The sequence below is a fragment of the Sus scrofa genome, chromosome 1 (genome assembly GCF_000003025.6).
Source record: "Sus scrofa isolate TJ Tabasco breed Duroc chromosome 1, Sscrofa11.1, whole genome shotgun sequence".
Lineage (NCBI taxonomy): Eukaryota > Metazoa > Chordata > Mammalia > Artiodactyla > Suidae > Sus > Sus scrofa.
In genome coordinates, this window is record NC_010443.5 from 184,297,179 (window position 1) to 184,585,536 (window position 288,358).

Sequence of the window (288,358 nt, forward strand, 5' to 3'; positions counted from 1 at the left end):
CAGGTAAATGACTAATTTAATTTTCATTGGGTTTACAATGCTGTGTTAGTTTCTGTGTACAGAAAGTGATTCAGGAGTTCCCATCGTGGCTCAGTGGTTAACGAATCTGACCAGGAACCATGAGGTTGCAGGTTCGATCCCTGGCCTTGCTCAGTGGATTAGGGATCTGGCACTACTGTGAGCTGTGGTGTAGGTCACAGATGTGGCTTGGATCCCGCGTTGCTGTGGCTGTGGTGTAGGCCGGTGGCCACAGCTCCGATTAGACCCCTAGCCTGGGAACCTCCATATGCCTCGGGTGCGGCCCTCAAAAGACAAAAGACAAAAAAGAAAAAGAAAGAAAAGAAAGTGATTCAGTTATACATACATACGTATCTATTCTTTTTCAGAATCTTTTCCCTTGGAGATTATTACAAGATACTTACTAATGTTAGACTAATATTGTACTCTTGTGATTAAGTAAATGGGGTAACTAAATAGTATCTTTTTAAATACAATGTTGGATCTGGCCTACTAAAATTTTTACTTAATGAGTTTTCCCTATGTTCATGAGTGAGATTGGTTTATAATTTTTCTTAAACTAATCTTGTCAGGTTTTGATATCAAGAATATGGCAGTTGCTATACTCAGTAATTGGTATAAGATTGTAACTTATACTTGACTGCGATAGAACTTGACTCTAAATTCACCCAGCCTTGGGAGTTCCCACTGTGGCTCAGTGATAAGAGAACCCAACTAGTATCCATGAGGACTTGGGTTTGATCCCTGGTCTTGCTCAGTGAGTTAAGGATCTGGCTTTGCTGTTCGCATGAATACTGCGTTGCTGTGGCTGTGGTGTAGGCTTGCAGCTGCAGCTCTGATATGACCCCTAGCCTGGAAACTTCCATATGGCTGTGGGTATGGCCCTAAAAAGCAAAATTAATTAATTAATTAATTCACTTACCCAGCCTAGTGGGTTTTTTTTAAAAGAAGAATTTTAAATACAGGCTAATTTTTAAAACTGGTTATATAGACTATTCTGATTTTCTATTTCTTGGAGTCAGTTTTTTCCTCCCAGTTTTATTGAGCTATAATTGATATATAGTACTATGAGTCGAAGGTGTAAAACATAATGATTTGACTTACAAAAACTGTCAGGACAATTCAATGGGGACAGGAGTCTTTCTACAAATGGTGCTGGGACACCTAGATACATGCACAAGAATGAAGTTGACACCTCTCTCACATCATACGAGGAAATAAACCCCAAATGGATCAAGACATAAATGTAGTTCTAAAAACTATAAGATTTTTAGAAGAAAAAACATAGGCATAAATCTTTGGCCTTGGACCTTGGATTAAGTAATGGTCTCTTAGATATAATATCAGAAGCACAAAGCAGTAAGAGAAAAAGTAGATGAAGTTAATTAACATCATCAAAATCAAAAATCTTCTGTGCTTCCAAGAACACCATCAAGAAAGTGAGACAAATCACAAAACAGGAAAAGTTCTTTGTAATCGTATGTCTGATAAGGGGCTTGTATCAAGACTATAAAAACAACTTCCAACTCAATAGTAAAAGGACAAATAACCTAATTTAAAATGGGCAAAGAGGAGTTCCTGTTGTGGCTCAGTGGTAACAAACCCAACTAGTAGCCACGAGGATGCAGGTTCGATCCCTGGCCTAACTTGGTGGGTTAAGGATCCAGTGTTGCTGTGAGCTGTTGTGTAGGTCACAGATGTGGCTTGGATCCCGTGTTGCTGTGGCTGTGGTGTAGGTCTGCAGCTGCAGCTCCAATTCGACCTCTAGCCTGGGAACTTCCATATGCTACGGGTACAGCCCTAAAAAGAAAAAAAAGAAAATAAATAAAGTGGGCAAAGAATTTGAACAGACATTTTCTCCAAAGACAATACACAAATTGCCAATAGCACATGAAAAGATATTCCATACCTTTAGCCATTAGGAAAATGCAAATCAAAACCACAAAGAGTTATCACTTAACACCCACTTGGATGGCTGTAAAGAAAGATAGTAACAAGTGTTAGTGAGAGTGCGGAGAAATTGGAACCCTCAGACATTGAGGGTAGGAATGTAAAATGGTGGTTTGGCAGTTCCTCAAAAGTTGAACACAGAATTATCATGACAAAATTAATTCAAACATTATTCAGAATCAAACCTAATGACAAAGCAAGATGAAGCAGCCAAGAGCATAACAAAAGCTGCTATTTATATAAAACATTACCATGTGCCAGGAACTATGTGCTTTTACCTCATTTAATTCTCCTAACTCTTTGAAGTAGGTTCTATTAGTATGCCCATTTTACAGATAGGTGGACAAAGGCTAGACCTTGCCAAAGGTTATTCAGCTGGTAGGTATTACAGTAGGTCTTCAAACCCAGGTAGTCTGGCTTTGAAATCTGTGCTTCCAACCATTGTGCTATAATATCTCTCAATAGCAGCTTATAATTTAAAAAATCAGCAATGTATTCCTTCCCAACCCTGAGCATTATGAGACAAGGAATATCCTTTGGCCCCTACACATCTAGATTTGACATATTTTGTTGCTTCCAACCTGTAACTACAAATCTACTCTCAACTTTGAGTCACCTGATTTTATTTTACTACTATCTCTCAAACCCACCCCTGTACTTCACCCTTATTCAGTGGCTACATTTGTATTAAGGTCTACTTAGAATAGTAACCAAAAATGTATAAAATAAATCGTTTGTTCACATCGCAACACAACAATGGGAGGAAAAAAAATATATACATGTATGTGCAACTTGGTCCCCCATGCTGTACAGCGGAAAAAAACAATTAAAAAAATAAAATAAAATAAAAAAATCTTGTTTGTTCAAAATAAAAGAGAAGTTAAACATTTCCGTCTAGTCCTCAACTACTCTCTTATCAGGGCTTCAGAGACTTGCTCAGAAAAGCACTGCTGATGCTGATAACCAGAGCAGCCTACCAAGAGCACGTTATGCTCTGGGCTGCAAAACTACCAAAACAGTATCCTACATTCTTCTCTTTTGCTTGTATAATGTGTAACAGGACGGGGTTTGTGGAAATTATGGTAGTATATTTTCTAGACACACTTCCATTTCATGGAAATAAAATATGAAGACCACATCAAGATAAATACAGAAATATGAAGGTTTTATTTTTTTTAAAAAAAAGGCTACACAAATAGACAACTGAAAGGCATATATGAAGAAACTGCCAGAATAAACAAAAGGTCTCATCTACAAAATTATTTACATATTTAGGGCCCATATCAAAAAAACATGGTCCCCTATGTCTAGTACAGACATAGAGTTGTCTACGGTAACACACTTGGGAAGAGGACTTCTGCTGTACGTTCCAGTACAAGACATAACCAGACAAAGAAAACCCTAGAAGATACTTCAATGCTCAGAGGTTTTTAGATCTTGGCTTTGATGATTTTTAAGAAACAAATCAAATTGGCTTCCAATGGGACATATCAGTGGCCTCCAGTCAGTGACTATGATCACGATGTTTCCGAATGGCCCTCCATTTGTGGGCAGAGCATCTGTAGAGAAGATAGTTTTTACAAATGCCCTATTACCTACACCATTATAATTACTACATTATCTTCTTATAAAGACAAACAGGAGTCTTTAAACTTCTAAAAATATATGAGTTTCCTCAAGAATTTTTTAAAAGGTCCAGATTCATCAAAGATGAGTAAAAAAATCCATTACTTTCCTAAGTTCACGTTCTTACTCTATTCCTGCTTAAATGCAAAAGCTGACAATTTCTGATTTGCAGAAAGATTTAAAGGCTTTTGCTTTTTAGGCAAATTCAGATTCTCCTTCGTTTTTTCTTCCTGGTTTTCAGTTTCATGACTTTCATCGACCACACGTTTTCGCTTCTTTTCTTCAGCTCCATCACTTGCAATTCCTCCTTTGGCCTTGGCAGCCCAAGCCTTTGTAAATATATTGGAGGAGAAAAGATTTTTAGGCAGTAACAAAGAAATCAGAAGGAAATCATTTCTTTCTTTTTGCCACTCCATGACATATGGAGTTGCCAGGTCAGAGATCAGATTCGAGCCGTAGTTTTGAACTACGTTGCAGCTGTGGCAACGCTGGATCTTTAACCCACTATATTGGGCTGGGGATTGAACCTGTGCTTGAGACACTGCCAATCCTACAGCACCACAGGGGGAACTCCTGATTTCTTTACTTTTGTAGGTAACACACCTTTATATAAAGCAGCATAATTAGCACTTGAATTATTTTTTTAATTTTTATTTTTTTATTTTTGTCTTTTCTAGGGCTGCTCCCGTAGCATATGGAGATTCCCAGGCTAGGGGTCTAATCGGAGCTATATCCACCTGCCTTCACCAGAGCCACAGCAATGCGGGATCCGAGCCGCGTTTGCAACCTACACTACAGCTCACGGCAACGCCAGATCCTTGACCCACTGAACAAGGCCAGGGATCAAACCTGCAACCTCATGGTTCCCAGTCGGGTTTGTTAACCACTGAGCCACAGCAGGAACTCCATGCACTTGAATTGTTAAGCTAATCATAACGGGTTCTCATTTTTTCAAAAAACAAATCTTTTACTATTTAATTGCAGGGCACATTAAAAAATTTACATTCTATTTCTGTAATATTTCAATTTAAACTCCGCTCATATTTAACCACATTGTGAAAAACACTGTAACTGAAGATACTCTTAAAAAAGGAAAACTTTTAAGATTATTATAAACTCACATGCAGTTGTAGGAAACACAGAAAACTCCTATGTTCCCTTTACTCAGTTTCTCCCAATGGTTGCATCTTGCAAAACTGAACCTCACTATTACAATTAGGATACTGACATCAATAAAATCCCCCTTTTTACTTCTACTCATATGTGTGTAATTCTATTGTGGGCTGTGTGTTTGTTGCCATGTGGAAGATATACAACGGTTCCATAGACAGGAGATTCCTCCTGTTGCCCAGCCCTGTTCCTCTCCTCTCCCAGGCCCCAAGCTGTGGCAACCATCACTTTGTCTTACCAGGAACATTATACACACCATATGTTCTTTTCTCTTTTGGGGGGTGGGGGGGGGGCAGCTGTGTGCAGCAGTCTGATGTGGGATCTCAGCTCCCAGACTAGATATTAAACCTGGGCCACAGCAGTGAAAGCACTGAATCCTAACCACTAGACCACCAGGGAACTCCCTAGTACTTGTTCTTTTGGGATTGGCTTCTGCTCACTCAGCAAGAACCTAACAAAGTCCACTCATTTCATTTATCTCTTAAACCTCTTTTAATCTACAACAGTTCCTCCTCCTTTATTTTCCTTCCCAGTCATTGTTGAAAAGGGAGCCTTGGAGCTAGAGAATTTCTCACACTGACAGACTAGATTTAAGAGCTGTTTAAGGAGTTCCCGTCATGGGAATTAGCAGTTAACAAACCCGACTAGTATCCATGAAGATGCAGATTCGATCCCTGGCCTTGCGCAGTGGGTTAAAGATCTGGCATCTCCATGAGCTGTAGTGTGGGTTTCAGACGTGGCTCGGATCTGGCGTTGCTATGGTTGTGGCACAGGCCAGTGGCTACAGCTCCATTCGACCCCCTATCCCGGGAACCACCATATGCCGCGGGTGTGGCCCTAAACAAACAAAAAAAAAACTGTTTAAGATTTACACTAAAAATATTGATTATATTTTAAGTATTCAAAAACACAGACACGACTTTTGCCAAATCCCTTTCTCTTTTGCTGCATAAGGTCTCATTCACTCAGATGCCATTGTATCTAATTCTTTAGAATGTTTATCCTTTTATAAATACTTAGAAAAAATGAAAAACACAAAGTTGCTAATGAGATTTTAAAGGAGGCTAGAGGTGATTAAACAAATCTCTAGCTTCCTCATTTTGCAATACCTTTACTCATAAAAACCAGTATAGCAAGGTAAGTATCAATGTCACAAGTGGCCCATGCTGCACGCCGTCACCCCTGGGGAAAGGAGATCTGAGGCTTTATTGATACACCGCACACATTCCTTCCCCTAGCAAAGGAAAGCTGCTCCTAGCCTTCTTTCACATGCCAGAAACTGACATGAGAAGCAATAGGTACAAGTCACCTACTCCATGAGAAAGGCTAGAACATCAGTTTTTCTCTCTCAAAGCAGTATTCTCATTTAGCATTTGATGTGTAATTAAACAGCATTTTAAGATATTCTGCTTATAAGGACCCTAAAGTAGCAGTCAAAAAATGTGAATTAATTTCATTTTTACTTAATTTTGATTTATAAACAATGTACTTTCAGTTGCTATACTTCTTCTCCACCAAGACTTTACTAAAATGTATTCAATTTTCAAAAACAGAAAAAGGCATTTTCTTTTTTTTTAGGGTCACACCCATGGCATATATGAAAGTTCCCAGGTTAGGGGTTGAACCAGAGCTGCAGCTGCCAGTCTACACCACAGCCGTAGCAATGTGGGATCTAAGCCACATCTGTGATGTATACCACAGCTTGTAACAACTCTGGATCCTTAACCCATTGAGAAAGGACAGGGATGGAACTACATCCTCATGGATACTAGTCAGGTTCTTAACCTGCTGAGCCACAACAGAATTTTTAAACCTAAGAATTCACTAAGATTTTAATCCCAGCACAATTATCCTTACCTTCCTTTCTTCAGCTGACAATACTCTAAATCGAACCATTCCTTCTTTTATTATGTCTGCTTCATCTGAAAAGTCAGGATTGTCTGACAAAATATTACTTCTGTTTTCTTCCAGCCACATCTGGAACCCAGTCTTTGGCCTAAAATAGCAGTTATATTAAAAAAAAAAAAATTATACTCAAGACAGTTTTAAAGTGCTTTTGGATTTTTCAGGTTAGTATTTAACTATTAGTTTTCCCATACCTATATATAAAGAAAGACACAATTAATTACACTTTTTAATATTTGTAATTACATATTACTTAAAACTACCCAGAGACTGCAGAAATAATGAACTGAAAAAATCCTCTGTAAGGTCAAGTCAATGGGATTACTAACATTTGTATTTTCCAAGTGCAGGAACTGTGAACTCTGTGCTTTCAACTTTTTTCTGAATGCTGACAGGTTCAAGGTCTCCAATCATACTTGGCCCCTCTAGCCCAATAAAATCCTTCCAGTATCCTTGGTAGGCTCTCTCACTTCCCAGACCAGCTATTTGAACTCTTTATGACTTCTCTCAAATTCCTTACTCATCCTCTTATATTCGTTCTCACAGCTGACCTGGAAGTATGGGTCCTTTCTTGTACCATCATAATGTAAAGCATGGATACAGCACACTTATCAATTTTACTAGATTTCACTTCTGACAGAAATTGTTTTTAGGTCACAAGTAAAGATTTAATGCAAACATTTAATGTTTACTGAGCACTTTTTTTCTGCATGGCCTGTGGATAATATAAAATACTGAATCTTTTGGAGTTCCCCAGTGGTTCAGTGGGTTAAGGATCTGACTGTCACTGCTGTGGCTCGGGTTTGATCTCTAGCCTGGGGAACTTCTGCATGCCTCAGCCACAACAAAAACAAAACAAACAAACATTAATCTTTAAAATTTTGGTGCTAAATATCTAAATTAAATTCAGACAAGGGAGTTCCAGTCATGGCGCAGTGGTTAACGAATCCGACTAAGAACCATGAGGTTGCGGGTTTGATCTCTGGCCTTGCTCAGTGGGTTAACAATCCAGCAGTGGGTTAACGATCCAGCGTTGCAGTGAGCTGTGGTGTAGGTTGCAGATGCGGCTCGGATCCCGCGTTGCTATGGCTCTGGTGTAGGCTGGTGGCTACAGCTCCGATTCGACCCCTAGCCTGGGAACCTCCACATGCCGCGGGAGCGGCCCAAGAAATGCCAAAGAGACAAAAAAAAAAAAAAAAATCATACCAAAATAGGAGAAATAAACTACAGCTACCCCCTCAAATTAAATTGGTTAACATCAGATACCAGGTAACTGAAATACATAATGCTAAAAACGAAACAGTGACTTTTTCAATTTAACTGAGACATTTTAAATAATTCTAGCATATAAGAGATCAAGAAATTTGGTAACATATTGAATTGGTGGACAAATAGGAAATGGACAAGCAGGAACTCACATACTGTTGGGTGTATATAAAATGATACAACATCCATGCAGAACAATTTTGTAATATCTGCTGGAATTACAAATGTATTAACTTGAATCACACAAGAATTCATCTTTTTTTTTTTTTTTTTGTCTTTTTGCCATTTTCTTGGGCTGCTCCCTCGGCATATGGAGGTTCCCAGGCTAGGGGTCTAATGGGAGCTATAGCTGCCAGCCTATGCCAGAGCCACAACAATGTGGGATCTGAGCAGCATCTGCAACCTACACCACAGCTCACGGCAGCACTGGATCCTTAACCCCTGAGCAAGGCCAGGGACCGAACCCGCAACCTCATGGTTCCTAGTTGGATTGGTTAACCACTGTGCCACGACAGGAACTCCCATCTTATGGTTTTATGTATGTATATGTGAGAAGTCATATTCATATAAAGTTAATCACTGTACTATTTGTACTAGTAAAAGACCAGCCAATACCTTTTGTCCACTGGTAGAGAAATAAATTATGGTATAGCCATTCAATGGAATGTAAAAAGATTAAAAAAACTCTTCACGGAGTAGTAAGAAATGATTTTCAAAGGCTGCCGTTCAATAAAGAGTAAGATACAGAACAATGTGTATACTATCATTTCCGTAAAACTAAAAAAAAAAATACATAAAAGTGTAAGTCCAAAAGGCTCTATTAGAAACTTGTGCAATGACCCTTTGTGGATGGGGAACTAAGTGGATAGAAAAGAGATTTACTCTTTTTTGTTTTTTTTTTTTTTGTCTTTTTAGGGCTGCACCCATGGTACATGGAAGTTCCCAAGCTAGAGGTCAAATAGGAGCTGTAGCTGCTGGCCTACACCACAGCCACAGAAATGCAGGATCTGAGCCACATCTGCAACATACACCACAGCTCACGGCAATGCTGGATCCTTAACCCACTGAGAGAGGCCAGGGATCGAACCTGTGTCCTCATGGATGCTAGTCAGATTCATTAAACACTGAGCCACAACGGGAACTGCAAGAGATACACTTTTCATCACACATCAGTTTGTATCTTGACTGTTTCTCCCACATAATTGTATTACCTATTTTAAAACAAATTGAAAAACTGAACTAACTGGAGTTCCCATAGTGGTGCAGCAGAAACAAACCCCACTAGGAACCAGAGGTTGCGGATGTGACCCCTGGCCTCACTCAGTGGGCTAAAGATCTGGCAATGTCATGTGGTATAGATCACAAGACGTGGCTTGGGTCCTGCATTGCTATGGCTGTGGCGCAGGTCAGCAGCTGTAGCTCTGATTTGACCCCTAGCCTGGGAACCTCCATATGCTGAGGGTGTGGTCCTATAAAGACAACAGACCAAAAAACAAACAAACAAACAAACAAACAAAAAAACCCAACAACAAAAAAAAACTGAACCAATTATATAGTGTCCCAACAAAAGGTGTGTGTAATTTAAAACTTGTCAATATCTGTGGCTTCTCTAAAGTTATAAATGTTCAGAATCAGAATGCCCACTACCTGTGCCATCATACTATTTACGATAATGAATAATAGGACCATATAATTTTGTATTGCTACTTTTGTATGCCTTATATTGGGATACTGTATCTTGAGAATATTACATTTCTATGTACTGACCTTTGGTTTTCAGTGTTTTGAGGACATACAGCGGGAGTTTCAGATGATGAATTCTTGGTATTTTCTTCCTTTATTTCCTCAGTCTTATCAGTTTGGGAAGTTCTTTTCTGGAAAAACGATGCTGCTGATGCCTGTAAAAACAAACATAATGAATAGTGTTAACAAAATCCAGTGTGATTTTATGTTACAAGCAAACTTTGAAAAATGTGGGAAAATAGTCATGATTATTTAGAATTCTTACACTAACATGTGAAGTGCTGAGGTTCTCAGTTGAAAATTAACATGTATACACGCATAACACCGAAAAAACTATACTTTGAATTTCATGTTTTCCAGATGAATAAAATTATATGAAATGGAAAAGACAAACAATAGATCTATTTTACTGATGACAAATCTGGGATACCAAAACTGGGATGATATCTGGGAGGCAAAATCAGAATACAGAACAAGGAAAGATTAGAGCCAGGTGCTAAATCAGCTATCATTAAATAGGGATATGCATCAAAAGCATCTGGAATTGAAAACAAACATAAAAACCCCAACAAATAGATGCATGAGTACCGGGTATATATATATTTTATATATATCAATATATATATTTTAAAGTGATTCCAAAGCAAAACCAGAATTGAGAACCACTGCCCTTGCTTAACAATCAGGTATAAACAACTAGAGCCCCCTGGCTCATACCTGAAAGAGTAAACAAAATTAAAACAAAACAAACAGACCATGAGCTGTTTACTGCAGATGGGGGCAGCTGAAATCATACCTGCTTAGACTTTGGCTTTGGAACCAAAGGCTTTATAACTGGAGATTTTTCATTATTTGTGGCTCGATTAAGTGCAGATTTCTTGGATTTGTTCATATTGTCTAAAATATTAGTTGAACGTACTGAACTGAATGAATTGGCTGGCTCTTTGGAACTGCCTGATACCTAAAGTACAAACTGGTATTAGCACTTATGTTTAAAGAACAAAAATCTCAAGAAATTTATTTTTCCTGTAAATTTCTGTTAAATTTGCATTATAATCTCACCTTTGAACTGAATACATTTGGTATAACCCAAATTAAAACTGATATACATATTCCCAAATACCACATCCCCCCAAAAAAACCAGGGAGTACCTTTCAAAACCATAGGTTCTTAGAAAATAAGCAGAAAATTCTGGGTCCAAGAATGAACTAGTGCTGCTTTCAACTTTATTTTTTGCTTTTTAGGGCTGCACCCAAGGAACCCAAGGAGGTTCCCAGGCTAGGGGTCTAATCGGGGCTGCAGCCGCTGGCCTACACCAGAGCCACAGCAATGCAGGATCCAAGCCATGTCTGCGACCTACACCACAGCTCACAGCAATGCCAGATCCTTAACCCGCTGAGCAAGGCCAGGGATCAAACCCGAAACCTCATGGTTCCTAGTCAGATTCTTTTCCGCTGAGCCACACTGGGAACTCCCCTTAACTTTGTTTACTTAAATATTTTTAAATTTAAAATAAATATTTTAAAATTTAATCTGCTAGTCTTTAATCCCTCTAGGTCTAGGAAGGGTCATCTGGTAGTTTAGAAATATCTCCCTGTTATGGAAATGTACTTAAATAATAGAAAACATCACTGGAAAGAGTTTACCTTGAAGGGGTTTATTCGTCCTTGGCTGCTGGAGGTAACTGCACCTTTCATAAGAAAGAAACCCTCACTTAATGGTGGTAAAACTCAGAAGACTTCAGACTATTTTAATCTGTATTATATGAAAATATATGCACTTTGCAATTTTATTAATAACTACATATGACCTTCTTCCTACTTCCAAGATCAAAGAAAACTCAAACACTCTCCCCGACTAGTCATGATTTTCTCTCATCTCTCCTAAGCAGAAAAATGGGGGTTTTTTTGTTTGTTTTTTTGCTTTTTAGGCTACACCCATGGCATATGGAGGTTCCCAGGTTAGGGGTTCAATTGGAGCTGTAGCTACTGGTGTATACCACAGCCACAGCAACATGGGATCCAAGCCGCATCTGTGACCTACACCACAGCTCATGGCAACGATGGATCCTTAATCCACTGAGCAAGGCCAGGAATGGAACCCACAACCTCATGGTTCTTAGTCCGATTTGTTTGACGGGAACTCCAGCAAAATTTCTTAAGAGCTGTCTACACAGCTATTCCCATCTCCTCACCATTCATATGTTCCACCATCCAAAACTTGGCTTCCAGCTTGACTACCCTACAGAATCTTCTCTTGCTAAGGACTCTGAACAAACTCTTAGGTGGCCAAATCCTTTTCAGCCATCATCCTATTTGACCAGTCAACTGCACGCCAGACAGCTCAGCATTCCTTTCTTCTTGATGCCCTCTCCCCCTTGACTTCAGAGATACTGCATTCCCTGGCTAACCTCCTTGCTCTGTTACATTCTCATTCTCTTTTGACGGTTCCTCCTCCTCCTCTGCTTCCTCTACCTGATATATAAATGTTGATGATTCTCCAGGTCTAAGCTCATTTTCCCCTCACTTTACATTCTTCCCCAGTGCTCACTCACCCATACCCATGGTTTATGCTGTTTATGCCAGTGGTTTTCACTTTACATTTCCATCCCAGAGACACTCCCTTCCTGAGCCAATAGAAATTCCTCATCCTCCCTCTAAACCTACTTCCCCTAGTGTTTCCTGACTCAGTAAATGGTGCCATCATTCACTCGAGTACTCAAGTCCGAAACTGAGTCATTCTTCACACCCTGACCTTCCATATCCTCTGTGTAATCTTCAGAAACACCTCAATTCCTCCCATTCTTTCTACCTAGTCTGGGTCACTACTTCATCTCAATTGGGACCTCAGTAGTCTCGACATATAATCTTCCTCTGCACAGTACGCCATACTAAGCCCCTAACAACCTCCCAGCAACCTCAGAATAAAGATCAAAATCCTTACTATGGCCTACATGGATCTTCAGTTTGGTTCCTGCCCATCACTCCAAAACCATTCAGCACTTTCTCTTTGCTCCCTGTGCTCCTCACACTACTCTTCTTTTTTTCCCCCCATTTTTGGCTGCCCCCAGGCATATGGAGTTTCTGGGCCTAGGATCAGATTCGAGCCACAGATGAGACCTAAGCCTCGGCTGCGCCTATGCTGGATTCTTAAGCCACCGTGCTGGCTGGGGATTGAATCTGTGTCCTAGCGCTCCTAAGATACTGTAGACCCTATTGTGCCATAGCAGGAACTCCTCACACCGCTCTTACAGTCTTCACACATGCTGCTCCTTAAGCCCACATGCTTTTCCTCTGCTGCTGCTCCCACCACCTTTGCCTAGCTGACTCATTCATTCCTTAGATCTCAGCTTTAAACAGTCATGAGGCCTTCCCTGGGTCCCAACCATCCTTCGCTACTGACTGGATTAGAACCACCTTTTATATGCTTTTAATACTCTGAAGACAAGTAAAAGTACATTTTTAAAAATCAAACTAATTTTTTTTGGCTGCACTTGCGACATGTGGAAGTTCCCGGGCCAAGGATGGAAACTTTGCCACAGCAGTGACTCAAACTGCTATAGTGACAATGACAGATCCTTAACCTCCTGCACCACAAGAGAATCCCTATATGTACATACTTCTAGAAGCCAAACAGTACTGTAAGGCTTATGTAGGGATCAAACACACATGTGTGTACCTGACTTCGGTATCCCCTATCTAGTCGAATCCCTGACAAACAAGAGGCATTTAATAAGTGTCTGTTAGATGACCACAGTTTCACAAACAACATTCTGACTGAAAACAACAAAAACAGGTCCTAAAAACAGTCAGGTGAATTTTAATAGACGTATGACCTGCAAAATTTCCTTGACATTACAAAATCTAAGGTATTTCTTACCTGACTTAATAGCTGGCACATCAGTGGAATCTGCACTTTTAAAAAATGGGTTCTGTCCTACAAACAATTAAGATAAAACAATACAGTGTGAATGGGAAGATAAAGTCATCTTCTATAATCGACAACCAGACAGTAAAGATGTCTTGAAAAAGCATAGGTATTCAATTTTCCTCAGCCAAGTAAAATGAGGAAGTCACACATATGAAATTTTTCATCTTTAAATTGACTTCAAGATGTATCTTACTATGTTTGTGTATTTCTGGTTTTTCTTCTATATCATCAACCTCCTCAGTGTCCTCTGTATCTTCTTCAACTCGATTTCTGAGCCTTGGCTGACTCCACTCTGTAGGAGTATTACTATAACTAAAAGACAAGAATATTATTCAACAAAGAGCTATGCCAAGACCAAGTGAATATTTAGGATGTAAAGGAAAACTCAAACAACTGAAAATTTCTTACCCAGCATTCAACTTTTTTCTGAAATCCTCTTCTTCCTCTTCCTCTTCTTCAGCTTGGGGTGCTGCCAATTCTGCTGCCTTCTCTACAGCCAGTTCACTAAGTTTTTGGGCCAATATTAATCTCCGAGAACGAGAAGCATATTTAATGGCTAAATTCACAGCATTCTGAGTCATTAGATCTGCAAGTTCCACACATCGAAATTCCCGCTCTAGTTTACAAGAAAGCTAAAGGGAAAAAAAAGGGTGGTTGGTATATGGGCAAAATTATGTTAAGTAAAGCTTTTTAGAAATGAAAGAACAAGACTACTAGAAGAACTGAGAAAACAGTCTTCTAGACAATGTATCTCTGATTCTAAGATGCACTTTATTTTTTATTTATTTTTTTAGGGCTATACCTACGGCATATGGAGTTTCCCAGGCTAGGGGTCCAACTGGAGCTACGGCTGCTGGCCTACCCCACAGCCACAGCAATGAAGGATCATAGCTCATAGCAATGCCGGATCCTGAACCTACTGAGTGAGGCCAGGGATCAAACCAGCATTCTCATGGATACTAGTCAGATTTGTGTCCACTGCGCCATGGCAGGAACTCCTCTAAGATGTATTTTATACATTTTAACATCTCTCTCAGAAGTTGGGGAGCATCTTACAATTGATGATGAGTCAAAGTTTAATGGGCAGCATTTTTTTGTCTCAGTGACTTAAATAAAATAATGGTGCACTTTACAGTCAACTATTAGCTTAGAGTCAATGAAATATGACATACCATTGTAAGTTATTAATTGCTAATAAAGTAAGACATTTATTTAAAAAAATTCAAAAATAGTTCTCCTACATTTGTTTCCCCGCCCATCCTCCTACCTGCCCTCACCAAACAGGGTAGCAAACTCAAAGAAAGAATACACTTTCCATGATTTATTTGTTATTACTTTGCCCAGAACTGGGACACAAATGCTACTAAGTGAATTTGGGTGGGCAAGTAGATTTATCCATTAGCTTTTTACGTGTGATTGTCTATGATCTCTAACTACCCGAAATATTTTTACAATTTCCAAATAAACCTCTTTTTTGAGGGCTATATTTACAACATAAAATGAAGAATATTTATCATCTCTTAGAAAACACTAGCTTTTTCTTTTTGGTATGAATTCTGACAACTCAAATGGAAGCAACTCAAATATAATGTGAGGAAAATTAATAATTCAAAGACTACTAAGGGTTTCATAATTCACAGGACAGAAGAATTATTTTGTTATTTAGACATGTCAAGTCTGATACATTGGCATGGAAGTTTTAAATATTCACCTGCACATCCTTCTCAAGTTTCCCACAATCGCTTGTTTATAATCAGTATTTCTCCACCAGGGTGGTATTCTGCCTCAGGGGGCATTTGGAAACAAAAGGGAGCTGCATGGTTCTTCCAGTAACTAGATTCAACAATGGGTTTTTGCTGGGGGGCAGGAATGCTAAGGAACTGGCCAGGGTGCTAATACCCTGCTGAGGAATACTGCACTCCAGAGGAAAAGCCCCTCTGAGGCTAAATAGTAAATAAATCCAATGTATTTCCCTACATGTGTTGTAGGATACAAAAACGTCACTAGTTCATGTATCAGAAATAAGACTATATACGCAGAAAAAGCCTTTGACAAAATCCAACACCCATTTCTGATAAAAACCCTTCAGAAAGTGGGCATAGAGGGAACCTACCTCAACATAATAAGGGCCATATATGACAAACCCACAACCAACATAATTCTCAATGGTGAAAAGAATTCCCGCTGAGATCAGGAACAAGACAAGGATGTCCACTCTTGCCCCTACTACTCAACATAGTTTTGGAAATCCTAGCCACAGCAATCAGAGAAGTAAGAGATAAAAGGAATCCAAATTGGAAAGGAAGAAGTAAAACTATCACTATTTGCCAATGACATGATACTATACCTAGAGAATCCTAAGGATGCTACCAGAAAACTGTTAAGAGCTCATCCACGAATTTGGCAAAGTCACAGGATACAAAATTAATACACAGAAATCGACAGCATTTCTATATACTAACAATGAAAGAGCAGAAAGAGAAATTAGGGAAGCAATCCTGTTTACCATTGCATCCAAAAGAATAAAATACCTAGGAGTAAACCTACCTAAAGAGACAAAAGACCTGTACTCTGAAAACTGTAACACACTGATGAAAGAAATCAAAGATGACACAAATAGGTGGAAAGATATACTATGCTCATGGATTGGAAGAGTTAATATTATCAAAATGACTATACTACCCAAGGCAATATACACATTCAATGCAATCCCTATCAAATTACCAAGGACATTTTTCACAGAACTCGAACAAAATATTTTAAAGTTTGTTTGGAAGCACAAAAGACTCAGAATCACCAAAGATATCCTGAAAAAGAAAAATGGAGCTGGAGGAATCAGGTGCCCTGATTTCAGACTATACTACAAAGCAACAATCATAAGAACTGTATGGTACTGGCACAAAGACAGACATACAGATCAGTGGAACAGGATAGAAAGCCCAGAATTAAACCCACACACCTACAGCCAACTCATCTATGACAAAAGAGGCAAGAATATACAATGGAGAAAGGACAGCTTGTTCAATAAGTGGTGCTGGGAAAACGGGAGGGCCACATGGAAAAGAATAAATTTAGAACACTCCCTAACATCATACACAAAAATAAACTCAAAATGGATTAAAGACCTAGATATAAGACCAGACACTATCAAACTCCTAGAGGGAAACACAGGCCAAACACTCTCCGACATAAACAACAGCAACATCTCAGATCCACCTCTTAGAGTAAGGACAGTAAAAACAAAAATAAACAAATGGGACTTAATTAAACTTAAAAGTTTCTGCACAGCAAAGGAAACCCTAAACAACACAAAAAGACAACCCACAGGGTGGGAGAAAATATTTGCAAATGAACTGACTGACAAGGGATTAATCTCCAAAATTTATAAACACCTGCAGCCCCATACCAAAAAAACAAACAACCTCATCAAAAAATGGGCAGAAGATCTAAACAGACAAGTCTCCAAAGAAGACATACAGATGGCCAAAAAACAAATGAAAAGATGTTCAATATCACTCAGTATTAGAGAAATGCAAATCAAAACCACTCTGAGGTACCACCTTACACCAGCCAGAATGGCCATCATCCAAAAGTCTACAAACAATAAGTGCTAGAGAGGGTGTGGAGAAAAAGGAACCCTAATACACTGTTGGGGGGATTGTAAATTGGTGCAACCACTGTGGAAAGCAGTATGGAGATTCCTCAGAAAACTAAAAAAAGAACTCCCATTTGATCCAGCAATCCCACTCCTGGGCATCTACCCAGAGAACACCATGACTCGCAAAGACACATGTACTCCAATGTTCATTGCAGCACTATTTACAATAGCCAAGACATGGAAACAACCTAAATGTTCATCAACAGAGAAGTGGATCCAGAAGATGTGGTACACATACACAATGGAATATTACTCAGCCATTCAAAGGAACAAAATACTGGCATTTTTTAGCAACATGGATGGACCTAGAAATTATTATGCTAAGTGAAGTCAATCAGACAATGAGACACCAACATCAAGGGCTTTCACTGACATGTGGAATCTGAAAAAAGGACACAATGAACTTTGCAGAACAGATACTGACTCACAGACTTTGAAAAACTTATGGTTTGCAAAGGAGACAGTTCAGGGGGTGGGGGGATGCGCTGGGGTTGTGGGATGGAAATCCTATAAAATTGGATTGTGATGATCATTGTACAAATATAAATGTAATAAATTCAGTACGTAATAAAAAGATGAAAAATGAAAAAAAAAGAAATAAGACTATATAAAAGGAAAACTTACTCTCTAGTAAACTAAATTTCTTTAATACTAAATTCAAGGCAGTGTTGCATAGTGGTGAGAGTAGTGAATACTGCCTTTTGGAGACTGCAGTTACAATCAGCTCTGTGGTTTTAGATGTCACTTTTCCCTCAGAACTCTTTCTCCTCAGCTTTAAAATGAAAAGTCTGGGCCATTTACTCTTTTAGGAAATACTGAGTCTACTACATATTAGCCACCATGCCATTGCCTGGTATATAGCAGTGAAGGACACGTGGTCACTGCTTTCAAGGGTACAGACACTGCCTTCAAGGGTACAGTCTAGTGCAAGAAGAGCAGACAAGAAATCATTTTTTTGTCTCTCTCTCTCTCTTTGTTTTTTTTTTTTTTTTTTTTTTTTTTTTTTAAAGGGATGCACCTGTGGCATGTGGAGGTTCCCAGGCTATGGGTCGAATCGGAGCTAGAGCTGCTGTCTTACACCACAACTACAGCAGTGCAGGATCCAAGCTATTTCTGCAACTTATACCACAGTTTACGGCAATGCCGGATCCCCAACCCACTAAGCAAGGCCAGGGATTGAACCCACTTCCTCATGGATATTACTAGTCAGGTTTGTTACTCACTGAGACATGATGGGATCTCTGAGAAGAAATTATACTGCTGCCCATAAATTACTTTGGAATAAGGACACCAACATACGAACCTTATGTTTCAAAAAGTTCATTATCTCCAAAGATAAATGTATTTTAATATCCAAGGGACCAAACCTGGTCACTGGCTACAGACAATTTTTACCACACAAAGCTGCCTAAGAGGAAATCAAAAGGAAGGCATATCTAAAAGCCTGATCAAAGTTCTCAGGATTGCCCAGCCTAGAGATCTAAATGTCCACATTCAAACGCTATTTCCTGCTCATGATAAAAGCAGGAGCTAAAAAAAAAAAAAAAAAAACAAATAACAAACAAACAAAAAACAACAACAAAAAAAGCAGGAGCTAGAGTCAGTTCTCAAACTTTATTATTAATTTTTAGGGACACACCTTCTGCATTTGGAAGTTCCCAGACTAGGTGTAGCAGAGGAGCTGCAGCTGCCGGCCTACACTACAGCCACAACAATGTGGGATCGGAGCCCCATCTTTGATCTGCACTGCAGCTCACCGAAACGCCAGATCGTTGACCCACTGAAGAGGCCAGGGATCAAGTCTGCATCTTTATGCATGGATACTAGTCAGATTCTTAACCCGCTGAGCCACAACAGGAACTCCTCAAACTTTATTAATAAGCATCAGAATCTCCTAGAGGGTCTGTTAAAACAGACCAGTGGGAGGTAGCACTAGAATAGTTTATTTCTTCTTATAATCTTATATATTTTAGCTGCAACATCAACTGGGAAACATAAATTTTAAGGGAGAAAAACACCACCAGATACAACTTAAGAATTCTAGGTTGTGGAATCTAGTGATAATTCACATATGATCAATAGTCAATCTGGGAATTCCTGTCATGGCACAGTGGAAACAAATCCAACTAGGAACCATGAAGTTGTGGGTTTGATCCCTGGCCTAGATCAGTGGGTTAAAGATCTGGTGTTGCCGTGAGCTATATGTGGTGTAGGTCACAGACACGGCTCGGATCTGGCCTTGCCGTGGCTGTGGCATAGGCTGGCAGCTATAGCTCCAATTAGACCCCTAGCCTGGGAACCTCCACATGCTGTGAGTGTGGCCCTAAGAAAACCAAAAAAAAAAAAAAAAAAAAAAAAAAAAAGTTCAATCTAGAGAAAAGCATTTAACTTTTATTCCCCCAAGTACATTTATTTTACTTACCGCAAGCATTTTCATTAAAAGTTCCTGTTGTTCTTTTATTGCTTGATTTTTAGTACTCTCTTCATATTCATAACCACTTTTAGCTAAATAATCAAGATGATTGTGAAACAAAACTGAACGCCAATATTGTTCCTATAAAAGTGAAAAAATTGCTTAGTCACCTGAATACCAGGCAAGTGTTAAATAATTATCATATGATACCAGTTTCTGAATAAAATATTTTCTGAAATATTCCTTTCTATGGCTTATTTTACAATCCATATTCTAATATGATACTATGGCTTGACTTTATCTTCTAACCTTAAAAAATGGGGAATAGTTGAACCTTAGAACAATGTGGGGGTGGGGGGGGGAGATGGGGTGCCTACCCCCTATGTGGTTAAAAATCTGCGTATAATTTATGGTCAGCCCTGCATATACTCGATTACTTCATATCTGAAGCCTGACATCCTCAGATTCAACCAATCGCAGATCATGTAATACTGTAGCAGTTACCAATGAAAAAAATCCATCTAAAGTGAACCTGCATGATTCGAACCCATTTTCTTTGAGTCAACTATAGAGCATTTTAAAGTTTCCTAGCTATCATGGTTAATGCTCAGAGAACTAGATTTTAGAAGTTGATTTGTTTCTTGTTTAGAATAACTAACTGCAAGATTTCAAATGACTTGTAATGACACAAGCCTATGACTAGGGTGAGACACACCTGGCACCTAGGGTACAAAGTTCACGGAGGCATATCCTTCCGACTCGGAGAGCAAGTACCTGACCCTAGAGAGGCCCTGACAGTCATACCCATTTACCTCAAAGTCCCTAGAAGCGGCAATGGCAGTCAGAGCCTTGGGGATCATAAGCCCTCCTCCCTCCCAGCTACTGCTATTTATTTAACTACAAAATAATGAATAAACACTAGTCATCAGGACAATTCTAAATGCCTACATCACAGGCATGGCATTATCAAATTCGGTGTCAAGGTAAGATTTGTGCATACCTCCATTTGCCCTTTCTCTGTACCAGTCTGGCAGTAAGGAAGCTTAAAGGATAACACAGCTATAGCAGGGCGTGGAAGGGTGGGAGGAAATCGAGAACCTTTGCAAGGAATGCACCTGTCAGGAAAGAAAGAGTTTTACAGTAACAACTTTCTAAAATATCATTAAAAACTGCTACATTATAAGTTTTGCACACATTAGTAACTTAGAATACCATTATTCCAATAGCTGGCTTAATAATACACAACAATTCCTCTTTTAAAGAAAGTACTTTAGGCCTGATTATGCATAAAAACTATTCCTCCTCAGAGTCCCCGTTGTGGCTCAGTGGTTATGAACCTGACTAGGATCCATAAGGATGCGAGTTTGGTCCTCGGCCTTGCTCAGTGACCTGAGGATCTGGCGTTGCTTTAAGCTGTGGTATAGGTCAGGAGCTGCAGCTCCGATTTGACTCCTAGCCTGGGAACTTTCAGGTGCAACCCAGAAAAAAAGCAAAAACAAAAACAAAAAACTGAAAAAACAAAAAGTAGAGTTCCTGTCGTGGCTCAGCAAAAACAATCTGACTAGTATCCATAAGGACACAGGTTTGATCGCTGGCCTCACTCAGTGGGTTAAGGATCCAGTGTTCCAGTGAGCTGTGGTGCAGGTCACAGATGCAGCTTGGATCACGAGTTGCTGTCGCTGTGGTGTAGGCCAGCAGCTGCAGCTCTGGTTGGACCACTAGCCTGGGAACCTCCAAAAGCCAAGGGTGTGGCCCTAAAAAAAGCAAATAAACAAACAAAAAAAGCTATCCCTTCATGTATTTCAAGAATTTCAAAAATTCCTCCTCATGTCAGCTTTATTAAATAAACAATTACTACAAGTGAAATCAGATCTTTTCAGATTTTCCTTAGCAAAATGTCCACTTTCAAAATACAGAAATGGTGCCATAGATACTTCCCGTGGGACCTATGTTAAAAAACAGATCACCCTCAGATAAAATGCTGATAAAGCATATTCACCTTCATCCATCAGTTTGTAAATACTTGGTAATGAAGGTAGAAAATGTCATGTAAGAGAAAAAGATCACAAAATGTCCAGTACATGTAAGTGTTATTATAGACATTGATAAAGGATTTTGTTCATAAGTCTTTCAGAGCACTGACTCAAAAGTAGATAATAATTTTACCAGCCAACTCAGGCTGCTGGCCTGATTTATCTTTACATAGCATAGGATACATATTCAGTACTTTAACCAATGCTTTAAAAACTTGCAAGAAAAACCCAAACAGTTTTCAAGAACATTAGGTAACTCTTAAGAAGGAAAAGAAAAAGTTGACGTTTGTAGAGAACAAATCAGACTATAGCACGGAAAATTAGTAAACTCTCAGTTATGTATTAACCAGTAGTGACATGAAAAAAATCTTCAGAGGATAACATAAAGACAGTTTTTGCTAAAATGATGTTCATTTCAAATAGAGGTAGGAGTGATAAACTTCAGATCAGTAATTAAAGGTAGGTGTTTCGGAGTTCCCGTCTTGGCTCAGTGGTTAACGAATCTGATTAGGAACCACGAAGTTGCGGGTTCGATCCCTGGCCTTGCTCAGTGGGTTAACGATCCGGCGTTGCCATGAGCTGTGGTATAGGTCGCAGACGTGGCTCAGATCCAGCATTGCTGTGGCTCTGCCGTAGGCTGGTGGCTACGATTAGACGTCCAGCCTGGGAACTTCCATATCCCATAGGAGCGGCCCTAGAAAAGGCAAAAAGACAAAAAAAAAAAAAAAAACGGTAGGTGTTTTGTACTGATTCAAATGAATTTTTAAAAATTTATTTTTAACAAATGTATTACCTCACCAAAAAGAAAGCATACATACTGCTGAATTTGTGTTAGAAAATGTATTTATCTGGCTATATAGAACAGGGAAAGATATCTAGTCACTTGTGATGGAACATGATGGAGGAAAATGTGAGAAAAGGAATGTTGGGGGAAAAATTGTAACTGCAATGTATACATCTAAGGATAACCTGACCCCCTGGCTGTACAGTGGGAAAATTAAAAAAAAAATAATAAAATATCCTGGCCTTTTCTCTCTTGGAATATTAAAAAAAAAAAAAAAAAAGGAATGTATATATATGTGTGACTGGGTCACTTTGCTGTACAGTAGAAAACTGATAGAACACTGTAAACCAACTATAATAGAAAAAGCAAAAATTATTTTTTAAAAAAAGGATATAAATTTCAAAAAAAGAAAAAGAAAGAAAATGTATTTCAAATGGAAAGACTGGAAAGTTTCCATTGTGGTTCAGCGGAAGCGAATCTGACTAGTATCCACGAGGATGTGGGTTCGATTCCTGGCCTCACTCAGTGGGTTGGGGATCTGGTGTTGCCGTGAGCTGTGGTGAAGGTTGCAGATGAGGCTCATATCCTGTGTTGCTATGGTTGTGGTAGAGGCCAGTAGCTGTAGCTCCAATTTGACCCCTAGCCTGGGAACCTCCATATATCTCAGAAATGGCCCTAAAAAGCAAAAAAAAAAAAAAAAAAAAAAAAAAACCACCAAAAAACAGATATCATGAAATACAAAGCTAAATGCCTTAAAGATAGTATGGAAACTACCTTTGCTATTAACAGCTGACGTTCAATGACTACTGACCAAGGCCAGGAACTATGTACTCCTACATCACTTCATCTACACAGCAGCTCTGTGAGATGGGCGTTAGTTTCATCCTGGTTTCAGAAATGAGAAACAGAGGCACAGAGAATCTACAAGTGTCAAGGCCAGGGCTACAAAGTGAGCATTTCAGCCAGGATACCACAGCAGGCTCCAGCACTGGACCGCTATGAAATGCTGCTTTTCCAGAGGAGCAAGTGATTTGCTATCTTTACCATGAACACTAAAAGCAAACAGAAGTGTTAGAGATTTAAATAAACACAAGGGTGGATTTCTTGATAGCAAGGATAGGTAAATCTTATTAAACACAGCAACGGGCTACTAAAGCTGGCTGTACAATTTTTTTCCCTGGGCTTTCATGGGGCTATCAATAGGAAGGAAATGTATCGTCTCTAAATGTGTCTAAATTTAAGGAAAGCTTGTAAGAGAAGTGTAGTAGGCCATACTGAGAAATGCAGCATCCAATCTTTGAAGAATATTCTTCTTCCTTTTTTTTTTTTTTTTTTTTGTCTTTTTTGAAATGCACCCATGGCATATGGAGGTTCCTAGCCTAGGCGTCAAATTGGAGCTACACCTGATGGCCTACACTATAGCCACAGCAACTCAGAATCCAAGGCTCATCTGCGACATACACCACAGCTCTCCACAACGCTGGATCCTTAACCCACAGATCGAGGCCAGGTATCGAACCTGGATCCTCATGGATACTAGTCAGGTTCGTTAACTGCTGAGCCACGATGGGAACTCCCTGAAGAATATTCTTCAAGTTGATTCTCCCAGAATAAAGCCAGAGGAAAAAAAAGCATTCTGACCAATTTATCACGGTACATACAAGTATATACATTTTTCAGCATATCTTCTCAGTGTTTCAGATGTCTGCTGCAAGATTCCTCTCAGTAATTCAATTATTCTCATAAAATAAGCCAGTTCTTAAGGGAGAAGTTTATTCTTTCAATCTATTTCCATTACTACCATATCTCAATACAGAAAAATAGAGGAAATTTTTGCTACTCATTAGGTGTGTGATCTTAAGTTACTTAATCTTTTGGGGCCTCAGTTTTACCCAGTTACTTAATCTTTTGAGGAGAAGGACCAGGAGTGAAGGCAGAGTTGAGGACCTGGACCAAAAGAAACTGGTGGTTCCATTTTAAAAAATTCTTGTTGGGCTGTTGAGCTATTACATACTGACCATGCATTCACATAGGCACAATGAACTGTTATAGAATGAATAAAAGTGCTTCCACTTGATGTATTAGTTTTCACTTGTATGCAGACAATATAACTTATAAATACAAACTTAGGTTAAAATATAGTTTTTAGGTATATAGAAGCCTTCTGCAATTATGGATTTCCTCTATCAACTGATACTCCCTGTACAAGCTGCTATTGTTTGTAAATTATGAAATGCTTTGACATTTAAAAAGGCTCTTATTCTTTAAAATGTCAGGAGCTACAGGCTTAGACAATTTCTAAAATCCTTCCAAGTCTAAACACTGTAATTCAGAGTCTATTATTTTTTTGTCCCATGTTGATTTAACAGTTAAATGTTACCAGCTGTAATTATCAGTCTTTAATAAGAGTTAAAACTCTTTACAGACCTTAACTGTAAAGCAAATAAGAAAGCCAGTTGTATAAATTACTGGGGGGTTAAAAATTGAACATGATAAAATACCTATAATATTAAATTAAATGAAAAACCAAAATTATTCATTGCAAATGAATAATTTCACATACCTCCTTAACATAATGACATTAACAAAAAAAGAATCATCTTAGTTGAATAAACATGTAATAGAATGGAAGAGTAAAAAATCCTTATAAATTCAAAACTTAACCTTTAATTAAGATAAAATATAAATTCTTCCATTCAAATTACTAAAAACTTGATTCCTGGAAAGAGACATGTAAAAATTTTCTGGAAACAACCTACACCCTAAGAACTGTTAAAAAGTTAACTAATATAATCCTTCTGATACTAAACATGTCAATAAAGGGGTATCTGGAAACTTTGAAAAGATAAGACATACAGAAACAGTAACTAGCAATTCCTCTACAGTTTTCTACTAAGTTCAATTTCACATTCTTTAAGAAGACTGTGTCTTCTCAAACATCCCACACTGCCAACCAACACCTTCAAAACTACCCTCTACCTTGCTTCAAAATCTGCCACCAGGGCAGAAGCCATCAGACAGGAATTACTTTCATCTTTCCTCTACCAAATCTGTCTGCATTTGTGCTTTCTTCTTTCCTCTCATTATGACAATAAAGTATCTTCCTACTTCAGATAGCTGGTCTAATATCCAGCACCTTTTGGGGGGGAATTTCATTCCTTCGTTTGTCTCCTTTTTTCAGTCAATCTCACCCTCTTTACTGAATGTGCTGCCAAAAGATTATAAAAATGTTCTAGAATCCCCAAGCTAAATATAGTTGGTACTTCATATCCAAAGATGTTGAACCCTCAGATACAAGGGCCGAATGTTCCATGCCTTGCTGTAAAAGGGGATTAGGCATCTGCAGATTTTGGTATCAGTGGGGTCCTGGAACCAGTCCTCTGAGGATACAGGGGCAGAACTGTAATCCCTTCCTTGACTTCTTATCCTCCGTTAGATACCCCATCTAAACTCAATTCATGTGTGTGGATGTAGCTCAGTGGTACAGCTCAGGCTTTGCATGTATGAGGTCCCAGGTTCGATCCTGGGCATCTCCACTTTAGCTAAACTTTGGCCTAAGAGTCACAACTGACCAATTCATGGAGAGTGGAGCTGTTTAAATTTAGGAGTTAGGTGTATTGAATTGCTCTAAGAGTCCCCTACTCAATAAACTCAATTCATTGCCAAACTTCTTCAAAAGAGTTGTCCACATATTATTCTTTCATTTCTTTACCTCCCATGCTCCCAGCTACTCATAACATTATATTGTCACTAAAAGCACTTTTAAAAGGGTTACCAATAATCTCCATGTACCAAATTAAGATGTTTTCTTGAATTTGAATTCTAGCCTTCCCAGACTTAGGTTATTGAATTGACTCTTTCATTAAAAGAAATTAATTTACTTAGTTTGGAACAACTAATACATTTACATGCACAAAAAGTATAAAAAAGAATATAGAGAAGTCTCCTATACTAATGAGTTTCTCTCTACCAGGTAACTACTGCTGTTAGTTTCCTTTTATTCTTTTTTTTTTTTTTTTTTGGTCTTTTTAGGGCTGCACCTGCGGCATATGGAGGTTCCCAGGCTAAGGGTCAATTCAGAGCTACAGCTGCCCACCTACACCACAGCCAAAGCTATGCCAGATCCAAGCCACATCTGTGACCTACACCACATCTCATGGCAATGCTGGATCCTTAACCCACTGAGCGAATCCAGGGATCAAACCTGTATCCTCATGCATACTAGTCAGAATCGTTTTTGCTGAGCCACAATGGGAACTCCCCTCCTTTTTATTCTTCCAGGGTTTCTTTTGCATATATTAGCAAATTTAATTACCTATTCTTATTCTCTCCCTGCCTCCCCTTTTTTGGTCTTTTTTTTCCCCTTTTCTAGGGCCGCTCCCACGGCATGTGTAGGTTCCCAGGCTAGAGGTCTAATCGGAGCTGTAGCCGCTGGCCTGCGCAAGAGCCACAGCAACGCGGGATCCGAGCTGTGTCTGCGACCTACACCACAGCTCATGGCAACGCCAGATCCTTAACCCACTGAGCAAGGGCAGGGACCAAACCCGCAATCTCATGGTTCCTAGTCGGATTCGTTAACCACTGAGCCACGAAAGAAACTCCTCTCTACCCTTTTATACAGATGGTTTTCATTTCACTTAACATATAGCGTCCTTACCCATTTAAACAATAATCTTGAGATATAATTCATGTTACAATGTTCAGAATACATACCATAACCATATCATACTACAGAGTGCACAATTCAATTTTTGGTATATTCACAGTTGTGCAATATCACCAAGTATCTAATCCCAAAACATTTTCACTACCTCAAACAGAAACCGCAGCCACTCCCTATTCTCCACTGCCCTCTCCCCTGCAAGCCCCTGGCTTTGCATTTGTCTTTCAGCAAATGTCCTATGCATATATCCATTCATCTATTGCTTAGGTTGCCTCCATGTAATACCTTGGTAATTGTAAACAATGTTGCTATGAACAATGGGGTTCAAGTATCTTTTCTAATTAGTGCTTTTATTTTTTTTTGGATATATACATAGAAGCAAAATTGCTGGATCATATGGTAGTTCTACTTTTGGTTTCTTGAGAAACCTCCACACTGTTTTCCACAGTGGCTGTACCAACTTCCATTACTACTAACAGTGTATGAGGGTTCCCTCTTCTCCACATCCTCACCAACATTTGTTATTTGTATTCTTTTCCATGGATCATACTTTAAATAGAAAGTACTAGCTTTTCTGTAAGATAAATCCTAAAGATAATAATTGGGTCAAAGACCATAAGCATTTCTAATTCTCATAGTTCTTAACACACTGCCTTCCATAGGGACCGTAACCAATTTATACTCCCATCAGCAATATATATACTAGTTTTTTTGATTATTTCCCCACAGCCTCACCAACTAAGAGTGTTGTCAAATTTTCAAATCTCAACAAAAACAAAAATAAAAAAAAAAAGGAGTTCCTGTCGTGGCTCAGTGGTTAATGAATCTGACTAGGAACCATGAGGTTCCGGGTTCGATCCCTGGCCTTGCTCAGTGGGTTAAGGATCCAGCATTGCCGTGAGCTGTGGTGTAGGTCGCAGACATGGCTTGGATCCTGTGTTTCTGTGGCTCTGCCATAGGCTGGGAGCTATAATTCTGATTTGACCCCTAGCCTGGGAACCTCCATATGCCGTAGGTGCGGCCCTAGAAAAGGCAAAAAGACCAAAAAAAAAAAAAAAAATTCAAATCTAATACGTAAAAAGAGAAGTCTCTTTTTAATTCTGGTTTGTATTTATCTTACTTTAAGTGACAGCAATCATCTTTTCATGTATTTTAAATATTTATTTCCCTTCTGATTATTGCCTCTTTCTTGAAATAGTCTTCACGTAACAGTTTCTGTGATATGACTCTCTTCAGGTGATTTTTCTCTCAGTTGCTTAGCTAATCCTCCTTTTTCTCATTCAAAAGCTCCTACTCCAATAACTGACCTCTAAATGTTGGAATTTCTTTAGGGTTGGGTTCTGAAGACTTTTTTTTTTGGTCTTTTTAAGGCCACACCCTTGGCACATGGAGGTTTCCAAGCCAGTGGTCTAATCGGAACTGTAGCTGCCAGCCTATGCCAGAGCCACACATGTGTGTGTGTGTGTGTGTGTGTGTGTATACTGATGATTCTCAAATATATACCTTCAGCCAAAATTTCTCCTAATTCAAATTATATATTCCAATACTTTCTTGATATCACTCTATCAATATTTTTCAGGCTTAACACACCCAAGAGGGAATTCATTTTCACCTTCCTTATTTCTATAAATGGTACACCTAGCCATCTAGCAACTTGAACTATAAATATGGGTGTTATTGATTCTTCTCTCATTTCCAACCCCCAGTCTGCTAGCAAATCCTACTGTTTCTTTCTTGAATCTGCTTCTTTTCATTTCCTCTGCCCCATGCTAGCTCCAGTCATAATTACCACTCAGTAGATGACTGCAAAATCCTCCTACTGTTTCTTTCTTGAATCTGCTTCTTTTCATTTCCTCTGCCCCATGCTAGCTCCAGTCATAATTACCACTCAGTAGATGACTGCAAAATCCTCCTCAAACTTATAGCATTTGGGGAAGGACAAGTTGTAGCTAAGTAGGACTATCCCATACACTAAGATGTTTAACAATCCTGGCCCTAGCTTTCTGAATGATGGAGTAACTCTTAATCACTGCGACAGCTAAAAACAATACCCTACATTTCCAAACATCTCCAGAAGAGTGGAAAAACTCCTGGTTTAAAACTGCTTGTCCCTACTGCCAGCCTTACCTGTGCCAATCCATTTGCCACATACATTTTTCTTTTTACATTATAAAACAGATTACATCATTCCCCTAGATAAAACCCTTGAATGGCTTCCTGATACACTTCAAAGAAAATCTAAACTCTATAATGCAGCCTATGATTAACTTACTGATACCAGCTTGGACTTAGGTTCCCCTGCTTCTTTGGACTTTAGCCATGTTTATAATCTTTCAATTCCTCATATATACCAAGTTCTTTCTAACCTCAGAGGCTTTGTACATGCTATTTACTCAGCATGGATTCCCTTTCAATCCATTCTTCCATAAGAGACCCTTTGGTCTCCAGGGCTCACTGTAAACACTACCGCCATTAAGATCTTCTGTGACCATACTACCTAGAAAACGCTCTTCTACTACTCTCCATCACAGGTCTGCTCAGATTAACTAGGGGCATTTATCCCAAGTAGTAATTAATATTACTTGTTTCCATTATCTGTCTCTCCAGTCAGACTATAAGCTCCATGAAAGCAGAGACTTCTTTGTTCACAAAATACCTATGCAGTGTCACTGACAGTCTTTCAGACCAAGAAGATACGAGGTGCCAAAAAAGAGGAAAATATTCAACACAATATTGAATGCAGACTGTATGTACTGCAAATTCTACACCTGCTGTCAACTACTAAATTCCTTCTAGCTCTCTCCACAATAACAATAATTAAGCTAAAAATTTCAAAAAGCAACTAAATTTTATATTCATGTCTAAATCACATTTTAAAATATAAGGCTGTAACAAAAGATGAAATGCCATGTTTAACCAGAACTCCCCTTCCTATCTGGCTAAAGTGAAGCTTGTCACACTAATAAACTCAATTCCTATTTTGTTCATTAGTTCTAAGTCAAGCAATTGGTTGCAAACTTCAAAGTAAATATAAACAAATTCCTAATTTAGTGAATATGGAAAGCAAGTAAATGAATCAAGGTGAAAGACAGATTTTAAAAACACCTTTAGGAGTTCCTGTCGTGGCGCAGTGGTTAACGAATCCGACTAGGAACCATGAGGTTGCAGGTTCGGTCCCTGCCCTTGCTCAGTGGGTTAAGGATCTGGTGTTGCCGTGAGCTGTGGTGTAGGTCGCAGATGTGGCTCAGATCCTGCGTTACTGTGGCTCTGGCGTAGGCCGGTGGCTACAGCTCCGATTAGACCCCTAGCCTGGGAAACTCCATATGCCGTGGGAGCCGCCCAAAAAATGGCAAAAAGACAAAGACAAAAAAAAAAAAAAAAAACAACAACACCTTTAAAGAGCACAACACAAAGAGTTTCAAAATACTTTTTAAAAAGGGTCAACTGAGCATTTTCTAATAACCCACCGGAGATGCTGGGGATTTTCATGGATACCAACCACCCAGTAGTGATCAGATTTTCCTTTGCAGTGTTCTCTTGTGTTACATATGGGAGTCCATGTATAACCAAGTCCTCTGTTAAGCATTCGAACAATGCCTTCTGAATCCACATAACATGGGGTACCTATACACCAAAAGAAAAACAAATCATATGGAAATATAGCTATCTAGTTGTTAAGTGTTTTTTTTTCTTTTTGCTTTTTAGGGCGGCGTTTGCAGCACACAGAAGTTTCCAGAAGTTCTGATTAAATCTGAGCTGCAGCTGGTGCCTTTCATCACAACCTTAGCAACTCGGGATTCCTAACCCACTGAGCAAGGCCAGGGATTGAGTCCAAATCCTAGTGGACACTATGTTGAATTCTTAACCTGTGGAGCCACAATGAGAACCCCAAATAAATCCCTTTTCAAAAACACATACCAATCATTCCACTTTCAAATCAAAAGAAAAAAAAAAAAAGCCCCTAAAAACAAAAAGGTTGCATTTTTTCTCTTGTGGTAGAGCTGGTTAAATATCTAGTGTTGTTAATGCAGTGGCCCGGGTCATGGCTATGGCTTGGGTTCAATCCCTGGCCCGGAAATTTCCACACGCCACACATGCGGCCAAAAAAAACCAAAAAAGATAAATAATCAAGATTATTTCCCATCAAATTTCATTAACCACATAGAGTAAGACCTAACTGAATAAAAGCGGAAAAAACTGCATGTGATACGACTAAAATTTACCCAAATAAAAAGGAAAAAAACTGATCTGGTTCACTGAAAAATATGCCACCTGCTGGAATATAATAGTTTCTTAAAAACAGTGTTTTTTTTTTTTTTTTTTTTTTTTTTTGCTTTTTAGGGCTGTACCTGTGGCATATGGAGGTTCCCAGGCTAAGGGTCAAATCAGAGCTACAGCTGCTGGCCTACCACAGCCACAGCAACGCCAGGTCCGAGCCGCATTTGCAACCTACACCACAACTCATGGCCACACCAGATCCTTAACCTACTGAGCGATGCCAGGGATGGAACCCACAACCTCATAGTTCCTAGTTGGATTTGTTTCTGCTGTGCCACGACGGGAACTCCTAAATTTCTCTTTAGTACTCTTTCTCCTCCCTTTCTTTCTTGGCCTTGTCACTATTCTGTTTCCCAATTCCTAAGTAAGTTTGACGTAGGACACAAGGAAGCATTCCTGTTTCCTTCCTACTCTGTTCCCACTTCAGGATTTTGCATGGCAAATTCTGTAATTACCCTTTCCTTTTTTCTTTTTAGAGCCACACTCATGGCATATGGAGGCTCCCAGGCTAGGGGGTCTAATTGGAGCTACAGCTGCCAGCCTATACCACAGCCACAGCAATGCAGGATCCAAGCTTCATCTGTAACCTACACCACAGCTTATGGCAATGTCCGATCCTTAACCCACTGAGTGACAGCAGGAATCAAACATGCAATACTAGTCGGATTCGTTTCCTATGCGCCACACTGGGAACTTGGCAATTACCCTTTGCTTATCTGTGACTTTATACCCCTCTCACCCTGCAAACAGCAGTTTCCTCATTTCCTCAGGGTCTACATCTTACTGGTAATTGGGAGAAAAAAAAAATAAAGCTATATGAAGGGAAGTTATTAATGGTCACATTATGAAAGCGTAAGTGCTTAATAATATCCCAAGAGAAAACACATCCAGAAACGGTTGATTTTTAAAAAACAAACTGGAGGAGTTCCCATCATGGCTCAGCAGTAACAAACCCGACTAGTATTCACAAGGATGTAGGTTTGATCCCTGGCCTCACTCAGTGGGTTAAGGATCTGGCGTTGCTACAGCTATGGCATAAGTCAACAGCTGTAGCTCTGATTCCACCCTTAGCCTGGGAACTAACATATGGTGCATCTGCGGCCCTAAAAAGCAAAAAGAAAAATAAAAATGAAATACCACATAAGTCATAAATGTAATGTTTTAATTTCCTAGTGTCACATAAGAGGGAAAATTAGTGAAGTTAGTTTTAATAATATATTTTATTAAATCCAATATATCTAAAATATTATCATTTTAACATGTAATCAAGACAAAAGAATTCCTGAAATTTTTTACATAGTTTTTTTCATACTAAGGTTTTTTCATACTAAGCCTTCAAAATTTGGATAGTATTTAGTATCTATAGCACATCTCAAGTGCTCTATAGCCACATATGGCTGGTGGTTCCTGTAGTAAGACAGTGCAACAGTGGAAAATTCCTGATTTTCACAAAGAATCTGCTAGAAAAGCCACAACTTGAACACTGATTTCTATCTTCTTGCTAGCTAATCAACTTTTAGAAAAATCTATCTCCCTCTTTGCAAGTTTTATAATCAGAATTCTGATGAAGAAGAGATTTTGTACATAAAACAGCAGCTACCTTGCCCAACAATTCCAGTTTCCAGTTCTGCCAACATATTAAAAAAAAAACTTAAACATAAATATAGACAACTTATCTTTAAACAAATTAATTAAGAATAAAATAATGAAACAATATTCTTCTTGAAAAATATCCCTAATATAAAGAAATGATTTTATCTTGCCTTCAGCTGAAAATCCAAGCCATACAAGGTAGGATTTCCTTGTAAGAGGAAGAGGATCACCATGTAAGATTTGTTTTTTCTTTTTTCCCAGCTGTAGCAGTTGAATTCCAAGGCACTGATCCCCATCAAATCCTGTACCTAGTGATAAAATGTAAACATAAATTAGGTATTAAAGGTTATTTAGCTATAATGCAGCCTAACTTATTTTCTGGGAATTGATTTTGTGTTAATTCCTAGATTAACACTACTTTTTATAGATAACCTATCTAACTGAGGCAGCATTCAGATATTAGAAGCAGAATATTAAGTTACATAGACTATTTATATAAAATGTTTATAAGTGGTAATTCATTCACTCAAGAAGTATTTACAGAGCTTATTTTGTACCAGGTACTGAGGCTACAATGGTAAATAAGACAAAGTTACTGTTCTCATGAAATTCATATTCAGGCAGGAGAAGAAAAACAAATTTTTTTTAAAAAAGAAAAAAAGCTAAGTGTTATTATCAATGACTAAAATACGAATGTGATAGCCTGTCAGACTGAGTGGCTACTTTAGACTGGATAGACAAAGGTGGCCTTTTGAGAAAGTGAAATTTAAACTGCGATATGATCTGCAAATTGGAGCCAGCCATTCAAATCATGGGGGAGGGAGCTCCTATTGTGGCTCAGTGATGACGAATCTGACTATTATCCATGAGGACGCAGGTTCGATCCCTGGCCTTGCCCAGGGGGTTAAGGATCTGGTGTTGCCACAAGCTGTGGTGTAGGTGGCAGACGAAGCTTAGACTTGGCATTGCTGTGGCTGTGGCACAGGCCAGTGGCTACAGCTCTGACTGGATCCCTAGTCTGGGAACCTCCATATGCCACAGGTGCAGCCCTAGAAAGACATAAACAAACAAACACACAAACAAATGATGGGGGAAGAGCACTATAGTAGACAGGGAACAGCTAATGAAAGGGGCCTGAGATGGGAACAAACGCAGTGAGTTTGAAGAACACAAAGAAGCCAGCAGGAACAGAACCAGTAATGAGCATAAGCAGTAAAAGATGAATTTGAAGAGGCAGGCAAAAGACAGATCATGTAGGACCTTGTCACCTGTGATAAGAAGTTTTTTATTCTAAAGCAATAGGAAGTCATCAGAGGAATCTGAGCAGAAAAGGGACATGATTGGATTTATGTTTTTAAAAGATCACCTAGGCTGCTATGTGGAGAATGGATTGTGGAAGGCAGGGACTGAAGCTGAAAGGCTAGTTAAGAGGTTACTGCTATTGTGACAGTCCAAGACAGGAAGTCTGGGTTGGACTGGGTTTATTTGCTTTGGCCACACCTGTGGCATGTAGAAGTTGCCCAGGCAGGGAATCAAACCCATGCCACAGCAGTGACAATATTGGTCCTCAACCTGCTGAGCCACCAGGGAACTTCTGGACTGGAGTTTTAGTGCAGATGAAAAGAGCATTTGGAATATGTTGTGTAAACTGACATGATGTGACTTTGCCAGCAAAGGTGTTGTGGGGGGTGAGGGAAAGAAAAGAATCAGAAAAGGGAGTTCCTGTCGTGGTGCAGCAGAAATGAATCCAACTAGGAACCATGAGGTTGCAAGTTCGATCCCTGGCCTCACTCAGTGGGTTAAAGATCCAGCGTTGCCAAGATCTGTGGTGTAGGTCGAAGACTCAGCTCAGCTCCCATGTTGCTGTGGCTGTGGCGTAGGCCGGCAGCTGTAGCTCCAACTAGACCCCCTAGCCTGGGAACCTCCATATGCTGCAGGTGAGGCCCTCAAAAGCACATACACGAGAATCAAGGATAACTCTTACATTTCTGGCTTGAGTAGCTAGATTGACAGTATGCCCTTTACCAAGACTGGAAAAAACTAAGAAAGAAGTAAGTTTGGAGGGGGGAAAAACCCAAAAAAACCAGAGGTTTCATTGTGGCCATGTTAAGTTTGATATTCATATCAAAACTCCACATAGAGGAGTCACCTGTTGGCTCAACAGGTTAAAGATCTGGCATTGTCACTGCTATGGCTCAGGTCACTGCTGAGGGTTCAATCCCCGACCTGGGAACTTATGCATGTCCTGGGTGCAGCCAAAAACCAAACCAAACAAACAAACAAACAAAACAAACAAAACTCTACATGGTGATTTCAAGTCAGCAACTGGATATGTAAGCCTGGAGATACAAGGAGAGGGTAGGGCTGGTGATACTAATTTAGAGGTCATGAACACAAGGTGAATTAAAGCCATGGGTCTTGATGAGATATCCCAGGGTAGTGTCTCAAAATGCAGTTTCTGACCTGTGAGTCATGAAATCTATTCAGAGTTACAACAAGCATTTTTTAAAAAATGAAATCAAAGAGTAAACATTATCCATGAGATTACCATTCTAGTAACATTTGCACATATGCACAGAATAGCAAAAAAGAATGTATTTCTCACTAGGGCTAAGCACTTGAAAGACTGATAGCTCCCGACGTGGTTAGAGTATCAGCAAAGAAGGTCTGTGACTGAGCCCTGGAGCACCCTGGCTAAGAGGCTGGTGCAGGAGAAGCCAGCAAAGGGGCTGAAGGTGTTATCAGTAAGGAAAAAATTGGGAGTAATGTCACAGAAGCCAAAAGAAGAAAGATTTCCAGTGGAATTATTTAAATAAATAAGCATAAAAGATCATCAGTAGCCTTGATAAAACCAATCTGAGTTCATATAACTGTGAAATAATGTATCTAGGAAAACAAAGAGATCAATATCTGAAATCAAAATTGTAAACTGAAATCAAAAGTGGGGAGGGCTGGGAGTTCCTGTTGTGGTGCAGCAGAAATGAATCTGACTAGTATCTATGAGGATGTGGGTTTGATCCCTGGCCTCCCTTAGTGGGTCGGGGATCCAGCATTGCTGTGAGCTGTGGTGTAGGTCACACATGTGGCTTGGATCTGGTGTTGCTGTGGCTGTGGTGTAGGCTGGCAGCTACAGCTCCAATTTAACCCCTAGCCTGGGAACTTCCATATGCTGCAGGTACGGTTCCAAAAAGGAAAAAAAAAAAGGTGGGGAAGATTGAAGAAATGGAGATTGAAGAAAAGGAGGCAGCAACTCTTTAAACGTCGCATCCAAAGCTGTTTTGATCCATCATACAAGAAATTAGGTGGGGTTTTTTTTGGCATTTAAACTGATAGTTCTTATAAGATAATGACATGGAAGCAACTAGCCAAACTCCACCTTAGAATTCTTTCTATAGCAGTTTTTCTATAAGTAAAATGTTTTCATTTGCATTGTAATTAGTGAATACAACAAAATTCTATACAAAGACTATTCTGATTCGAATTCTAAAATAAACCCCAAAGGAGATATACCCCAAAACAAAAAAAGAGAGAGGAAGAAAAAAAAAAACAAAAACTCAAGTGATTTCCATCTTACTTCAGGTCCTGGTAAAATTACAAAAGATTAAAACCAGTCTACCTCTGTGATAAACAATGATAAGCTGTTCTCCATGTCCTGCCATTGACACCACAGGTCCAGGGAGACTGAAGACCTCTTTCTGAACACCTCCAATGGTAAACAAGCGAAGGAGCAAGGAGCTGGTGGCAGCAGCAGCCCATCCCTGACCAAGACATACGGCTTCAATATCCTCATTGGGAGGCATGTCTACAATCCACTCTTTGCTTGAATCCCAAGAACTAAAGTGCAGGCAGTGAAGCTTGCTAAAAATTAAAACAAGACCGAAACAATCAAACTTTCACATTTGATATTTTGTATGTATATATAAAACTAATCATAATACCCAGTAACAAAACCGAAGTTTATTTTTCTATAGTACATAAATAGTACAAAAATGGCTTTAAGACAGTATGAAATATCTTTAAAATGGACTATGTTAAAACCATTAACAGTTATGTTATTGAAGAATATTTAAAAATACAGGAAAATGCTTACAACATAATGTTAAATGAAAAAAGGCAGGCTAAAATCAGCAGCACATGATTCTAGTTCGCAAATACACAGAATGATCACAAACTTTAAAAAAGGAAGGAAGCATCAAAATGTTAGGTAATAATCCTCTCATTGCATACACATATGTAAAAAATTTAATATAGAACAAAGAGAAAAAGAAAAAAAAAATCCATATAGCAAGATTACCAACCACAGCTAACAATGTGACTTGTGTTTCTTTTTTCTTTGCATGTATACATATATATCTATATGTAAATTATTATGAAACTTAAGCTTCAGAATCCAGATACCACAGTATTTAGAATCAGAGGCAGTACTGACTTCCTGAACAGTAATTTTAAATTCAAATTTAAAATAAAAGGATAACATTCTATATGACAGTGAAATAATTTACCTAGTAAAACAAAGAGGATATATGAAATCAAAATTGTACATGGAAATAAATGTATATAAGATATTCTGAGTTTGAGACACTAAGCAACAGTGATTTATTTTAGTAAACTGATTTAATTCAATAACAATGTGTAAATTAGGAAAGCAACTAACATAATAAAATGGTCCAATTTGGTATTTCTCAAGCTTCAGTGCACATTTTATCACCTCAGGATTTTGTTAAAATGCAGTTTCTGACTCAGAAGGTCTGAGAGTGGGTCTGTGAATCTGTTTTCAATATGCTCCCAGTGGACCTATGTTCTTAGTTTGCGGACCACACTTCAAGCAGCAAGAGCTAATGTGTCCACTCAGAAGGATTTTAATTTCAAATCACCTGGGAGTTAGTAAAATCTATGATCAAGTTTATAAGCACTATGATCAGCTATAAAGAAAAAATCAGGAAAGGGCAAGCTGGCTGAAATAACAAAGTTGAGTAAAATATTTTTTTCTTCTTAAAAAAAAGTATAGATTCTGCATACATTGCTTTTCCATCATGATTTTGTCTCTATATCTACCTACCTACCAACATAGCTAAGAAGTCTAAAATATATTAAGTTAAAAAGCCAAAATGACAGGAGTTCCCATCGTGGCTCAGCAGTTAGTGACCCTGACTAGCGTCCATAAGGATGAGGGTTTGATGCCTGGCCTCACTCAGCAGGTTAAGGATCCTGTGTTTCCATGAGGTGTGGTGTAGGTCGAAAACTCAGCTCAGATCCCATGTTGCTATGGCTGTGGCTGTGGCATAGGCCAATGGCTATAGCTCTGATTGCACCCCTTGCCTGGAAGCCGCCATATGCTGTAGGGGCGGCCCTAAAAAAAGACAAAAAGACCAAAAAAAAAAAAAAAAAAAAGTCAAAATGACAAATAGTACTAATAACATTTTTTTTTTTTTTTGGTCTTTTTGCCATTTCTTGGGCTGCTCCCATGGCACATGGAGGTTCCCAGGCTAAGGGTTGAATCAGAGCTGTAGTCACCAGCCTACACCAAAGCCACAGCAACGTGGGATCTGAGCAGAGTCTGCAACCTACACCACAGCTCACGGCAACACCAGATCCTTGACCCACTGAGCAGGCCAGGGATCAAATAACATTTTTTAGTGTATTTTTCTTTTTAAAGAGAAGTTTCAAATCTAATCTATCATGACAAAGCTCAGATCAGAAGTTGTCCAAAACTGAGATTAGATTAGATTAACTATAAACTGTTAACAGTAGTTATATCTGAGAGCAGAATTTGCTGGAGGTGGGGGGAGTTGGCAGCGGAATTTCTATTTCCTAAAAATTCTGTACTGCTTTAAGTTTGTTTAAAACTAATATGCATTTTAGTAAGAAGGGGACAATTAAGTAAAAACAGTCATATGTTCTGAAGTATTATGGGTGTGCTGGTATTTGTACTAAGCTCTTCTTTCTGAAATTTCATACTACAAAAGATGTAATTTAGTTTTCTGTCTCATTAACTTTTTGTATAGAAATTCAATATCTATATCTAACAGTTCAACAATAACAAATTCTTCCTAATAATCTTGAATTTACCTTGCTAGTTCATCAGTGCTCTCACATGCCAACAAAATAGCTTCATGGGAAAGATCAGCTACTGTATAATTCAAAGTGTTTGATAAGTGTGTTGCATGGTGTATGGAGGTATCATGGAACTCCACATCTATGGCATTGTCTTGCTCATCGTTATAGCAGCGAATAATTCCAATAGAATTCCACACCTACAAACATGTAAGATTAAATACAAGTCTGAGAAAGACTGAAGTTCCTAGAATCAACAAGCCAAAATGGTACAAATTAACAAATAAAACCATAATTCAATCTGAATCAAGGTTTAAATTGTGAGAGCAACTACAACTTACCTACCCCTGAAATAGTTTCAGGTAACAATAGGAACATCAGAGCAGCAATTACTAATTATTTTTCTCCTCATGAAAAGAACATACATATATATTTATTTATTAGAAAATGGAATATTTCACTTAATATTTAAAAAAATTTTTTGTCTTTTTAGGAGTTCCCGTCGTGGCGCAGTGGTTAACAAATCTGACTAGGAACCATGAGGTTGCGGGTTCGGTCCCTGCCCTTGCTCAGTGGGTTAACGATCCGGCGTTGCCCTGAGCTGTGGTGTAGGTTGCAGACGCAGCTCGGATCCCAAGTTGCTGTGGCTCTGGCATAGGCCAGTGGCTACAGCTCCGATTCAACCCCTAGCCTGGGAACCTCCACATGCCGCGGGAGCGGCCCAAGAAATAACAACAACAACAACAACAACAATTTTTTTGTCTTTTTAGGGCCACACCCATGTCATGTGGAGGTTCCCAGGCTAGGGGTCGAATCAGAGCTGTAGCAGCTGGCCTACGCCATAGCCACTGCAATGCCAGATCTGAGCCGTGTCTGAGACCTACACCACAACTCAGTGGATCCTTAACCCACTGAGTGAGGCCCAGAATCAAACCTTCGTCCTCACAGACACTAGTTAGATTCATTTCTGCTGAGTCATGACGGGAACTCCAATATTTTAATATTTTTATAAAACTGCATCAGTGTCATAAAAAAATACTGTATGATAGGCCTTTGAACAACCAAACCATTAAATTCCTCAAGAGAAACATTTCAAAGATTTATTTACTTACAAATACGAGGAAAAATGATTGTGGGTTTTTTTTTGGTCCAAATAAGTAGTTTATAGTTATGGCATAAATATATACATTTTAAGGCCGCATAAATTGATACCATTGGGAAAATTTGTCTTCTACTTATGTACACTATAGGCTCACACTAGGTAGGGTAAGCCCTAGTTTTTCCCTTCCCCTACCACAAATACAATACAAATACAATAGTTGGCAATAGCAGAAAAATTAAGACCTATTACTTGATGATTACTGAGGTAAGAAATTTTTTTTCCAAAATAAAATATCTTTAATGTTAACCTAAAAATTTATGCCAGGACTAAACCATTCAAAAATGACAACAGGTGGGAGTTCCTATTGTGGTGCATTGGAAACAAATCTGACTAGTATCCATGAGGATGCAGGTATGATCCCTGACCTCATTTAGTGGGTCAGGGATCTGCCGTGAGCTGTGGTGTACATCACAGATGTGGCTTGGATTCTGCATCGCTGTGGCTGTGGCTTCGGATGGCGGCTGCAGCTCCAATTCAACCCCTAGCCTAGGAACTTTCATATGCCATGGATAAGGCCCTAAAAAGCAAACAACAACAACAACAGTAACAACAACAAAACAAAGAAATGACAACGGGCAAAGTCCTCAGTGGAAAACCTCAAGTAATCAACAAACAGAACTATTGAACTTAAAAAAAAAACAAAAACTTTTAGCTTTCAAACTGAAGACAGAAAGTTAATATTCATCCATAAATACATATCTAATATCTACTGTGCCATACCTTGTTCTAAAGCGCTATCAGTAAACAAAACAGTATAAAGATACCTATTTATGTGGCACATACATTCTGAAGGCATGGGAAAAAGCGGCAAGTAGTTTTTATTCATAGTACCTATTACCTTCTAATAGCATACTGTACTAGGAGTTGCTTTCTAAAAAAACACCTTTTAACTAGTGTTCTGAATCAGTACAACCTCCCATATAACAACTAACATGACAAAATTTGGAAGTGTAGCCAAGAAACGGCAAGATACAGTTTCATTTACTTACGTTCATTATATGTCATTTTGCAAAGTAGAATTTTATTTAACACAATTTTCAATAAGGTTGAAACAAGATTAAAACTGTGAGCTAGGGAGTTCCCGTCGTGGCGCAGTGGTTAACGAATCCGACTAGGAACCATGAGGTTGAGGGTTCGGTCCCTGCCCTTGCTCAGTGGGTTGACGATCCGGCGTTGCTGTGAGCTGTGGTGTGGGTTGCAGACGCAGCTCGGATCCCGCATTGCTGTGGCTCTGGCGTAGGCCGGTGGCTACAGCTCCGATTCAACCCCTAGCCTGGGAACCTCCATATGCCGAGGGAGCAGCCCAAGAAATAGCAACAACAACAACAACAAAAAAAGACAAAAGACAAAAAAAAAAAAAAAACTGTGAGTTAATTATAAAATAAACCAACCACAAAATTACAATCAACCAAAGTGCTCCAGGCCAATTAATCTATAAACTTATTTTTACTAATATACCTACAGTGAAATAAAATGCTTAAAAGTGAGCAAACACCATTTTAAAGTTAAGTGTAGACACCCAAGGCTTACCATGAATCTGTGAGTGAGATGCAAGGGTGTAGAACCTGACTGGAATGGCTTCTGCCGGGGAGTTGGCATAGGACCATCATAAAACGGCTTTTGAGATGTTATAAGTGGTAGACTGTGAATGTTGCCTGCTTGATCATCTTCCTCCTCCTCCTTGAGACGACTAGAACCAGTTTTTAGCATTGTAACATCTAGAAAACAAAGGATTATACTCAGAGAATCATAAATACCAAGGACCTTGAAAAGAAAAGCATTATGAAATCTAATAACCTTACCCACTCATATTTAATAATATTAACATACTATTTACTTCTCTCATTGCGTTAACATCTGTGGTAATAGTTCAAAAGCAATGGCAGGTGGGGGAGTTAAACTATTGGTACCTTAGCATGAATCAAAAGGGTGGCACCAATCTGTACTAGTAGTCAGTGTATTGTTAACCACCACTTAATTGCAGTCAAAATAATAAAAACATTAATTTTATTAAATCTTGATCTTTGCATAGATCAAAAAAATGTTCTCTAACATAACACCGTAAGTCAACTATACTTTAATTTAAAAAATTAAAATAGAAAAATTAAAATTATTCACTGTGCTAAAATGAGAAGTGCACATAAAAAAACTGTAATGGCTGTCTCAAAGAACAAAAAAGCATTTGTGCAACTGAATTGTAAGCTGAAATACCTAATTTTTTCAGTAACACCATTTTTACTTGAAAGACTGCTAGATAAACTATGGTTATATAGACTCAGGTATGTGGCAAACATTTTCTTAAAAATGAGTGAAGTGGGAGTTCCTGCTGTGGTGCAAGGGATCGGTGGTGTCTTTGGAGTGCTGAGACATGAATTCAAGCACTGGCCCAGTGCAGTGGGTTGAGGCATGGTCGAAACTGCAGCTCGGATCTCACCCCTGACCCAGGAACTCCAAATGCTGAGGGCCAGCCAAAAAGAAAAAAAAAAAAAAAAAAAAACCTCTAAAATATACAAACAACTTATACAACTCAACAGCAACAAAGCCAACAGCCCAAATGAAAAATGGGTAAAAGACCTTAATAGACATTTCTCCAAGGAAGATATACAGATGGCCAACAAGCACATGAAACAATGCTCAACATCCCTGATTATTAGAGAAATGCAAATCAAAACTACCATGAGATACCACCTCACACCAGTCAGAATGGCCATCATTAATAAGTCCACAAATGACAAATGCTGGAGAGGGTGTGGAGAAAAGGGAACCCTCCTGCACTGTTGGTGGGAATGTAAATTGGTACAACCACTATGGAGAACAGTATGGAGGTACCTTAGAAAACTACACGTAGAACTACCATATGACCCAGCAATCCCACTCTTGGGTATATATCCGGACAAAACTTTCCTTGAAAAAGACACATGCACCTGCATGTTCACTGCAGCACTATTCACAATAGCCGGGACATGGAAACAACTCAGATGTCCATCGACAGATGATTGGATTAGGAAGATGTGGTATATATACACAAAGGAATACTATTCGGCCAGCAAAAAGAACAAAATAATGCCATTTGCAGCAACATGGATGGAACTAGAGTCTGTCATACTGAGTGAAGTTAAGTCAGAAAGAGAAAGGCAAAAACCATATGATACCACTTATATCTGAAATCTAGTATACGGCACAAATGAACCTTTCCACAGAAAAGAAACTCACGGACTTAGAGAATAGACTTGTGGTTGCCAAGGGAAAGGGGGAGGGAGTGGGAAGAAGTGGGAGTTTGGGGTTAATAGATGCAGACTATTGCCTTTGGAATGGATTAGCAATGAGATTCTGCTGTGTAGCACTGGGAACTATGATTAGTCACTTATGATGGAGCCTGATAATGTGAGAAAAAAATATATACATGTATGCGTAACTGGGTCACCTTGCTGTGCAGCAGAAAATTGACAGAACACTGTAAACCAGCTATAATAGAAAAAAATGAAGATCATTAAAAAAAAAAAAAAAAAGAAAGAAACTATCATTTGTTGCAGTTCCCATTGTGGCTCAGAGTTTAACAAACTCAACTAGTATCCATGAGGATGAGGGTTCGATCACTGGCCTCACTCAGTCGGTTAAAGATCAGTGTTGCCATGAGCTGTGGTGCAGGTCAGACATGGCTCGGATCCTGCATTGCTGTGGCTGTACCTGGCACCTGCAGCTCTGATTCAAGCCCTAGCCTGGGAACTTCCATATGCCCCAAGTGCAGCCCTGAAAAGTTAAAAAAAGAAAGAAACAAACAAACAAACAAACAATCATTCATTTTGGTGCAGCATCAAAGAAGAACATCCAGGAGTTCCTGCAGTAGCACTATGGGATCAGTGGTGTCTTGGGAGCGTGGGGACTCAGGTTCAACCCCCAAACCTAGCATAGTGGGTTAAAGATCCGGTGTTGTGCACCTGTGGCTTGGGTGGCAACTGCAGCTTGGATCTGATCCTAGGAACTCCATATGCTGTGGAATGGCCAAGAAAGAAAAAAAAAAGAACACCCACAATTATTTCAATTCTGAAATACCTCTCCCTTTTCCAACTACATTTCCTTCACGAAATTCAAGCAAAAACTTTATACGGCAGTAGAATGAATCTTTATGGCAGTAGACTGAATCTTTAAGGACGTGAGAGACTCCAGCTGTCTTCTATGCTAAACGTAAAGGGACTTGCAAAAGGGTAAAAGGGACTTGCAAAAGGGTAAAACAGTGCCATTTTTCTTCCTTTCTTCCTTCCTTCCTTCCTTCCTTCCTTCCTTCCTCCTTCCTTCCTTCCTTCCTTCCTTCCTTCCTTCCTTCCTTCCTTCCTTTCTTTCTTTCTTTCTTCCTTTCTTGTCTTTTTAGGGCTGTACCACGGCATCAGGAGGTTCCCAGGCTAGGAGTTGAATAGGAGCTACAGCTACTGGCCTACACCACAGCCAGAGCAATTCCAGATCCAAGCCACGTCTGAGACCTACACCACAGTTCACAGCAATGCCAGATCCGCAACCCACTGAGCAAGGCCAGAGATCAAACCGAGTCCTCATGGATACTAGTTGGGTTCATCAACCACTAAGCCACGATGGGAACTCCCAATGCCATAACTAAATTTTTTTAGTTATGCCATAACTAATTTTTGTTTTCACAGAAAATGTTACTTGTGTTTACATATGAGTTTATTAATGTTCTTTTAAAGTGAATATTTAAAAAATTTCTCAGCTTTAACTTTTAACATGGTAAAAACAAACATAACTCCATAGGCAATTATTTTTGGGGTCCTCAAAAACTTTTAAGAATGTGATGAGGAGTTCCCTGGTGACCCAGAAGTTAAGGATCTGGCACTGTCATGGCTGTGGCGCAGGTTCAATCCCTGGCCCCATGAACTTTTGTATGACAGGCACCAAATGAAAAAAAGAAAAAAGAATGTAATTAGCTCCCAAGACTAAACACTTCAGGAGTGCTACACCATAAACCCTATATGCTTTAAATGCAGCACAATTTACCACTGTATATTGGTATTTTACTTGGTAATGTTCAAATGTGTCATTATTTCACAAATGCGTTATTTCAGCATGTGAGTTGTTGCAATAGGCATTTTATTTAAAGTTATTAAATTACAATCTTTTTTTCCAGTAGCCACATTTTAAATAGTAAAAAGAAACAGGAGTTCCTGTCGTGGCGCAGTGGTTAACCAATCCAACTAGGAACCATGAGGTTGCTTGTGGGTTCGATCCCTGCCCTTGCTCAGTGGGTTAACAATCTGGCATTGCCATGAGCTGTGGTGTAGGTGACAGATGCGGCTCGGATCCAGCGTTGCTGTGGCTCTGGCGTAGGCTGGCAGCTACAGCTCCGATTTGACCCCTAGCCTGGGAACCTCCATATGCTGCGGGAGCGGCCCAAGAAATGGCAAAAAGACAAAAAAAAGAAAGAAAAAGAAACAGATGTGGTTCATTTTAATAATGTATTGCATTTAAAATATTAATTTCAACACGTAGTCAACGTAAAAAACAACCAAGAGGTGTTCCCATCGTGGTTCAGCAGAAACGAGTCTGACTGGCATCCATGAGACTGCAAGTTCCATCCCTCGCCTTACCCAGTGATTGCCGGTAGGCCACAGACGCAACTCGGATTCCTAGTTGCTGTGGCTGTGGTGTAGGCCAGTGGCTGCAGCTCCAATTTGACCCCTAGCCTGGAAACCTCCACATGCCACAAGTACAGCCCAAAAAAGAAAAAAACAAAAACACCGATATATTTTATATTCTTTTTTTTTTTGTACTGTATTCAAAATCTGGTTGCATTTTATATATACAAGACATCTTAATCTGAACTAGCCACATTTTAAGTGCTCAATAGCCACTAGCGGCTAGTAGCCAACATACCTGGTAGTGAAGGTCTATAAGGCCGGGGGGGGGGCCTTTCATTATTTCTATCAGTCATTTGTATCTTACCTTCCATCAGGAAAGAGATTTGTTAAGTGTATTGATCTAGTCAAAGAACTAGCTTTTGGTTTTACTGACTTTATAGCTTTTGGTTGTCAATTTCATTGAATTCTGCTCTTTATGATTTCCTTCCTTCTGCTTTGCTTGGCCTTTATTTCCTCTTCTTTTTCTAGTTTGCTAAAGCAGAAGCTTAGATGACTGATGCGAAACCTTTCTCAACATACGTATTTAAAGCTATAAATTCCCCTCTACATACTGATTTAGCTATAGTCTACCAATTCAATGACTTTAATAGTTTTAATGAAAAATTGAAAATATTTAATTAACAAGATGGATGATCCCATTCACAAAATCAATTCATACCAACTGAGTTCTCATCATCTTCTAGGATGTGACTTCGTTGTCTAGGACGACCTGAAGCCAGCATGAGGTCATCATCATCTTCCTCATCATTTCTAGTTTCTTTTGAAAAAGAGTGGGTTTCGACTGCATTGTCATTTGGAAAATCACCAACATTTCCTGTATCATCTCCATCAAAAAGATCATTGTAATCCCTTTCCACTCTGCTAGATACCTTGAACAAAATTAGCAAATTAGAAAGTATTAGTGGACTATTTGGAAAAACCCAATTACTCAAAAGGCAGTATTCTAAAATGATAAAGAATATAAACTCTACCAAGTAAGAAAACGCCCTGGTGAGAATAATTAGCAAACATATTTTTTATATAAGACCTAGTCCTTACTTTAAATGTCTTGTAGTCTAAGGATAAGGTGGGACTGTAAGACAGACATGTAAAAAACACATATATACACAAATATAAGGCAAGATTTTATTCCTCATAAGTTTTCCTCCAGAAAAGTCACCTCTGAGTTCTAACAAAGTCCCTCATTATAAAATATTCTCTCGTTTTCTTTTTTTTTCCTTTTCACTGCTGTACTTGTGGCAATGGAAGTTCTCAGGCTAGAGGTCAAATTGGAGCTATAGCAGAGGCCTACACCTCAGCCATGGCAACACCAGATCTGAGCCACATCTTTGACCTACACCACAGCTTAAGGCAATGCCAGATCCTTAACCCACTGAACAAGGCCAGGGATAGGGATAGAACCCACAATCTCATGGAAACTACATCAGGTCCTTAACCTGCTGAGCCACACTGGGAACTTCTACTTTTGTTTTTTCTGTTTGAGCCCATGGCACATGGAAGTTCTCGGGCCAGGGATTAAAACCGAGGCACAGCAGTGACGTAAGCTGCAGCAGTGACAATGCTGGATCCTTAACCTGCTGCCAGCCCCATGGGAACTACCCTCATTTACTTTTATTTTGAACCAAATAGTGCTTAGGTAAGAGATTGTTTGCTTTAAATGACCTTGGTTAAACCTAATTTTTTGTTTTCAGGGTTTTTTTTTTTTTTTTTTTTTTGGTGCTTATAGAAGTAATCTATACTATATATTATTAGATAGAACCAATAGAAAAACAAAGGTAGCAAAGAAATTCAACATTAATTATTGATTCCCAGGGATATGAACACATCATTGCAGGTACAGAATGTCACTGTAAATAGTTTTTGAGATCACTTTAGAAAGTGAAGAGTAACAAATACACTGTAAAGATCACAATTATTCCTATAGAATGAATGAAAACTGTACGAAACGGACATTTAAATAAATGAGAGAACAGAAAAAATAACTTCTAAATTCACATATTTAAATATATGATTTGAATAATTATATTAGCAACTAAATGCTATAAGAAGATATTTCAGGAGTTCCCATCATGGCTCAGTGGTTAATGAACCCAACTAGTAGTCATGAGGACACAGGTTCGATCCCTGGCCTTGCTCAGTGGGTTAGGGATCTGGCATTGCCATGAGCTGTGGCAAAGGCTACAGATGCAGCTCAGATCCTGTGTTGCTGTGGCTGTGGCGTAAGCCAGTGGCTACAGCTCTGATTTGAACCCTAGCCTAGGAACTTCCATGTGCTGCAGTTGAGGCCCTAAAAAGACAACAACAAAAAGGATATTTAGGGAGTTCCCATTGTGGCTCAGTGGTTAACGAGCCCAACTAGCATCCATGAGGTTTCGGGTTCGATCACTGACCTTGCTCAGTGGGTTAAGGATCCGGCATTGCCATGAGCTGTGATGTAGATTGCAGATGCGGCTCAGATCCCTTGTTGCTGTGGTGTAGGCCGGCGGCTACAGCTCCAATTAGACCCCTAGCCTAGGAACCTCCATGTGCCGTGGGAGTGGCCCTAGAAATGGCAAAAAGACAAAAAAAAAGGGGGGGGTTTACCTTATCCCCATGGTGAGGGCCATAAAATGTTAGAGGTATTGTGAGGGGAAAAAAGCAAAAGGAAAGAGTGGGCAATTCTAGATAGGTGCGTTAATGTTTTAGGTTTAAGGTTTAAGAAAATGTGACGACCTTTGAACTAAAAATTATTTCTCGATTTAATTTTTTAAATCAATGTTAGACAGGCATATAAATTTGTCAGTGTTACATGGTTTATTTTAAAAATGAAAATAGTCCCCTGAACGGCCTCCAACTTACTTCTCTGTTATTTTAACTGTTTGATACTTTCCTCCACACTTGTAAATAATATTCTAGTGCAATTTTTAGACATTTTTCCAAAGATGACGTAGAGATGGCCAACAAGCACATTAAAAGATGCTCAAGACAAACGGATGGCCACAAAAAAAGAGGCTCAACATGGCTAATCATCAGGGAAATGCAAATAAAAACTACAATGAGATACCACCTCACACCTGACAAAACGGCTTTCCTCAAAAAGACTACAAATAAGAGTTCCCTGGTAGCTAAGTGAGTTAAGGATCTGGTACTGTTGCTGCTCAAATAGCTCAGGTTATTGCTGTGGCAAGGGTTCTATCCCTGGCCTGAAAACTTCCACATGCTGTAAGTGTGGCAAAAAAAATAAATAAATAAAAAAATAAAGGCCATAAACAACAAATGTTAGCAAGGATATGAAGAAAAGGAAACCCTGGAGTCTACTGTGGCTCAGCAGTAATGAACCCAAAGAGTATCCATAAGGACACAGGTTTGATTCCTGGCCCCACTGAGTGGGTTGAGGATCCAGCATTGCTGTGAGTGGTGTCGTAGGCTGGCAGCTGTATCTCTTAATTTGATTCCTAGCCTGGGAACTTCCATATGCCTTAGGTGTGGCCCCATAAGGAAAAAAAAAAGGAACCCTTCCATAATGTTGGTAGGAATGCAAACTGGTGCAGCCACTGTGGAAAACTGTATGGAGGTATCTCAAAAAACTAAAAACAGAACCACCATAATACCTACCACTTCTGCTCCTGGGTATATACCTGAAAAAAACTAAAAGCACTAAATGGAAAAGATTCATGCACCCCAATGTTATTAACATTATTTACAGCTGCTAAGCTATATAAGCAACCTAAGTGAATGGATAAAGAAGATGTGATATATATATATATAAAACAGAATACTAACTTAGCCATAAAAAAATGAAAATTTGCCATTTGCAACATGGATAGGACTTGGAGGGTATTATGCTAAGTGAAATAAGTCAGACAGACAAAGACAGTGTATGATATCACTTATGTGCAGAATCTGAAAAATATAACAGTGAGTATAACAAAAAAGAAACAAACTCACAGATGCAGAGAACTGATGGTTACCAGTGGGAAAGGGAAGGGAGGAGAGGCAATCCATGAGCAGAAGATTAAAGGGTACAAAGTATTATCAATAAAATAAGCTATAAGGACACTGCATAACACAGAGAATATAACTAACATTTTATAATAATTATAAATGGAGTATATCCTTTAAAAATTGTGACTCACTACATTGTACACCTGTAAGTTACATAATATTGTACACTGATCTATTTCAATAAAAATACAAATTAAAAAAAAAAAAAAAAAAAGAATATCCTCCCTGCTCTGGTCTTTTTTGTTAGATTCCCCCAAAGATCATTCTACCAATCTCCTGCCTGAAAAGCCTAAGACTGGCTGACAATGCTCTGGGAGCCAAGTATAAAAATTAGGCTGGGAATTTCACTGTTTACAGGCAGAAATCGAACCCCCACCATGGCAGTGACCCAAGCCACAACAGTGACAATGCCAGATCCTTAACCCGTTGGGCCACCAGGGATCAGGTATTTGAGCAAAGATAAATGGGTATATTAAGTCTATGATCTTTAACCTGAAGTCCAAACTAAGACTTGAAATATGAATGAGTATATTTGCCAGGCAGGTAGAATAATGAGCAAAAGCAAGGAGTTATAAAACAAGGTGGCCTGCTTAAAGCAGTTCAGTAAGACTGGGCAGCTAAGCCTAAGGGGTATATAGTTAACTTTAAGAGTGAAGGCTAATTCAGAACAGAAATGTCTATAAGCTAAACTAAGTTATAGGTATTAATGCTAATTTTTATCCCTATAAAACATTTATTTAACTAAAAAAACCCAAGAACACCAGGATACTAGTATTTCACAAAGGTATTGCTTAGAAAGCCGTAGAATATTAATAGGCATTATATGGAGGGAAATAAGTTTCTTAGTAAAATATATCTGGGAAACATTAGGATATACACGTTTAAACTGTTTTATGATAAAACATTACTGAACATCTAATAACATAAATAATACTTTTCAAAAAAAGTAATGTAGCTTGTAGCATTTCCCAAATCCCCACAACCACAGAAAGACTGAAGAAACTGCTCTACCCTATTACTTTTTACCTTACTGCCTGACATCTTTCCATTAGGATCACAAACATTCTCCAGTAGTCCAAGATTTCCTTCTGCATCCGTATAAGCTATTTGACCACAAGTAGGATGCCATGACAGGCCACAAATTGCATAACCTTTCTCATGTTTAACCCTAAAAATTAAAAAGTGAGTTCTTAAAACACTGTCAAGAAAAATATAAACTATACATTTCTTATTTAATTCTGTATTTACTTATTTATTTATTCTTTTTTTTTTTTTGTCATCTTTTGTCCTTTTGGAGCCACACCCATGGCATATGGAGGTTCCCAGGCTAGGGGTTGAATCGGAGCTGTAGACGCCGGCCTACGCCAGAGCCCAGCAACTCGGGATCCGAGCCTTGTCTGCAACCTGCACCAGAGCTCACGGCAACACCAGATCCTTAACCCACTGAGCAAGGCCAGGGATCAAACCCGCAACCTCATGGTTCCTAGTTGGATTCGTTTCTACTGCACCACGAAGGGAACTCCTACTTACTCATTTTTAAACTATACATTTCTTTAGGTATATTTTTGGAAAAATTTAAGGAATTTTTGATAAACATTTATTTGCATTCTGACAATCTAGTAACTAGAAATTTGAAATTTTTCATAATAAAACAAAAATCTAATAGAAATAAGCAAAAAAGAGAAAAAGATATACTGAATCATACCTTTCCATGCAATCTTTGGTTTCCACATTCCAAACTATAATTAAACCATTAATACTCCCTGCAGCTAAATACTGTCCACAAGGAGACCAGGTTACTATATTAAGGGTCTAGTAAAGAAAAATAATTAATCAATAACAATTTGATATATTTGAAACTAAACATTCATTTTATTACCAAATTCAAATTTTTATAACCCTTATTACACATACAATTTATAATTAAATATAGTACACAAATGGCAAGACAAAAATTGCCCCATTTTTAATTTTCTTTTTCAGTAATACTTAACAATCAGAGTAGTAGCAGCTATTACTTTACCATGAGAAAATTACACAAGCAAAATTTCAAAAGCAAAATCTAAAATATGTTATTATCCTGGAAGGAGACAGAACACAAGGTATCCTTTTTGCAGTCATCATCAAGATAAAAAGAAGTGGAGTTCCTGTTGAGGTTCAGCAGTAAAGAACCCGACTAGTATTCATGAGGATGCCAATTCAGTCCCTGGCCTTCCTCAGTGGGTTAAAGATCCAACATTGCCATGAGCTGTGGTGTAGGTTGCAGATGTGGTTCAGATCCTGAGTTGTTGTGGCTGTGGTGTAGGCCGGCAGCCGTAGCTCTAATTTGACCCCTAGCCTGGGAACTTCTATATGTTATGGGTGCAGCCCTAAAAAAAGGCAAAATAAAATAAAGAGAACTAGGAAGTGAAGTGAACCACAACAGTCTTAACTGCAAAATGGGTGTGTATGACTGAAGGAGTGGGGGAGGGAGGGAGAGAGGGAGAGAGGGAGGAGGAGAGAGAGAGAGAGAGAGAATACAGACCTACAATCTTTCTTGCTCTAAAATCCCAGTGACTATGATCACAAGTCTCAATGAAACTCACTTAACAATAAAGCCTAATTACTGATAATGTGAGAATTATTTGTTCTAACACTATGCTAGGGTTAAATCTGACTTTGTTCCCCTTTTTTTCTTTTTACATTTGCACCTGTGGCATAAGGAATTTCCCAGGCTAGGGGCTCAATTGGAGCCACAGTTGCAGGCCCATGACACAGCCACAGCAATGTGCCTCGGCTTGTAGCAATGCCAGATCCTTTACTCACTGAGCGAGGCTAGGGATCTAATCTACATCCTCATGGATGTTAAGTTGGGTTCTTAACTCACTGAGCCACAGCAGGAACTCACAAATTTGCCCCTTTTTTGTGTGCTTTTTAGGGCCACACTTGCGGCATGTGGAAGTTCCCAGCTAGGGGCTAAATTGGAGCCACAGCTGCAGGCCTATGCCATGGCCACAGCAACGCCAGATCCGAACTGCATCTGCGACCTACACCACAGCTCACAGCTGCCAGATCCTTAACCCACTGAGCAAGACCAGGGATCAAACTGGCATTCTCATGGATACTAATCAGGTTCTTAACCCACTGAGCCACAACAATAACTCCCCAAATTTGACTTCTTATAAATTAATTTTCTTATCAAATTTCACAAAGGAAAATGGTCAGATAGGACATAGCAAAAACTCACCTACTGGCTGAATGAAGAAAGGGTGAGAGTCGGAAAGTGGACACATGCACAACAGTCTAGGGTTGTTCTCATTTCCAACAATATTCCAACTGTAACTGTATTTCAGCAAAGCATGCATTAAATATTCCCAGTAGCCTACCACAAGTATCACTAACAAAACCTACCTGAGAGATGAAATTATCTGAAAGATCAAACTGATTGCTCCAAGTTTCTCTTCTATATAGCTTAACAGATTTTTCCACAGGAACTGCCAATAACTATTAGGAAAGATAAATAATTTAAACAAAAGTTTACATTCAATTAAATTTAAAGAGAAAAAAATCAGAACATTCATCCAAATAAGCCTACAAAACATAAAAGCAAATCTCTATTTTAACTGGCAACAAAACTCAGAAAATTACTTAAAATTTTGATAAGCAAAGAATGGGTGATGGTCATGTTGCTTGCAGTGACTAGTATTTTTACTACTAACTGAGAAATATAAGCTCTTTAGATCTAAAAATTCATCTTATATCGGGGAGTTCCCGTCATGGCTCAGCGGTTGGTGAACCTGACTAGCATCCTTGAGGATGCAGGTTCAATCCCTGGCCTCACTCAGTGGGTTAAGGATCCGGCGTTGCTGTGAGCTGTGATGTAGGTTGCAGATGCGGCTCGGATCCCTCGTTGCTGTGGTTCTGGTGTAAGCCGACGGCTACAGTTCCGATTGTACCCCTAGCCTGGGAACTTCCATGCACCATGGGTGCGGCCCTGAAAGACAAAAAGAAAAAAATTCATCTTATTTGCTAGAAAGAAATAGAGCCTGAATACTCTGAATTTGTTAAGAAAAGGACACCTATCTTCTTATACATTCTTCCAAAGAAACAGATTAGTAAAAAAGAAAATATGGTATATTCTTTCCACACTTATCAAAAAAAAGAGAAAAAAAACCTTGCCATTTATGACTAGTAAAACTTTGTTTCATTTAAAAATTTTTAAATTAACTACATTAATTAATGTTTCATAAGCAAAGAGAAAAATACATACTGGTGTTCCCGTTGTGGTTCAGTGGTTAACGAATCCGACTAGGAACCATGAGGTTGCGGGTTCGATCCCTGGCCTTGATCAGTGGGTAAAGGATCCAGCGTTGCCACAAGCTGTGGTATGGGTCGCAGATGCTGCTCAGATCCCTTGTTGCTGTGGCTCCGGCATAGGATGGAGGCTATAGCTCCAATACAAGCCCTAGTCTGGGAACCTCCATACTGGATTTCCCAACTATGACTTTAGTATAGAATGTATTTTTAAAAGTTTACATGACACAACAACGCATACACTGAGAAGTTACCCTACAATCCCTAAATTCTACTTCCCAAAAGCAAAAAATAAAGTATAGAGTACACAAGAATGCATATGTACATATATACAAGTATATATACACAATAAACAGTAGCATTCTATCTACTGTCTAAACCTACTGCTCTACAGCTTGATTTTTTTTTTTTTTTTTTGTCTTTTTTGTCTTTTCTGGGGCTGCACCCATGGGATATGGAGGTTCCCAGCTAGGGGTCTAAACAGAGCTATAGCCCCTGGCCTACAACAGAGCCACAGCAACGTGGGATCCGAGACGCGTCTGTGACCTGTACCACAGCTCATGGCAACGCCAGATCCTTAACCCACTGAGCAAGGCCGGGGATCGAACCCGCAACCTCAGAGTTCCTAGTTGGATTTGTTAACCACTGAGCCACGATGGGAACTCCCGCGATGTTTTAATGTATCTAAAAATTATTCCACATGAAAACATACAGATATACTTCATTCTAACGGTTGCATAGTATTCGACTTTCAGGAAAAAATTCCAGAATATATTTAACCAGATCCCTATTAATGAATACTTAGAATATTCCTAATCTTTTGCTACTACAAACAATGATACATTTTTATCATACATACTCTGTAGTGTCTATGTATAAATATGCTTATACACAGGGAACCATATTCAATATTGAGATAAAAAATAACGGAAAACTGGAGTTCCTGTCTTGGCGCAGTGGAAATGAACCTGACTAGGAACTATGAGGTTGCATGTTGGATCCCCAGCCTCACTCAGTGGATTAAGGATCCAGCATTGCCTTGAGCTATGCTGCAGGTCACAGACATGGCTCGGATCCCGTGTTGCTGTGGCTCTGGCGAAGGCCGGTGACTACAGCTCTGATGCGACCCCTAGCTTGGAAACCTCCACGTGCCATGAGTGTGGCCCTAAAAAGCAAAAAATAAATAAATAAATAAATATAATGGAAAATATAAGAACTATATATACATATAGATATACACACGCATAACTGAATCACTTTGCTGTACAGCAGGAATTAACAATCATTGTAAATCAGGCATACGTCAACAAAAATAAATAAAATAAGCTTATAGAATACATGCCTAGGCCTAGTACTGTTGGTCATTCAAACAGAAAATGCCATATCCTTTTCCACACAGTATATAATGAAACTTGATGTTTGACCATCTGACAAATGAAAAAATACACTATCGTGTTTCAATTCGTTTTTCTTTTAGTACAAAAGGCTACATGTGCTTTCGTATGTTAAAAGCCATCTGTGTATCTTTTTTTGTACACTGTCTGCTCATGTTCTTGTTCTTCTATTGGGATCTTATTGATTTATAAGAACTCTTAAATATTAAGAAAATTAGCTCTCTTGTCATATTGTTTCAGACTTTCCCCCAACTTATCATTTGTCCTTTGATCTGTAATATTTATCTTTTACTTTAAATATTGTCAAATTTTTGCATATACAGAAAAATTGAAAAAGTAATACAGCAAATACCTATACAGAGATTCATTTCACTGGTATGAAGCCTCCAAGATAGTTCTCAGTAATTCTCACCTTCTGGTATCCACGCCCTTGGCCAGTACATGTACTAAATCTCCTTTTCTCCACCTTTACAAGACACTAAATTTCTATATAAATTGTATCTATTTCTGATTAATAGATGTGTCTATTCATGAGTTAACAGCAAATTTTTAATCCCCATAGGATCATAGTATGTTCTGTCTGATTGAATTAGACGTCATCACTCCTCTTTTTCAAGACTTTAAGTGTTCCATATGGCTTTAGAATCAGTTCTATTTGGTTCCCCCAAACATCTTACTGATATTTTATATTTGAATGATCTCAAAACTAACTATAGATAATTTAGGGAAGAACTGACATCTTCACATCAAAAAATTGTTTCTAAGAATGGGATATATTTTTCTGTATCTTTTTCTAAATGTTGCCATTTGCAACATGGATGAACTTGGAGGGATAGGCTTAGTGAAGTAAGTCAGACAGAGAAAGATAAATACTGTATGCTATCACTTGCATGTGAAATCTAGAAAATAAAATAAATCAAATGAAATGAATAAATATAACAAAACAGAAACAGACTCTTGGATATTAAAAAAACAAAATAGTGGTTAGCAGTGAGAAGAGGAGAGAAGGGAGGGCAAAAAGGGGTTGCGCATTAAGAGGTACAAACTATTTTGCATAAAAAATAAACTAGAAGGACATATTGTATAGCACAGAGAATATAGCCAATATTTTATAATAATTTTAAAGGGAATATAATCCATAAAAATTTTGAATCACTATGTTGTACACCTGAAACTAGTATAATATTGTAAATCAACTATACCTCAATAAATAAAGAAATAACTTAAAAAAAGAATGGGACATATTTGTATTATTTCTGTCTTTTACTCTTCTTGGTAACAAAGTTTTCTTTATATAGTTTTGTCACATTTTTTGATAAATTTATTCCTAGCTATTTTGTGTTTTTTTTTTGATTTCACAGTTAGTGCATTATTTTCTCCCACCATATTTATTTTTTGGCCACACCCATGGCCCCATATATATATATATATATATATATTTTTTTTTTTTGGCCGAGCCCATGACATGCAGAAGTTCCCAGGCCAGGGGCTGAACCCAAGCCACAACAGTGACAACACTGGATCCTTAACCCTCTGAGCCACCAAGGAACTCTATCCCACCATATTTTATAAATGGCTATCGTTTGGGAATATAGCACTGTTACTTGTTTTGTATACTAATTATTTCTCAACTATGTTACTGAATTTTCTTAGTATTATTTTTCCCCGAGCTGATTTTCTTGGGATTTCCTAGTACACAAGTATTTCATTTGCAAATACTGAGCATTCTCCTTCCTCTTTTTAAACCTTTCATATCTTTCTATTGTCCAGCTCTATCAGCTAGTACCTCCAAAATGTTAAATGCTAGTAGTAAGAGTTGACATAACAAAACTATTGCCAAAGTTGTTCCACTAAACACGAATGTAGGAGTTCCCGTCATGGCTCAGTGGTAACAAACGCAACTAGTACCCATGAGGACATAGGTTTGATCCCTGGCCTTGCTCAGTGGGTTAAGGATCTGGCATTGCCATGAGCTGTGGTGTAGGTCTCAGATACGGCTAAGATCTGCCATTGCTCTGGTTGTGGTGTAGGCTAGCACCTGTAGCTTGGATTCGACCCCTAGCCTGGGAACTTCCATATGTTGCAGGTGCAGCCTAAAGAGAGGAAAAAAAAACAAACAAACAAACAAACCACCAAAGAATGTAAAATCAACTCATTCACACAAAAAATACTCTTCAAAAAAAAGAACCTTTAAAAAGGTGGAATATTTCTTAAACCATTTCAATGTTAAACAGTTGGCTTGGAGCTCTAAATTTATAATCTAAATGAAAAACTTATACTTTTAAAAACTATTCTTACTAAAAATATTATAATAAAAATAAATAAAAAACCATTCTTACATTCAAAAATAACAAGGACTAGAACATATGATCAAAACAAAGTTTGAAAAATAAGAGTCACTCACCTTCCCACTTTTTGGCTGCCAAGCAAGTCTGCAGATTGATTTTGCATTTATCACATCGTTGCATTTTTGTAAAAGTGGCCAACTAATAGCACATGTCTGATTAAAAAAAAATTATTTCCCTTTATGAAAATTCTCTCAAGAAGATATACATCACTGAATACATTTAATAAATGATTTCTTCAAGCTGATATATAGCTCAGAAAAAATTCATATTAATTTAACTGTAATATTTGATTTATGTAAGTTACTTTTAAGTCTTTCAGAGTTACTAAATAATTAACTCAGGAGTATTTCCTATGTAGAAGAAGCAAACAACATACTCACCAAATAAACACACAGAAACAAAAAAACCCCAATACATTAAATTCATAAAGTTACTACAAAAATAAACTTGAGAGATCCACAATAAAATGTTAAGGTGTCAAAGTCAATCCTTTTAAATAGTTTAAATAAACATGAGGGGAGGATCTGTGGCTATTAGCTGAGGCACATCTGTAGGGGATGTTTTCCTCATCAGCCACATCATCCCTAGAAATGCCAAGCCTTCTCCAATTGGCTCAGGAAAAATTAATTGTTCCTCTGACAACTGAGAAAGCACTTTCTTCATACCTCATTGAAAACTATCATCACGCTGTGTTAGAGTAAGTTTTGTGACTCTCCAAATCAAGTGTGGCCTATGCCTTTCTTTCATATCCCCACCATCTAGGGACCACCAACACATGGTTTACTTTGTAAATATATAATGATCGAATCTCCCTCAGTGACTTAACAAAACCTACAAATGAAACAACCATTTATAACTTCCTTTGTGATTAGGGACAAAATCAATTAGTCTTCAATGATATTTGCTTTTGCATAGATTATCATGGAATGTGATCACAAAAAAGTAATGTTACTCAAAAGAAATTACAAGGAAAAATAATTATTACTTTGGTCCAATAATACATTATGTAACCCAACATATGACAGAAATAGGCAAAAAGTTCTAAATAGAAACTGATTAGTTTACCTGATCTGAAATTTGCCACACTTTGACAGATCCATCACAACTAGATGACGCCTGCAGGAAGAAAAGAATAAATTTCTCTATAGTTACAGACATAAAAACTATATGGAAACTGGTTCAATGACTAAATGAAAGAGACCTTTATCAACTGTAAAATTTTCTGCTAATTCTCTTACAGTTTTAAACACATTCTCAAAACACACACACACAAAAAAAAAAACAGGGAGAAAAATGATTACCAGAAAGATGTCCTTAGGGTCAAAGGAAAGACTTAAAACAGGGGCATCATGTCCTCGAAATGTTTTCTGTTGGCTGCAATCCATCACATCCACAACTTTGACTAGAAAATCACTAAGAAGAGAAATGTACATCAATAAACACCAATACAAAAGCTTCTGAAAAGCTATGACTGAAATATTTCAAAATAGTGAGTAAATGAGTAATTTCTTTTTCTTAAGTTTTTAAAAATTACGGTTGATTTACATTGTTGTGCCAATTTCTGCTGTACAGAAAGTGACCCAATCGTACACGTGTATGATTATATATATACACATATATGTATGTATATACATGTACACACACACACACACACACACATATATACCCACACACCATTTCCTTTCTTATATTACTTCCATCATGGTCTAATCAAAGAGAATAAATATAGTTCTCTGTGCTATACAGTAGGACCTCATTGCTTATCCATTCCAAATGTAATAGTTTGCATCTACTAACCCCAAACTCCCAGTCCATCCCATTCCCTCCCCTCTCCCCTTTGGCAACCACAAGTCTGTTCTCCATGTATGAATCTGTTTCTGTTTTGTAGATAGGTTCTTTCATGCCACATTTTAGATTCCACATATAAGTGACATTATTTGTCTTTCTCTTTCTGACTTCACATAGAATGTTTTGCCTATGTTCTCTCCTAGGACTTTTACGGCGTCACATCTTATGTTTAAGTCTAAGCCATTTTGAGTTTACTTTCTGCATGATGTGAGGGGTGTGTTCTAGTTTCAGTGACTTACATTCAGCTGTGCAGTTTTCCCAGCACCACTTGTTGAAGGGACTGTCTTTTTCCCATTTTATATTCTTTCCTCCTTTGTAGAAGACTAATTAACAATAGGTGTCTGGGTTTATTTCTTGGTTCTCTATGCTGTTCCATTGGTCTGTATGTCTGTTTTTGTACCAGTACCATACTGTCTTGATTACTGTAGTTTTGTAATGTTGTCTGAAATCTGGGAGAGTTATGCCTCCTGCTTTGTTTTTTTTCAGGATTGCTTTTGCAATTTTGGATCTTTTGATTCCATATACATTTTTGGATTATTTTTGTTCTAGTTCTGTGAAAATGTCACAGGTAATTTGAGAGGGATGGCCTTAAATCTGTACCCTGCTTTGGGTAGTATAACCATTTGAACAATATTCATTCTTCCAATTCAGGATTATATGGTTTTTGACTTTTCTTTTGTCAGTGTGGTGTATGCCACTGATTGATTCACATATGTTGAACCATCCTTGTGAACTTGGGATGAATCCCCCTTGGTCGTGGTGTATGATCTTTTTTATGCATAGTTGGATTCGGTTGACTAAAATTTTGTTGAGAATTTTTGTGTCTATATTCATCAGCGATATTGGCATATAATTTTGTTTTTTGTAGTATCTTTGTCTGGTTTTAGTATTAGCGTGATGGCTTCATAGAATGCCTCTGGGACTGTTCTTTCTTCAACCTTTTGGAAAAGTTTAAGAATGGTGCATCTAAGTTCTTTGTGTGTTTGGTAGAATTTCCCTTTGAAGCCATCTGATTCTGGATTACGTCTTCTTGATTGTGTTTTGGTGGTCCATATGTCTCTAGAAAGTTGTCCGTTTCTTCTAGGTTGTCAAATTTGTTGGCATATAACTGTTCATAGTATTCTCTTAAGTTTTTTTGTATTTCTGAAGTATCTACTGAGATTTCTCCTTCTTCATTTCTTTTTTTTTTTCTTTCTTTTTTTTAATGACCCACCTGCAGCATATGGAAGTCCCTAGGCTAGGGGTCGAATTGGTGCTACAGCTGCTGGCCTATGCCACAGGCACAGAAACACCAGATCCAAGCCACATCTATGACCTTCTACACCTCAGCTGATGGTAATGCCAGATCCTTAATGCCACTGGGAAGGGCTAGGGATTGAAATCATATCCTCATGGATACCAGTCGGGTTTGTTATCACTGAAGCACAATAGGAACTCCCTCCTTTTTCAATTCTTATTTTATTTGGGTTCTCTCTTCTTCTTGGTGAGTCTGCCCAGAGGTTTGTCAATTCTTTTTACCCTTTCAAAGAACAAGCTCTTGGTTCCATTGATTTTTTTCTACTGTTTTTATAATCTCTATTTTGTTGATTTCCTCTATGATCTTTCCGATTCCCTTCCTTCTGCTGACTTAATGTTTAATTTGTTCTTCTTCTAATTCTTTTGGGTAGTAGGTTATGTTGTTGATTTGAGATTTTTTGGCTTTTTGAGGAAGGCTTGTATTGCTATGAACTGCCCTCTACGAACTGCTCTGGTGGCATCCCACAGATTTTGAATAGTTGTGTTTTCATTATCATTTGTCTCAAGGCATTTTGTAATTTCCTTTTGGATTTTCTCAGTGACGCACTGTTTTTTTGTGTGTGTGTGTTGGGGGGGGTTGTTTGTTTTTGCTTTTGCTTTTTATTAGGGCCACACCTGCAGCATATGGAGGTTCCCAGGCTAGGGATTCAATCGGAGCCACAGCTGCCAGTCTACACCATACCAGATCCAAGTTATGGTTGTGACCATCACCACAACAAGGCTGGATCATTAACCCACTGAGCAAGACCAGGGATTGAACCTGAGTCCTCATGGATACCAGGCAGGTTTGTTACAGCTGAGCCATGACAGGAACTCTGATTCATTGGTTTTTTAGTAGCATGTTGTTTTGTCTCTAGGTAATCGTTTTTTTTCTCTTTCTTTTCCTGTGGTTCATTTCTAGTTTCATGCCATTGTGGTCTAAGTAATTTCTATACTCTTTAATTTGTTGAACTTAGTTTTCTGCTCCAGTATGTGATCAATCCTAGAGAATGCTCCATGTGCACTTGAAAAGAATGTATATTCTGTGTTTGTCAGGATGTAATGTCGTGAAAATATCAATTGAGTCTTACCTATTCTACCATATCATTTAGGATTTCCATTGCCTTGTTGATTTTCTGTCTAGAGGATCTGTCCATTGATGTTAGGGTGAATTTAAAGTCTCCTACTGTATTCCCATTGATTTCTCTCTCTCTCTCTCTCTCTCTCTCTCTTTTTTTTTTTTTGTCTTTTGTCTTTTTTAGCAGCATATGGAGGTTCCGAGGCTAAGGATCAAATTGGAGCTGTAGCTGCCAGCCTACACCACAGCCACAGCAATGCAGGATCTGAGCCATATCTGCGACCTACACCACAGCTCGTGGCAATGCTGGATCCTTAACCCACTGAGCGGGGCCAGGGATTGAACCCACAACCTCATAGATACTAGTCAGGTTCGTTAACCACTGAGCCACAACGGGAACTCCCCATAAATTTCTCCTTTTATGTCTGTGAGGGTTTGTTGTACATATTTGGGTGCTCCCATATTAGGGACATATATATTGATAAGTGCAGTATCTTCTTGAATTGATCCTTTTATCATTAAAAGCCTTTTTCTTTATGACCTTTGTTTTAAAATCTATTTTGCCTGATATGAGTATTGCAACCGCCACTTTTCTGTCATTTCCATTCACATGAAATATCTTTTTCCATCCCTTCACTTTCACCTTATGTATCCTTTGCCCTAAGGTGGGTCTCTTGTACGTCAATCCAGAGCTGAGGCTGCCAGCCTATGCAACAGCCACAGCAATGCTAGATCTCAGGCGTGTCTGCAACCTACACAACAGCTCACAGTAATGCCAGATCCTTAACCCACTAAGCGAGGCCAGGGATCAAACTTGCATCCTCATGGATACTAGTCAGGTTCATTACTGCTGAACCATGACGGGAACTCCTTTGCAAATCTTACTATATGCAGATGGGTTTTTGGATGTTTGTAGGAAGTGAGCACCACATCCTAATCCTCTGCCATCTTGGTTACATCTCTAAATGCCGTAATTTCTTTATAGTAATGTGTGAAAGTTGGCACCGAAACTTAATAAGTTACGTTTTAGTTTTGCTCTATAAGGATGCTAAAGATATAACTCAAGATTTCCCGTATGTTAAAATACAAATATTGGAGTTCCCGTCGTGGCGCAGTGGTTAACGAATCCGACTAGGAACCATGAGGTTGAGGGTTCGGTCCCTGCCCTTGCTCAGTGGGTTAACAATCCGGCGTTGCCGTGAGCTGTGGTGTAGGTTGCAGACGCGGCTCGGATCCCGCGTTGCTGTGGCCCTGGCATAGGCCGGTGGCTACAGCTCCGATTCAACCCCTAGCCTGGGAACCTCCATATGCCGCGGGAGCGGCCCAAGAAATAGCAACAACAACAACAACAGCAGCAAAAAGACAAAAAAGACAAAAGACAAAAAAACAAACAAACAAAAAAAACAAATATTTTTAGGAAACAGTTTTCATTACATTGCTAGTCTAATTACAGTCAAAACCATTTTTAAAAGCACTATGCCTTTTAATGCAGCTCAGCAACTCACCAATTACATTTTCGTTTCTTGTGACAAATAAGCATCAATGCAAACAACTCTGACTGTATAGTCTAGACTCCACATAAAATAATTTTCAAAATTTTGTATCCAACCATCATCTTTCCTCAGTCTTTTCCAGCATTTACTGAACAGGCTATTGGTAAAGAAATACATCTCAATTCACAAAGAATCACAAGTTGTCACCAAAAATCTTTACCAGAAAAAAGACTTGGATATAATAATTAAATAACAACAATAAAAAGCAGGAAGAGAATTCTGAAAATGTTACCCTGGATTCAACAAATCAGACCATTTTGTCTTAATATTATTTCCTTTTCTGATATCAAAGAGCCTTACCTAGACCCAGCAGCAATTTTTGTACCGTCCTCATTAAAGATCACATGGTTTGCATTTGTAGTAAAGCGAGTTAATATACCATCTGGAACTCCTTCAGGAAATGTGTGCACCTGAATAGTATTGTTAGATACTGCAGTGACCAGTTTCCCATTCTAAAAGAAAAATAAAAGTAAGAAATATTGGAAAAACTAAGTAATTAATTGGGACTCTATAGCTAAAAATATGTTTAAAAGAACTTACAAATGTAGTTTGTGTCAAGAAAAAAAAATACCACTTAATGGACAGTTTTTCTGAAATGGCTATTAGCAAGAAAAATTTATTTGCTGTCTTTGGAAAATTTAATTCCCCTGCTATCAGCCAAACTTTTAGCCTCTGATTTTTCTTGTATTTCTGGCAAGAAAAATATTTAAACGATGTTTTCACGGATTCCCAAATGTCATAAAAAAGGAGACTCAGAACTGCTTTTCAGAAAATACACAGCTCTTCTCAACAAGGGACGAGTACAACAGCTGCACTATTAGTGCTGCCGTAAGTTTCTACAAAACCACTACTAAATGTCTTCTTGGCATAGGACAAAATCTAAATGCAGAATCCATGGTTCCCTCCATCCTGTTTTTTCTCAGCAGTGCCCGTGGCATGCAGTAATCCCTGCACCAGGGATCCAGCCCACACCGCAGCAGTGATAATGTGAGATCCCCAAACTGCTAGGCCATCAGGGAACTCCTCTTGGCTCCTTTTTTAAAAACACTAAATAAAAAGAAAGTTTCAGGATCTGAAAATGACCTGCAGATACCACTGTTGTGCAGAGCTTTTAGCTAAGAATCATAAAAAAATCAAGGATCCGCCCTAGCCCCTTTATTACTTATCTAGCAGAAATTAAGTCCTGACAGATTAAATCACAGTCTACCAACCCTATGTACAATTTGATAAGTCATATGGTCAATTTATTAATTTAGATTCAATGATAAATGCTAAACTACTGAAATTTATTACTGAACATACTTTATCTTACGGCAAGAGGTCTCAGTCATATTTGCACACATAGAAACCCTCAGCCTATTGATAGCATCTGCTCCCATTATAATGGAAAAAGAACTTGGTGATACAATGGCATGTTACTATACAGCAAAATTTGGGGAGATGTATTTATCTGTTCCAATAACAATATAAATGACTCAAATTTGAACTGTTGTACATGCTTATCTTCAAGTTCAACACTGGAAAAGTATGGTTTATGCCCACACTGCAACTATTGTATATAATTAAACAATCTACAATAAACTAAATTCATAATATTGAAGGCAACAATAATTTTAGTGTGAAAACAAGAAGAGAATCAACAAAAAACTATAACCAACTCAGGACAATACTGATGATGTTAGAGGAGTTCCCATTGTGGCACAGTGGAAATGAATCTGACCTAAAACCATGAGGTTGAGGGTTCAATCCCTGGCCTCACTCAGTGGGTTAAGGATCTGGGGCTGCCATGAGCTGTGCTGTAGGTCGCAGACATGGCTCAGATCTGATGTTGCTGTGGCTGAGGTGTAGGCCAGCAGCTGTAGCTCCGATTGGACCCCTAGCCTGGGAACCTTCATATGCCATGGGTGTGGCCTTAAAAAGCAAAAAGAAGAAAAAATACTGATGATGTTAAATGTCCTTTGGGATAACTGCAGAAACAACAACTATTTATGTGTGCACATGTACAGGAATTTTGCAACCTGGCTATGCTCTACTTGGCAGACAGATTTATTAGGAGAATACTAACTAAGCATTCTCAGCTCTATAACAAACCTGAGTAATTCTTTAATAAAACACTGCAGTCCTCCCGTGGTGTGGCAAGTTAAGGATCAGTTTAAGGATCTGGTGTTGTCACTGCAGTGGCTCAGCTCACTGCTATGGTGCAGGTTCAATCCCTGGCCCAGGAACTGCCACATGCCACATGAGGGGCCAAAAAGGAACAGAAAACCAAAAAAATCCAAAAACACTTTAAACTAGTCCGCTATTCATGTGAAAATGTTAAAGTATATAACTATAACTATACTAACTCATCTGGGAAACCTGAATAAAAGCCTTGCTTTGAAGGCACTTTCCAACAAATCCATGGGAAACCAAATCACCATCGGTATATGGTGTCAACTAATAAAAATTAAAAAAAACAAAACATCCAAAGGATCAGGGCTATGGTCCGGATCTGGTCAAACTACTCTTCTTCCTGGTAGGTTGGTAGGAATAAAACACAGCATAGCAAGACTTGGGCTCCAGCCCACTGTGTTCCTTACTAAGTCATTTGACATTCCTCTGAGCTTTGATTTTCCCAAGAATAAAATGGAGATAGTCCCAGGTACCTCTCCTAATCTTTTTTAAAAGGCCTTGACAATGTAAAATACTATGCAAGCATTAACTACTACTACCCACAAATACGTTGATACATACCAGCCTGACTATTTTGGAGGGTGATATTTTTTCTGTTTGTTCTTGAATAAAGCATCTAATTGTACTTTCTGTACCACTGATTTCAAGAGTACATCTTTATGGGAATTCCTGTTGTGGCTCAGGGGGTTAAGAGCCGGGCTAGTATCCATGAGGATGCATGTTCAATCCCTGGTCTCACTCAGTGGGTTAAGGATCCAGCATTGCCATAAGCTGAGCAACATAGGTCGCAGACGCCACTCGGATCTGGTGTTGCTGCAGTGTAGGCTGGCAACTGCAGTTGCGATTCACTAGAAATGTTAATATGATTAAGTATGCTTCTTCATTTACTAAAATTTTTTGCAATATTTTTTATTCTGGCCAATCTTACAGGAAAAAATCCAACTGTTTAATCTGTACTTCTTTTCTTATTAATGAAACTTAGCTCTTATTTAATGTACACTGGTCATTTAATGTTTTTCTTCTGGGAAAACATCTACCATTATATATGGCCACTTCAAAAAGACTATCCAAAGTATCTAAAGACCATATCCTCTACCTTAGTGAATCTCGGTTTGAAAAAAACATGAATTCTGTGGAAAGATCTTTTTTTTCCCCCAAATACAATACACTCATCTTAAAATTCATGGCAAATAAAAAGCTTAATGGTTTTCAGATACTTAGTTTGCAAAGTCTTTCTAAAGACATACCTCCATTCTCTAGGTAACATACATCTCATTCCTATATTTACCTCACATAAAACATTATAGACGTGTGAAGTATATCTCTTGAAAAGGTTAATAAGTAGTCCTCTTTTCCAGTACAATTCCTAAAGTTATCTGAATTAGTGAGCTAAATACCTGAAAATGCAGTTTCCTCTCAAAAGGAAAAAAAAAGGGAAGATTTAAACCTCTTAAAAGATAAAGCGTAATTTTCTGTGTGTATTTTAACTGGCTCACCATTACTATCCATTAATCACCTTTAATAAGCCATTCAGATTTTACTTGTAAAAATTCTGGGGAAAATTATGGCATTAATATACATTTTTAATATTATTCATAAAAGAAACAAACAAAAAGGTACATCTATATTCAAACCTCTATAAAAATATTTATACCCAAGCATAAAACATCACAGAATCTGGCAGAATCATTTCATCACAGAATGATTCTGGCAGAATCATTTCATATCAGTTGCTTTAATTGTTTTTAATACCTTCAAAGCACATGAATATGCCTTTTCTCCAACATTAATGGACTTAGGATCATCATCATCCAAGTCTTCCCAAATCCTCACATCACCATCGCTTCCACAAGTTACAATACAGCTGTGAAAGAAACACATTTATTAAAAACTCACCCAGCTTTAGGCCTATTAAACTTTGGGAATGCTACCTTATCTCTATTTTAATAAAATCAAGTTACTAGCCAACATGTTTTCTCATTTTATATACACAAACATCAATAATAAGGACTATTAACCTCCTATTCTGCAAAACGAAAGGTGAGTTTATGTTCTCTAGTTTCTCCTTGACATAAAATTCTTTATATATTTGTAATAATGTAAGAAAAATGAATGTGTCATCTCTGTAACAGCAGGGATCAGGTCTACTTTGCTTACTATTGTGTCTCTAGCACAAAGCAGTCTCTGTTAAGTAGATTTGATAAATGTTGAATGAATAAATGGATGAATGCAAGAGCTCAATTATCCAAAGCAGATTATTCAAATGGCTGTCAGCTCTCTAATCTTGTTTTGAGTGCTTTTATTCATTTGGTATGTGTCCTATTAAGACATATAAAAAAGCAAATAAAATATAAAAATAATATGGTAAATGGCCAAGAGAAGCCATATTGAAAAACTATGAATGAAGTTCCCATAGTGGCTCACCAGAAACCAATGTGACTAGCATCCATGAGGACTCGGGTTCGATCCCTGGCTTCGCTCAGTGGGTAGGATCTGGCGCTGCCACGAGCTGTAGGTGTAGCTGCAGACGAGGCTCGGATCTAGTGTTGCTGCGGCTACAGCTCTGATTTGACCCCTAACCTGGGAATCTCCATATGCCATGGGTGCATAAAAAGACAGAAATAAAATAAAATAACACAAAAACTATGGATGTTCAGAAAGAAAAAATTAACTCCCATCAGAAAATCAGAAGCGTTTGTAAGAAAAGTGATTATTAACATTAGGAAATCAAAGGATAGCTAGGACTAGACATGCTGAGATTGGTGAAAAGGGCATTTCCAAACAGACAAAATTACATAAACCAAAATATGAAGATAGTGAAGCACAGGGTAGTTTACATGGAGCAGACAGGCCAGAAAACTGAGGAAAAAAAAGTAGATTGGGGTCATCCTCTTTAAGATGACATGTCAGAGTGAGGGGCTTAGCCTCTGTTTTATCAGAAATAACTAAGACTACAAGCCACAGTTTGCCAAGGACATTTCTGGGAGTTACGTATCCAGCTGGTTTGGCATTTGTCCTTATTTTTCATTTTAGGACATATTGGTATTAGTTGTGTCAAAATTGTCAGGTGGATTTGACAGACTTCTTTGCATTTCTAGCTTCTGTTATCATCTTGTTTAATAGTGTAACACATGGAATGAATAGAGTTCTCACCATAACATGGAGATAAACAGGAAAGACAACCAGTGATAACACATTTTCCCCTTTCCAATCCTTTCTTTTTCTTTTTTTTCTTTTTTTTCCAGGGCCACACCCACAGCACATGGAAGTTCCCAGGCTAGGGGTTGAATCAGTGCCACAACTGCCGGCCTACATCACAGACACAGCAATGCAGGATTCAAGCTGCGTCTGTGATCTACACCACAGCTCACGGCCACACCAGATCCTTAACCCACTGAGCAAGGCCAGGGATCGAACCCGCATCCTCATGGATCCTAGTCGGGTTCATAACCAACCGCTGAGTCATAACAAAACTCCTCCAATCTCTCTTGATGTACTGTAATACCTCTTTTCAAGGACAACAGGTATTATCTGCTAAGAAAAAAACAAAAGTGAAGTCAGACATGATGCCGTGGGAAGAGTGATTTCTTTCAGTTTCCAGAGGTGATGGTAGAAGTATTTCATATCCCTGTTCCAACCAGCTATCTGGTGTATAAGCTAGGTGTTCTGAGGGAGATGTAGAAAGTTGCAGTTGCCAGTTGGTGTTGCAAGTGGGAAATTAAACTGAAATAACAGTGGAATTAATAAGAAATATATGCAAGAAATAAAGTTCAACAGTTCTTTGAAGAGCTTTTAGAGTAGTCTGAAATTTCTTCCTACAATGTTTTTGTCATTTACTGTAGGAATAAAACTATGTAATTTTATTGTTGGCTATGTTTTTAAAATTTTACCAAAAAAAAAAAAAAAAAAAACTCTAATAATCAATGGAGAAAAGCTGAAAACCTTCCTGCTAAAATGTACAAGACATCCAAGACTCTCACTATTTTTATTCAACACAGGAATGGAAGTTCTAGCCACATCAATCAGACAAACACAAGAAATAAAAGACATCAAATTGGAAGAGAAGAGGTATCCATGAGGATGTGGGTTCGATCCCTGGCCCCATTCAGTGGATTAAGAACATGACGTTGCTGTGAGCTGTGGTGTAGGACACAGACCCACCTCAGATCTGGTGTTGCGGTGGCTGTGGTATAAGCCAGCAGCTGCAGCTCCGATTTGACCCCTAGCCTGGAAATTTCCATAAGCCACAGGTGCGGCCCTAAAAGACCAAAAACATAAATAAAAATTTAAAAATAATAATAATACTAAAAAGATTAACATTTGGTATGCATTTATGTATACTAACAATGAAATATTAGAGAAGGAATATAAAAGACACCTTTTAAAATCACACCACCAAAAATTAAATACCTAGGAATAAACCTGACCAAGGAGGTGAAAGACTTACATGCTAAGAACTATAAAACATTAATCAAGGAAATTAAACAGGACTCAAAGAAACAGAAAGATATCCCATGCTCCTGGATTGGAAGAATTAATACTGTTATACTACCCAAATCGGCCTATAGATTTAAGGCCATCCCTATCCAATTACCCATGACATTTTTCACAAAACTAGAACAAATAATCCAAAAATGTACATGGAATTATAAAAGACCCAGAATTGCCAAAGCAATCGAGGAAGAAAAAAAGAAAGCAGAAGGCATAACTGTCCCATACTTCAGACAATATTACAAAGCTACAGTAATCAAGACAGTGTGGTACTGGTACAAAAACAGACATACAGATCAACAGAATGGAACAGAGAGCCCAGAAATAAACCCAGATACCTATGGTCAATTAATCTTTGACAAAGGAGGCAAGAATATAAAAAGCGAAAAAGACAGTCTCTTCAGCAAATGGTGCTAGGAAAACTGGACAGCTGCATGTAAATCAATGAAACTAGAAACACCCTCACACCATACACAAAAATAAATTCAAAATAACTTAAAGACTTGAACATAAGACGTGAAACCATAAAACGTCTAGAGGAGAACATAGTCAAAACATTCTATGACATAAACTGTATAAATGTTTTCTTCGGTCAGTCTCCCAAGGCAATAGAAATAAAAACAAAAATAAACCAATGGGACCTAATAAAACTTACAAGTTTTTGCACAGTAAAGGAGGCTATTAAAAAAAAAGATGAAAAGACAACCTACAGGATGGGAGAAAATAGTTCCAATGGATGCAGCCGACAGGGGCTTAATCTCTAAAATATACAAAACAACTCAACAACATAAAGCCAAACAACTGAATCAAAAAATGGGCAGAAGACCTAAATAGATATTTATCTCTCCAAAGACATACGGATTGCTAACAGGCACAGGAAAAAATGCTCTAATTATTAGAAAAATGCAAATCAAGAATATAAGGAGGTACCACCTCAGGCTATCATTAACAAGGCTACAAATAACATGCATTAAAAAAAATAAGACTACACATAACAAATGCTGGAGAGGGTATGGAGAAAGGGAAACAAACCTCCTGCACTGTCGGTGGGGATGTAAATTGATACAACCACTATGGAAAACAGTATGGAGGTACCTTAGAAAACTATATATAAACTACCACATGACCCAGCAATCCCAAGCCTGGGCAAAGATCCAGACAAAACTTCCATTCAAAAAGATACATGCACCTCTATGTTCACTGCAGCACTATTCACAACAGCCAAGACATGGAAACAACCTAAATGGTCACCGACAGATGAATGAATTAAGAAGATATGGTATATATACACAATGCAATACTACTCAGCCATAAAAAAAGAACAAAATAATGCCATTTGCAGCAACATGGATTCAACTAGAGACTCTCTCTTTATATGTGGAATCTACGATTGTTTCCCTAGTAGTACAAAGTGAGTATGCATCTTTTAAAAAATGACTTTTCGGAGTTCCTGTCATGGCTGAGGGGAAACGAATCAGACTAGCATCCCTGAAGACACAGGTTAGATCCCTGGCCTTGATCAGTGGGTTAAGGATCTGGCCTTGCTGTGGCTGTGGCATAGGCCATCGGCTGCAGCCCTGATTCAATCCCTAGCCTGGGAACCTCCATATGCCATGGATGTGGCCCTAAAAAAATACAATAAAAAATGACTTTTCATAAGAATTCAATGATGGAGTTCCCGTCGTGGCGCAGTGGTTAACAAATCCAACTAGGAACCATGAGGTTGCGGGTTTGGTCCCTGCCCTTGCTCAGTGGGTTAAGGATCTGGTGTTGCCGTGAGCTGTGGTGTAGGTTGCAAACGCGTCTCGGATCCTGCGTTGCTGTGGCTCTGGCATAGGCCGGTGGCTACAGCTCCGATTCGACCCCTAGCCTGGGAATCTCCATACGCCACGGGAGCGGCCCAAAGAAATAGCAAAAAGACTGAAAAAAAAAAAAAAAAAAAGAATTCAATGATATTCGATAGAACCTTCTGAGATAATGGAAATGGTCTACATCTGCCTACTAAGCAATTAGTAGTGACTACTGACTAGTATGACCAAGGAACTGAACTTTTGTTTAATCTTAATAGCTACATATGACTACTGGCCACTGTACTGGACAAAGCAGTGCCAAAACAATGACACTTGTTCTGAATTAATTTTGTTTATTTTTCATTCTAGGTTTTCTAGGAAATATGAAAAATGAAATCATAACTATTATTACGTTGTCTCTCTCAGTAAAAAGAACACTTTCACTCAATTAAATGATACTGGTTTTATAGCAATGTTACCAAAGGTTTTAAAAAGAAAATCAGTCAGATTAATTTCAATAATGTTTTTATTTTCCCTTCAGTTCATGGAAACAAAGTAAAGCTCTCGGAAGTTCAAAGCAAAGCTTGTGCAAAGTGAAATATCTGAAACTACTGGGAGTTCTACCTAATTGCATTTGAAGGGTTCAACACTAAAGATAAAATTCTTAATTTTCTGGTAATAATACACATTTTGGTAGAGTATAGCATTATAGTAAAAACATTTTTACTAAATTAAGAAATCTATGGGAGTTCCAGTTGTGGCTCAGTGGGTTAAGAACCTGACTAGTGTCCACAAAGATGTGGGTTCAATCCCTGGCCTCGTTCAATGGGTTAAGTATCTGGTGTGGCCGTGAACTGTGGTGTAGGTTGCAGACATGGCTCCAACCCTGCATTGCTGTGGTTGTGTAGGCTGGCAGCTATAGCTCTGATTTGACCCTTAGCCTGGGAAGTTCTACATGCTGCAAGTACAGCCCTAAAAAGCAAAAAATTAAAAATAAAAAAAATAAAGTGTTTTGAGTATTTGAAGAGTGACCTTATAAAATCTAAGTGTCCTTATAAAATCTAACAATGGTATTATTATTATTATTACTATTATAAGCAAGTTCTCTAAACCTTAGTTGCATTTTGTTCAGAATCAGTTAGAAATCCTTTTTTTTTTATAGTAACAAGCATTTTTATTTTTTCTACTGTACAGCATGGCGACCCAGTTACACATACATGTACACATTCTTTTTTCTCCCATTATCAGGCTCCATCATAAGTGACTAATCATAGTTCCCAGTGCTACACAGCAGAATCTCATTGCTAATCCATTCCAAAGGCAATAGTCTGCATCTATTAACCCCAAACTCCCACTTCTTCCCACTCCCTCCCCCTCCCCCTTGGCAACCACAAGTCTGTTCTCCAAGTCCATGAGTTTCTTTTCTGTGGAAAGGTTCATTTGTGCCGTATACTAGATTTCAGATATAAGTGGTATCATATGGTTTTTGCCTTTCTCTTTCTGACTTACTTCACTCAGTATGACAATCTCTAGTTCCATCCATGTTGCTGCAAATGGCATTATTTTGTTCTTTTTGCTGGCCGAATAGTATTCCTTTGTGTATATATACCACATCTTCCTAATCCAATCATCTGTCGATGGACATCTGAGTTGTTTCCATTGTCCCAGCTATTGTGAACAGTGCTACAATGAACATGAAGTTGCATGTGTCTTTTTCAAGGAAAGTTTTGTCCGGATATATGCCCAAGAGTGGGATTGCTGGGTCATATGGTAGTTCTACGTATAGTTTTCTAAGGTACCTCCATACTGTTCTCCATGGTGGTTGTATCAATTTACATTCCCACCAACAGTGCAGGAGGGTTCCCTTTTCTCCACACCCCCTCCAGCATTTGTTATTTGTGGACTTACTATAGTTAGAAATCTTGAATCAAAGCATTCAACTTAAGTCTTTGAAGCTTTTAGTGAAATGTAATTAATGAAAACAAAGCTTATACAGAGGAGACACTGAAATTCATCTCTACAGAAGCAAATCAGAACTGAACAAATTGTATATTAAAAGATGAAATGGTGAATGACTTAATTTTGATATTCAGTAGTTGCTCTCTGGGATATCTTGGCTTTTGGGAAGAACCCTCTGATATACCTCCTCTTTTCAATTGCACAAATTTATATCCTGTGCTAGAATGAAATGGAGTAGGCTTAAAATTTGTGAAATATTCAAAGGAATCACAGAGAGAATTTACTTGATGAATTTTGTCTTTAAAAATATGGTAGATTTTATCATTGAAAAAGGGTACTGTAAATGCAGGTGAAAAGACAGAATCTGTAAAAATGCTGGAGGTGAAATATTTATCCATTTCAGGTAAGGCAAATTTTTAAAAATTGAGACTTCCTTTTAGTAGAATTTGCTCTAAGCTTACCAAGTAGGTTAGAACCTAAATACTACTGCAAAATACTATGATTTAAAGAAAAGAATCAACTGAAGGTCTCACTTCAAATTTATTAACCATAAAATGCAACTCTGAAGAACACTAGAGCCAATTTTATTAGAAGAATAAAAAGACTATATTGAAAAAACTTTTTTTTCAGAAAAATATCAGCTACATCATGTTAGAGACAGGCTAAAAAAATTAAGGTATATGAATATGTACCAAGAATCACTATTTTATTTATTCTAATATTTAGATTATAGAATCTAAACATTTTGTTCATTTAAAAATATTTTAATGTGGAGTTCCCGTCGTGGCGCAGTGGTTAACGAATCCAACTAGGAACCATGAGGTTGAGGGTTCGGTCCCTGCCCTTGCTCAGTGGGTTAACGATCCGGCGTTGCCGTGAGCTGTGGTGTAGGTTGCAGATGCGGCTCGGATCCCGCGTTGCTGTGGCTCTGGCGTAGGCCAGTGGCTACAGCTCCTATTCAACCCCTAGCCTGGGAACCTCCATATGCCCCGGGAGCGGTCCAAGAAATAGCAACAACAACAAAAGACAAAAAGACAAAAGCCAAAAAAAAAAAAAAAATAGGCAAAAAAAAAAAAATTTTAATGTCACAAATAGAGAGTTTTTCCTGGCCATGCCCAGGGCATGCAGAAGTTCCTGGGCCAGGGACTGAACCGGAGCCATAGCAGCAGCAACTGAAGCCATAGCAGTGACAACACACAATCCACTGAACCACCATGGAACTCCACAAATACATTTTTTAAGAAAAAAATGTTTTGGAGTTTCTATTGTGGCTCAGTGGTTAACGAATCTGACTAGGAAGTATGAGGTTGCGGGTTCAATCCCTGGCCTTGCGCAGTGGGTTAAGGATCTGGCGTTGCCGGGAGATGTGAGCTGTGGTGTAAGTCACAGACTCAGCTTGGATCCTGTGTGGCTGGGGCTGGGGCTGTGGCTGTGGCTGTGGTGTAGGCTGGCAACTACAGCTCTGATTAGACCCCTAGCCTTGGAACCTCCATATGCCGTGGGTGCAGTCCTAGAAAAGGCAAAAAAAACAAAAAGAAAGAAAAGAAAAAATGTTTTGAAATGGTTTATTTATTTATTTATTTATTTTTGCTTTTTCAGGGCCGCACCAGTGGCACAGGGAAATTCCCATTAGGGAGTCAAACACAACAGAAACTTCCTGAAATACTTTCTTAATAGAAATAAGTTTCAGATCTACCAAAACAGAATAATTTGCCAATAAATCAGTAATTCAAAAAACTGTAATTTTAATTATTTTGAAATATTTCTCCCCATTTTTTTTGGCCACGCCCACAGCATATGGAAGTTCCCAGGCTAGGGACCATACCTACACCACAGCAGCAATCCAAGCCACTGCAGTGACACTGGATCATTAACCCACTGTGCCACAAGGGAACTCCCCTTCTCCCCATTCTTAAAGATGTCCTGGTTTAGATGAGAAATTAAGAAATCCACTGTAAATTTCTGAGCAAAGGATGAATTCTGTCATGCCCTTATCCTTTTTATGACATAACTACAAGAAACCAATGATTACCAAGGTATCCTCACACAATGTTCTTTGCCTAATCTGATGACACACGCCCCCCCAACCTTCCACTGGGCCTCATGAGATTCATGGTCAGGCAGCAGCAAAATCAGCTTTTCTCTAAACATTCCTCTGAGGACACCGTTTCCTCTTCAGCCCACTTAAGTGGTGGCTGATTTCTTTTCTACATCCCTCTGGGGCTTGGAGCTGGGCCTTTACTGCACTTCATTACCATTTCCATTCTATTGCCACACCCTACTCTCCCTTAAAAAAAGTGAAAAAAATATAAAACTGCCACCAGACCACCTCCAGATTCAGAAAGAGAAATGCCCCTAATTCTCTTAGGATGTTTGCCCAGGGCTCATTGTAATTCTCTCGCTAATAACACTATTCCTATCATAATTCTTGGTTTGTTTTTTTTTTTGGTTTTTTTTTTTTTTGTCTTTTTGCTATTTCTTGGGCCGCTCCCGTGGCATGTGGAGATTCCCAGGCTAGGGGTCCAATCGGAGCCACCGACCTATGCCAGAGCCACAGCAACTCGGGATCCGAGCCGCGTCTGCAATCTACACCACAGCTCATAGCAACGCCAGATCGTTAACCCACTGAGCAAGGGCAGAGATTGAACCCACAACCTCATGGTTCCTAGTTGGATTTGTTAACCACTGCGCCACGACGGGAACTCCCAATTCTTGGTATTTTTAATATTCATGTAGATGAAATCTTCTGATTCTCAATTCTGTCCTCCACCCCACCTCAGACACCTGTGGTCACAGCCTAGATTTTTGTCTTTACCAACAGTTACAACTGCCTCATAATCTCAGCTTCGATCATCCTAATTACTTGCCCTTTCATTTTATGCCCTTAATATCCTAAATCTAATAATTTTTAAAATTCTATTAGGATTGACAATTTATTGAAACTACCTTTTTACTTCCTCTCACTCCCTTCAAATTATCACATCCCTTCTAATCAGGTTTAGATTCCACAGTCTGTCATTAAAGTTACTCCTCTGCATCACCCTCAAACTTCTGGAACTTCTTCACTTTGTCATATTTACCTGGCAAACCCCAACCCTGGTTAAATCCAACTCTCTACCTATTAATAAATTTGTACTTACAGAGCTAAATATGGCTGAAAAAGCACTTAACCGGGTTATTTGGTCTCACTTTAAGGTTTTATTTATTTATTTATTTATTTATTTATTTATTTTTGTCTTTTAGGGCCGCACCCGAGGCATATGGAGGTTCCCAGGCTAGGGGTCAAATCGGAGCTGTAGCCACCGGCCTACACCAGACACAGCAATGCCAGATCCAAGCCGTGTCTTAAACCTACACCACAGCTCACAGCAACGCCAGATCCCCAACCCACTGAGCAAGATCAGGGATCGAACCTGCATCTTCATGGATACTAGTTGGGCTCGTTAACCACTGAGCCACGATGGGAACTCCTCATTTTAAATTTATAATCACTAATTTGAACTAGGCCTTTAGTTCTACCCTGCAACCCAATTACACTTCCCTATTCCATTCAATTTTCCCTCTATAAACTATCTCATCTCTCTCCTTTCTTCAAACCTCTACCTCATGCCCACTCTCAACTAATGACTTTACCTCCTATTTCACTAAGAAAACAGAAGCAATGTATAGAAATGGTCCACATGTTCTCCCCATCCCTCCCAGGCACTCCTTCCCTCTATTTATAAAACTGACCATACTCCTATCTTTGGCCAATCTCTCCACTTGTACTATAAATAGCCCCTTTCACCTACTCAAGAACATCACTCTAGAAATCCTCCCTCTTTTACTCTAACATCAGCTTATCCCTCTGTTAGATTATCACCACTGATACATATGCCCTAATTTCACTTAAAACAAAAACTGGAGTTCCCATTGTGGCTCAGTGGATTGAGAACCCAATAGCTTCCGTGAAGATGAGGGTTTGATCACCGGCCTCTCTCAGGATCCAGTGTTGCCACAAGCTGGGGTGTAGGTTGCAGATGCAACTTGGATCTGGCATTGCTATGGCTGTGGCATGGACCCACAGCTGCAGCTCCGATTCAACCCCTAGCAAGGGAACTTCCATGCACCACATGTGTGGCTGTAAAAAGACAAAGAATGAAAAATAAAACAAAAACCACCTTTCCTGACCCCACATTCCTACCCGACCACCCTCATTCTTTTGAGTGTTATCTTTAAAAGCTCCAATTCCTCCCTTTCCATTCTCCTGAATCCACTGCAACAAGGCTTTTATTCTTACCACTTCATTGAAAAAAAAAAGTTCAAGATCATCCATAGCTCCCATATTACTATATTTAATGGGGAATTCTCAGCCCTCAACTTACCTACCAACAACATTTGCCAGTCTATTACTTACTCCTCCTTAAAATACTTTATTTGGCTTTTTTTTTTTTTTTTTTTTTTTGGTTTATTTCTTTTAGGGCCACACCTGAGGCATATGGAAATTCTGGGCTAGGGATCGAATGGGAGCTGCAGCTGCTGGCCTACATCACAGCCACAGCAACGCAGGATCTGAGCCATGTCTGCTACCTACACCACCGCTTGCAGCAACACAGGATCCTTAACCCACTAAGCAAGGCCAGGGATCAAACCCGCATCCTCATGGATACTAGTCAGGTTCTAAATCTGCTGAGCCACAACAGGAACTCCTATATGGCTTACTGCTATCATTCTTGTCTCTTGGTTTCCTACTTTTCTAGCCATCCCTTATTATTCTCTTTAGCTAGATTCTCCTTCTCCTCCTACTTGATCTCTAAATATTTTGGAGTGCCCAGGGCTTGGCCCTTGAATTTTTTCTTAACGACATTCATTCCCCTCCCTAGCAGATTTCATCCAAGTTCACAGCATTAAATATCATCTATATACTGACAACTGCCACATTTAGATATCCAGCCAGGACCTCAAATCCTGAATTCCGGGAGGTATCAGCTAAAGATGTAGATCTCTATTTCTGGCTCACATTTCTTCTCTGAGCTTTACATGCATTTATCCAACTGTCTACATTTCTAGTTGGATTTCTCAAAGACATCCTATACTATGTCCAAATGCAAACTCATAATCTCCACCCCCTGTTCTACCTCTGAAAAAGGCTCCTCTCCAAATACACTGGATATCTGCAAAAGGCCAATTATTTCTCCAGAAGCATTCAGAAATACAGACGTTATCCCAGACACCTCCCTCTCTTTCATCCCTAATATGTGATCTATTCTGTTGATTTTACCTGTTTAGTATTTCCTGAATGTATCCTCTTTTCTCCATATCCATGTCTACCGGAGTCCAAACTTCCAACACACTCAACAAAAGGAGTAATAGATACCTTCAAATGGGCTCTCTGCATCCACTCCTACCCCTTTTCCAATTCGTCCTCCATGTATATGCTCAAAAACATGACTGGTTACATCTGTCTGCTTCAAATCTTTAATACCTTCCTACTGCTTTTAGGAATAAAAACAAAATTCCTTAATAAAGTCCTAAAGGCCTTGGATAAGATGTCCATTTCCTACCTTCACAAATTCATCTCCCATCAATCTCTGCATCACTCTCTACACTTCATCACGACCCCACTGCCCCCACCACCCATCTCTTCATACTTCTTAATGCCCCCTTAATCTTCCAATCTCATCTCAAGAAACACTTCCTCAGGAGTTCCTGTTGTGACTCAGCAGTTAACGAAATCCGACTAGTATTCATAAGAACGCAGGTTTGATCCCTGGCCTTGCTCAGTGGGTTAAGGATCGGCGTTGCTGTGGGCTGTGGCATAGGCCAGCAGCTACAGCTCCAATTCAACCCCTAGCCTGGGAACCTCCATATGCCATGGGCATAGCCCTAAAAAGACCAAAAAAAAAAAAAAAAAAAAAAAAGAAAAAAAGAAAAAAAAGAAACACTTCCTCAGAGAGGCTTTCCCTGCCTCAAACTAAATCAACTTCCCCTCATATATGCTAAATATACACTTATTTTTGCAACTGATTTGTACTCTTTCAATCTACAAAGATCTTAAGGGAAAAGATTATGCTTTAGGCTATTGTATCTCTAGCCCCCACTGGAGTAGACATGCAAATTTTTTTTTAGTGAATGAATCAACATAGGAGGAATAGCAGAAGTCACACAATTAGACAGTACTGCATAGGAACGGGATTTAGAAAAATAAAATGGATGATGGAAGAAATTCTCACAGTGAGGTATGGGGAAATCATCTGGCTTATACATGATTTAACTTAAAACTTTATCCTAACTAGAACAGCCTGTCTTATGGACTGTCAAACATAGGCTGTTCATTGGCTTTAACCACTAAGGAGAAGAATTCATTAAAATATCAAAATGGAGTAACTGCAGTTCAAGTATTCAAAACGGAGCTAGGTGGCCACTGTGGTTTTAGACACATTCCTGCATTACTGAGAACCTGAATTTTCTGAACTATATTGTACCCTAGGATACCACCAACCGTTCTCAAAACAATATGCTAGCAGTTGCCAGCTGCAATTCTATGGTATCAAGGTCTCCCCTTATAACTATGCAACCATACTGAACAAGTAACCCTTACTTAACAAGCACCCTTAATTCTCACCAGCTGCAGTTATAACTCTTCACAAACAACTTACGTAACTTTGCAGTATTCGCTGTTATAAGCCTCCCTCATTGTGCAGTCTGATAGAACACAATTTAAGTGCTTTAATCTGTGTCTCCTGGGCTACAGCCCTCAGCTTGGCTCAAATAAAACTCTTTTCTATTCCTAGTATAGGCCATTTATTGATTATTTCCCTCTACAGGGACTAGAATAACCCTGCGACAATATCACCACTTAGGAACCAAGCTGAAGAAATAAGAGGAAAAAAAAAGCTGTTTGAAAGTTAAATACAATTTAGAACGGGAAAGGGCATCATAAAAGGCAAGGAAGGATAAAATATCCCGAAGACAGAAAGGGCCACTAAATTTGACAAACAAGCAGCTACTGATCTAGCAAAAGAACTATTATTAATAATAATAGTGTGAGATGCTCAGGGGACGTGAACAAAGGGTTAATGTGGGGAAAAGCTCACACCCTTCCAACTCCTCTGGAAGTAAGATTTCACGCTCCTTAACTTTCTTGATACACTGAATTACCACGGTCTGAATGAAACAGTAAATATGAGGAAATATATGTGCCATTTTAGATTTCAACCTTATTTCTATCCGAATAATTTTAGGCAGACAGCTAACAGGACATATAAGAATAACTGTTCTAATAAATCACACCTGAAACGTTCCTTTTGCTTCTCAAAGTGCCTTACCTCCCAGAATCATCAAAACAGACATCTGTGTGTCCCTCTGTGTGTCCATATCTCATAGGCTTCTGTGTGGCAGGCATCTTTTCCTTTACCTACCTGAAAATGTTTTATAAAAGCTAGTGTTATTTTAAAGCGGCAAGAAGAGAGGTTAGTCTCCTCCCGGACACACCTCGGCAGCCCCTTTTCCCCCACCCGAGGGGCAGAAACAGGATACAGGAGAGGCTTGTAAGACACTAAGCCAAGAAAAAGACACGCTTCTCCTCCATGGGCCGCACGGACGCTGACTGCAGGGAGGAAAACTCACCCAGCAGACCGGACCCCTGCGACTGTGAAAAGCCAGAAGCCAGCGCGCTCAGGGCCGCTTCCCGCGCTTGGCGTGATCGCATACGGCGCCTGCGCCAGTCCGCCCACGCCCAGCGCGGGTCTGGACCCAGGTCGCCGAGCGGTGGCGTCAGCGGCGCGCCGGCCGCCTGGGAAAAAGCCGGTTGCTGGGGGAGTGAGGAAGAAAGGGAGGGAGCCGAATACGGAAGTGGTGGCATCGCTGGGAGAGCGGGTGGAGGCAGTGACGGCGATATCGAAGATGAGAACCCAGCGCCGAGGGATAGAGGCTTGCAGACCGGCATCCGCCTTCTAGGACCTACAGGAGGTGCTGGAGTGGGTGGGCCTCACTCCTCCCCCTCAGCGAGCACCCAGAGTGATGGCGGTGCTGATGGCGGCAGTTACTCGGACAGCCCTAGTTAAACTGCACTCCGAGAGGTGAGAGGGGGAAGGGTGATTGCTGCCTGGCAGTGCCCGTCGGGGTCTGCTTCTACTTGCTAAGCGCTTCTCACAGGCAACCATATCCCGGTCCCTTAATGGGTCCAGCCCCTCCTTGCGACCCGGCTAGGGAACGAGATCTTTGGGCATGTTCTTTGGAGAAGAGGTAGGCGAGATCCTTCTCTAGCCTTCAATCTTGGCATTCTTCGCTCCTTCACCTTGTCATTTCTATATAGATAAAAGAGAGAAGAGTTAATCTCAGTTCATGGTTCCTGGAGGTCTGGCATGTACATTAATGCTTATTCTTTAGGACATTTCATATGCATCCCTTAAAAAGAAACTCAGGTTTCCGTATTCAGACCCTTCCTAAAGTTCACTGAAGTTCATTTTCAGATTAAAAAAAAAAGCAGCAGCAGCAGCACTGGAACTAGAGTATTTTGTTGAATACTTGGTTCGATCCTTGCGGTCTTTGCTAAGCTCTTGGCCATTCAGTTTATGCTGTCCTTGTGTCTTCACGTTCTCCATGTTGGGAAACCAGTCTTTGATGAAAACCTTCACAATGACATTTTTGTGTGGTACCCACCTTCTGGTCTCAATCGGACGTTGTTTATGACGTAAGTGGAACGTTTTTCTATTGTAGAGATTTTTCCCATTGTTTTTCAGTCTAGTTCCTTTGGGAAAAGTTGCAAACGCACATTTAGACAAACCGTGGTATTGTTCTTAATGAGGCGGCATTGTGAAAGGTGTTGTTTTGAGTACTAGGGCTCCAAGTAGGCTTGCCAGACACTGAGGTTTGACATATGAATGAAGATGAAGAGTGATTGGCTGAAAAAGAACTTGGGGTTTGTGGAAAAATAACCAACCTATTGTTGATTTCCCACAAGAGCAAAAGATATTCTGAGATTATTTTTTCCGAGTGAGTTAATTTTATTTGGAGATCATTCGTTGTCTAGATAGACTGATTTTAGATCTAATTTTTTTTAATCCGAGTCAATATCATCAGATAGACTAGGGGTTCAAGGCGAACTCTGATAGTATGTCCAGTAAATCTTCATGAAATGTCAGTGTAGTGCTTTTCAGAGCTAAGCATAAGCAGAATCTGCATATTTGGAACTAAAGTTATAGCTATAAAATGCCCTAACTATAAAATCTGTAACACCATGTGACTTTAAAATTATGAATGGTGTCCACATTGCTTTCACTCTGCCTTAGCAACCGAGCTGTTTTATTCATAGGTTTAACAAATTTCACAGGTATGGAAATTAACACACACGTTCAATGATCTTGAGCTTTAGAAATGACCTTGAATATATGCTTCTTTACTTTTTTGGAATGTCAGTTTCTTCTCTAAAATGTAGGTTACCTTTATAGAATTGATAAAGTATATAGTAGATACTCATGCATGAATAAAAGTAATTGTCATGTGTTATTAATGAGGTATTTTGGGTGGGCATTTAACGGTTTCATTTAAAATGGAGTTGTTGGAATCATTATCCAGTAAAAATTTTTAAAAGACAGATTTTAATGTCTTCAGTGAATTCATCATCTTGTTGAGGGAAACAGACATTCAAACAATATGTACAAGACAGTAGTGTGGTAATGAAATGTATATAACATATCTTAGCAAAATTGCCTGGTTATTTAATATAGCTCTTTAAAAAGAAACCAGTGTAGCTCTCTGTCATTGATGTGATTGTCAATTTTTTCCAAATGGACTTATTTATCATTAACAGTGCATGTCTCATAGGAGTGAGTAGCTGAATGAACTCACTGAGAATGATGCCAAGGTCGCAGCTTCAATTGCAGTGAAGGTTAGTTAGCTTTGCTCTGTTGTGACTGTTCATACCACCCGTAGGCTCACAAATATTGCTGTTCTCAAGGACAATAGGGTGAGAAGGCATGAATATATTACCATTTTACTTATGGCAGTAAGTGTTCTCTGTATAAATAAAAATATCCTGTAATCTTAGTTTATCGAAGAGGCATGTCATTATTGCCTTATGGAAAGAGTTTTTTAAATGCCTTTTTAATAAAATATTGTTTGATGTAGAAATTATTAATCCTCTGAAATATAAGGCCAGAAGAGAGTAATAACAAAACTGAGAAGAACGGAGTATTGGAAAAAGAACATTGAAGGCAGTTTAGAAATCTGAAGATTTTTATATCTCTGCAAGTATCCTGAAACTTCCCAGTCTGTTTATTTTGGACGTAAATAATACTTGCACATGTATAAACTTCTTAAGGTATAAAAGGGAGTACAGTGAAAGTCCTACTCCTAGCCTACCTAGTTCCCCTGGCTAAAGACAGCAGGTATATGACTCTTGTGTTGTTACACTGCCAGTGGATCCTTACCACAGCAAGACAGTTATAATCTAAGTTAGAGTAACTTTATACTAGTTTGTAGGTAAAACTTGTTACCCAAGTTTAAGTGTAAGCATACATAATTATTACAAAGCAATGAAAAGAATAATCTGTCATTAGTTTAAAAAAAAACCTCACCTACTGTTTGTTGAAATCTATTTATTTACTAAGTTAGCTTGCAAGAAACAAATTTTTTATAATTAAGTTTGTTATTTACATCCATAATATTTTTTAAGATTTTAAAGCTTAAAAACTCTTTAAAAAGAACATGTTCAGTATCAAGAGTAATATAAAGTGCTTTATGATTTCAGAAATGCTGAAGCATCCTCAGCCTCAGGTCTTTGAGATTTTTTTTGTGCAGATTTTCTAGCCTTATATGTGGTCTTTGTTTCCTCCCATTCTTATTCCGTAATTTTGCAACTTTTCCCACCTCGTTTTTTAGAAACTAGCTTCTTCATAGAAGGTTCAGAGAATACAGTAATAAGTATTTTCATTAAGCTCAATGTATGCTATTTTCATACATGTTAATCCTGGCAGTAAAAATTTGGGGCAGCTAGCATTATCCAGATTTATCAGTGTGAACACTGAAGCTTAAATGAGATTTTAAAAATCAGGAGAGAGCGCTTGTAAGTGACAGTCTAAATTTTAGATCGTGTTTGATGATAGAGCAACCCATGCTATCTCCTTTGTACCATGCTTCATTTTTAAGTATGATATAGTGAAAAACTAGATTGTTAGGTTTTTTTATGCATCTTTAACACTTAAAAATTTTCTCTTTAGGGAGTTCCCGTCGTGGCGCAGTGGTTAACGAATCCGACTAGGAACCATGAGGTTGCGGGTTCGGTCCCTGCCCTTGCTCAGTGGATTAAGGATTCGGCATTGCCGTGAGCTGTGGTGTAGACCGCAGATGCGGCTCGGATCTCGCGTTGCTGTGGCTCTGGCGTAGGCCAGTGGCTACAGCTCCTATTTGACCCCTAGCCTGGGAACCTCCATGTGCTGCAGGAGCGGCCCAAAGAAATAGCAAAAAGACCAAAAAAAAAAAAATTTTTTTCTCTTTAGGCTAAATTGCTCTCATAGGAAGAAAGACTGCAAGGAAATTGGCCAAAGTGTCTAAATTGATTGCCTCGAGGTAATCAAATTATAGTTTTTCCTTCCTTTTTGAACTTTTCTGAATATTCCATATATTTTTAAATGAGCACATATTGTTTTTATAATTTAAAAATTACACATTGAAAGGAAAAAAATACATCCGTATGATATAATTTATTCTCTAAAGAGTTATAGTTGAATATCTTAAATATTCTGGTTTCTAAGATTCTGTTAAGGTTTTTTCACTTTTAGAAGTTTGTAGTGCCTGCTCTTAGTTTTCTGTTCCCTCTTCACTCTGGATTAACCTTTCTCAAGTGACAGGTCCTAGGCATTTCTCTTTATCTTTAGCTAGCATGCTCAGGGAATATATACCTATTTTAATGTTAGCTCAAGATTAATTTTTCTCCCACAGTTTGTTCCACAAAAAGGATTTATGATGAGTTAAATCTAGGAAACTGTGGCTTAAGCAGGTTTCCTAACTGAAGAACCTCTTGGAACCTTTTGCTAAATGTGCATTGTAATCGTTCAGAGGGAAAGTGATTCCCAAACTTGTTTGACAAGGAAACCTCTATGTATTAACATTTTTTAGTACTAAGTGTCCACAAGATTTCAGATTGGAGGACACTGGCATAAGCAAACTATAACTAGGAAAGTTAAGTAGAGAAAGTTTGAAGAGAAGGAAAGGTGTAATGGTGCTAATCTGTGTGTGTGTGTTGTTTTAAATAAATCCAGTTACATCCCATGAACCATAGCTTGGTGGCATGAAAAAGGAAATGGAAATATTTACTGTAGAGTTCCGGTCATTGTGCAGCGGAAACAAATCCGACTAGGAACCATGAGGTTGCAGGTTAAATCCCTGGCCTTGCTCAGTGGGTTAAAGATCTGGCCTTGTGTGAGCTGTGATGTAGGTCACAGATGTGGCTCGGATCTGGCATTGCTGTGGCTGTGGTGTAGGCTGGCAGCTGTAACTCCAATTAGACCCCTAGCCTGGAAACCTCCACATGCCCCAGGGGGCGGCCCTCAAAAGAAAAAAGATAAAATAAAGTAAAATATAATATTTACTGGAAAATGAACCTGTATTGCTTTTGTAATGAGGAAAAAACACTTTAAAATTTCAGAGATTTTTCTCATTTGAACAAATGATTTTTCATATTTTTTTCATTAACATTCCAAAGAATTTATCTGTCATGTACTATCCAGAATATTCCATTTATGGACTCTGTTTCCATAGAATCCAACTCAAGTATTAGGCTATGATGAAATATCAAAGTCTATATCCCACAGAATCCAATTTAAATATCATGGACTTTGATCAGAATGTGTTCAAGGGGTTTGGGACACATAATGGCAGGTAAACTTTGGAATCATAGATTTGATAAGGAAATTCCTAGGGTTAAATTACTACCAGAATAATAATTTATTTGTGATTTCTTTATGTAGTATAGTAAATTATTATTTATAACATCAAATTTATTTTAATTTGATATTTATATGAATTCTGTTCTCAGACATCAACATCAGCATTGTAAGACATAATAATTCAATGAATAATTAATACATTACGATAATGCTTTGTTATCCAACATCATAGAAAATACAAATGAAATTTATGGATAAATGAAGTTTAACTATTTAATTACTGGCTTTAAAACAGTTTTCTGGAGTTCCCGTCGTGGCGCAGTGGTTAACGAATCCGACTAGGAACCATGAGGTTGAGGGTTCGATCCCTGCCCTTGCTCAGTGGGTTAAGGATCCGGCGTTGCCGTGAGCTGTGGTGTAGGTTGCAGACGCGGCTCGGATCCCGCGTTGCTGTGGCTCTGGCGTAGGCCGGTGGCTACAGCTCCGATTCAACCCCTAGCCTGGGAACCTCCATATGCCGCGGGAGCGGCCCAAGAAATAGCAACAACAACAACAACAAAAAGACAAAAGACAAAAAAAAAAAAAAGAAAGAAAACCGAGAGAAGAAGCAGGAAAGAATCATGAGCTTGATTTCAGGTAAGAATGTGGTAGGAAGATGAGAATGAGAGAGAGAATTGAGAGGAATAGCAAAAAAAAAAAAAAAAAAAAAAAAAAAAAACAGTTTTCTATGGAAATCTTGAATTAAAATCACCTTGCCAGCCAAGAGAATTATTTAAATCTGTTGTTAGCTTATGGTCACATTGAATGTTCATTCCTTAATCACAGTCAGTGCAATTGATTGTAGAACCTGGGATCTAATGGCTAGTTAATCTGGGAACTTGATTTCTTGAGAAAGGCTTTTTATATATAAACTTGCTTCTTGCTCATTAAGAAATAATAATAAATGTAACTGTGTACTCCCCAGAACATTGTAACTTAGATGCCTTCATAAAAAATTAATTATTGAATCAAGAGTCAAAGCAACCTTCCCCCAAGTGATTCTTTCACCATCTTTTAAAAAAAAAAAAAAGCATCTTTGCAGTTGCTAACAAAGATTGTTGATTTGTCAACACCTTTCAAAGTATCATCTTTGATTTCTATACTACATAAAAATGGCAATAAAGCCACTTTCTTTTCATTTTCTAACTTGTCTTCTATTTATTTCATTTCTACAAAGTTTGTATAAAATTCCAACAGTTAATGATAGGATATTTGAAAGGATTCATTCAGATTCAGAACCATACACTTTTTCTTTTAACATTCAGATTTTACATGGATAGGCAAGACACCAAAGCACTTTTTTTTTTAATCAATTCAATTTTATTTCCATTTTAACTAGTAGATTATCCTTGGCCCTAGGGAAAGGCTCCACCAGTTCTGTGTTCCTGAAATACAAACCAGTGAATATGTTTTGAGGCCAAGTAATTCAAAGACAGTTTATTCACAAAGTACATTTTTTCGATAGTTTCAAATAAAGCCTAAGAAACTACATAGCAATTGGAGGTTCAGAAATATTAGAAGAGACTACACTGTGAAAATCAATGCCAATCTTTAAATCAGTAAACAAAAATAAAATGCCATTATTTATTTATATATTTGTACCTTATAGGTCTGTGAATAGTGTGTCTTCTGCCAAAGTGAACACTTATGCCCACCTACCATGGATTAAGCCTAAAGTCTTCACTCTCTTTTCCTTAATTATGAATAAAATCTTTCTAATAATTTAATCTACTGGCTCCTTAATATGTAAAATTCCAGTGACTGAATCCCAAAGACACCAAAAACACTTTTAAAAAATCCTTTTTTAGTCTTGAAAAATAAATAATTTTCTCCCCCAAAAAATTAATGTTACTTTTATTGAGATCAGTGTGATTGAATTTTTTAATTTTGTGAACTTTGTTTTAATAGAACTTGTAGAAGGGATTAAAAAACCTTTTTCCATGTGAGAGTTTAGGTGCATGATGCATTTTTATAACAAAATCATGTAATAGTAAAGGAAATTCTGAACATCTTTTTTCTAAAAATATCTCTCCATCGCATGCTTTTTTAAGCAGTTACTTTCTCAGTAATTAAAATGTTACCTAAACCATGAAGTGACCAGATAAATGTTTTGTTTTGCCTTCTTAAAGTATTTGCTAAGCAGCTCCTCAGAGCTACCTATTATCCCAGTAAAGGTCATCAAATTTAGAACACTTGTCATTTTGTAAAAGAAAAATGCACAACTTAAAAATTTCTTAAATGTTCAGCAACTTAAGTACTTTGCCTGAAATGACTAGCAGACCTTATGTTATAAAATTTCCATTATCATGTCTATTTGCAAAGCATTGTAAAGATTCTCTTACATTAAATAATGTAATCCACCAGTATAGTCCAGCAACGTAAGTGAACAAAGACATGGAGAGGGTTGCCATCAAGTCCTCAGCTTTGTGTGTGTGTGTGTGTGCGTTCACTTTTTTTGTTTTTGTTTTTGGCCTCGAACGTGGCACGTGGAATTTCCAGGGCCAGGGATTGAACCCTCACCACAGCAGTGGTAACTCCAGATCCTTAACCCTCTGCACCACCAGGGAATTCTTCCTCAGCTCTTTGGAGCTCCCTCTCTTCCTTCAGGAACAGCACCTCCCAGACAAGTAGCCATCTGACAGTAAGTTAAGGGAGCATCGTCAACCATATATTCAATATTAATAAATTTTAATTATTCTAATTTTTAGACAAGTATAAATAGGAATTAAATTTCTTCCTACTTTGAAGATTACAACATTAAATGACATTCTGGCCTTTATATCGATATGGTATGGTATGGTGTATTTTACCAAATATATTTTTTTGCCAAATGAATTTATAAAAGAAGGACTTCTGGGAGTTCCCCTATGGTTCAGTGGGTTAAGAATCCAGCATTGTCACTGCTGCGAGTGGGACTTCTGAAGCATGAACTCAGTTTTCTAGCAAACAAATGGCTGTATAAAATTTATAGAAGGCTCTAGGTCTCAGATACCAAAATATAACCAGTCAGGAGAAGATCTTCTATGTATTAACTTTAAGTACAGGTAAATATATGGAAAATTTATCTAGGGTATTGGTATTTTTTGCTTTATTTTATGGACACCTGCAAAATTAGCACATGTAAGATTAACCTAAAACCAAAGATAATTTGATTGATTTGCACCTATTAGGTACAAGTTGGTAAGCCTTTCCAAAGTAAATCTGTTATGTTAGCATGTAAATTTATATAGAGTAATGCTGGAAATTAGTTCTCTGAGGGAAAATGTCAGATTGTTCTATAGCTTCATGGTCTGTTGAGTTTCAGCTATATCTGGCATATTTACCCTTTTTTTTTCTTTGAAACATTAGTTATCATCTTGAAAATTATATTTGCTCATAAATACCACCAAGGTATTTGTGATTTCTTCAATTATGATCTATTTCTGTAAAATTGGCTTAACCTGTAAGGGAAGAAAAGCAGAAGAAGATAAATATAACTGAATCACTGTGCTGTATACCTGAAACTAACACCATGTTATGAATCAACTATACTTCAGTTTTTAAAAAACTGGCTTAGGTGCATTAATGAAACAACGTACGTAATATCTGTTTCTTTTTTTAAGAAAGAGAAACATATTAACATTTATTGCATACTTGCTACATTTAGAATCTGAGCTGCCTCCTTCACATACATTATTTCATTTAATTCCCAATAGCCTAGTGAAATAGATAGCATCAGTATCTCCATTTTACAGGTGAAGAAATTGAAGTTTCAAAGTCACATGGCTAGTACTAAATAAACTGGACTCAAACCATAAATCTACTGCCTGCCATCATTGTGCTCTGGAACTGAATCCTCCTCATATGCATGTATAGAGATACTGAAACTGTTAAAGCGGTTGCTGCTGGGTTGCAGGATGATGGACAGGTTTTACTTTTTTCTTTATAACTTTAAGTTTGAATTTTTCATAGTGAGTATAAAGTACTGTTATTTTTGTTTATGTTCATCAAGGTGATATATGTACCTACATTGAAATTAAATTTAGCCGAAAAGCTTAGATAAGCTAAGAAATGCCGCAGTCTTCTCCTACCCATCTCAGAGGCATTTATTTTCAAAAATTTTAACTATTTTTCTGATGTTTGTTTTCACATTTCTTTTTTGTTCTTAAGGCCACACCCATAGCATATGTTAATTCCTAGGCTAGAGGTCAAATCAGAGCTGCAGCTGCTGACCTACACCATAGCCACAGCAACACTAGATCTGAGCCGCATCTCTGACCCACACCACAGCTCACACACAGTAACACCAGATCCTTAACCCACTGAGCAGGGCCAGGGATCGAACCTGCATCCTTACAGATATTAGTCGTATTTATTAACGCTGAGCCACAGCAGGACCTTCACATTTCTAAATCATGTACTTCTCTCTCAATACATCAATTATTAGACATTATTGGTTGAGTTTCTCTTATGATAGATGAGGATTTACCTCTCTTTTAGTCTCCTTCCTTTCTTTCCATTACTTGCTATACAAAGAGCCTTATGTCCTTGTGTGGTTATATGGACTAGTTTTTTGCTCTCTAGCAGTTCCAGACACCCTTTTGTCTGGAAACCTCCCTTCTTAATCATTGAGGTATTCACATTCACTCTCTCCTCTGTTAAATGTCTTGTTTCCTACATTATGCTTTTTGTTTGGGGTTTACATCCTAATTTTAGTAGAGTACATCCTGCAATATGAAATATGAGGTAAAATTCTTGATGCTTTGCACATCTAAAAATGTCTTTATCCTGTTTGATCATTAGGCTAGTTGTCTCTTCAAGGTTGGAAACTATCCTCTAGCTTCCAATGTTACTTACTGTTGAGAAGACAGATGCTGTTTTATTTAGGGTCCTTTGTGACTTTTTTCCCTCAAGTAGCTTTTATTTTTATTTTTTTGGCTGGGTTACATACATAAATTGATTGATTGAACACTTAACATGAGATCTACCTTAACAAATGTATAAGCAGTACAGTACAGTATTGTTTCCCATAAGGTAAGAATAAGAAGACTTTGGTATTGCCTCTTTATCTCTAGGGTTCTAAAATTTTAGAATACTGTAACTTTGTGTATTTTCCCTGGTGCTGGACACTCATGGTACTCCTCTGGGGAGACCCATGTCCTTCAGTTCTGGGAAATTTTCTAATACAGTTTGGTTTATAATTTCCTCCTCCATTTTCTTGTTTTCTATGAAATGTCTGTAATGATCTTCTAATTTTCTTCTCTAATTTTCTTCTCTGTCATTTTTTCCTCTTTCCTATTATTTCTTCAACTTAACCTCCAACTTTCCTGTTGAATATTTTATTTCTGCAGTCATGGTTTTAATTTCCAAATTTTTCTTATTCTCTGATTGTCCCTCATCTTACTCATTGATTGGTATGTCTCCTCTTAACTTGGAAGAAATCTGTTTTATTTCTTGCTTCTTTCATGGTTACCGTTTTCTGAGTTCTTTGTTTTAGTCACTGTTTATATTAGAAGCTTTCTTCTAACACATGATGTGCAATAATGCTGCCTGAAAGCAGTGCATAAGTAGGCAGGGCTAATGAATGGATGAGCTTCACAGAATGCTTGGTTGGCCCTCCAGCTTTTTATTGGAGGATTTCTAGTAATCAGCATCTATAGATCTCTTCTCTTTGGCCATTGTATTTCTCCAGCAAAATATCTTCCAATCTCCTATTAGGAGGTATAAGTCTAGCTGCTAGAGTTCTGGAAGCTAGATGGAAGAAGGGAGCAGGGAGTTTTCCCTCAGATTTTAGTTCCAGGCCTCCCCTCTATCCTCACTATGTATGGTTTCCAAAGTCCCTGAGCCTCACTGGTTCATTTTCTCCAAATAATAAATATCTCATCTCCTCTAAGTATGAGAGTAAAAGCCAGAGAGATCTAGCTGCACTTGGCAAATTTTCAACCTATCTCCCCATTTTCTCCATTCATACTTTCTGTAGCATCTGGTGCCTCAGGGTCCTGGACTTTGCCTGCTCTGTTGGCTTGTTTCTCATCCATGTTGCCTCTGTGCCGGGTGTCTCCCATCTCTCCACTGCTGAGTCAGTCATTGCTCCTCTGTTCATTTTCTGTCCTTGTATTTTGTGACTCAGGTTGTAGATATCTGCTAGTTTCACTGAAGATCAAATTTATGTTTTTATTTCTCATTTTCCTTTGGGGCTGACTTCTGAGAGAAGGGTGGAATAAAAAGATTTTCACTTAGCCATTTTTATTTTAAATCAGATCTTTCTTTCTTTAACAATTAGAAAAAAAACAGAAGTATTTTCTTTTTGAGGGGAAATCAAGTTATACTACTCATTAAAAAATTTAACATGGAAAACAGCTGTTATAACTAAAGCATCGGAATCACTAAAAGAGTTTATAGGCGTTCTAGTTGTTTTTGAAGGCAGATAGAACAATGGAAGAAGACCCTGGTAAAGGTGGGAATGTCATTAAGAGCAGAAGTAGAGGGCTTAGTTATCTCTAATGCAGAAATGAAGGAAGATGAGAGACCTCACAGCCAGTGGAGTAAAGTTAATCGTAGAGTTAATAAACTGCCATTTATATATATATATATATATATAAACATATATATATAAACATATATATAAACATATAAACATATATATAAACACATCATATAAACATACATATATATAAACATATATATAAAAACATACATATATATATATATATATTTTTTTTTAGTTTTACGGCCACACCTGAAGCATATGGAAGTTCCCAGGTAGGGGTCGAATTGCAGCTGCAGCTGCAGCTGCAGACCTACACCACGACCACAGCAATGCAGGATCCTAGCCATGTCTGCAACCTACACCACAGCTCACAGCAACACCAGATCCTTAACCCCCTGAGTAAGGCCAGGGATTGAACCTGTGTCCTCATGGATCCTAGTTGAATTCATTACCACTGAGCCACAATGGGAACTCTAAGCCAAGGACTCCATCTGCGTTGCAGCTGTGGAAATGCTGAATCCTTTAATCCACTGCACAGGGCCAGGGATCAAACCCGAATCTCCACAGCAACCTGAGCCCCTGCAGTTGGATTCCTAACCCATTGTGCCACGATGGGAACTCCTGATATTTTGAAAATAAGTAAAAGCACTAGGCATTTCAAACTTTAGATGATATTTTTTTATATTATGCTGAATTAAGAAGTTGAAAGTATGGAATGTTAACCAAAAAAATCTGCTTGGGGCTCCTTTTAAATTTTTTTATTTTAAAAAATATAAATGTAAGTTTTTAGTACCAACTGTCTCTTCTGATCAATGACTCTTCATATTCTACAGCCTACTTTGTGGCGTCTGCCTGTTTATTTTTGTTCAGTTGGAATTTAGTCAATGAACAACCAAAGCATGCTGTTGAATATAATTTTGGTATACTAACTGATGGTGTTTCTTTCAAAATTAGATTTTAAAATATTTTTCCTTGTGGATTTTAAATGATTATGTACCAGTGAGCTCATTAAATCAAAACAATAAGTATAATCACCAGATGCTATTTAGTGTTTAGAAATGGGGTACTTTATATGGCAAGCCTGTGTCATTTGTTCACACTTTTAAGTACTTCTCAGTCATATTTGCCACTGCAGATGCTTGTTTCAAACCCTACAGATTTGAAAATGGATTCAAGTAGCTCTAAACATTTATTTGACTGTTGGGATTATTAATGTTCCTCTAACATAATCAGAAGTTTAATCATAGTCAGAATGTTAAGTGCAGCTGATTGTCACAAACAATCACAAAATTCAACTTGCATTTGTAAAATACTTGAAATTATAGAATTACTCCCCAACCCCAGTTCTGGCCTTAAATCTTTTTCTAGCTAAGAATAGTTAGTTTCTGTCTACAATCAAATTAATAAAACTCAGTATTTTACATTATAAATTCTAGTATATCTAGCCAACTTATATATAAAATAACAAATTTTTATCCAGTTGCAAATTTTCTGAAAACTACCTAGACTGACAGTAAACTTGACCAGTTATTGAAATGAATTGACGAAGTAGCATTGAGAATTCTTGCATGACCTTCCTACTATTCCCTGGTGATTTTATTTAATAAATTCTTAACAGCTTTCTTAATGTAACTGTTCATATTTTTCAGTCAATAGGAAAGAAAACAGAAGAAAGGTAATGGTTTGTCACTAACTCTTATAAAGAATTCCCTGGTCTGCTGTGAAATTAAAAAAAAAAAAAAAAAAAAGAGGAGGAGAGATTGGCATAAGAGGCACCTCAAAACCAGAAATTTTTCATATTTCAGACATATTTTGGCTCAGAGGGTAGGCTTAGTTTTTGCTCCACATCGAAAATTAGCTATTGGAAAGACACTCAGTTTCTTGGCTCTATGGCACTATGAAGTTATTAGCATATGGTAAAGTAGTTTATTTAAGTGGGAACCAAATACCTTGGAACTGCCTTCCAACATTTCCAGTACTTTTTCATCTTCTCATCTTACATCTAATCAGGGCTTAATTATATAAACTATACAATGTTAATGACAAATGATTAATGATTTTTTTTCCTTAGATACATCCAGAAAGCATCCAGAAGAAATATCCTACTGGAAAAACTGAAAAAGCTGTATTCGTAACACTGGAATTTGGACAGTTTGTTAAAATGGCGGAAAATAGTGAGAATAATAGTAAAAATGTAGATGTAAGGCCCAAAACTAGTCGAAGTCGAAGTGCTGACAGAAAGGATGGTTATGTATGGAGTGGAAAGAAGTTATCTTGGTCAAAAAAGAGTGAAAGTTGTTCAGATGCTGAAACAGTGAATGCTATAGAGAAAACTGAAGTTCCTCTAAGGAGCCAAGAAAGGAAGCACAGCTGTTCATCTATTGAGTTGGATTTAGATCATTCCTGTGGCCACAGGTTTTTAGGCCGATCTCTTAAACAGAAACTGCAAGATGCCGTGGGGCAGTGTTTTCCAATAAAGAATTGTAGTAGTCGGCACTCTTCAGGGCTTCCATCAAAAAGAAAAATTCATATCAGTGAACTCATGTTAGATAAGTGTCCTTTCCCACCTCGATCAGATTTAGCCTTTAGGTGGCATTTTATCAAACGACACACTGCTCCTCTAAGCCCCAAGTCAGATGAATGGGTAAGCACAGACTTGTCTCAGAGTGAATTGAGGGATGGTCAACTAAAACAGCAAAGAAACATGGAAGAAGAGGTCAACTGTTTCTCACATACGGATGTTCAGCCTTGTGTCATAACCACTAACAGTCCTTCAGATAGAGGTAGTCCTGGGACAGGCTCTATGATAAACCTGGCTTCAAATAACAGTATAGAAGATAGTGATATGGATTCAGATGATGAAATTATAACACTTTGCACAAGTTCCAGGAAAAGAAACAAACCCAAGTGGGAAATGGATGAAGAAATCCTGCAGCTAGAAACACCTCCCAAGTACCATACTCAGATTGATTATGTTCACTGTCTTGTACCAGACCTCCTTCAGATCAATAACAATCCATGCTACTGGGGCGTTATGGATAAATATGCAGCTGAAGCTCTACTAGAAGGAAAACCAGAGGGTACCTTTTTACTGCGAGACTCGGCACAGGAAGACTATTTATTCTCCGTTAGTTTTAGACGCTATAGTCGTTCTCTTCATGCTAGAATTGAACAGTGGAATCACAACTTTAGCTTTGACGCTCATGATCCTTGTGTCTTCCATTCTCCTGACATTACTGGGCTCCTAGAGCATTATAAGGACCCGAGTGCTTGTATGTTCTTTGAACCACTTTTATCCACTCCTTTAATTCGGACTTTCCCCTTTTCCCTGCAGCATATATGTAGAACAGTTATTTGTAACTGTACAACTTATGACGGCATTGATGCCCTTCCAATTCCTTCTTCCATGAAATTATATCTGAAGGAATATCATTATAAATCAAAAGTTAGAGTACTCAGGATTGATGCACCAGAACAACAATGCTAGGAAAAGGGTAGGAACATGGAAATGATTATATACATATCTTCATTTAATATTTTTATTATGCCATTTTGAATTTTTCTACAAGGGCAGATGAAATCCAGAATAAACTTCTGCCCTAAATTTCATTTCCAGATCAGTTTATTTTTCTTAGGATACAATAATTGTTTAAGGTTACACATTAGGAGTTATTGGATATTTTTGACCAGGTGTTTGGCTTTTGTTTTTACCATGTAGATTGTATACTTAATTTTTTTCTTAATTGTAGCTTGCATATGATCCTACCTATTTGAAATTTGGTAGACATTGCAAACACAGCTGAATAATCTGTAATTTATACTTTTCTTTAAAGATAATTGTGTCCTTTCTTGCATATAAAATGCTTTGTTAACCTCACCCTTTTCAGAGTTGTTCTAAAGTTCTTCAGTGAAGCTGAGTGTGTTGTAATTTACAATCCATACTAATGTAATTGACTTGTAATTTACTCATAGGGATGTTAAAAGTTTACAAAATGGCTTAAAATCAAATTTGATGTGTTTTCATTTTAAATGTTAACTAAAGCAGGATTACTAAATTTGATTAATCAGGTCGGTGAGAATCAAATAAGGACATGATGTTTTGGAGGTGAACTTATTCTATAATGCAGCATGGTCATTTGCTATTGCCTGAATAGGTCTTTCTCTCAAACCTAGAAGAGTTACCATCTTGAGAACATAACTATTATTCCTCTTTCACTGGAAACTTTAAAAATAATGATAGCACTATTAGTAACTAGTAGTTACTAAAGTAATAAAGCAACTAGGGTTTTTCTGTATTATGAATTGTTGCTTCTGCTCAGCCCTTTTTTAGAAACTAAGCCCATTACTTTGGAGAGATGCCACAGTATATAAACAGCCACAAATTTCCATTGGTAACCAAAGAGACCCAAGTAGTTTTTCATTATTTTAAATTGAGTTTGAATAAAGATTCAGGAAGTAAACATGGAGCTCAGTATTCAGGAAGCTTAATATTGTTTTTGATCTTCAGGTTTCAAATAATTATTCCTGTTTTCAGAATTAGCATGTCTTTAGTATGGCTTTCAAAAAAGGAAAACATTTTGAAAGCTATGTGGCTTATGCCATACTGAACAATACTGCACACCAGGCATAATACTTTAAATTTACCATCCCAAGAACAGGGAAGTATTTTGAGAAACATCATCCCAGTATATAAGATAGATGGAATGATAGCCTATCCAACTTTTCTTTTTTAAAGAGTTAATGAATAATAAATATCCTGACAGTTGTTTCTTCTGGTGAGTTGTCTACCCCTTTGTACAAATTGGCATTTCTAATACCATAGTAATTGATTTCTTGATACTAGTTTAGCTGTGATAGAGAGCTGCTTCTATCTGGATTAAATGAAATTTGATTCAAATTTCCAAGTTAGAATAGATGTTCTTAAGTCTCATTGCTTTTATGTTGAAGTAGCATTTCCCTTTCCTGCAGTTTTGCTGTTAACATAAAGGTGGCATTTTAAAATAATTACTTCAAAATACATCTTCAGCCGTTATCATAAAAACAAGAAAACCTGTTACCAATATCGTCTAGCATTTTTTTCCTCAGTGATCTCAAGATTGTCTTGGTTCCAGTGAGGGTTAGCTACTAAAATGGCACCTCTCTTAGCAGTGATGAGGCTCAGGATATCAACACCAATGTCAAGATAAGAATCCCTTCTAAAAATGGTATTTCCCTTTTACAAAAGTGGGAAAGTCTCAAACTACCTCATCTTTATTGTGGCGCTTTTGTAGATCACTGAGAAGCTTCTCTTATTTACCAATATAACGCTTCCTAAATATCCACCTTTGGTGAAAGAAAATTAATAGTATGGTAAGACTCTACCCATGATTATAGTTTTTTATCAGAATTTGATATTGAGACTTTCTGTTTCTATGAAACAATATTGTTTTAAATATTTTTCTTTTAAAAATAACTTTCTATCAGTACAGAAAAACCTAAGGGATGACTAGGTAATGACTATTCTGTTAAAAGATAATTTTATAAAGATAAATGAAATATAATTATGTTGTCTTTTATAATGGTAAAAATTAGTGTTTATATGAAAATCAAGATCTAAGTAGCTTTTCATATATTCACACTGGTTGCTTGTGATATATTTTCTCTCACTGTCTTATTTTTTCAACTTCAAGGTATTGGTAGCTGTTAACATTTTCAAGTACTGCCATTTATATAGCCTTGAAGTAGATGATCTAATAAATGAGAGCAGGAAAGAGATTCATTTGCTCTGAAACAGTCTGTATTTTTCCTTTGGTATTTGCCACAGTGAAAAGAAATCTGGAAAGTAGAAATATAAGAATTGGGAAGGGAATTGTTTACCATGAAGGAAAAAGGAGAGTAATAATAAATTAACTTTTTAAAGCATGAATGGATTGAAATTTAGAAATGTTAATAAGCCTTTCTTGGTGACTTTTGAGGATACATTTGGAAGAGCATTCAGTATTCAGAAACTTATTAAGAAATGTTACTGGAATTATGTATAAGTAAATTAGTAAAGTTATGAGAGAAACTGTGGGAATATATATATCTAAATATAAATTTTGTGACTCTGAGTTGGGCATTGTGAGCAATTGAAAAGTGTAAATTTTGGAGTTGAGAAAGCATTCAGCATGGTGGAAATGTGTAGCACTTATTGGTGAGAAAGGATGGGGCTAAAAGAAACGAGATAAAATATTAAAATTAAGAATTTAGGCATTACCTCAGGGGGAAACACTTGACAGTGAAAGGGAACTACTTAATCGCTAATAGCTAGTCTGGACCAGACACTTAAATGCACTTTGGGATTCATTCTGCACTAACCAGGAAATAAACTTGACTTTTCTATTTCTCTCTGAAGCTTTCAGGAGTACCCCCGATACACACCCTATTTTAAAGCTACAGCATCTTGATTCATACTGTAATTCTTGAAACATGCTGAATGGAGTTTTTTTAGGTTCCTTGAGCATTTTTGTATGAAGAATCATATCTAATTCTATAACCATGCCATTCACTTAAATAATTCATAGAGGGAATGGTTTAATTTAAAGGAAGACCTAATAGGAAGAGGATTAAAGGAAGCTTTTAGTCAGCCTGTGGCTAGATTTATTGATTTGGTGATCAGACCTGTATTCTTTCCTGAACTTCAGCTAATGGCAAACTGTGGTCAAAAAATGGCTTTCAATTAAAGTTTTGACTTTCTTAGTATAAATAATATAAAGAATGTCTAAGTAATTAGAAATCCTTCAAAAAAAAAAAGTAGAGCAAATGTGGCAAATAGGAATCATATTATACAAATTCCATTTCTTTTTATAAGAAAAACACAAACCATTATCATTTATTCATGAGCCAAAGCCATTAAGATAAATCAAGCTATCAGCTTCCTGTCTTGCTGAAGTTTGGATCATTTTATAGATCCATGTAATAGAGAACTTCCTTCCTATGAAACAAAAACCTTGAGACCTAACTCATAAATATACTCTTAGTTTTCATTAAAAAATCTTTTTTGTCACTTTTAGCTCTAATCAGAGTCAAAAAGGTTATATATTGATTTGGGGAGAGCAAATTTCACAGGAAGTAGACTTAATTGTATAACATTCCTGGAGACAACACAAGGGAAACAGTGTTTAAATGTAAAATAGACTGTGTGCTAGGTAATTTAATGCCCAAATGAATAAAAGATTTTTAAGTCAAGATTATTGTTTCTAGTTTAGAAAAAAAAATCTACAATCTCAGTTTTAATAATCAGTTTTACATCCTTTTTTATTTCTAAAGAATAAACAGAAAGCACAAGAAGTTTTCCTTTTTTAATGGCCTGCTGGATATGACCAGCAGTACAAGAGTCTGTCTATACTATTCTAACACATTAAAATATTGGACATAAAATGGAGATAACTTTTGGAAATGGTTTGGCTTTTAAGTAGAACTGAAAACTAATGGATATAACCCAATGAAAAGGGAATCCTCTCTTCAAATAAAGCCAATCTTTGTGAATTACTTTTACATTTTGAATAGATTACTCAATCCTAAATCTTTCTTTACTCTTATTTCCTAGCACATAAAATATAGATAATAATACTTGTCACTTGACTTCCTGAAGGTTAATTCTTCAGTTAAGAGGTGACCATTGGAGCATACTTGAAAATAATTTCTGTCCAGCTGTTAAGTACTAATGTGATGATAGGTTTTCAAAGTATCCCCTTAGTGGACGCTGCAGATTCGCATTCACTTTTAGTCTGTTAATAGGCTTTCTTGACTTGATTTGATAATAAAGATAATGGTACAATTTGAATTTATGGTTTAAACTCTGCAATTAGATGAACGGTTTCAATTTCCTCCTATCTTTAATAAGGTTTGTGTAAAATTGATGTTTGCCTAAGTTATTTTAAAAGTTGATTACATTTACAGGAAGCAAAGATAATCACTTTTGTTGTGGTTATAATTTAAGCTTTCAGACTCGAGAGTGTAAAACTTAAGGAGATATACTTAAATTATGCTGAGTTTGCTAGAATTGGATAAATTTAGTATAAACCAAGTATGAACTTGATAAACACCTGAACATACAGAGTTGAAGTAGTAACTTCACAAAGCTATTAGTACTCATCAGTCAGGCTTGTGTGATCCACCCCTTACCCAAAAAGAAGTAAATGTTTCCATTTTTATTCTAATGCTGAAGTTGAATGTTTCTTGGATGTGAGTTCAAATAAATTGATCTGAATAAGTTTTCATTTCTTATTAAAACTTCATATATAAAATCCAAAGTCTTTGTAGTTTGTTTAAAACACACACACACATTTTTTCTTTCTTTTCTTTTTTTTTTTTTTGTCTTTTGTCTTTTGTCCTTTTAGGGCCACACCCTCGACCTAAGGAGGTTCCCAGGCTATGGGTCAAATCAGAGCTGTAGCCACTGGCCTGCACCACAGCAACGCAGGATCCGAGACGTGTCTGCAACCTACACCACAGTTGGTGGAGACGCTGGATCCTTAACCCACTGAGCAAGGCCAGGGATTGAACCTGTGTCCTCATGGAAGCTAGTCAGGTTCATTAACCACTGAGCCACGAGAGGAACTCCAAAAAAACCCACATTTCTTTCTTTACCTGACACATTCAACTTAGATCTGATAATAGAAAATTTTAAATCTGTTACACATTTTCCTTTAAGTTTTTAGTGTCTCATTTTGGGTCCTCCAGAAGCAGATGCCAGGATGTGACTGAATGTGCAAGAAATTTATTGGGGGGGGGTGCACACCTATTAAGAAAAAAGGGAAGAGAGGAGGAGAAGGTGGGAAGTCTTCATCTCACATTGCAGATCTGACATCTCTGAAAGGAAACACTGGGTAGGGAGGGCAGTGCAGTTCTAAAAAAGCTAGGTGGGGATTTAGTTCCCAGTAGAGAGAGGTTGCCTGTAGAAGGCCACATGAGACAGAGCTGCATAGCTCTGGAACTTCCACCATGCTCAGTTATTGACTGGGAACATAGGAAGAGCTGGAGGCTGTTGCTCACTCTGATACACATGACCAGGACTAGAATGAGGTGAGTGAAGCACTCAATGTGGACACAAAATTTTTTCGACCAAAAGACAGTGATGAATTTTTTTTGTGCAACATTTAAGAATCAAAAGAAGGAGTTCCCATTGTGGCGCAGTGGTTAACGAATCAGACTAGGAACCATGAGGTTGCGGGTTCGGTCCCTGCCCTTGCTCAGTGGGTTAATGATCCGGCGTTGCCGTGAGCTGTGGTGTAGGTTGCAGATGCGGCTCGAATCCCGCGTTGCTGTGGCTCTGGTGTAGGCCGGTGGCTACAGCTCCGATTCGACCCCTAGCCTGGGAACCTCCATATGCCGTGGGAGCGGCCCAAGAAATGGCAAAAAGAAAAGCCCAAGAAATGGCAAAAAGACAAAAAGAAAAAAAAAGAAATTTACAGTAGGAGTTCCCTTCCAGGTGCAGTGGTTAACGAATCAGACTAGGAACCATGAGGTTGCTGGTTTGGTCCCTGGCCTTGCCCGCCTTGCCAAGTGGGTTAATGATCCGGCGTTGCCATGAGCTGTGGTGTAGGTTGCGGACGCGGCTCGGATCCCGCATTGCTATGGCTGTGGTATAGGCCCCCGCATTGCTGTAGCTGTGGTGTAGGCCGGCGGCTACAGCTCCGATTCGACCCCTAGCCTGGGAACCTCCACATGCCGCGGGAGCCGCCCTAGAAAAGGCAAAAAGACAAAAAAAAAAAAAAAAAAAAAGAAAAGAAAAGAAATTTACAGTAAAATGTCCCTTCAACATCTTACGCAAAGAAGCAAAAAGTTGTAAAAATATCGCATACTTGTAATTTTTACATGTAAAATACATGTACGTTTTATATGTGTTTTGCCCATAGTTATGCAAAATTATTACCACATAGCTATATATATATATACCACATAGCTATATATAGCTGGTAATCTTCATTACCAGCTAGCTAGCAGGTTCCTTGATGGTGGGGCCACGTGTCAATCATCTTTTGGGTGTGACAGAGTAGGTATTTAAAGGTATATTCGAAAGTGGACAAGTGGAGTGAGACTCTCCGCGTAGCAGCGGGTTAAGGAACCGGCATTGTCAATGCTGCTGCTTAGGTCGCTGCTCTGGCTCAGCAGGTTCTACCCCTGGCCCAGGAACTTCCACATGCCAGGCGTGGCAAAAAAAAAAAAGTAAGGACAATACTAAATGAGAAAAATCTACAAAGACATCCGTTGTTTCTGTAGTTAGTATCAATTTGTCAAGCTATTTATAAACAAAATTTTTTTTGTCTTCCCCTTCCCGTATGGTTGCTTTAGCTCTCCCCAGTTTTGGTCAAATGATCCATGTCCAGAGATTAGGCTGCTTTCACACCTAGCCAGCTGTGGCTCTAGAGACCACCAGCTGTAGGGAATCCAGAACCTGCCTTCAAGCCTCTCCAGGAGACAAGTTAGCAATTTCAGCCAGACTGCTCAGAACGTCACCGGCCCCTAGCGTTTCCTCCAGATTGCCCAAAACTCCGGAAAACCCAGAGCTTTCCTCTAGCCCAACTGGAGGAAAGAGCCGCCCTAGGGCAAGCACAAGGGGCAGGGGGCCGCGGGGGCCTGGACGGCCGCAGTGCTACCGGGCCCCTCTAGGGGGCGCGCGCGGCCGGCCCGACCCAGCCGAGCCGACCCGAGGGAAGGCGGAGCGCGGGCGGGGGCTACGCGCTCGGAGCTCGACGCTTCCTGTTCCGGCGCCAGGAGGAGCCGCGCGCTGCTGGTGCTGCTGGTGCTGCCGCCCCCGCCGCCGTCGCCGCTGCCGTCAGTAGGGTTGCGCTCGGTTCTTCAGCGCCAAGTTCCTGCGGACCCATCGCCACTTCTAGACCTTTCCGCGGGCTCGGATCTTGTCGGGTGAGACTGCTTGGGCACTAGCGGAATCGTGGAGGAGAGCGAGGGATCACGCCCAAGCGGGAGGCGGGAGCGGTAACGGAGGTGACTGGAGTAGCTTCTTGGGGGATGGAGGGCTAAGGCTTTCCCCCCGTCATCCTGCTCCCGGCAGCGGGCTGATCTCCGGATCGCCCCCCGGGAGGAGGTGTGGGAGGCGGGTGACGTCGCTCGGGACGGGTTTCTCCGTGCTTGACGTCAGGCTTGGCTGGGGGGCGGGGCGGGGAGCGGGCCTGGCCCCTCCCCCACCCCTTCCCGGGCGGGCACGACCCCTCCCCCATCCCTTCCCGGGCGGGCACGACCCGCTCGCTAGCCGGTTAGCTCCGGTTGATCCCGGACTCCTTTTGTTCGTCTGGCCCTAAAGGGCTGCGGGCCTCGAGCCCCTTGGCCCAGCCCGCCTCCCTCATTCATTACTTCTACTGAAAGGGAGAGGCAGGCCCGATTCTTGGAGGCGTCCTTGGAGCTAATTGAGATTATTCGCAGTGTAACATTCTGGTCGGTATTTCTAGAGCAATTGAAAGCAATTAGAGGAACACCCGTGACAGAAACTATGAGAAGTCCTCAGTTTTGTAATACTCCCCATTTTTAGGATTTAGGAGCGCTTGGTAGCTTTGGACCGTTTTCTTTTAAAAACCAAGAGTAATACTTTTAATAAATATAGATTCTACTGTTGAAGAATCAAACCGTACCCACCTGACCGGAAAAAAGTTTCTAGCATTGCTAGTAAAGAAATACACACTCAGACACCTAGTGGTTCTGAGCGCCTGTTTTGAAAACTAACTCTCATTACATGCGAAGGTAGCCTTAAGAAATCTTACAAAAGTTCTTTTGTTCAGGAGTGTTCATGGGGCAGGAAGAATAGAAATTTTCCTTGCTGCTGGCATTTCTGAACCTCCTGGTCATAACTAGGTTGTCTCCAACTTGTATATACCGGCGTGTTCTTCTCCTCTTTCCAGGAGGAACAGAGCCAATCGCCTAATCGAAATCTTTGGGATCAGTATGTTTTGGAATTCAGAAATCTTTGGATTTTTATCTTTAGAATTTAGAAAGACAATAAGGTGCATAGATGAGAGATCACTCCAGCAGAGTCTGGGCAGCACCCTAATCCATTATTAACATTTGTGCAGATATAGGTAGGAATTAATGAAAATGAGAAATAACGTCAGGTCAGATTTTTGCCACCAAGTAAGGTGTACACCGAACTTGGGAGCATTTCTTTCATTTTTAGAGGTTTCTGAATTGAGAACTACAGATAAGGTTTGTGGACCTATGGTAGCAGTTGTAAAAGCTGAGTTTTGCTGTGTGCCAGACAGTGACCAAGAGGTGTGTTTATTATGCAGGTCTCAATAAATCTGAGTGAGAGTGGGCGCTATTCCAGTCTGCTTTCACCTCTTAGGTTTGCAAAGTTCAGCTTGTCCAGAACCTGCCAGGGGAGAACTGCAATGTTATCTAGTCAGTCATACTTCTGGTGTTTTAACCATATGGAATTCGCCCATGTACCACGGAACGCAAGATAGTATATTTTCCAAGCACTTTTGTTATAGGCACTGGATTTACCAGTCCCATTTAGTCTGTCACATTACCAGCCCATTCTTTTAGTTGAAGTAACAGGTTCATTCAGATGAGCTGACAGACATTCGCACCTTGGTCTGGATACTGCTAAGGCTTACGTCTTCCCCTCTCTATATTCCCACCATTCTGAACTGCTTACATGTCCTTCCCACATCTCTCTTTCATCTCTTGCAGCTTTTGCAGACTTCTCCTCTCCCTAGAGCCTGTCCCACCATCCCCTACTCCCAGCTCTTTCCTCATTGTTCTTCCAGACTGCACAGGCACCACTCCTCAGGATTCCTCCCCTGATACCCTTGCCTTGACTCCTTTGGGAGCTCTTCAGGGTACCCCCATAGTGCCCTGTGCTTACCTGCGGTCAGGTAGCTTCTGTTTAGATGCTAGATCTCTGACAGACCAGCAGCACTTCAAGCCTTTATTCCATGTTCATTTCCCCAAGGCCCAACACAGTACCTGGCACATATGTTCCAATAAGTATCTGAATGTAGAAAATATGGCTGATGTGAGGTTGCTGGAAATATTATTTTTTAATTATATGTTTTTAAGTAACTTAAAGTGTCTGAAATGTTGCAAATCCCTAATTTCTGGAGTTGCCTAAATACAGAGCTTATCTGATAAAAGCTAACACAACTTTCAGATATGCTAATTCAAAAAATACATTTCCACGAAAGTTCCTGTTGTAGAGCAACAGAAACAAATCTGACTAGGAACCATGAGATTGTGGGTTCAATCCCTGGCCTCGCTCAGCAGGTTAAGAATCTGGCATTGCCATGAACTGTGGTATAGGTCACAGACCAGCTTGGATCCTTCATTGCTGTGGTTGTGGGGTGGGCCGGCAGCTGTAGCTCCAATTTGACCCCTAGCCTGGGAACCTCCATATGCCATGGGTGTGGCCCTAAAATAGTAAAAATATATATATATATTTTTTCTCAGTACACTATATTACCATTATCCTCTCGTCCCCATACTAAACAAAACAGTGCAAAAATCCTGCTCTCTCTTAGTGATTCTTAATAAATATCTTACTTCTTTATAACATGTTACAGATTATTAGATATTTTACTAACATGTGGTCAAGAATTACAACTGTTTTGCTGATGAGAAAATGGTCTCTGGTTAAAAAGCTTGCCTTTGTCAACAGATTCAGACAAGAGGATTGATGTCCAGGTTTCATAACAGTATGGCTCCATACTGTTACCGACTCCACCACAGTTTGAAACCCTTTGAAATGTTCCTTATACAGCAGTGAATAGTAATTTATGGAGTTCAACTTTTTTCTTTTTTTTTTTCTTTTTTTGCTTTTTAGGGCCGCACCTTCAGCATATGGAAGTTCCCAGGCTAAGGGTCAAATCAGAGCTATAGCCACTGGCCTGTACCGCAGCCACACCAGATCTGAGCCTCGTCTGCAACCAGTACCACAGCTCATGACAACACTGGATCCTTAACCCACTGAGTGAGGCCAGGGATCGAACCCACATCTTCATGGATGCTAGTCAGGTTCGTTAACTGCTGAGCCACAAACGGAACTCCTGGAGTTCAACTTTTTAAAACCTCCCCATAAATTACTGTTTTTACTTTAAAGGCCACAGGCATTACAGAAATGTTTTCCTTTTCCTAGTGCATGTAAAAGAAATGTTGTACTCTAGTTTAAAATTACTCCTACTCTTCATAAAATACAATGATTATTTTTCACATGATGTATACTGCCATAAAGTGTTAATGAAAAATTGTGGAAGTAATAGCTATAGATTATTCCAAAAAGAAAAACGAAGATCTTCCCTTGATTTTAAACAGTTTTTTTTTTTTTCCCTAGTTCAAGGTTACATTGGCCTCATCTTAGTTGGCATAATCCATATGTTTTGGAATTGTTTTTTAGAAGATCTAAGGTTTTTGTTTTTTGTTTTTTTACATTCTTCAGTTCTTCTCGTATTGGATCACCAACACTATTTTTTAAACCTTTTTATGATAAAGTATTCCCCAAAGAGTAAATTGGGATGTTTTCAATTAATATGAACACTTTATTCTAGGCATGGAGAGCAGGTCGCTTTACTGTGCAATGCCTTAGAACAGGAAGTAGCCTGTTTCTAATCCCTTTAGTCAGGCCTATTATTTCCTCCATCTTCCAGGATTTGATTTTGAATGTAAATTTTTGGAAGCAAGACTCAGTTTAACATTATTTCATTAATGGAATAATATTTTAATGTAATGCTATGATTAATTAACTATAGTTTTTCAAAAACTAAGAAAGAAAGAGTAATTCTGAAAACCTGAACTCAAAGACCATGTGAAATTGAATGTGTTGCTTTGTTGTTTTCTCTTTCAGAAGTAATATGAACTTTGATACAGAACAATTTTCTGTTTCAGAGGGGTTCTCCCTGTTTGAAAACAATGTTATTAGTCTTATGTAGACTTTAAAATTGTGCACTGATAAACTTTCTTCGGAAGTTAGTCCTAAAAATTTACTATTGTGTGATGGGACATTTTAGCATAAAACAAAACTTAATAGGAATGAGTGAATAATTGTATTTGCTATAATTCGTGATGTGTTTTTTAACATATGAATTAAGGGCAAGGTTATAGCAGTTGTTACGGTGGACTTTGAGTTTATTTTCTCTATCATTCTCCATGATAACCAAATCATATTTAATAAAACTTTGTGAATGTAAGAATGGCTCACTATTAAGCTATATATATATGTGCTTGTGGGTATAAATGTGTGTGTGTGTACACACATATATATAATCTATTGTGTATTGATAGGTCAAAGGAGAAAAACTGAGATTAACTCATTAGATGGTAAGAAAATCTTCTAAAGAAATTTAGTGTCCCTTTTTTTTAACCAGCAAAATAGGAATAAATAAATCTAGCAACATAGGCATAAGAAACTTGCTTACTGTAATTTTTTTAAAATCTTAAATCTACAAATGAGAATTATACTTAAACATTAGAAGCATTGCCAAGAGAGTTGAGAAGAAGACTGCTGTGCTTACATTATCACTATTTAACATTTCATCATTTTTTGTCTTTTGTCTTTTTAGGGCCTCACCCATGGCACATCGAAGTCCCCAGGCTAGGGGTCGAATCAGAGCGCAGCAGCTGCCTGCCTACACCACAGCCACAACAACGCAGGATCCTAGCTGTGTCTGAAACCTATACCACAGCTCACGGCAATGCCAGATCCTCAACCCACTGAGTAAGGCCAGGGATCGAACCCGAATCCTCATGGTTACTAGTCAGATTCACTTCTATTGAGCCATGACAGAACTCCTAGCATTTCATTGTTAAGTCCTAGTTTATGCAAAAGAGGAATGAAGTGTAAATATTAGAAAGAGCAGGTAAAATTATTTTTTGCTAATGGCATAATTCTTTACCTGCAGATTTGAGAGAATCAACTGACTCAAATAAAATAATTCAATAATGTCACTCCTTACAGAAGTAACACACTAAAATTTAAAAGCCTTTTCCCATATATGAACAACCAATAAGAAAATATAATGGAGGAGCCAACTTGTAACCATAGGAAAAAGTATACCAAAAGAAACATCAGAGGTCTATACATCTTTCTTTCTTCCTTCCTTCCTTCCTCTTCCTTTCCTTCCTTCTTTCTTTCTTTTTAGGGCTGCATCAATGACATATGGAAGTTACCAGACTAGGGTCAAATAGGAACTATAGCTGCCGGCCTACACTACACCCACAGCAACACGGGACCCAAGCCAAATCTTCAGCCTGTGCTGCAGCTCATGGCACTGGGTCCTTAACCCACTGAGCAGGGCCAGGGATTGAACCCAAGCCCTCATGGATACTAGTCAGATTCATTACTGCTGAGCCACAATGGAAACTCCTATACATCTTTTAAAGATCCATAGAGATCAAAAGAGGAGTTCCTGTTGTGGCTCAGCAGCTTACGAACCCAACTAGTACTCAGGGTTCCATCCCTGACCTCTGTCAGTGGGTTAAGGATCTGGCGTTGCCATGAGTTGTGGTGTAGGTCACAGACAAGGCAATCTGGTGTTGCCTGGCTGTGGCGAGGCCTGCAGCTCCTGTTCAGCCCCTAGCCTGGAACTTCCAAAGGGTGGGTACTGTCCTAAAAAGAAAAAAGAAAAAAAGAGAAAGTATACCATTTAGAAATTTGACTCAAAAAAATTTGTAGGAGACTTGATTTTAAAAACCACTGAGTAATAAATGATAATGTTGGGACTAGGAAGACATACCTTATTCTTGAATGAGAATATTTTATATTTTAAATGTATCAAATGTCCCCTAAATTAATCTGTAAATTTAATGCAGTTTCAACTAGAACGCTAACAGATTCTTTTTTTAAACAAAATAATCTGGAAAAAATAAGCATGAGAATTTTCAGGAAAATCTGGAAAGACAGCAATACTAGGTCATAAAAATCTGTTAAAAATATAAAGCTGCCCTAATAAGATGACATGTTATAGTGTGAATTAGAAAAGAATAAAGCTCACAATACCTATGGGAAATGATGGGGGCTCTACAGTCTGGTGGCTAAGAGCCTTGGCTCTGGATTATACTTGCGTTTAAGTCGCTTCTCTGCTTGTCCCTAGCTCTGTGACCTTAAACAAGTTAACTTGCTAAGCTTCCTTTTCTACAGCTGTCAGCTGGGTATGATGATAGAATCTGCAGCTGCTAAATGAGATTATATACCTAACACACTTAACGGTACCTGTTCCATGATATATATTCAGTATTTGTTGTCAGTAGCAGGTGTAGAATGTGTTAAAGGTAGCTTGTTATGTCAATTGAGAAAAGATAGATTATTCAGTAATTATTATTGGAAAGAAAGATTTTAAATAAGATAAACCATATAAATACTATTAGAAAGCATAGGTGAACTTTTTTTCTCTCATAAATGACAGACAGCTAATTTCCTTAATGTGTTAGAAAGCACTAAAAAAGATGTACTACTAAGTAGTAAAATGATCAAAGTAAAAAAAAAAGTATGTTGCTGTCTAATTTATTATGAAATCAAGGAACAAGCAAAAACTAAGAAAGTGACTGTTGAGTTGGAAGAGGGAATTGATTTGAAAGTAGCCTGTGCAAACCTTGTGGACTGAGGGGAATGTTCCATATCTCAGATGGTTATAGGGGAATTTACAACTGTCAGAGCTTACTGACCTGAACACTAATCCATGCATTTTATTGGGAGTTAATTGTACTTGAGGTTTTTTTGTTTGTTTGTTTTTGTCTTTTTGCCTTTTCTAGGGCCGTTCCTGTGGCATATGGAGGTTCCCGGGCTAGGGTCGAATCGGAGCTGTAACCGCCGGCCTACACCAGAGCCACAGCAATGCAGGATCCGAGCCACGTCTGCGACCTACACCACAGCAACTCTGGATCCTTAACCCACTGAGCAAGGACAGGGGTCAAACCTGCAACCTCATGGTTCCTAGGCAGAGTCGTTAACCACTGAGCCATGATGGGAATTCCTGTACTTGAGTTTTATTTATTTATTTATTTATTGTCTTTTTGCTATTTCTTTGGGCCGCTCCCGCGGCATATGGAGGTTCCCAGACTAGGGGTCGAATCGGAGCTGTAGCCACCAACCTACGCCAGAGCCACAGCAACACCAGATCTGAGCCACATCTGTGACCTACACCACAGCTCACGGCAACACTGGATCCTTAACCCACTGAGCAAGGGCAGGGACCGAACCCGCAACCTCATGGTTCCTAGTCAGATTCGTTAACCACTGCCACGACAGGAACTCCTGTACTTGAGTTTTAAAGATTGAAAAACATAATCCAAAGCCATGAGCATATTCACAGAAAAAGAAGTCTAAATGAGGTATTAAATATAAATGATGCTCTGCTTTCCACCTAATTATGTAAGTTAAAACAACAAGATGCCAGTTTTTTTAACCTATCATAATTGAAAATGACTTACAAATTTAATAACATCCGGTGATGAAGGGGAATTTTAAAAAGATAGTGTAGGAGTTCCCTTTGTGGTTCAGCGGTTAACGAACCCAACTAGGATCCACAGGGATGAGGGCTCAGTCCCTAGTCTCTGCTCAGCAGGTTAAGGATCCGGCATTGCCGTGAGTTGTGGTGTAGGTCAAAGACGAGGCTTGGATTTGGCTTGGCTGTGGTGTGGGCTGGTGGCAACAGCTATGATTCGACCCCTAGCCTGGAAACTTCCAGATTTCGAGGGTGTGGCCCTAAAAACAAACAAACAAAAAGAATAAAAAGGATAGTGTAAACTGGCATGGGCTTTTTGAGATGGATTTTAGATGACCTTACCTGTCGATTATATATTTCACCTCTAGTACATTTCCCTGATGATAGACTCAGAAAGATGTGTTGAGAGATGTTCATTGTGTTGTTATTTAAAACAATTCAAAATGTGAACAATCTAAACTGCCACCAAATTGAGTGTAAACTGAATTATGGATCACTTTTATGTGATGTGCAACCATTAAAAAGGGATGAAGTTCATAGAGCTGTATGAATGAACTATTATAGAAATTATAAGTGATTAAGATTCCATTTAAGTTAAAATGATAGAAAGTTACTTAAAGAATATACAAGAAATGGTAAACACTGGTTTTGAAATATTCCTTCTTTTTTTTTGTTTTTGTTTTTGTTTTGTTTTAGGAAAATGTCTGATGAATTTTCGGTAAGTTGATGTATTTATTCTTCATAGGTTTTTGGCTCTTAGGAAAAAAAGGCGTGGTCCTGATTGTGGGCCATAAGTTTAAGAGAAATAGCTTTTGTGATCCTTGGATTTTTTTTTTTTTTTTTTTTTTGGCATGTGATTTTGATAGATGATTTGCCTTAATTTACTTAGCTTTAATGTGTTTGAAAATGCATTCTGTCTGTTTATTTCTTTATAACTCCTTAAAGTGTTAAGTCTGTCCTCTTATCCTGATGTTAATAATAGCCAACATCTGTTGAAAATTATATACCAGGCACTGTATTAAGTGCATTACATGAGTTATCTTGTTAAGCATCAAGTTAGCCCTAAGATACTGTTTTGAAAATGAGGAAACCCAAAGCTCAGAAAGGGTATATAACTTATTTGAACTAAAACCAGGATTCAGCTCACACTATGCTGATCAGCTGTATTTAGCAAACTTGAGTTTCTCTGTGGAATTTGCACTGTAAAACTGAAATTCAAGGTAACTCCTCAAATTTTGTATTAAATAAGTTGTTTTTAAATTGGCTTTTGAAGAATCCCTAAACCTTTATGGGTTTATATTCATGTTTGGCATTACTTGTCCCTGAATGAGATGAGTAAGACATGCTTGTTTTGTATTCCAGTTGGCAGATGCACTACCTGATCACTCCCCTGCCAAAACCTCTGCTGTGAGCAATACAAAACCTGGCCAACCTCCTCAAGGCTGGCCAGGTTCCAGCCCTTGGAATAACCCAAGTGCTCCACCTTCTGTGCCATCTGGACTCCCACCAAGTGCAACACCCTCCACTGTGCCTTTTGGACCAGCACCAACAGGAATGTATCCCTCTGTGCCTCCCACTGGACCACCTCCAGGACCCCCAGCACCCTTTCCTCCTTCTGGACCATCATGCCCCCCACCTGGTGGTCCTTATCCAGCCCCAGCTGTGCCAGGCCCTGGCCCCACAGGGCCTTATCCTACACCAAATATGCCCTTTCCAGAGCTTCCAAGACCATATGGTGCACCCACAGATCCAGCTGCAGCTGGTCCTTTAGGTCCATGGGGATCCATGTCTTCTGGACCTTGGGCACCAGGAATGGGAGGGCAGTATCCTACCCCTAATATGCCATATCCAGCTCCAGGGCCATATCCTGCTCCTCCTCCTCCCCAAGCACCAGGGGCAGCACCTCCTGTTCCATGGGGCACTGTTCCCCCAGGAGCCTGGGGACCACCAGGGCCATATCCTGCCCCTGCAGGATCATATCCCTCACCAGGACTCTATCCTGCTCCCAGTAATCCTTTTCAAGTGCCTTCAGGACCTTCTGGTGCTCCACCGATGCCTGGGGGCCCCCATGTGAGTGTTTAATTTGTTATTTAACATGTACTAATAGTCCCATAAGCACAAATGACAGATTGTCTCCAGTTTGGGATGGAAGATTAGAAAGCTTTTTAACCTTTTTAAAAAAAACAAAAACAAAACCAAAAAACTGTATATAAAGTAAGAGTAAATTTCAAGCTTCAGATGAACTTTGGGTAAAACATTTAAAAGGATGAAAGCACAAGTTACACATTCCTGATACTAAAAATAAGAAACTTCCCCAAAGACTGTACTGTAGTGAGCAATGTCCTCAAATAGCATTCATCGGGTAAACTCAGATGTATTTCATTGGACTTTTTAAAATTATAACATTTCTCAGTAATGTTTTCTAGTATCATAGCAAAGCACAAAGTTCAATAAAAGTAATCTCTGCCATTCTGGCTGGATATAGAGGTAGTTTGTTTTTTTTTTTTAAAGAGAATCCAAGGCAGTGAATGTGTGATGTCGCCCTTCTTTGATACAACTGCCTGTAGTGTTTCTCGGTCAAGGTTTTGTTAGATCCTTAGCAGCGTTGAGCTCCAGGTTATACCACTCTTCTGCTTTGCCAGTTATATATAATGCCATATGCTTTACTGTCAGCCAGGCTAGAATAGGGTTGATACCTTAGTGGAGGACCCTGTCTCAAACATATGACCAAATAGAAAAGCACCCTGTTTCCCCGTGAACTGAGCCAAGCCAGATTCTTAGGGGGAAAAAAAATCTATTTATTCTTAACAAAGAATGAATCATATCTCCAACCATATTAATCAGTCATCCACTTGAATTGTAATGGAAAAAAATCTTAAAGGGCCCTCAACTTCTTTTCATTAGTTTAAGTTGCTATTATATAGTCTTTAAAAATTTTTTTTCTAAATTGTATGCCAGAATAAGTGATGATTTGCCGTTTGGATTTATTAAGCAATAAATAAATTTTATTTTAAGCCACAGCAAGGAGTTAGTAAACTCCATTTACGAAATCTAGAAGTTTACTTTTTCTTTTTTCTGTTGCAGTCTTACCATTAAGTTAACAATGGACGAAGAGATGACGCTTTGCTTTTTGAAGTACATATATATATGCACATGAATGCATATATAAAAATTGCTGTTTCACTATTCTTAGAGGGCATTCATGAAAGAACACCTCTTGCACCTCTCAGAAGATATCTGCCTCTTGTGCTTGGATGTTTAGTACATCTGATGGATATAATCAGATAAAAATGTAAAAGTAAATCATTCAAATGTGATTTTTATTCGGTTTTTATGGAAAGTTAAAGTTAATAAGTATATTGAATAGCTCTTTGATACAGTTGTTTAAAAGAAGTTTTCGATTTGTTTAAATTATGAAACTGAACACTTATATAATCACTTTTTCCCGTAAATAAACACACTTTGAAAACAATCACATTGTCATAATTTAAACAAATGATGCCTCTCAACATCTTGAGCTGCTCTATCTATAGGATAAATAACCTGGTCCTCTTGAGGTTATATTTTGGATATAGATTTTAATACTATTGGTAATTATTGTCAGATGTTGAGTTCATTTTTATCCTTGAGCTTTTAGTAAGAACTTTTCCTTCATTTTGACTTCCACCTGATTTGTTTTATTTTTAGCCAGATGGGTTGTAACAACTCTAAAATCTGCCCTTGATGGAAGCTAACTTTTTTCCTTAATGCAGGCCAGCATGTATGTCAATTATATTCTGAGAGCATTGGTGATCTCTTTGTATTGCTTAGAACAGATTATTTTGAGATGTCCATATTACTTTGGGAAGAGCTCAAGGAAGAAACTAATTCTCCTTCATCTGAATCCACACGTAGAGGAGACCCTGAGAGTTGCTTTATGGTAACAAATAATTTGCATTCCCACAGGACACTCTTCTACAGGACCTTCCCTGTAGCCCCCTCTTCCTCAGTTCTTTAGAAGGAGCACAGCCTTTGATTCATCCCTGATACGGAAAACTGGCACACTCTAGGGGTCTGTCACAAACACACAGATGTTAATGTTTAGAGAACCTTCGTCATACAGACGAGCAATTGAAATATGTATGTCTCTCAGAGTCTGGTTAAGCTATGTCGTTGTCAATTGCATAGTTTCCTGGATCTGTTTGTAAAGTGCTTATGGCTAACAGTTCAGTTCTGTATTTTTTGACAGGTAAATAGGTAGAAGAATAAGTGCCATCCTTAAAAATTATTCTCTAGCTCTAACAATAATAATAAAGTGTAGATCTCTGCAATTGAGTTTAAAGCATTGTGACTGTTACTTAAAAATAAGTGTTGTTTGTAACCTTCAAAGTAGCTTTTTGGCACCTTACCTTAAAATCACATTTTTAGATTTGGGATATAACTGACCATGTTATTTGTCAAATAACATTTTGAAATTTTGAATGTATCCATTGGGTTACTAAAATGTGAATTTCTTGAGCAGTATATGAGAGATTTATGCTGGAGCTCTTATTTTTGCTTAGAAATAAAATAATTTAGTAGTTTATTTCCCTTATAGTTAAAAATGTCAAGAATGCCAAATGCTGCCAAGTTAATGGTTTGATAGCTACCTCCTTTTTAAGAAAGCAAGATTGCCACCTTTGAGAGAAGTATTCAGTTTAGGCCTCCCTTTTAAGTGGATGACAAATTCAAGCTTTCAGAATTGAAACTAATTTGTTTAGATATTTTCAGACTGGGGAATGTTAGCCAGCTCTTTCGTAGTGGCAGTCTTTTATTCTTGCACTTCTCTGCTGGGACAAGTGGCAGCTATCTACAACACTCTTGGAATCTGTTGTCAAAGTATCCTTCAGTTTATAAGGCAGTAGCCTAAGAAGGTGTCAGAGCTTAAATTATCCATCTGTTTCATAATGTCTATCATAATGTCAGCTAACTCTGGAGGGGTGATAGGAACAGTGAGATGGCAGCAAAGATATCTCTCCTTTTGGTTATTTTGGTTGCCCCACATTGTGATAAGTGGACAACTCTGGCTTTAAATAAAATAATTAATGTAACACTAGAGAGGATAATGTCTGACTAAAAGAAAAAGAGGTAATGAGTTTGGGAATCTGTAATTGTGGAGTCCATTTATGATTGGAGAAAACCTTCTGCTCAAGGACTTGAAGGGCCATGACTACAAGATTTGGAATTACTATCCCTTATAAGTATATTAACTTTGCTGGCGACCCATACTGCCAGTGTGCCCTAGAGGACACTGCCATTTTAAATTTTGCGTTTCAAGTATCTTCTAAGTAATATTTGGGTTTGGTTGGTTTTTGTTTTTCTTTTTTTTTTTTTTTTTTAATGTAAGAGTGGAAATCAGAGGGAATAAGTTTGCTTTTACATTATTTTTAATTCTTTTAAGCATCATTTCTCAACTTGGAGAAGGGGCAACTCAATTCTTGTGGGTACTCTGGGGCAAAAAGTATTTTTAGGTTCAGGGCGGAGTTTTAAGGGTGGAATGGAGGAAAGCATCTAAGAAGGTTTTTGTCTTTACAAGGGAATAACATTGCTTTTAAAACAAGTTGTGCTAGGCTGAGATTGGTTTGTAGAAGAGACTGCTTGTTAGAAAGTATGTTTGGTCTTAAGGGAATTCGAAGTATGGAATATGCTGGCATTTGGACTTTCAGAGCAAGAATTTTAAGATAAATGTGATGGAGATAGTTGAGATATGTTGAGGAATAGTGTTTCTGGAATTAGGACTTTACTTAGAGTTTGAAACATTGAACCTAAAAATGACACCAGAAAATTCAAATAGAGACCGTTAGGTCCTCATTCACACACTCAGTCCTCAGGAATCAGGACTCCTGAAAGGAGTACTTACAATGCCTGGCCTGTCTACTGGACTCCGCCCGACACTTTTGCGCTTTTGAAGATGGCTGTTAACAGCTCTGACTCCACAGGCCTGTTTTCTGTAAAGTATGATATTGATTATTTGGGCATAGACAATACATTTTTTAATTCCCCAAAGGCTTTCCTTCTTTGCCATTTACAGTTATTGTTTTCAGTAGAGAATAATAAAAGGGCAGAGAAGAAAGAGGTGAGTTTTTGGCCTTGGTCCTCACTTTCTAGGAAAGAAGTTGGTTTTGCCCCTCATACTTTTACCTCACAAATAATTTGAGCTACCTATTGTACTCAGATGTACAGTTTTTGAAATTATTCGTGTACATCAGCATAGCTCTACTCAGAGTTTCAATTTAAATACCATGCCAAGTTTGCATATCAGTCAGTTGCCTACACTTCTAAATGATTCATGCCAGTGTCTTCCTTCCTCACCCTGAATAATCTAGTGCTAGATTTATAAAATGCCTGGTTTATAAACCTTGGAAATTAAACCTAAGCACAGACCTTCAAGTGTTCACGTTTTTGAGAAGCATAAGGCTTAATTCAGATGAATCACACTGATACACTGTACTATGCATAGAAAGTGGTGGGTGGCTTTCAGGGAAGACTATAATCTTAATAAAGCAATATTTAGTATTGAAGACAGATACTGTTCTTTTTATGTTTCAGAATTCTGCCAAGTAAAACAAAAATTGCCAATAAAATAATCAGTATTAAAGAAGTGCCATGCAAGCTTCTGGCAATAGAAAACATCTGAAAACTGCATTCATTCAGCAGACATTTAAATGTCTATGATCCAGGTGCTTTGCCAGATGCCAGAGATACAGAGATGAAAGAATGCCTGTCCTTCAGAGACTTACAGCCCAGGGGAAGCATTGCAGAGTTGATTAGTACCCCCAGTATTAGTTACCTGGATAAACATTCTAGTATTGCTGCTGGTAGAAATTAGAGACCAGCCTTTGGGCATTTAAAAGTAAGAAAATGCTTTTCAGGACTGTATTGTCAGTGCAACTATTCAAGCATGTGAAGTAATGGGATATTTTTCCCCTGGATAAAGGCACTTTCCTGCCTGTCACTGATTAGCAGATACTGATTTGTTGCCATTAAGTAAGCTTGACTTCTGATGTGTGCTCTATAAAGATTTTTTTTCTTGGTATTGTGATTTTTTTTTTCATTGACTCAATAATGACAAATTTAATGTATGTAATTGTCTATGCATTTTAAGTTAAACTGCCTACAATGTGATTTGAGACATAAACATTTGTATTATGAACTGTAAGCAGTCTGTTTAAGATGTTAGGTTTTATCACCTGCTGCTGTATTTGTAAACAAAGACAAATGTTGCTTTAAGACGTAATTATAATTAGGAATAGTCTATGGATGTGATACTTGATATTTTTTAAGATAAACCTTTGCTTTTGTGTATTATACCTGGAAACTTTTTTTAAAGTGTATTTTCATGGTTTTACAGCTTTTCTACCAATTTTATTAATTAGGCCCAATTCTTGACTTTCTAGAACAAGTTTGGAGCCTAATTAACTGCAAATCTGTTGTCATAAAGAAAGGGAAAAAAGGGCCTGAGACATCCATCTGTATGTGGCCTGCGTTCACTATGGCATTTAAATAGGCTGCCTGGGAACAACCCCTCCTCCACAAACCATCATTCAGCAATGAAGTGTCCATTGTGAGGACTTGTTCTTCTCCCTTCAAGGCTATTCTCTGTAACAAGGTTATCTGTACACATGAAGCTCGGCAACCTTCCCTAGCTGCCCCTGCTGCCACCATCCCCGCTTTCTTGTATGAAAGATCCTGCTCTGCCTGTGGTTAAGATAAGGGTCACATTATTCAACTTGATGTATAGTTGCCATTCCTTCCCACATCGGGGGTTACTAGCCTTTCCTGAAACCCAGTGTAAGTAGGGCTATAAATGACCGAATAATTTATACTATATTCTACTTCTGAAAAGGATTTATGTTTTTGCCTTGTAACTGGACAAAATGCAACAAGTTTTTAAAATTGCATTTGATGTCCTCATTCATACCTCCAAAACTTAGCACTAATCATTTTGCAACAGATCTCTGAAGCAAAATAGAATCCTAAATATAAGCTCACTTATATTTTTTGTCTTTTTAGGGCCGCACCCCAGGCATATGGAGGTTCCCAGGCTAGGGGTCAAATCAGAGCTGTAGCCCCTGGCCTATACCACAGCCACAGCAACGCCAGATCTGAGCTGAGACTGCAGCTTAACCCACAGCTCACAGCAATGCCAGATCCTTAACCCACTGAATGAGGCCAGGATCCAACCTGCAACCTCATGGATACTAGTCAGATTCGTTTCTGCTGGGCCATGGTCACTTATTTTAGATAAGACAATGCGATAGAATTCTAATACCAAAAGAGAATTTGGACCATCTCTATGGTGGTCTGTGGCTTGATCCTATAGCATTTGAACATTATTCTTGTTAAGGGAAGGCTTTTATGTTTTTTTTTTTTTTTTTTTTTTTTTTTTTTTTTTTTTCTTTTTTTGTCTTTCTGTCTTTTGTTGTTGTTGTTGTTGCTATTTCTTGGGCCGCTCCCGCGGCATATGGAGGTTCCCAGGCTAGGGGTCGAATCAGAGCTGTAGCCACCGGCCTACACCAGAGCCACAGCAACGCGGGATCCGAGCCGCGTCTGCAACCTACACCACAGCTCACGGCAATGCCGGATCGTCAACCCACTGAGCAAGGGCAGGGACCGAACCCGCAACCTCATGGTTCCTAGTCGGATTCGTTAACCACTGCGCCACGATGGGAACTCCGGAAGGCTTTTATGTTGATGCACTGAAGAGTTGTTTGTGTGTGTGTGTGTGTCTTTTTGCTATTTCTTGGGCCGCTCCTGTGGCATATGGAGGTTCCCAGGCTGGGGGTCAAATTGGAGCTGTAGCCACCGGCCTACACCAGAGCCAAAGCAACGCGGGATCCGAGCCGCGTCTGCAACCTACACCACAGCTCACAGCAACGCCGGATCGTTAACCCACTGAGCAAGGGCAGGGACCGAACCCGAAACCTCATGGTTCCTAGTCGGATTCGTTAACCACGGTGCCACAACGGGAACTCCTGAACAATTTTTTTTTTTGGCCACACCCGAGGCATGCACAAATTCCCAGACCATGGATCGAACCAGCATCATAGCAGGGACAACTCCAGATCCTAAACCCACTAAGGCACCAGGAAACTCCAAACAATATATTTTGTAGTTCTCTGGGGTTCTAGGAATGAGGAGGAGACAGAGTAGTCCGGTTAAGCCTACTTCCTCTCTGCTTGCTTGCTTTCTCTAGAGCAATTTGACAATTACATTGTATGTGTTTTAGTTAGTGTATCAGTCACTTTGGGCTGCCAGTACAGAATACAGACTGAGTGGTTTAAACAGTAGAAGTTCTTACAGTTCTGGAGGCTAGGAAATCCACAATCAAGGGCATGCCAATTCAGTTCACTTCAGTTCCCTGATGAAAGCTCTTCGTGGCTTGCCACCTTCTTACTGTTTCTTCTCATGTGGGGAGAGAAGAAGCAAGCTTTTAGTTGTCTCTTACACAGACACTAATCCCATCATAGAAGCCCCATCTCCAGATACCATCACACTGTGGGTTAGGACTTAAGTTTTACTGCTTTTAAATTTTTAAAACTTGTAAATGACAACATCTCCCAGTCGAGGTTTGCTAAAATCAGTCATATCCACAGTTATAATAGAATATCCATCTAGAATTCTAAGCTCTGCTTACAAAGTGTTCGTGTCACACAGGAAAAGAGGAAGATTTTGCTCTGTCTTGTATTATTTTAGGCCTCTTTTTTTAAGATGGTCATTTAGATTAGCATTCCCTAAAGAGAGGTATATTAAAAAGCCTTTTTTAGGGATAAGGAAATCTTTAAAGAGAAATTAAACAGGAGTTTCCGCTGTGGTGCAATGAGTTAAGAATCCAATTGAAGCGGTCGATGTCACTGCACAGGTTCAGTCCCTAGCCCAGCACAGTGGGTTAGCTCATTGAATTCTTAACACCATACAATCTAGGAGGAGACAGAAGTGAGTCCAGTTGACAGTTTACGTGCACTGTTCCAATTAAGCCTCACAACCAACCTCTAAAACCAGGACAGTTCTTAATCCCCATTTTATATTAAAGATGATGGGACTGAGGCTAAGACGTAGAGCTCACATAGCTGGTGTGTTATGGAGCTGAGATTAGAATCCTAGGTGTGACTGATGGCACAGCTTTGCTGCAGCACGGGCTTTCCTAAGGACAACAGGTTCTCTATCTTACCCATGTCTGATGTGGTTGCCTTGGTGCTATACTTCTTCCAAAATTGTACACCTGGAAAGCCAAGTCCATCTAACATTTATTGAATGCTAGGTAGCAGACTTTTCACACATTTTGTGCCAGTGAATTAGTTTGACTGGTTGTTCACTTTAAAAAGCTAGTGTTTGAGGAGTGTCCGTCATGGCTCAGTGGTTAACGAATCCGACTAGGAACCATGAGGTTGCGGGTTCAATCCCTCGCCTTGCTCAGTGGGTTAAGGATCTGGCATTGCCATGAGCTGTGGTGTAGGTCGAAGATGTAGCTCAGATCCTGTGTTGCTGTGGCTGTGGCCAGTGGCTACAGCTCCGATTCAACCCCTAGCCTGGGAACATCCATATGCTGCAGGAGCAGCCCTCAAAAGCCAAAAAGACAAAAACAAACAAAAAAACTACTGTTTGAAATGCACATCCTTAGAGTTGGGTGAATAGGCACAGTTCTCAAACTGCTAACTTAGTTGTATTTTCAAAAACAAAAATAATATTCAAGGTGTAGCAGCCAGGAGAAGGTTAAAAAATGGATATGAGAATTGTTATATAAGGTACTAGATGATCAAGTCCCTCATTTCTGCCCTAATGACTATTGAAGACCCTGATTATCCAACTGCCCTGAAGTGGGAAAGGCTTGGACAAGGCTGTCAGAGGGGCAGAGACAAAAGCGGTCTCTGTTGGTAGTAGATGAGCAGCCAATATGTACACGAACTGCACAGAGGGTGGGGGAGTCCAAGGGAGGTTCTGCCAAGTATGGCTTGACAGTTCTTTTTTTAAACTTGCCAACACAGGACATGCTAAGTTAAAACGTCTTAACTGTTGCTTAGTTACTGCAACACAGAAAAATCTCAAGTACTAAACTTAATGAATACCTGGATCTCCTCTTGAATGCCCAAAGAAATCTATATATAAAAAAAAAAAAAAGACCAAACTACATGACTAATGATCAGACTCATACTTGGGCTTTTTATAGCAGTGGAATGAAGAGGATTAATGTGAATTAGGAGAAGCCTCTTTACAAACTTCACAAGACTTCTTATCTGAAAGGTGGTAATAAGTCTCCACCTCTGGCAAGTCCATAATAGAAATCTGATCAAATTCTAGAATGCAGCTGTTCATGGTTCAATGAGCAGCGTGATTGCTGGGGATTCGGGGGCAGTTTTTAGCTTTGAGCTTAGCAGGGCAGAGTTGATTTGGTGCAACTGACTAGCTCCCTGTGCTTATTTACCTAATCTGTAAAACAGATAATATACAAAGTACTCAAAGCAGCAGGAGAGGACAATGGAACATTCTTTCCACTAGCTGAGGGGTTCTATTTGGTGTATTAGCATAACTAAAGGATCACACATCTAATGTATAGTATCTATATTAATGCTCTTTTAAAAAAATCAGATTGTCAAATTTGAAGGCTAAAAGTTATATACAATGTGAATATATTTATTGAACACAAAGCATTATAAGTAGTTATACATGCCAGTTTGCCTGGGACAACTCTGATTTATATTGTCTAAGCATAATTATTAACAGCACCCTCCTTGGGTTCTCAAGTGTCCCAGTTCCAAGGATAAATTATATGGTTATCCTAACTATAACAAAAGAGAACACAAGATATTCCATGTTTGTTTCCTGAGATTTAAAAAAAAAAAAAAATTCTAGGAGTCCCCTTGTGACTCGGCAGGTTAAAGATCTGGCATTGTCACTGCTGTGGTGTGGGTTCAGTCCCTGGCCTAGGAACCCCCGCATGCTATGGGTGCAGCACAAAAAAAAAAAAAGAAAGAAAGAAAAAATCTAAAAAACATTTCACTTTGCTGTACAGCAGAAATTGGCACGACATTGTAAATCAACTATAATTTAAAAATTAAAAAAAAACACTTCAGCATAGAATTACCTTTGATTCATGCATACTATCTAGGGTGCCACTTATATTGCATCTTATACAGGCAAAGAAAAGTGTCCTAGTCACTTAATTGCAGCCACAGTTGTCTTCAGAAAATCCCCAAAGAAGAGAGCATATTCTAGTCCTGGAACAGGAAGCCATGCCTTTTTAAATAGAGAAGCCAGATAGAGAAGGAAAGATGAAATAAAGTTTCCTACTTTTCTGGGCATCTCTCCAAGGGTTTCTGCCTCAGAGCCTCAAATGTGTCTTTTTTTTTTTTTTTTTTTTTTTCTCTCTCTCTCTCTCCATTCTGAAAGCTGTTTCTCTTAAAGCTCTGAGTTCTTTCCTAACATAATCCTCTCAGACTGAGTAGTACTGAAAATTATGTCCAGTTCTGGGGGTCCTTTAGCTACTGCATACAAACTACCAAATCTGTGACAAAATTGCATTGCATTTCCTCCAGTCCTGGCTGACATGAGTGTTTCTCATTCATAGTAATGGTGGAGGGGAGGGCAGGGGAGGAGACAGTGAAATTATTTCATAAGGTACATTAGTGGCAGGAAATAAATGATGAAAACTTGTTAAGCTATTTCAGAAGTATCTGTTGGCCGCCATAATAGTTCTCAATTTTTTGCTACTTGAGGCACATTTTTTAATACCAGAACTTGTGGCTCCCTCCCCTGTAAGGATTCATTGTTCCATGGGTTGTCTTCATAGGCTTGGTAGAGCATCTGCTGCCACACCCAAGTTCCCAAGTCCTCTCACAATGGCTACACTGCAAAGTCCTTGCAGTGGCAGGAGCCGTTTTTCCTTGGTGCTGGCATACTGGCACACTCCCGCCCTGCAGTCTGAATCCTGCGCTTTCTTTACCATCAGCAGCATCTTCTCAGCTTTCTATTCTGACAGCCATTGCCATAAAAGTACATGTCCCCAGCTATGGCAAAAATTAATTTTGCACCTTGACCACAATTGAGTGACACATCTGTCCTCAGCACACTATTAGGCTGCAGTGCTTGTGAAGTTAGAATTGGAAATGCCTCACTGAAAACATCAGTTTGAATAGAAAGTGAAACCTCAAAATGCTCCAAGTTTGGAGCATTTGAGGTCATCTGCTGCCAACACTTTTCATAACAAAGTACTTGGGAATCCCATCTGACTTATTTATCAGAAATTTATTGTTCGCAAAGAACTCATACTCTTTGTATAAAGAAAAACTTATTAGCATTACCAGGGGGAGGGTTGGAAGGGAGATGCAACTAGGAACAGGAGTTGATGGAAGGCTTGATAGAGTCTGCTAACGTTCTACTGAGTAGGCTGATACAAATGTTCGTCCTATTTAACTCCAAAGATGCGTAATACTCTTGAATACAATTTACATTTTTTTTTAAGTATATGGGGCCTGAGCACCTAATATCGAACAGAAGCCCAGTTTCACCCAGATTCTCTTTGAGAAAGGAAAACAGGCCAGAGTTTCATGTGACTGATTCCTGAGACCTGTTAACAGCAGCATAGGCCGTGCCTAACATCAGTGTTTTTCCTTTGACCTAATAACTGAACATCTCACTTGCTTTAGGAAACAAACAGACAGTTGTCACTAAAAACAAGAGCATAATGGGTCTGCCCAGTAGTCCACTCAGTCTAATGTCCAGCAGACAATGGCACCAAGAGGTGTTTTGTGAAAGAGCATAATTGGTATCTAAACCCAGCAGGAGACAAGTGGAAAGACGACTGTAAAGCATTTGATTTTATTAGGCACTGTGTTAGGCTCTCGCAAAGAGTATCCCAGATAAATGCCCTCCCCTCCCCCCTACACACAAGAGGAGATGGTAGGGATGATGTGTTCCATGGATATACTAGGGAACAGAAAAATGAGGAAAACAATGAAAGTGAGAGTGAGGTGGTGGAGTACAGTGTAAAGAGCACAGGTTCTGGAACCTGATCAGCTATATATACCACCTAGTAGATAATGTCACATTGGGTGAGTTACTTAACGTCTTGGTGCCTCCATTTCTTCAGCTATAAAATACAGGTAACAATAATTCCTAACTCCATAGGGTTTTGAGAATTAAATGAAGTAATCCAGGAAAGGCAATTAGTGCTTGACATTGTAAACACTCAACAAATGTGAATTTATCACGAGACCTGGAAGGCATTTTTCTAGGTCTTGGGCCTACAAGGGTGTTATATTCTAGTAGAGGAAAAAGAAAAATGAACAGGAGGTTTTCATCAGTGTGATGTTAGGTTTGCAGCAGGCACAGATGACTGAGAATGCCCAAGGAGCACCTAATAGTTAAATAGCACTACAGTCTCCTAAGGGCTTTGATGACATCACCCCATTGAGTCCAGGGGTAAAAATTCAGCTCTGAATGCAAAGCCAAGTTCTTTCCCCTTTGCAATGCAGATCTCTGCCAGGGATTCAAGTCATTTGGCACTTTAGAAAAAGTCCTGTCTCAGAGAAAGAGAATAGAAGAGACCAGCCTCACATCTAGCTCCTTTGGCCCTGGCATATTTTCCTAATCACATCCATACCCTGTTTGAAAGCAGATGACTTTGGGGTAGGCTAAGAGAATCACAAGCCCCAGGCAGGGATGGGTATGTGAGTGAGTTGTAGGGAAGGATGAGAGGCAGGCAAGTACTCTGGGGAGGAACTGATTGAGGCAGGTCAACTGTTCTACCTCTGAGTAGCCTGTGTTCCCAACATTCCAGAGAACATTCCAGCCCCACCCTGAAACAGCTTTCCATGCACTATTCCCAATGACATCAGCAGCATACCTGCAAGCACAACTCACTTCCTGGCTGCCCACAGCTCCACCATTCCTCCTTGCTGGGCTTTGGGAGTACACATGAGCTATTCATTGAGGGTCTCATGCCACAGGAACTCCAAAACACCTCATTTTTAAACAGAGAGCCCTGCTTTTCCAAGGCTCCTTTGCTCCAGGTTACATGAGACTTTAGCCCATACACAGGGATGCCAGATGCTACTCTGATCAGGGAATAGATAAAAGGCATTTCTTAGAATGAGCATAGGAGGATCTGAGACTTGGTTAAAGGGAAGTGGGGAGACTAACCTAAGACAATGGAAGACAGAACAGCCCTAAGTTAAATAAGCAAAAATATATCAACACCTAGATTTTTTCAGTTATTCAGCTGGTTTTTTTTTGTGTTATATTATTATTTTTATTTTATTTCATTTTTTGCTTTTTCAGGGCCACACCTGCGGCATATGGAAGTTCCCAGGCTAGGGGTTGAATTGGAGCTACAGCTACCCCACAGCCACAGCAATGCAGGATCCAAGCCTCGCCTGCAACCTGCACCACAGCTCACGGCAACATTGGATCCTTAACCCTCTAAGGAGGCCAGAGATCAAAACTGCATCCTCATGGATACTAGCTGGGTTTATAACCTGCTGAGCCACAACAGGAACTCCCCCAACTGATATTTTTTATTAACCACTTACTCTGTACCCTATGCTGGTAATTCAATAGTGAGCTTGTCAGTTTCTGTCCTCCCACAGCTCACAAGCTAGTGGAAGAGACAATCATTAAATAATATTAATTACATGTATGATAAGTGATGGGGAGAAAAGCACAACCTAGTATATAGGAGTCAGATAAAGCTCACCAGAGGAAACAATGCTTGCACTGCAATCTGAAGGATAAGCAGGAGATAAACTGGGAGAAAGGTGCCAGGGAGATGCTGTAAGAGGGGCAAGAAGGCAATCTTTGTGCAGGAGGAAGGGAGCACAGGAATGGGGGTACCTGCCTCTATGTTGATGGTGTTGAGCAGAGGATGTGAAATGGAGCACACACGATAGGAAGAAGACTTGTGATTGGCTCTACTTCTTTTCCCCTGCTTTGTCTACTAGATTAAGTTAGCCGGCTTTCTGCTGACAAATGCAGAAACCCCTATAACTAGTTTCAAGTCTTTAGAATCCCTTGATCCTCCAGGATAACCATACCTGAGAGATCCTTTTCATAGAGACCTGGGTTCCCTGACATCTCATTAAACTAATATTTTCCCAGCCTAATGGAAGAGGAGGACTTTTTAAAAGTACTCTTAATAGCTGTCAAAGTGGTGATTATGCAGCATCCTGTAAGCCCTTAGTGAAAGAATTATTGTCAGCACTGTGCTGATTAGGGGACGGGGTGTCCATCCTTGGGTTTATTCCAAAGGAGAAATTAGAGAACTCCTTGACAGAATAATTGGTCAGCTCCGGCCCAAGCAACCCCAATTTTCCTGTCTTACTTCTTGCCATAGATTTCTTTCTAACCCAGAAAATCTGAATGTCTATACTTACAGGATACACAAGGGGCTTTCAAATCAACTGCTTAGTCTGCAGTTGCTATAGGGAATATCTACTATCTCTCAGACCTCTTTAAGGCCTTGCACAGAGCAATCCCTCAGGCAGCATTTCCCAAGACATGTTCTATAGAACAGAACACTAATTGCTAGATATGTACCTTGAGTTCCATGAGTCAGTAAGTTTGGGAACACTACATGTTCTATTGCTCATGGAAAGGTACCCCTACATCAGTGCATTAAGGCACTAACAAGTCTTATGGTAAAGACACCCAAGAGTTCCCATGTGTATTTAACTACAGGAACTTTTTGTTTGAATAACTATGCTTCTATGGCAAGACTAGATGATAGTATTGCTTCTTTTCTTTTCTTTTTTTCTTTTTCTTTCTTTCTTTTTTTTTTTTTTTTTTGTCTTTTCTTTAGGGCCGCACCCACGGCACATGGAGGTTCCCAGGCTAGGGGTCGAATCGGAGCTATAGCTGCTGGCCTATGCCAGAGCCACAGCAACGCCAGATCCAAGCCATGTCTGTGACCTACACAACAGCTCATGGCAACACCAGATCCTTAACCCAATGAGCGAGGCCAGGTATCAAACCCGTGACCTCATGGTTCCTAGTCGGATTCGTTTCCACTGCACCATATTGGGAACTCCAAGTATTGCTTATTTTCTATTTAACGTTTATTCAATATGTGCAACATAAAAGTAGTGAGTGTGTCACAGAGAGCTGAAGGAAGAACAGGAAAGGAATAACAGAAGGGGAAGGTTTAATACATTTGCTGTATAGTTTCAATATATTCAATTTTAGAGTTGCCGTCACGGCACAGTGGAGACGAATCTGACTAGGAACCATGAAGTTGCAGGTTTGATCCCTGGCCTTTCTCAGTGGGTTAAGGATCCAGCATTGCCATAAGCTGTGGTGTAGGTCAAAGATGTGGCTCGGATCTGGCATTGCTGTGGCTCTGGCATAGGCTGGCAGCAACAGCTCCAATTAGATCCCTAGCTTGGGACCCTCCATATGCCATGGGTGCAGCCCTAAAAAAAAGAGTCCGTACTTTGGCCACCCATTAGTGATACCTCGTCTAGCTCCATGTGCCCGCCATGGCTGTTCAGCAGACTATTTGACTAGCTGCAATTGTGGTTAATTGCATCTCTCCAACAGAGCAAGTATGTATCACTGACACAGGACCCTGTTGCTTGAACCTCAACTCTAGTCTTTTTTTTCTGCTTTTTAGGGCTGCACCCATGACATATGGAAGGTCCCAGGCTAGGGGTTGAATCAGAACTACAGCTGCCAGCCTGCACTACAACTACAGGAACATAAGATCTGAGCCACGTCTGCGACCCTACACCACAGCTCATGGCAACATCAGATCCCTGACCCACTGAGCGAGGCCAGTGATCGAACCCTCATCCTCATGGTTATTAGTCAGATTCGTTTCCACTGTGCCACAACGGGAATTTCCAAACCCTAACTCTAGGCTTCATACCTGCACTTCCAGCAGGGAAAGCTAAAACATCAGAGAAAGAAAAATGTAGAAGTCCTAGGAATATAGCACACCCCAATAACATCGTCCTATGAATACCACTTGTCCTTATCCTAAGTGTCTAACATAGCCATTTTCCTCCTGTGTTTCTCACAGTGTGTTTTTACATTGACTTAATAAACTTTGTGATACAAGCATTTCAATTGGGTGCTTTATATTCCATGAACTCTGGGATAGCTTCCCTAGAGGCTACTACTAGATGAAGGTAATTTTCTACATGACAGAGTGAGACACACATAGATTTTTTTAAATTAATCTAGTCAATAACACTGATTAGGAGTTCCCATCATGGCTCAGTGGTTAACGAATCCGACTAGGAACCATGAGGCTGCGGGTTCGATCCCTGGCCTTGCTAGTGGGTTAAGGATCTGGCATTGCCGTGAGCTGTGGTGTAGGTTGGAGACGTGGCTTGGATCCTGTGTTGCTGTGGCTCTGGCGTAGGCCGGAGGCTACAGCTCCGATTCAACCCCTAGCTTGGGAACCTCCATATGCCATGGAAGCAGCCCAAGAAAATGGCAAAACAAACAAACAAAAAAAACCCTACTGATTAAACCTAGGATAGCATGATCAGGAAAAAAAAAATAAAACACCAATTACCAATATCAGGAAAGAAAGATATGAGATGACTACACATTCTGCATATACTAAAGGAAAAATAAGGAAACAGTAACAGATTTTTCTTTCTTTCTTTTTTTTTTTTTTTTGTCTTTTTAGGGCTGCACCCTCAGCATATGAAAGTTTCCAGGCTAGGGGTCGAATTGGAGCTGTAGTCCCTGGCCTGTATCACAGCCACAGCAATACAAGATCTGAGCTGGGTCTGAGATCTACACCACAGCTCATGACAACACCAGATCCTTAACCCACTGAGTGAGGCATGACAACACCGGATCCTTAACCCACTGAGTGAGGCCAGGGATTGAAACTGCATCCTCAGGGATACTGGTCAGATTCATTTCCACTGAGCCATTAACAGCTCAGTTTATTGGCATAAGCCAATAAATTCAACAATTCATATGAAAGTGACAAATTCCTTGGAAGACATAAACTATCAATGCCCCCAAAAGAAGAAATAAATAAATAGCCCTGTCTTTTAAAGAAATTGAAGTTGTAGTTTAAAACCTTTCCTTAATGGTACAGCCACTCTGGAAAATACCCTGGCAATGTCTAAAAAGGTTGAACTTAGAGTTACCATATGACCAAGTAATTCCTCTCCCAAGTATTTGCTCAAGAAAAATGAAAACAGGACCTGGGGATTAGGATGGTGGAATAGTAGGACTGGAGCTCAACTTCTCTCCTAAAAACAGCAAAATTTACAACCAAATACTGAGCAATCTTCAACCAAATGGACCAGAAACTTTCAAAAAGATATCCTACTCCAGAAGAAAAAGAGGACGCCACATCATGAGGTAGGAGGGGGAGTTCCCGTCGTGGCACAGTGGTTAACGAATCTGACTAGGAACCCTGAGGTTGCGGGTTCGGTCCCTGCCGTTGCTCAGTGGGTTAACGATCCGGCGTTGCCGTGAGCTGTGGTGTAGGTTGCAAACGAGGCTCGGATCCCGCATTGCTGTGGCTCTGGCATAGGCCCACAGCTACAGCTCCAATTAGACCCCTAGCCTGGGAACCTCCATATGCTGCAGGAATGGCCCAAAGAAATAGCAAAAAGACAAAAAAAAAAAAAAAAGAGGTAGGAGGGGCCATTATGTGATATAAGCAACCCCATACCTCCTGGGTGGGAAGCCCCACAGACTGGAAACTAACTGGTTCACAGAGACTCACCTACAGGAGTGAGAGTTCTGAGCCCCACATCAAACTCCCACCTGTGGGGATCTGGCACTGGGAGAAAGAGCCCCTAAGCACCTGGCATTGAAGGCCAGTGGGGCTTGTGCACAGGAGCTCACAGGACTGGGGGAAACAGAGACCCTCTTCTTAAAAAGCACACACAGACTTTCACATGCACTGGGTCCCAGGGCAAAGCCAAATCTTCATAGGAATCTGGGTCAAACCTGGCTGCAGTTCTTGGAGGACCTCCTGGGAAAACAGAGGTGAACCTGGCTTGTTGTGGGGGAAGGACATTGGAAGCAAAGCTCTTGGGAATATTCATCAGTGTGCCTTTTTCTGGAGGTGGCCATTTTGGGAAAATCTGGCCCTACCCATCAGTCAGCACTGAGAAGCCCCAGGGCAAACAACAATCCAGGTGGGATCACAGCCCCCCCCCCCATCAGCAAACAGGCTGCCTAAAGACCTCCCAGGCACAGAGCCACCTCTAATCTCACCCAGAGACAAAGCCCCACCCACCAGAGGGATGGGAATTAGCTCCACCTACCCGTGGGTAGGTAAGAGTCCCTCCCATCAGGAAGCCTACAGCAAGTCCTCATATCAACTTCAGCCACAAGAGGAGCAGACACCAGAAGTAAGAGAGGCTACAACTCTTTATTATCTGTAAAAAGGTCACCACATCAAAAACCTATAAAAACTATAGCTCAGATGAGGGAGAAAGAAAAAACCCCAGAAAATCAGCTAAGTGATCAGGAGATTGTCAGCCTCCAGGAAAAAGACTTTAGACTGTTGATGCTGAAGATGATGCAAGACATTGGAAATAAACTGGAGGCAAAGAGGGATAACTTACAGGAAACACTGACCAAAGAGATACAAGATATAAAACTTAAACAAGAAGAGATGCAAAATACAGTAACTGAAATAAAAAACTCTCTAGAAGCAGCTAACAGCAGAATACAGGAGAAAGAAGAACAAATAAGCAAGGTGGAGGACAGATTAGTGGAAATCACGGATGTGGAACAGAAAAGAGAAAAAAGATTGAAAACAAATGAAGATAGTCTCAGAGAACTCTGGGACAACCTTAAATGCACCAACATCCGTATTATAGGGGTGCCAGAAGGAGAAGAGAGAGAAGGGGACAGAAAAAATATTCGAAGAGATAATAACCAAAACTTCCCTAACATGGGAAAGGAACCACTCACTCAAATCCAGGAAGCACAACGAGTACTATATAAAATACAAGGAGGAACACCCTGAGACACAGATTAATTACACTGACCAAAATTAAAGACAAAGAGAAAATATTGAAATCATCTAGGGAAAAGAAACAAACAATATACAAGGGAACCCCGATAAGGTTATCGGCAGATTTTCAGCAGAAACTCTGCAGGACAGAAGGGAGTGGCATGATATACTTAATGTGATGAAAGGAAAAAAACCTCTAACCAAGATTACTTTACCCAGCAAGGCTCTCATTCAGATTTGAAGGAGAAATCAACAGCTTCACAGATAAGCAACAGCTAAGAGAATTCGACAACACTAAACCACCTTTACAACAAATACTAAAGGAACTTCTTTAGCCAGAAGGGAAAAGGCTGCAACCAGAAACAAAAATACCACAAATGACAAGGCTCACCAGTAAAGGTATATGTATAGTAAAGATACGAAATTATGCACGCACTATTATGCCACCAAAATCAGAAATTGTGAGAAGGGTACAAATGCAGGACACTGGAGATGCACTTGCAATTAAGAGACCAACAACTTAAAACAATCTCTTATATATATATATATATAGACTCATATCAAAGCCAGAATAACTGCAAACCAAATATCTACAATTCATACACAAACAAATAAGAAAAATCCACACAAATACAACACTAAAGATAGTCATCAAACCAGAGAGGAGAGAACAAGAGAAAAAGGGAAGAAAAAAGAGTAACAAAAACAAACCCAAAGCAATTAATAAAATGGCAAAAAGAACATACATATCAATAATTACCTTAAATGTTAATGGACTAAACGCCCCAACCAAAAGACATAGACTGGCTGTATGGATACAAAAACAAGACCCATATATATGCTGTCTTCAAGAGACCCACTTCACTTCTAGGGACACATACAAACTGAAAGTGAGAGGATGGAAGAAAATAGTCCATGCAAATGGGAATCAAAAGAAAGCTAGAGTAGCAATACTCATTTCAGACAAAATAGACTTTAAAATGAAGAATATTTTAAGGGACAAGGTCACTACCTAATAATGATCAAAGGATCAATCCAAGAAAAATATATAGCAATTTTAAATATCTATACACTCAACATAGGTTCACCACAATATATAAGGCAACTGCTAACAATCTTAAGAACAAATCAGCAATAGCACAATAATAGTGGGGGACTTTAACACCCCACTTACAGCAATGAACAGATCATCCAGACAGAAAATCAATAAGGAAACACAGGCCCTGAATGAAGCATTAAACCAGATGGACTTAATAGATATTTATAGGACATTCCATCCAAAAGCCACAAAATATACATTCTTCTCAAGTGCACATGGAACATTCTCTAAGATTGATCATATCCTGGACTACAAATCAAACCTCAGTAACTTTAAGAAAATTGAAATCATATCACGCATCTTTTCCGACTACAACACTATACAACTGGAAATCAACAAGAAAAAAACTGCAAAAATCCACAAACACGTGGAGACTGAACAACATGCTACTAAACAACCAATGGGTCACTCAAGAAATCAAAGAGGAAATTAAAAAATACTTAGAAGCAAATAACAACAAAGATACAACACTCCAAAACCTACAGGATGCAGCAAAAGCTGTTCTAAGAGGAAAGTTTATAGCAATACAAGCCCACCTCAGGAAAAAAGAAAAAGCTCAAATAAACAACCTAACATTATATCTAAAGCAATTGGAGAGAGGACAGACAAGACCTAAAGTTAGCAAAGGAAAGAAATCATAAAGATCAAAGCAGAAATCAATGAAATAGAAACGAAGAAAACCATAGAAAAGATCAGTGAAATGAAAAGCTGGTTCTTTGAAAGATCAACAAAATTGACAAACTCTTAGCCAGACCTATCAAGAAAAAAAGAGAGAGGATTCAAATCAATAAAATTAGAAATGAAAAAGGAGATGTTACAATGGACATCACAGAAATACAAAGGATCATAAGAGACTACTACATGCAACTATCTGACAATAAAATGGAAAACCTAGAAGAAGTGGACAAAATCTTAGAAAAGTACAATCTTCCAAGACTAGACCAAGATGAAATAGAAAATATGAATGGACCAATCACAAGAACTGAAATCGAAACTGTATTTAAAAGACTTTGAACAAACAAAAGTCCAGAACCAGATGGCTTCACAGGCAAATTCTAGCAAACATTTAGAGAAGAGCTAACACCTATCCTTCTGAAAATATTCAAAAAAACTGCAGAGGAAGGTACACTCCCAAACCCATTCTATGAGGCCACTATCACCCTGATACCAAAACCAGACACAGATACCACAAAAAAAAAAAAAAAAGAAAAGAAAAGAAAGAAAGAAAAAGAAAATTACAGGCCAATTTCACTGATGAACATAGATGCAAAAATCCAACAATACATTAAAAGGATTGTACATCATGATCAAGTGGGATTTATCCCAAGGATGCAAGGATTCTTCAATATCTGCAAATCAGTCAATGTGATATACCACATTAACAAACTGAAGAATAAAAACCATATGATCCTCTCAAAAGATGCAGGAAAAGCCTTTGACAAAATCCAACACCCATTTCTGATTAAAAAACCCTCCAGAAAGTGGGCATGGAGGGAACCTACCTCAACATAATAAAGGCCATGTATGACAAACCCACAGCTAACATCATTCTCAAAGGTGAAAAGCTCAAAGAATTCCCGCCAAGATCAGGAACAAGACAAGGATGTCCACTCGCCACTACTATTCAACATAGTTTTGGAAGTCCTAGCCACAGCAATCAGAGAAGTAAAAGAAATAAAAGGAATCCAAATTGGACAGGAAGAAGAAAACTATCACTATTTGCAGATGACATGATGCTATATCGAGAGAACCCTAAAGACTCGACCAGAAAACTGTTAAGAGCTCATCTATGAATTTGGCAAAGTCGCAGGATTCCAGAAATTTTTTTTAAAGAAGTGGCTGCACCCATGGCATATGGAAGTTCCTGAGCCGGGGATTGGCCACACACACGAAGTCCAGGATATAAAATTAATACACAGAAATCAGAGTTCCAGTTGTGGCTCAGCAGAAACTAATCTGACTAGCAAACATGAGGATGCAGGTTCAATCCCTGGCTTCGCTCAGTGGGTTAAGGATCCAGCGTTGCTGTGAGTTGTGGTGTAGGCTGCAGCCACCAGGCCAGTGGCTACAGCTCTGATTTGACTCCTAGCCTGGGAAACTCCATATACTGTGGGTGTGCCCCTAAAAAGACAAAAAAAAAAAAAAAGAAAAAAGAAAAGAAAGAAAGGAAGAAAAAATATAGAGAAATCAACTTTATTTCTATATACTAACAACGAAAGATCTGAAAGAGAAATTAGGGAAACAATCCCATTTACCATCACATCAAAAAGCATAAAACATTGAAGAATAAACATACATAAAGAGACAAAAGACCTGTACTCTGAAAACTATAAGACACTGATGAAAGAAATCAAAGATGACACAAACAGGTGGAAAGACACCATGCTCTTGGATTGGAAGCATCAATATTATCAAAATGACTATACTACCCCAGGCAATCTACAGGTTCATTACAATCTCTATCAAATTACCAAGGACATTTTTCACTGAATTAGAACAAAGTATTTGAAAGTTTGTTTGGAAGCACAAAAACCTAGAATATCTGAAGCCATCCTAAGAAAGAAAAATGGAGCTGGAGGAATCAGGCTCCCTGACTTCAGACTATAATACAAAGCTACAGTCATCAAAACCATTTGGTACTGTCACAAAAACAGAAATATAGATCAGTGAACAGGATATAAAGCCCAGAATTAAACCCATGTACTACATTCAACTAACCTATGACAAAGGAGGCAAGAATATACAATGAAGAAAATATAGTCCCTTCAATAAGGTGCTGGGATTGGACAGCTACATGAAAAAGAATGAAATTATAACACTTCCTAGAGTTCCCTTTGTGGCTCAGTGCTTAACTAACCCAAACAGCATACATGAGGACTTGGGTTCAATCCCTGACCTTTTCCAGTGGGTTAAGGACCTGGTGTTGCCATGAGCTGTGGTGTAGGTTATAGGTGTGGCTCAGATCTGGCATTGCTGTGGCTGTGGTGTAGGCTGGTGGCTACAGCTCCAATTTGACCCCTAGTCTGGGATCCTCCACAGGCTGTGGGTGCATTCTAAAAAGACAAAACAAAAAACAAAAAACAACAACAACAAAAAACCAATCCACTCTGACATAAACCACAGCAATATCTTCTCAGATCCACTTCTTAAGGTAACGACAATAAAAATAGAAATAAACAAATGGGGAGTTCCCGTTGCAGCACAGTGGTTAACAAATCTGACTAGGAACCATGAGGTTACCGGTTCGATCCCTGCCCTTGCTCAGTGGGTTAACAATCCGATCCAGCATTGCCATGAGCTGTGGTGTAGGTTGCAGATGCGGCTCGGATCCTGCGTTGCTGTGGCTCTGGCATAGGCTGGCAGCTACAGCTCTGATTAGACCCCTAGCCTGGGAACCTCCATATGCCATGGGTGCCCAAGAAATGGCAAAAAAAGAGAAATAAACAAATGGGGTCTAATTAAACTTAAACGTTTTTGCATAGCAAAGGAAACCCTAAACAAAACCAAAAGACAACCCACAGAATGGGAGAAAATATTTGCAAATGAATCAACTGACAAGGGATTAATCTCCAATATTTATAAATACCTTCTGCAGCTCAATACCAAAAAACAAACAACCCCATCAAAAAATGGGTAGAAGATTTAAACTGACAATTCTCCAAAGAAGACATACAGATGGCTAAAAATCACATGAAAAGATGTTCAACATCACTCATTATTAGAGAAATGCAAATCAAAACTACTATGAGGTACCCCCTCATACCAGTCAGAATGGCCATCATCGAAAAGTCTGCAAACAATAAATGTTGAGAAAAGAGAACCCTAGGAGTTCCCATTGTGGCGCATTGGTTAACTAATCTGACTAGGAATCATGAGGTTGCAGGTTCGATCCCTGGCAACCCCCTAACGCTGGGCTAAGGATTCAGCGTTGCCATGAGCTATGGTGTAGGTTGCAGACGTGGCTCATATCCCACGTGGCTGTGGCTCTGGTGTAGGCCTTTGGCTACAGCTCCGATTAGATCCCTAGCCTGGGAATCTCCATATGCCATGGGAGTGGCCCTAGAAAAGGCAAAAAAAAAAAAAAAAAAAAAAAAAAAAAGAGAGAGAGTGAGAACCCTATTACACTCTTGGTGGGAATGCAAATTGGTGCAACCACTGTGGAAAATATTATGGAGATTCCTCCCAAAACTAAAAACAGAATTACCATTTGATCCAGCAATCTCACTCCAGGCATCCATCCAGAGAAAACCATGACTTGAAAAGATAGATGTACTCCAATGTTCACTGGAGCACTATATGCAATAGCCAAGACATGGAAACAACCTAAATGGAGGAGTGGATAAAGAAGATGTGTACATATATACAACAGAATATTACTCAGCCATTAAAAGGAAATAAATAATGGCATTTGCAGCAACAAATCTAGCATCATGGATGAACCTAGAAATTATCATGCTAAGTGAAGTTAGACAGTGAGACACCAACGTCATATGCTATCACTTACACATGGAATCTTAAAAAAGAACACAATGAACTTCTTTGTAGAATAGATACTGACTCACAGACTTTGAAAAACGTATGGTTTCCAGGTTGTGGCTGGAAGTGGCTATGTCGTGGCTCAGTGGTAAACGAACCCAACTAATATCCATAAGGACTCGGGTTCGATCCTTTGCTTTAGTCAGTGGGTTAAGGATCCAGGGTTGTCATGAGCTGTGGTGTAGGTCACAGACATGGCTCAGATCTCACGTTGCTGTGGCTGTATTGTAGACTGGCAGCTATAGCTACAATTTGACTCTTAACCTGGGAACCTCCATATGCTGAGGGAGCAGCCCTAAAAAGAAACAAAAAAAAATTGGGTAAACGGGAGCTCCTGCTGTGGCGCATCTTGGGAGCACTGGGATGCCAGTTTGATCCCCCACCTGGCACAATAGGTTATGGATCTGTCATTGCCACACCTTCGGCTTAGGTCAAGTCTTTGGCCCAGTTCTGATCTCTGGCCCAGGAGCTCCATATGCTTCTAGACAACCCAAAATGAAAAAAATAAAATAAAATTGGAAAAAAAAAAAAATGCACTTTTTTCCCTTTGCTTTTTAGGACCGCACTTGAGACGTATAGAAGTCCCCAGGCTAGGGGTGGAATCAGAGCTACAGCTGCCAGCCTACACCACAGCCACAGCAACGTGGGATCTGAGCCAAGTCTATGACCTACACCACAGCTCACGTCAATGCCAGATCCTTAACCCACTGAGCAAAGCCAGGGATCAAACCTGCATCTTCATGGATCCTAGTTGGGTTCATTAACCACTGAGCCACGAAGGGAACTCCACGAAGCATATTTTAAAATGCTGCACATCATCAGTCATTAGGGAACTTAAAAATTAAAATCACAAAGAGATACCACTACACACCTATTAGAATATTCAAAATTAGACTGACCATATCAACTGTTATCAATGATGTGGAGCAACTGGAACTCTCTTATGCTATTGATGGCAATACAAAATGATACAACCACTTGGAAAGTAATTCAGAAGTTTCTTAAAAATTTTACCATTTACCAATCTTGTGACTCACCTTTTGTACTCCTAGGAGAAATGTAAGTATATGCCCATTCGAAGACTTGTACACAAATGTTCATTAATATTTCAAAGCTGGAGATAACTCAAATGTCCATTGGTAGGTAAATAGATAAACTATGGTATATCTACTTAGTATCTACTTGATGCTCAACAATGGAAAATTACTGAGCAACTGATAAACACTCAACAACATGGATGAATCTCAAAATAGTGCTGAGTGAAAGAACCAAAAAAAAAAAAAATAGTGTATACGATTCTATTTACATACAATTCTAGGAAATCCAAGCTAATCTGTAGACACAGCTAGTAGATATTGGTTGCCCGAGAACAAGTAAATGGATTACAAAAGGATATAAAGAAACTTTGGGGGGTTGTTATGTTCATTAACTTGATTATGGTTTCACAGGTGTGTACATGTTAAAACTTATGACATTATATACCTTAAATATGTAGAGTGTATTACTGTATCTCAATTACATCAATAAAACTGTTTTAAAAGATCAGAAAATTATCTTCCAAAATAAATGGAGAACCTATTTACAAAATAATAGCCAATATCCATTGAACATTTTAAAATGCCAAACACAGAGTTCCCATCATGGCTCAGCAGAAACAAATCCGACTAGGGACCATAAGATTGCAGGTTTGATCCCTGGCCTCACTCAGTGGGTTAAGGATCTGGCATTGCCATGAGCGGTAGTGTAGGTTGCAGACTAGGCTTGGATCTCATGTTGCTGTGACTGTGGTATAAGCCAGCAGCTACAGCACTGATTCCACCCCTAGCCTGGGAACTTCCATATGCTGCAAATGCAGTCCTAAATAAAAAAGCAATAAATAAATAAAATGCCAAACACTACACTAGTTAAGAGTTACTACTTCCTTTGATCTTCCCAGTAACTTTATGAAGGAGGTACTATTATTCATTAAGTAACTCACTCAAATTACACAAGCCATTGAGATACTGAGCCAGAATTCTAACTCTGGACCAATTGACTTCACTACCTACAATCATAACTGCTGGATAACATGATTCCAGGAGGCATTCAAGGCATTTTCAGTCCAGTGGAGAGATAGACACCACCCTCTGACTACAAGAGAGTTAACTGAAAAAGACAGGGAAATTTTAGGGAAGCTGAAACTAATCTCTTCTAAGTTTCCAGACCATTGACCCAAAAGCAGGGCAGTTGCTCTAGACAAAGAGTCCTGGTGCCTCTGTAGGGCCACTGGAGAAGGGAGGGGCTAGCAAAGGATGGGCAGTCTCTAGACCAAAGGAAATGGAACCATGCACACTCAGTTCAGGCAATCTCACCAGGCAGGGCTCCTCTAGTTTCTGCCCAAGTTAAAGACAATCATAAGCAACTGACTAGACATTTCCATGTCCCATTTCAGGAGTACCCAGAGAGGTTTTGAATTGAACAACCTAAGATTTAGAACCTTGGGTGAGTTCTTTCACTGCTCAGTATTTCCACTTCCTCATCTCCAAGATGGGGAAGTTGAACTAGGTGTTGGCTGTGGTTCCTTTTAGGTCTCATGAGCTCTGTCCCAGCCTATTACTATGGTTTCCCCAAGACGTGTGAAGGCTCTACCGGCCATTCATGAAGTATCTATTAGGGTGACATTACTTCTCTCAGCTGACTACAGGGAAATGTACTGAGACTACAAAGCAGCATCATTAAATAACTAAAAAGGAAAATAAGTAACTTTGGATGACTTTATATTAATAGTTACTTTTGCTTTTCTTTTTTTTTTTTTTTTTTTTTAGGGCCGCACCTGTGGCATATGGAGGTTCCCAGGCTAGTGGGCCAATCAGAGCTACAGCTGCCGGCCTACACCACCGCCACAGCAATGCAGGATCCAAGCCGCATCTTCGACCTACACCACAGCTCATGGCAACACCAGATCCTTAACCCACTGAGCGAGGCCAGGGATCGAACCCTCAACCTCATGGTTCTTAGTCGGATTCATTTCTGCTGGGCCACGACAGGAACTTCAACACCGGATCCTTAATCCACTAAGCAAGGCCAGGGAGTGAACCCTCAACCTCATGGTCACTAGTTTGATTCGTTTCTGCTGCACCACAATGGGAACTGCCTGATAGTTACTTTTCTGACTACAAAAGTAATAGAGGTTAATCACAGACATTTTAGGAAATACAGACTGTGAGGAAAGAGTTAACACAGCAGGTCTGGTTGCTTACTCCGTACCTGTCTTCAAGGGATCCATGATTAACACTTTGCCTACTGCTGGAAATGCGACCCTAGAGTGTTCTTTTTGTTAGTGATCGATGGGCTATACACTCCTGGATCAATGGACCATACCATACCTTCTTGTCAAGTTGCTTTGCATAAACATCAAAATCTACAATCTATACCTGGTTTCATTGGTAGGGTCCTGAGTTTTGATTGTCATGGTTGGTCGCATAGCAGGATATGTGACCAGCTCCCCATAAACGCTTTGGACTCTGAGACCCAAATGGCTTCTATGGGCAAAGACATTTCTCTCACACATGTTCACAGTCAACAGTGAGAGAATGAGTAGTCCTGTGTAACGTTGGACCAGGAAGGACATTGGAAGCCAGTGTTAAACCTTTCTAGACTCCATGAATAGATGTCGTTTTCCTGCTGCTTTCAGTCTCTATCTCTTGCTACCATAAATCTGAGTGAGTATAAAACTTGCTATTGGGGAGTTCCCGTCGTGCCGCAGTGGTTAACGAATCCGACTAGGAACCATGAGGTTGCGGGTTCGATCCCTGCCCTATGCTCAGTGGGTTAACGATCCGGCGTTGCCGTGAGCTGTGGTGTAGGTTGCAGACGCGGCTCGGATCCCGCGTTGCTGTGGCTCTGGCGTAGGCTGGTGGCTACAGCTCCGATTCAACCCCTAGCCTGGGAACCTCCATATGCCCCGGGAGCGGCCCAAGAAATAGCAACAACAACAACAAAAAGACAAAAGACAAAAAACAACAACAAAAAAAAACTTGCTATTGGGTCTCGTGGGTCCTTCTGATCAATCGCTGAAGGAAACACAAATATATATTATACATATATACAATATTTAGATATATATAACCAAAATCTCTCTGCCTAGCTATAACCATTTGGCTAATTTTAAAAATGGGTTTTGAAGTTCCTGTCGTGGCGCAGCAGAAACGAATCCAAATGGGAACCATGAGGTTTCGGATTCGATACCTGGCCTCGCTCAGCGGGTTGAGGATCCGGCATTGCCGTGAGTTGTGGTGTAGGTCGCAGACGCAGCTTGGATCTGGCGTTGCTGTGGCTGTGGTGTAGGCCGGCAGCTGTAGCTCTGATTCAACTCCTAGCCTGGGAACCTACATATGCCGTGGGTGTGGCCCTAAAAGGACACTAAAAATAAAAAATAAAAAATAAAGGAGGGTGGATGCCCAAATGTGATTTTCTCAATACTAACCCCAAGATGAGTCTGTTCCCAAGTGTATAACCAACCCTGAGTCACAATCCCCGGACCTTAGGCACAGCCGTGCAAGTGTGGCCTTGGCCAGAAGAGGGCACTGCCACCTACTTGTGTGACCATCTGCATAGGAACCAATAGGATGAAAGAGGTTTTGACTTTCAATTAATTACGATTTTTTAGAGCCCTTGAGTTAAAATAAATGCCTGTGAACTTTTAGTTTCACTTTGAGCCCAAAGCCCAAAGCCTTCCCTCACAATACTCAAACTTCATGTTCAGTAATGCAAAGGGGACATGGATGCTGTGTCCTTTGGCTTTCCTGGTGCCTTATAGCTGGTCCAGCTGGGCAGAGCCAAAAGCAAGGGAAAGGAGGATGCATTTGGCAAATGAGAGAGAGAACTGGGAGGACTGCTGGGGTTCCGGGGTGGGGGGGAGGAATCTTCTGGTGAGGTACAGAGGAGGACAGGCTTGGGAGGATACTCTTTGTGTCTGGGTTTGAGAGAATACTACTATAAGCCCCTGAGGCACTGCCGCTCTGTCTAGCAGAGCAGTTAATCTAATCTCTGGATTCTTAACTGAAAATGGAAATTCACATAAATATAGTTGTTCTTTAGTTCACATTAATAATTAAAGGGCTCCCTCTCTCACTTCCATATTAATGACACCTTCCATTCGTGTAGCTTGAGAATTTGCAGAGGGCTTTCCCACCCACAGCAATAGAATAGAGCAGGTACTGATTATTTCCAGTTTGCTGTTGAGGAGACACTGGGGGTGAGTAGGTTGCTCTCGATGTTCTGTAATCCGAGTCTGGGAGGGGACCAGAGCCCTGGGCCTGATCTTAGCCCTATGCTTTGTCCCCTATCACAAATACATTTCTAACTCTTATCATTGCTGTTTCCAAGGCCTATTAAAAGCTGAATGTAGGCATACTCTGTGACCCAGCAATTTCACTTGTAGGAATGTATACAGCAGAAATGTATGCACAGAGGCACCAAAACATATGTGCAAAACTGTTCATAGCAGCATAATGGGAAACAGCCCCAAACAGAAACCAACCCTAAATCCCATCAACATAGAATGCACAAGTAGACTGTGGTATATTTCCTTCATGAATTCCAAGAGGAAAGAATAAATGAACCACATCTATGCAAAATATAAATAAACTTCACAAATATATATAAAGTTCAAAAACAGGTGAAACTGATATAAAGTGTTAAAAGGTCAGTGGCTATAACTCAAAGGACTAGTAACTGGGAGGGAGGCGATACAGGGGTCTAGTGGAGTGCCACTAATGTCTAGCAGACCCAGACAGTGGTTACCTGGATGACAGGTGTGTTCACTTTGTACAAATTCACCAAGCTGTATATTTTTAAAATGTATTTTATTTTATTATTTTCTTTATTTAGACTGTCCTGGGGCACATGGAGTTCCCCAGCCCACTGTGCTGGTCCAGGGATCCAACCTGCATCCTGGCAGTGCAAAGATGCCACTGATCCCATTGCACCACAGTGGGAACTCCAAGCTGTATATTCATAATGCATACACTTTTTTGCATGTATGTTACACTTCAATAAAATGCTTAAAAATCCTGATGTCTAAATAAATTACTTTTCCATGAGCAACTTTAGTACTGCTCAAATGTAGCTCATCTCTGATTAAAGCAGACTTGTTTGTTGCTCTACTCTGACAGTGACCACACCACCATTCCCCAAAGAGTTCCTGAAGGGTTGAGAGATGAGGTCAACATGTGCCTTTGCATTTGTGCATGCAAGAATACATTTCAGGAGGGCTGCCACACAGGAAGTTCATCCTCAGCCTCCAATACTACAAACATATGTTCTTTCTGTGTATCCAGAAAGTAAAAAAGAAAGAAACACGCAAGCAGAATAAGCCAAACGTAACAAACATCTCCAAATGGCAAAGCTTCCCGGCTTGTCTCATTTTTAACAGCCAAGGACAAGAGCACTATCTTGCAAGAAAAACAACTCCAACCCCTGCAACCCAACCCCTGGCACCTCCAGACAGGACAGACCCAAAGCACGGGGCAGCAAACTGAAGCTGCTCAAAATTCCAGGCAGGGACTGACGAAGTCATAAATGGAACCAGATTTCCTGTTTCCCAGAGCACAACCTGCTTCTTATTAGCCCTTATTGTTTCTTGCAGGACCAGGGGGCTTAAAAATCTTAAAGGATAAAAGTACAACAACACATTAGATCAAGGATTGGCTATCTCTGCCCATGGGCCAAGAACACTTAGGCCAGGGCTAAACACACACACACCCACCCACACACACACACACACACACATACTCACACCCACACCCTCTCTCTGGCTCCCTCTTTTGCACTTTTGTTTTGGAGAGCATCTACTGCTCCAGTTCCTTGTATCTCCTATATCAGTGACTTACTGCTGTTTCAGACTCACACTCCATCCCAGGGGCAAAAGAGTGAGAATCTTTTTTTTCAGTTTGTTTAGGGCCGCACCTGTGGCATATGGAGGTTCCCAGGCTAGGGGTTGAATTGGAGCTACAGCTGCCGGCCTATATCACAGTCATAGCAATGCGGGAATGGAGCCGTGTCTGCAATCTATACCACAGCTCACAGCAATGCTGGATCCTTAACCCACTGAGTGAGGCCAGGGATCAAACCTGCATCCTCATGGATGCTAGTCAGATTCGTTTCTGCTGAGCCACGACAGGAACTCCAAGAGTGAGAATCTTGAAAACCATTTTGACAGATAGCCACCTTCATACATTCTCTAGCTGGAGTGAATTTGGAGGAGTTGGCCTTGTTTTTTTCCTCCCAGTGGCCAGAGGGACACTGGCTGTGCTTTTTACACAGAAATCTGGAAGCTGGGCCATAGATATACTGCTCTGCTCAACAGCAGAACAAAAGGACAAGAGCAGAGATCAGGACTGAGCGTGGTGGTGTTCTTCCCAGGCCTAAATGAATCCTGGAGGTAGCTGAGATACCCTGGGGTTTGCGTAGTTAGCACTCAATACTAGGAGTTTCCCAGCAGTGGCAATACTCAAAGCCTGGTAGATGGCACAACAACTTACACACAAAGGAGTTCATTGCAGCAGTGTTGTTACAGAGAAAAATGAGAAGCAAGCAAAGCCTCCAACAACAGAATGTGTTAAATTATGTGATAATGTTATATATAATGGGTTATCATGCAGCCATGAAGAAGAATGAGGCAGCTTGATATTAACTAACACAGAAAGTGGTCTATGCTGTAAAGTTAAACGAGAAAGGCAAGTTGGAGATAACTATATACAGCATGAGTCCATTTATACATTTTAAAAATCCTGGATACACACACACACACACACACACACACACACAGTCTCACACACACTAGCATTGGTAAATGATTGAGAAAGATACACACTTATCAGGTTACCTCTGGGGAAGGGACTAGAAGGGAGGTGAGGGAGATCTTTCCAATTTTGCCTTGTTTGTTTCTATATTATTTGTTTATGCCATACCGGTAGTTCTTTAGTCATTTAAAAGGCAATTTAAAAAACGAAGGCTATGGGGATGGGATATGGAGGAGGCACCTTTGATGGGGATGGAGTAACACAAGAACCAGAGGCTTGTGTAAGTCAGGGCCAAAAGCTGGGAAGGAGGCTCACCCAGAATTTCAGGCAAAGCTCCAAGTTCCTGATGATGAATAACAGATTTTTTTTTCCTGTTTTCTCTCTTTGGGGTCATGCGCTCTTGGTTCTTTTTGGGTCTCTTCCAATTCAAGGCAGCTGGAGGAGAAGGGCCCTTCAGCCTTCGGAAAAAAACTGCTTTCTTCCTTGGTGCCAATTTCCATGGTTCTTTTCCTGGACCTCTGAGCACAAGATCTCCAGGGGCTAAGGAAAAGGTACCTCAGTATTTAGCCAAATTTTATCAAGCCAGTTTTCCTCTTGCCTGTGGAGGTTTTTAAAGATATAAGCCTCAAGAAGTTCCTGTTGTGGCTCAGTTGGTTAAGAATCCGATACACTGTCCCTAAGGAGGTGGGTTCAATCCCTGGACTCACTCAGTGGGTTAAGGATCTGGTGCTGCTGCAGCTGTGACATAGGCCAGCAGCTGCAGCTCAGATTCGAGCCCTAGCCTGGGAACTTCCATATGCTTCAGGTGTAGCCCTAAAAAGAAAATATACATATATCTATACATATATACATATATATATGCCTCAAATATAGACATACACATTGAAATGTAGAATGTTTTATTATGTTAGCCAATGACCCATGTGAATGTAAATCAGTTAAGAGCTTTTTTTTTTTTTTTTTTTTTTTTTTTTTTTGTCTTTTTGTTGTTGTTGTTGCTGTTGCTATTTCTTGGGCCGCTCCCGCGGCATATGGAGGTTCCCAGGCTAGGGGTCGAATCGGAGCTGTAGCCACCGGCCTACGCCAGAGCCACAGCAACGCGGGATCCGAGCCGCGTCTGCAACCTACACCACAGCTCACGGCAACGCCGGATCGTTAACCCACTGAGCAAGGGCAGGGACTGAACCCGCAACCTCATGGTTCCTAGTCGGATTCGTTAACCACTGCGCCATGACAGGAACTCCGAGTTAAGAGCTTTTTGAAAATAAATTGAACAATATAAAGAGTCTGAAATGTTTTGATACCATTTTATCCAGTAATAAAACATCTAGAAATTTCTAATGACAGACAAAATGCCTCAAATAAGGAAAACATGTGAAGATGGTTCTTATTATGTTTCCTTTTATAGTAGGTAAAAATTGGAAACAAACTAGTCCAACAAACGGTCGGTGACTGGTTAAATATGTGTGCTCCATGGAACACTGCACAAAAATTAAAATTATAACAAAATTTTGTAATAATAAGTTCAAATGTGCTAGTGATGGTCCTGTAACGTCTTTTGTACACAAGTACTTTTGTATGTGTATGAAAACTCACTTCATAAGAAAGGATAAACATGTTCAGGCCTCATCTCAGCCTAAAATCAGAAGCTCAGGGGGTAGGGCTTGGACATCCGAATTTTTTTAAGTTTCCCCAGATGACTCCAATTGAAGCCAAGGCTGAAAGAGAACTTCAGACCCAAACGAGACCTCCTAGTTCAGCTGTGGCCCAGTCTAGTTCATCTGGATGGAGTTATACACGGGGTACTGAATGGCTTGTTTCCTTGGCCTTGTCCCTGCATGTAAGGACTAGTGGGTTGTGTGGTGGTTCCAGTAGGAGGCTAATCATAAATTTGAGATTAGAGCCAAATAGCTTTACATCTCACCACAACCAGTGGTAGCAAGTAGGCTCATTAGGAAGTAAATGGTTAAGATATTCTCGGTAAGAGGCATGAGGGCTTGAACAGGGTCAGGATAGTGGGAGGCATGGCAGAGGCAGATCCTGTACAGTGGGGCACATGAGCTAAGGAGCTATAAACAAATCCCAGAATATCTGGGGCCTGTCGAAGAGGGGCTGCAACCTGCTGCCTGCCTGCTGGGATTGGCCTCCACAGTCTCACCAGCAGACATAAAAGCAGAAAGCTTTAGAGGGTCTACCACTAAGAGAGTTTGGTGTCCATAGGGCTCTTTAAAGAACATTTGGGAGTTCCCATTGTGGGTCAGCGGGTTGCAAACCCAACTAGTATCCATGAAGATGCAGGTTTTACCTCTGGCCTCGCTCAGTGGGTTAAGGATCTGGCGCTGCCACAAGCTGTAGGTTGCAGATGCACCTGGGATCTGGCGTTGCTGTAGCTGTGGCATAGGCTGGCAGCTGCAGCTCTGATTTGACCCTAGCCTGGGAACTTCCATATGCTGTGGAAGCCAATTTGCTATTGGGCCAAAGGAAACAAATGAAAACTGAATAGGAGAGAGAAAACTCAGGATAGATAGACAGCAAAAGGGGTCCATCAGCAGAATATAATGACCCTTTATGGTCCCCAGGTTTCCTCTTGCCTATAATTCCATCCACTGTGACATTAATTCCACTTGGGTTATTAGGCATTGTGTCTTCACTGTTTCCTTCTAAACTGCATACCTCTGGAGTTCTCCTGTACCTCAGTGGGTTAAGAATATGGTGTTGAGGAGTTCCCGTCGTGGTGCAGCAGAAATGAATCTGACTAGGAACCATGAGGTTGTGGGTTCAATCCCTGGCCTTGATCAGGATCTGGCGTTGCTGTGAGCTGTGGTGTAGGTCGCAGATCTGACGCACCTTGGATCTGATGTTGCTGTGGCTGTGGCCTAGGCCGGCAGCTGTAGCTCCAACTGGACCCCTAGCTTGAGAACCTCCATCTGCCACACACACACACACAAAAACCCCAAAAACACAAGAATATGATGCTGACACTGCAATGGCTTGGGTTGCTTGGAAACTTCCTCATGCCATGGGTGAAAAAAAAGGCAGGAGTTCCCATTATAGCTCAGTGGTAATGAACTCAACCAGTATCCATGAGGATGTGAGTTTGATCCCTGGCCTCACTCACTGGTTTAAGGATGTGGCATTGCTGTGAAATGTGGTATAGGTGACGGATGTGGCTTGGATCCAGAGTTGCTATGGCTGTGGCATAGGCTGTAGCTCTGATTCTACCCCTAGCTTGGGAACCTCCATATGCTGCAGAGGTCACCCTAAATAGCACAAAAAAAAAAATCAGACTCCTAAAAGGAACAATATTTTGTTTATTTTTATTTATTTATTTTTGGCTACACCTGCAACATATGGAACTTCCCAGGCCAGTGATCAAACATGGGTCTCAGCAGCAACCCTAGCCACTACAGAGACAATGCCAGATCCCTAACCCACTGCACCAAAGCAGGAACTCCAGGAACAACACTTTGATTCAACAACAATTCAATGGAATTAGCTAGTGATTTATTCAGCCAATTTGAATGCCTACTCTGTGCTTGGTACTGCACTATGAACTGGGGTACATTGAAAAGAGGACCTCGTTAAGGTGAGAAGTATCTACTGAACAGCTCCTGTCACCTGACAGGGAGCTGGCACTGATAAAGGAGGAAAGCAGAAAAATGCACAACACTGTCACCTCCCTCAAGGAGCATCTAGCCTTGCTGGGGGGAATCCAAGCATACAAAAGGCAAAACAAGCAATTGCTTACTAAATGCCTGGTACATCAAGAGCCAATGTGAAGACGAGCTAAGTACCTTCATGTCAAAGAGCCTTATCAGAAGCCCTCATGATTGAATCACACTAACCCTTTTCATTAGGGATGCTGGAAAATAAGCTGTTATAACCTTACTGTTTTCTAAAGATTAACACGAGTGTGACTTTCTGGTTCTGAGGTCTCACCTTAGTTTGTACCCTACACACTATAGCTCTGGCTAGACTCAGTGATATTGAAAGGGAGTTATTCAGTAAGTATTTACAGGGCACATCTTCTTGGCCTGTGACCCCAACTCTGGCCACTTGCCATGTCCTGGAGGTGGACTGAGAAGTTTCGCATTTACTAACCACCCACAAGATGCATGGTTTCTGTCTATCATAGTCATGCTCACAAGGTACCCTCGTGAGGAAAACCTCACCAGCTGCCGGCTCCTGCTGTCTCTGGGAAGGGACAATTGTGACTGTTACTTAATTGGAGTAAGGAAGTAAGATTTAGGCACAGAGGAGTAGTTATGGCTTAGAATCTAGGCATCAAGCAGGACCAAAAGGGAGATACTGCCAAATCTTGAGGAGCTCTGCCTTTTACTGAAAACATCATTAGTAAATCATGTTATCCTGGAAGCACATTCCAGGCAAGACATCCTTTGGAGCCAGATCAAAAGTCTAGGAGGAACGAGGACTGTAGACTAGCACAGGAACCAAATCGACAGCTAGCCTGTAGGAGGGGCAGACTCATTGGCACCAGAGATTGGGAAAGACTGGAGGCAGAAGTGGAAATCAAATCTGGGATTGCCAAGGATGAGCAGACACAACAAAATCCAAATCCAGACACTGAGGTGGCATGAACCTCAGGTGGAGCCCAGCATAGACCACAACATGAAGATGGGGGTTCAAAGCCAGGGCAGCTATTGGTGTCTGCAGAGTAAGCAAAATATTGTCACAGGGGTTGCACCAGGTGGTGGGAGGACTGACTGGGAAGAAACACTTTCTGAGAAGATGCAAAGGTGAACATCTCATATCTTGAAAAAAGTGTGGGTTACACGAGTACATTCACTTGTGAAAAGTCACTTAATTGTACACTTGGGATTTACTCATTTCGATGTATGTAAATTTTACTTAAAAAATGTAAAGAAATCAAACCCTCGTTAGGTTTACTTTTGGCCATGCTATGAATCAGCAATTCTGAAATTACAATCTGTGTATTCTTGGGCATGAGGTAAACAGGAGCTACATTTCTAATCCTTGGGGAAAAAAACAGATACAGAAAAGGTGTTTTTTGCTTTGGAATTAAAGTAATCAGTTTAACTATACATCTAAGTCTAATACAGCTATATGTATGTCTCTGATATATTTCTAATATATATGTCTTTGAATTTATTTCTGTATATATATATATATATATGTAATATTATCTAATCGTATTTGCTGAAAGGGTCTAGTAACAATGAAACACCAGTAGGAATGAGCATATTTAGCACTCAGACCTTGGTTTCTCCCTCCCTCCCTCTCTTTTTAATTTTATGGCCACACCCATGGTACATGGAAGTTCCCAGGCCAGGGACTGAATCTGAGCCATAGCTGTGAACTTCGCCACAGTTGTGCCATTGCTGGACCCTTTAGCCCACTGTGCAGGGCTGGGGATTGAACCCACGCCTCCACAGCAATTCGAGCCACTGCAGTCAGATTCTCAACCCACTGTGCTACAGTGGGAACTCCAGATTTTGGTTTCTAAATACCATGATAATGGTATTCTAAATACTAATTGGTTCTAAATCACCACTAAAGGAACAAGGGATCCTTCAAAATGAGTTATTCCAGGGTTGGGGGCATGAAAAGTTGAAGATGAGCCTGGAACATCTTTTTGAGCCAAAATGTAAGGAAATGCCCAAAGAATCATGGGAATATGTTGAAAGGACTCAGAAGCCAACCTGACAGGGGCTTCCCCTGGCTCCACCTGGGACAATTTAAACATCAAAATAAATAATATCTATCATGTATTGTACTCCTCTGAATAAAATGTGAATCTATAGTGATACAAATAAATGAATAAATAAATAGAGGTAAAAGGAAACTGCTCCATTATAGGAGAATGCCAAAAAGGCAGAGGCAGAAAGTCATCAATGGATGCTAAAGGTAAAAGTGTGATTAAATGTAGGATAATTGCAGAGTTGCAAAGTATGCTCCCCAATTACTTATTATAAAGGAAAAAACAGTAAATTTAATGCACCCTGAAATCAATCAAGTGATCAAACCTAACGTCACTATATTGGTATAAACCAATATCCAATATCATGATCAGATTAGAATCCTTGGAGAAGAATATACCATTTCTCTGATATTCCTGTCCTAAATGCATAAACTGAGTCTAACCATGAGGAAACATGAAACAAACCCAAACTGAAAGACATTCTACAAAATAACTGGCCTGTAGTCTTTTAAAATGTTAGGCTCAAGAAACACAAAGAGAACCTACAGAAACATTCCAGAATAAAGGAAAATAAATAGATATGACATATATGCAGTGCATGATCTTGGCTTTGATCCTGGACTCGGGGGGAAAAAAAAAGTAAGGACATTTTGGGCAACAATTGATGAACTAGATGGTAGTAATGTTAATGCTTAATTTCCTGATTGTGTTACCTGAATTACTAGTAAGTGAATGTCTTCCCAGAAAATGCCCACTGGACTATTCTGGAGGAAAGGGGGCACCATACCTCCAAATTACTCTTAAATGGGAGGGAAGGAAGATGGAGGTGTGAGAGAGAGAGAAAGAGAGAGCACAAATAAGGCAAAAATGCAAACAAATGGATCAGATTGTAGGAGTTCCTTGGACTGTTCTGATAATTTTTCTATAAAACTGAAATATTACCAAAATAAAAAGTTCAACCCCAAAACAAAGGCACGCAAACAAACTTCTGGGTGTGGTCAGGAGCCAGGCAACAGTCTGACTAGCAGTTAAGAGGCCTTTGTTTACTGCTGGGGCAGAGCCAGCCCAAAGTATGGTGTTCCAGGGCTTGCAGAAGGGGAGGGTAGCCACCCTGTGGGGTAGGCTTAGTTGGCTGGAACTGGTATTGAATAAATTCTGTTAGTGACTATTCCACAAACTGGGGTGCAGTTCCTGGCATAGGCCGTTTTGTCCTTGTAGCAGAGAGGCCTTACAGCTGTTTCGTGTCAGATGATTCATAGATAACACAGAGCAAACAGAATCACTGGTAAATGTGTGAACTGTGCTCTTATTTCATTTCCTTTTTTAAAAATTTTTTATTGTAGTTGATTGACAATGTTCTGTCAATTTCTACTGTACAGCAAAGTGACCCAATTTCATATATATACTCTTTTTCTCATATTATCTTCCATCATGTTCTATCACAAGTGACTGGATATAGCTCCCTGTGCTATACAGCAGAATCTCATTGCTTATCTACTCCAAATGCAGTAGTTTGCACCTACTAACTGCTAACTCCAGGTCATCCTGCTTCCTTCCCCTTCCCCTTGGCGAGCACAAGTCTGTTCTCCAAGTCCATGAGTTTGTTTCTGTTCATTTCTTTTCATAAAACTATTGTTTAAGTTTTCTGATTTTTGTCACAGCCCACCAAGAGAAATGTGGTTACATTTTTCGCAAGGAGGCCCAAAATTTTAAAATCTGGTAAAAAAGCTTAAGGTAAAATCAGTTAAGGTTTCCCCATTTAGTAAGAGTAGTAATCAAGGCATAAGTTTTCCCTAAGCATTTCCTTGCCAAAGAGAAGCATACGTTTAAACATAATTCAGTAACATCTCTTCTGTGGCCATTGTCCCACACTTGGTCTTCTGCCACAGCTCTGAAGCACAGTGATTTCTCTTTCTCTGTCATCTCTTTTTTTGGCCAGAGATTCTGAGAATCTCTGAATTGCTAATTACATGATTTCCTAGGGTTCCTCCAGAAACTTAACAGATTTTCTTTTTTCCCCCAGAAAATTGAATGCCCCACAAATCAAAGACCAATAAGCCAAAAGTCAGGCTTCTTCACACACCCCCGAGGTGGATGTCGACTGCCTTTCCTCAGAGTAAGAGGCAACCACTCTGCCAGCTCCCTCAAAGTCGATCTCACTATGTAAGTTCTTCCTAACCCCTGACTTACGCCTCTCAGGCTGTGCTTGGGAAGGGCCAAGCATAACCGCTGTGCTGGGGAATGGAACAAAACAGAATTCACCTTCCCTTTCCCTCTGCCCGCCGTGGGGACTGTTTCTGACTCCCATCCTGGCTCTGGCGGCCTGGGCAGCACCTGGCCTACATTAGAGGGGGCGCTGCCCCTGGGAGGCTGGGAACAGAATTAGGTTTCCATAGCGTACTGGTTATCACGTTCTCCTTACACAGCTCATTAGAGTCAGGCTGAGTCATTAGGGTGTGGAGGCTGTTGGGTCACATTCTTGCAACATAACAAGCAGAGTCCTGGCAGAGAAAATACAGACTATGGAGTCTATAAAACTTTTTCAAGGCCAGCTCTCAAAAGCATGCACCAGGTCTGTGAGAGTGAAATAAAAACTGAGCAGAGCCGGTCAGAACTGCACGCATTAGATTAGCCCATGATTGACCTGAGATGGCAAAAGAAGAGGCCTCTGGAAAGACAAATACCTTGTGGAGTTTGGAGGCTCCAGCAGAGGGAGGGCATGAAATTCTACTTATAAAGAAGGCTGAAGTTTGAGGAGAGTCCTGATAAATCCCTTACCAGCCTCTGCTCTCCAGTTTACCTGCTTTTTTTTTTTTTTTTTTTTTTTTTGCTTTTCAGGGCCACACCCACGGTATATGGATGTTCCCAGGCTAGGGGCTGAATCAGAGCCACAGCTGCCAGCCTACACCACAGCCACAGCAACTCCAGATCCAAGCCAAGTCTGCAACCTATGCCACAGCCCACAACAACACCAGACCCTTAACTCACTGCGTAAGGCCAGAGATTGAACCTGCATCCTCATGGATACTAGTAGGATTCGTTTCGGCTGAGCCACAAGGGGAACTCAGCTTTAACTACTCTTGGTCTTGAACGCCTAGCCGGACAGAGTTTACCAAAGCAGAAGGAAGCCCTTCACACCCCAAGGATCAGGCAGAGAAGAGTGATTGGTACCTGAGATCTGTTTTCAGGGCATAATTGGTTCAAACCTCTGAAACCGTAAGATGAAAATCCAGTATATCTGAGCAGGTTTGCTGGGACCTGAAGGTTCACTAGACAAATCGAGGCAGACCTAACTTGTTTTCTTTGTAATTTAAAACCATTTCTTTCAGTGAAAAAAAAAAAAAAAAAGAACGAATACATATACATGTAAATTGACAGAACATTGTAAATCAACTATAATAAAAATTATTAAAAAAAAGCAAAGTATGAGGAGATGCCTTCTCACCTTTGGTTAGTTTTCTCCCACTTCCCAAGCTGGGCTAAGGAGAGACAAAAGAAAAGGAAGGGAAAGCCCAGGAAGACAAGAAGACTCCTCCCCTCCTTTCACAAATTTCTGTTCTTCTCCCATCCCGGTAGAGCCAGGCCTGGAAAGGGTGGTCATTTTCTGTGTGAAGAAAGCACCTCCACTTGTGCTGAACACTTCTGTCCAGGGCCTGTGTATAGTCCCACAAATGTCTCACTGGCAGCAAGCAGGTGCCAGGTATGGTTGCAAGTCCATCTTTGCCCCTGGAAAAACCAGTCAAAAGGCATGTCTTACTGAAGGTAATCAGACACCCTCTAAACCCAGACAACTTTACTGCATTATGAAATACAGAAGGGATGAAAACCAACATTTGTTCGAGGGAAGTTAAGTGTGCTGGACACTTGAGTTACATTCTTACTTAATCCCCCACCAACTATGAGGCAGATAGCATTATACCCATTTTACAGATGAGGAAACTGGGAATGTGTTTCTGACAAGGTACAAGCTGCAGGACCTTAGGTAACCAAAAGAGTTAGGATTTGAACCCAGGTTGGTACATACAGAGGCCTATGTGCTTTCCATGGGGGTCATCCATGCCGTGCTCGCCTTTCCCACTGGTTTGACCTCCAGCCATGTGGTTACTTCTGGTCACCCAGAGAGTTTTAAATCTCCCATGAGTTTTGAAGTTTGCCAGAAATGATGGCAAGGTCACTAGTGATTTGAACTCCATCTTTTAAATATATATGATTTAAATGTTATATTTTAAATACACTCATATTTAAAAAATTTTAAATATACATATATACATATATATATATATATATTTTTTTTTTTTTTTGGTCTTTCTGTCTTTTCTAGGGCCACACCCACAGCATGTGGAGGTTCCCAGGCTAGGGGTCTAATCAGAGTGTAGCCACCGGCCTACGCCAGAGCCACAGCAACACCAGATCTGAGCCATGTCTGTGACCTATACCACAGCTCACGGCAACACTGGATCCTTAACCCACTGAGTAAGGCCAGGGATCGAACCCACAACCTCATGGTTCCTAGTCGGATTCGTTAACCATTGAGCCATTACGAGTTTTTTTTATATTTTTGTTTTTTGCTTTTTAGGCCCGTACCTGCAGCATATGGAAGTTCCCAGGCTAGGGGTCCAATTGGAGCTGAAGCTGCCAGCCCACACCACAGCCATAGCAATGCCAGATCCTTAACCCACTAAGCAAGGCCTCATGGATACTAGCCGTGTTTATAACCTGCTGAGCCCAGTGGGAACTTCTACCATATTTTTAAAACAATAATTAAAAACACAAACATGCAGCTATGTTAACTACCAAATTATAACACAGTAGAAACCACTGGCACATAAATTTCTGCTGACAGGTTTCTGAGCAAATCTTGGGATAAAACTTCTTGAGTTCTCCCTGTTTCTCTCTTTCACCTAAAAGGACTTTGAAGAATAATTTACCTACACGCGAGTGCACAATCCTCAGGTAGACAGCTCATGAATTTCCATACATATAGACTCCATATAACCACTACCCACATCAAGATACAGACAATGTCCAGCACTCCAGGGAGTCCCCTTATGCCCTTTGAAGTCACTGATACTCTCTCCCCATCGCTATTCTGAGTCTGTCACCACAGACTAGCTAATCATATGTCATTGATTAGGAAGACTACAGGTATGGGGAAGACTACAGGCACTGGCCTTTTACATGCATTCGTAAAAACACAGTACACAGTTAACTCCCACGTCAGTTTGGCCCACACTCTTAGCAGGCCTCAGTGGGCCTATAAAAAGCCTTGGGTATTTCATGTCTGACTTTTATATCTAGGTCAGTAGTCTTTTTTTTTTTTTTTTTTGTCATTTTGCCTTTTCTAGGGCTGCTTCTCACAGCATATGGAGGTTCCCAGGCTAGGGGTCGAATCTGAGCTGTAGCCGCCAGCCTACGCCAGAGCCACAGCAACTCGGGATCCGAGCCGCATCTGCAACCTACACCACAGCTCATGGCAACGCCGGATCCTTAACCCACTGAGCAAGGCCAGGGATCGAACCCACAACCTCATGGTTCCTAGTCAGATTCATTAACCACTGAGCCACGACGGGAACTCCTAGGTCAGTAGTCTTAGTTATGGTTTGATTTGAAAATTTTAAAGTGTTCTGGTATTCCTTTTTTCAAACTTCTGGATCAATTTAAAAAATAAACAGGTAAGGGAGTTCCCCTCCTGGCATAGCAAAAACAAATCCGACCAAGAACCATGATGTTGTGGGTTCAATCCCTGGCCTCGCTCAGTGGGTTAAGGATCCAGTGTTGCTGTGAGCTGTGGTGTAGGTCGAAGACTCAGCTCGGATTCCGCGTTGCTGTGGCTCTGGCATAGGCTAGCAGCTATAGCTCAGATTCGACCCCTAGCCTGGGAACCTCCATATGCCATGGGTGCAGCCTTAAAAAGCAAAAAATAAAAATAAAAAATAAATAACAGGTGACAAGACAAGCTGTTTTTTTTTGTTTGTTTGTTTGTTTGTTTGTTTTTGTCTTTTCCAGGGCCACACTCGTGGCATATGGAGATTCCCAGGCTAGAGGTCTAATTGAAGCTACAGCTGCCAACCTATGCCACAGCCACATCAACGGGTGATCAGCTGCGTCTGTGACCTACACAACAGCTCACAGCAACACTGGATCCTTAACCCACTGAGCGAGGCCAGAGATCGAACCTGCAACCGCATGGTTCCTAGGGAATTCCTTGTTTTGTTTTTTAAAAATATTTTTAAAATTATATATAGACGTAAATTAAATGCTGAGCCTCATATAAGATTACAATGGTTTTATATATATATATTTAATGGCTGCACCCACGGCATATGGAAGTTCTCAAGCTAGGGGTTAAATCGCAACTGCAGCTGCTGGCTTTCGCCACAGCCACGGCAACTTGGGATCCGAGCCACACCTGCAACTTAAAGCACAGCTCATGGCAACACCGGATCCTTAACCCATTAAGTGAGGCCAGGGGTCGAACCCTAATCCTCATGGGTACTAGTCAGGTTCATTACCGCTGAGCCACAATAGGAACTCCGGGGATTGTAGTTCTTAATCCCTGTAGGTGAGGATGATGCCCAGAGGTGCCCAGAGATTAACCACAGAAGGAAGCACTGCCTCTCAGATTCTCTAGGTCCAAAACTCACAAGGCACTGCACCTCACCTTCTCTTCTTCTCTCCCATCCCTGAAGCAAGGACCTGAATGCCATTTGCTGTCATTGTCATTACTCCTAGTATTAATTCTACCCTCCCTGTCACAACAGGCAAACATGTATTTTAACTCTTGCCAAGGGCTTTAAATGATTTCATTTAATCGTATTTATCTCATGAGTTCTTTCTCTCAATATTCCAACCTTATAGATAAAGAAGTAGAAACTTGGGGGCATTTAATAACTTGGGCAAGTTCACACAGTTAAAGAGGCAGAGCTGGAATATGAAGCCAGGCAGTCTGATTTCTCAATCACTGCAATGTACTCCTCATTACTAATCAACAGAAGAAAACAAAGGTAGCAAATGACAGGCAGTTAACAGAGCAAAACTTCAAATAAGTCACTAGTGACGTCACACTTTGATACAAGTGGGGCCAGGCATCTCGTGGTCCCACTCCCCCAGCTCCTTCTTAGAAGCTCTAGTAGCACTTGCCAGTCTAGGTTTTATCTAGAAAATCATCCTCCCACTCACCCACCGCCCACAGGGTCAGCTGCTAGAGTCATGATCTCCAGTTTTTAGCTGGGGTGGGGGTGGGGGACTGCCCTAGTTGCCTGACTTTGGGCTGTGCAGCCTCTTCTAGGATGTCCTCGGTTTTCACTCTGGCTAGGGCCTCCTCTTAACCCTTCTACTCTGCAGTTGTTTAAATCTAGACCCAATTGGGAGTTCTCCAGGCCTCAGGCCACTGTGCTTTTTGTAGAGCTGCCCCCTCTGCTCCCATGCCTTCTTCCACTTCTCACCTTGGAAGTCCTGCCTTTTTTCCATGATCCAGTTCACATCCCTGTGCCCTACGCCTATGATGGGTGTCACCTGATGGAGTGTTGACGCTCAATCCTAAATCCAAATTCATGCAGGCCAAGCAATTTTGTGAACCTCATTTCCCAGCAGCTGAGGGGCCCCAGCCAACATCCTAGGACCTGTATGCCTTCCACCTGGACCTCCAGCAGCCCCCAGCTGACCACCATCCTATACATCAGTCCCCTCTGAGCTTTCCAAAGGCCCTCTTCTCACATCAGAAGGGCCAATGTCCTGCTCAGCTCCTGGATCTGAGGGTTCTGTGTAGCATGAAGTAAGGCTCTCCCAGCTCATGCCCTCAGCCCTCAACTCTCTCCCAGCTGCCTTCTGATGACTCACTGCCCTCAGGCCCATGCCTTCCCCCTCCACTTTATTTCAGGAAATGACTTTTGAAAATGGTTTCCCTTTTTAAAAAAAAAAAAAAACAAAACAGAACTCATGAGGTAAACAGGATTAAAAGAAATCATGCCTGAAAAGCTCTTGGCACAGGGTAAAAGTTAAAATGCACATTTGCCTGTTTTGATGGTGAGGGTAGAATTAATAGTAGGAGTAATGACAGTGACAAAGCAAATGGCATTCAGGTCGTTGCTTCAGGGATGGGAGAGAAGAAGAGAAGTTGGGGTGTGGTGCCCTATGAGTTTGGGACCTAGAAGAATCTGAGAGGCAGTGCTTCCTTCTGTGGTTAATCTCTGGGCACTCCATCATCCCAGGATGGTTCCCTTAAGCCTGCCTACAACTCTGGAAATCCTCTCTTCTACCAGTCTCTGCACTGGAACCATGTCAGTGGATTCCTTCTCTTGTTGGGACCTTGAGTGATCCAGTAGCTGACAGGACTGTGTGTCTTTCCATCCATCTTTCGTGCTGGTCCTCCCTTCTCCCAACATCCCCCTCTTGGCTGTGGGCACCAGCATTTTCCCAAGCACTCAAGTGTGACTTTCCATCATCCCTGGCTGGTTCTTCCCTCTCCTGGAGCCCCTGCAATCCAAATTCCCAAGACCCTACATTCCTACCACATAGAGGGCCTCACATGCTCCCCCTCATTTCTCCTCATTTCCCTTCCCATGGCTTCTCTTTCCTACTCAGGTTCTTCTTACTGCCCACGTAGGCTATATCAACAGCGCCCTAACCAGATCCCCAGCCTCCAGCTTCCTCCTCTGAACCCCTCACTCAGCCTATGATTTGCCATCAGATTAATCTTCCTAACTCTGAGGCTTTCAAAATCTTTTGGCTGTGACTCACAATAAGAAATATATTTTACCTCACAATCCAGTACACACATACCAAACATACAAGAGTGCACTCTGATGTTTTTGTATTCACGACCCATGAAATTGACTTTGTGACACACAAATGGATCATATTCCACAGTTTTAGAACACTGCCCCACCTAACTCTAATTATGTCACTACCCCAGTGAAAGTTTTCAAGAGTCCCCACTACTGACCGAATTCAGTACAAGTCATTTAAACCTGGCATTAAGACTTCTACAGGATAACCTTAATTTGTCTGGCTAGAAATTTCTCTCCTTACCTCCATTTACATCATTTTAACCTCTCTGAAGGTTAGAGGTCTAATATACAGAAGAGGAACAAAACTATTTCCTCAGCACGAAGGCCGGAGGTAGACTAGATGGTAAGTTTATTTCCCTCTTTAAGGGCTATGATTCTGGGATCGTAAGGGTCCAACATGCAGTAACCAAACCTATCTCCTCTCCAGTTGCCATACACTCCCGTATCTATGTCTGTGTTCATACTGCTCCCTTCAGCCATTTTCCTCCATCTCCTCTATCTGTTAATGTTGAAATCCCATCAAAGTCCAGCAGGAGCAAAGGACACAAGAAGGAAGATCAGACTATACTTAAGCAACGCCATGAGTCTACTAGGGGTGGAGCCACTACTCCGGCTGGCATGTTACACACAGGTGGGAAGAAAGATGAAATGAAAGAGGTGGGCTAGGCTAGACTGTGCCAAACTGAGAACCTCGGACCGAGATTTCACCTTAATTTAGAGGTCATGGAGAGTCACTGAGAGTTTCTGAATAGGTGTAATATGACCAAAGGTGAGGTTTAAGAAGCCTGATTTGACTGAAACTGGGGACATCAGAGATTATTTCAATAGTAAAATCAACAGAGCCTAGATGTAGTCGGTAATAAGACAGGCCAGGTCAGAGATGGAAGCTAGAAATACAGGTAGTCAGCATCTAGGGAGTTCAGCTTTGGCTACAGATAAGCATCCTGGACAGCAGACGGAATACGGTGTCAACTCATAAGGAGCAGACTCGAGCAGAGGGCCAAGAAGGTCCCTGGCTTCTGCCAGCTTTGGCAACACAGTGCAGGGACAAGCCAGGAACTGAGACTCAGAGGCAGGAGGCCAGTCCTTGAAATGGCTGGTGAGAGCAAAGTTTCTGGGAAAAAAAAGAAAAGGAACCACACCCTTCACTCAGATCCTAAATGTGACAGTTTCTCTGCCAAGCATTTTTGCACGTTGGTCTAACTCCAAAGCCTGAAGTCTGAATGACACCAGACTGCTTCCAAGGTCCCCGACAACAAGAAACAAGTTCTCTTTCCTCCTGAGACCCGGCACAGTGCTTACACAGACTAAGCCTAGATAAATATTTGTTGGATCGAACTACAAAGAGATTATCATTCCTATCACCCCTAGAGATACCACTGCCTGTCCATCTGTGTTTACTGGTGATTCTTGGTGTCCTGGGCCTTACACTCTTTAAGTGAAAGAGCCTGTATACCAAAGCTCTGTGGCTGGTTATACCAATACTCTGAATTCATGAACCTAAATGTATTTCTAGGTGAAAGGCTTGAGGTGCAGCTTCAACAACCCATGATGCGTGAACAGCCAAGGGAGAAATGAGTGTTACTGTTGTCTTTCATCCCAAAGACCTTGGGGGACATCAAAACATGAACTGTACATCATAATGAGATTTGTTTTCCTCATGCAGAGGGAGAAGCCTGTACTATCATTATGTCTCGTATAATGTGCCCTCTTCCAGATATATCTTGGTCTCCCCACCACCTGAGGTGCTCTATAGGTGGGTGGGGCCACACAGGAGCAGCCAGGGTTGGGAGGAGGCTGAGGATTGTGCCAGAGCTGCTGGGCTCAGTGTGGGGCCCAATGCCATTCTGCGGTGGGAGCCCTGGTGCGGGTGGGAGCAGCTGGCTGTGGTGTTAGGAGCAGCACACTCCCAGGAGTGAACATGGCACACCTGACTGCCAGAACAAGGGTGTAGAACTGATACTCTGGGTAAACTCTCCAAAAGCATGTATTATTTAGACTCCCTGGCTCCTAGTTATTGAGTCCACACTTACAGCCCCTCTGCTAGCAGGAAAGCAGAGAGAAAGCCCGTCGATTCCACGTTTGAGGCTCATGGTATATTAAAAAAATGAACAGGAATTCCCTGGTGGCTCTGTTGGTTAAGGATCTGGCACAGTCACTGCTGTGGCTCAGGTGACTTCTGTGGTGAGGGTTCGATCCCTGGGAACTTCTGCGCCAAGTGAGTGGCAAAAAAACCAAAAAAACAAAAAAAACAAAAAAAAAAAACCCAAAACAAATGGCTGAACAAGATTTTAAAATCAGTCTATTTTAATGTTTAAGATTAAAATTATAGGATGAATACTGCCTTCTTTTCCACCTGCAACTACAACTTTGTGTCTGAATTCATAACCTCATTTGCAGACAGTGCAGAAGTTCAAATTTGAGACTCTTTATGAACATGGGGACTAGATCTCTTGCCTCCAATTCCACTGAAGCCTCCCCTCCCTTGTTCCCTACCAGGCCCAGATGCAAGAGGACTAAACCTCAGCTCCTTATGGCTCCAGTGTCAGACTGTCCCCTATTCCCATTCAACCATAGAAGCTCCTCTGACTTCAAATTGAGCCTGGAGCTTTGAACTGCCCTAGGGACTACGACCTGATGCAACACCCTGGCCTTGTCTGAAGTCTGTTTCCTGGATCATGAGACCCTTTGCTGTCAACTCAGCCAGTAAACCATGATGCTTGGCCTGAGTTCTATCTGTGGTTTCCTCACATACACTAAAATTATGAGGATGCCCTATGTCTAAATGCTTGGATACACTCACTTGCAGCAACAGAAGAAGGGATTTCCCAGAGAGACTCTTTGCCTTGGGCACACAACACCTGCCTCTAAATCCCCTGAGCCAAGCATTGGAGGTGCCCTGATGTCCAAACACATGATCAATGCCACTGTGATAACAGGATGAACTGCCAGGATTCTCTTTTTTAAAAACAGTCAAAGGGATCTAGGCTAAAACATTAACACATCTACTCTATAAGATTCTGGGTTTAGGGAACAAGGGTCAGAGGGACCCATTTCTTTGGAATGGCTGAATCTGCTTCCTCTCCAGCTTTGTGGGGGTGCATATCCTAAGGGCTCCTACGAGGCCAACTGATCTATGAGTCAAAACCTTCTTGGATTCTCCTTACTGAGAACTTTTTGGAGTTCCCATCATGGCTCACTGGAAATGAATCTAACATCCTCGAGGATGCAGGTTTGATCCCTGGTCTTGCTCAGTGGGTTAAGGATCCGGTGTTGCCCTGAGCTGCGGTGTAAGGTCACAGACACAGCTCAGATCTGGCATTGCTGTGCTTGTGGTATAGGCAGGCAGCTATAGCTCTGATTCGACTCCTAGCCTGGGAACCTCCATATGCCACTGGTGTGGCCCTAAGAAGACAAAAAAAAAAAAAAAAAAAAGAACTTTCTTCTGAGAATCTCAAATTTGTTTGGAGAGAATTAAGGACTTAGCAATCAACTCATACTGTCCCCATTAAACACACACACACACACACACACACACACACACACAGAGAGATTCTGTCTCTTTTGAGAAGTGGGAACTCTGAGGCCCTGGGGCCTGTTCTGTGTCCTGGGGTGGTGGACCTGATTCCTGCCCCAGAGCTCACTGACAGTTGAAAATGTGAAGAGGTGCTGAGGAAAGGGGAGTGATGCAGTTAGAGAAGGCTGTCTAAAAGATCTAAGTAACCTGGAAATCACTGATACGTAAAAGCACTGACCCTTCAGAAAACACAGATAAGTAGATGAGAAAGAGCAGAAGGAATAACAGAGTATCTACAATTACATGAAAGGAATAACAATATTTTTTCAAACATCATCTTAATTATAAGGAGGTACAAATATGATGATGTAGGAGCCAGAATCGTGTTTTTTGGCAAACAGCTACGTAGTTTTGTTTTTTCACTGGCTATGGCAAAAAGGAAAACATTAAAAACAAATTTTAATACCAAGGGGAAAAAAATGACACAAGTGGAAGGAACACCTTTTCCCCAGACCCTGATCACAGATTTGAGAAGTAGTGCACCTCTATTTTAGAAAGCTTCTGCCCATCAGAGAGATGCTAGAAGACATGGCTGGCTACTCTATGTTTGTCTGGGGTATTCTCTCTTGAAAAAAAAGATTATAAAGGAAGTGCCATATCAGTCTTAATCTGAACTTTGGAAACCCCTAGTCACACGACTTTTAGTGTGTATTTATAAAGGAAATATTGATCATTGCCTTCCTTTCTTTAAGAGTGAAAAAGAAGTTCCCTGGTGGCCTTGCAGATTGTCTCTGCTGTGACTCGGTTTCGATCCCTGGCTGGGAAACCCCCGCATGCTGCGGCCTTGGCCAAACAAACAAACAAACAAACAAAAAGTGAAAATTCTGGGAGTTCCTTGTTGGCCTAGAAGTTAAGGATCCAGCATTGTCACTGCTATGGCTCGGGTTACTGCTGTGGCACAGGTTCAATCCCTGGCCCAGGAACTTATGTATACCGTGGGTGTGCCCCCTGCAAAAGAGTGAAAATTCGGGTATAGAGCTTACATGAATTCTGATGGATTTGGTCATAACTGGACCACCAGTGCCTTGGTCCACAACCCACACTGTTCACAACCTTCTTTATCACCAGAGAAAATGATTTTCTCCACCCCCATCCAACTAGGAACCATGAGGTTCCATCCCCTCAGTGGGTTGAGGATCCGGCGTTGCTGTGAGCTGTGGTGTAGGCTGCAGACATGGCTTGGATCTGGCATTGCTGTGGCTGTGGTGTAGGCTGGTGGCTACAGTTCTGATTAAACCCCTAGCCTAGGAACCTCCACATGCAGTGGGTATGGCCCTAAAAAGACAAAAAAAAAAAAAAAAAAAAAAAAAAAAGAAAGAAAAGAAAAAGAAAAAGGGATGTCATTCAATCACATAACACTTTATTCAATCTGTACTCATTCAATGGCTGGTGTTTTACTGGGTACTGGGGATCCAAGACCAAAAAAAGACAAAGCCTTGAACTGGTGGTCAGAATCACACCAACAGATGTAAAATTACACTCTATGATAAGTGCTTATCTTTCCAAGAAGAAATCCTCCTTGTTCTTTTTTTTTTTTTGGCCACTCCCACAGCATGCAGAATTTCCCCTGCCAGGGATAGAACCCATGCCAAGGCACTGACCTGAACTGCTGCACTGACAACGCTGGATCCCTAACCTGCTGTGCCACAAAAGAACTGTAATCCTCTTCGTTTTTTTTTTTGTTTTGTTTTGTTTTGTTTTTGTTTTTTGGTCTTTTTAGGGCCACACCCTTGACATATGGAGGTTCCCAGGATAGGAGTTGAATCAGAGCTGTAGCCGCTGGCCTATGCCACAGCCACAGCAACACCAGATCCAAGCTGCATCTGCAGCTTTCACCACGGCTCACGTCAATGCCAGATCCTTATCCCACTGAGCGAGGCCAGGGCTCAAACCTGCATCCTTATGGATACTAGTCAGATTCATTTCTGCTGAGCCACGATGGGAACTCCAATCTTCCTAGTTCTTAATTCATCCCTTGTTCCCTCCTTGTGTCTCCAACATCAGTCTCATCCTGTTCACCTTCTTCTCTGTCACATTATGGTTTTTCCTTTTAATTCTGCTTCCAAACATCTTAACAGAAGAGTTTTATATTCCTCAAACCACATTACGTTGGTTCCTGCCCACCCCATTCTACTGAAATGCTCTCTCATGACTGGCAATGGGATTCCCCCATTAATGAATCCTCATTGCAGCTTCCCTGTTGTTCTCTCCTCACCCGGTATCTAACCCCCTGGCTACATCTGCAAACATTCTTCCCTATTGGATGGTGCTTTCCCCTTATGCCACCCAGTGACCGGCATTCTCAGGGGTCCATCCTCAACCCTCTGTCTTCTTTCCATTCTAGGAGATGCCATTCCCTTTCAAGGCCCCAGCAACACTCTCTCTCATCACAGTTCCAGTTTGAGTCTCTCCTGGGCTCAGATCCGTTTTTCCATCTCAACCTTTACTCTTGGATGCCCTGTTGGACTTCAAGTCTGAGGATGCACAGAACAAAACTCATGGTTTTCCCTCTCACCCTGCTTCTTCTCTGTTTTCTATCATAATCAGTAATATCCCTTTCCTTTCATGTGCCCAAGTCAGAAGCCTCCAAGTTATCTGCAACCACACTTTCCGCCTCATTCAGGCATTCTATCTGCCATCGAGTTCTCTTAGAGGCCAGGCCCAAGATGTCTATCCCAACAAGGGATGGCAAGCAGGTTTCCTTGAATGTACCAACTCTAAGCAAGTGGCTGCCTGGAGCACCTCTGTGTTGAGAAGGATGCCAAGGTAGCATGCGACTACACCAAGAAAAAGCAGTTTTGCTTTTTCAGATATCTGTTCTGCTTTGGGTGGCAGTACACATGCCAGGTATGTGCTATCCAGATCCAAACGTTCCCTGGTGCACAAATGAGATAACCCTTTCCTGTTCCCACTGCCACTGCTCTGGATACTCTTAAATATTATGGTAGTCTCTGTGGGTGGCCTCCTTTCAGTCTCTCTCTTCTCCACCTCACCAATCATCCAGTCTTTGCTTTATCTGTCCAAAGCAAAGATCTATCTATCCATGCCTGTATTAAAAAGGCTTTCTCACATATGGCATTAAAGACCCTCTAGAATCTGACTAAACCGCCCCCCAGCCTCCCAGATCAGGCTGTAGAGAGAGCATCATAGTTCACAGCACAGACTTGAGGCCACCTCTTGAAGTTCAGACTTCAGCTCTGCCACTTGCTGGTCCTGTGACCTTGAGAAAGTTGTTAGACTCTCTGTGCCTCGGTGTCCTCATTGGCAAAATGAGAATAACCATACCCAGTTCATAGAATTATTGTAAGAATTAAATGAGTTAAAGGACAGAAAACACTAGAAGAGCTTCTGGCATGTTACAAACTCAATGTCAACATTCACTGCTATCATTGCTACCATGCCTGACGCACTTACTCCAGTGACTTTGGTCAGGCTGTTTCCATTGTCCCTGCCCCACCTCTCCCCACTCCCAGGAAGAGTAAATTGTTCCTTGTTATGTCCCCTCCTCCAGGATGTGTCATACCCCTCTACTCCAACAGTTATCACACTGCACTGTACTTAGTTTTTGTTTGTGTTTTGCTTTTTAGGGCTACAGGGGCAGCATATGGAAGTTCCGAGGCTAGGAGTCAAATAGGAGCTGTAGATGCCAGCCTACATCACAGCCACAGTAACCTGGGATCCAAGCCGAGTCTGCAACCCACACCACAGCTCACAGCAGCACCGGCTCCTTAATCCACTGAGTGAGGCCAGGAATCAAACCCATATCCTCATGAATATCATTCAGGTTCTTAACCGGCTGAGCCACAGTGGGAACTCCTGTACTTAGTTCTTTTTGTGTGTGCTTGACCCAACGGTTGGGGGCACCCTGAGGGCAGGGAAGGTTCACAAGAGAAGGTTGAGAGCTGGATGGCAGTGTGTCTTACTTTCATGTCCTTTACTTCTACTGCAGTGTCTGGAAAATAGTAGACATGATTATGTCTGAATGACAACATGATGAATGAATGAAGGAGTGAGTTGACAGGGGCAGAATGAACACCAGGTAGTAATAATGATTATAGTTGAAACTGGTTTATCCATAAGGGATATAATAAATAATAGTTAATCTACTGGCATCCAATACCAGTAGCAGGTACATTTTTTCTTGCTTTTATATCAATAAGTTATCAGGAATCAATCACTCAGTTCTGACTTTTTAAATTTTTTTTGGTGGGCCCATGGTACATGCACTTCCTGGCCAGAGATGAGATCCAGGCCTCAGGTGCAATCTACACCACAGCTGTGGCAATGACAGATCCTTTAACCCACTGTGTACTAGGCCAGGGATCAAACCTGCGTCTTGGCTCTGCAGAGACGCCTCCAATCCCATTGTGCCCCAGCAGGAACTCTAGCTCTGACTTTTACCTTGTCCCCAGGAAGGGCTTTTACTAATAAATATTATAGTGTTCATTATCATCTCTATAAACACAAACTGCACTTTTCATTGCCCAATCTCCCCCCCACCTCCAATTCTATAATAGATTTGGCACAACTGGAAACTACTATTGGACTCTAAGACTCATGACCCTTATCAGCCCCCCATTTTTTTTGACTGTGCCCACAGCTTTTGGAAGATCCAAGGCCAGGGATCGAACCTGAGCCACCACAGCGAAAAAACACCAGATCCTTAAACTTCTGCACCACAAGGGAACTCCCGTGTGATCTTTACTCTTGATGGGACATGGACAAGTAGCTCTGAAGGCCCCATGATCATGACTGTCATCACAGCTAATGCTAACAAGGAATTTGAAGAGTTTTGACTTAGAACCTGGATTAGAAAGAATTAGGCCTCTTCTGAAAAGTACTTACCACTATGTGCTGCCTCACACTCCAGGTATGATCCAGAATGTGCTTTTGTAGACAATAGAGTTCCACAGTTTATAGTAAACAGCCAGGCATATAACTCTGTGTCTCCTAGCTTCTCTTAAGATTTATGACCTTGGTTCTGCACTTGTGGGTTCAGAACACATGACACGCCCCTCGAAGTGCAGAGGGGGTGAAAGCCTCCTCCAGGTTCTCCCATTTTCTGCACAAACCAGATCTCCAGGTTCACTCCACAAAGATATTTATGTTTGCTGACGAACAGAAGTATTGAAAACATGCACATCACACTGCCAGTGTGTAGATCTGGAAGAATCTCTGAGCAGAAGCCTGTCCAGCCTGTTCCGCCCCACCCTGCCACAGCCCTACAATGTCCAGAGTTGTGTTTGCACTAAGTGCGGCCATGGCTCCAAGGAGGAGATGCATATCAATGGTGGCAGACATGCTTTCCAGCTGGCTTCTTCCTCTCTGCTTCCCTAATCTAACACACTGGTAGCTTGGAGAAGTCACACCTGGAAAGTGTATTGACTGTTTCAGTTTTGGTAAAAGGTGGAGAAAATCCATGTAAAGCAAGCTTATGTGCTTTTATGAAGGGACAGGGTGGCGGGGGTGGGGTGGGGGAGAGTGTCATATGATTTCGGGTGTGTGTGTATGATTTGGGGAGGGAGAAAAGAAGAGGATAGAATCTGCGGAGGGATGGGTGGCAAGGAGAATGGAGGTCCTGGAGAATGCAGCTAGGCGGAGGCCAGCACCCATGAGTATTTGTTGGGGACAAAGACCAGAAAATTGTGGATCTGAGCAAGCCTGGGCTGAGAGCAGACAGGCCGCCTAGCAGAGAAGGAGCAGCCCAATGCCAAGTTCCCAGAAAAAACTTCCCAGAAGCAGGGTGTCTCCCAGGACCGAGTTGTGGGTGGGCAGTATGGGATTCAGTGGGGAAATCCTGGAATGTGAGTCAAATAGCAGTAACGATAACAACACTAAAAGCCAGTTCTCTCTGGTTCAAGTCTCAAGCAGCATGCATGCAAAGGAGGAGGCCCAGCCATCCCCATGTCACATGGACTTCAGTGAAGCCCCATGAAGGCCTATATTCTATAGGGCCCGATAGTGGTTGGTGACAGAAACCAGCTTCAGCAAGCCCAAGGGGAAAAAGGATTTTTTTATAAAGGCAAGGCAAGAGGGTGTGGTGGCAGATAAGAGTGACATAAAATCCAAATGCAGAAATGAGACTAGGTCTCTGAAAAGGCCTGGAACCAGACATTTAAATATGTCAGAACTCTGTGCATATCTTGTTTGTTCTCTCTGTGCAGCCTCTTGACCCATCTCTGTGGACCAGCTTGCGCTGATCTTCATTTTGTGTGGCAGAACGTTTTGTGTGGCTCCCAAGTTTCCATGGTACAGATGAAGCCACCTGTACAGACTGACTGACTGATGATCTCTTAGGGCCCAAATCCAAGCTCCCAGGTGAGAGCATCCAAATGCTCACCTTGTATCAGGAGTTCACTCCTGGACTTCCCTTGTAGTGCAGTGGGTTAAGGATCCAGTATTGTCACTGCGATGGCTTAGGTCACTGCTGTGGCGTGAATTCAATCCCTGATCCAGGAACTTCTACATGCTGCAGGTACAGCCAAAAAAAACCACCACCACCACCACCACCACCAACAACAACAAAACAGTTCATTCCTGATCCTATCCACTCCAGCTAGAGCAAGATGTCAAGACACGTCAGCATGGAGTTCCCGTCATGATTCACTGGAAACAACTGGTATCCATGACGATGAAGGTTCCATCCCCGGCCTCGCTGAGTAGGTCAAGGATGCCGTGTTGCTGTGAGCTGTGGTGTAGGTTGCAGATGTGACTTGGATCTGGCATTGCTGTGGCTGTGGCATAGGCCGGTGCTTACAGCTCCGATTTGACCCCTAGCCTGGGAAGTTCCATGTGCCGCATGTGTGGCCCTAAAAATACAAAAAAAAAAAAAAAAAAAAAAAAAAGATATGTCAGCATGGCAGCTGGGAGCCACCCCTGCGAGCATGGCAAGGGGCACTTCTGAGAGAGGTGGGCAGGAGAAGCCATCCAGGAGATATCCAGCCTGTCACTTTTCTCTGCTGCTGCACTCAATGTTGCCATTCTGGTCCCTCTTTCCTCAGATGTTTATATGGCTTCTCCCTCCTCATTATTCACAGCTCAGCTCAAATATCACTTCCCTGGAGACTGGCTATCTGACCAGAATCAGATCCAAATCACGGTTGCGACCTATGCTGCAGCTGTGGCAACACTGGATCTTTAACCCATTGTGCCAGGCTGGGGATTGAACCTGCATCCCAGCGCTCCTGAGATGCTGCCAATCCTGCTGCATCATGGTGGAACTCCCAAGAAGAGGAGATTTGGATAAAGACACGTAGAGAGTAAAGACTCTGTGAAGCCCCAGGCAGAAGGCGGCCATCTGCAAGTCTCAGAGAGAGGCTGAGAAGAAACCAACCCTACTGACACGTTGACCTCAGACTTCTAGCCTCCAGAACTGTGAGTAAATGCATTTATGTTGTTTAAGCCACCCGGTCTGTGGAATGATGTAACTGCAACCCTAGCACAGGAATACACTCTCTATCCCTTTCCTTGTTTGATGTTTCCTCAAAGAGGCAGCTGAGATAGTGGTTGGGGCACAGACCCTGGCTCTGAGCCCTCTCAACAGTGATGGCAGCAGCTGTGACAGGGCCTCGTGGATTTCCTGAAGCCCTGGGGACATAGAGAAGTGACCACAGCAGGCATGGGGGTTTTGGCAGTAGCTAGAGCATACAGAAGGCCTGGGGTCAGGCTCAAGGGACAGATAAGGCACGGCTAAGGTGGCCAGGGCGAGGCTGGGCTGGAGAAGGGCCTTTCTACCTGTTGTGGCACTGGGGAGACCTGTTCCCTGGTGCTGCTGTCTTCACCCAAGAAGAGAGGCTCGCCCTTCTAAGCAAGCCATGGCCTTCACTGTCCCCTGAATGGGGATATAGTTAAAAGTACGGCGGGGGACCTTGCAAATCAGCGCTGGGCATGTCACCGTCACTGACCCTGTTTCACTTGTTGACCAGGCTTTGATGAACCCATCATCCTGTGACCTCTGGGGGTGAGGGTGGGGGTTGCAAAATGGTTAAGGCACATATTAGGCCCTCACTAAACACTTCTGAAGTGCAAACAACCAGGAATAACAAGAGCATACAGGCACAGTCCCTTTGTTCTAGATTTGGAAATTGTTCCACTTCACAGGACAGACTCTGTTCCCCATAACACCCAGCATTTCTTTCAGTCCCTCAGTCAGCCAGCCATGTTTCTCCTGCTTCCAAGCTCGGAATCCAGTTGTTCGACCAGAGAGACCAAATGTCCCCATTGCCTGACTCAACTTCTCACTTGTCACCTGGAAGCGTTGACACTATGTGGACACAGACAGAATCATCAAACTTGCCCTCAGCTCTCCAGAGTCCAAGTGTGCAAACTGGAAAGGCCTGTTTGTTTTCCTTTATTTGTCTGTTCCTCTATTCTGCTGTCTATAAGACTTACTATCAATCTATTTTTGTTTATATCTCATAAGAGCTTCATCTTTTGTCAGACATTCTTTCCTTATTTGGCCCCCTGTCATGCTAATTTCTGAGTAGTTTCCCACCTCTTTTCTGGCTTGTTCTGGCTCATTCACACTTTTAATATGTCCACAATTCCCCTACAGTCCTCTCTCTATCCTTCCTCTCCAATTCTATTTTCCTATTAAAAATCTGGCTCTGGGGAGTTCCCATATGCTGCAGGGGCAGCCCTGAAAAGCAAACAAAACAAAACAAAAAAAACTTGGCCCTGGAGTTCTCACTGTGGCACAGTGGTTTAATGACCTGGTCTGTCTCTGTGGCATAGTCAGTTCAATCCCCTCTCAGTGCAGTGGGTTAAGGATCCAGCATTGCCATAGCTGTGATGTAAGTCACAGATGCGGCTTAGATTTGATCCATGGACTGGGAACTTCCATATGCCTCGGGTGTGGCCAAAAAGAAAAAAAATTTTTTTTTTCTCCTCCCCTTTATGTTTTCTTTCTTTTTTTTACCCACCCTTAGAGAATCCCTCTTTGCTCTCACAATAGTTCCCCTCATCAATGCCCTCGGTACCTTCTGTCATGCCACCAGCCTCCCTGAAGTTCTTCCTTCTTCCTGGTGAGATGCTTCTCCCAGGGTCCTTGCTTTCATATCAGGGTCCTAACATCACTCTATGGGTAAAAATCTGCCAACTTACCATGTGCAAGATAATACGGGGCTTGTCCCTTATTTTAAATAGCACAGTGATTTACATAGACTCATTCAGTGATATGTTTATTGATGCCATTCGATTGCTCTTCATATTTATCTTAGAAGACTTTATATAGGCTTTAGGTTGAGCCATTGACTGAATGTGTACAAATTATAAATTCCCAGGCACACCCTGATCATAGCACAATCCTTTTGTTAGCATTAAGGGGCATGGATCTGGCATCAAAGAGTAGTACATGGTGATGGGCAATTAAGGAAGTGAAGCCAAAAAGATGCATGAGCACATGATTAGCATATAAGTGAGCCCAGAATGTAGCAAGGACATGAGCTTTATACATCCCTGAAACGACTAAAGATTACCAGGAAGAAGGCAAGAGACTGACTCATTCTTTGTCTCCATAACAACCGGTTCGACTATCCCTTTTTCTTATTACCAGAGGCTAGCCTTATAAAGGGCAGCAATGCCACTCCTGGCCATGTGGCCTCATGACTCAAAGTCTTAAGATTTATAGCATTTTAAGAGACAAAGGCCATTCCTGTGGGTAACTCCTTTTTGATACTCAAAGGTTAGTCATTTACTTTCAAGCAAATTGGTTGCCAGGCGCCCTCATCAGAGAAGGGGTTATATTTTCATAAAGAATCTCCAGCCCACAGGGACTTCTATGTGTAAGCGTAGAGGTGACGGTGATGGAAAAACAGTACCAGCCACTAAGTCATTTTCAAATGTATCTTAAACAATGTGAGACACCTTCTCAGTTCCAACAAGTCAGCCCTTCGCATGTTTATTTCCCTCCTAAAGTGGAAAACTGGACGGAAGAATTCATCTTTACACAATCGACTAATTATTTGGTTGTTTTAAGGAGAACAGGAATTATTTAGGGGCCAGATTATACCCGGTTTCCTCCCTGGTTTACTTAAGCCAATCCCTACAAGGATTCTTTGCTCAGTATTCTTCTAGAAGAGTTGTAAAAGTTAGCTTCTGGATTCTGTTCCTAGACATGGGTGAGTGTAGATAAGGAAATCACCTTCCTTAACAGCAAAAATGAGATGATAATACGTATCTATTTCTTCCAACAAAAAACAAGGCAAAGATAAAGTTCCTGTTGTTAGCTCAGTTGTAACAAACCCGATTAGTATCCATGTGTATGCGGGTTCGATCCCTGACATCACTCAGGGGGTTAAGGATCCGGCATTGCCATGAGCTGAGGTGTAGGTCGCAGACGCGGCTCAGATCTGGCATTGCTGTGGCTATGGTGTAGGCTGGCAGCTACAGCTCCAAATCAGCCCCTAGCCTGGGAACTTCCATATGCTGCAGGTGCAGCCCTAAAAAAGGGCAAAGTTAAAAGGAATGTATATGTAATTTGACTTTCTCATGCAAAATGTACTAAAGAGAGCTGGCTGATAACTGCTTCATAATGGAGTTGCTTTGAGACTAGGTCTATTTATCTAAAATAAGTGGTCAACTTTTAGTTCCCTGGGGAATAGACATTAAAATTTTTTAATTTTTTTGGTTTTATTCATATTTTACAAATATGGCTACTTACTAATTGAATGCTTCACTCTTAAATTTTTATTTATTTATTTATTTTTTGTCTTTTGTCTTTTTAGGGCTGCACGCAGCATATGGAGGTTCCCAGGCTAAGGGTCCAATCAGAGCTACAGCCATGCCAGATCCGAGCTGTGTCTGTGACCTACACCATAGCTCATGGCAACACCGGATCCTTAACCCTCTGAGCGAGGCCAGGGATCTAACCCGAAACCTCACAGTTCCTAGTCGGATTCGTTTCTACTGTGTCACGACGGGAACTCCAAATTTTTAATAATTCTTGAGGCATTAGTTAATTAGAGGGAAGAGCATTGAAAGTGATAAAATCAAACAGCCACAGGACTTTTCTCCAGTGCCTATACTATGAATTTATTTACTTAACAAATATTGAGTGCCTACCGTGTGCCTCTTGGATTCATCAGTGAATAACAGAGCAGAGAACTCTGTGGTTGGGGGGGTGGAGGGAGTAGAAGAAAGGCAGAGGGATCCAACAATAAAGAGTAGATATAAGAAGTAAATTCTAGAGCATGCTGTAATTTGATAAATTATGAAAAAAAAGAAAATCTATGAAAAAAAAAAAACCTAGAGCAGGGAAAAGGGGGATCAGTAGTATGAGGAACTGAGGAACTTTTGAGCTGTGATTTTTATTTATTTATTTTTGCTTTTTTTTTTTTTTTTTTTTTTTAATGGCCACACCTGTGGCACATGGAAGTTCCCAGGCTAGAGGTCGAATCAGAGCTGCAGCTGCTGACCTACACCACGGGCACAGCAGCAACAGATCCAAGCCACGTCTGTGACCTACATTACAGCTCATGGCAATGCTGGATCCTTAACCCACTCACTGAGCAAGGCTAGGGATCGAACCCATGGATACTAGTTTGGTTCATAACCTGCTACTAGTATCACGGATACTAGTCTGGTTCATAATCTGCTAAGCCACAATGGGAACTTCTTGAGCTGCAATTACAATAGGGTGGTAAAACAGTAACTCATGGAAAAGGTGCCCTTTGATCAAGGATGTGAAGGAGGTTAGAGAGACAGGTAGTAGGTAATGGGAGAAGTGAGCTCCAGATATAGGAAATGACCTGGGCAAGGATGCTAAGTCATGGTGGATCTTGTGTGCAGGGAGGTCTTGCTCAGTGAGTTAAGGATTCGGCGTTGCTGTGAGCTGTGGTGTAGGTTGAAGACAAGGCTCAGATCTGGTGTTGCTGTGGCTGTGGTGTAGGCCAGCAGCTACAGCTCCAATTGGACCCCTAGCTTGGAAACCTCTATATGCTGTGGGTGTGGCCCTAAAAAGACAAAAAAAAAAAAAAAAAAGAAGGTATATTGCTTCAAAGAAAGTTGAAGGTACTGAACAATTACATTTGGAGTCTAACTCTGACTTCCGTCTTATTAGCCTCCCCTCGCTCATCCTTACCCAGGCCACAAGACTGGGAATCTCCATATGCTGCAAGTGCAGCCCTAAAAAAAAAGAAAAAGAAAAAGAAAAAGAAAGAAAAAAGAAAAAGAAAAACAAAAACACACAAAAAAAATGTAATTTGGACTTTTCATAAATGTCCATCCTTCAATAACACTGTATCAGATATTACATAATGATACCACATTTCCATTTCCCGTTCTGATTTACTGAGTGAACTCCCTGCCCAAAACATACATGTGTAACTGTATCACCAAGTTATATCACATACACCAGTTGGCCAATTCTAACTAGGTCTCCTTTGTCCCACTGAGGTTATTTATAGGATCCCCATGGTTCTGTTTTTGCAAAAAAGCAGGGCTCGCCCCAAACCTCTCCTCTGCTCAGTGCAGCCCCAAACAAGTGACCAATGTGGACCCCTTTCATGCTAACAAATTAGTATGCCAACCCCTGGCAGCTGCAGCATCTGCCCACCCCTTGAGGAATGTCCATTACCTACTTGAAGAACTCCCAGTGATTGCCAGTGGTTCTCCCACTGGATACTAACATCTGTCCTAGGAGATTGCTCTGAAAATCTGCAAAGAGCCAGAAAACCCTGAGGTGTGTGCAGAAGGGGGAACTGCTGCTTTACACCCCTGGGCTGTACTGTGTCACTTGGGCCTTGATGCAACTTCTCAAAAAGCTTTCACAAAGACAGGGCCATCAGCCTCTGGCTCCGTTCCTCTCTCTCTGAGGCTCCAACCTAGCAAAAGGGGCTGGACTGGCATTGGTTCCGACCTCCCCTCCCTCTGTCCTTTGTTCTTATTCCATTGTCTAGCACCAGGTCCCTTCTTCCTTGAGCCAAAAATCCCAAAGCTCCCAGAAACAGGTCAAGCAAGTGTAGAGGCTTTCTCACATATGCCATCAGCCAGACACAGTCTCCACTGTGAGACTGAAAACTGCCTCTCTGAATTAAAACACTGGAATCAAAAGAGCAAGTCTGCTCCTCTGTTCTCTCAGAGATCATTTCACCACGTGGTCAATCATTCTTTCCTTTTCTGAATGTCCCCTTCCAATTTCTAAATCTACCAACTTTTGATGGCTTGTTGTTGATGGTGTTTTCCCTTCTTTCCTTTTTTTTTTTTTTTTTTTTTTTGCTTCTCGGGGCCACACCCATGGCATGTAGAAGTTTCTGGGCTAGGGGTCCAATCAGTGCTGCCACTGACAGCCCACACCACAGCAACAGCAAGGACAGATCCAAGCCGCATCTGTGACCTATGCCATAGTTTGTGGCAATGCCAGATCCTTAACCCACTGAGTGAGGCCAGGGATCCAACCCACATCCTTGTGGATACTAGTTGTGTTCTTAAGCTGCTGAGCCACAACGGGAACACCCCTCCTTCCTTTCTTCATTGCTTTTGTTCTTTGTCTTAATCTGTCAAATAGCAAATGTCCTATTTCCAAAGGCTAATTTCTTAGACCCTGACATACTTTCAATTTGATCTATGTTGGGACATTGGCCATACCTAATTCTCTGTGCCTCAGTTTTTTCATCTTTAAAGTGGGGATAAAAATAGCTACTCCCATATATGTGTGTAAAGCACTACGTATAATACAAAGCACATAAATGTTTGATGAACAGTAGCAGCCAATATTATGTGAACTTTGTTTACATATACATTATGAGATATAGTTATATATAATGAATAAATACACACATATGTGAAATAATTACAATAGTTACCACATTCATCAGTTCAATTATCTTTTTTGTGGGTGAATGTGATAAGAATATTTAAGATCTACTCTCTTAGCAACTTTCAAGTATTGTTAACTATTGTTAACTATGGTATTGTTAACTATAGTTAACTATGGTATTGTTAAGTATAGTTACCAAGCTGTAATTAGATCCCCAAACTTATTCATCTTGTAACTGGAAGTTTGTGCCCTTTGATTAATATCTTCCCATTTCTCCTATCCTCCAGCCCCTGGAAATCACCAAACTATGTTTCTATGAACTGGACTTTTTTGATTCTACATATAAGTGAGATCATTCGGTATTTGTCTTTCTCTGACTTACTTCACTGAGCATAATGCCCTCAAGGTCCATCCATGTTGTCACAAATGGAAGGATTTCCTTCCTGCCATTTTTTATGACTGAATAATATTTCAGTATGTATGTATGTATAAGTGTGTATAGATAGAGATATAGAGCTATATTTCACATTTTCTTTATTCCATTCAGCCATCAATGGACACTTAAGTTGTTTCCAGGTCTTGGTTCATACAAATAATTCTGCAATGAGGAGTTCCCATCGTGGCTCAGTGGAAATAAATCTGACTAGTATCCATGAGGACACAGGTTCAATCCCTGGCCTCGCTCAGTGGGTTAAGGATCCAATGCTGCCATGAGCTGTGGTGTGGGTTGCAGACACAGCTCAGATCCCGAGTGGCTCTGGTGTAGGCCAGCAGCTATAGCTCCCTTTTGACCCCTAGCCTGGGAACCTCCATATGCCACCAGTACGGTCCTAAAAGGACAAAAGGGAAAAAAAAAGAAAAAAAGAAATAATTCTGCAATGAACATGGGAGAGGAGATAGCTCTTCCAAGAGAGTGATCTCATCTCCTTTGGATAAAAACCCAGAAGTGGAATTGCTGGATCATATGGTAGTTCTAGTTTCATACTGATTCCACAGTGGCTGCACCAATTTACTTTCCCACCAACAGTTCACAAAGTTTCTCTTTGTGCCACATCCTCTCCAAAGAGCCATTCTAAAAAGCATTAGGTGATACCTCATTGCGGTTTAGATTTGCATTGCAGTTTTGATAAGAGCCGTTCTAAAAGCCATTAGGTGATATCTCACTGTGGTTTTGATTTGCATTTCCCTGATGATTAGTGATGATAAGCACTTTTTCATGTACCTGTTGGCCATGTATCTTTTTCGGAAAAATGTCAATTTGGTTCCCCCCCCCCTTTTTTTGTCTTTTTGCCATTTCTAGGGCCACTCCCTCAGCATATGGGGGTTCCCAGGTTAGGGGTCGAATCGGAGCTGTAGCTGCCAGCCTATGCCACAGCCACAGCAACACGGGATCCGAGCTACATCTGCAACCTACACCATAGCTAATGCTGGATCCTTAACCCACCAAGTGAGAAAAGGGATGGAACCTGTGGCCTCAAGGATCCTAGTCAGATTTGTTTCCGCTGTACCACATGGGAACTCCTGGTCCCTCTGTCCATTTTTCAACCAGATTTTTTTTTTGCAATCGAGTTGTATGAGTTTCTTCTATATTTTGGATATTGATCTCGTCTTTGGATATATGATTTGCAAATATTTTCTCCAGTTTTGTAGGTTGCCTTTTCATTTTGTTGATAGTTTTCTTTACTGTTCAGGAGCTTTTTGGTTTGATGTAGTCCCACTTGTTCACTTTAACCTTTTATCACTTGTTGCTTGTGGTGTCATATCCAAAAAATACTGCTAAAATCATTGTTAAGGAGGTTTTTCCCCTGTTTTCTCCTAGGAAGTTTATAGTTTTAACTCCTATATTTAGATCTTTAATCCATTTTGAGTTTTTGGTTTTTTTTTTGGTTGGTGGCATGCAACAGCTTGATGTGGGATTTCAGTTCCCAGACCAGGGCAGCAGTAGTGAAACTGTGGGTCTCCTAGTCACTAGACCACCAAGCAACATCCCATAATTTTAAAAAATTGAAGTATAATTGATTTACAATGTTTCAGGTGTACAGCAAAGCAATTCACTCATTCATATATATTTTTATGTTCTTTTTCAGATTTCTTTCCATTATAGATTATTATAAGCTATTGAATATAGTTCTTTGTGCTACAACTATGTCCTTATTGATTACCTATATGTGTACCTGTTAATCTCAAATTCCTAATTTATCACTCCACATCCTTTTCCCCATTGGTAACCATAAGTTTGTTTTCTTTCTTCCTTTTTTTTAAAAGCTGCACCTGTGGTATATGGAAGTTCCCGGGCTAGGAGTCTTATTGGAGCTGCAAAGCTGAAGCTGCCAGCTTATGCCTACACCACAGCTACAACAACCCTGGAGCCCAGCTGCATCCGCAACCTAAGCTACAGCTGTGGCAATGTCAAATCCTTAACCCACTGAGCTAGACCAGGGATCCAGCCCTCATCCTCACCCTCTTAATCCGCTGAGCCACAACCAGAATTCCCCATAAGTTTGTTTTCTATGTCTGTGAGTCGAGTTAATTTTTGTGAGTGGTTATCTGAACTGAAAAAAAAAAAAATCTTGGACAATCTTAGCCATTTCACTCAGCTATTATCCAGCAAAGTGCTACTGAACAAATATCACCTCTCATGGAAGCATCACTACTTTTAACAACCTTTCTTAGAGCCACAGCTTTATGTTATTTTATTCCTGCCTTTTCCAAAGGTACGTTTGTATTTAACTCTTCCCTTCTTCATCAGGACTCTTCCCAATCTCTGAGAAAACAGACTTTCTAGGAAGTGATTCATTATTTCGACCATTCATTCAAATATTTACTGAGAACCAGACACTGGGTAGATGCTGAGGGTGCAACAGAGAGCAAACAGCAAAACAATTCAGAGCTCTCGGTCTGAGAAGGTATGCACCTGTGTCACAGTTCATAAAGGGAATGAAAGCAAGGCCAACAACATGGAGCATCTCACCTAGCAGCTCAGAAAACTTGACAGGGCCCTTCCTGTGACCAAAGTCACTGTGCCAAGGCCTTGATGCTGAGAGGAGATTTAGGTGAAGTAAGCGCAGAAAGGATGAGGATGCCTCCGATTCACGCAGAAAATAAGTGAACACGATATAAGTCAGCAAATAAGCAAGCCAAACTCCCCAAAGAAGCACACACTACAAATTTCTCAGACTCCATTTTGGTCTGAGCAGTTAGCAGGTGAATCTGGAGAAAGGGCGGTGAACCCCAATCTCCAGAGGCTACCGAGGAGACCAACTAGACGCAGCCCGGATGGGGGTCACTAGTCAGGGTCCCACCCGCCGCTCTTCCGGGTCGGGCGTTTCCTCTGGGCCCTGGAGCCGCGGCGCCCAGGTGTCCAGCGGGGCTGGGAACTCGCCCAGCCTCGCCCGCAGGGCGAGGCCGGGGCGGTAGGGGTGGCAGCCCCGCCCCGGGAGAGGCGGGCCGGGCCGGGCCGGGTGTATTTGAGGCGCGGAGCCACCACCCCACTAGGACGCTACCACCTCCGCGCAAGCTATCCCCGCGACGAGCGAGAGAGTATCTGGGCGTCGGGTGAGTGGCGCGGGGCGCCGGGCCTGGGACGGGCACCGGGCAGGGCGAGAGCTCCTGGGCGCTGCTCGGTGCGCGGCCCCCTTTGGAGGGCCGGGCGGGAGCCGGGGGCAGGCAGCCGAGGGCCGCGTTCTGGGCCCGCGTCTGTCCTCGAAAGAGGAGTCAGAGATTCGGGAAAAGTTAGCAACGCCTTACAAAGATTCACCTGTACGTCCTCGAGGCCTCCGGGGTGTCTGTGGGGGGTGTCTGCGGACGCTGCCGGGGCTCAGGGCACCTCAGCGGCTACTGAGAGGCTCATCCTCCGCGTCGCTCCCTCCAGCCTCCAGCTCTGGCTGTGCCTGGTGGGCGCGCGCGCAGCCTCTCAGCAGCTCGTCCCAGCTGCGCGTGAGAACAGGTCCCCCTGCCCCCGCCCCCAGCAGTAGTGCCCCGGGACTCTGTCGGACGGCTCCTGCTACCCCGGCCTTGGCTGTCGGCCACTTGATCTTGCTGTGGGATGCGAATGAGTTGTGCTACCAGGCCAACGGCGTCAGGGGCTGCAGCCTCTCTCTGGATGCTGATCCCGCAAAAAAAAAAAAAAAAAAAAAAAAAGAAAGAAAGAAAGAGGTGCTGCTCCAAGGCCTAAGTGGGCATGTACCCAGCTTGGCAAAGTCTGTGCACCCTCAGTTTTTCCAAATCAGTGATTCGTCCCTGCCCAGACTTAGGTATTAACGTTCTCAGATATGTGCCAAAGATATGTGGGGTGTGGCAGAATGTCGGTGCAAGTGCGCAGAGGACTAGCTGGGGTGGGGGCTGGGGGAGGGCTTTTAAAACGTGTGAGGATTTATTCCAAATTGTGAGTTGTACAAATAAAAGCTCTAAAATGCATCCACATTGAGGAGTAGGAGCTAGGAACACAGGCGTTGACACTGTGACTTAGGTTTCATGTCTTTCCCTAAAGTTGGCAGTTCCTATTCCAGACGTGGAATATTTGTAAAGTGATTCCTGGGAGTTAGGTTGCTGGATGATGAGGAAGGCTGGACCTCAGTGACCCATTCTGTTTCTAGGATTCTGGAAAAGGAATGGAATACAGGCTCATTTAGTTCTAGAGAAAATGAGAGCAATAAAAATCGACCATTTGGCACAGAGCATGAGAGAAGATTTTACCAGCTTCCAAAATTCTGACTCATTCACCTCAAGTGTATAAATTTGTCTTTCATACTATGGAAATTGTGTTTCCATAAAGGTTAAAGTTCAGTAATAACAATTGGAGTCCCTTGGTGGCTAGCAGGTTAAGGTTCCAGCATTTTTACTGCCCTGGCTCTGGTCACTTCTGTGGCAAATGTTTGATCCCTGGCTCAGGAACTTCCACATGGCCAGAGGTGCCCCCCCCAATTAAAATAAACGAATAAATAAAAATTAATTTCCCACAACAGTCTCCTTTTCAGGCATGGACTTTGAATCCCTAGAGTCTTTCATTCCTTTGATGTCTATGACTCATCCTTGATCTATAGGAGACTAGAGCTGCTTCCTACATTAATAAGGTGTGGGGGTTACACTTAGAATCAACGCTTACTCCATATTTAGGGGAGAAGTTTGATGATGGTTCTTGAATGTTTTGAGCTTAGAAATACTAGGAGGGAGTTCCCGTCGTGGCGCAGTGGTTAACGAATCCGACTAGGAACCATGAGGTTGCGGGTTCGGTCCCTGCCCTTGCTCAGTGGGTTAACGATCCGGCGTTGCCGTGAGCTGTGGTGTAGGCTGCAGACGTGGCTCGGATCCTGCGTTGCTGTGGCTCTGGCGTAGGCCGGTGGCTACAGCTCCGATTCAACCCCTAGCCTGGGAACCTCCATATGCCGAGGGAGCAGCCCAAGAAATAGCAACAACAACAACAACAAAAGACAAAAAGACAAAAGACAAAAGACAAAAAAAAAAAAAAAGAAATACTAGGAGGATTCCTCACTAGGTTATATAAATGGCGGGCGGGGGGGGGCACCTGCCTGTAGATTGACCCCGAAAGCTAGCCTTTGTTTTTAGTGAAATAGGCAAATCTCACTCTGAGGCATCCTTTATCAATGATAATTTTTCTATGCCACAAATATGCAGAAGTACTTTAGAAAGAATTTTTTCTTACTGCTAGTGAGATCAAAAAGCCAATACTGGTTCCACCTATTACTTAGATACCTTTTGCCCTAGAACCCTCATCAGCCAGATTCTACATCTTAACTGCAACAGAAATCTATATTCTTATAGCAAAACTTGAGACTTTCATGTTACCTTAAAAACCAATTGGCTTCTAAACCTCATGTACCTGAGACTCGTGGTAACTGATCTAAAATATTGCCTCTCTTTCCTGTGATAGTTTGTGACACAGGCTTCTGTTGAGGATAGCTAGTTAACATTTTGTGCCTGGTCCCCAAACTTGTTCTTCTCATTCAATTCTGAATAGTAAGCCTGCCAGGGCAGTAATTCCAATTTGCTGCTGACTAAGTATCATGTGTTCTCTCTCGACTGATACTCAGCTTTTCCATAAGGGAAAAAAAATCAGTTAACTGAGAGGCACAAAGTAACTTTACCTTCCTTGATGCTGCGGAACTATGATGAAAAAAGAATCCTAGTAAAGGACCAGTTTTCTTTGCTCTAACTCAGCATCCCTGAATTTGGCTTTAATTAGGGGGCTTTCCTCAAGCCCTATTCTGTATTTCAGTATGGCCAGGAAGTAGACCACCTCTCCTGTTCTTTGGAGAGAATATGGGCAGTGCCTGCGGTTCCAAGGAAATGCAGTCATGATCTACTTCCCTTACCAGCTTGTGTAAAGCTTGGGGCCCTTTGTGGGCAGAAATTTCAGAAGTGCTCCTGGGAGGCCAGGCAACTGGATTAATTGCTAGGTGGGCCTAGAATAGCATAGTACAGTAGATAGCCACTCTTTATTAAAGGGAGAAGCTACAATTAGTAGCCGATTAAAATGATCTGTGTTCTTACTCATGTTTAAATCTCTTATTCCAAAGTGATGCTGAACTGCTTCCTGTAGGTTTTTCCCATCATAAAGTCTCAGGTAGTATTTCCTCTATGTATTTGTTTGTCTTTAATGTAATGTTTCTTTTCCCGCTCTTCGAAATTCTGATTCTGGGAATGCCAGGATAGAGTTCACATACCTATAGTACTGTAGAGTGGAACTTCTTTTTTTCTTTTTTACATTTTCTCATCTCTTTACATGTAAACTACTCATCAGAAAAAATTTTTTTTCCTGTCAAGTAAGGAAGATATTTATCCAAATAATTTTTTTAATTGTTTTTTTGATTCTTCTTTTTGTTCTTGAGATATAAGGTTGCTAACCTTGATTTCAAAAGAACATTGGTTGGAACCCTTTCCACCAGAAATCTGATGGTTGGGAGTTGACATAATCAAAACAATGCATACCTAATTTTTGGAAAAGTACTTGATCAGTTTAAACGTGGTTACAATTAGGCAAGTGACTGTGCAAAATGGCATCCTTATGTTCAATATCATTGCACACTGAATGAGTCACTCAGCTACTTTTCTGACAAAAACATGATCTTTTTTCATTTGTTTTCAATTTCAGCATGTTATGCAGTTCTGAATGAATAATCCAGAAAATTAATTTCTAAATGAAGTAATTAGCACTTTCAAAGGACTATACTTTAAAATTTCAAAGTGTGAGGTTTTATGCTAGTATGAAATCAGCCTGAATTAGGAGTCAGGATGCTCGAACCCTAGTCCTTGGCCTGCTAATGACAGAATGGCTTTGAGTCACCATGTTAGCTCTCTGAGTCTCACTTTCCTCACCTCTCAAGTGAGGATATTGACTTTTCCCTGTCAGTCTCATAAGATTATTATCAGCATCAAAATAGACAAGGTGTGTTAAAGTGCTTTGTAAACTGAAAAGCACCACACAAGTACAGGGTGTCATTATTCTAATGGGCTTGTCTAATGTGTCACAACACAATCCAAACTGTCATCGTTGGTGTTATGTGAAACACAGTGGAAATAAAGTGGAATCCGCTTTGTTTCTCAAATTGTTTTGCTTGGGAAAGAAACTGAATATGCTTGAACAGGGACTTTGAAAAGAATAAATGTTCAATTTTGAAAATGCTTTTTGTGTGTTTCTGATTGTGATTAGCCTTTAAACACATCTAAGTTTAATTGCAGTTTTGTTAATAAGACATACCATTAGCCAGTGGTACACATTTAGCTAGCTTGAACAATTGAAACTAACTTTCTGGGGTTTTTTTACCTGCATGTGTACATTTATATGGAGAGATACATGCTAATTAGCCTAGACCAGTGATTCTCAAAACAGGCAAAATTTTGCCCTCTTCCAGCCCTTTCCAGAGATATTTGGCAATGTCTTAAAACATTCTGGATGGGAGTTCCTGTCATGGCTCAGCAATAATAAACCTGACTAGTATCCATGAGGACTTGGGTTTGATCCCTGGGTCTGATCAGTGGGTTTGATCAGTGGATTAAGGATCCCACTTATTGCCATGAGCTGTGGTGTAGGCCAGCAGCTGTAGCTCCAATTCGACCCCTAGCCTGGAAACTTCCATATGCCGCAGGTGCGGCCCTAAAAAGACAAAAAAGATTCTGTATTATCACAACTGGAGTCAGTGCTCCTGGCATCATGTATGTTGAAGCCAAGGATGCTGCCAAACATACGACAATGCAGGGGACAGCCTCTCACTACAAAGTATCACATGTGAAATGTCAGTGGCACTGAGTTTGAGAATAAGCCTGTACACAATGGGGATATTTTAAAGAAGTGAAAACATAAAGTTATTGCTGAGTCTTTGGTGTGTTGCTCAGGAGTGGAAAAAGAATGTGTAATCAAAGGAATTAAGCTTTCTGCCCACTGTAAAGTTCAAGATCGTTTTTTATTGGCATCCAAAATGAGAAGCTTGATTTTCTTGACTTAAGAAATGTCTTTTCTGGAGTTTTCGTTGTGGCTCAGCAGTAATAAACCCGACTAGTATCCATGAGGATGTGGGTTCAATTCCTGTCCTTGCTCAGAGGGTCAGGGATCCAGCATTGCCTTGATCTGTGGTGTAGGTCGAAGATGTGACTTGGATCCCACGTTGCTGTGGTGTAGGCCAACTGCTATGGCTCCGATTTTACCACTAGCCTGGGAACTTCTATATGCTGTGGGTGCGGCTCTTAAAAGACTAATAATAATAATAATAATAAGTAGAAAATAATCTATTAAAAATGTCTTTTCCTTTTCTGTAACAACTCAAATTCCTCCTATAGTAGCAGCACAATTTTGTAAGCAGTGGCAGCCTTTTGGAGAAGGAAACACAGAACACCCAACTTCTGCTTTAAAAAAATCAAATACTGTATACTAAATACCGTGATTGTAAGCCCTGGAAGAGTATTACTATGACTTCCCAAATTGCCAGAAATTTCCACATTGGAAGCTGGGCACGGTGATGACCTGAGTGTTTCTAAATATGTTCGAGAATGCCCAGATTAAAAAGGAGATGTGCATAAAGAAAAAAGGGGTGGGGTAATATCTAACTCTTATAAAGAACAGCAGAGTAGAATAAAATACCTGGTGTTTAAATGAAGCACACATGAAGTTCTAGGAGCTCTGCTTGCTTGTTTTTTTAACCAAGAAATGTAGTATTTTACATTTTTAGAACTGTTAGTTTTGCTGAGGGAGGAACACGCAAGGCCTAGTTGATAAAGCAAGAGAGGTTTATTAAGGCATCAGAGGGGCACAGACTGAGCTCAAAATGGTGCCAGCCCTGACTGTATTGAGGTTCTAGGCTTATAAAGGATCTGTGGCTGGAGTTCACGGCAGGAACCTGTGGCAGGAACAATGAAGAAGAAGGAGGGGAAGGTCAAGGGAGGGGTAGGGGTTGAGTTCCATGACAGAGGGCAGTTAATCCTTACAGGTGGTTAATCTATGCGGGCAGTTGTTTTCTGCCATTGTTTCTTGCTGCCCAACTTGGGCATCCACATTCTGGGAGTGGTGTCCATGGCAGATCTCCAAGGTGAACAGCCATATTTGGGGGGTGGGAGGGGTTTGTTTCTGTCCTCTTGGGAGCCGATCAAGGAACCTAAGAACCCATCAAGTAGCCACCATTTATTGGTTCGTTTCTTCAAATAACAGAACTATGGCAAGTAAGCCACTTAAGGAAAAAGATTCTGATAGTTTTAAGATCCGGGTAATTTTGGCCATACCCAGCTGATCTTGAGTCAAGACAACTCATTCAGGCCTGAGGAGTCCAAAGCTGCCCTTCTGCCCTCATCACTAGAACACCAGCAGTGAGAGCAGGTGTAAAACATCCTGTTTGGTTGGGGACTTGGCACCTTGGCATGAGGGTGGGGACAGTGGACAGGATCAGCGCTGCTACCCTTTGGGGCAACGTTGGGCAAGGCTGACCCTCTTTTGTAACATCCTACCCAAAATGGTTTCCTCTGCATCGTCTGACCTTTTTTTTTTTTTAATTTCATTCATTTTACTGTGAGAGATTTCATTTGAAATAACAACTATTTTTTTAAAAAAGAAAAAAAGCAACTTGTGCCCATCTTTCCTCTTTATTGCTCCACATAACAGTCTCACCTTTCCTTCAAGGCTTAGCTCAAACAACACTGTCCTTTCCCTGTTGGAAGTAATCTTTCCAGTTGTGACTTCCCATGGCATGTGGTCTGGCCCACAGGGTCAATCACTTTCACCTCGTCTGGCCTGTGAAGGGACCATACATGTTGACTGCCTCCATCTTCAAACCCAGTTAGGAGCCCACAAGAGACATAAATGTATGCAAATGAAGGACTAAACCAACAGCAGCAACTACGTCTTGTGGGGGGAAAGTGGGGAATATAGGAATCAACCAACTGCTTTCCTCCTAAATCCCAGGGGAGGGCACGGGAACCCTGGCTTTTGTTCACCAGGGGAGTGGGCGGTGGGTGATATTAATGCACTGAACACTTTTTAGGAGGTGGTGGAAAGAGAGCACAGGAAGGAAGGTGAAGGGGGACCAAAGACAACCAGGACAAACACGTATTACCTAGGAAACTGTTTACTTTCACTCCTTCCCTCCCACCGGCAGCAGAGCATGGCTGTTACTCCCGTGATTCAGGCCACAGGCTCTTGTGATTAGAGTTTAGTTCTGAGTTAAATAGGGTGTGGCAATCCAGGCAGAGCACGACCCCGCCCCACGATGAAATGAGACATTTTTGTGGCTCCCCACTACTGACTTAGGTGTATTTGGGGACTAGACTGGCTTGTGTTAGAATCCCTGTAGATGGACTAGTCCTGCTTAGTGAGCTGTTTGTGACGTTATTCAGGCAGAAACCAAAAATCTTTCAGGATCAAATGATAACCTGTGGCTCTTTTTTTTTTTTTTTTCCTTCTCCTTTTAGGAGAATGGCAGACGGTTTTTCGGTAAGTGTCTTATGTCTGTTTTCCTACCTTCATGTGTAGACATTCATGCAGGTTGAGGGTTTTGTTTTGTTTGTTTTTCTTTTTCTTTTTAGTCACCAGAGTTTCCATCTAACTCTCCCACCACTCGTTAGCTGGAGTTGTGTTTTTCCAGCAACAAATTCAGGAAGAAAGCCAGGCAGAGAGGCCTGGGCCTCACTAACAGTAACCCCTTTACTGAACTGCCTAGGACAGAAGCGGGTGGATTCTGCTGGCAGGAGCTAAGAAATCCACTGAGCAATGGGCTGTCTCAGCATCCTGATTTTTTTCTTTAATACTGTGGTGCCCTCTACCCCTCCTCCCTTCCCAAATGCTGAACTAAGAAGCAGTCAAAATAAATTCCCATTAGTATTCCCAAATTAACAGAATGACTCACCCCACCTACAGCCATGAGTCTATTTTCCTAAATCCAGTTTACGTTTCCTCATCAAGCCCTCTGATTTTCTCTCCCCTTCCCCCAGGCCCCTGGGCTCCCTTTACAGCCTCGGCTTGTTGTTCTAATACCAGGTCTGGGCTTGGATTCCTAATGCATCAAAGGTTCAGACTGTCAGAGTTCCTAGGTGGCACAGTGGGTTAAGGATCTGGCATTGTCACTGCTGTGGTGTGGTTTCAATCCTTGGTCCGGGAACTCCTGCATGCCATGGGCATGGCCAAAAAAGAAAACAAAAAAACCCCAGAACACAAAAGATCAGACAATCCTAATGGATGATACTCAATCAACACAGCAATCTTTACTGAGTATCACGTAAATACCACATTACTCTGCTAAATACCATAGGAGACAGGAAGGGAGAAGGCAGTGTCTCTTCCTGGAGAGAAAGGACACCAACGAACACTGGCCCAGCACCTTGCAGTCTATACGGAGTCCTCCCAGATGCTGCCTCACTTGTTCATCCCAGTAATTTCGTGAAAGAGATCATTACTCCCATTTTACAAACAAAGACACTTAAGTTCTATCCAGGTAACATGATGTCTCCAAGCCTTCGGAGGTCTTGATGGATGGCACTGGATTTCAAACCAAATCTTATGACTCTATTTCCCAGGCCCCTCCCTGTGCACAAGGCAGCTTCTCCAGTTCTATCCTGGATGCCACTCATTAGCTGGAGTCGTGCAGCAGACACCCAGCAATGGGAAGGTCAAGGCAACCAGGGCCAGCTGGGTGGAGCTCTTGCAGCCCAAGAGCATCCTGATTTTGTGATTATTTTCCTCATGTCAGTGAGAACATATGTGCTTTTACATAGAGGATGGCTAGCTCCCAACTTCAGCAACTTAGGAAAAGGCAACCCTAATGATCTGAGATGATGGGAGGCAAGAATAAAGTGATAAAGCAGGTATAATCCCAAAGTCTAATTTTAGTCTTAGGAACTCAGTGAATAGGTGGGGAAATTTTATTCATAGGAAGTTCATAGCTTCACCCTATCCTTCTAATTCTTAGATTACATATTCCTATTTACCTGAAAATTCTGTTTTTGTGTTTTTCATCCTGTAATGGTTTATGTCTTTCTTTCCAGCTTAACGATGCTTTATCCGGGTCTGGAAAACCAAACCCTCAAGGATGGCCTGGTGCATGGGGAAACCAGCCTGCTGGGCCAGGAGGCTATCCAGGGGCTTCCTATCCTGGCACCTACCCTGGGCAGGGGCCTCCTGGTGCCTACCCTGGACAGGCACCTCCTGGCGCCTACCCTGGACAGGCACCTCCAGGGGCCTACCCTGGCCCAACAGCACCTGGTTATCCTGGCCCAGCCGCACCAGGAGCCTACCCTGGGCAACCAGGTGGGCCTGGCGCCTACCCGCCTCCTGCACAGCCAAGTGCTCCTGGAGCCTACCCTGCCACTGGCCCCTATGGTGCCCCTTCTGGACCACTGGTAAGAGGAATTGGTCATTTCACACACCTGGATATAGTGATAGGGACATAGCTAATGAAGAATGTAGCAATTGTCTGAGGTGGTGGTGCCATCACTTTGCAGTGCTCCCTGGGCCCTGACCTGCAAAGGGCTTCAGGGAGACTTGAAGCTTTCATCTCACTGCCTAGAACCGCTGTGCAACCACCAGCCACAGTGTATGTTGGTCCAGTAGAAAAGACTGTTGTTCCTGTTGAGTTTAAGCATGTGGACTGTTAGTACAAAGAGGAGCTAATGTATCTTTTGAAGGCATCTGTAAAGCAGCTTTAATATAAATCAAGTTAAGGTCATAGAAATGGGGGAGGTGTGGGTTGTTACTATTGTTAATAAACACTGGGTACGTAACGTGCCAGCTGTGTACCTCTTCATGGATGATCTCATTCAATCCCATAAGCTCCCCATAAAATACTATTGTTAAAACCACTTTACAAAATGAAGAAATGGTACAATAAAGAGTTAAACCACATTTCCATGGCCTTAGAGGGACCCTTTGAAGGACCCATGGTAATCTCATTTTTAAAAACCTTCTAAAGAGAATTTTGTGATCTAAGGGTTGAATTTTCATTTTATAGTAAAACCCATTTTAATAAATCAATTGTAAGCATAAAAATATAACTCTGTGGGATCCCAGACACATCTCAGACACAGATCCTTCCCTTCTAGATAGTCTAGTTGGGAGAAAATGTACTAATATGAGGAAATAGTTCAATAGTAGAGTGGGATCAGCCCCTTTCAGGATGTGATCCCACTATGATGGCACAGGAAGCATTTGATCTGCTTGTAGGTCAGCTTAGAGGAGAGAAGAGAGAGCGCTGGGGGCATGGGAGACTTTGAGCAGAGCTTGGACCAAAGACATGTAGTCAGCTGAGGCAAGGGGACAAGGGAGGCTGTGGAAAGGAAGAGGTGGATGGGGAGAGATTGCAGAGAAAAAAACCCCAGGATCTAGTGGTTAAGTCTTAGGAAGAGGTGGATGGGGAGAGATTGCAGCAGAAGAACCCCGGGATCTCATGGTTAAGTTTTAGGAGTCAGAGACAACTCTGGCTTTTTAAGGTTGGGCAAGGAGAGCACCAGCCAAAGGTCAGCCCAAACCAGGAACTCGGGAAGGGGACCAGATTGGGGAGGAGCAGGGGAGAAAATTCCAGTTCATACTGGTTGGATTTGCAGCACCAGTAGCAAAGCCAGACAAGGAGGAAGCACAGGTCTTGTACAGATCACGTCTAGAGAGAAAAGAGAGTTGGATGACGGTTGCTTGGGGGGAAGTAATTATTAAGGAAAAAGAGAAGAGGCCAAAGGCAGAGCATTGGGAATACTTACAGCACCTTGAACATAGATGGTCAATAGATATTTGCAGAATGAACTGGAGCATGTGTTAACTGGGAAGTGACCATTCCACAAATGTTGAGTACCTGCCACATTCAAAGCATTCCACTGGGCCTGTGTGAGTGGACCATAGGAGACCTCAGAAGCCCAGAAGATGCCACAGTGTCTGCCTTCAGGAGGCAGAATAACCACAGTGAATCATGTTGGATGAAAAGGATCTTAAGAGTGGCACAAAAATGTTGATTGCAAGGCCTAACTTAAGCCTTCTCATAAAGTAAGCTAATGCATGAGTTTTATATTGTAATGGCCCTCATCATGAGAGATCCAGTGCTCCCAAAGGGGACATGGTCTGCCTTTGGTAGCAATTAATGGATGACCTTATTCTCAATTATTAGTTGTAGTTGTGTAGGGAATCTTCTCTTCAGGCCCTGGGCAAGCTGGCCTAAGAGTCTGAAAAGACGGCTTTCAGCAGGGTTATATGTTATTCACACATATTAATAGTGGTTAAACTTTAGCAACATCTTTTTCTTTCTTTCCTCAAGAAAATATGACTCCTTTATGTGTGTGTGTGTGTGTGTGTGTGTGTGTATACATATATATATATATACCTATATGTTTTATTTGCAGAATGTGCCATATGACCTGCCTTTGCCTGGAGGAGTCATGCCTCGCATGCTGATAACAATTCTGGGCACAGTAAAGCCCAATGCAAACAGGTAAAGAGCAAAACTAGCAAGTCTAACACATTTGTTGATTACTTTGGGAATAAAGGGTGATCTGTTTTGAATTTTAATAGAATTTTTAAAATTACACATTTAGAATCTTGGCTATACCACAGTTTGGAATTTTCCCATAAATCAATACACGTTCCCACCAAGAAGACAAAGTTTTCCTCACTAAATCTTGTTTTTCTCCCAGAAACAGACTTTAAAAAAAGTTTCCCTTGTGAGGACAAAGAGGAAGAGCAGAAAAACCCATTCTATTGGTTCTTCCTAGCAATGAAAGCTTTAGAATTAAAGGAAAGAGCCTTTGTAGTATAATGTTTGGCCATCCCTCTACCTCTGAGCCATATATTGTCTAAAAAACAAAGGCCATCAAAACTTAGAGTCAAAGACAAAAAGATGCATAGTTGATCTGAGAGCTTAGATATTATACCACTCTGCAGTGAGATCCTACTGTGTAGCACAGGGAACTATGTCTAGTCACTTGTGGTGGAACATGATGGAGGATAATGTGAGAAAAAGAATGTATATGGATGTATGGCTGGGTCACTTTGCTGTGTAGCAGAAATTGACAAAATTGTGAATTATCTATAATAAAATCTTTTAAAAATAAAAATTAAAAATATTATACCATTCTATCCTCATATTTCTTACAAATGTCCCTGCAGTTATGCAGATCACAGTGCGCTCATATTTGTGAGCCCGGCTGCCATTTCCATCTTCATTCTGGGTGAAACAGAGTCAGTTTCCCCTGTTGTCAGCCTTGTGCAGATGATGTGACAAGATGGGGAACCCCAGTCTTCCTGAGTAGACACTAAAAAGTTTAAAAAGACTCTATAAGTTTAAGATTTTGTGAGAACTGGAGTTCCCATCGTGACGCAGTAGAGATGAATCTGACTAGGAACCATGGGGTTTTGGGTTTGATCCTTGGCCTCCATCAGTGGGTTAAGGATCTGGTGTTGCCGTGAGCTGTGGTGTAGGTCGCAGACACAGCTCAGATCCAGTGTTGCTGTGGCTGTGGTGTAGGCCGGTGGCTGCAGCTCCGATTCAACGCCTAGCCTGGGAACCTCCATATGCCTCAGGTGTGGCTCTGAGAAGACAAAAGACAAAAAAAAAAAAACTTTGTCAGAACAAATGAAACCACCATTGATACTGGTTTGCTTGAGGTGAGCTAGGATGGGATAAGACTTTTGAGCTCATTTAGGAAAATCCATGCTGACTTAATGGCAGCCCTGGGACCTTGGCTCTGGTTATCACCACTGGTTATATTTACATATATATAAGCAGGCTAAGACTATCCCGAAGGTATCCAGTATGTCTGTCCCTGAAGTTAACGAAACCAGTAAAGCTCCTACAACCACTAATTAATCTATTTCTGGGTCTTATATAGACAGTACACAAAAGGTACAAATTTGAGCCACGCACACAGGTTTGTTCAAGAGTCCCTAAACAGCCTCTACGAGTGCCTGTCCTGTTGATCTTAGTGACTCAATGGGAGCCACCTCATCTGTTATCAGGAGGTGGACTCAGATTCTGATTTGATCATTTTAACATTCTTCTAGCCATTCACTCTACCTCCAGCCAGCCTCCTCTGGTTCTACATGGTAGTCATCTCCCTAAGCCAGCTCTTCTTTCTGCACAACCCATACAGCTTCTAAACACAGCATTTTGGCACAATAAAGCTTGTTACAAAACATATATAACTTCCAACTCTGTGCTTATCCATCTTGCCTCCCAAAATGACATAGGAGCCAACACTCTTGTCCTGTGCCGACAGCACTCGCAGTTTGGTAATATCTGCTCTCCTCCTGCTGCAGCTGTGGCGGAGAACCACATTAGCATCTTTGCCTTGTTGTGATCAGAAAAGTTAGTTCCGATCATAATTGAGATGTTGACTGAGACTGTGGCAGATCAAAGCCAATGTTGGTTGAAATTATTAAGGTGGCAGTAAACTGAAAAAAAAAATCTATTGCTTTGTTCTGCAAAATCTGAGGAATTAGGTGAAGGAAAAGGATCCTTAACGTGGTAGAGATGACAATTATCTTCCTTTTCACTGCTGAGAAGATAGAGGCTTTGGGTATTTTGTCAAATACAAATTCTATTGCTAATTTGACTATATGGGTCCTTTCCCTGTGAGTTTAATCATTGGTGGTTGTATGTGTCTGTTACTGGGCAAATGGTAGTACCCAAAGAACCATTGTGCATAGGTCTAGAGTGCAAGCCTTGCTTTCAGACAAGAGCACCAGCAGTGGCTTCTGATGTTAGCACTCTGTGGAGAACACTTTGAGAAACAAGGGGGTAGATTTAGTACTTTAACAACCAGAGAACTTGTGTTTGCACTAACATCCAAGCAGAAAGAATGGAGTAAAACGTTTAGCCAGCACTTCCACTCATCCCACTTGGCATCCTGGAATGTTTAACACATTTATTATTATGCCATTACAACTTAGCAACATGATACTGAACATTAACTACATCATCTCATTCTTCCTGTTTCAGGACTGGGTTTTTGGTTAACTATGAGGAAGCCAGGTATTTTTAAAAAGATAGCACTTTTTTAAGTGACTGCCTTACTTTTAACTGGGATTAAGAGTAACCTGGCAGGGCAGGAGAGGTGGCTGCTATTACGGCAATGCCAGGTATAAAGTGCCTTCAATGCGGCCCCAAACCTCTACAAAGCCTTGACCATTTTCATGTGTAGAGGTAGTAAAAAGACAGTTACAACTGAGTAGGAGGGTATGCCTGAAGATGAGGCCAAAAAGCTTGGCACATATTGTCATTTACTTTGAGATGCAGTGTTAGTGCAGAGAATAGAGTCGTCCACTCCTTATCTGAGGTTTGGCTTTTGGCAGTTTCAGTTACCCGAGGTCAGTCGCAGCCTGAAAAAATTAAGTAGAAAATTCTAGAAATAAACAGGCCATGAGCTTGAAGTTGCCAGCATTCTCAGTGGCATGATGACATCAACTGTCCAGCCCCATCCTGCCCGGGACAGGAATTACCCTTTTTACAGCATATCCCGCATGTTAGTCACTTAGTGGTCCTCTTGGTTACCAGATCACTGCCCTGGTATCATGGTGCTTGTGTCCAGGTAATCCTTATTTGACTTAATAATGGCCCCAAAGAGCAAGAGTCGTGTTGCTGGCAATTCACATACGCCAAGAAGAAGCCCTAATGTGCTTCCTTTAAGTTAAAGGGGGAAAGGTCTCAACATAGGAAAAAAAATTGTATGCTGAGGTTGCCAAGATCTACAGTAAGGACAGATCTGCCCTTGAAGTTGTGAGACAGGAAAATGAAACTCATGCTAGTTGTCGTTGCTGTCATACCTCAAATGCAAAGGTACGGCTCCAGTGCATTAAGTGCTTGGTTAAGATGGAAAAAGTATTAAATGTGTACAGTAAGATATTTCAAGAGAGAGAACTCCATTCACATGACTTTTATTACAGCATATTGCTGTACTCGTTCTATTATATTATTAGTTGTCAACCTCTTAATGTGCCTAATGTATAAATTAAACTTTATCATTGGTGTGTATGTATGGGAAAAAAAGTATGGATGGATAGGTAGGTAGATAGATAGGCAGACAATTTGGTTTGGTTCTATTCGTGGTTTCAGGCATCCACTGAGGGTCTTGGATATGCATATTCCCCATGCATAAGGGGGGACCACTTTCCAGTTTGAACCACTCATTTTCTGTTTAGAAATTGTCCCTGTATTTTATGAAAGATTTGCTCTTTAGAAAATTGTATGTTCATGGAGTTCCTGTTGTGGCTAAATGGTTATAAACCTGACTAGAAGCCAGGAGGATGCAGGTTCGATCCCTGGCCTTGCTCTATGGGTTAAGGATCTGGCATTGCTGTGGCTGTGGCATAGGCTGGCAGCTGCAGCTCCGATTCAACCTCTAGCCTGGAACCTTCTATATGCTGTAGATGCAGCCCTAAAAAGACAAAAAAAAAAAAAACAAAAAAAATTGTATGTTCTTCACTTTAATACAAAGATACAACTTGAATTATACTAACTCTGGCCTTTGGTTTAAAACAGACTTGCTTTAGATTTCAAGAAGGGGAATGATGTTGCTTTCCACTTTAACCCACGCTTCAACGAGGACAACAGGAGAGTCATTGTTTGCAATTCCAAGCTGGATAATAACTGGGGAAGGGAAGAGAGACAGATGGTTTTTCCATTTGAATGTGGTAAACCATTCAAAGTAAGTTATTTTTAATGTATTGATAATGTCTATTTCTCAAAGGGAATCACTCTTAAACCACAATGCACTTGAAGTGAATTTTCATCAGCTGTCCTGGGACACCTAACATCTGCTCCTCATTCCAGGAGACCAGTCTCAGGAACAGTAGCACACCCCTAACTCCATTCAGGCACTTCACTGTCGTCCCTGTTACTACCCCTCTGAGTTTAAGCTTTTCTGACATGAGGAAAATACCATCTTTAATAAAGAGGGCAGAAAGTCTTTACGGTACAGTTGCACTGAGACTTAATTCCTTAAAACAACATAGTTAGCATGGCAACCAAAACTCTTTGGAGTTCCCTTCATGGCTCAGTGGTAATGAATCCGACTAGTATCCATGAGGATGCAGGTTCGATCCCTGTCTTTGTTCAGTAGGTTAAGAATCTGGTTGCCATGAGCTGTGGTGTAGATGGCAGATGTGGCTTGGATCCTGCGTTGCTGTGGCTGTGGCCAGCAGCTGCAGCTCCAATTTGACCCCTAGCCTGGGAACTTCCATATGCCACAGGTGCAGCCGTTTAAAAAACATTTTTTCTTAAATTCTAAAATTAACACATGATTGTTTTATGAAAAGAAAATTTCTAGATTTTCATTGAAACTTCCTCCATCCTTTACCCTTTCCCCCATACTCACAAAGGTTGCAACTTGAATAGCTTTCCAGTCTTTTCTATGACAACGCATTTATTTGTAAGCACTGCCTCAACAAATATTAGGTCCACATATCAGGATTGACTGTAGAGTAAGCAATAAAACAGCTAGACTATAAGCTTCTCAGGGCAGGGACTAAAGGGACCAACAAGGATCATACTCTACATCTGGTGGACATCTTTCCTTATTAGAACATTGCCAGCATTATTTAGATATGAGAGAGTTCACCCTGTACTCTACTGACTAGAGTATGGAAATATTCCAAACAAATAAAACCTGGAAATTTGTATTTATTTTACTAAAATACTGTGATGACTATCCTTATACATCTTTGCTTCCTAGAATACTTTTATTCAAAGAATAAACCATTTAAATTTTAGATAAAGGTATTGCCAAGGTGCTGCTTCCAAAAGGATGTAAGGATTAACACATCCACTGACTATTATTGGATTATTATTATTATAGTGTTTCCCTTAATTTTGCCAAAGCTGGTATTATCAATCTTCATAACATTTTCACTCTAAGCAGAGAATTCCTATTTTAGCATTTATTATTTTTACTTTTAGGTGTTTGAGGCCATGCAAAAACTTTGTTTTTATGTAAATTATTAGTCTCTCCCTCTGTGACTTCAACTATGTATCCTACTAACAATATCATTTTGTTTCCATCTTTGTGTAATTTAGAGGTTATTTTGCTGTCAGGTTACTTTTTCTGGGTTTAATCAGTTCTACAAATGACCATAAAGATAAAAATGTTAGACATCCCGCAGTCAGGCCAGATGGATTTTGAACTGAATGGGTGTTCCTAATAGTTTTGTGTATATGCCGTTTCAGATACAAGTCCTGGTTGAACCTGACCACTTCAAGGTTGCGGTCAATGATGCTCACTTGTTGCAGTACAATCATCGGATGAGAAATCTCAGGGAAATCAGCAAACTGGGAATTTCTGGTGACATAACTCTCACCAGTGCTTCACACACTATGATATAATCTTAAATGGGCAGATACTTTTTAAAGAAATGAAATTGAACATAAACCTTACACATTCAAAAGTTTCATGTTCACTATGAGTGAAAAATTTTACCTTTATTCATCATTGTCCTTATAAATTACTCATTTAATAAATAAGAGTTACCTGTCTTTATTTGTCATTTAATTGGGGCAGTTTATTCTCGATAATGCACAATGGACTCAACTGAAAAAGAAATATGTAGCAATTAATACTGGACTCTCCCAAAGTTGCTCAAATATTTTTTTAAAGGGAAATAGGAGTAAATACTATCCCCAATTAACCTCTCTCTTCAAGGGTTTCATAAAAACCAGCAGATGCTACAAGGAAAACATTCTATTTTCTTACCTAAGGAAACATAATATATTCAGGAAATCAGAAAAGCAGAAAGAAAAAGTTCACCTAGAGATCCCTCACAGACAATTACTGTTGGGATTCTGGTATATTTATTTCTTTTAACTTTTTTTTTTTTTTGTCTGTTTGCTATTTCTTGGGCCGCTCCCACGGCATATGGAGGTTCCCAGGCTAGGGGTCAAATAGGAGCTGTGGCCACCGGCCTACGCCAGAGCCACAGCAACGCAGGATCCGAGACGCGTTTGCAACCTACACCACAGCTCACGGCAACACCAGATCCTTAACCCGCTGAGCAAGGGCAGGGACCAAACCCGCAACCTCATGGTTCCTAGTCGGATTCGTTAACCACTGCGCCACGACGGGAACTCCATCATTGAATTCTTATGAAAGTCATTTTTTATTGTATTTTTTTAGGGCCACATCCATGGCATATGGAGGTTCCCAGGCTAGGGATTGAATCAGGGCTGCAGCCGATGGCCTATGCCACAGCCACAGCAATGCCAGATCCTTAACCCACTGAGCAAGGCCAGGGACAGAACCTGCAACCTCATGGTTCTTAGTCAAATTCGTTAACCACGGTGCCGACGGGAACTCCCAGGACACTCCCTTTTAAGCTATTTTATCTCTTTAAACTATATACTTCACTGCTTTCAAGTCAATAGTTAATAGTATGAGACAATCTTCCCATGGGTTTTCTTGGTTTTTATGAAATCTCCAGATTTATTGGTGGTGGGGGGGATTAGGTTTTTAAATAGAAATAAAATCAGCTTGAAAAATTTAATAGTTTGCACTGTTAGCGTTCTCACCCATGCCTTTCTGCCCTTCCCTGCTACCAGCAAGGCCAGATTAATGCAACTTCAAAACTAGGATTTGCTCACACGGCTTCGGGTTTTTATAAATGACAAAAACGTTTGATCTATTATTGTTTCTATAATACCATCTTCTCAAATCCTTTGTTGTTACAGGTTGGGTTTCCCAAGAAGCAAAGAGATTAGAATGCAAGAGATTTTTGAGGGAGACAAGAAGGTACATAACTGGGCAGAAAGAGCGGTTGAGCATCCATGCCTCAGCCTACCCTACAGGGGTTCTGAAGCTGGAAATGACCCTTTAGAGATGTCAAGAGAGGGACAGGTCTTCATATCATCATATTATCAGTCAGTGAGTTCAGGCTACCTAGGAAGCAGTAAGATCCTGGATGAAGCGGCTCTCTTCCCCTGAGGCAGTTCTCACATGGGATGATTCCTGAGGGCTGCCTACTAGCAGCACTTCCAGCAACTGAAGAAATTTGTCCTTCAGTCCTTAGTGGGATGTGAGCAGCACATCACAGCTCACTCCAAAAGGTATGTTAATTCCTTAATCTAACATTCTGGTCTTGACTGTTCTATTCCAATGATGAAATAAAGAATATAATAAGCTATGAGGAAAAGAGGGAATTTGGTTTATTTAAAATTACTTACATTCTCTGAGCTTTGGTTCCTTTGTCTATAAAATGGGTTATTGTGACCATTGAATAAATACTGTTTGCAAAGGCGTTGTCATATAGTAGGTCCTCAATAAACAGAAATTCCATTTTTTTTCATTTTTGGAAAGGCTCTTATTCTATTCAGCGTTTTTATTTTTATCTTTAAAGATTTTCTTAATACCTCATAATCTTAGAGTCCAGTAGCACAATGACACTCTGGCTGTAGGGTATACTGATGGCTGTCAACCCAACACATTCCTTATTTCTTTCTTTCTTTTTTTTTTTTTTTTTTTTGTCTTTTACCTTTTTTTTAGGCCTGCACCCATGGCATATGGAAGTTCCCAGGCTAGGGGCCCAATTGAAGCTGTAGCCGCTGGCCTACACCACAGCCACGGCAACGTCAGATCCTTAACACACTGAGTGATGCCAGGGATCAAACCTGTGTCCCCATGGATGCTAGTTGGGTTCGTTAACTACTGAGCCAGAACAGGAACTCCTACATGCCTTTTCTCTTTTTTTTGGCTTTTTATCTTTTCTAGGGCCACACCTGTGGCATATGGAGGTTACCAAGCTAGGGATCCAATCAGAGCTGTAGCTGCTGGCGTACACCACAGCCACGGCAGAATCCGAGCTGTGTTTATTACCTATACCACAGCTCACAGTAACGCCGGATCCTTAACCCACTGAGCAAGGCCAGGGATTGAACTCGCAACCTCATGGTTCCTAGTCGGATTCGTTAACCACTGCACCACGATGGAAACTCCACCTTATTGCTTAACAGTCCTGGTTTTATCCAGGTACAATCCCAGATAAAACAGGAAATCATGATTAGTTTAAGCAAACCCCCCACTGATCTACAGATGGAGATGTGGCATTAGTTGGCCTAACCAGAATAAAGGGAAGGACATAACTCTGATTACAACTAGCAGGCATCTTATGACCCTTTAGAGAAGCCAACACCAAGGATGCTAGAGTGAACTATAAACAGACGGTGGTCTTTGATGCCATTATTAATTTGTTGACTGTAAAGTGCCTGAAATCACCCTGACAACTTGTGAAATAATAAAATTCCTTATTTCCGCTCCCCACTATGGGTTAGTGGGTTAAAGATCTGGCTTGTCTCTGTGGAGGCGCTGGTTTGATTCCAGGTGTAGGTTCCCGGCCTGGTGCAGTGGATGAAGGATCCAATGTTGCTGCAACTCTGGCTCGGATTCAACCCCTAGCCAAGGAACTTCCATATGCTGCAGGTGCAACTGAAAAAAGAAAATTTCCTTATTGGTAAACCAATTTGAGTATAGTTTACTATTACTTAACAGCCAGAAGCTTTCTAAATGATTCAATAGTACATCTTATTAAACTTACACACAACAAAATCATTGTTTTATTCTCATCCACTTTATCCTTGAGGGAAAATATTAGTTTACTAATAGGTTGCATATTGCTTTATAAAAGGATCTGCTAAGTCTTGGCCTGCTTTGTACCAATTTCTTTCACATGCTCATGGCCCCAGGCCCTTAGAAAATCCTAACTTTTACATAAAATGTTTCTTTGCTCTATATGCCTTGTTTGAATTATCTATTAATGAGTTGTTAAAGCTGATTTTATATTTTGTTAAGACTAGGTATTCTGAGAATATTCTTCTAAGCCAGCACCTTACATAGCTTCCTAACTGCTCACATGGTCTTGATAATAAATACTGTACTTTCCACAAGCCTAACATACCTTCCTCTGACTACAAAAGCAGATGTGCTTTCTTTTCTTATGTGGAAACCCCTAATCTTAAAGGATTATCCATTAAGTTGATGTTTGTTTGATGAATACCTCCAATACTCACCTCCTGTGCAGCAGAAATAAATAGACCCAGATCTGGTTAGATGCTTTAGCTACTATGAGTCATCTTGAGTGCTCTGTTATTCTGATTGCTGTCTACTACAATCCTATAGTTAAGAGTTTTATAAAAGAGAAAATATTTCAAATGCATTAAGTGATTGATATAATTCCCTTTAAGGGAATTCCTTCAAAGGTTGTTAGTCAGATCAAGGGGAAAGTGACAAGAAAAAGACAAGGATTTAATGAGAACCTCTTATAATTTAACAGTTTGAAACTGCAGCATGTAAACTGATTTCAGAATCCAGAAAGCTTATCTAAAGAAACTCAATATAGAAAATGTAATATGCAGAGCTGCTGAACATCAACAAATCTGAGTCCAGGAGTTCCCGTCATAGCGCAGTGGTTAACGAATCCGACTAGGAACATGAGGTTTCGGGTTCGATCCCTGGCCTTGCTCAGTGGGTTAAGGATCTGGCGTTGCCGTGCGCTGTGGTGTAGGTTGCAGACACAGCTTGGATCCCGTGTTGCTGTGGCTCTGGCGTAGGCCGATGGCTACAGCTCCGATTAGACCCCTAGCCTGGGAACCTCCATATGCTGCAGGAAGCGGCCCTAGAAAAAGGCAAAAAGACAAAACAAACAAACAAACATACAAAAACCAGAGTTCAAATTAAGTATAAAATAATGCAAATATTTCTTTCAAAGGTTTATATTTTGATTAAACTAAAGAATTTTCCTAAGTTCTGAGTAGGTATACTTAACTTTAAGCTTATACATTTTATTTTTTTCTCTTTAGGGCTGCACCTGCAGCATATGGACGTTCCCATGCTAGGGGCTGAATAGGAGCTGCAGCTGCCTGCCTACACTGCAGCTTGTGGCAATGCCAGATCCTTACCCCACTGAGAGAGGCCAGGGATTGATTGAACCTGCATCCTCATGGATACTAGTCAGGTTCTCAACCTGAGCCACAATGGGAACTCTGTGTTATTTTCTTTGGCCACATGTGTGGAAGTTTCCAGGCCTGGGATCTAACCCATACCAAAGCAGCGACACCAAGTCCTTAACCACCAGGCCACCAGGGAACTCATAAGCTTATACATTTTAAACAAGAGAGACAAGGCACTAAGTAAATACATTTTTATTCTGCATGGTTAATACACAAAATATCCCAACTACCCTTGAAAAACAGTATCATATCTAAAACACACTTTGATGAATACTGCGTATTAATACAGTACCCAGTAATCCCTTAGTATCTCAGTGGAACTGGCTCCAGGACTCCCCTGACACATACACACAGGGATACCATAATTCGAGAATACTCAAGTCCCGCACAGTAGGCACTCAGTATCCATGGGTTCTACATCTGCACATGGAGGGCCAACTGTATGATGCTATATAAATGTGTTGAAGAGAAGTGAACATAAAGAAAATACATTTTCTTCAACTTTTCAATATTCTAATATATCACAGGATTGATAACATGAAGAAAACACCTGTATTTATTTTTAAATTCAGATTTCTTCTGGTTGTTCTCCACTGAGGGGCCTTAGAGGTGAAAAAGTAATCAGGTTACCACCAAAGGAAATGTGTCTGGTACATTCTTGATGTCTCTTCTCCACCTGAGTGACTGTATGTTTGCAGTTTAGGCCTGGCTAGAGAATAAATGTAGAGAAGTCACTAAGTAACTGTCAAGAGTTTCACCAATTAAGTTTTCAACATTCCAAGTTAACAGTGGGTCAATTAATAACATAAATGACATTTTTGGTACATAATGATAGCACTATTAGTGACAATGATTATGCTACTTTCTAGTGGATCTAATTTCAAATATATAGGTTGTTTTTTTTTTTTTTAATTGACAAGGAATTTTAGGACTATATGCCTTAAAAGATGATTAGTAAAATGTAAGTAGACTAAAGCAACACATGCAGGAGGCATAAAATTGAGGCCATATCCTAAACTACTTACACAGATTCCACAAATCCTAAGCCATATAACTGCATTTACTAGTGTGATTCTACTGGGAACATTTTCTTTGTTTCCTCTCAAGCCCTACCTCAAGTTAAAATGATGCTATAGGCCAAGTAGAAATGTGGGTATAAAATAGGTGGATCCATTTAAAAAAAAATCCAAAAATCAAAATTCTAGTATTTATGGCAGTAGAATATAAATCATAGGGAGACTGAATTATAAGATACTAAGATTTATCAACAAGATAATGTGATAACTGTGAAGCAGTTTTAATCACATTACTAAAAGAGAACACTATGATTCATTTATTTCCAGATTTACTTATCATATATTATCAGAACCAATCATTTAGAGTTCAGATCTGGGGACAAGATTTAATCAAGTTTATATAAATTAAGTCTTATGCTGAAGTCTCTGTCCCTCTAGGTCTCAGTCTATGCTCAAAGGAGGATTAGACCAAGAAAGAACAGTGTGGTCACAGTAACACACCTCATTCTGCTCCTGAGATGCAGGGCAGCTCAGAAAACTGAATACAATACACAAGGCCCTTAAGGAATTAGTGGCACAATGAAGCTAAGCATTCACCAGGATTCATGAGGTTAACAAAAATTGTTGCTACTTGAGCCCACATTTGCCTTAGTGAATATTTTACATTCTGAATTAGCAAACCAAGGTCATCCTGATTCATTTTAGAAACTGACTGTGGAAAATTTCAAGGTAAGGCTGTAAAACAGAGTTGTGACCCTGGTTACATGTTAGAATCGCCTGATGAAGGTCCTAATCCAGATTACTGAAATAAAAAATATATGGGAGTAGGGCTGAAAACCAACACCGTCAGCACTCAGTAGGCAAGAGAGCCCTACTCCATTCGTGCCACAGTACCAGCATCCATGAACATGACCCAGACAGTTCTGCCTAAGAGGGAATTTGTGGTCAATGAGGGAAGTAGATTCCTGAAATTATAATATGTTTTTTTAGGAACAAGGTATCATCTATTCATATTATAATCTTCATAAGAGATTAAATGTGTGTGCTGTGCACATTGTGCACCTATGCCTGTATAGAAATTAACATTCATGAGATGAGATCTTTTATAGGAAGACTTCACAGATGGGCTGATGTTTGAACTAGATTTGGAAGCAAAAAGTCACCAAAAGGAAAGGCTGGAGAGCTTCCAAATAGAATAGCAGGACTTAAATATAGTAATGTAAAAGAATAATCAATGATGGCTGAAAGTAGAATGGACATTATCTCCCCAACTGTATGCTTCAAAAGTGTAGAAACGTTGCCATCTATTTTGCTTGCATTACTGACAAATACCCAGCATAATCCAAGCTACATATTAGATATTCAAGTATTCAACCAATTTGTCAAAAATTTGATACATAAATCATATGGAGAATTAAATCTTCAGAGTTTAATACTAAAGCATACTATAATAAAGTATATAAACAGTTCTCTTTTTGAGAAAAAAATGAATAAAAATGGATTTCAGAGTAAATAAAACAATGACAAAATGTAGATTTTAAACTAGGCACACAAATTGAAAAGCAATAATCATTTTATAAAATAAATCCAGAATATAAAGAACTTTTCAAATAAAGTTGGAAAACTTACTGAATCAAGGAGGTGGCATTCAGTAGTGAGACTTTTATTGTCAAAGAGTACTGAAAAACAAAATTTGTTTGCATTTTAAATGATTTTGTTTAAAATAATTTTTAACTTTGTAAGAAATATTCTCGCACTTAAGGGTGGCTAGAGTCTTTCTGGCAGTGATGACCTCCCCATAAGAACACGCCTCTTGCAAAGGATTTCCTCCATCCCTCTCCAGAAGAAAAGACGACACACAAGAAGTGTCTGGTGCAGAGCCCCATTCCTATGTTATGGATGTGAAAGGCCCAGGATGCTATAAAATCAGAGTCTTTAGCCATGCACAAACAGTATTTTTGTATGCTAGCTACTCACTGTCCTCTGCTAACCCACAGAAGGAAAAGGCCGGCTCACAGAAGGATGCTCCTTCAGGTGGAAGCAGCACTTAAAAGCACCCTGAATCAAGATGAATGGAAAATCATCCCAATAAAAACACTACACACACTTTGGAGACACACACACACATACGCAAAGGTTGTTAGAGATGGACAAAGCCTTGAAAGGTATGAAAATTTCCATGTATCAAATGCTAAGAAAAATATGTGTCATTTCATGCTAGCACAATTTTTTTTTTTTTTAAAGGCCATACCCGAGGCACATGGAGGTTCCCACGCTAGGGGGTGAATAAGAGTTGTAGCTGTTGGCCTACACCACAGCCACAGCAACTTGGGATCACAGCCATGTCTGCAACCTACACCACAGCTCACAGCAATGCTGGATCCATTGAGTGAGGCCAGGGATCAAACCCGCATCCTCATGGATACTAGTTGGGTTTGTTAACCACTAAGCCATTATGGGAACTCCCTACTATCACATTTTTTAACTGTAGTTAAATTATCTTTGAAACTTCTCATCCTTAATTTCAGTATCAAAAGAATCTACTATAGGAGTTCCCTGATGGCCAAGTGGTTAGGATTTGGTCTTTTCACTGCTGTGGCCCTGGGTTCAATCTCTGGTCTTGGACAGGAACTTCTGGAATCTGCAGATGTGCACCCCTAGCCCCCTGCCCCCAAACAAGTCTTGTATAAACAAATATCATGCTTGTAACTTAATTTAATTTTTTTGGGGGGTGCACTCATGGCATTTGGAATCCCCCAGGCCAAGGATTGAACCTACGCCACAACAGTGACAATGCTGACACTTAACCTGCTGTACCACAAGGGAACTCCTCACGCTTGTAATTAAAATGTACCCAAAAGATGCTAGTAGCACAAAATAGCTGGAGTGCATTAAATATCTGGCCAAGACTATGTTTATTTTGCCCTAGGCCCCAGTCAGAATAGCACCATGGAGTAGCAGGTGAAAATAACAGGTGAAATCATCACACATTGTAACAAAAATACAAGAGCTTTTTCCTGTTGAAGAACAACTGCAACAAAGTAGGTAGGAATAGGGATTAGGGAAGAAAAATAATGTATTTTAAAGAAAGGTTTGAGGATGTTTAATGGAAAAGAAGAGAACTTAAAACACTCCAAGGAATTTCTCTATTTCTGAGTCTCCACAAATAATGAAGGATCCAATAGATGGGATTAAGAGAGCACAGTAGAAGGAGTGGAGCTCACCTTTCCTCATGAAAACACCAAAATTACAAACAATTGCTGATAAATCACATCAACAAAACAGACTGGGAGCTACCAAAAAAGATATCTTACACCCAAAGACAAAGAAGAAGCCATATCAAGACGGTAGGAGAGGCACTTACAGAAACACTTGGGGACTAAACAACATGCCACCAAACAACCAATCGGTCACTGAAAGAATCCTGAGAAAGAAAAATGGAGGTGGGTAGTTCCTGTTGTGGCTCAGTAGTTAACAAATCCGACTAGGAGCCCTGAGGTTTCAGGTTTGATCCATGGCCTTGCTCAGTGGGTTATGGATCTGGTGTTGCAGTGAGCTGTGGTGTAGGTTGCAGACACAGCTTGGATCCTGCATTTCTGTGGCTCTGGCGTAGGCCGGAGGCTACAGCTCCGATTCGACCTCTAGCCTAGGAACCTCCATATGCCATGGGAACGGCCCAAGAAATGGCAAAAAGACAAAAAAAAAAAAGAAAAACGGGGCTGGAGGAATCAAGCTCCCTGGCTTCAGACTCTACTACAAAGCTACACTCATCAAAACAGCATGGTACTGGCACAAAAACTGAAATAAATAGATCAATGGTACAGGACAGAAAGTCAAGAAATAAACCCATGTACCTATGGTCAACTAATCTACAACAAAGGAGGCAAGAATACACAATAGAGAAAAGACAGCCCCTTCAATAAGTGGTGCTGGGAAAACTGGACAGCTACATGTAAAAGAATGAAATTAGACATAACGTGATACACAAAAATAAACTCAAAATGGATTAAAGTCTAAATATAAGATTGGATACTATAAAACTCTTAGGACACAAGCTGAACGCTTTCTGACATAAACCACAGCAATTACCTTCTCAGATCCACCTCCTAGAGTAATGACAAAAAAAATAAATAAATAAACAAACAAATGGGACCTAATTAAACATTTTTACACAGCAAAGGACAGCCTAGACAAAATGAAAGACAACTCACAGGATGGAGAAAATATTTGCAAATAAAGCTCATGACAAGGAATTAAGCTCCAAAATACATAAACACCACTTGCAGCTCAATATCAAAAAAACAGCTCCATCAAAAAATGGGCAGAAGATCTAAACAGATATTTCTCCAAAGAAGACATATGGATGGCCAAAAAAACACATGAAAATATGTTCAACATCATTAATTATTAGAGAAATGCCAATCAAAACTACTAAAGTGTACCACCTTACACCAGCCAGAATGGCCATCAACCCAAAAGTCTACAAATAATAAATGCTGGAAAGGGTGTTGATGGGAATGTAAATTGGTGCAACCACTATGGAAAACAGTATGGCGGTTCCTCAAAAAACTGAAAATAGAAATACTTATGACCCAGCAATCTACTCCTGGGCATCTATCCAAAGAAAACCATGACTCAGAAAGATACATGTATCCCAATGTTCACTGCAGCACTATATACAATAGCCAAGACATGAAGCAACCTAAATGTCCACTGACAGAGGAGTGGATAAGGAAGATGTGGTACATATAAACAATGGAATATTAGTCATAAGAAAGAATGAAATAAGGCATTTGAAGCAACTTAGGTGGACCTAGAAAGTCTCATGCTAAGTGAAGTTAGACAGTGGGAGACAAACATCATATAATACCACTTACACATGGAATCTAAAAAAAGGATGCAATGAACTTATTTGCAGAACAGAAACAGACTCACAGACTTGAAAAAACTTATGGTTTCTAAAGGGGACAGGTAGGGAGTAGGGAGGGGTAGTAGACTGGGGGTTTGCAATGGAAACATTCTAAAATTAGGTTGTGACGATGGTTGTACAACGATAAATAAGTATAAAATTCACTGAATTAAAAAAACAAAAAAGATTTTATATATATATAAAACAATGAATGATTATATATATATATATATATAAAATAATGAATAATATATATATAGAACTAATAAAGGTTCCCAAATAGTTAGGTCTAATGTAAAATGCTACTGACATCCAATGCAGATTATTGATTTTTAATAGGTTTATCTCAAAAGGTGTGGGGTGGAGAGTAGGGTACTAAAATAAAAACTAATTCTCATAAGATATTTACTGCAAGTATCCAATTTTTCAACCTTCGTTCTTAGAAACTGTATCTTGAAATGTTTATAATAATCTATAGTCCAAGTTCATTTATTTAACAAAGCCACATTTAAATACATTAAAAAGACCTTACCTGACTGAGAAATTTTTGTTTCCTCTTCTGGTGAGACATTTTTTTGTGATGGTATATTTTTTTCAGGGGTAGTCATCAAAATATCCTCTGATGTAACTGAATTTACTTCTATTCCTTCCACATCTGCAATTTCTTCCTTTTTGTTAGTGTTAACATCATCTGCCACTTTGCCAGCAAGGAGAGCCCAACTCATTCTTTCACTGGGTAAACAATCTATCTCAAAGTTTATCTTATTTACATCCTGGAAGTAAAAATGGTTATTAATTTAATTATCCAAAATTGAAATAAACATGTCTTATTGCTATTAAAAGTAAGAAATAAGAGAAGGATAGCATTCTGAGCACAAGCTAAAGAACACTGTAAATCCTACTAATTTGCTTCTTGAACAATTAGATCAGATAATACTATAGCAATAGTATAACTGAAGCAGAGTTTCTCAGTAAGTACCAAAGAAACTTCAGTGCAGAGATTGGCAAACACTTCATGTGAAGGGCCAAGATGATCCTTGAACAACATTGGTTTGAACTATGAGGGTCTACTGATATGCAGAATTTTTTCAGTGTTAGAACTACAGTACTACTTGATCTGCAGTTGATCGAATCCACAGATGCAGAACCGCAAATATGGAAGAACCAAGTATAAAGGTGAACCAACTTTAAGTTGTAGGTGGATTTTGGACTTTGGAAAGGGTTAGTGCCTCTTGCCATTGTTCAAGAGTCAACTCTAAATGTTTTAGTCTTTGTGAGCTAAAGAGTCTCTGCCACCATCACTGAACACTCTACCATTCTATTTCCCAAGTAGCCAGATAAAACAAATGATTACGGCTGTGGTACCATAAAACTTTATTTACAAAAATAATCTTGATGTGAGTTGACATACAAATTGGCACTATGGTTTCAAACAAACCAAAAGCCTTTGAGGAGTTACCGTTGTGGCACAGTAGTTAACGAATCTGACTAGGAACCATGAGGTTGCAGGTTCGATCCCTCGCCTTGCTCAGTGGGTTAAGGATCCTGCGTTGCCGTGAGTTGTGGTGTAGCTCGCAGACACGGCTCGGATCCCGTGTTGCTGTGGCTCTGGTGTAGGCCGGTGGCTACAGTTCCGATTGGACCCCTAACCTGGGAACCTCTACATGCCACGGGAGCAGCCCTAGAAAAGGCAAAAAGGCAAAAGCAAAACAAAACAAACAAAAACCCAAAAAACAAAGGCCTTTGTAACAAGAACTATCATTTTATTTGACTGATTTAGATTTCCACTGGAAATTGTGGGGGTTATTTATGGAGTTACTATACACAATGATATAAACAGATAACATTATGGGCTTAGCTATTGCACAGTAGGACTTACATGGTTTACTTCAATTAAATTTTGTAATCCAGGACACTTAGTATCTTTCACTATGCTCTTCCTGAAAAAGAAAAAAAGCAGCATTGTACTCAGATAATTAAATATATTGCTATTTTTTGACTTGTGTTGAGACTTTTATGCATCAAAGATGTAGCCTCATCCAAGATCAAGCCTGATACAAATAGATTAGTTCTGGACAATAGCTATTGCTGGATGGCCTTATAAACCAAACATATTTTTTTCTCAGAAAGCTCATAAGCCTGGTCCCATGCTGGTCAGTCCACTGGCAATCTTTTGAACCTCAGCCAAATCCAGAGCCATATACTAGGATAAGTTAGGATAAAGCTGACATCTGGGGGATTGAAGCAACAACTCAATTATTGTATAGCTGGAGTTGGCTATATTTACTTGTTAGTTTTAGCACAATATATTCTAATCCTAAAGTTTTTAACTTGCATTTTATTAGAAATCTCTCTCTCAACCTCTTGGAGTTTTTTTTTTTTTTAAATATACGCTATTTTTCTGGTTTTCAGGTTCAGTTTGCCCACATTGTACAAAGTAGTTTATTTGTAAAATGCTCTTTCAGGGCTATTTTTGAACATTAAGTAAAAAAGTTTTTATGAGCACTTGCAATATCATTTAAATACAATTTTGGATCTTCAAGATAATGAACTACGGGATATACAAAGTAAAATAACTTGCATTTAAGAAACGACAGTAGGGAGTTCCCACTACGACTCGGCAGTCAGTTAAGAACTTGACTAGTATCAATGAGGATAATGGTTTGATCCCTGGCCTCAGTCAGTGAGTTTAAGGATCTGATGTTGCTGCAAGCTGTGGTGTGAATCACAGATGTGGCTCAGGTCTGGTGTTGCTACTGTGGCTTTGGCATAGGCCTGCAGCTCTGATTCAACCCCTAGCCTAGGCACTTCCATATGCCACAGGTGCAATCTTAAGAAAAAAAAAAAAAAAGACAATAAATTGGTATTCTATAACCCATAGATTTCTAAAACACCTAAAATATTTCAGTCTCCATAAAGGCTAAAAATTAGATTTTTTCTTTTTTTTCCCCCTGGCTGTGTGTGCCCATGATATGTGGAATTTCCCAGGCCAGGGATTGAAACCACACCACAGGAGAGATCCAAGCCTCTGAAGTGACAACACTGGATCCTTAACCCACTGCTCCATAAAAGAACCCCTGAAAAGTAGAAATCTTGAAACATGTTCCATGGGATATTTAAGAACAAAGACTTTCATTTGTTTCCCCTATTTCAATTCACATGTGTTCTTTATTTTTGGACAGCCTTGTCTGCTACATTGACTCAATAGTCAATGCTGTCTCATCTCCAGATTAATAGTTAAGTCCAATAGTACTCTTTTGGCTCCAGACTACAATTTTATTTTCTACTTTGTCTTTTTCCTATCATATTTTTGGTATATTTACATGTCATGAACAAGAACTAAGGACTATATTGGTAATTTTGATGCACATTTGCAGAGGCAGTACTATGTAGCAGAAAGAATGCAGGCAGCATCCACTCTCAACAACTGTAAGCTGACCTGGATAAGTTACTAACTTTTCAGGTTTTCTCATTTTTGAAAGACAGGGATCTTGTACCTCACATGGTTGTTCTGAGGTTAAATGAGATAATAGGATCATATGATAGGAACCTAGAACCGTGCCCAGCCCATAATAATTGTTCAGTACACATTAGCTACCCCTTTCTGCTCTGCCATCTGTCAGCAATCTCAAGGTGTTTTCTATAAAGCCTGGTACAGAATGCCCACCTCTCAATAACTCTGGGGAGGTCTCAGCACTATTTTATAGATAATCAAACAGAAGCTAAGTGAGTTAAGGAAACTTGTACCTAAGTTTCACAGAAGGTTGTACAGCTGGTTTTGAGCTCAGATCTGTCAAGCAATAAATTGCAGGACTGTTGAGCTTCTTCTTAGTTCTGTAGAATTTAGTTTGCCTATCCAAATATGGCCATTTACCAATCTGGAATCTTAAGCATTAATTTCCTCATTTATGAAACGGAAGTATTGGGGAGTTCCCATTGTGGTGCAGTGGAAAGGAATCCGACTAGTATTCATGAGGATTCGGGTTTGATCCCTGGCCTTCTTCAGTGGGTCAGGGATCGGTGTTGCTGTGAGCTATGGTGTATGTAGGTCACAGATGTGGCTTGCCTGTGTTACTGTGGCAGTGGTGTAGGCCAGCAGCTGCAGCTCTCAATTCCACCCCTAGCCTGGGAACTTCCAAATGCCATGGGTATAGCCCTAAAAAGCAAAAAAGAGTTCCTGTTGTGGTTCAGTGACAATGAACCCAACTAGAATTCATGAGGACTTCAATTCGATCCCTGGCCCTGCTCAGTGGGTTGAGAGAATACAGCATTGCTGTGGCTGTGGTGTAGGCTGGCAGCTGTAGCTCCAATTCAAGCCATAGCCTGGGAACTTCCATTAACTGCACGTGAAAGAAAGAAAGGAAGAAAGAAAGAGTGAGTTCCTGTTGTGGCACAGCAGAAACAAATCCGACTAGAAACCATGAGGTTGTGGGTTCAATCCCTGGCCTTGCTCAGGATCTGGCGTTGCTGTGAGCTGTGGTGTAGGACACAGACATGGCTCGGATCTGGCATTGCTGTGGCTCTGGCGTAGGCCAGCAGCAATAGCTCTGATTAGACCCCTAGCCTGCAAACCTCCACATGCGGTCCTAAAAAGACGAGAAAGAAAGAAAGAGCAGCATTGCCCCTATGTTACAGGGTCATTGTGAAATTTAATAATATATATCTTGAATATTTAACAACGTTAACAATCTGAAATGGTATTTAATGTCTCCATCTGTTAAACTCTTACTAATAAAACATGAAATAAATACCTGTTTTCAGGAATATTTGAAATCAAAGTCTTATCAATATGTTCACTTTTGGGACTCTGAGGATCAGGATTCTCTGGTGATGTTGTAGTTTGTTTCAGAAGACCCATCTCAGCCCTGCCCTCAGCCACAGCTTTGCTGACAGACTTAGGTGTTCTCAGTCTTTGAGAAAGACGTTCAGAAGAAAGTCCTAGAAGATTAGAGAAATCATCTCAATAGCAAAAAGCTTTCATTCATTTTTTATTGTAACTGGAAAGACAGTGCAAATTCTTCCTATTCTCCTACCAATTAGCCTCTTTTCCTGTAAAACAATGTTTGTTAAAGTCAAATGCTTGGGACTTTCCATTAAAGCTAGTATTGAATGCATACGTTAAACTGCTTCCTCTTGACATCCCACTACTAAAACAGTAACAAAGATAATTTTGAAAGGTAGAACATATAAGGACTAGCATTCTTTTTTTTAAGGTTATTTTTTGAAATATAATTTTCAAGGACAAAGGGAACTAAAAAAAGACAACAAAACCGATAAATTTTTGGAAGCATAATGTAGATGGATGAGTGGGATATTACTTGGTAGACCCAAGAAAATTAATCCTAGGAGTTCCCATTGTGGCTCAGCAGTTAACAAACCTGACTAGCATCCATGAGGACTCGGGTTCGATCCCTGGCCTTGATCAATGGGTTAAGGATCTGGCATTGCTGTGAGCTGCAGTGTAGGTCGCAGATGAGGCTCAGATCCCGCATTACTGTGGTTTTGGCATAGGCCATCGGCTATAGCTCTGATTGGACCCCTAGCCTGGGAACCTCCATATGCTGCAGCTGCGGCCCTAAAAAGGGGGGTGGGGAATGAGAAAGAGTTCTTGGGAATTAACATGAGAGCCAACAGGAAAGTTGAAGAAATTCAGGAAGTGGAAGAAAATGACAAGTATAGGAAAGAATAATAGAAAATAGTCCAATTACCAGGGGAAAAATACATGTTTCTGAAAGAAAGAGCAGAGAGAACCAAGGAATGTAAAGTAAAGGAACAATTCAAGAAAAAAAATCCTCTATCTTGTTTAGAGGGGACCATAAATAATACACTAAGACTCCTTTAGGCATTCGAAGTAGTTGCCTTTAGGAAGTGACAAATGGGATGAGAAGAGCCTTCTTGGGGGACTTCTGTTTTGTTTTGCCTCATATAAACTATGTGTTCTATAACTAAAACAATTTCAAAAGGATCAATTTTGGTCAAAAACCATGATCTCTCTACTCATAAGTGCCAAGATGGGTGTATAACAGACAGCAATGAGCTCATAATCATAGAAACCACTAGGATCCTTGTGGAGTAAATCGCAAGGAGCCATGTCATAGCAGTGAGGTGATTCCTGGGTGTCCATGGAGGTACAGCTGCTTAGAGGAAAGGAAACAACCCAAAACCACAAACTAAAATATCTAAATTGACAGGGAGGTGATAAAATAGTTGAGGTCACAGATTTACATTTGAATGTGAATATTAGACAGCAACTCAAGTTTATTGTCAAATATCTTCCTAGTGGACCCCATTAAATAATAGGGAAAAAAATCCCTTCTGCTGATTAGTACTTAAAGAGGACATAGCCCCTTTCTCCTTGAAAATAAACATCTAGCACTTAAAGCACTGACAAAAGTATTGACAAAAGTATCTACCAAAATTAAGAAACACATTACTTCAATATGACCTCTCATCCAACAGCTTATATGCAAATAATTTCAATCTAAGTAAATAAATTGAAAAATAGAGCCAGAGTTACAAAAGACCTTAGGATTCCTGAAGAATAATTTCCTAAAGTATTAAAACTAGTTATATTGGAATATTTTAAAATTAGGAAATTGGTATATTTACTACATTTCAAAAAGATGAAGAGAAAAAAAATTTTTTTTGCCCCCCCCCCTCCTTTTTTTTTTAGGGCTGTACCTGCAGCATATGGAAATTCCAAAGCTATGGGTCAAATCTGAGCTGCAGCTGCCAGCCTACACCACAGCCACAGCAACTTGGGATCCGAGCTGCATCCTTATAGATAATAGTCAGGTTCATTACCACTGAGCCACAACAGGAACTGGAAAATTTTTAATATAAATGAAAATTAAACCAAACCCACCTTCCATAAGCTATTTCTCAGAAATCACAGAAAGCATATACACCTTCATGTAAAAACTTATTTTTCACCTCTTACCTATTCAACCCAAATATTAGTCTCAGCAGAAAAACTAACCTGAGAATGATTTAACAGGACTTTCAATTCTGAAAAATCCAGCATCAAACACTATTTTATCAACTTCCTTTGGCATGGCAGAGGCTGCCGCCTCAGCATGTTCTTCCTGCTTAATTCTCTCTCTCATTTTGTTTTTTATGGCAGCCAGGCGATTTCTAGCTGCAAGTCTTCCACCATCATCTGGTTTGGGTTTACTTGCTGTACCTGAGACAAGTTTTTTCTGTGAAGAGAAATTATAACGCTTATTAAAGCTACTTATTACCACCTTACGAGAAAAACAAATAGAGCCTACATAAAATATTTCACACATTCATCATCTACTGGAATTCCTGCTGTGCCACAGTGGGTTAATGATCTTGTCTCTGTGGAGGCAAAGGTTTGATCCCGAGCCGTGTGCTGTGGGTTAAAGGATGAAGCATGGCCACAGCTGTGGCATAGGTTGCAGCTCAAACTTGGACTCAATACCTGGCCTGAGACCTTCCATGTGCCACAGGTGGGGCAGAAAAAGAAAAAAACGTAGAAACATTCATCATATACTTATCAAGCTCCTAGTATATGCTAAAATTCTGGGGGTCAAAAGGTAAAGGACAAACTTCCTGCCCTCAAGGAGGTCTCAGCTTCACAGTGGACGAACTAGACAAGGACACTGAGAAGAAGAAATGTCATGTTAGAAATAAATCCACAAGTTCCTCTTGTAACTCAGTGGTAACAAACCTGACTAGTATCCATGAGGATACAGGTTCAATCCCTGGCCCCACTCTGTGGGTTAAGGATTCAGCATTGTCATGAGCTGTGATAGAGGTTGCAGATGTGGCTTAGATCTGGCATTGCTATGGCTGTGGTGTAGGCTGGCAGCTGCAGCTCCGGTTTGACCCCTAGCCTGGCAACTTCCATTTGCCACAGATGCAGCCCTAGAAATATTAAAAAAAAAAAAAAAAGAAAGAAAAAAAAAGGAAAGAAATCTAGAGCCTGAGTTTATCAATTAATCAAACTTCAGAGGCACCAAAAAGGCTTACAAGGAGTGGCATCTTAGGTAAAATCACAGCTTGGCAAGCTACAAAATGGGATGAAGAAAAGGCCAGGTAGGGAGAATAGCATGTTTGCAAAACCAAAAATCAAAGAAAGCATGGAGGAGTTGGCAAGAGACAACCAATAGCTAATTATAATCCCTCACATGTAACCACTTTGAGGAGCTACATTTGTATAGAAGTCAAAGGAATAGACTACTTTTGATTTTTTTAATCTGGAGGTTAACATTTATGTTTTGGAAAGGTTACTCTGTGACCAGTTTGGAGAATGGACTGGAGAGTTTCAAGCCAGTTAGGAAGGAGACTATTGCTGTGATACTGGAAAAAGATGATAGTAGTAAGATTAAGAAAGATTAAAATTGAAAAAGTTAGTAGATTCAGGAGACATTTGAGAGGCATAATTGAGAGAACCTAGTGATCTTTTAAACGAGTGTGGGTAAAGATGGTGAAATACAAAAATGAAAGGACCACAGAAGACAGCCAGGTTTCTATCTTGGACACCCGATGGGATAATAATAATTCTCCGAGACAGGGAAACAGTGATGGGTGAAGATGGTTTCAGTTTGGGATAGACTGATTTTAAAATACGTGTCATGATGTATGGAACTAGGGTTTAGCAGTAAGTATGGTTTGAAATACTGATTTGGGAATCATCATAGGGTGGCTAACATAGCACAGGAAAAATATGGAAGGAGAGAAGAGAGTTGAAATAGAAATTTGAGTATTACAAACACTTAAGGGATAAATGGACAACAGGCACTTGGAAACAACTGAAAAATAGGTAGAAGGAGGAGGAAAATCAGTAGAACACAATTTCAAAAAAGAGGGAGTAGACTGTATTTAATACTGCCGAGGGATTAGATTTTATAATTAAGTCAGTGCCTAATAATTGCAGCAATTAGTTGATCAATAACCTTGGTTATAACTGTTCTAGGGGCATTGAAAAGGGTGAGGATCAATTGTAGTGAGGTGGAGAAGTGAGAATCAAAATAGTAAGAACAGAGCATAGACAATTTTTCAGGAAGCATATCTGTGACGGAGAAGAAAAAATGCGGAGGAGGAGAGGGAGGTACAAGTAACTGGAGGGAGATGTGGACACCACAGGTTTGGTTGTTTGTTCTCCTCTTTTTTGACCGCACCCACAGATGTGGAAGTTCCCTGGGCAGGGATCGAATCTGAGCCGCAGCTGCGACCTAAAGCCACGAGTAGGGGCAGTGCTGGATCCTCTATCCACTGTACCACAGCAAGAACTCCAGGATTTTTTTTGTTTTGTTTTAATGTAAACAAAGATAAGACCCTTAAATATATCTAAAAACTGATGGGATAAGCAATGAGGTCCTGCTGTATAGCACAGGGAACTATATTCAATTGTTTGTGATGGAACATAATGGAAGATAATGAGAAAAAGAACATATATGCATATGTATGTATGTACAACTGAGTGACTTTGCTGTACAGTAGAAACTGACAAAAAATTGTAAATCAATTATAATTTAAAAAAAAGGCTTTTTAAACTGATGAGAAAAAGCATCAGAGATGGAGTTCCTGTCATGGCTCAGTGGTAACAAACCTGACTACTATCCATGAGGATCTCTGACCTCACTCAGTGGGTTAAGGATCTGGCGTTGCTGTGAGCTGTGGTTTAGGTCGCAGACCCGGCTCAGATCCTGCGCTATTGGCTGTGGCGTACGCTGGCAGCTATAGCTCTGATTGGACCCCTAGCCTGGGAACCTCCATATGCCACAGGTGTAACCCTAAAAAGCAAAAAAAAAAAAAAAAAAAAACAGGCGGGAAAAACAGAAAACAAGTCAACAAGGCTAAGTGATGGAATGAGAGGTAAATGACTAGGAGATAGGGAGATAGAAGGGAATGGTATCAAAGGATAGGTAAAGGAAAAGATTATGGAAGAAATAAAATTTAACAGTCACCTATAAAATAAAGTAGGAGGAGAGAGACATCTGGTGATAAGAGACAGAATTACAAGGCTCTGATACACTGCTATACTGCTACAGCCATTATCTGTATCACTGATGATATTAATGTTTCCAGAATTAGGCACTCAGTAAGAAATACCCACAGTATCTTCAAAATGTTCAAGCATCTGTCACCATTTAGCAGATTTAAAATTCATTCAATCAATTTGGTCAATTTCCTTAGAATCTTTGTCATAACAATCATTAAAATAACTTTATTAAAAAGTTCCTTTAACACTCCCACATCTTAAACTCCTAAGGATTCAAAACAGTTTTTATCTGGATTACATAGCATAATAAAGTACCAACCTAGAAACCTGATTTTATAACCACAGACATTTATCTAAAATCTAAAAGGAAAAGCCAGAAATGCTCTAAGGTGGAAGCATTCATCTGAACCAAAAACTCTGAGTTTAAAACATCACTGGAAAAGAATTCAACAAATAGATAAGAAAGGAATCTATCATGATAAAGTAAATTTTACAGAGAAAAGTAATAGGAAGTTTTATAAGATCAAGTATAAGGAAGAAGAAAGATGTTCTAAAGAGCCATTATTCCTCTTTTCTATTTAAAAAATTTTGAAATATTACATACAAAAGAGGTTGCATAGCCTATTGAATAAGAACAGGGATTCTGGAATGAGCAAGTCTAGCCTGAAATGCAACTCCACCTTGGGCAAGTAACCTAATCTTTCTGGGTTTCATATTCCTCAACTGTAAAATGAGGATAACACCCACCTCAGTATGAATGTTAAGGATTAAATGAGTTAATACACATCAAGTACTTGGAACAACATTTTGGCACATACTAAACATTATATACATTATCTACTCTTATTATTACAACAAATGTATAAACACAGTTTAAAGAATAAAACAAACACATACACTCCCCTCTATTTAGCAACTCAGAAGCTCTCAGGATGCCCCAATCCAATCACAGCCCCAATCCTTCCTCCCTCCAGAAATAACCATCCTGAATTTTGTGTTGATTTTATTCTTTCTTCAAAGACAATTGGGATATTGTAAGCAATATATGAAACTTATTTTATAAAATGATGAAAAATCTGAAGCTAAATGTTTTTAAAGCTTGAAAATAAAAATTTCACTAGATTAGGAAAATCCGTATTAGAAACCCACAAACTTACTCGAACAACTTTTTTGCTTGTATCGTTACTGCTTTGCCATCCAGATTCCTCAAGTTTGGTCAGATTGTTAAATTTTTGGTTTACATCTTCTATCTGTTAGTAAAGCACAAGTTTATCATATTACTGCTAACCACATTAAAATTACAAATAAACTGAAGCTTCAAAAGAAATTGAGAAAGTCAACATAAAATTAGACTAAGTCATTCTCAGTTTGGTATTCAAGTAAAAAACTCTTCAAGTAAAACTGTTCCTTTTTATTTTTGGTCTTATAAACCTCCATAAATTTACATAAAGGATGTCATATATGGATAACTCTTCTAAATTATTTTTGATCCCTAAAATGGTAGGAGAGATATTCTAAATGTTTTTGTTTCCTAAATTACATAAAGTGAACATAACATAATCTTTCTCTCTCTTTTTTTTTTCTGCCACACCCAAGGCATGTGTTAGTTCCCGAGGGCCAGGGATCAAACCTGCGCCATAGCAGCAACCAAGCCACAGCAGTGACAACAGCTAGATCCCTGACCCACTGAGCCACAAAGAACTCCTCACTCTCTTTTTTTGTAGTTTTTTTTTTTTTTTTTTGCTATTTCTTGGGCCGCTCCCTCGGCATATGGAGGTTCCCAGGCTAGGGGTCCAATTGGAGCTATAGTCTCCAGCCTACGCCAGAGCCACAGCAACACAGGATCCGAGCCGCGTCTGCAACCTACACCACAGCTCAAGGCAACGCCGGATCGTTAACCCACTGAGCAAGGGCAGGGACCGAACCCGCAACCTCATGGTTCCTAGTCGGATTTGTTAACCACTGCGCCACGACGGGAACTCCTTTTTTTGTAGTTTATTACTGAAGGACATCTTGGCTGTTTCCAAGTTTAGGCAATTATGAATAAAGATGCCATGAACAATAGTGTACACTTTTTTATGTGAACATGTTTGCAATCAATTAGGTAGATACCAAGAACTATGACTACTGGATTGTATAAGAGCATATTTAGTTTTGTAAGAAACAGCCAAACTGTCTTCCCAAGTGACTGTACATTTTGCACTCTTACCAACCGTAGTTCCTGTTGCTCTGCATACTCACCAGCACTTGGTGCTGTCAGTGGTTTGGATTTTTGCCATTTTAATAGGCCTGCAGTGGTATCTCACTATAGTTACTGTAGTTTTACTAGCATGGAATGTTGATACTTATTTCTCTTTTTGTTTTTTCTTTTTAGGACCTCACTCGTGGTATATGCAAATTCCCAGGCTACGGGTTGAATTGGAGCCACAGCTGCTGGCCTACACCACTGCCATAGAAACTGGGATCAGAGCCGCATCTGCGACCTATACCACAGCTTATAGCAATGCTGGATCCCCAACCCACTGAGAGAGGTCAGAGATCAAACCTGAATCTTCATGGATACAAGTCAGATTTGTTTCCATTGCACGACAACAGGAACTCTGAGCCTTATCTCTTCATATGCTTACTTGTCATCTGCGTATCTTCTTTGGAGAAGTGTCTGTACAGGACTTTTCTTCATTTTAAAATCAGGTTGTTTTAAGGGTTCTTTGTATATTTTGATGAAGAATAGTCCTTTATCAGATACGTCTTTTGCAAATACTTTCTCCTAGTCTGTGGCTTGCCTTCTCATTCTCCTGACACAATTTCATTTTAAAAGATTCAAACAATATCCCCATCCTTTTAGTATTTCCAGTCTCCAAAGAGGTAACCACTGTCAACAGTTTGGTAAACTTGCCTCAAGTCCCCTTACTATGCATTTATATTCATATGTACTCTCAATCTTTCTCTCAAAAAATTTTTTTAAATGTCCAAGACTCAGGATTACATTTATGATCAATTGATTTTCAACAAGATTGCCACTGCAATTCAATGAGGAAAAAACAGTCTTTTTAATAAATAATACTGGGAAAATTGGATATCTACAAGAAAAAAGATGAATTTAGATTTATACCAATACCAGACACAAAAATAAACTCCAAATGGATCACAGGCTTAACTGTAAGAGCTAAAATTATAACACTTTCAGAAAAAATCCTGAGAGAAAATCTTTGTGACCTATAGTTAAGCAAAAAGAGATCTTAGACATGACCACAATAGAAAAAAACTGATAAATTGAACTTCATCGAAAGCACTACAATCTGCACTGCAAAAGACACCATTAAGAAAATTAAAAGACAAGCCACAAGCTGGGAGATAATATTTGCAAATAATATTTCTGATAAAGGACTTGTATCCAGGAGTTTCCGTTGTGGCTCAGCAGGTTAAGAACCTGACTAGTATCCATGACGATGTGGGTTCGATCCCTGGCCTTGCTCAGTGGGTTAAGGATCCAGCATTACCGAAAGCTATGGTATAGATCCACATTACCGAAAGCTATGGTGTAAGTCATAGATGAGGCTCAGATCTGGCATGGACGTGGCTGTGGCCAGCAGCTGCAGCTCTGATTCACCCTCTACCCTGGGAACTTCCATATGCCACAGGTGTGGCGCTAAAAAGCAAAATCTTAAAATTTAAGAAAAAAATGTTTAAAAAAAAGGACTATATCCAGGATATATGAAAAACACAACTCAATAATAAAAAGGCAAACCAATTTTAAAACGTGCAAAAGAAACGACTAGACTTTTTGCCAAAAAAGACACATGAATGACTAATAGGCATATAAAAAGATGCTTAACATCATTACTGATTAAGGAAATGCAAATCAAAACTGCAGTGAGAGGCTGCACACACACTAGGATGGCTATACTAAAAAGATAGGCGGGAGTTCCCATTGAGGCTCAGTGGTTAACGAGCCCGACTAGGATCCACGAGGATTCGGGTTCAATCCCTGGCCTTACTCAGTGGGTTAAGGATCCAGTGTTGCCGTGAGCTGTGGTGTAGGTTACAGACACAGCTTGGATCCAGTGCTGCTGTGGCTGTAGTGCAGGCCAATAGCTGCAGTTCCAATTCAACCCCTAGCCTGGGAACTTCCATATGCTGCAGGTGTGGCCCTAAAAAGACAAAGGAAAAAAAAAAAGGCAATAACAAGTATGGATATGGTGAAAGGGGGACATACATTGTTCGTGAGAAAGTAAAATGCTGTAATCACTTTTAGAAAATACTTTGGCAGTTTCATTGGGTTAGGGATTGGCGTTGCTGTGGCTATGGTGTAGGCTGGCAGCTGTAGCTCTGATTCGACCCCAAGCTTGGGAACTTCCATATGCTGTGGGTACAGCTCTTAAAAAAAAAAAAAAAAAGAAAGAAAGAAAGAAATTAAACAAAATTCACCATATGATCATCGATATCTAGGTATCTACCCGAGAGAAATGAAAATATATGTCCACACAACTATTTGTATATGAGCATTCATAAGACTTCAAAATCATCATAGTGGAAACAATCTAAATGTTCATCCATTGGTAAATAAAGTACAGATAAATGTATCTACAACATGGATGAACCTCAAAAACATCATGCTAAGTGAAAGAAGCCACCACATGGAAAAGCCAACATATTGTATTCTTCTACTTTATATAAAGTGTCCAAAAAAGGAAAATCTACATAGATGGCAAGAAGATTAGTGGTTGCTTAGGCCTCGGAGTGGGAATGGGGACTGACTTGCAAATAGGCAGGAAGGATCCTTTTGTGGTGATAAAAATGTTCTAAATTAGATTATAGTGATGGTTGCAAAGCTCTAAATATATGGAAAATCACTGAACTGTACACATAAAATGGGCATATTTATGATAGGTAGATTATACTTCCAATACAACTCTTAAAAAAAAAAAAAAAGGCCTAGAAGCCAAGTTGAAGAGGCTCCCACAGGCCAAAGCTGACAAGTAAGTATCAATAAAGACAGTAACTATAAATAATGAAAACATATTGAATATTTTTAAATCCACAAATTAATAATCACACTAAGAAACACAAAATCAGGAGTTCCCATTGTTTCTCAGCAGTTATAAGCCTGACTAGTATCCATGAGGTCGCAGATTCAATCCCTGGCCTCATTCAGTGGGTAAAGGATCCAGCATTGCCACGAGCTGTGGTGTAGGTCGCAGATGTAGCTTGGATCCCATGTTGCTGTGGCTGTGGTATAGGCGGGCAGCTATAGCCCCGATTCAACCCCTAGCCTAGAAACTTCCATATGCCATGGGTGAGGCCCTAAAAGGAAGAAAAGAAAAAAGAAAAAAGAAAAAAAAAAAACAAAAACCGAAAAATCAACTGATCACCAATGAAGGATACTAGTAACCAACTCAATGATATGAAAACTGGTAAATATATACATACTGGTCATAAAGTAATGCTTACATTATTATGACAACATAAACACTCTTCACATCTGGGCCATATAAATATTGAGACTGTTTACTTCTCTAGACTTAATACTTATTTTGCTTTTTTCTTGTTACTTGTTCATGAGTCTATCATCAATTCACTCTAAACTCTGCACATACGTATAAATCTCTTAACATAGTTTAAGAAACAAATCAGATATTTTCCTCAGTTCAGCTTTCCAGAGACAGATCTGGCAGAGCCCTTGGCTCCATCTCTGATCAGAGCCACTGCTCGCTAAACTTGCTGCACACTTTCTTGGCTCCTGCTAGGCCTCAATACTCTTAGCCCCTTTCTGGGGATCAACCCCACTTCCTCCCCATTCTTGGCTTACCCCCTCACTTTCGTGAGGTACCTTCTCACCTAGCATCCTGAGAAAGACTGTTGGGGAGGTAATATTTGAGACTGTATGTTTGGAAAATGCTCTTCCACCCTCACACTTGATTGTCCAGCTAGAGAACTTCAGGTAGGAAGTTATTTTCTTCAGAAGTCTGAGGGCCTCGTTCTCTCAGCTTTAAATGCTGCTGTTGTGAAATCCAAGGTCATTCTGATTCTTTTTTTTTTTTTTTTTGGCTTTTTAGGGCTGCACTGCTGCATATAGAAGTTCCCAGGCTAGGGGTTGAATCTGAGGTATACCCGCTGGCCTATGCTGCAGCCACATGGGATCTGAGCCATGTCTGCGACCTACACCGCAGCTCACAGCAGTGCCGGACCCTTAACATAATGAGCAATGCCAGGGATCAAACCTTTGACCTCATGGTCACTAGGTGGGTTGTTACCACTGAGTCATGATGAGAACTCTCGTTCTGACTTTTGATCCTTTGTATGAAATTGTTCTCTACGGAGACTTCTAGAGTTTTCATCCCACGAGTTGTACAGTTACACTTAATGACGTGCACTGGTGTGGGGCCATTCTGATTCACAATGCTGGGCAATTAATGGGCTCTTCCATCTGGAATTCATGTCCTCTAGTTCTAGGGAAAATTTTTAAGCTATGTCATTGATCATTTACTTTCTATTTTTTTCTATATACTTTTTCTGGAATTCTTATTATTTGGATACTATACTCTTTCTAATAGTTTTCTTCCTCCATCCAAACAGCTTTCTTCTTATGTTTGCTTGGCTTTTTTCTTTCGGGTTTGAAACGTTCTTAAAATGTCTAATATACGTTTTTGAAATCATATTTTGTATGCATATTTCTAAAATATGCTCAAAAAGCTAAATAGCATCATCTCCTCCCATGTCTTTACTGACCCTACCAGTGATTCCCTCTCTCATAGCACTTTCACATTAGATTGGAATTATGTTTTGTCTAACTCACTAATCATACTACAAACTCCTCTGGGACAGAGAATGTGCCTTATTTTATCAATGCCTAGCACAATATCTGGCATAAGTAGGAATTCAGTAACTGCTAGATGAACTGAACCACTAAAGAATATGTTCACTCACTTTCCCACATGTAGAATCGTTATAGATTATTCAACAGTTGAATATAATCTCAATTTCCCACCCAAATAGAAACTATATTGACAATATAGGGGAGAAGAAATCAGTCATCAAATTTAAATAGCACAATGGGGTCCCCATGTGGCATGGCCAGTTGAGGATCCAGCTTTGTCACTGGAGGGGCTCAGGTCACTGCTGTCAGAAGGGTTCAATCCTTGCACTAGGAACTTCCACATGCCATGGATGCAGCCAAAAAAGAAAATTTAAACCGTGCTTCACAGTTTATTAAGGTGCTAATATATCATTTAATATTATAGGTACATAAGCAGCTACTGTTAACCCTTTTATTTTATTTATTTATTTTGTTGTTGTTGTTGCTATTTCTTGGGCCGCTCCCGCGGCATATGGAGGTTCCCAGGCTAGGGGTTGAATTGGAGCTGTAGTCACCGGCCTACGCCAGAGCCACAGCAACGCGGGATCCGAGCCGTGTCTGCAACCTGCACCACAGCTCACGGCAACGCCGGATCGTTAACCCACTGAGCAAGGCCAGGGACCGAACCCGCAACCTCATGGTTCCTAGTCGGATTCGTTAACCACTGCGCCACGACGGGAACTCCTTGTTAACCCTTTTATACTACTGTGACCTCATTTTCCAAAAAGTAGGCTCAAAGGTATATTTGATATATTTGAATATATTTATGTTGATTTGAATATATTTATTCAAAATACTTGATCACATACCTGAAAACTAACCATATCCCAAAATCCATCCAGATCAGTACAGGTAGTCTCCTTTTCACCTCGTTTATATTCACAATTGTCCACCAGTCCTTCAAACTGTTTGAACCTTTCTTTCATAAGAAGTCTTGTCTGGCCAACTGCTGTGCGAATAAGATCTTTAGCTAAAGGAAATACAGGGTTTTTAAAAGTTAAAGGACAAAACAGGACCTTTATTGCAAGCCAACCAGCTAAGACAACGTCATTCCAAATATCCTAAGGGTTACAGAATCAAATTCTTCAAGTAAGACAAAAAATATTTACTACAGAATTTTGTCATACAAATACTGAGCATTTACTATCTGCTTCAATTCCCGCTAAATATTAGCAATACACACCCTTATATATTTTGCTACATAGTAAAAAGCATTCTACCTCTCCTTGTGTTTTATAAGAATTCAACTTCAAACAACTCAATGCACATCAGTACCAAAAGACTTCAAGCAGACAGCACACAAATGATTTTTTCTAAACAGCTTTCCTGAATAGGTAAAATTAAGGAACTTTTCTGAAAATGTCATGTTAATTTAGGTAATTCTTGTCAAGAAAATGTTTTTTGTATAATTAAACAATACCAGATATAGATGTCATTCATAAAGTCATAGTAAAAAAAAAAAAAATCTGGAGTTCCCGTCGTGGCGCAGTGGTTAACGAATCCGACTAGGAACCATGAGGTTGCGGGTTCGATCCCTGCCCTTGCTCAGTGGGTTAACGACCTGGCGTTGCCGTGAGCTGTGGTGTAGGTTGCAGACACGGCTCGGATCCCGCGTTGCTGTGGCTCTGGCGTAGGCCGGTGGCTACAGCTCCAATTCAACCCCTAGCCTGGGAACCTCCATATGCCGCAGGAGCAGCCCAAGAAATAGCAACAATAACAACAACAACAACAAAAAAAAAAAAAAAAAAAAAAATCTAGTAATAGGCAGACATAACTCATGAATGATAGTTAATATTCTAACTACTTACATCTTTTAAGTCAGATACTATTTTTGCACACAAGAATTAGTGAACATATGTGAAAAATTCTTGCTATTTTGAATAACAATGAGACTATAAAGTTGGACATTAGGTTTTTATGTTTCACATAAATGTAATCATATTGAAACAAAGCTAAGGCATTAAAAAATATAAATGTCAGGCGTTCCCATCGCGGCTCAGTGGTAATGAACCCAACTAGTATCCATGAGGATGAGGGTTCAATCCTGGGCCTCAATCCGATGTTGCCATGAACTGTGGTGTAGTTTGCAGATGTGGCTCAGATCTGGCGTTGCTGTGGCTATGATGCAGGCAAGCAGCTGCAGCTGTGATTCAGTCCCTAACCTGGGAACTTCCATATGCCGCAGGTGCAGCCCTAAATAGACAATAAAATAAAATAAAAACAAATGTTCCCTCACCATCATCTGGAATGTCCAATTCAAGCTTTCTGTCCCATTCAAAGCAGTGTGAAGTTAACTTCTCAGTTTCCAATTGGAGAATATTTCTAAAATTATGACATACATTTCAGTTTTGTAAATGTTTCTCACCCTAATATCTAAGTATTAGCATTATAGCACTTACAGAATATTAATTTACCAGAATGGATGCTTAATTATTTTTATCAACTATGACATATTAAAATCCAGAAAGACAAGTCGACACTATATATGTCCATACTTCTACACCTAAAATTTAAGTGGATAGTTAATGTCAAGAGCCCATTTTCAACCTAATATTATTTTTTTCTGTTCTTATTTTTCAGTGCCTGAGCAGAAAGAATTGGACATTCCTTAGTTCCGTTATTAGTTCTATTTTCCATGGAACTAAGACCAATCCAATTTCCAAGAGTATGTTTAGGCTAAAAACTATTAAGTTTCGATTTAAAGTGATAGGCCCTTACAGATTCTATTATGCCTTTTTTTGTTCAAAGGCAGTGGTTCTTAACTGCAGTCAGTTTTTCCTACCAGGGGACATTTGGCAATATCTAGAAACATATTTGATTGTCATAAACTGGAGCAGTGATACTAGCCATTGCTACAAAACATCCTGCAGTACAGGGGACGGACCCCAAGCAAGAATTATCCAGTGTAGGGAAGTTCTCTTGTGGCCCAGTGGGTTAAGGATCTAGCACTGGGTTGCTGCTGCAGCACAGGTTCAGTACCTGGCCCAGGAACTTCTGCATGCTGCGGACGTGATCCAAAAAACAACAACAACAACAAAAAAAACCAAACCAGAACAAAACAAAACAAAAAAACTAAGCAGTCTAAAATGTCAATAGTGCCAAGGTTAAGAAACTCTGGCCTCAGGAGTTCCCGTCGTGGCGCAGTGGTTAACGAACCTGACTAGGAACCATGAGGTTGCGGGTTCGGTTCCTGCCCTTGCTCAGTGGGTTAACGATCCGGCGTTGCCGTGAGCTGTGGTGTAGGTTGCAGACGCGGCTCGGATCCTGCGTTGCTGTGGCTCTGGCACAGGCCGGTGGCTACAGCTCTGATTAGACCCCTAGCCTGGGAACCTCCATATGCCGTGGAAGCGGCCCAAAGAAATAGCAAAAAAAATGACAGAAAAAAAAAATAAATAAAAAAAATAAAATAAAATCATCCAAGCAGGAAAACTGAGGATAGTATTTATTTCTTAGAAGAAAAATTTAGCTGTTTATATCTAGTGGCAACAGAGAATAGCTTAATTAATGAGAAAGGAGACCTGGAGTAGATCTGATATTATTTAGCTGGGTAAATTGCTTATCATCTCAGTGTCTCAGTTGAAAATGACAATGGACTAGCTAAACTCTAAAAGACTTTACAAGGCTAAAATGTTATACCCTGAAACAATTGAAGTGGCTCCCAAACATATAAAAAGAAACTAATTCATAACGGAAAGAATGGATATTAAAACTAGAGCAAGATGATATTTCTTACCTATTTGATTGGCAAAGCTCAAAAAATTGTTAATATTGTATTGGAAAAGGTATGAGGGTTTTCTTGCTACATTCACTCAAAAATAATACAATAGAATCATTTTCTATGTGATATGAAATGTTGAGAGGCCTTTTACTAAATGTAGGCCTCTGACATGTTTCCAAGGCATTTAGGTAACATGTTGAAGATCTCCAAATAGGATGTTAATTTTCTCTTCACAGTTGGAGAAATATCATTCTGTCTCATGATTTGATGGGCTTCCTACCATTTCCCATCATCCTTCTTTCATAAACTTTAATTTTGTTCCTTGTAGTGGGGGGAAAAGGTATGAGAAAATAGGAACTCCCATACCTTGATGGAGTGAATGTAAATTAAAATCTTTATATAAATTTGCACATGAGAGAATTAAAACATAGACAGGGCTGTTCTTCGCAGCCTTGTTTGTAATAGTAGTAGACTGAACCCAATGTAAATAACCATCAAAAGGGGACCTATTAAGTAAATTATGGTAAATTCAAATAACTGGATACTATGTGACCATTAAACATACACATGCACACACAAAACAACATGAGAAAGCTCTTTAAGTAATAAAATGTAATGTCTACTACATGTAATCTTAAATGAAAATAGAACAGTATGCTATTGTTTATACAAAAGAAAATATGTACATATATGCTTGTTAGCCTACATATGCATTATCCACCTCTGTAAGGATCCACAAGAAATGAGTAACACTCGCTTCCGAGAAAAGTTTGAATTACAGGGATGGGAGACAGAGTTGGGAAAAAGATTTCCCACTTATAACTTTTTCTACCATTTGAGTTAGGAACCACACTAATGTACTAGTTACCGAAAAAAAGTATGAAAATGTAAAAGATTAATGAAAATCACAGAAATCCAGTTTCCCCTAATTCATCTACTATATTCAGATTAAAAATAGCTTAATTTTGATTTTAAATGTCTAGACATTAACACAAAATTCTTACACTAGGAACAAATGGACACACCTGAAGTATGGCACATCATGTGGCTGAGGTATCTGATCTTCATTTATTTCAAGTAATGGGACAACCTCTTTTATTGAATGGCTATTTGAATTTTTATTAGTAAATTCATTTTTATTTAAGACATGTTCTAAAGATAAAAGAAAATATTATATATAAATTTCAAAACAGCAACTCTTAAAATGACATCCCCCACAGGACAAATTTTTTAAATCCTTCAATATTTTTCAATGTTGAATTTAAAAACTTTACTTCTGTCTCATTCACCATAGATCCTCTAAAGCGTCTCCCAATACTCTTCACCTCTTCAAATTTATACTTATTTCTCCCCACCTTCTCAGTCTGTATTCCTTATTCCAACTCTTTCTCTCTGAAGATATTTTGCCCCATGTTTTCCCCATCCCAGCCCCAAGATCACACCCTTAAACTATAAGGTGAAAAAGCTCTAAACAGCCTAATAAATGTCAAAGCAGAAGAGTAAAAAATTAATTAAAATATGGTACCTTTATCTGAAACTGTTACAGAATCCAAAGGACATTGTAATTTACTTGAATCTTGATGTTCTGTTTTGGCAGAGTAGGTTTTACATTTTTGTGCCAAGATTTCTTTTGTTGCTTGAGTCTTATCACTAAAAACAATAGCAAAAGTATACTTTATGAAACATGAGCCTCATATATCTAATTGAAGGATTTCAAAATGATGTTGCTTTTTAAAAACTGGGATAAAATCAAAACATTTTAGAAGTAGTTTTCCTAAAGTAATACTCAGCAAAAAACCAAAAAACAAAAAACAGGGAGTTCTGGTCGTGGCGCAGTGGTTAACAAATCTGACTAGGAACCATGAGGTTGCAGGTTCAATCCCTGGCCTTGCTCAGTGCGTTAAGGATTCGGCGTTGCCGTGAGCTGTGGTGTAGATCACAGATGTGGCTTGGATCTGGCATTGTTGTGGCTCTGGCATAGACCGGCAGCTGTAACTCTGATTAGACCCCTAGCCTGGGAACCTCCATATGCCACAGGTGCAGCCCTAAAAAGACAAGAGACCAAAAAAAAAAAAAAAAAAAAAAGAGAGGGAGAGAGTTCCTGCTGTGGCTCCATAGGTAAAGAACCCAATGATGTCTCAGGTTCCATCCTGGCCTTGCTCAGTGGGTTAAGGATAGGGTGTTGCCACAAGCTGAAGCGTGGGTCACAGATGCAGCTCAGATTCAGTGCTGCTGTGGCATAGGCCAGCAGCTGCAGCTCCAATTCAACCACTAGCCTGGGCACTTCCATATGTCACAGGTGTGGCAGTAAAAAGAAACAAACAAACAAACAAAAAAATTAAAGGCAAAAAAACCCCAAAGTATACTGTGAAAATAACAACAACCTATAAGAAATTCAAAAACTGTCAAATACATTACTGTAGCCTTCTAAAGAATTTTTTAAAGACCAAATTTTCATGATTTACAATTATCATTTACTAACTAAATAATAACTTTTAAAAAGCACAGGACAGGGAGTTCCTGTTGTGGCACAGCAGAAATGAATCTGACTAGTATCCATGAGGATGTGGGTTCGATCCCTGGCCTCGCTCAGTGGAGCGGGGATCTGGCATTGCCGTGAACTGTGGTATAGGTCGTAGATGCAGCTGGGATCCTGAGTTGCTGTGGCTGGTAGCTGTAGCTCTGATTCGACCCCTGGCCTGGGAACTTATATGCCTCAGATGCAGCCCTGAAAAGCTAAAAAAAAAAAAAACCACAAAACAAAAACCATTAAATTCTTACACTTCTATGTTGAAAGCGGTCCAGGTATAACTGGGTGTCAGGAAAGCACTGGCACTTCTGGGGGTCATAGGTGTTACTTGATAGGTCTTCAGACCATCTAGTGGCTGAAACATAAAATCTTTAGGTGCAAAGGAATTCTTCCCTTTCATTTTTGCAGTATCTGTTTTAGGTAAAGTTTCTGTTTTTGATAAGACTCCATCTGGATCCATTTCATTTGTTGCACTAGTTTGTGAATCCAAAGTATTTTCAGTGAAGAAACTACTAAACTCGGTTTTAAAAGAAATGACCTAGATGTGAGGAAACAAAATAGAGTGAGAATTTCTCCTCTGGGGATATAATCAACCAATTTTTAAAATATGAAAAAATATGAAAATTGAAATAAGTATCTCATGTACATAAGTTGAGACAAAAACAAATAAAATTAAATGTATATATGGAATCAGAAGATCAGCTAGCTGAACCACTATTACCAGAGAAAGAACCAATCCTCATTAAAAGGACTAAATAAAATGTTTAAGGTATTGTAGCAAATTAAAATATATGAAAATTAAGGTGGAAAAATTACCCACATAATACTTACCTCTGTATTTAAATTATGTTGATAATCACAATGGTTTAAGATTCAAAAATCCAGTGTTTATTGGATGACTACTATTGTCAAGGACCAAATCCTTTTTTCAAATAACCTTGGATTATTACAAATAATCTTATCATATGAGCAAAAGTATCTCTTAAATGTGACACAGTAATTTTAACCATATAAAATGTGCAGCTTCTTTTGTTTTTCAAGTCAATTTGTTTTAGCTTTTTAGTTCCAATATAATTGACATGTACATTATATTAGTTTCAGGTGTATGACATAATTTGATATTTATATATACTACAAAATGATCTAGACAGTAGGTCTAGGAACATCTGTCACTATACAGTTATAATTTTATTTTCTCATGATGAGAACTTTTACAACCTACCCTCTTCGTAACTTTCAAATATATAATACAGTGTCATCAACCATAGTCACCATTATGTCCATTACATTCCAGGATTTAGTTATTTTGTAACTGGAAGTTTGTACCTTTTGACCACTTTCACCTGTTTCACCATGTAAACATAATGTTAGAGGTTTTTACATTTCTGCTTTTTTATGCAATATGAACCGAACCCAGAATGTTTCAACTTGGACAAGGGTAACACTGTCCGTGAGGCCAGAGTGGCAGTGAAAGTAAAAACAAGTGGTAATCCTTAAGGGAAAAAAATCAATCTCGGTGGAGGACTATGAGTGCCACCTGCTTATCTGTAAAGATTCATCCTAAACTGTGCCTTCCTTGGAGGATCTTTATTCTTAGTTAAGAATCTAGCCACTTTCTTAAACTTCTGCATAACTTTTTCCTTTTTTTTTCTTTTTTTTTTTGTAGGGGCTGAACCTGTGGCATATGGAAGTTCCCAGACTAGGGGTCGAATCGGAACTACAGCAGCTGCCTACACCACAGCCACAGCAATGAGGATCCAAGCCAAGCCTGCAACCTACACCACAGCTCATGGCAACACTGGATCCTTAACCCACCGAGCAAGGCCAGGGATCAAACCTGCATCCTCATGGATCCTAGTCGGGTTCTGTTAACTGCTAAGCCATGAAGGGAACACCCTGCATAACTTTTTTTTTAAGGAACTGTAGCATGGATTATAAACTAAGGTGCTGGGTCCTCCAAATGACGGCTCTTTTTTTTAAGACTCTACAAGGCACTATGCAGGAAGCTATAAGAAATATTAGATTTTTTTTTTTTAAATGGCCACACTTGTGGCATATGGAAGTTCCCAGGCCAAAGACTGAATCTGAGCCACAGCAGTGACCTATGCCAGAGCTTCAGCAACAATGGATTCTTTAACCCACTGCACTGAGCTGGGGATTACTGTGCCTCTGTAGCAACCTGAGCTGCTGCAGTTGGATTCTTTTTTTTTGTCTTTTCTAGGGCCGTTCCTGCAGCATATGGAGGTTCCCAGGCTCAAGGGGTCTAACTGGAGTTGTAGCTGCTGGCCTACACCAGAGCCACAGCAACACGGGATCCGAGCCTCGTCTGGGACCTACACCACAGCTCACGGGAACGCTGGATCCTTAACCTACTGAGCAAGGGCAGGGACTGAACCCGCAACCTCATGGTTCCTAGTCGGATTTGTTAACCACTGTGCCATGATAGGAACTCCACGGATTCTTAACCCACTGTGCCGCAGTGGGAATTCTCCAATTCTTAACTACTCTATGTAGGTATTATGTGTTGGAGATGGGAAAACAAACACATAATTTGCCCAAGGTTATATAACTAATTGGAAGCAGAGACAATAGTCAAACTCAGGCCTAAGTGAATCCAAAGTCAATGCATTTCACCCTACTCCATCCTATCTCTTAGCTAATTCCCATATGAAGGTTTCTGTTAGCTGTGTTTTTATTATTTTTCTCAATTTCCTGTTAACCAAATTATGCTTTCTCTACCTATAAAGTTCTGGGGAAACGAAATCTGAAAATCAACAGCAGTAAATCCTCTTGATGCTTTCTTATGGTTCAAGAGATTAACACTATATATATATATATATATTTTGCTTTTTAGGGTTGCACCTGCAGCATATGGAGGTTCCCAGGTTAGGGGTCAAATCAGAGCTACAGCTGCCGGCCTACACCACAGCCACAGCAACACAGGATCTGAGCTGCATCTGTGACCTACACCACAGCTCATGGTAACGCCAGAGCCTTAACCCACTGAGCAAGGCCAGGGATCGAACACACAACCTCATGGTTACTCGTTGAATTCATTTCCACTGAGCCACAACAGGAACTGCTAACACAACTTCTTAAAGCAGTTCTATATGCTTAATTTCAACTTCATGAAAGTAGCAAGGAAATGTCCAAAGTACCTAGAAATAAAGAGATGTTTATACTCTACCTTATCAAGTTTTGTTTCTATCTTTTTGGCAGGTCTTCCTTGATTTGCAAACTTTCTTTCTCCTTCATTATCTAAAATAAAAGTGAAATAAGACATCCATAGATAGAGAATGACTAGATAGAGACTAGATAGAGAATGTTGCATTAAAAGTACTAGATAGTATGGGAAGGGAAAAAAACACAATAGGAATGAATGTCTTAAATGATTTTTTTTTTTTTTTTTTGGTCTTTTTTAGGGCTGCACCCTCAGCATGTGGAGGTTCTCAGGCTAAGGGTCAAATTGGAGCTGCAGTGTCAGCCTACACCATAGCCACAGCAACACAGGATCCAAGCTGAGTCTGCAACCTCCACTACAGCTCATGGCAACACTGGATTTTTAACCCACTAAGTCAGGCCAGGGATCAAACCCTCATCCTTATGGATACCAATTGGGTCTTAAAGGATTTTATAACTAAAAGTCACATTATAAAAGAAGATAAAAAAAAAATAGATGAAATTTCCTGCTAGGCCATCTGTTTTAACAACAAAACAAAAGGTATAATAGTATTTTACCTTTTGCCTCTAAATATAAGATACATATTTACTACAGAAAATTAGAAAAAGTTTCTAAGAAACACAAAAACAACAATCAAAAATTTTACTCAAGGGAGTTCCTGTTGTGGCTCAGCAGTAACGAACCCAGCTAGTATCCATGAGGACTTGGGCTCAATCCCTGGCCTTAATTAGTGGGTTAAGGATCTGGCATTGCTGTGAGCTATGGTGTAAGCTGGCAGCTATAGCTCTGTGATTCAACCCCTAGTTTGAGAACTTCCATGTGCCACGGGTGCAGCCCTAAAAAAGTCCAAAAAAAAAAAAAAAAAAAAAAAATTTTTTTTTTACTCGGGCTTATATTATTCAGTGGTAATCACTGTTGACACCTGAGTATGTTTTTCCAGGTTTTTTAAAATATTTTTTTATAGGAGTTCCCATCGTGGCTCAGTGGTTAACGAATCCGATTAGGAACCATGAGGTTGCGGGTTGGATCCCTGGCCTTGCTCAATGAGTTGGGGATCCGGCATTGCCATGAGCTGTGATGTAGGTCACAGATGTGGCCCGGATCCCATGTTGCTGTGGCTCTGGTGTAGGCTGGCAGCAATAGCTCTGATTAGACCCCTAGCCTGGGAACCTCCATATGCCAAGGGAGCGGCCCTAGAAAAGGCAAAAAGACAAAAAAAAAAAATATTATATTCCCTCAAATGGATGGCAGTACTTCAACATTTGAGCACCCACTGTGTGCTAAAGAGACACCAATGAACAGAACCTATCTTTAGGAATTAGAACCTCCCCTTTCCTCCTCTCCTACTAAAAGAAGTGCATGATGATTTTAAAAACTGAACACAGAAAAAACTCAATAAGAGTTCCCATCCTGACTCAGCAGTAACAAACTCAACTAGCATCCAAGAGGACAAGGGTTCAACCCCTGGCCTTGCTCAGTGGGTTAAGGATCCTGCATTGCTGTGGCTATGGTGTAGACCAGCAGCTGCAACTCCGATTTGACTCCTAGCCTGGGAACTTCCATATGCCACGGGTATGGCCCTAAAAAGAAAAAAAAAAAATTGAACAGAGAAAAATGCTCAAGGACCAAAACATTCTGGTTCAGTCACTGATCAAAAAATTGTTCCTACCCACAAATAAGCCACATCTTTATAGAATAAAATTATGAATTGTTCATTTCCAGTTAGACTAACATAGCACATGTTGGCTTTAGTTACAAGTTCTATGACAAGGGGGGAAGTAGGACCCTGGAAGTGGAAATGAATGGCTAAAATATATGCCAGTTAGTGGTTATGTAAGTATTATCCCCCATTCTCTTCCCTCTCTACTATATGTAATAAAAACACTTCTCAGTGGGAAAAAAAAAAAAAAAGACATTGTTCTTACCATTAGCAACTCTTGTCACTGGCTTTGTTGCTGCTGTGGATGAGACGGTTCTGGTAACCTGCTTTGCTGCCTGAGTAGCTGACCGAGTCATTCTCATTGGTGGTATTACAGGTTGAATAGCTGTGGGAAAAATAACAAAATCAAATGCTTTTGGTAATTTTAAATTATTGGTGTGGCAACATCAAAATTTATAAATACTGCTAATACTTATACCTTTTTTCTCTTTGTCCAACACTTTCTTTTCAGAAGTCTGTCTTTGACCAGGTCGAATTGCTCGAACATCACTCCGTGTATCAATCTATTTAAAAGGTTAGGTGCTATGTGATTTAATTACATAATGAACCAACACCACAGTTTTAATGTGTAAATTGACCCATCTAAAATCTGATATATGACACAACAAAAAATCTACCCCAAATAAAATTACATAAATTTCCTTATAAGCTTTTTTAGAATTCTAAAATTTAGAAAATGTCAATAACCTAGGCTACTAAAAATAACTGACTATAATCTTTTGAGACTCCTTAAATATACTAGACATGTTTTTAATTCAAGACCTTTGAATTTTGACTGGAAAATTCTTCTCCTGGATAGGAAGCTCTTTTCAAAAGTTCATTCTTGGAGTTCCCATCGTGGCTCAGTAGTTAACAAACCCGACTAGTATCCACAAGGACTCAGGTTTGATCCCTGGCCTTGCTCAGTGGGTTAAGGATCTGGTGTTGCTATGAGCTGTGGTGCAAGTGTAAAAAATAAACAAATAAAATATTCTTCACCCAGGCATCCCTTATGAGATCTATATTAACATATCCATGCCACACTCTTTTTTGTCTGTTTACTGGGCTTCATTACACATTTGTGTCACCAGTAAGTATAGACAGGGATATAAAAGCCATAGGGTGGGTGTTATAAACTTAAGGGTCTTCAAAACACTGTTAATGGATAAAGTTATTAGGAGGCTTACTCAAAGTCAAGTGGGCAAGGAGGGAAATAGTATTATGCCTCTTTGTCAGGTGAGTAAGCTAAGTTTCAGTGTTCAATGAATTTGAGTCACTACCATGTTCCCTCTTGGCTCTAGGATATAATAGTGAACAAAACAAACAAAATTCCCTGTTTTCAAGGAGCTTACATGTGAGTTAAGCACTAAAAAAAGGACTATATAGTGCGTCAGTCAAAAGCATTTAATATTATGGGTAAGATTTTCTTTTTTTCATTTACAGTGATTTTTATTTTTTTATATTTAGCTGGTTTAGTGTTCTATTTTCTACTGTACAGCAAAGTGACCCAGTTTACACATACATGTATACAGTCTTTTTTCTCACATTCTCATGCTCCATCATAAGTGACTAGACATAGTTCCCAGGGCTACACAGCAGGATCTCATTGCTAATCCATTCCAAAGGCACTAGTTTGCATCTATTAAACCCAAATTCTATGGGCAAGATTTAAAAGAAGAAATTAGAAGGGAGATGGGGAGTTCTGAAGTAGATGTAGAGTGGAATTTTGATCAGGCCTCAATGAGATGATGGCATTTTGAATGAAGTCTAGAGAAGTAGAAAAGGTTTTGTTTGTTTGTCTGTTTAGGGCTGCACCACCCATGGCATATGGAAGTTTCCAGGCTAGGGCTTGAATCAGAGCTGCAGCCTCTGGCCTACAGCACAGCCACAACCATGCAGGATCCAAGCTGTATCTACGAGCTTCATCACAGCTCACGGCAACACTGGATCGTTAGCCCACTGAGCGAGGCCAGGGATTAAACCTTCATCCTCATGGATACTAGTCAGGTTCTTAACCCAGTGAATTACGACGAGAACTCCAAGAGTGAGCTTTTTTTTTTTGGTCTTTCTTTAGGGCTGCACTCTCGGCATATGGATGTTCCCAGGCTAGGGGCCAAATCGGAGCTGCAGCTGCTGACCTATGTCTCAGGCACGGCACCATGGGATCTGAGCCACGTCTCTGAGCTACATCACAGCTCACAGCAACACCAGATCCTTAACCCACTGAGCAAGGCTAAGGATCGAACCTAAGTCCTTGTGGATACTAGTCGGGTTTGTTAACCACTGAGCCATGACAGGAACTTCAAGAGTGAACTTTTTTGTTTATGGTCCTTTTTTAGGGTTGCACCCACGACATATGGAGGTTCCCAGGCTAGGGGTCCAATCGGAGCTACAGCTGCCAGCCTACACCACAGCCACAGCAACGCTGGATCCTTAACCCACCAAGCAAGGCCAGGGATAGAATCAACAACCTTACGGTTCCTAGTCAGATTCATTTCCGCTATGCCACGACAGGAATTCCAAGAATATTTTAAATGACCATTTCCTTAGGATCTAGCCAAATCAGTCCTGTCACAATACCAACAACAGTGATTTTGGTATTATTAACTCTAGTAAAATAATCACTGTGCTTGAAGCTGGTACCAGATTAAGATTAAAAATGAATTTACTTACTCTAAGAAAAAAAGTACAATTTGTCCTTTCAGTAACAATGACCCCCTATCAACTATACCTCGGTCAGCTCCATTTGGTCTTTAGCCTTTGACCTTGTAATCCGCACCGAAGATGGAACAGCCTTAAACAGTCGAAAGAAGATAAAGTTAAAAAAACAAAAAACAAAAAAAAAGCACAGATACAAAACTTACTTCCATGTCTCATTATGGAATAAAGTTCCCATTTTGTTTTTTTTCTTTTTTTTGGGGGGGGGAGTTGTCTTTTTGTCTTTTCTAGGGCCACACCCTCAGCACATGGAAGTTCCCAGGCTAGGGGTTGAATCAGAGCTGTAGCCAAAGGCCTATGCCACAGCCACAGCAATGCCAGATCCAAGCTGTGTCTGCAACCTGCACCAGAGCTCACGGCAACACCAGATCCTTAACCACTGAGTGAGGTCAGGGATCGAACCCACAACCTCATGGTTCCTAGTTGAATTCCTTTCTGCTGCACCATGATGGGAACTCCTAGTCCTATCAAATCTCTTAAGATGTCTTCCAAGGGAGTTCCTGTCATGGCGCAGCAGAAACAAATCTGACTAGTATCCATGAGAACGCAGGTTCGATTCCTGGCCTTGCTCAATGAGTTAGGGATCCAGGGTTGCTGTGGCTGTGGTGTAGGCGGGCAGCTATAGCTCAGATTCAACCCCTAGCCTGGGAACTTCCATATGCTATGGGTGTGGCCCTAAAAAGTAAAAAAAAAAAAAAAAAAAAAGACAAACATTAAGTATTGGCAGGATATGAAGAAAAGGGAACCCCTGTGCACTGCTGGAGGGAATGTAAATTGGTGCAGCCTCTATGGAAAACATTATGGAAGTTCCTCAAAAAATTAAAACTAGAACTACCATATTATCCAGCAATTCCACTTCTGGGCATTTATCCAAAGGAAATAAACACTAAATCAAAATGCTATATGCACCATGTACACTGCAGCATTACCTTCAACAGCCAAGACATGGAAACAACTTGAGTGTCCATCAACGGGTAAGTGGATAAAGAAAATACGATACACACACACAACAAAGTGGACTATTCTTATGTCATAAAAAATAAGGAAATGTTACCATTTGTGACAACATGGATGGACAATGAGCATTATACTAAGTGAATTAAGTCAGACAGAGAAAGATAAAAACCATATGACCTCATTATATGTAAAGTTTAAACAAACAAAAACCCAACCTCAGAAATAGAGAACAGAGGTATGCGATGGGTGAAACAGTTGAAGATGGTCAAAGGTACAAGCTTCGCCCATGGCATATGGAAGTTCCCAGGTCAGGGACTGAAACCAAGCCATGGCAGTGACCCAAGCCACTTGAGTGACAACACTGGATCCTCAAACCACTGCACCATTAGTAAACTTCAAAAATTCCAGTTTTAAAATAAGTCATTCCCAGGAATGTAATATAAAGCGTGGTCACTATAGTTAATAATACTGTATTGTAGGAGTTCCTATCATGGCTCAGTTATAACAAACCTGACTAAGAGCCATGAGGATGCGGGTTCAATCCCTGGCCCCTCTCAGTGGGTTAAGAATCCAGTGTTGCCATGAGCAGTGGTATAGGTCGTAGACTTGGCTTGGATCCTGCAATGCTGTGGCACATGCCAGCACTATAGCTCTGATTCGACCCCTAGCTTGGGAACTGCCATACGCCTAAAAAACAAAAAAAAACTTTTTAAATAAAAAACAACAAAAATAATACTGTATTGTATATCTGAAAATTACTAAGAGAGTAGATGTTAAATGTTCTCAACACAAGAAAAAAATTTGTAACTGTGTGGTGATGGATGTTAACTAGAATGATTGCGGTGATCATTTTGCAAAATATACAAGTAACAATTCATTATGTTGTATACCTGAAACTAATATAATGTCATAGATAACTATCTTTCAAAATAAAGATATACCTATTTTTTTGAACCAATGGCCCAGTCCACTTATCTCATCTTACCTATTTTATACATAGTGAATATCTGCCAGTAGGCACACAACTGATCTTCCTATCTATAAACTCTTCCCTTTCTAGACTACAATCCTCAAAGCCATCATAATCTTCTTAATATTACTTTGATAATGGTACAAGTTCATTGATAAGCCTCCCTTGACTCTCCATATCCTACAGGAAAAATGTCAAATACTTCGGCATAGCATTCATTGTTCAGCCTGGCTTTACTAGTTTTTCCAGTTTTATCCAATCTCAACTTACCCATACCACATCAAGAGACCTGGCTTTCACCTTCTGAATTCCTATTACGTCATTCCCACCTCCTACCAACTAGTTAAATGAATAAAGAGACTCAAGAGAAATGATTATTTTAGAAATCTAATTTCTTAAAGAAAATTCCAGCTAAAAGAACTATTCCTCTCTATCAAGTTAGCATAGTAAACTTACCTTTTTTGGCTCAATCTTCATAGTATTCTGGTTTGAGGTAAGAAAACAAGGCATAACAGGTCTATAAAGACCCACTTTAAATACTCCTCGTTTAGCTTTCTCTCTCTGCTCTTTCAATTTTTGAAGCTGCTTTTCTTCTTTGTATTTTTGAAGCATCTGTCTTCGTTGATCACTTAGAACAGTTTTCAATGACCCTAAGTAGGGGGAGGAAAAAAAAGAAAAAAAAAAAAAAAAACAGTACATAAAACATTTCAAATAAAAAATTTAGGCAAACATCTTACCTTTCAACTTCAATTGATGCTAGAAATGCTTTTAGGAGCTCCCGTTGTGGCTCAGCAGTAATGAACCCGACTAGTATCCACGAGGATGAGAGTTTGATCCCTGTCCTTGCTCAGTGGGTTAAGGATCCAGCATTGCTGTGAGCTGTGGTATCGCTCACAGATGTGGCTTGGATCCCATGTTGCTGTGGCTGTGGTGTAGGCTGGCAGCTGTGGCTCCAATTCGACCCCTAGCCTGGGATCTTCCATATGCTGCAGGTGCACCCCTAAAAAGCCAAAAAACAAAAACAAAAAAAAACACTTTATCTTTTGCCTTCACTTGTTCAAATATATAACTGCTTGCTATGTACTAGGCATGTATTACTTCATTTTTAAGTTAATTAACTTCTATGATAGCCACCCTCCCAGCCGATCTCCTGTGATTCTCACCTCCTGGCAGTCATGCCTTGTGTCATCCCTTCCCACACTGAATAGGTCTGACCTAAGTAAGTGGGAAATGATGGAGTGGGACTCCCAAGACTAGGTCATTAAAGACATGGCAGCTTTTGCCCTGCTCTCTCTTGGATCATTTACTCTGGAGGAAGCCAGTTGCCATGTGGAACCTTAAGCAAACTCAAGCAGACCCATGAGATGTCCACATGACTAAGAACTAAGGCCTCCTGCCAAAAGCCAATCAGCTTGCCAGTTATATGAATGAGTCATCTTAGAAGCAGATCCTCCAGTCTCATTCAAGCCTTCAGATGCATCCTTGGATGACATCCTGACTGGAATCTCCAGAACCACCCAGCTAAGCTGCACCCAAATTCCTGACCCACAAAAATTGTATAAATTAATATTTATTGTTTTAAGTCACTAAGTTTGGGGGAAATAATACCATTATTTTCTTTGATATCAGGGCTACTTATCAGTTTCTTGAGCTCAATTCAGGCTTTCCACCTAAATATTCTTATGTTTATTTAAACTATGAAACATTTTACAATATAATGTTCATTTAGTATAATTTAATATAGCAACATTTATTGAGACATTTTTACATGAAAAATATAAGCAGCTACTATGTGTGAGACACTGTTAGACAGTAAGAATAAGTAAGAAAATTTCTTCCCTTGAGCGATTCAAGTCAACACAGTTTCAGTTTGGTTGAGCATGAAATAAACAGGGGAATACACACAATAAAGCATCAATACAAACTGCCATTTAGCAAGATCAGAAAAGACTTCTCAGAAGAGAGAATACCTGAGAAGGGTTCAGAACAATATGTGTTTGCCCACTGGGTAAGGGTTAAAAATAATCCAGAGGTTAACTGTGTATCTGAATAAAATTACTTCAAAAAGGCATATACTTAAAATGGATGAATTTTAGAGTTCCCTGGTGGTTCAGTGGGTTAAGGATCCAGCTGTGGTACAGGATCGATTCCTGGCCCCAGAACTTGCACATGCCACAGGGGCAGCCAAAAAAAAGGGATGAATTTTATATTATGTAAGCTGGACCTTGGAGTTTCCGTCATGGCTCTGCAGAAACAAATCTGATTAGCATCCATGAGGACCCAGGTTCCATCCCTGGCCTCCCTTAGAGGGTTAAGGATTTGGTGTTGCTGTGAGCTGTGGTGTAAGTTGCAGATGTGGCTCGGATTCCACATTGCTATGGCATAGGCTGGCAGCTGTAACTGATCCAATCCCTAGCCTAGGAATCTCCATGTGCCTTGGGTATGGCCCTAAAGAAAAAACAAAAAAAGAAAAAACAAAAAACACAATAACAAATAAATAAATAAACTGGACCTCAATTGATAAAGTTATTTTTTTTTTAATCCAAGCAAAGATCAGAACATGCAAAAGCACAGACCATAAAGTGGTCAGTCATCAAAAAACCCTATCTTCAACTTCTCTGAATGTTTCCTTCATCTCTTCATCTAGCCAAAACCTGCCTCTTCCCTGAAGACACTACTTCCCAATCAAGTGGTTGACTGTTTTTGCTCCTGCAAAAGAACATCACTGGACCTAAAGAGGAGAGTTGACTTAATTGCTGCTTCCCAATTATTTCTTCCTCTTCACTAAAGGATCCCAGCTTTTCATTTTATGTCATCGCTCAAACTGTCCAGTACCTCAATTTGCCTCCAGTTTCTTCTTCCTTGAAGGTTTTTACTCCTGGCTCACTGTCATTGTCTTCATCACTATTCTTGTACACATCTTGATGACTCCTCCAGTTCCCTGGCTTCTCAACTGTTAGATGTTCTTTCCTCCAACTTGTTTCTTTACTATATATCAGCTACCCATTCCAATGGTCACATCGATACCAGTTTTTCAAACTTTTTCATGTTGTGGCACACATTAAAAAACACCATTTCACAATGGAACAGAGACAAACAATGCTTATGATCAAATACAACAAGTCAAAGAGAAAGAGCTCTGATAAATCCAGGCCCTGTCAGAAACTTCAAGGCTGAGAGGACCATCATCTTGTCACACCTGTATTTATTTGTGAGACAATGACGCATTTGATACCTCATTATTATCAATGAATAACTGTATGTCCTCCATGAGCCCAATTTCAAGCTATTTTTGCTTTTTAGGCCATACCTTCGGCATATAGAGGTTCCCAGACTAGGGGCTGAATCAGAGCAACAGCTGCTGGCCTATGCCACAGCTCGAGCCATGCCAGATACTTTAAATCCCTGAGCAGGAGCCAGGGATCAAACCCGTGTCCTCATGGATGCTAGTCGGATTGGTTTCCACTGAGCCACAATAGGAATTCAGCAATCTATTCTCTTGATTACCATATCTTATCTTTTCAACTCTTTGGCCCCACCAGGATCTTCCTACACTCTATGATCTACACTCATCTTTCTAATGTCTCTCACTTCCCTCATGTCCTCAAGAATTTTTTTATCCAATTTAGATTCCATGATTACAATTTAGTAGTAATCACCTCAACTTTTTGGACCCTCTCTCACATTGTTGTACAAATGGCAAAATTCCAATTAAATGCCATTCCCTGCCCACTTCCTCCTGCAATGCACAAATGAATATGGTTGGGAAAACACACAAAAGCATGCTACTTCCTCTCTTTCTACAGTCAGCCCTCCCCTGCGACCACAGATTCAACCGACGGCATATGGAAAATATTCCAGAAAAGAAAATTCCAGAAAAGTTCTTAAAAGCAAAACTTGAATTTGCCACGCTGGCAACTATTTACATAGCACTTACACTGCATTAGGTATTCTAATTTTTTTATTTTATTTTTTTTTAGGTATTCTAATTTAGAGATGATTTAAAGTATACAGGAGGGAGTTCCCGTTGTGGCTCAGTGGTTAACGAATCCGACTAGGAACCATGGGGTTGCGGGTTTGATCCCTGGCCTCGCTCAGTAGGTTAGGGATCTGGCGTTGCCATGAGCTGTGGTGTAGGTCGCAGACTCGGCTCGTATCCCACGTTGCTGTGGCTCTGGTGTATGCTGGCGGCTACAGCTCTGATGGGATCCCTAGCCTGGGAACCTCCATATGCTGAGGGAGAGGCCCTAGAAAAGGCAGAAAGACAAAAAAAATAAATAAATAAAGTATACAGGAGGATGTGCAGTGGGTTTTATGCAAACACTACACCATTTTGTTTAAGCGACTTGAGCATCTGCAGATTTTGATATCGCGGGGGGCTACGGACCAGGGAGAACATGTATACTGGAATCAATTGCCCTCACATACCAAGGGATGACTATTTATGGCTACAAACTTAATGTTTGACCCTATATTTCTGTATTTCGATACTCCCTATTCCCCTTGAATTACTATTTCATACATTAGTCTCTCCTCCAACCTGCAACACCTCCTCTCCCATCTGTATTCAAAGCTCCCATCCAGGTAACTGAGCTTCACCTTCCCTCCTAGAGGAGTTGAGTGTGTGCTACCTAAGGCCAACTCTTCACCTAGCTCTAGATTCTATTCCTTCTCACCTACTCAAGGACATTCTTCTAGCAACTGACCCTCTCATTCATTTTTCTCCCTCTACCAGTTGTTGCCATCAGAAAGTTACAAACATGCAGTAATTCCTCCTAACTCACATTCTCATTAGCCATTTGCCTCATTATTCCTATTTAAGGAAAATTCAAGAGTTATCTATATTCTCATTTACAATTCTCCTTCTGTCCTCCCTTCACTTTTTTCAAATTATGAAAAATTTCAAATACAAGTAGAATCTAACAAACCTCATTTACCTATCATCCAGATTCAACAATTATGAACATTCTGCCACGTTTGCTTTTTTCCAAGTATGTGAAAACAATTCCCACTCATAAAATTTCATCCATAAATATTTCAGTATGCACCTCTAAAAATAAAGGCATTTTCTTTGATAACCACAGTATCATTATCACATCTAACAAAATTAGCAGTAATTCCATATTATCATCTATCATCTAAGTTTCCCTGTTTGTTTCAAAGCGGTCTTTTTTTTTTTTAAACCATCAGTTTGTTCAAATCAGGAACCAAGCAAGATGCATACATTGTATTTGTATTTTGTTTTTAGAGCCACACTTGTGGCATATGGAGGTTCCCAGGCTAGGGGTCAATTCCGAGCTGTAGCTGCCAGTCTACACCACAGCCACAGTGCAGGATCCAAGCTGCGTTGGTTAACTACACCACAGCTCATGGCAATGCCAAATCACCAATTCACTGAGTGAGGCCAGGGATCGAAGCTGCATCCTCATGGATATTAGTCAGATTTGTTTCCGCTGTGCCACACAGGAACTCCCCATACAATGTATTTGGATCTTTTATTTTTTTCTGGTGGGGTGGGCACACCCGACACATATGGAAGTTCCCAGGCTGGGGGTCCAATCGGAGGTTCCGCTGCCGGCACAGCCATAACAGGTACTCCTGTATTTAGATCTTTTAAATCTCTTCATCTGGGAGATCCCATTGTGACTCCGAAGGTTGAGAACCCGACATAGTATCTCTAGGAGGCGGGTTCAATCCCTGTTCTCGCTCAGTGTGTTAAGGATCCTGAGTTGCCACAGCTGCAGTGTAGGTGGCATATGTGGCTCAGATCCAGAGCTGCCATGGCTGTGGTATAGGTCGGCAGCTGCAGCTCCGATTCGACCCATAGCCCAGGGGCTTCTATGTCACAAGTGTGGCCCTAAAAAAAGGGAAAAAAAAAATCTGTTCATCTAAAACAGATCCTCCGCCACCTTCTTTTCAAGTCATTGTCAAAATGTTGACAATTACTAGTCAGTGTTCTTACAGAATATCCTGCGTTGTATATTTGTCTGTTTGCTTTCTTGTGTTTTTTATTCATTCTGCTAGCCCTCATATTTTCTACAAACTGGAAATTATATCTAAGAGTTTGATTAACTCATGTTCAATTTGGGGGGGGCAAGAATGTGTCCTCAGTGGTGCCGCCATTCTCTTCTAAACCCATTCCAACCTGGTTTTCACTCCCTGAACTTCATTCCACCAAAACGACTCATCAGGACCATCAGTGTCCTCCACAGTGAAGTCCAAATTCTCACTTTCATTATTTGTTAACCTAACGAGAAGCACTGACACAGTTAACTACTCTCTCCTCAATATGATTGTTTCACTTGTTTTCTAAGATACAGGCTCTTCTGGTTGTCCTCTTAACATTTCTCCTCAATTCTTTGTTAGTTTTCCCCTGTGTCCTCATCCTCTAAATGTTGGAGTACTCAATCTTCTATCCTTTTACCACACCAAAACTCCGGGTAACCACATCCAGTCTTTAGCTATAAACACCATGTATAAGTTGGCAACTCCTGAATTTCTATCTCCAGCTCAGACTTCTCTCATCTTGTATATCCAACTATCTTTCCATGATTTCCTCCTACATGTTAATAGGCATCTTAAATCTACCATGTCCAAAACCAAACGCTTAATCTTACCACTCCCTAAAATCTGTTTTTCCCTCAGTCCTTTACAAGTTAGTAAATAGCCACTCTATATTTTTAGTTGCTCAGGCCAAAAACCTTGGAGTCATCCTGACTCCTTTATCAACCCTACATCCAATCCATTAAGAAATCCTATTGGATTTGACCTTCAAAATATAACCAGAATGCAACCACCTACCTTTGCTGCTACTACTCTGATCAACCATCAACTAAATTACTGCAATAGTCCCCTAAATGGTCTCTCTGAGGCCATAGTTGCCACCCCTTCAACCAGTCTCAACACAGTGACCAAAGCGATGATTTTATTTTTTTTGGCCATACCAGTAGCATGCAGAAGTACCTTGACTAGGAATCAAACAGTGACCAGAGCCACAGCAGTGACAACACTAGACTCTTAACCTGCTAGGCCACCAGGGCACTCCCTCAATGATGTTTTAAAAATATAAATCAGATTACATCAACACCCACTAATCCATTAATGGCTTCTCATTTCACTCAGAGTAAAAATCAATGTCCATCTAACAGTAGCCCTCAGGACTCTGTGGTAGCTAACCTGTTTGCCTTCTCTAGCCATGCTGACCTCCTTGCTTTCTATGGAACACATCAGGATCACTCCTACCTCTCAGTCTTTGCAAAAGAGAAATAAAAAGATATTATATGAGCATACTGACAGGATTAAATGTCATTAGAAAGATCTTGATCAAGGAATGGAGCATTTGAGAGGGCACAAGGAGAGGCAAGGAGGCAACTCAGAAGGCAGGAACATCACCTCTTCTCAGACAGAAAATGTCCAGTTCTTCCTTCAAAGGCCACCTTATGTCATGCTATGATCTAATTTTCATTTCCTCTGAACTCCTAAGAGATGTTATTCTTTTCTCTGTCCTCTTCAACTACCAACCCATTTCCTTTGACCTTCAAACATGCACAGATCACTGCATCTCAAAAATAAAAACATAAGAACCCTACAACACTTTAATCCAATTACCTTCTCATTTTCCTTCAGAATCACAAAAATGACAAATCTGGAAGAAATAGTTTTCCCCAATCTCTTCTTTTACAAAAATCAATTAAGCTGAATATATTGAGTATCTTGTATGTGTCACATACTACAATGATTTTGGAAAAGTGATAAAAGTGAAGTAATGAACACTTACAACAACTGGACATCTCTTTCCTCTATAAAACTTCTAAGACTTTATCTCCCTGCCATTTCTTCACAATTTATCCTTGCTTTATTTCACCAAAATCTAGCTCCTAGTGCCTGCTATATAAATTCAAATAAATAGGAGTCCAGTGACTCCTTTCAATTAAATGCATAAGTCACTTCCCAGTTCTCTTCCTCCTTTTCTGTAGAATCCCATGCCTTCTAAGACATTATACTTTTATTATTTTTATGTTTTCCTGAGATCATTCCTTTCTTTATTAGTTGGTTGTTTCCTTTCTAATGACCCCAAATCCTTTGGACCAAACTACAAGGATTAATTCTTTGCTTTTCCAAGAAATGCCCCCATTGGTAAAGTATCCTTTTGTTTGTACTTCAATCAGTTCTAATTTTATGTCCCTTGTCAGTTTGTCTTGTCAATAATTATCTTACACAAGTTCTAGAAGTAAGAACTTTAGGAATCCTGTAAGGCAGTATAAGCTAAAAAGTGTTATAATATGCCATAGGTGAATGGCTCAAGGGACAGTCACAGCCTTTACTCGGAATAGGCGGTATTTAGCTGTAGAAAACACCAAGTTATTTAGAATAGTTTCCATTCTTCTGGCCAGAGTTTTGTTTTTTGTTTGTTTTTCTTTTTTGTCCCCACCCCCACTTGCCCTGGGGCCATATGGAGTTCCCAGGCCAGGGATCATATCTGAGCCACAGTTGCAACCTACACAGCAGCTGATGCAACGCTGGATCCTTTAACCCATTCTGCCAGATGGGGAGCTTACCTGTGTCCTGGCACTGTAAAGATGCCACCAATGCTGTTGTGCTGCAGTGGGAACTCCTGGTCAGAGTTTTTGTTAAGCTCAGATAGTAAACCAAGTTTTATTCACTCTTCAAGGCACTGAAAATTACAAGAGACCTTTACTTACTTGGCTTGACACCGGACTTTTCTGGAACAAGCTCTTGAGATGTCTCATGTAATTCAAGAATGCTTCTACCTTCCAAGGTTGGAATGTTGACATCTTTCAAACCAAAGTGTCTATTTCGTTCATATTCCTTATGTCTGTTTTCTTTCTGAGACAATGATTTCCTATGAGCAATTTTAGTTCTAATCATGTCCGTACTTAAATCCTTTCTATGTCGACTGGCAAAATGTGATGAAGACATCCTATTAGGAAAAAGAGAGAAAAATCAACTTACATGGAATCTCATTTTTATTATTTAAAAAATTAAGATTCTAGTTCACATCCTATCCCACATCAGTAAAAATGTTAAAATACAAAAAAGAATAAACATGTGACTGAAGAGTGGGAAAGAGGTTATCAAAAGACAGTACAACCCAGAGTTCCCGCTGTGAACTAGTATCCATGAGGATTCGGGTTAGATCACTGGCATTGCTCAGTGGGTTAAGGATCTGGGCATTGCCATGAGCTGTGCTGCAGGTCGCAGACACGGCTCAGATCTTATATTGCTGTGGCTGTGGTGCAGGCCAGCAGCTGCAGCTCTGATTTGTCCCCTAGCCTGGGAACTTCCATATGTCATGGATGTGGCCCTAAAAAAAAACTCTTTAATTAAAAAAATTAAAAATTAAAAAAATTTTAAAAAGATACTACAACCTATTTTGGGGTTCTGAATGAGAACTTGCATGACAGATGATGGCGAAGCCCAGGAAGCCAAGGTCTGGAATATAAACAAGAAGTTCCAGGCTTACCAGAGAGAATGATGCAAAACAGAGTATGAAGTAAAGATGAAAACAGGGAAAAAAAGTGAAGGACAGTATACAGAACAGTTTCCCTAACTTTCTCCTGGTGATGAATGCAGGAAGGCTGACATTTCTTCTCAAGCCGAAAACCAAAACAAACACACAAGATACCTATTATATAGGTAGAAAGAATAAGAAAGACGATGGCCTGAGTTCCAAGAAACCATGGGTCCAGCTGAGGAAAGGAATAAAGAAAAGTGGAAAGTCTACAGGCATCACCCATACAGCTGGTATAGAGAACAACCAAGCCTAACTGGAGAATGAGGGCTGAGTCTCCAAAGAAAAGTCTTGTCAGATTAAAAAACAACAACAACAAAAACAGAGGATATGCCATTAGAAAGTTTCAAAAGATATAGGCACACTATACTCTTCAATAACAACAACTAAGAAAGTCCACTGGAATCCTGAAAGAAAAATTGCACAAGAAATGCAACAAATTAAAATGTTACATGATTTTAAAGCAGTCAACGAATATTTTTTTTTTAAATGACCTGGATGCTAATAACATTGTCATTTCCTGTGACAAAGGACTGTGCTTCTTTTTTTTTGAAAAATGAAGAACTCTACAATTAGATTTTCCAATTGCTGAAAATATCAATTTGCTAAGAAAGATTTTTAAATTTTAAAAAATATGTATTAGTTATTTTAAAATACAGCATAGCACCATATACAGAACTGAAAGTATATTTAATTATCATATAAACCCTAAAAGGTAGTTAGTATAATTACCGTTATACAGATGAGGTAAATTAACTGCTCACATGAGCGCAGCTGAAAGGTAGCAGTTAGAATCCCAAACCAGGGAGCCTGGCTTCTTCACAGTACATCCAAGTTCAGTCTTTGGCTGACTGGAGTTTCTTCCAGCCAGAAAGCCTAGAATGCCTCAGTCTTGGTTGCTTAGAGGCTGTCAACTGAGGCATTTTTAGTTGTCACAGAATCTGGAAGGAGCTACAGGAATAACGACGGGCCAAATGCTAATTACGCCCTGATGGTAAAATGTTGACTGCTACAGAGATAATAGGAACAAATATTTACTCTTCTGGAGGACTGTGACATCAGCTTGGGAAAGACAGGTAACACCGTCGTAAGAGGCGCCTCCCCTGAGCCGCGCGCGTCCAGCTCGTAGCCGCCAGTGCTGACCTTCTAGAAAGAAGCGGACCGGCGCCTTCCCTTCAACTCTCCAGCGTCCACTTACCTGAGGCAGATTTTAACGCAGAAACCTCGACCAAACTAAAAGTGAAGAAACTCTCCGGGCCTAAGAGACCACCGCCACCTCTGAAGAAGAAACGCCCTGAGCCCAAGACTCAGCAAAATTCAAACTTCCCGCACCAAGCCTCTGATTGGAAGTATTTTAACCAATGCTTCCGGTAAAAATGCCCGCCTCTTCCCTCCGACGAGGCTTCCGATTGGTTCGCTCCCGCGATTTTTGAATTGATTGAAAGGGGAACGGACGGTTCGGAGGGAGGGCATGAGCGGAATCAATGGATGCTTCCGGATAAGCTCTAGTTGAGGGGCTGAGCAGTGGGGGTCGCTGAGGCCGTGGGAGAGCTGGAGTGGCTCGTGTTTTCCCCGGGCTACTCCGAATTCGCCCTGGAACTCCTAGGGCCTCGCGGGTATCAGAAAGGACAAAGGAGCTCAGAAGAAGAAAAGGGAATTTAGAGTTTGCAGGACTTTTTAATATCTTTTTAAAATTATATAAGCCCAGAAGAATTATTCGAATATGAACGTTTAGAAAAGCTTAACGCTTTAATGAAAGGGTTGTATTTTTGTTTGTTTTTTATTTTTCCAGGGGGGCGGAGGCCGCAGGTGTGGTATATGGAGGTTGCCGAGCTCTGGGCCCTATGGGAGCTATAGCTGCTGATCTGCACCCCAGCCACAGCGAGGGCGGGGGTGGGGTGGGGTGGAATCTGAGACTTGTCTGCGACCTGCATGAAGCTCATGCCAACGGATCCTTAACCCGCTGAGCGAGGCCAGGGAAGAATACTAGTCGGTTTAATTTCCACTGAGCTGCAAAGGGAACTCCAAGAAAGGGCTTATTAACACTCCATATTTCTCTCTACATCTTTTAATGTTCCTTTTCAATGTTAGCAGCCTTTTTTCCCTCATACTTTTTTTTATAGAAGTAAAAACTTTAAGCATTGAAAAGCATAGTGGTTTTAGTATAAGATTTGATGAGTTTTGCTAAGTGTAAACAACAGTGTAACCACCACCCAATCAGGATAAAAAGCATTTCCATCACCCAAGAGCTCCCTCTAGCGCCCCACCGCTTCGACTACCACTGTTCAGGTTTCTATCACCGTAAGAATAGGAGTAGTAGGTACACTTCCCTGTCTGCCTTCTTTCTCTCAGTGTAATTGAGTTAGGAGGTAAATGGGCCCCTGGACTGAGAAGAGCTGGGACTTGTTTCTCTTTGACACTTCAAGGAAAAAGTTAACTGCAGGACCTGAGCTCTGCTGGAGTAGAAAGATAAGATGACCACTTCAATCACTGCTGGGGTCAAGGGGACCTCCCGAATTAACACGCGTGCAGTAAGACTCCTAGGGGTCAAAAAGGGAGGGGATTCCAGGCCACAATAAGTCCTGATACCATCCCTGCCCTCTTAGCTTTGGAATCCATCTTTGCCAAAAGATGTGCACATATACCGGAGAGGGTACTGTGTCCAGTAAGGAGTGAGAAATAAAACAAGATAATTGGCTAAAGGTAAACAAAGACGCAGAAGAACTGTGCCATAAAAGCGATTTAGATCACCTCTCTGGCGCACTCCTCATTGAGGGGTACTGCCCTCACCTGCACTCCTCTTTAGGGTGTGTATTACTTCTTTACTTCTGATTTAAATAAACTACTTCTCTGTGTGCTCTCCCCATGTGTTGTACTGTGACTCTAACAATAAACTTTATACCTGTTTTCAGTCTTTCCCTCCCTGAAACGTTTTTGCTTTCAACAGAGGGCAAGAATCAGGGCAATTCTACTCTTAGCCTCTAGCTAGTCTAGTGACTAGGAGTCCTGGTTTTTCATCCAGGCTGCCCAGGTTCAGTGCCTGAGCAGAAAATTAAGGTCTCACTCCAAGCCATCACTCACTGCTGCCTCTCCGAAATCATAATGATTTTGAGATCCATCCCTACCATTACACGGATCAGCAGTTGTTAATGCTGAAAAGTATTGCATTGAATAATTTGCTTATCTATTCACCTGTTGGTGAATTTTTTGGATTGTTCCAGTTTTTAGCTGTTATGAATAAAGTTGCTGTTGGACTTCAAGGCTCCTTCACGGAGACTGAACTCAAAGCCTGTGGCCAAGACAAGATTGCCAGACCCTTGGAGTTCCTGTTGTGGCTCAGTGGTAACGAATCCAACTAGTATCCATGATGATGTGTGTTGGATCTCTGACCTCGATCCATGGGTTAAGGATCCAGCCTTTCCATGAGCTGTGGTGTAGGTAGCAGATGGGGCTCAGATCTCATGTTGCTGTTGCTGTGGCTGTGGTGTAGGCCAGCAGCTGCAGCGGTGTAGGCCAGTAGCTGCAGCTCTGATTTGTCCCCTAGCCTGCAAACTTCCATATGCTGCAGGTACAGCCCTAAAAAGCAAAAAACAACAAACAAAACTCTTCTTTCTTTTTGCCCTGATATGAGTCCAGAAATTCTTCCAGCCCACACGCACAGACCATGACAGTTGCTACAAACATCCTTGTACAAGTCTTTTTGTGAGATGATTTATTTCTCTTGGGGAAATATAAGTGTGGGATTATTTTTTAAATCAATAGTGACTTCCTTCACTGTAAAAAAGCCTTTTAGTTTTATGTAGTCCCACTTGTTTATTTTTGCCTGCGGAAACACCTCCAAAAAGATATTGCTAAGATGAATATCAACAAGTTTATTGCCTATGCTTGCTTGCTTGCTTGCTTGCTTGCTTGCTTGCTTGCTTTTTTGCTTTTTAGGGACACACCCCTGGCATATGGAAGTTCCCAGGCTGGGGGTCGAATTGCAGCTGTAGCCACCAGCCTATACCACAGCCACAGCAATGTAGGATCCAAGCCAAGTCTGCAACCTACACAACAGCTCAGGGCAATACCAGATCCTTAACCCACTGAGGGAGGCCAGGAATCAAACCAACAACCTTATGGTTCCTAGTCAGATTTGTTTCCACTGCTCCACTACAGGAACTCCAATTTGTGTGTGTGTGTGTGTGTGTGTGTGTGTGTGTGTGTGTGTGTGTGTGTGCTATTTCTTGGGCCGCTCCCACGGCATATGGAGGTTCCCAGGCTAGGGATCGAATCTGAGCTGTAGCCACCAGCCTACGCCAGAGCCACAGCAATGTGGGATCCGAGCCGCACCTGCAACCTACACCACAGCTCACGGCAACACCGGATCGTTAACCCACTGAGCAAGGCCAGGGACCGAACCCGCAACCTCATGGTTCCTAGTCGGATTCGTTAACCACTGTGCCACGACGGGAACTCCAGGAACTCCAATTTTGAGTTTATTTTTTATATGCTGTAAGAAAGTGGTCCAATTTCATTCTTTTGGATGTAGCTTTCCAGTTATCCTATCATTTATTAGGGAGACTTTTTTCTCCATTGAATTGTCGACTTAAGAAAAGTGCACAACCAAGGAGTTCCTGTTGTGGCTCTGTGGTTAACGAATATGACTAGGAACCATGAGCTCGAGGGTTCGATCCCTGGCTTCGATCAGTGGATTAGGGATCCGGCATTGCTGTGAGCTGTGATGCGGGTCACAGATGTGGCTCGGATCCTGAATTGCTGTGGCTGTGTCATAGGCCGGCAGCTACAACTCCAATTGGACCCCTAGCCTGGGAACTTCCATATGCCAAGAGTGCGGCCCTAGAAAAGGCAAAAGACAAAAAAAAAAACAAAACACAACCTAAAAGTTGAGAGCTAAGTTTTATTTGGGGCAAAATTAGGACTTGAGCCCAGGAGGCACCATCTCAAATAACCCTGAGAAAACTGCTCCAAGAGGACAGACAAGGGGGGTGTCAGGATATATAGGAGGGGTTTTTTGCAACAAATTGCAGGAGGTAGGAACAAAAGATTACAGAAAACCATGTATCTCAAGTTAAGGAATTTATCAGTTTTCTATGGGAACATGAAAATGTCTAGGCTCACTGAAATCATTCTTTCACTATGCACCTTAGCTATCTCGGCCAGTATCCTGTGTTTTCACAGCCTGAATTCCTCAGGGCTCACTGTTAGGAGTGGTTGCAATCTGATGGCTGCTAGATGGCAGGTATTCTTTGTTTCTTTCCTGAGTTCCCTCAGAGCTCACAGACTCACCGTTGGAGGTGGCTGCATATGCAGATGACTGTGACGTCCTTTGTTTTGTCGACTTAACTACCGCCTGGGCAGTGCTTTAGATAGGTCTGAAATACCACTCCAAAGAGGCAGGGGGAAGTAATATCCGTGTATGTGATAAAGGTGAAGGGGGAGGTGGATGCAGCTATCCACACATTTTACAGAATTTTTCTGCTGGTCTCGTGAAGACAACTACTAGTCGTGAGAGGCAGACATCACCATGAAGGATTTTAGTGTTTTTCTAGTATGAGAAAATGCAAGAAATGGGGGTGTTGAGGGTCAGCAGCTGCAGTGGCACATGATTTAATCCATGTAAAGGCAGATGGCAAGTGCCAAACTCCAGTTCACAGTAGGCTCTTGCCTCATTTCTCATAGATTAATTGACCATATGAGCGTGGGTTTATTTCCGGGCTCTCTATTCTGTTCCATTGATTTCTGTGTCTGTTTTTGTGCCAGTACCACACTATTTTGTTTATTGGAAATGTTAGAGATGGAGTAGGATAGTTATACAAGTAGTTGTAGTAGTCCTAATAGAGGACCATAGATAGAGAGGGAAACCTAGAGAAATTGGGGAGATGACTGTAAGTTCATAATCACTCAAGAAAGCCATCAGAACAAAGTAGGCTTGCTTAACTATAAAACCATTTTTAAAAAGTATGAGATATGCTTCAGGTCATTAAGTGAAAGATAAAATGAGGCCTCTATTCAAGTTCAGCAAGATAATGATCCTTGGGACCGAGGACAGGAATTCAAGGGAAAGATGACATTCCAAAGTAGGAGACCCTCATTATACAGAAATCTGAGATGACTCAACATATTTTAGCTTATGTTACCCCCCTTCTGCTGATTTGATTAAGCATCATGTCAGTCCTAGTTTGTCCACATAGAGTCAAATACTCTCTTACCGGATATGAAGGAGGAACTAATAATGTAAGCCTGATAGAACAAGGAAGAGGGGGGTCTTTTCTCCTTCCCATTTTCTTTGGATAATAAAAATGTAGCCCACCTAATGCCCAGGCAGTGCTTCTTTGCCTGCCTGCTTGTATCTCTGTCCTATCTTAATAAATCTATTTGTTGCCCATCGTTTTCTCTTGCTGAATTCCTTCTGCACTGAGGCACAAAGAACCTGAACTTCACTAAGTCCAAACATGAGATGAGTGATTCTAATTTAAATATATAAGTAAATAAATAAAAGTGGGTTGGGAGTTCCCACTGTGGCTCAGTGGTAACAAACCTGACTAGTATCCATGAGGACTCGGGTTCAATTCATGGCCTTGCTCAGTGGGTTTAGGATCCAGCATTGCCATGAGCTGTGGTGTAAGACACAGACTTGGCAGATCTGGCATGGCCGTGGCATAGACCAGCACCTGTAGCTCTGATTCAACCCCTAGCCTGGGAACTTCCATATGCCACAGGTGCAGCCCTAAAAGCAAAAACAATAATAATAATGGTGGACTTACCATCATACCAGCAATTCAGTACACTTCTCTCATTATGGATAGGCCAAACAGACAAAATTATAGCAAGGACATATAGAAGATGTGAACAAAGCAATTAGCAAACTTGGCTAAATGAAGATTCCCTTTGTGGCTCAGTGGTAATGAATCCAACTAGTATCCAAGATTCGGGCTTGATCCTTGGCTCTGCTCAGTGAGTTAAGGATCCGATGTTGCCGTGGTATATGGTATAGGTTGCAGTCACTATTCGGATCTGGAGTTGCTGTGACTGTGGTGTAGTCACAGCAGCTGCAGCTCTGATTTTACCTCTAGCCTGGGAACTCCCATATCCCACAGGTGCAGCCCTTAACAACAACAACAAAGGCTAAATGAACATCAAACAATCAGAGAATACATATTTTTCTCAAGTACATATAGAAGAACTACAAATAATCATATATTAGGCCACGAAGAAAGGTTCAAATGGATATTTCAAAGAATAAACATCCAATAAAATTAGGCATTAAGAACAAAAAGATAATTAAAAATCTCTATTAAACAACTTCATTTAAGAAAAACTTATCACTATGGAAAACAGTATGGAGCTACCTCGTAAAACTAAATATAGAATACCATATGAACCAGCAATCCCACTCCTGGGCATATATCTGGACAAAACTTTCATTGAAAAAGATACATGCACCCATATGTTTACTCAAAATAGAAGACACAAGTAATTTACGAATGAGGATACACAAAGGGGACTATACCAATTATCTATTGCTGTGTAACAAATTATCCTAATATTTGCAGCGTACAATGATGACCATATCATTTGTTCTTGGTTTAATGGGTTGGAAATTTGGGCAGATATCTGTGGGACCATTCACCTGGCTTGAATTGTTATTGCTGGTGGGGATGTTGGGACTCTCTCTACTCATCCTCTCATCTCCTTCTCCTCCTAGAAGAGGGGAATTCCAGATGGCCTCACACACCTTTGTGGGGCCTTGTTGTTGACCATCAACTGAGGCTACTCCTTCCACATGGTTAGTCTTTTATTTTCCAGCAAATTCTTCACTCGACCTCTTCCTCCAAAAGACTAGCTTGGACTTCTGTACATGGCAGCTGAGTTCCTTTCCAGCATATGTGGGAGAACTCTTAAGACCTGGGTTTGAAAGTCTAATATCATGACTACCTCTTCTATTGGTCAAAGCAAGTGGGTTCAATCTTATGTGAGGAGTAGCAAAGTTATGTTCAAAGGGGAGTGGACACAGGGAAGAATGATGCATTGGGAACCATTTTTAGCAGCCAACAGCAGAGGCATAATTACAGATAAAGTGCTAAAATGACAGAGTTCCCATTGTGGCTCAGCCACTTAAGAACTTGACTAGTATCCATGAGGATTTGGGTTTGATCCTGGGCCTTGCTCAGTGGATTAAAGATCCAGCGTTCCTGCAAGCTGTGGCACAGGCCGGCAGCCACAGCTCCAATTTGATCCCTAGCCTGGGAATTTCCATATGCTGCACTTGAGGCCTTAAAAAAAAAAAAAAAAAAAAAAAAAAAAAAAGTGCTAAAAAGACAGGAAGAGAATACCACCAAGAGCAATGTGCCAATTCTGAAATCTTAGATTAATGGATAAATTCAATAAAAAGCTTAAATAGTCCTATAAATAAGGTTAAAACTGGTTTAAAACGTTATCTTAAAGAAAACAGCAGGCCCGAATGATTTTATTTTTTTGTATTTTATAGGGCCGTACCGAGGCATATGGAGGTTCCCAGGCTAGAGGTAAATCAAAGCTGTAACCACTGGCCTACACCAGAGCCACAGCAACACGGGATCCAAGCTGAGTCTTTGACCTACACCACAGCTGACGGCAATGCTGGATTCTTAACCCACTGAGCGAGGTCAGGGATCGAACCTGCAACCTCATGGTTCCTAGTCGGATTCATTAACCACTGAGCCACAAAGAGAACTCCACAAATGATTTTATAGATTCCTATTTCAACTCAGTTCATAGTAAATTCAATAGAAGAAAGAAAGTGTGTATAAAGAGTGCCATCCTCCTGACTAAAAATAAAAGCAAGAACCTCTAAGTTTCCCACTGTAAGCCATGGCAGCTGGTTTTTGCAGCACCGCATTCATCTCCCTGAAATATACCATCCCTTAAGAGTCTTTCACTCACATGGTCAATCCATTGATTCCTTGTAACTGAAACAAGGCTGGTTTATTTTCAATCAGGACTGCAAGTGCTAGAGGATTATGGAAGGAAAATACCTGTTATGCTGCATTTCTTAAACATTTTCCATTGTGTAGATCCAAGTGTAGAAGAAAGTTCCTAGTACTTCCAGGGGTCTGAGGAAGCAGCTCAAAGTGGCCTATCGCATTCTAAAATTAGTCAAACTTCATAATTTTCTTTAAAATATCATCTTGATGTATTTTTCTTCATAAAATGTGAGGTCTATATAGGTTTTATTTAGTATTTTATTCCCCAAATCATTAGCAAATACAGATGCTCATTTTTTGGAAAATGTTTTGAAAACTGTAAAGCTCTGTACAGATAAAACCTACTATTTTTGTTAGTCTTTTTAATTGGGATTAAAAAGGAAATGGTGTTTATAAATAACAGTCAGGTAATTCCTGCTATGGCTCAGTGGAAACAAACCAGACTAGTATCTGTGAGGATGCCAGTTCAGTCCCTGGCCTTCCTCAGTGGGTTAAAGATCCAGCATTGCCATGAGCTGTGTAGGTTGCAGACGTGGCTCAGTTCCTGGGTTGCTATGGCTGTGGTGTAGGATGGTAGCTATAGCTCATATTCAACTCCTAGCCTGGGAATTTCCATATGCCGTGGGTGCAGCCCTAAAGGGTAAATAAAAAAAATAAATAATAAGGTCAACCTACACCATTTTTTGAAAATTACTAATTAGGCTCTTCTGATAGAAGTTCTTCAGAAAAGATACGTCTGGGGGTAATTTTTCCTTTTAGCAAATTCATAAATCATGCCCATAGTTCCAACAAGCAAGATAGGAATAAAAGGAGACAGTGCGATCCTTTGAGCAAAGGGAATTGTTGGACTTCTATGGAATTTTATTTATTTATGTTATATTCAAGCACTTTTAGGTTAAATTATGTAATGTAGTTGGCAAAGATAGCACAGTTCTTTCAATTGAGATTGTTACCATCAGAAGGATACATTCTTCCCAGTTAAAGAAACATTTTTAAGTTAATAAGGACAGGTCTGCAAAATTATTGTCTTTTCTATAAACTTTAACTGTGGAACACTTAAGATACATTCACTCTAAAATAATGATGACCTAAATTCAGAATGGTATCTCAGTACTGAAAACTAATGAATCATCAGTTACTGTAATTGTAGGAACCCTGAAAGGAAAAAAATAACTGTTAAAAAAGAGGCTATGGAAAAGAGGTCATAGTTCCACTTAAACATATATAAAAATTCTCTTTGTATGTATTGTAGGGTAAATGAATATGCACTTGTAGAAGGGATGCTATAAATAAATTGGTAATTTTCTATGTGGCAGAGAAATTACGACAAGATCATATTTAGAACAATGAATTCAGGTGTGTGGATGGACAACTATTTTTACATATCTGATGACAGTGCAGATTAGTATAATTTTTTTTTGGAAAGCATTTTGGCAGTATGTGCCAAGAGCCATAAAAACTTCAGAGACTTTTTGACCTCAAAATGCCATTTCTGATGATTTACCATAAAATCAGATGCCTAAAGATGTTCACTAGTTTCCCTACAATGAAAAACTGGAAGCTATTTTAATGTCAATAATAGGAGAATGGGTTAGTAACGAGTCTAATCTACATAATGGCATATTATGCAAACACTAAAAATGTACCTATGAAAGCCAAATAAGGACATAGAAAAATGCACAGGACATAGTGTTAAATGTAATAATATACAGTGCTTGTTTGCTGTTGAAAAAAGTGAACAGGAATATATCAAAATTATAATAGCCGTGTTAAAGTGGAGATAAGAGAAGATTTTTCTTTCTTCTCTGCTTCAAAAAGTTCAACAGTAGGGAGTTCCTGTTGTCACAGCTCAATGGAAATGAATCTGTCTAGTGTCCATGAGGACACAAGTTCCATCCCTGGCCTTGCTCAGTGGGTTAAGGATCCAGAGATGCCGTGAGCTCTGGTGTGGGTCGCAGGCGTGGCTCAGATCTGGCATCTGGCATTGCTGTGGCTGTGACACAGGCCAGAGGCTACAGCTCTGAATCAACCCCTAGCCTGGGAACTTCAATAGTAAGGTGTTGTTACTTTACAATTACAAATGTGTTAAATTATTGCCACAATGTCAATGTTAAGAAAGATCACAATGACTGTAAATGTTAAACATGTTCAAAGGTTATTAGGAGACTTGGAGATTACAAGGTCTCAGTGTGTTTACACAGTTTGGAAAGAGGGGCATTTGCTCCCCTACTCCAATTGCATAGCCATTTTTATGCAGTTTTTAATACCCTAAAAGTATAGTTATCAAATTGTAGTGTAGTGGGGCCATGGGGTGGAACCCACAATCCACAGTTAACCAAATTGTAGCATTATTTATTTATTTACCTATTTTTATCAGTTATAGAACCTATCTAATTATCTAGTTATGTAATTTTTAATTCTTTTATGGAGTTTAATTCAACATTCATTGAACCCTAAGTACCACGCACTGTCTTTAAGATTGCCAACAACCTAAATGAATAAAATACAGTTCTTGTCCTCAAATAGCTCCTCTAGTGGTGAATATACACCTTGTATTAAATCCAGAGGAGCTTTGGTGACCCCATTCAGCATGGACTTTTTTATGTAAGCAATCACTTAATCAGCTAACCATCAAGTACCTCTTGAATGACTGTTATTAAATACTAAACTAGGAGTTCCCATTGTGGCACAGCAGAAACGAATCCAACTAGGAACAATGAGGTTGCAGGTTTGATCCCTGGCCTTGCTCAGCGGGTCAAGGATTTGGCATTGCTATGAGCTGTGGTGTAGTCACAGATGTGGCTTGGATCTGGTGTTGCTGTGGCTATGGCCTAGGCCGGCAGCTGTAGCTCCAATTTGATCCCTATCCTGGAAACTTCCATATGCCTCCGGTACAGCCCTTAAAAAAACAAACAAACAAACAAAAAAAAAACCCTAAACTAAAATTAGTGAAATTTTAATGAACATTAATAACCTGTGAACTTGTAATGTTTTCAGTTCTTTCTTTCTTTATTTATTTTTTGTCTTTTTGTCTTTTTGAACTTGTAATGTTTTCAGTCTTTTATTTTGTTTATTTATTTATTATGTTTTTTGTCTTTTTAGGGCCTCCACACATCTCCAATGGCATATGGAGGTTCCCAGGCTAGTGGTCTAAGCGGAGCTGTAGCTGCTGGCCTACGCCACAGCCACAGCAACACCAGATTTGAGCCACGTCTGCAACCTTCACCACAGATCACAGCAACGCTGAATCCTTGACCTGCTGAGCAAGGCCAGGGATCGAACCCACAACCTCAAGGTTCCTGGTCAGATCCATTTCCACCACGCCATTATGGGAACTCCTGTTTTCAGTCTTTTAAATGAGAGTAATTTTTTAATACTTTATGATAAACATCATTTAAATGAGTACAATCTCAGTTGGATGCTGGCGAATTGTATTCCCCATATAAATCTCCAAACAGTTCTTCTAAGAAGAGGATTCTGCTGCTACCTGGAGCAATAACTTTTATTAATGAGGCTTTGAAAAATATTCAGGTAAAAAAAAGAATGGGATGGGAAAGTGCTGTCAAAGTAATCTGCATTTTATTTTTATTTATTTATTTATTTTTTTGTCTTTTTGTCATTTCTTGGGCTGCTCCCTGCGGCATATGGAGGTTCCCAGGCTAGAGGTTTAATTGGAGCTATAGCCGCCCGCCTACGACAGAGCCATAGCAACGCAGGATCTGAGCCACGTCTGTGACCTACATCACAGCTCCCAGCAACGCCAGATTGTTAACCCCCTGAGCAAGGCCAGGGATTGAACCCGCAACCTCGTGGTTCCTAGTCGGATTCGTTAACCACTGTGCCACGACGGGAACTCCAGTAATCTGCTTTTTAAAAAAGCAGAATATAAAACTATAATATAGTTTTAATCCAGTTTTGGAAAATAAAAATATTTATACCTATTTATAATAATTGCTAATAGTTAATAAGCTCTTGTCAGGTGCCAGGCACTGTTCTGAAAGTGCTTTACCCACTTAATCCTCAGAAGAAACCTATAAAGTAATTAGGATTAGGAAACTGAGATACAGATGTTGTAAGTAATTTGCCTTGAAGTTACCTGATCCAGTTCACACATAGAAAGGAGAAAAAAATATTTGAAGGAAATATTAAAGTTTTAATATTTCTTACATTTAGAGCATGTTATAACAATATTTCATTCTCTTTTTTGGCTACATAATTTCCTATTTTTTCTATAAGGAACCTAAATTGTTTTGTAATCATAAAATTGTTTAAAAGTAAAATATTTAAGAAGTGTTCTCTGTGGCACAGTGGGTTAATGATCTAGCTTGTCTCTGTGGCCACACTGGTTTGATGCCCAGCACAGTGGTTGCAGCTGTGGCTCAGATTCAGTCCCTGGCCTGGGAACTTTAATAAGCCACAGGTATGGCTGAAAAAAAAATTAAAAATAAAATATTCAAAATTTCCAATCAATACATTGCTCAGAAATAATAAATGGAGTGCTATAAGCCAATGTATTTCGGTAAGCATGCAGAGAACATGCATATTGATTATTTGATAATTTTTTTATTTTGTAGTTTGAATGGGGAAATTAAGTGACTTAGGAAGTGCATTGATAAAGTCAGACTATTTCTTTTCTTTTTTTTTTTTTTGTCATTTTAGGGCTGCACTAGCGACATATGGAAGTTCCCACTGCAACGCAGGATCCGAGCCGAGTCTGCAACCTACACCACAGTTCACGGCAACATTGGATCCTTAACCCACTGAGTGAGGCCAGGGATCGAACCTGCAACCTCATGGTTCCTAGTCCGATTAGTTTCCACTGTGCCAGGATGGAAACTCCCAGACTATTTCTTTCAGTGAGTGTCAAAATCCTTTAAGTTTGCATTTGAAGCCTATTTATACACACTCCCTTCCATGGGAACACAAGCTGTATAAACTTTGCTCAACCTTCTCCAGAATGAATCTAATACATACGTATTATCCAATCTTGATCTAAAGAAACAGAGCATTACAGAGTCAGCGGGACTGCTACAGTAGCTGTTTTTTGACTCCAAGTACCCTTTTAAAACAGTACCACTGGCCCATCTCTAAAGGAATACCATTTCTTAATGCCTTAACTAGCTGGCTATAGATTGAATCCACATCTCTCTGACGTCAATGTTTATGTTCTTTCTAGAACACCGCCAGGCTGCTTCTCCAAATGATCGGATCATATGGTTTTTCTTTGGTTTCTTTTATTCTGAAAATTGAAGATGTTCATGCAACACTGAAGCAAGTATCAGCATCCACCTCAGAAAACAGGCTCATTAAAATTATCTACCAAGTGATTCATAAATAGAGGCAGAACTAAAACACATCTGTGGGTATACTTTTACCTCTATTAAATCATCATAAGGTACAAACATGCCTGGGAACTCCATGAGATATGGCCCTATGCTAACAGCCAAATATAGATAGGACAGCTGCCCAGAGTCTGCCAAACCTCTTTAATGCTGACTCAGGGTGCTTCTAATTATTTCTGTCCCAAAGAACCTGTGGTGTGTCTTATCTGTAATGGCATCTAATTTCAGGGAAGAGTTTTGAAAAACTTCTTTACAATTCCTTGATGCTGTTAGAGATGTACTTGGAAGATGCAGAAGATAGTCTCTATTTCACAATGATGGTGGAATCTATGCAAAGAGGAGGGAACAGGGCTGATCAGCAGCCCCCAGTTTTGATTTAGGGTAGATGGGCCTGCCCTGAAGCTGAAGAGAAAAACTGGAATCTAAGAAAATTGAGAGTTTATTTTATGTGGCAGAGAATGTGTGATTACAAAAAGATGGGCTAGGAGAAGAAAGAACTAAGGATAATGTGAACCAGTAAAATGTATTTTCGTTAGTTACTATCAGGGGCTTGGTGATGAGAAAACTTGTTCTCTAAACTCATGGACCTGAGCTGTCCAATGTGGTTGCTACCTGCCACTTGTGGCTGAAATGTCACTAGGGTGACTGAGGAACTAAATTTTTCATTTTACCTAATCTTTTTTTTTTTCCTCATTTTTTTTTTTTTTTTTTAGGGCCACACCAATGATATACGGAAGTTTCCAGGCTAGGGATCGAATTGGAGCTGCAGCTGCCAGCCTACACCATAGCCACAGCAATGCTGGGTCCTTAACACACTGAGCGAGGCCCGGGGTCCAACCCACATCCTCAGGGATACTAGTCAGGTTTATTACCACTGAGCCATAATGGGAAATCCTAATTTTACTTAATCTTAAGTAGTTTAAATTTGAATTTACAAACTAGTATTTGATTCAGTTATTAGAAAACTCAAGTATGTTTGGAAAAACTTTGGTTTGTGAGTACACTTTTTCAACCATAAATTTTATGACATCTAAATACAGATCAGCTATTTCACTGAAAATCTAGTCAAAGTTGCGATTTGCTATACTGGATTTTGGAGACTGGCTATGAAAAATAGTGAAATATCAAATATTTTAAAATACTGATTCTGTATTGAAATATTTTGGATCAATTGTAGATATACTGAGTTAAAATATGTTACTAAAATTGTAACTGAGCTGGACCCTATGAGGCCTTCCCAGAGTGGACCCCCATTCAAATCCTCCATCTGCCTTTTTGTTTACAGAAAAACTTTAGTCAAATAATCAATTTAATCAGAGAAGAAAATACAGGGAAAAAGGAAAACAGTCAAGCAAGACAGAGTAATAGTTCAGCCATTCAACAAAGTCAAGGACCTTTAGTTCTTCCTTAAGGACAATAGATAATATTCTGAGCCATGTCCTTGGAGCTGTTTTGCAGGTGGTAGAGCCCCCACCAGGTGGAAGAAGTCAACTGTGTGCAGCCTACAAGCATGTAGACCCCAGATGGGTTTGAAGTAGAAGGTTGATGATGCTGACTCCAAATCACTTCTCCATCAACCAGTCAAGAAAATATCCATGAGCTGATCACACTCTGCTCCTTGAACACTGTAAGACTCTCCACTTCCTCCTCCAAGCAGGGGCACAGTCCTTGAGGACTGCTTTTTTTTTTTTGGTCTTTTTGTCTTTTTAGGGCCGCACCCACAGCATTTGGAGGTTCCCGGGCTAGAGGTCTAATCAGACCTGTAGCTGCCCGCCAATGCCACAGCCGCAGCAACGTCAGATCTGAGCCACGTCTTCAACCTACACCACAGCTCATGGCAACGCTGGATCCTTAACCCACTGAACAAGGCCAGGGATGGAACCTGCAACCTCATGGTTCCTAATCGGATTGGTTTCTGCTGCAGCATGACGGGAACTCCCACCTACTTCGTTTTAGTGTTGCTATTAGAAAAATTTAAATTGCGTGTGCGGCTCACATTACATTTTCAGTGGAAAATGCTGGCACAGTTTAAGAGAAACTTTGCTTCTTAAAATATCAGTGTCCCTGGTGGCTCAGGGGGTAAGGGAGACAGGGTTGTCACTACCGTGGCTCAGATTGCTGCTATGGTGCATGTTCCATCCCTGGCCTGGGAACTTCTGCATGCTGTGGGAGTGGCCAAAATTCTTTTTAATATTTAAAAAAATTAAAATATGAAGGAGAATGGAACATCTCACTCCCTATGGGCTGCTTTGACACAGGGAAGCAGCCTCAATTTCCAACCCAGGGCTTCAAATAAAGAGGTTTTTTAAATGGTAGTTTCCAAGGAAACAAGTAATCAGACTAGAATATTCCTAACAGAACTTAAAAAAAAAGTTTTCAATAGGAGGAGGCCAAGGCCAGGTAAACAATGTTTCTCCTCATGCTCTACAGCTCCTCTCCCTTGCAGTGCACTGCTTTTTCACCAGTGACATGGCCTGCTCTTCTTTGTTCCTGCTGCTTCTGGAGCAAAGATTACAGAGAAACTTCAGTTGCTAAAGTGACAGCACTGGTCCTCAGGGGAACCTCGATTCTGCTCCTTCCTCAGAATCACTCATCTCTGGCCCACACCTAAGATAAGCCCACCTAAGTCCCTCTGGCCAAGTCATCCTATCTCCAGGAGAGACTGCATGCTCTCTTGTAGCAAGAGGTAAATCAGCTTTAAGTATGAGGGTGTTCCTGATGGTCTTCATCTGATGGGCCTTGCCTATGGACATCTTGAAAAGAAGTCTTGAAATCTTGAAGCTGATACCAAAGAGGAGCAAGAGGAACGAATCATTCACTGATTTAAGAACTACTTGTAATATAAAGACTGGAGTTTTGGAGTTGCCATCATGGCTCAGCAGAAACCATCTGATTAGTATCCATGAAGATGCAGGTTCAATCCCTGGCTTCTCTCAGTGGGTTAAGGATCCAGTGTTGCCATGAACTGTGGTGTACGTGGTAGACACTGTTCAGATCAGGTGGAAAAAAAACAAACAAACAAGAGTTTTATTTATTTTGTCTTATTTTGTCTTTTTTTTGTCTTTTTAGGGCAGCAACCTCAGCATATGGAAGTTCCCAGGCTAGGGGGTCAAATTTGTGCTGCATCTGCCGGCTTGCACCACAACCACAGCAATGCCAGATCCAAGTCTTGTCTGCAGCCTAGACCACAACTCACAGCAACCCACTGGATCCTTAACCCACTGAGCAAGGCCAGGTATCAACCTGCATCTTCAAGGATACTAGTAGGGTTCATTGTTGCAGAGCCACTATGGAAAGTCCCAAACCTGGAGTTTTAGAGTCAGACCAACCTGACCTGCGTCCTGAAGCTGCTCAGTGTCTGTTCTCAATCTTCATTGAGGTGGGTCTTATCAATACATACTTGGTAAGGTTGTTGTAAGAATTAAATGACATACCCTATCTAAAGAGCTCAGCACAGCAGCTGGCATATAGTGAGCACTTAAAAATTGTTATTGTTAGCTGACCACAAAGAGGAAAAGTTAGGATGAGAACCAAATCCTTGGAGTTCCCTGGCGGTTCAATGAGTTAAGGACCCAAGGCTGTCACTGCTGTGCCTCTGGTCATTGCTGTGGTGCAGGTTCAGTCCCTGGCTGCGGAACTTCTGCAGGCTGCAGGTGCAGCCAAAAAAAAAAAAAAAAAAAGATCCAGTTCTTTGGACTAACCCTGTTTCTGACAAGGCAAGGAATGGGGGTTGGATGACACCTGGGATTTAATTATTTAATCGATTTGCCTGTAACAGTTAAATCTGTTTGTTTGTTTGTTTGTTTGTTTGTTTTTTTTTTTGTCTTTTTGCCATTTCTTGGGCCGCTCCAGCGGCATATGGAGGTTCCCAGGCTAGGGGTCTAATCGGAGCTGTAGCCACCGGCCTACGCCAGAGCCACAGCAACGCGGGATCCGAGCCGCATCTGCAACCTACACCACAGCTCACGGCAACGCCGGATCCTTAACCCACTGAGCAAGGGCAGGGACCGAACCCGCAACCTCATGGTTCCTAGTCGGATTCGTTAACCACTGCGCCACGACGGGAACTCCTGTAACAGTTAAATCTGAAAGGAGGGTGAAAGGGGCTGTGAATTCTCCTTTGGAATTAATGGATGAAGGGATTATATATAAAGGATTCTCTTTTTCTGTTTTCCCAGGTTTTTAAGGTGCTTTTACTTCATATGCTTAATAAACTTTTAATGCCTTGTGGCTCCAGAGTCCATGTAAACCAAGTCTTGAATTAGCATGCTATGGAGATCAGTATAGAACTGTGTGGAAAGAATGTGGGCTTTAGCCCCAAAGATTTGGGTTTAAATCCCAACTCTGCAAGTTTTTTTGTGGCATAGGCGGTTAAGGATCCAGTGTTGTCACTGCAGAAGTTTGGGTCCCTGTTTTGGTGCAGGTTTGATCCCTGGCCTAGAAACTTCTGAATGCCCTGGGTGCAGCCAAAAAGAAAAAAAAAAAAAATCCCAACTTTGCCACCTTTTTATTCCACAGATTAAAGACCACATATGGCCTTGGATAAGAGACTCAATTCTTCCCAAACCTGTCTGATAACAATAGCTTTCTCATGGAATTTAAGATAAAGGTACATTATATAAAATACCTAGCAAATAATATATTTTTAATCAATGGTACTTTAAAATAATAACAGTGATAACAACAGCAATAATAACAGTATTTTGAATCCACCATTAGAAACTATGTGCACTTTTTTTTGATAGGTAAGAAGTGGATTTATTTAGAGAGATACATATTTCATACACAGAATTCAGTTCATCTCAAAAGGCAGGAGTGGTCCAAACTACGTACACTTTTATTTCAAGTATTGAGAAATAAAGGGCAAGAAATATTGTTATAAAAATTAGTAGAAATGACAGAATTAGTACTAGTGGGTCACAACTATAAACTGGTAGAGTTTTTCTGGAAAACAAACATGAGATGTCTTGCAATCAGTTTTACTTGTTTAAAGGATGGGTAAGATTTCGCTTAATTCATAACACTGTAAGCCATTGCTTTGGATCAGCATTTTCCCCTCTAAATGTCCATTTTGAAATTTAAAGAGAGAATTCAGTCAAACTTTCTTTTTTTATCCACTTATTGCTGCTTTTCCCCACCAATCATTAAAAACTGTTGATGATTCTTCCCTCAGAATCTGTCTGAGGAGTCCCCCTTGTGGCTCAGCGGTAAGAAACCTAATATGTGGGTTCCATTCCTGGCTTCACTCAGTAAGTTAAGGATCAGGCATTGCCACAAACTGAGGTGTAGGTTGCAGACACAGCTCAGATCTGGCATTGCTGTGGCTGTGGTGTAAACCGGCAGCTGCAGCTCTGATTCAATTCCTAGCCTGGGAACTTCCATATGCTAAGGGTGCGGCCCTAAAAAAAAAAAATTAAAATAAACAAATAAATAAAATAGTCTTTATTTGTAATAGATCTAATTTTTGTTAGAACAGAATTGCCTTAGATAGTTTAAAAAAGAATATAAATTAAAATGAAAATAAAAACTCTCCTCTTCACTTACCCCCTCTCCTCCTCAGCCACTAATTCATGTCCCCAAAATCACCCCTGTTAAAAATTTCTGCTTTTATTTTAATATCAGATTTCTTTAAGTTCTACCACCTGTAACAGAATCTTTTGATAGGCCACTATGAAAAATTAAGACATATTTAAATGTTTAGTTTCCAGTTTGTCAAATTTAGTATGGACTGAGCATTCCCAACGAACAATGAGAATGATACCTATCTTTCTACTTCTACCTACCTCCCAGTTTTTCTTAGTTATATTCATATGTGTCTGAATAATTTTGTATTTTCCCTTTTCTATTTCTCCATTCAAGTAAGTAACAGGTTCTGAATTTGATCACTTTGGGGGAGGTATAGGACAGGGAGGAAAGCAGAAGCAGGCTGTAAAATGTTGCTGGCTTTGTTTTCCATAAGTCTAAGCTCACTGAGGAGCACAGGAAATGAGAGAGGAAGCATGATGACCTGGAGAAGCAGGAGGTGGGGGAGGCTGCTCCCCTAGAGACTCTCTGAGGGTTGGGTATCGGGGAGAAGCTGCACAGAGCTTCAACACTGCTCTTGCTGGAGCCCTGAGGAGCAGGCAAGCCTCAGAAGACTATAGCAGTGTCAGGTATTTCAGGAAGGCAGGACCCCTAGCACAGGGTTCCCAGCCTCTGCCAGGACTCTCATGCCACCTATGAGGCCCAAAAGGAGCAGAGACCTGCTGCATGGGAAATAATCATTTGGTGAGGCTCTCAGTTACCTGCATGGACAGATTACTAATGACCAGTGGGTGCCCCTTCTCTCTGATGCTTTGGCAACTGTGTGCCTGGATGGGACTCATTCAGGGAGGGCAGAGAAACTCCAACAGTATCTGTGCTTACATTTCCCATCAACGGGTCTTATGGGGGAGGTGGGGCAACAAAGGGAATATTTCCCAAGAGCAAAAGTTAAATTGCAGTGTAGTGAATAAATTGATATTTCTTATATACTTGAAGATGTTGGCTTTATACCCTGCCGCATAATTTTTTAAATTGTCATATTTATGACATTCATATGCACCTCTGCAATGTAATTATTAGATCTCATGTGCTTTGGGGACCGTTTGATATGCCAAAGCGGGAGCTAATACGTAGCACATATGCTGTTATGATTACATAAGCATTATGTAAGTATTAAGTACAGCAAATACTGTGCTTCGACCAATTTAGAAAGAAACTGAATCTTATGTCATTAAAAGTTTGCTGCTAAAATCTTTCCTTAATTTTTTCCTGCTTCTGCTTATTGGCCATCACTGTTGTATAATCTGGTACCTTGGATTTCTATTTTTGTGCTGAGGCACTTTCTCAAGTAAATTTTTCTTTGTGCATGGAGCATGAAAGGTAAATTTTTAATTCTCAAATCTTTATTTCGTCCTCATACTTATTTAACAATAAGGCTAAGGTTTTTTTTTTTCTTTGTCTTTTTAGGGCCCCACTTGAGGCATATGGAGGTTCCCAGGCTAGGGGGCTAATTGTAGCTGTTGCTGTCGGCCTACACCGGAGCCATAGCAACTTGGGTTCTGAGCCGCGTCTGCAACCTACACCACAGCTCACGGCAACACTGGATCCTTAACCCACTGAGCAAGGCTAGGGATTGAACCCGCAACCTCATGGTTTCTAGTCAGACTCATACTGCTGCACCATAACGGGAACTGCAATAAGGTCAAGTTAAAAAAAAAACAAACAACTTCCCTTAGATCTTTGAAGACATTACTCCACTTTTTTCTATAGTCTTACTTTTTGTCCATTGGGTCTAACACAGATTAAGGGGGAGGTGAATTGGAGCCTCTATCCGATGTATGTTTCTATTTCTCCTTGTATAGCCTATAGTTTTTGTTTGATGAATATTGATGCTATGTTTTTCAGTGCATAAATTTTATATCTCCATTGTGAATTTCCCCTTCAGTATTATAAAGTTTTGGAGTTCCCGTCTTGGTGCAGGGGAAACGAATCCGACTAGGAACCATGAGGTGGCGGGTTCGATCCCTGGCCTCACTCAGTGGGTTAAGGATCTGGCATTGCCTAAGCTGTGGTGTAGGTTGAAGACATGGGTCAGATCTGGTGTTGCTGTGGCTCTGGCACAGGCCGGTAGCAACAGCTCTGATTAGACCCCTAGCCTGGGCACCTCCATATGCCGTGGGTACAGCCCTAAAAAGACAAAAGACAAAAAGAAAAAAAAAAAAAGAAAAAAGAAAAATATTATAAAGTATCTTGTTTACTGTGTTTTGGGGCCAAATTCTGAAGTTACTACAAGTCTAGCTTTGATTTTTCTCTGAGGCCCTAGTACTCTCACCAGAAAGCATCCTTTTTTTTTTTTTTTTTCTCTTCTTTTTTGGCCACCCCACAGCATATGGAGTTCCTGGGCCTGGGATCAGATCTGACCCACAGTTGCCACCTAAGCTACAACTGAGGCAATGCCAGATCCTTAATCCACTCTGTAAGGCCAGGGGTTGAAACTGAGTCCCTCTGCTCCCAAAAGGCCACTGATCTCATTGTGCCACAGGGGGAATTCCCAGAAAGCATCTTTCATGAACTACACTGACGCCTGTTTGACAGACAACTCCTCTCTTAGAATTTGCTGATGCTGAGCCTAGAGTGTATCTGCATCTGTTAGAAAGAACCTGGCTTGCCTTTGGTATCCTGAGATGCAGTTTCCTCTCCTGACTTCCTTTTTTTTTTTTTTTTTTTTTTTTTTTTTTAAGGGCTATACCTACAGCATATGGAAGTCCCCAAGCTAGGAGTCAAATTGGAGCTGCAGCCACCAGCCTATACCACATCGACAACAACACCAGATCCGAGCCTCGTCTGTGACCTACAACACAGCTCATGGATCCTTCACCCACTGAACAAGGCTAGGGATGGAACCTGGGTCCTCACGGATACTAGTCAGATTCATTTCTGTTGAGTCATAGCGGGAACTCCTCCTGACTTTTTTCATGAAATTCAAATCTATTTGCTTTCTATTTTCCAGGCAGTCCTCAAATTTTCTGGTACCTTGATGACAGTCTAATCATTTTCTACTGATATGGTTTTGTGCTTTAAAAAAAAAAATCTGTCTTGGAATTTCAGTGGGAGGTGGGAGGGTGTGGGGTTAATCATGTGTCATGCATGGTCTACATCTTGACCTAGAATCTTTTCTGGAGATTCTTAATAAGCTCCACATTTAGAGGAATAAAATATTGTTTAGTGCCCATCCATTTTCTTTTTCCCTCTCATATTCTTTAGCATGTATTACATGTGCACACAAAATAGTTTATCATCTGTATGCTTTTCCTTTATAATCATTAAAATTCTCAGTGCTTGAGTTCTCTTTTCTCTCCATAAATGTAAAATACTGGAAAATGTAAAATACTGGAAAGATATATATGAATGATGTATCCCTAGTGAGCTTTCAAAAATTTCAGCATACATTTTAAAGAGATATTACTATTATGTAACCATTATAGAATGGCATGATTCAAAAGGAAATTACAACAATCTATAGTGAGAATACAGTATAATAATTTAAAAAATGAATAAGTTCAAAGGTTTGAATAAATTACTTGCACATAATATTATTCTTATACTTTCTATGCATTACCAGCTTCAAGGTATTTTATAACTAGCAGCTGATAATATTTTCAATAAGCCATTTATTTTCTTTATTTGCTGAATATCTAAGCAGAAAGTTATATATTCAATTTAACTATAAGTGTATATGATGTCATTATCTTCCTGATCTTAAATCCTCATTTGGGAAGATGAATCTTTTTCATTTTTTAATAGAAACATTCCTTCACCTACTGTGTTAGCTGCATCAGAAACTGTATCATCAGTTTTCATTTTGAACATTAAATTGCTGGAGTCCTTCTTTAAAGGAACCAGGTTGCAGTACAGCAGGCTCACCATATGATAGCATCTGAAGGCCTAGAAACCGGCATCATGTAGCCCTACATTAGGCCTGTGTCCAAAAATTTAGGCAGAGAGCTATCTTGAAGGTAGCAATAGGAAACAGAGTTGTGAAACAGTTATACTAAAAGATGCTAGGAGTTCCTGTTGTGGCTCAGCGGAAACAAACCTGTCTAGTATCCATGAGGATGTGGATTCAATCTCTGGCCTTGCTCAGTGGGTTAAGGATCTGGAGTTGCTGTGTACTGTGGTGTAGGTCGTAGACATGGCTAGGACCTTATGTTGCTGTGGCTGTGGTGTAGGCTGGCAGCTGCAGCTCTGATTCGACCCCTAGCCTGAGAACTACCATATGCCTCAGATGCAGTCTTAAAAAGAAACAAACACGCAAAGATACTAAAAATGTTCTATAGCTTGATCAAGTTTTGGTTTCATAGGTATATATATATAAATGTAAAAATTCATCAAACTATATATTTAAAATTTGTGCATTTTACTCAATATTATACCTCAATAAGAAACTGAAGTGAACATAAATGAAAAACATTTTATATAAGCCACTTTAAATTTTTCTCTGGAGTTCCTGTTGTGTCTCAGCAGAAATGAACCCGACTAGCATCCATGAGGACATGGGTTCAATCCCTGGTCTCCCTCAGTGGGTTAAGGATCCTGTGTTGCCATGAGCTGCAGGGTAGGTTGCAGATGTGGCTTGGATCCAGATTTGTTGTGGCTGTGGTGTAGGCCAGCAGCTCAGCTCTTTTGACCCCTAGCCTGGGAAATTCCATAAGCTGCAAATACAGCCCTAAATAAATAAATAAACAAAGCTAAATAAATAAATCAACCTGACCCTAAACCCCTATTTGAACAACAAAGTATTGGATTTGCTGAGTTTACCATTATTGCAATAGCTCAGAAATAGTAAATCAACAAACTATCGAATAATTTCCACCAACAAAAAGCAATATCAGCATCTTTTTAAAAGAGCCATCAGGAGTTCCTGTTGTTGCCCAGCAGTAACAAATCAGGCTAGAATCCATAAGGATGCAGGTTTGATCCCTGGTCCTGCTCAGTGGATTAAGGATCCGGCATTGCCCTGAGCTGTGTTGTAGATCACAGATTCGGCTTGGATCTGGCATTACTGTGGCTGTGGTGTAGGCTGGCAGCTGTAGCCCTGATTCCACCCCTAGCCTGGGAACTTCCATATGCCATAGGTGCGGCCTTAGCAAGCAATAATAATAGTAACGGTGGACTTACCATTATACCATTATACCAATTGTTCGTAATTAGCAATTTAGTACACTTCTCTCATTATGGATGGGTCCTAAAAAGCAAAAATAAATAAATAAGTAAATAAATAAGAGAGCCATCAGTGTTTCTGCTATAAGTTGTGTATCTTTCACTGCACCGACATCTCTTCTGATCACTTTGGATGAAGATACTGTTGAAGATAGCCTTGATGATACTCATTCTGTGACTAAAGTGTTTCTAATTCATAGCCAATGATTAGGAGTGTGAATTTGCAAGGGAGTTTGTTTTGTTTTCATTCTACAAATATTATCTGACAGCCCATCATGTGCCAGGAACCCAACTTAGACCTGAAGGACAGGATAACCAATGAAACAGACATAGTCTCTTCCTGTGGAGCTCAGAGTCTAGGCATTACGGGACTGTATAATGATAAATAGATGGATAGATAGATAGATAGATAAACTATATGCATTAAGGATAACATTATCATCTGTTGTTTGCTGGCCAGCGTCCCTCTTCCTTTGGATTTCCAGAGCCAATTCTACATTATCTAATTTGGTGGGAATTGACCCCAAGCCCATGACCACAGTTGATGAATTAGGACCACTAAGAAACAGTAGGTAGACTCTTCTGAAAAAGAAGCATTCATTCTTGCCTTTGGTAATTTCAGGTAAGCCATCCAGAAGATCAGGGCTACCAGGTATGTACCCCTAGAGGATACCATTTACATGAGCAAAAGATGAAGTCAACTCCAGAAATAGGACACTGTGGAGCCCTTATTCAGATGAACTGAAACGTCTCACAGACTTTTCAATTAAATTGAGCCAATACATTTATTCCTTTTTTTTTTTCTGTCTTTTTAGGGTCACACCTACAGCATATGGAGGTTCTCAGGCTAGGGGTCAAGTCGGAGCTGTAGCTGATGGCCTACGCCACAGCCACAGCAATGCCGGATCTGAGCTTGTCTAGCTCAGGGTAACACCCGATCCTTAACCCACTGATTGAGGCCAAGGATTGAACCTGTGTCCTCAGAGACACTGTGTCAGGTTCATAACCAGCTGAGTCACAAGGGGAACTCCCCTACTTGCTCCTTTTAATCTTGCTCATTTTAATCTTATGTTGTATATGGACATCTTCATTTATCAATGCAGAGTACATTGGATGTATCATCAAATGACTCTGTCTTCCACTGATAGAAATTAATTTTCCTCAATTTTCACTTTAATAAAGGATACCTTTACACATATGTCTTTGTCCATTTATACAACCATTAAAAACTCTGGGAGTTCCCACTGTGTCGACATGGGTTAATAATCTGAATGCACTGGCTTGGGTCACTGCTGAGGTGTGAGTTCAATCCCCAGCCCTGCCCAGCGGGTTAAAAGGATCCAGTATAGTTTTGGGAGTTCCCGTTGTGGCTCAGCAGGTTATGAACCAAACTAGTATCCATGAGGATGCGGGTTCAATCCCTGGCCCAACTCTGTTGGTTAAGGATCCCACGTTGCTGTGGCTGTGGCGTGGGCTGGCAGTTGCAACTCCAGTTGGACCCCTAGCCCAGGAACTTCCATATGCTGCACGTGTGGCCCTAAAACGCAAAAAGAAAAATTGCCTTCCAGAGTGATTATAGCAATTCATATTCTTCTCTGAAACACACAGATTATTTCTCTTCACCATTGCTGACACTTTTTTGTTTGTTTGTTTGTTTTTTGTCTTTTTGCCTTTTCTAGGGCTGCTCTCGCGGCATATGGAGGTTCCCAGGCTAGGAGTCTAATCAGAGCTGTAGCCACTGGCCTACCCCAGAGCCACAGCAACTCGAGATCCAAGCTGCATCTGCAACCTACACCACAGCTCACGGCAACGCCGGATCCTTAACCCACTGAGCAAGGCCAGGGATTGAACCCGCAACCTCATGATTCCTAGTCAGATTCGTTAACCACTGCGCCATGACAGGAACTCCTGCTGACACTGTTTTGTCATATTTTGCCAATACTATAATGAAAAGCAATATTGTTTTCTTGATATGCATTTGTTTAATGAGTATATAATACATAAAACACACATGGAAAGATCCATACATACTTAGGTTCTTTTAAAAACTCACTATTTTTGTACACATTGTCAAGTCAAATCCTTTCCCAATTTTTCTGTTGGATCATTTTTTGGATTTTCCTAATTGATTTGCCTTTATATATTAAGAAAATAGACCATTTTCTTGCACATTATGAATATATTTTCTAAGTTTATTTATTTATTTTTTGTCTTTTTAGGGCTGCACCCAGAACATATGGAGGTTCTTAGGCTAGGGTTTGAATCCAGGCTGCAGCTGCTGGCCTACACCACAGCCACAGCAACGCGGGACCCAAGCTGCATTTGTGACCTACGCCACAGCTCATGGCAACACCAGATCCTTAACCCACTGAGTGAGGCCAGGGATGGAACCCATGTCCTAATGGATACTAGTAGGTTCATTAACCACTAGCCATGACAGGAACTCATATTTTCCAAGTTCATTGTTTGTTCTTTGATATCTTTTCTTTCTTTCTTCTTTCCTTTCTTTCTCTTTTTTCCTTCTTTCCTTCTTCCTTTCTTTCTCCCTTCCTTCCTCCCTTTCTTTCCCTCTCTCAAGTATAACATTTCAAGCATACATAAAACAGGAATGTTTTCTGTGTGTGTGCATTTATGCATTTATACAATGAGCACTTATAGGCCTGTCATCCAGTTTGATAGTGTTACCATTTTGCAATTTTGCTTCACCTTTAAAAAAATAAAAGAATAAATTGTTACAATCAAAGCTTCTTTTATATTCTTATTGGTTCCATTCCTCTCCATCTGTCTCCAGAGGTAACCACCATCTTGAAGGTGATGTGCATCTAGTTTTGGAGATATACCTGAAAACCCCTTCTTATGTGCCAAAAGTTTAAACATTTTCTTATGTCATTCGGAAAAAAGGGTGGGGGGGAGACAGCAAAAATAAATTGACTGTTAACTGTTGTTCTCAAGTAAGTCTCACCAGGATCTACAAGCATATTTCTAAGATCAATTTCATGTCATTGCAATAAGGGGGCTTGCAAAGTTCCCATGAGAAGCTATTCGCAAAGTATGCCAGCCTTCTGATTAATGTTGCTAATAGAGAAAAGGGAAGAATCCACCCATCAAATGAGGTTATGAGTGGATGTATTATATATTATGCTATAATTTCTTTTGATCCCTGGAGAGATTATTTTTTAAATGGCCGCAGTACCTTTTTGCCCACTTTGAAGCCTATGTTAATTGAGATCAAAGCCCTTGTGTCTGCCTCTGTAAAAAGGTGATGGGTCTGGGGTGTTTGGATCCACTTGGACGTATGAAAAAGAAGAAATTTCATAAGTAGAGTGATGCAACCAGTGTGGGCACGTTTGAACACTTTTGCAGAAAGAATTAATAGAAAGTTTGAAAAAAATCTTTGAATAATCTCTAGTCTTTTGAAAAAATTCTGAAACTTCTACCTCATTGCTTATTTGTAAAAAATTTAAATTAGGCCTAGCCTAAACAAGGAAGTCACCTGTGATTTTTTTTCACTTGGAAAGGTTTTATTTTTTACTTTCTTTTTTTTGTTGTTGTTGTTGTTTTAAAGTTTAAATGGACTATAGTTGATTTACAATGTGATAATTTCTGCTGTACAACAGAGTGGTTCAGTTAGTTATACATATACACATATCCATTCTCTTTCAGATTTTTTTCCCACATAAGATTTACCTGCGATTTTGACAAGCATCTTAAACAGTGTGCTTCCATGGTTTTAAACTTTTTTCATAGATTTGTTTCTTTAAAAAATTTTTTTTATTATATTTGATTTACAATGTTCTGTCAATTTCTGCTCTACAGCAAAGTGGCCCAGTTATACATAATATACATCCTTTTTCTCATAGTATCTTCCATCATGTTTATTTCTTTTGAAAATACATATAATTTTGTCAACTTGTAAAGTTTATATAAATTGCATCATCCTGTGCATATTTTCCTGCAACTCATCATGGTTATTCAGAATGACTTCAAAATTTACCCATGTTGATACATGTAGATTTTTTCATTCCCTTTTGTGAATTTGATTTTCTGTTTTAAAACTAATAAAAATTTAGATTCTTCTTTTCTTTTTAGTAAAAACAGTGCTGCGTTGAATATAGACAGCATCTTGTACACACGTCTGAGAATTTCTCTAGTTCATCTGGCTACAAGTGAAACTGCTAACTTGTGAGGTGGTACAGTACACCTCTGTACTGCATATGGCCAAGTTTCTCTTCCAAATAGTTGTATCACACAATTTCTATTTTCCCTGTCTCTGGCATTTTTGTTTTGAAGTATATTTTATCAAACTATTGCCTTGTGACTTCTAGCCTCTGTGTCTGTGTGTGTGTGTATTGTCTTTTTTTTTTTTTTTTTTTTGCTTTTCAGGGCTGCACTCGAGGCATATGTAGGTTCCCAGGCTAGGGGTCTAATCCAAGTCACAGCCACAGCAATGCCAGATCTGAGCCTTGTCTTCGACCTATACCACAGCTCATGGCAATGATGGATCCTTAACTCACTGAACAAGGTCAGGGATCGAACCCACAACCTCATGGTTCCTAGTCAGATTCGTTTCTGCTGTGCCTCGACGGAACTCCTGTATTGTCATTTTTAGAAAATGGTTCAGCCCTTTGTTCAGCCCTGGTTTTGTTTTTGGGGGGTCTTTGGGTCACATTTAGGTTTTTTTTTTAATTACTTAATGAATTATTACATTTATAGTTGTACAATGATCATCACAATCCAATTTTATAGGATTTCCATCCCATAACCCCAGCGCATCCCCCCCACCCCCGAACTGTCTCCTTTGGAAACCATAAGTTTTTCAAAGTCTGTGAGTCAGTATCTGTTCTACAAAGAAGTTCATTGTGTTCTTTTTTCAGATTCCACATGTCAGTGAGAGCCCATGATGTTGGTGTCTCATTGTCTAACTGACTTCACTCAGCATGATAATTCCTAGGTCCATCCATGTTGCTAAAAATACCAGTATTTCATTCCTTTTAATGGCTGAGTAATATTCCATTGTGTATGTGTACCACATCTTCTTGATCCACTCCTCTGTCGATGGACATTTAGGTTGTTTCCATGTCTTGGCTATTGCAAATAGTGCTGCAATGAACATTGGAGTACATGTGTCTTTGTGAGTCATGGTTTTCTCTGGGTAGATGCCCAGGAGTGGGATTGCTGGATCAAATGGGAGTTCTATTTTCAGTTTTCTGAGGCATCTCCATACTGCTTTCCACAGTGGTTGCACCAACTTACAATTCCACCAACAGTGTACTAGTGTTCCTTTTTCTCCACACCCTCTTCAGCCCTTGCTGTTTGTAGACTTTTTGATGCTGGCCATTCTGGCTGGTGTAAGGTGATACCTCAGAATGGTTTTGATGTGCATCTCTCTAATAATGAGTGATGTTGAACATCTTTTCATGTGTTTTTTGGCCATCTGTATGTCTTCTTTGGAGAACTGTCTGTTTAGATCTTCTGCCCATTTTTTGATGGGGTTGTTTGTTTTTTAGGTATGGAGCTGCAGAAGGTATTTATAAATTTTGGAGATGGGAGTTCCCATCATGGCACAGTGGTTAATGAATCCAACTAGGAACCATGAGGTTGTGGGTTCAGTCCCTGCCCTTGCTCAATGGGTTAAGGATCCAGCGTTGCCATGAGCTGTGGTGTAGGTTGTAGACGCGGCTCGGATCTCGAGTTGCAGTGGCTCTGGCGTAGGCCGGCAGCTACAGCTCTGATTCGACCCCTAGCCTAGGAACTTCCATATGCCATGGGAGCGGCCCAAGAAATGCCAAAAAAGACCAAAAAAAAAAAAAAATTTTGGAGATGACTCCATTGTCAGTCGATTCACTTGCAAAGATTTTTCTCCTATTCTGTGGGTTATCTTTTCATGTTGTTTAGGGTTTCCTTTGCTGTGCAGAAACTTTGAAGTTTGATTAGATCCCATTTGTTCATTATTGTCAATACTCTGAGAGGTGGATCTGAGAAGATGCTGCTGTCGTTTATGTCAGAGAGTGTTTGGCCTATGTTTTCCTCTAAGAGTTTTATAGTGTCTGGTCTTACATCTAGGTCTTTAATCCATTTGGAGTTTATTTTTGTGTATGGTATTAGGGAGTGTTCTAATTTCATTCTTTTCCATGTGGCCCTCCTGTTTTCCCAGCACCACTTATTGAACAGGCTGTCTTTTCTCCATTGTATATCCTTGCCTTGTTTGTCATAGATTAGTTGGCTGTAGGGGCGTGGGTTTAATTCTGGGCTTTCTATCCTGTTCCACTGATCTATATGTCTGTCTTTGTGCCAGTACCATATGGTTTTGAGGATTGTTGCTTTGTAGTATAGTCTGAAGTCCAGGAGCCTGATTCCTCCAGCTCCATTTTTCTTTTTCAGGATGTCTTTGGCTATTCTGGGTCTTTTGCGCTTCCAAACAAACTTTAAAGTATTTTGTTTGTGTTCTGTGAAAAATGTCCTTGGTAATTTGATAGGGATTGCATTGAATCTATAGATTGCCTTAGGCAGTATAGTCATTTTGATAATATTAACTCTTCCAATCCATGAGCATGGTATATCTTTTCATCTCTTTGTGTCATCTTTGATTTCTTTCATCAGTGTCTTATAGTTTTCAGAGTACAGGTCTTTTGTCTCTTGAGGTAGGTTTACTCCTAGGTATTTTATTCTTTTGGATGCGATGGTAAACGGGATTGCTTCCCTAACACATTTAGTTTTGATAGCTAAACTAGTTTAGTTGTTTTTTGTTGTTTTTGTTTCACAACGATGGAATTAAAAAAGAATAGTGCTAATGGTACAAAAATCTGGTAACCCATCATGATTCTTTCCAGATTGCACAACTCTGCCTGCCAAATATTAAGAGGGGCTAACAGTAAAATTAAATTCAGAATACTGTGATTTGAAAACTGTGCTAAACACTATAGATAATAGCCAGATATTTTTCATTGAAAGGTTTTTGCTCATTGGTCAGAACTGGGTTTTCTAATACAGCATTAATAATTGTATCACATCCAGGGTGAATAGTTAATCTGGAAAATTCCACTACTGATGCTTATTTTACCCTATCTTCCTCGTCCTACTTCTTTTGAATAGTGTTCACTTTCTCCTCCTTTCCAGATCAATCTTAAAGTTTCAGGAAAGTCCTAGATATAACAAAGTTTAGGTTCAAGTTTTTTGCAATTTAAGCTCATTCAAGGCACTAAACTTTCTTTTGCTATCCTAGCTAAAAATAAACTACAACTCCAAACCTGTAGGATAATCAGACGTGACATCTGCTGGGCTGTCCTGTATAAATAAGCAATATATTACAGAGTGAACAGGGACTGTAGTAGATATGATAAATCAGGAGTTACTTTTTAACATTTAATATTTTTACTTCTTTTGGAAAAACCAGAGGTATTTTCTTATTTTACATGCTTAATCATTTTTTTATGAAACATGTTGTTTCGTAACAGTATAAAATCTAACAACACTTTATCACACTACCACTGGGCATGTGTGGGGGTGTGGGGATTGCATTCTTTCACCATCTAAATGTCCCTAAATGAAGAATTTTTCCCTCCACTTTGCATTCCTCCAAATTATGTGTGAAATTTCCTTTGAAGAGGGTAGAACTACTTTAGAAAAGTTTAAATCCTACATAAGGAAAGTCATTTTTTTCCCCAATATTTCAAGATTTTTAGAAGGTGGCAAAGTCTTTAAGCCCTTTTGTTCAGCCCTGAGGCTTTTTTTTTTTTTAATAAGAATCTTAGGAGTTCCCGTCATGGCTCAGTGGTAAAATGAGCCTGACTAGTATCCATGAGGACATGGGTCCCTGGCCTTGCTCAGTGAATTGAGGATCCACCACTGCTATGGCTATGGCTATGGCTATGTTATAGGTCAGTAGCTGCATATGGAAGTTCTCAGGCTAGGGGTCGAATTAGAGCTGTAGCTGCTGGCCCACACCACGGCCACAGCAATGCAGGATCTGAGCCACGTTTCAACCTACACCACAGGTCACTGCGACGCCACTGGATCCTTAACCCACTGAGCGAGGCCAGGGATTGACCCTCATCCTCATGGATCCTAGTTGGATTTTTTTTTTTTTTTTGTCTTTTTGTCTTTTTGCTATTTCTTGGGTCGCTCCTGCGGCATATGGAGGTTCCCAGGCTAGGGGTCCAATCGGAGCTGTAGCCACCGGCCTACGCCAGAGCCACAGCAACGCAGGATCCAAGCCGCGTCTGCAACCTACACCACAGCTCACGGCAACGCCGGATCGTTAACCCACTGAGCAAGGGCAGGGATCGAACCCGCAACCTCATGGTTCCTAGTCGGATTCGTTAACCACTGCGCCACGATGGGAACTCCCCTAGTTGGATTTGTTACTGCTGAGCCATGACGAGAACTCCTGCAGGGCATTCTTGGTTACAATTTGTGTGGCAATGTCTCTTACTTATGTATTACCTTTTAGTTATTTAATTATTGGAACTCACTCTTTCATAAATCTGTGCCATTTACCTTTTATCTTACTCCCTGATTCCTGACTTGTACGTTCCTTTGACGTCAACTCTCAGGTGAAATGGGTAAACTCAGACCTGAGGATGTATTTTAATATCTTAGATTGCTTTCATTATGGTCTTTAATGATACATAGAAAAAAGTCATCCTGTCTTTCACATCAGGAACTTTTAAGTCAATCCCATTTAGTCGTATGTGTCTCTCTGGGCTCACTAATCAACTCAGAGCAGCTGATGTTTGGTATTACTCTCTTTCTCCTTAGAGAAGCACATACCACAGATTCATCATTCTGAAGGAAAGCAATGGTATTTACTTTGTTTCTTCAATCCTTCTCACTTTATTGTCCACTAAGCAATGCATGATGATGCATTGCTTGGTGATTGATGTCTGTACAGCTCATCATAGAGAGTGTGGTGTGGAGAAAACATGGGATTTAGAGTATATTGCATGGATTTGAGTGCCGGCCTCTAACTTATAGGTGTCACTCAAGCATATTATCTAACCTTTCTGAGCCTCAGATTCTTCATCCATAAAACAAATTTGTCAGTTATTTTATAAGATAGTTATGATGATTAAATGAGATAATTGAGATAATACATAGGAATAGCACAAATACCTCTTAAAAACCTTTTTTTGGGTTGGAGTGCCCATGGTGTGCAGAAGTTCCTGGGCCAGGGAACCCAGGCCACAGCTGCAATCTGAGCCACAGCTGTGACAACACTGGATCCTTAACCCAATGAACCACCAGGGAACTCCTAAAAATCTTTTTTTTTTTTCTTTTTAGGGCCACACACACAGCATATGGAAGTTCCAAGGCTAGGGGTTGAATCAGAGCTACAGCTGCTGGCCCAAACCACAGCCACAGCAAAGCAGGATCTGAGCCGCATCTGTGACCTACATGACAGCTCATGGCAATGCCGGATCTTTAACACACTGAAAGAGGCCAGGGATCAAACCTGCATCCTAATGGACACTAGTCAGATTCATTTCCACTGACCCACAATGGGAACTCCCTAAAAATCTTTGATTAGTGAAAATTTAAAACACATCATAAGGCTGAAAGAAGAGGGGTCTACCCTCATGCACCCAACACCCAGTTGCAACAAAACATTTATGGTCAATGATGTTCATTTATACTTCATTCAATGGCCCCCTCTTTTCCCAAAAGGAATATTGTGAAACAAATTCTAGGTATCATGTCATTTCCATCCTTAGGTATTTTAGTATGTATTTTGAAAAGGTAAAGTCTTTTTTTAAAGCATAATTATAAAAACTTTATCATATTTTAAAAATTTATCAAATATCCAGTCAGTGTCCATTTCCCAAATTATCTCATAAAAATTTCCTGCAATTATTTTGTTGACTCAGGATCTAAATAAGGTTTAGGATTTCCCATTGTGGCTCAGCGGTAACAAACCCAACTAGTATCCATGAGGATGAGGGTTAGATTCCTGGCCTCACTCAGTGGCTTAAGGATCCAGTGTTGCCTGAGCTGTGGTGTAGGTGACAGATGAGACTTGGATCCTGAGTTGCTGTGGCTGTGGCGTAGGCTGGCATGGGCAGCTCCAATTTGACCCCTAGCCTGGGAACTTCCATACGCTTCAGGTGCAGCTGGAAAGAAAGGAAGAAAGAAAGAAAGAAAGAAAGAAAGAAAGAAAGAAAGAAAGAAAGAAAGAACGAACGGAAGGAAGGAAGGAAGGAAGGAAGGAAGAAAGGAAGGAAGGAAGGAAGGAAGAAAAAGAAAGAAAGAAAGAAAGAAAGAAAGAAAGAAAGAAAGAAAGGAAGGAAGGAAGGAAGGAAGGAAGGAAGGAAGGAAGGAAGGAAGGAAGGAAGGGGGAAACAAAAATGAAAAATTTCCCTGGGAGCCCACATCTTCCTTTTTCTTCTATTCCAAAAACTTTGCTTATACCTGATTTTATGTAAGGAGATGTGGGACAGTTCAACATCTGGGCCTGAGTGAAACTGTCTTCTAAGTGTGGAGTTCAGAAGTTCTCCTGTGGCACAGTGGGTTAAGGATCCAGTGTTGTCACTGCAGCAGCTCATGTCACTTCTATGGCGTAGATTCAGTTCCTGGCCTAAGAACTTCCACATGCTGCAAACACAACCAAAACAAAACAAAACAAAACAAAAAGAAAAAGAAAAGAAAAAAAACTATGGGCTTCAGTTTTAAGACATCCAATTCTCCACAGGTATATGCCATATTATCCACTCTGGTCTTTATTAATAATAAAGGTGATATTTTGGCTCATCCAGCCCCTCATTGGGGCTGGATTATTCCTCAATTGGCTTGGAATTAGGGCAGGGAAGAGTGGTGGAAGTTTTTGGTCCCCTCAAACACCCCAGCATGAGTCAACAGAAGGAAGAATTTACAGACACATTTTAGACACGCACAATAGTAATCCCCAGAGTAATGACTAGACTCTTAGGCTGTTTTTTTTTAAAGTTGGAAAGGATCCCAGAGATCATCTAGCAGCTAGAGTCTAACCCACAGAGGTTAAGTAATGTGTACAAGACTCCCCAGCCATCTAGTGACATATCACAACTAGAATCCAAGTTTTCTTTCAGCCCACTGCACTTTCCACCACACCCTGCTTCTTCCTTAATATGCTGAGATAAGAAATAGCACATTACGTTATTTGTTATCATCTTATCTGCTTCCCTGAAGATCAGAATTTTGTCATTGCTTTAGATGAAGGAATAAATGCACTTAAGGTAAATAATTTTCCTATTACAGGGCTTATCAGAGGTAGCACTGGAAATGAAAAATAGTACTCTAATTTTAGTTCCAGGCTGTACTCATGAGATCATTTTTTTCTCTCAAAATGCCAGACTGAAATAAATAGTAGAGTTGGACAACATGGAAATACGGTCTCTGGTTGATACGTTAATTTGACTGACGGTCTTTGGTTCCTTTTTTAGCATGACATCAGAATATGTTGTGGTATTAAAATTTCCTCCTATAAGAATAGAAGGAAATAAGAAGAATGGAGTATCACTACCTAATCCAAAGCCTGCAATCTTAATTAACTATGATGTTTACTGCCTCCCTGGAAGTGTAAAAGGTGCAAAAGAAAATGTTTAGACAATAAAATGAAAGTCTAGGTAAATTTCTAGAAATGGTAAATTTATATGTTATTCATAAAAGGAATAGAACTTAGCACTTGGCTATTACAGCTTCCTTTAAATAATCATCCTTGTAAATTTATTGGTGGAGAGGAGTTTCCTGGTGGCCTAATGGTTAAGGATTTGGTGTTGTTATGGCTGTGGCTCAGGTTCAATACCTGGCCTGAAGTTCTTTCTGTTGTTTTTTGTTTTGTTTGT

At 40.2% G+C, this 288,358-nt stretch overlaps 6 protein-coding genes and 2 long non-coding RNA genes across 14 annotated transcripts; 4 read left to right on the top strand and 4 right to left on the bottom strand.

Annotated features, from left to right (window-relative positions):
- WDHD1 (WD repeat and HMG-box DNA binding protein 1) lies at positions 3,113-81,796 on the bottom strand. Of its 2 annotated transcripts, XM_021102265.1 has the most exons (26): positions 81,689-81,796; positions 81,388-81,480; positions 67,593-67,704; positions 63,969-64,120; positions 59,216-59,327; positions 58,980-59,030; positions 57,971-58,066; positions 53,270-53,362; positions 51,585-51,691; positions 50,906-51,047; positions 46,554-46,764; positions 41,778-41,965; positions 39,101-39,285; positions 36,648-36,889; positions 33,202-33,339; positions 30,628-30,784; positions 20,681-20,795; positions 19,690-19,821; positions 14,018-14,241; positions 13,803-13,921; positions 13,559-13,615; positions 11,326-11,369; positions 10,475-10,639; positions 9,703-9,833; positions 6,622-6,760; positions 3,113-3,923 (listed from the first exon to the last, which is right to left on the bottom strand). In XM_021102265.1, exons 2-26 carry the CDS (start codon positions 81,462-81,464, stop codon positions 3,723-3,725), a joined length of 3,390 nt encoding a protein of 1,129 aa, XP_020957924.1. In that variant the 5' UTR covers positions 81,465-81,480; positions 81,689-81,796; the 3' UTR covers positions 3,113-3,722. The 2 variants fall into 2 exon arrangements, with proteins under 2 accessions (XP_020957924.1, XP_020957925.1); XM_021102266.1 differs by lacking the exon at positions 81,388-81,480 and having other exon boundaries at positions 3,147-3,923; positions 81,689-81,766.
- Positions 81,839-101,724, top strand: SOCS4 (suppressor of cytokine signaling 4). Of its 2 annotated transcripts, none has more exon segments than NM_001162889.1 (2): positions 81,839-82,140; positions 95,529-97,454. In NM_001162889.1, a coding segment is annotated over 1 exon segment (1,326 nt). In that variant the 5' UTR covers positions 81,839-82,140; positions 95,529-95,618; the 3' UTR covers positions 96,945-97,454.
- LOC110262208 lies at positions 88,286-91,187 on the bottom strand. Its single transcript, XR_002346960.1, has 2 exons — positions 90,312-91,187; positions 88,286-88,373 (listed from the first exon to the last, which is right to left on the bottom strand). It is a non-coding gene; the product is annotated as an uncharacterized LOC110262208 (long non-coding RNA).
- Positions 92,389-121,498, bottom strand: LOC110262207. The gene is made up of 3 exons (XR_002346959.1): positions 121,184-121,498; positions 106,299-106,424; positions 92,389-93,171 (listed from the first exon to the last, which is right to left on the bottom strand). It is a non-coding gene; the product is annotated as an uncharacterized LOC110262207 (long non-coding RNA).
- On the top strand, positions 104,155-119,227 carry MAPK1IP1L (mitogen-activated protein kinase 1 interacting protein 1 like). 3 transcript variants are annotated; one of them, XM_003121818.5, is made up of 4 exons: positions 104,155-104,344; positions 112,561-112,582; positions 113,227-113,934; positions 114,949-119,205. In XM_003121818.5, exons 2-4 carry the CDS (start codon positions 112,565-112,567, stop codon positions 114,958-114,960), a joined length of 738 nt encoding a protein of 245 aa, XP_003121866.1. In that variant the 5' UTR covers positions 104,155-104,344; positions 112,561-112,564; the 3' UTR covers positions 114,961-119,205. The 3 variants fall into 3 exon arrangements, with proteins under 3 accessions (XP_003121866.1, XP_020957939.1, XP_020957934.1); XM_021102280.1 differs by having other exon boundaries at positions 104,166-104,425; positions 118,432-119,227; XM_021102275.1 differs by having other exon boundaries at positions 104,166-104,344; positions 118,432-119,227.
- Positions 181,461-198,977, top strand: LGALS3 (galectin 3). 2 transcript variants are annotated; one of them, XM_005659974.3, is made up of 6 exons: positions 181,461-181,593; positions 188,950-188,971; positions 190,519-190,872; positions 192,856-192,944; positions 196,989-197,154; positions 198,672-198,977. In XM_005659974.3, exons 2-6 carry the CDS (start codon positions 188,954-188,956, stop codon positions 198,825-198,827), a joined length of 783 nt encoding a protein of 260 aa, XP_005660031.1. In that variant the 5' UTR covers positions 181,461-181,593; positions 188,950-188,953; the 3' UTR covers positions 198,828-198,977. The 2 variants fall into 2 exon arrangements, with proteins under 2 accessions (XP_005660031.1, NP_001090970.1); NM_001097501.2 differs by lacking the exon at positions 181,461-181,593 and having other exon boundaries at positions 188,949-188,971.
- DLGAP5 (DLG associated protein 5) lies at positions 203,613-252,850 on the bottom strand. 2 transcript variants are annotated; one of them, XM_003121820.4, is made up of 19 exons: positions 252,690-252,850; positions 250,662-250,900; positions 242,416-242,609; positions 240,046-240,108; positions 237,754-237,838; positions 237,541-237,660; positions 235,622-235,692; positions 232,686-232,972; positions 231,430-231,554; positions 230,930-231,056; positions 228,423-228,508; positions 226,996-227,156; positions 220,488-220,580; positions 216,340-216,559; positions 214,112-214,298; positions 211,240-211,300; positions 209,893-210,133; positions 206,081-206,130; positions 203,613-204,144 (listed from the first exon to the last, which is right to left on the bottom strand). In XM_003121820.4, exons 2-19 carry the CDS (start codon positions 250,897-250,899, stop codon positions 204,004-204,006), a joined length of 2,550 nt encoding a protein of 849 aa, XP_003121868.1. In that variant the 5' UTR covers position 250,900; positions 252,690-252,850; the 3' UTR covers positions 203,613-204,003. The 2 variants fall into 2 exon arrangements, with proteins under 2 accessions (XP_003121868.1, XP_020957970.1); XM_021102311.1 differs by having other exon boundaries at positions 204,006-204,140; positions 252,690-252,842.
- On the top strand, positions 206,137-206,780 carry LOC110262214 (40S ribosomal protein S27-like). Its single transcript, XM_021102326.1, is given in 2 exon segments — positions 206,137-206,419; positions 206,422-206,780. Coding segments are annotated over 2 exon segments (165 nt in total). The 5' UTR covers positions 206,137-206,346; the 3' UTR covers positions 206,514-206,780.

What these genes read in the sequence shown, in the direction of transcription:
- SOCS4 (XM_005659980.3), top strand. Translation starts at nt 95,619, where the DNA reads ATGGCGGAAAATAGTGAGAATAATAGTAAAAATGTAGATGTAAGGCCC.
- DLGAP5 (XM_003121820.4), bottom strand. Translation starts at nt 250,899, where the DNA reads ATGTCTTCATCACATTTTGCCAGTCGACATAGAAAGGATTTAAGTACG. An exon ending in ACCGCTTTCAACATAGAAGT is followed by an intron (nt 231,555 to 232,685) that starts GTAAGAATTTAA and finishes TATTGTTTTTAG; the next exon opens with TGATAAGACTCAAGCAACAA. An exon ending in CATGATGTGCCATACTTCAG is followed by an intron (nt 228,509 to 230,929) that starts GTGTGTCCATTT and finishes TCATAATTTTAG; the next exon opens with AAATATTCTCCAATTGGAAA.
- LGALS3 (XM_005659974.3), top strand. An exon ending in GTGCCCCTTCTGGACCACTG is followed by an intron (nt 190,873 to 192,855) that starts GTAAGAGGAATT and finishes TTTTATTTGCAG; the next exon opens with AATGTGCCATATGACCTGCC. An exon ending in AATGTGGTAAACCATTCAAA is followed by an intron (nt 197,155 to 198,671) that starts GTAAGTTATTTT and finishes ATGCCGTTTCAG; the next exon opens with ATACAAGTCCTGGTTGAACC.
- WDHD1 (XM_021102265.1), bottom strand. Translation starts at nt 81,464, where the DNA reads ATGCCTGCCACACAGAAGCCTATGAGATATGGACACACAGAGGGACAC. An exon ending in AGATGATGAGAACTCAGTTG is followed by an intron (nt 41,966 to 46,553) that starts GTATGAATTGAT and finishes TTTGTTTTCTAG; the next exon opens with ATGTTACAATGCTAAAAACT. An exon ending in GAAAATCCCCAGCATCTCCG is followed by an intron (nt 20,796 to 30,627) that starts GTGGGTTATTAG and finishes CTTTCCTGACAG; the next exon opens with GTGCATTCCTTGCAAAGGTT.